General features: G+C 42.1%; 4 protein-coding genes across 5 annotated transcripts; 2 read left to right on the top strand and 2 right to left on the bottom strand.

The window, feature by feature from the left end:
- The first annotated feature begins 92,238 nt into the window (after positions 1-92,238).
- On the top strand, positions 92,239-117,094 carry LOC120064348 (insulin-like growth factor-binding protein 5). Its single transcript, XM_039014865.1, has 4 exons — positions 92,239-92,911; positions 112,441-112,664; positions 112,852-112,971; positions 113,150-117,094. The coding sequence occupies exons 1-4, from the start codon at positions 92,578-92,580 to the stop codon at positions 113,285-113,287; spliced, it is 816 nt and encodes a 271-aa protein (XP_038870793.1). The 5' UTR covers positions 92,239-92,577; the 3' UTR covers positions 113,288-117,094.
- Positions 117,095-129,050: 11,956 nt separating this feature from the next.
- Positions 129,051-166,209, bottom strand: LOC120064347 (insulin-like growth factor-binding protein 2-B). 2 transcript variants are annotated; one of them, XM_039014863.1, is made up of 5 exons: positions 165,760-166,209; positions 154,837-155,012; positions 152,567-152,707; positions 135,581-135,754; positions 129,051-129,798 (listed from the first exon to the last, which is right to left on the bottom strand). In XM_039014863.1, exons 1-5 carry the CDS (start codon positions 166,121-166,123, stop codon positions 129,760-129,762), a joined length of 894 nt encoding a protein of 297 aa, XP_038870791.1. In that variant the 5' UTR covers positions 166,124-166,209; the 3' UTR covers positions 129,051-129,759. The 2 variants fall into 2 exon arrangements, with proteins under 2 accessions (XP_038870791.1, XP_038870792.1); XM_039014864.1 differs by lacking the exons at positions 129,051-129,798; positions 135,581-135,754 and adding an exon at positions 149,989-151,435 and having other exon boundaries at positions 165,760-166,208.
- A 21,676-nt stretch (positions 166,210-187,885) lies between these two features.
- Positions 187,886-238,032, bottom strand: LOC120063992 (anion exchange protein 3-like). Its single transcript, XM_039014303.1, has 22 exons — positions 238,024-238,032; positions 235,795-235,951; positions 234,584-234,843; positions 233,783-233,991; positions 226,172-226,383; positions 215,558-215,700; positions 214,711-214,891; positions 214,438-214,573; positions 208,110-208,317; positions 206,208-206,316; positions 204,293-204,477; positions 203,875-204,103; positions 203,534-203,749; positions 202,997-203,145; positions 202,533-202,727; positions 202,250-202,453; positions 201,912-202,001; positions 200,056-200,222; positions 197,591-197,844; positions 189,996-190,165; positions 188,489-188,662; positions 187,886-187,966 (listed from the first exon to the last, which is right to left on the bottom strand). Exons 2-22 carry the CDS (start codon positions 235,826-235,828, stop codon positions 187,886-187,888), a joined length of 3,606 nt encoding a protein of 1,201 aa, XP_038870231.1. The 5' UTR covers positions 235,829-235,951; positions 238,024-238,032.
- Positions 238,033-263,820: 25,788 nt separating this feature from the next.
- Positions 263,821-265,320, top strand: LOC120063991 (protein ZBED8-like). The gene has a single exon (XM_039014302.1). The coding sequence runs from the start codon at positions 263,821-263,823 to the stop codon at positions 265,318-265,320; it is 1,500 nt and encodes a 499-aa protein (XP_038870230.1).
- Positions 265,321-288,358: the final 23,038 nt, after the last annotated feature.

The following is a 288,358-nucleotide window of genomic DNA, read 5'->3' as shown; positions in this document are numbered from 1 at the left end:
ACTTTTGGGGAAATGTACCAAGAGTTTCAAGACAAACTGAATTCTTTAAAGGCTACTTACGGGTTAAAAGTTGTGGTTTTGTGGGAACACGAATGGACAGCCCTGAAAAAGGCGGATCCTCATGTTCAGGCCTTCCTTACCCAATATGACCCTCCAGAGCCCCTGGAACCGAGACAGGCCTTGTTTGGAGGCAGGACCAATGCTTTGACATTGCGTTATGTAGCTCAACCCGACGAGACAATAGGCTATGTAGATTTTACATCCCTATATCCTCATGTAATGAGTTCCTCATGCTATCCTATAGGGCATCCTGAAATTATTCACAGCGACTTTGACATACCTCAAAATTATTTTGGTTTAATCAAAGCGACTGTCTACCCTCCTAGGGGTCTGTTTATACCTGTGCTGCCTTACAAGGGGTCTAAAGGAAAACTTTTCTTTCCCCTTTGTCGCACATGCTGTGAACACAACAACCAGGAAAACCCATGTGATCACTCAGATCAAGAAAGAGCCCTGACCGGTGTATGGGTCACCGTTGAATTCTCTAAGGCTTTGGAGAAGGGGTATCGTGTGGCCAAAATCTTTGAAGTGTGGAACTTTTCCAGGAAATCAGACACACTTTTTAAAGAGTACATCAAGACCTTCTTGAGATGCAAGCAGATGGCTTCAGGCTATCCAGCATCGGTCACAGATCAAGAGAGTAAAGAGAAGTACATTCAAGACTACCATGACAGAGAAGGCATACTTCTTGACCCTGACAGAATACAGGTCAACAAAACCAAAAGAAATGTTTCGAAATTGTACTTGAACTCCCTTTGGGGGAAGTTAGCGCAGAGAAGCAATATGCTAACAACTTCGATCATTAAAGACCCGGAAGAATTTTTGGAATTTGTTTTTTCGGACCAATACGAAATTTCACATTTTTCATTCTTGAGTCAAGACATTGCCTTGGTGCAATGGCGGCGCAACCCAAAGTGGGTTCTACCCCCAGGTAATGTAAATGTGTTTCTTGCAGCATTTACCACAGCCTATGCCCGACTTGAACTGTACACCCTCATGGAACAGCTTCAGCGGCGGGTTCTTTACCACGACACAGACTCTGTGGTCTATGTAAGCAAGCCGGGGGATTGGAACCCCCCACTTAGCAACTATCTTGGGGGTTTAACTAGTGAACTCGCCGAGGGTGACCATATCACAGAATGGTCCTCATGTGGGCCCAAAAGCTATGCTTTTAGGACTAAAGACAATCACGTGGTGTTGAAAGCCAAAGGCGTGACTCAAAACTACGAAAATGCCCCGCGTGTAAACTTGGAATCAATCACGCGCTTGGTCGAGGGGTTCGTAAATGACAAGAATAGTGACTTGGAGATTTTGACCTCCTACAACAAAATAGTGAGGGATAAAAAGGGGTTCCATCTAAGAAACGCCCCACTCACTAAAAGATTCAGGGTAGTCTATGACAAGAGACGGCTATTGCCTGACGGTACCACATTGCCCTTTGGCTACTGACTTAGGCTACAAGCCCCAGTGTGTCTTAAAGCTTAAGATATAATGACGGCTGTCGAGGATTTTGACCCCCGTTTAAAACTGCCCTTTTCGGCCTTAATTGCAGGCCCATCAAACAGTGGTAAAACTTTTTTTGTAAAAAGTATTTTAGAGAATTCTGAACATGTGTTATCTCAAAAGCCTGACAATATTGTATGGTGTTATTCATGTTACCAACCTCTGTATGATGAATTATTGAAGACAATAAAAATCAAGTTTGTTGAAGGAATACCCGAATCTCTGTCTGATGATGAACTTCTCCCCCCACATAAATATAATCTGCTGGTTTTGGACGATATGCTATTTGCTGGTAGCGAACACCCCGAAATTGCACGAGCTTTTACCCAATATACTCATCATAGAAACCTGTCCGTGCTTTACTTGGTCCAGAATGTGTTTCACCAAGGTAAAAATAGTCGGACCATTAGCTTGAATGCCAACTACATGGTATTGTTTAAAAATCCTAGAGACAAACTGCAAATTAGCACTCTAGCTCAGCAGATGTACCCTGGACGGAAATCATACTTTATGGAGAGCTATGAGGACGCTACCAAAGAGCCATTTTCTTATTTAATCGTGGATTTAAAAGCAAATACTCCAGAACACCTTAGGCTACGTACAGGGCTGTTTCCGTGGGAGCGGCCTGCTGCATACCTTCCTAAAAAGTAAACGCTATGTCTCTGCGTTTAAAAAGAAACCTGCCCCTCTTGACAAGGCTAGTTGGGTCTACAGCTAAAGGACGGAAGGCCATCTTGGGTAGTTGTTCTTCAGATCTCATATTAGCCTTATGTGAGATTGCTTTGAATCTTCTCAAAGGACGCATTCCACTCACCCTGAACCAATTGAAAAAATTAAAGAGACAAAAGACCGCGATCAAACTCTTTGCCAATAAAAGGGCCAGTCTTCAAAAGAAAAGACATAGTATACAACAGTCTGGGGGTTTTCTTCTACCTTTACTCAGTATAGCCGTGCCCTTCATCACCAGCCTTATTGCGGCCAGACGTGGGGGTTGAACACGCGGTGTGATGGCCACTAAAATGTACTTGGTGCCACAACAAGAGTTGGATAGACTTAAAAATCAAATGCAGGGTCCTGAAAATATCAGACAAACAGCTGAAAATGATTTGGATACGGCCATGAAGGATGTTTTGAACCGAAAAGGATTGAACCCCTATGATAAGATCCAAAAATACACAAACCTAATGCAAAGATATTTGACTCTGGTAAAGCAAGGGGAGAGAGAGACCAACCATTTAACACTTTCCCTACCGGACCCTTTAACAGATGTCGAACCTAACGATAGCCAGGCCCCGGTAAGGCCTGTACCGGCGATCTTACCTAGTGAAGATCCTATGTCTGGTGAAGCTCAAATGCCTTTTGAAGATAAAGTTATGCATGACCTACTGACACATGTGCCTTTACGTAACAGGAAGAATGTTAAATACATTATGAACAAGATAAAAGACTCAAAGGGGTTAGCTGCTTGGAACGATTCTGGAGAGTTTATACTTCAGGGCGCTGTTTTTAGGGGGTCCCATATGGTGGACTTACTTAAAAGTACCACGGCTGCCCACAAGGTTGCTGATGACCGAAGGCCTCCCGGCTGGCGTCAGTTTCTTAAGGCCCTGGCAATCCTGAACATTCCCCTCTCGGGTGTCCCCAACCATAAGCTTCGTCAACAGATTCAAGCTTTAAAACAAAAGCCTTCAACGAGATACAGCACCCCTAAAGCTGCCCCAACGACACCGCCCCCCTATGAAAGCGATGATGCTAACTCATTTACTCCCATGAACGTCTCAGGACCTTTTCCTAATCCCGATCTCTCGGCGTGGTTAGACTTTTGAAAATGACTTTTGAATGACTATGATTAAATTCAATAAAATGTTTTATTTGAAAAATAAGCAATTTAACATTTGTGGCATTCTTGAAACATATGACGTGAGCATACGCCTTGATTACGCGTTCTTAAACGACACACATTTGAACACTTTTGATATTTTCTAACAAAACAAGATACAAAGTTATCATTACTTCTTAAATCATCCTTATAAAGAAACATAACATCTTCAAAAGAAACTCCCCGGGCTCTTTGGCACAGGTAAAATACACAGTGGTGACCGCATGTAGTGGAAAGGTTATCTTGCACTTGTTTGATGCTGTAGTAGATCTTTGAACCGTTTAGGGTCAAAAAATCTTTAATAGATTTAGGGAAATGTGAAAAACCGGGGGGAAAGCCATAGGAATCAAAAAAAGTTGAGATTTTTCTTCCACCTTCCTGTTCTAATGTCATAGCTAGCCAATGTTCACCAGGCATGTGTTTAGGATGGGTATTGACAATAAACATTGCAGGCCTCTCAGGCCATATCTCAATAGGTAATTCATCACAAGCCATCACTCCACAAAATTGTTTTCCAATCAAGCGGCTCATGAGCCCTTCCAACTCTTGGGTATTCATGTCTTTGCTCAAAGGTCCTTAATAATAATCCACTAAGACCTGTCTTCGGGCATTCACTTCCAAGATTGAATCAGAGCATGCGTAAACAATCATGCTAACTGTACAGGCTAAAGGTGTACGGAAACGCATTTCCAGCCTGAGGTTACCTTGGGACACCACAGACAGATTTCCTGAGGTGTCATCATCAGGGGATAAATTGAAAGCATACAACGTGTAACCCTCTGCAAAATCATTTCTGTCAATAGGTAAAGAGAGATCTTTTAGATGCCTCCCTGTAGCCAGGAATAGATTGTAAAATTCTCGCACAGATATGTTGTTGTTAAATTGGGGTTGGAAAGCCTTAGCAGGAACCTGACGTCCGTCCTGACAGAGAGCTACATACTCTGCATTGAAGTGTTGAAAATTAAAGGGGTTTTTATCTAAACTCCCCGTATTAGAGGCGTGATCAACCAGACCTATAACCACATATCTAGGTAAAGGGCCTAGAAATAGGTTTTCTTGACTGCAGATTCTACTGCCCACAGGTATGCTAAAGGTTTTCATGGTAATTCTTTGGAGAGGGTAAAGGGCATTTCCTTTCATCAAAGCATGTGAGTGACCCAGGCGTACGGCCGGAGATACAGACACTTTTTTAATAAAAAGGGTGGCCCCCAACACTTTCAAACTAAAATCCCCGTCTTGGGGAGACATCAGGCAAAAATCATCCTTGGCCCTGGTTAATTTTAATCTTAAATCAACCGAATTTAAGAGTAACCGTTCTTGAAAGAAAATGTCAGAGTGTATAGGGCCTAGCAAATGAAACTCTCGAGATTCGGCGCAGTAGCGAGCTCGTGCCGCTAGTCCTTTGTTTGCACCGGTGGAAGGGTCTGTCGATTCCATAGAGGCTCCTGCAGTATCCTTGCTAAACAGCCCGGCGCTAAATTGTGTTTTGAGAGTGTCTTCGGAGTAGTTTAGTAAACACTCCATGATGGCTCTATAAGGGTATGTGGCGCTGCTTTGACTGATTAGGCGTTCACCCAAAGTCACATCAACTTGGGAGAAAATGGTGGCCAAGGGGTAATTAATGAGACTCACTTTGGCATCGCCTGCAATATTAGACCCATCTCTTTTGGTCACTTTTAGACGTAAATGCACCAAGGTGTTGTTGAGGTCCAGATAGTTGTCACCGTGGCCTGGTATGAAAAATTCGATAGGCCCGTTATCGGTAATAGCAGAGAGAGGGGCTATCTCCACATAACTGGATCTATCTATTGAATGCTGCGTTAAAGGGGCCGTGAAAAGATCGAGTTCTGTCTTTATAGCTTCAGAGGACATTCGATGTAAAAGAGCCATGTCACTTATTCTTTTAGAAAATACTTCCTAGTATTCTTTTAGCCTGTTTTGGTTCAGACCTCCTCACTTTACCACGTCTTTGACTTACTGAGGTTCTTTTAACAGTTAACCGCCGCTTTTTAGGTGCCGGCCTGCGTCTTAAACCTGGGGGTCTCTTTTTTGGTCTTCGAGACAATATCATAAGCCCCGAGCCTTCTTGATGCTCCACATCTGGTGACGCCCTTCGGGTCATAGCATTGGCTACAACCTCACTTACTATATTTTTAGCCGCGGATTTTAAATGTGGTTTGGCTATGCTGAAGCCCCTCTTCATAAACGGTAAAACCATCCTAAAGAGGTTACGGAATATACCGCCTATCCCCGCACCATACATTGTCGGTGCTCCATGATATCCTGGTAGTCCATTACCAACTTGATCCACATAGTATGAAACATAACGGTTAGGGTCGAGCTGATGGTGCTCCATAACTCTTTTATTTGTATTATGTTTATAAATATAATACAGATATTATATATGTAGAGAGGTTTTGGTGGGTCTAAAGTGGAGTTTTACAATCGTTTTACCATAAGTAAATTCAATGTTTTCGTTCTGATCCGTTTTAAGCTCAACCAGAATGTTTTCAATATAGTTCTTGCTGACATGTACGTAGTGCGGCTTGTCATAATTGACAGTGACGATGTCCCCATCCTTTCCGTCTATATGAACTGTTCGCAGGAGGGGCACACAGGTGTCTCCGACCCTTTGATAGGTTATGATGTCGGTATACACAAATATGTTGTAAAATCCTGCATGTATATCCGCAGGGAATGGGAATAATTTATCGTTCACATACGTCCATTTATTGGGACCCATCCCCAACATGTAGGCTAAATTACCGCTGGTCTTTATACCTCCGTTAGCAGGCCCTGAGATTTGTATCCTTTTATGGATTGGATTGTAGAATAGGAATATTTCCATCTTGTTCAGGGTTAGGTGTTCATTCAACTCTGAGACGATCCTGTCGACGGTTCTATAGAAACCTTTTTTAAGCTTAATAAGTTTTGCAGGTTCCGATAACCTTTTGCAATAAAAATCACGGTCCTTAGCTTTGATATTATACCAACTATGGGGGTATGTAATCTCGCTGAGACCTACTTCCCAAGCCTCTGATAACTCTATAGGCTTTGGAAAATTGGTTGTATAATTCGAACTCTGATTATTACGATATATCTGTGCCGACGCATTACTGGGGAGAGTCAGGTAGAAGCCGCTGTGTTCCATGATGCCCAACTGTGTACACGCGACTGATGCGCTAGTTATCATGACTAGGGGTTTAAATTAATCCCCGTTGCCTCCACCACATCATGCTCCAATACCCAACTGTTGAACTTTTGAGGCCAGTTTTTCCAGCGGACCAGCAACCATTTTTTACCCTTTTCTCTCTTCTGATCTAGAATCTCCTCCACGTGAAAGACTTTGTCTTTACCCAACTGGACCTTCTGTAATTCCTTTTCATAAAAAGATCCCTCTATAAGATCCCCGTCATAATCTTTTAATTTGTAGACCGGGGGAATGCGTGGCAGACATTCTGTAACGGTAAACAACTCCGAGCTAAAGCCTTGTTCGTATTTTTTGTCGAAAACACCCCTCAACTTTGATATACGAACCAAGTCACCCACTAGGAATTTAAAAGTCATTTTTTTCTTACGGCGAAGTGGGAACAAACCATACATATTTTTAAAGACTTGAAAAGAGTTTTCCGAAGAGACCTCAGAGGGTTTCATACGTATACTCTTATGGAAGCTGTGGTTGTACCCGTTTACTAAATCCTGAACTATGTCTGTATATCTGTGGGTGTTGTGAGCTGTAAAATATCGCCACATCCGCTCTTTCAAAGTCCTATTAAAGCGTTCCACAACCGAAGCTTTCAAATCAGAGCCTGTAGCAAAATGTATTATTTTATACTTATTCATCAGCTTCTGAAATGTTTTATTGAAGAATTCTTTTCCGCCATCAGTCTGCACTTTATTGGGTGCTCCTCCTGCCTTCAAGATCGAGTCAAAGGCCCGGGTTACCTCGGCCCCGCTCTTATTTTTTAAAACCCTTACAAAGGCTACTTTAGAGAAAATATCTATAACCGTTAGCATGTAGCGATTTCCATCATTTTTATCGGCAAGGGCCTGCATGTCGCATAGATCCGCCTGAAATTGGGATAAGGGATGCGTAGAAAAAACTCTATTTCTTGGAAATTGTTTTCTTACAGATTTATGGAGAGTATAGGCATCCTGCTCTGATAACCACTCACTCACTTTAGCATCGCTTAACAGGCTACCTGTTTCTTCGGCTATTGCTCTCTGTAAACGCTCTTTACCACCATAAGACCCGGGGTTAGCGGGATTATAATAAATGTTTTTCAACAGCTGTTCAGCCATCCTTCTTGCCTCTCTGAGGGACAATAACGTTAATGAGCCACTTTCAAATAACGACAACATTTCAGTTTGAGAATTTTTATTTTTTTAACACCAAGTATTACGTATACAACCAATTCAGGATTTGTTGCAAGATACAAGTCCCAGTTTTCTCAACAATCACATCATGCAACACCCTGTATATATGGTTTAGATTTACAGGTTTGTGTCGCTGAATTTTTAAAACACACACGTCGGATATATAAGTATATAAACAACAAATATGATACACGTTCACATTAAATGGGGGTTCAAACAAATAATGCAAAATCTTAGCCAAAGTTACTTCTAGCTCTTCAGACTCATCAACAATTCTTGATACCATTTGTGTCCATTGCAAACTCCCACCCGTATGTCGTACATGATTCATGATTTGTTCCATTTTCAGCAAACGCTCTACATTAGCCCAGGTATTGTGTGTCGTGTAGAACGATACATTATTCACTTTATTTTCAATAATCTGATGCATAACATTTGTAAGGTCTCTCAAAAGAAAAAATGTATTTATTCGCTCCAACATCGTAGACACATAGTTACCCATAGCTTTTACGTCTAAATAACAAAATGTCACTCGGTCTCTTGGGATTTATTGAGCCAGAAAAGCACCACATCAGCAACCACAGCTTCCCGGTATTTGTTGTCGGCCACCAGGGTGTGTCGGATTTCTTTGAGTTTCTCGTGGATGAAAATTGCCTCCTTCAGTTCATGTAGGAAGGCCTCGGTTACCCCGTAAACTCTAGGGATAGACGGCACAAGACCCATAGCCTCCAGGGCGCTGACCAGCGAGGGTATAAACCTGCGGGACCACAGTCTTTTCACCAGCTCCTCAAAATGATTGAAAAAGTAGTATCTCGGAGGGTCGTATAGGCAAGGATGACGACGCTGGCTGGGGTGATTGATCTCACAGCCGATGCATTTTTCTCTTATATAGTCGCCAATCACCAAGTCTAAAAGTGTAGCTACAGAGGCCTTGATGGTATCCACAAAAATAGTACTGACCACCCCATCAAACACATCCTCAGGCTGGGTACATGTAGGGGGTGTCGAGGGTCTTGCCAGGGGTGAGTAGAGTGTAGGGCTGTGAGGCATTGAGTCCTTAGTTTCGGGGCCCCATGACGTAGCGGAGTCCTCGTAGAAGGTAGGGATATCCATGGTCTATGATGAAATGAAGAACCGGCTGCTTTTGCTTTTATTGTAGAACCCCGCCTTTGGGTATCTGGGCGTGGTTAAAGACTCCCCGTACTTAGTTTTCTTCTGAAGTTGTATCTTCTTGAGGCTCTTTTGAAACGTAATCTTCACGATTCGTATATATTATGCACTTCTTTAAATGCACAAGGCTCTGCCTCTGTTGGCTCTGTACAAAGAGATCATCCAACGCCTGCAACATGTTCAATTCCAGTACATCCCAACTTTTAAAAGGAATAAGCAGACGCAGTCTGGAATCCCCAGTATGGCCCCCCTCCCTGAGGTTTTGGTTTCGGATTTCCTGGGTGCCGATATAGAACTCCACGCAGCCGCAGGGACGTCCATTCTGTCTTTGTATTTTCACCCTGTGAAATATTCGTCCTGAGGAGTCAGGGGTACCTTCCCAACGGGTCTCGTGGCCCGTGAACACACTATACCCCTTGGTGATAAGGCGCAGTTCAGGACACACAACCTTGCGAAAAACCGACCAGTCTTCAACACCATATTCCAAGCCTACAGTCTGGTCTGTATATTCTTCTCCTTCAGCTACCGTATAGAGGGTCACTCTACAGGCCACGTAATCAAACCGATACCCCCACAGCTGTCCATTAGACATCAACACTTGATCTTTCAGCGCATTTGATGGAGGTATTTGGGTTCTATAAACATTTAAAAAACGTTTTTTTGGAGCATCATATATTGCGGGTTGATACTTGGCCCGTGCTCTATGGACCAACCGAGGACCCGCTTCAGTTGTTACAGTCATCACTGCTTTGTCACCGATCCCAAATTCCATGGTTATTCTTAAGATCTTGTACAGTCTTAAACAGGAATTGTTCTGGGGCTTTATAAGGCTTCTGCAAAGCCAGCCTCTTTGAAATGTTCATTAACAACCCCCAACACTAGACATCCAGGAACAGTTTGACATGACACCTGGTCACTTACTTACCCAAAAAGCACCCCTAACCATCAGGATGTCCTGACCGGAAGCCCAAATATGGGCATGCCCCCATTCTACAAACCATTGGGGCATCAATCACTACATAGGGTCATAAATCATGATCTTTTTTTGATTTACGACATTGACAGCTTGACACTTACCCCAAAGACCCCCACCCCAGGCCAGGATGTCCTGACCGGAAGCCCAAATATGGGCATGCCTGCTACAACAGGACATAGGGTCATAAATCATTACATAGGGTCATAAATCAGGCTTGGGTCATAAATCATTACCGGTTGACCTGACAACTGGACCCTTACCCAAAGACCCCCACCTAACCATCAGGATGTCCTGACAGGCAGCCCCTTAGGTTCACATAGCGGTCACATAGGCTCACATAGGGTCATCCATCAAATTTTGACGTGTGACATCTACTTTAATCTCTCTACAGTTGACCTGGAAGTATTACATTTTTGGCGAGCTAAAATAAGGTCAAGTGTACAGAACATTGATGTGCCGAAGTTTGCTAGCTACGGCTAGCTATTTAGCTATCATTTCATCATGGATAGCTAGTCAACTTAGCATTTGCCCCTATCATAAGAGCTAAATACCTTCTATGCTCACTTCGAGACAAGCAACACTGAACCATGTGTGAGAGCACCAGCTGTTCCAAACGACTGCATGATCACACTCTCCGTAGCTGATGTGAGTAAGACCTTTAAACCTTGTGTTGTCTTAACGGTCAAAAATGACCCGCCACTTTGTTTAACAGCAGAGAAAACCCCCTAAATTATATTTTTTCAACTTGAAATTTGATGACTTTTCCTAGAGTGACCCCAACATTAGAAAAAGTGAAACATCGCCTTTGTTCATATTTCCATGAAATCTGTACACCACCAGGGCACAAAGACTGTCTTAGGGTCATTTTTGACCTGGCAGTTATAAAATAATTTACACACCACAAAAACCACAGACACACACACACACACAATGAGAAATTTAAATTATGTGCTACTGATGGAACTCAGACAAAACGAAAACGTTCTTGTGCATGTGCAGCATCTCCCCTCCACGACCCCACACATGACTCAAGTTGACAGACAAAATAAACATTTCTTGAAAGCATTGTTTACTGATGGGGAATGCAGTCAGAGGCTATAAAGGTGCTGCAGATGACAGTCCTCCCAGTTCTCTCTTTGCTGAAGCCATGAGTGCACGTTTCAGTGCCCAACAGGTCATAGATCTGATTTTTCTCAGATGTCCAGGAAGAACAAGAGAATAATGATTTAAAAGAGGAGGTATCTGAAGAAGAAGATGGGGGAGAATACAACCCAGTGCACGATGCATCATCTTCAGATGAAGAAGAATTCCCCCAAACTGAAAGAGAGACATTTTTGTCAAAGAACAGAAAAATAAAATGGTACTTGTCACCATGTGACAACCAGGGCAGGATAGCAGCACAAAATGTCATAAGGATGACCCAAGGGCCCACAAGACATGCAGTTGCCCATTCCCAGGACGTCGCCTCAACATTCTACATGTTCATCACATCAGTCATTGAAAAAAATCATTCTGGAGATGACAAATTTGTAGGGTTTCCAGAAATATGAAATTTATGAATATGAAATATGACAACTGGAAAAGGATGGATGAGATTGACCTGCGTACATACATAGTATGTACATAGTATGTACATACTACATACATAGGGCAGCTTATCTTAGCGGGTGTGTATAAGTCCTGGGGCGAGGCTACATGTAGTCTCTGGGATGCAGAGAGTGGGGGGGGGGGGTGAATTTCCGTGCCACGATGCCACTGAAAGTCTTTCACACTTTCTCAAGAATGCTACGATTTGATAACCGTGAGTCAAGACCTGCAAGACATGTGAGAGACAAACTGCCGGCCATAACAAAGGTCTGGGAGAAGTGGGTGGAGCTTCTGACATACCTCTACAACCCTGGGCCTGAAGTAACAGTGGATGAGCAACTGGTCCATTTTTATTTTCATATCTGTAATGTAAGTGATTTTCACTGTTAATCTTATTATGTATTGCTGTAATATCATTGATTTATGTGGTTGTTTTCTGTGACACTGACACTAATTACTGATAGTAATCTCTTTTGTCAAAAGGTCACTATTTTTTCCGGCAGTATATGCCCAGGAAGCCAGCAAAGTATGTCATCAAGATATGGGTGGTCTGTGACGCACAATCCAGCTACGCTTGGAAGATGCAAATTTACACAGGGAAGCCAACCAGTGGAGGCCCGGAACCAGGGGATGCGGGTTGTGCTTGGACTGAGGGGGCACAATGTAACGTGTGACAATTTCTTCACCTTTTATGAACACAGCCAGCAGCTCCTGAAGTTGAAGATCACAGTGGTGGCACAGTTAGAAAGAACAAGCCTGAGCTCCCCCTGCACTCCTCGCAACAAGGGGAAAAGTTGCCATCTCATCAAAGTTTACCTTCACCCCCACCACCACTCTAGTTTCTTACCTCGCAAAGAGGAACAAGAATGTGGTCCTCCTGAGCACACTGCACAAAATGGCTGAGATCAGTGATCGTGAGGACAGGAAGCCAGTCATCATCCTGGACTACAACCACAACAAAGGAGGCGTGGACAACCTGGACAAGGTGATTAGAACTTACAGCTGCAGGAGGATGACTACCCGCTGGCCCCTGGTCATCTTCCATAACATCATTGATGTGTCCTCATACAATGCCTTCATGATATGGAACAAGATCAACCCTACCTGTATGCCCGATAAGCAGAACAAGAGGAGGGTGTTCCTGGAGCAGCTGGGAAAGGCACTTGTAACCCCACACATTCAAAGAAGGGAGTGCCTCCCCTGCACAGCAGCCTCTGCAGCGCTTGTGAAAGCTGTTCAGGGGGCTGAATCTTGTCCTGATACACCTGAGGCTGCAGCTGGGGCAGACAAGTGGAGGAGATGCCAATTCTGCCCCCCTAAGAAGGACTGTAAAACAAATACTATGTGCTGCACATGTGAGAAACACATCTACAAAGTCCATGCACACAACACTTGCATACTGTCCTACATGTGCTAATTAGAGTTGATTGATTTATGTTCTTCACGTTTTTGTTTTGTATCTATTATCTTATTTTATTCTTATTTATTGTTGTTGTTTATACACCTTGTGGGTAGGGGCAATGATTCAAAATGTGAGAAGAGTAGTATTTTGTAGTTAAATTCCTCATTGTACAGTATATAAGAATATATCACTATGTTGCCAAAAAAGTTCAAGACTGTTATTGTTTGCCTTCAATAAAATGCATTTGAAACTACTTTCTGCACATTTCTGCTACTTTCTTAGGCTATACATGTGCTATATCTTGCTAAAAAATGAATATGTACACCTATGCAGTACCTTTAGCAATAATAATATTAATAAACCTCTACTTTAGTAAAGAAAACAATTATGGCAGGTGTGTTGTAATAAAAATGATTGGTGTCCACTGATTAAATGCAGTCTTTCTGCATTGTGAATTCACCTTAGGACAAGGGGAGTATACAGAATGTTAAGACTACACAAGGGTTAAGTAGCTTTTTGGGGGTATCTGTACTTCACTTTACTATTTATATTTTGGACAACTTTTTCAAAGTAGTAGGCATGTTGTGTACATCAAATGATGTTGTAAGGCAACAAGGCAACAAAATAGGAAAAATGCCAAGGGGGGTGAATACTTTTGCAAGCCACTGTGCCTACATGTTTCAAGCAAACCCCCATAGTCCCTATGCCTAAGAACTCCAAGGTATCCAAGGACCCTGAGACTGAACACCTCCATCTGCAAATGGATCCTGGACTTCCTGACTGGCCGCCCCAGGTGGTGAGGGTAGGCAACAACACATCCGCCACTCTGACCCTCAACACAGGGGCCGCTCAAGGGTGCGTATTTCCTATTCACCCACAACTGTGTGGCTGCACACGACTTCAACACCATCATTACATTTGCAGACGACACAATGGTGGTAGGCCAGATCACCAAAAAAGATGAGACAGCCTACAGGGAGGTCAGAGACCTGGCTAGGTGGGGGCAGGACAACATCTCCCTCAACGTGGGCAAGACAAACAAGCTTATCGTGGACTACAGGAAATGGAGGGCCAAACAACACCCGCATTCACATCTATGTGAATGTAGTGGAGCGGGTCGAGAGATTCACTTTCCTTGGTGTCCAAATTACTAAGGACCTATCATGGTCCAAACACACCAACACAGATAAAAGCTATCATGGTCCAAACACACCAACACAGATAAAAGCTCAAAAATCTCTTCAGCTGCAACATTGAGAGCATCTTGACTGGCTGCATCACCACTTGGCATGGCAACTGCTCGGCATCCAACTGCAAGGCGCTACAGGTCCTGGGGCCAAACTCCCTGACATCCAGTACCTCTATACCAGACGGTGTCAGAGGAAGGCGCTAAAAATTGTCAAAGACTCCAGCCATTCAAGTCATAGACTGTTCTCTCTGCTACTGCATGGCAAGCGGTACCAGGCGCGCCAAGTCTGGGACAAAAAGGCCCCTGAAAAGCTTCTACCCAAAAGCCATAAGACTTTTGAACAATTCATTAAATGGCTACCTGGACAATTTACATTGACCCCATTTATTTTTTATTTATGTTTCTTAATTGTTTTGCACTGACCCCCTTGCACTGGCTCTATGCACACTCACTAGACTCTACCCACGCATTCACACATACTAAAACGACACTCCAACACATACACACACACACAGACACACTTTCGCACTTCACTTACACGGCTGCTATTCTGTTTATTATATATCCTGACTGCCTAGTCACTTTTACAACCTACCCACATGTACGTACTGCATTACCTCAATTAACTCGTACCCCTGCACATTGACTCAGTACTGGTACTCCTTGAATATAGCCTCATTAATGTTTTTATTGTGTTACTATTTCCTTTTTTATTTGACAGATACTTCAAACATGTATTGATTAAATAATTTGCAGTAATACAGAAAAGGTACAAACGCATAATCTGTACCTTTCGGCTGGACCAATACAATAACTAAGAAAACAAAGGTCCCCCCAAAAAAAGCTCCCCAAAATTGTGGCAAAAAGGAGCTATAAGAAATGTAACTGTGAACATTTTCAGGACGACTTAAATACTTTGCCATGGAAATTAGTCTACCTGGAAAACAGCATAGATCATGCAGTAGAATGTTTCACACAACTATTTACAAGGATGGTTAATCTCCATGCCCCAATCAAGATCAAAAAACGATGAAGTCCAGCCCATACCCATAGATAGACAATAAACTACATTAGGTTTTTACTCAGCAAGATGAGACAAAGATTCATGCTGTTAACTCAAAACCTTAATCTGATATAATGGTGTACAACAAACTGTGAAACTATGCTGATAAACTGAATAGTCAGGAAAAAAAATAGTATTTAAAAATATATATATATTTCACTGACTGCAAAAACAATCTAAATCAGTTTGGAATAGTTTAAAAGGCCTCCTGGGCACTGGGCACACCCAGCACACCTTATCCATCTAGTGTGGAAGTAAATGGGGAAATAAAACAAAACTATTGACATTGCTAATCATTTTGCAATTTATTTAGAAAATAAGGTGAACAGTCTCAGGCGGAATATGAGTCATCCTGTCAATGAAAGAGGCATTGTTTATTCTATTGACAAATCATGACATCAAAAGCCTGCAGTTTCACATTGCCACAGGTATTAATTGATGAAGTGCTCAAATCATTAATGTGCTTACCTGAGGACAAGTCACCTGGGCTCAATTATAATTGAAAACAAACTACTTTGACTAGCAGCACCCAATTGAAGCATGGAAAATTGTGCCCAATTCCCAAAATACATCAAATAACCTTATGGTATCAAACAGTAGACCAATTAGCCTACTGTCATCATTTAGTAAGATTTTGGAAGCAATTGTCAGTAGCCATATATAGGACAAAATGAATGTACCACAGCTTACCCGCATGCATACCATAAGGATCACTCGACTGCAACAGCTCTGGTTGATTTAACAGATTGATGGCTCAGGTCACTTGACCAAGCTAAACCTGTGGGTGTGCTGCTTCTTGATCTTATTGCTGCTTTTGACCTTGTTGATCATGATATACTGTTGATGAAATTGTGTCACTATGGATTTGACAACACCTCATTAATAAGATGGTTAAAGTTATATCTTGTCAACAGAAAGCAGTTTACATTCATAAATGGTGCCTATTCTGAACCTTATTCTGTTTATTGTGGTGTCCCACAAAGCAACTAGCTAGCACCTCTGATGTACTTGCTGTATTCAAATGTGACCGACCGGCTCGATTCGGTCTTATGTAGCAAAATTTGAAATTGTGTTTTTTACATTGGATAAAAGTAGAGACTCAGAGCTAGAAAATGGTATGTCATACACTACAGTTGAGGAACAATAAGAAAGTAATTCTGCTTTGAATTTGGATAAACCTGTAACCCCACTTTTGAGAAAATGGACCTTGAAAAATTTGATACACCTACTGGAGAGCTCTTCTTTGTCTACACCCATTCAGCATTGTTCACACCCTCTAAACCCTTAGCCCCAGCCATCTCTTTAAGGATTCACATGTGAGGCCATGTACTAAACAACCAAAGATTTCAAGACTAAAGTCTGGTTTATACCACGGGTCTGTTCATAAATTTAACCTGGAGAGCCAGAGTATGCTCAGAGTGTGCTCTGGGCATTGTCAGATTGTCCGTTCGTAAATTCAGAGTGTTTCGCTCTCGGAGCGTTCAGAGCGCACACTGGATGCTTCGGCGAGGAGTAGGGTTGATTCGAGCATTCTGACCAAACAACAGCAGTCAAGCACCCAAGCTAACTGGCTAACGTTGGCTGCCTTGCTAGCTACTTCAGACACAAATGAGAGAACAGCTCACTCTGACCATTTTACTCACCCTAGCAGAGCTGATTAGGCTGTTTTATGTTATCCAGAACGTTGGTGACTGCAACTGTGCTGCTGGCAACGATTTAATAACTTTTTTTACCAACGTTTACTGACACCAGCCATTTTCAACAGGTGTTGACCGTTCATAAATTCGTCAGTTGTTCTGCACTCTGCACACTCAGACGAGAGTGCTCTGAAATAGCCAGAGCGAATTTATCAGCTACGTCTATCGACAGTTGTAGTGACATCAGGACATTCTATTGAATGGAGTGGAGTCTTTTGTTTAGACATGTAGCTAGCTAGCTAAACAATGAACCATATTCCCAACTCATAACATTACTACCCTGCATGAATCTGCAGGTAGCTAACCAACCAGGTTCAATGTTAGCTAGCTAACATTAGGGTATAACTAGCAATGCGAATGGCTCTGAGATACAAATAATATTACTACACAGATCATAAATGTAACGTTAGCTAGCGAGCCAGCCAGCCAGCTAATGTTAGCTAGCTAGCTAACAGTACACTTTAACTTGAAATGAAAATGAAAATGACTTTCTGACAAAATTAGAAATGGGTAATATCTGAAAATGTAGAATATTTTAACTAGATGGACGCTTCTCCAGTTGGATCAAATTATCCGTTAGCTAGCAAGAGAAATGTTGAGCAACATTAGCCAACTTAACTGATCAAATAATTGAGTTCATGATGTCAAAATTAGCTGGCAAATAAAGTCAAACAGCTAACGTTAACTAGCTAACGTTACAACATCAGATAAGCTAACTTTAGTAACCTAACCAATTCGCTATAGTATTAACTGGTATACGACTCCTTGCCGTTCCTCAAGTTATAACATGTTAGTTGCTTACTGGACCCTGGCAATCTGTGTGAAATGTTAACTAGCTAACAAACTAACTACTTGATATTGCTTTTGTTGTGTTGAACTTGACAGTAACACGTGTGTGAGTGAGGGGGGGGGTCATTAAATGTTTTACTGGGTGAACGTTATTTTTTGCACACATGGAGCCTTGTGCACTTGATCGATGTCTACTATAGTGGCCACTATAACAGAGCAAAAATAGAATGCCTGTTTGTTTCATTCTATTTCTACTTTAAGATGTTTTTTCCCAAGTGCAATATTTAGATGTGTGTGGTCACAAGCGTTCTATTATAAAGGATGTCATGGCTAACAGCAATATTAGTGTATTGTTTTTTCTCAAGACTTGAGTGTCATTTGCAGTAAAGTCTCAGCAACAAATAACATTGGATTGTTTTCTTTACATTTTTTAGCTGTTCACATTAACCACTTTTTATTTTACACACAGAGACTGATCATGTTGTCACGCCCTGACCGTAGATTGCTTTGTATGTTTCTATTTTTGTTTGGTCAGGGTGTGATGTGGGTGGGCATTCTATGTTTGTATGTCTAGATTTTGTATTTCTATGTTTTGGCCTGGTATGGTTCCCAATCAGAGGCAGCTGTCTATCGTTGTCTCTGATTGAGAACCATACTTAGGTAGTCTGTTATTCCCACTGGTAGTTGTGGGTGGTTATTTTCTGTTTAGTATTTGTATCACCTGTCAGAACTGTTTCGGTTATTCCATTTGTTATTTTGTATTTAGTGTTCAGTTTCGAATAAATAATATGAACACGTATCACGCTGCACCTTGGTCCTCACCTTCTTCCGATGAATGCCGTTACACATGTAGATCATACTCTTTGTTGTTTAATTAGTTAAAACCTGCATTTCCCCCAGCAGTGTTTTTTTTTTCATGTTTCAGTGGGAAAAAAAGTGTCACCTTTTTTGTCCCTCACCAGTTTGCATCCCTGAGCAAGGGCGGTTCGTCACAGTTCTTTGCCGGTCACCTTCGCCCCCCTGGGCCAGACTACACTCAATCATAGGACCTACTGAAGAAATTAGTCTTCAATGAAGATTTAAAGGTCGGGACCGAGTCTGCGTCTCACATGGATAGGCAGACCATTCCATAAAAATAGAGCTCTATAGGAGAAAGCAAACAGCCGTTGGCTTGGAAGTTCTAGGGACAATAAGGAGGCCTGCGTCTTGTGACCGTAGCATATGTGTAGGTACAGTTTAAGTCGGAAGTTTACATACACTTAGGTTGGAGTCATTAAAACTCGTTTTTCAACCACTCCACAAATTTCTTGTTAACAAAGTATAGTTTTGGCATGTCGGTTAGGACATCTACTTTGTGCATGACACAAGTAATTTTTCCAACAATTGTTTACAGACAGATTATTTCACTTATAAGTCACTGTATCACAATTCCAGTGGTTTCGAAGTTTACATACACTAAATTGGCTGTGCCTTTAAACAGCTTGGGAAATTCCAGAAAATTATGTCATGGCTTTAGAAGCTTCTGATATGCTAATTGACATCACTTGAGTCAATCGGAGGTGTACCTGTGGATGTATTTCAAGGCCTACCTTCAAACTCAGTGCCTCTTTGCTTGAAATCATTGGAAAATCTAAATTAAATCAGCCAAGACCTCAGAAAAAAAATTGTAGACCTCCACAAGTCTGGTTCATCCTTAGGAGCAATTTCCAAATGCCTGAAGGTACCACGTTCATCTGTACAAACAATAGTATGCAAGTAAGTACAAAATTAGGTACAAAAGTATCGATATCCACAGTAAAAAAGAGTCCTATATCAACATAACCTGAAAGGCCGCTAAGCAAGGAAGAAGCCACTGCTCCAAATCCGCCATAAAAAGCCAGGCTACGGTTTGCAACTGCACATGGGGACAAAGATAGTACTTTTTGGAGAAATGTCCTCTGGTCTGATGAAACAAAAAATATAACTATTTGGCCATGATGACCATCGTTATGTTTGGAAGAAAAAGGGGGAGGCTTGCAAGCCAAAGAACACCATCCCAACCGTGAAGCACAGGGGTGGCAGCGTCATGTTGTGGGGGTGCTTTGCTGCAGGAGAGAGTGGTGCACTTAACAAAATAGATGGCATCATGAGGACAGAAAGTTATGTAAATATATATTGAAGCAACATCTCAAGACATCAGTCAGGAAGTTAAAGCTTGGTCGCAAATGGGTCTTTCAAATGGACAATGACCCCAAGCATACTTCCAAAGTTGTGGCAAATGGCTTAAGGGCAACAACGTCATGGTATTGGAGTGGCCATCACAAAGCCTAACCTCAAACATATAGAAAATGTGTGGGCAGAACTGAAAAAGCATGTCCGAGCAAGGAGGCCTACAAACCTGACTCAGTCACACCAGATCTGTCAGGAGGAATGGGACAAAATTCACCCAACTTATTGTGGGAAGCTTGTGGAAGGCGACCCGAAACGTTTGACCCAAGTTAAAAAATGTAAAGGCAATACTTCCAAATACTAATTGAGTGTATGTAAACTTCTGACCCACTGGGAATGTGATGAAAGAAATAAAAGCATAAATAAATCATTCTCTCTACTATTATTCTGAAAATAAATTGATGATCCTAACTGACCTAAGACAGGGACTTTTTACTAGGATTAAATGTCAGGAATTGTGAAAAACTGAGTTTAAATGTATTTGCCTAAGGTGTATGTAAACTTCCGACATCAACTGTATGTACGGCAGCACCAAATTGGAGAGTTAGGTAGGAGCAAGTCCATGTAATGCTTTTTAGGTTAGCAGTAAAACCTTGAAATCAGTCCTAGCCTTAACAGGAAGCCAGTGGAGTAATATGATCAAATTTGTGTCTTTCTCTCTCTCTCTGTGTGTGTGTGTGTGTGTGTGTGTGTGTGTGTGTGTGTGTGTGTGTGTGTGTGTGTGTGTGTGTGTGTGTGTGTGTGTGTGTGTGTGTGTGTGTGTGTGTGTGTGTGTGTGTGTGTGTGTGTGTGTCACCAGATCTCAACCCAATTGATCATTTACGGGAAATTCTGGAGCAGCGTCTGAGACAGCATTTTCCACCACCACCAACAAAACAACAAATTATGGAATTGCTCATGTAAGAACAGTGTCGCTTCCCTCCACTAGAGTTTCATACACCTGTAGAATCTATGCCAAGGCACTTTGAAGCTGTTCTGGTGGCTCTGGCCCAACGTGGCTCTGGGTGGTGGCCCAACGCCCTATTAAAGACATGTGGAGGTACTTTGGCGACCTCCCGCTTTGGGCTTGATGTGTAGTTCATACATGCATAATCTATAAGCAGAATTACTGTTTTACCTCAGTTAGCCACAGAACCCCTAGCTTGAAAGTGACTGTTTTCTTGACGCTGTACCGCACAATTTTTCCTACATGTCCCCCCCATGTGGGCCAGCCCCCTAGCAATTTAAATACTAGCCAATGAGCTTCAGCTCTCTGCATTTGAGTGACAGCTAGCAAGAGGCCTGCCCAGCATTTATGTTGCAGGGTGTGCAGTGGACACAACAGTGTGTGAGAGAGAGAGAAATTACATAGTTCACATATCTGAACATATGTGACATAGTACGCAAGTTTGGCTCGTGAGTGCTACTTTCAGAACTACTGGCTAAAAAGTATACAAAAAGTACTGGAGAATCTCTTTAAGACACTATGTTTGTGTTTCCTTTCTTTTGGCAGTTACCTGTATATGGAAAATCATTCCTAGTGTAATGATAGACTTCTAAAGCTTTTGAAAGGGCTAGACTAGCAGCTGCAAGTCTAACCAAGGGGTTGATTAAAATGTTTTATAATTTCCTCCCTCTTGTCCTTTAGGGAATGTAGCAGTCACAGTTCCCAAAATCAGCAATTTGATTGTTTTCAATAGAACATGTCATTCAGCTATCATACTAAAGAGTGCGAAGTTGGAGCCATCTTGGATCCATCCAGGCCGAGGAGAGAACAGGAAGGCAGCCTTATCCGCGACAGTGGGATTACGCTAATCCTAATTGTGTTCTTGAGGCCTGTTTTGCAGGCCCTCTGAGTGTTCACCTCACTTTGTAATTAACGTCCATCCCCGCTTTAACAAACCTGCTTCTATCTAGTGAAGGCTGGATCAAAAGAGTTGGCCAACCCTTTGATTTGCATTGATGCATTTGCACATCAGCACACGTAAATGTTTTTGAACGTTTGGCTTTTGATAAGATCCGTCCCTACTCTCAGTAGAACGCTTACATCAGACAATATAGACCTCACTTCAACTCCAACTGGTTTACAGGCACTCAGTGATCGCTGAATTACAGAAGGAATTAGAACCATCTGGCTAGGTGTGAGTAGCACCTTAACAGCATCCAAGACTAGTAAAGGTCAAAATGTATGAGCAAGTTACACTCAACCAGTGTGTTTCCAATTTTCAACGTGCCATGCTCGCGTGACTCTTAAAAAAATAAATTTAAAAAAAAGTATATGCAGTCACATAGCTAGTTGTGCCATGGAAACAACAGATAAGAGATGGAGAAAATGGAAAAGATAAAGGTTCCATAGGAAAGATTGGCGAAACAGATCTGTTTGGGTGATGCAGCGCATTTGAGGAGGAAACAAGCAGATAACATCATATTCCAGAACTGAGCCTCACACACATGCAAGGCCGAACCCCATTGGCTTCTATTCATGGAAGATGTATCAAGGACATTTAAGTGGGAGGGGTTCCTGTGTCTCAAAGTAAAAAATGTGAACTTTTAAACCTTTTGTGAAAGCCAAGTGAATCGTGGATGGTCATGGTTGACAGTAGTTGCTGGTCAGCACACTGAATGATGTAATGGTGAATACATCATTTGATGTAACACATTTTAACTTAACCTACATAATGTTATTATTTATTATTCATTATTTATATGGCAATTCTATGGAAACAGAATGATGCCGAGACTCCGATTTTTCAATTTAAAATGTATGTCAAACAAAAAACAGTGATTGTAAAGTTAAACACGCCATACAACTCAATGCACAAGGACTACTTTTAACAATTTCCACAGAAAATTTTACAAAAATACATTTACTTGAAGAACAGTGCATACAGTGCCTTGCAAAAGTATTCATCCTCCTTGGCGTTTTTCCAATTTTATTGCATTACAGCCTGTAATTTAAATTGATTTTTATTTGGATTTCATGTAATGGGCATACACAAAATAGTCCAAATTGGTGAAGTGAAATGAAAAAAATTACTTGTTTAAAAAAATATATAATAATTAAAACGTAAAATTGGTGCGTGTATAGGTATTCACCCCCTTTGCTATGAAGCCCTTAAATGAGATCTGGTGCAACCAATTATTTTCAGAAGTCACATAATTAGTTAAATAAAGTCCATCTGTGTGCATTCTAAGTGTCACATGATCTCAGTATATATACACCTGTTCTGAAAGGCCCCAGAGTCTGCAACACTACTAAGCAAGGGGCACCATGAAGACCAAGAGCTCTCCAAACAGGTCAGGGACAAAGTTGTGGAAAGGTACAGATAAGGGTTAGGTTATAAAAAAATGTATCAGAAACTTTGAACATCCCACGGAGCACCATTAAATCCGTTATGAAAAAATTGAAAGAATATGGCACCACAACAAACCTGCCAAGAGAGGGCCGCCCACCAAAACTCACGGACCAGGCAAGGAGGGCATTAATCAGAGAGGCAACAAAGAGACTAAAGATAACCCTGAAAGAGCTGCAAAGCTCCACAGCGGAGATTGGAGTATATGTCCATAGGACCACTTTAAGCCGTACACTCCACAGAACTGGGTTTTATGGAAGAGTGTCCAGAAAAAAAGCCATTGCTTAAAGAACAAAATAAGCAAACACCTTTGGTGTTCGCCAAAAGGCATGTGGGAGACTCCCCAAACATATGGAAGAAGGTACTCTGGTCAGATGAGACTAAAATGTAGCTTTTTCCCATCAAGAAAAAAGCTATGTTTGGTGCAAACCCAACACCTCTCATCACCTCGAGAACACCATCCCCACAGTGAAGCATGGTGGTGGCAGTATCATGCGGTGGAGATGTTTTTCATCGGAAGAGACTGGGAAACTGGAAAAAATCCCAGTGGCTAGATGTGCCAAGCTTATAGTGACATACTCCAAGAGACTTGCAGCTGTAATTGCTGCAAAAGGTGACTCTACAAAGTATTGACTTTGGAGGGTGAATAGTTATGCACACTCAAGTTCAGTTTTTTTGTCTTATTATTTGTTTCACAATAATAAAGATTTTGCATCTTCAAAGTGGTAGGCATGTTGTGTAAATCAAATGATACAAACCCCCCCAAAAACTATTTTAATTCCTCTGTATGCAAATTTTGTGAAGAGAAAGCCTTCACAAACAGCACAAAACATAATTCTGTTACCGAACTTTGTGTGTTTGGTTGAACTTTGCAAAAAAAAAAAGTTTTTGTTTAAAACTTCTCTAGGATAGGAGGCAGTATTTTCACTTTTGGATAAATAGCGTGCCCAATTTCAACATCCTTCTACTCATCCCCAGAATATAAGATATGCATATTATTAGTAGATATGGATAGAAAACACTCTGAAGTTTCTAAAACTGTTTGAATCATGTCTGAGTATAACATAACTTATGTAGCAGGCAAAACCCTGAGGACAAACCATTCAGATTTGTTTTTTTTTTAGGTCTGTTCAATGAGTTTATTGGGATACTAGATTTCTAAGTGACTTGTTTGCAGTTCCTACCGCTTCCACTGGATGTCACCAGTCTTTGGAAATTGGTTGAGGTTATTCCTTTGTGTAATGAAGAAGTACGGCCATCTTGAATGAGTGTCACTTGAAGTGTACTTTTTGAGAGAGGCGCATGACTCAAAGTAGCGTCAGTTTGTTGTCTTCCTGTATTGAACACAGATAGTCCCGTCTTCAATTTGATCGATTATTAACGTTTAAAAATACCTACAGTTGTATTACAAAAGTCGTATCAAATGTTTTGGCAAAGTTTACACGTAACTATTAAGATATTTTGTAGTGACGTTGCGCAAATTGGAAGCTGTTTTTTTCTTGATCAAACGCGCCAAATAAATTGACATTTTGGATATAAATGGACGGAATTAATTGAACAAAAGGACCATTTGTGATGTTTATGGGACATATTGGAGTGCCAACAAAAGAAGCTCGTCAAAGGTAAGGCATGATTTATATTTTACTTCTGCGTTTTGTGTTGTGCCTGCAGGGTTGAAATATGCTACATTCTCTTTGTTTACTGTTGTGCTATCATCAGATAATAGCATGTTATGCTTTCGCCGAAAAGCCTTTTTGAGATCTGACATGTTGGCTGGATTCACAACGAGTGTAGCTTTAATTTGGTATCTTACATGTGTGATTTAATGAAAGTTTGATTTTTATAGTAATATATTTGAATTTGGCGCGCTACATTTTTCTGGATTTTGGCCAAGTGGGATGCTACCGTCCCACCTATCCTAGAGAGGTTTTAACATACAGTGAAAAATCTGAGTCTCAGCATCATTCTGTTACTGTGGAATTGCCCATTGTGTAATAGCTGACCTTGCCCTACAGTAGAGAAAAAAAGGTAGAATCATTGTCTATGCATCCATGCTTTGCTGTGAGATGCTGGTACGACACAGAAGATACTACAAGCAGATAAAAGTGTGTTAATTCCTGTACATTCAAGTAGTTCTCTCCCTTACCATCTTATTCTCACATAACCTAATTGGGATTTAAGTCAAGCATGTATGACATGTTAAAACTTTTGTAGAGAAAAGAGATTTAAGTTGTTTTAGCTTTGTGTTAAATCCACAAAAGGTATTGACAGATGTTTGTTAATGCAAAATCTAAAACACTAAGGACACAATGTGATGTTGGTGGCTAAAAACATCTGTAGTTAATTGCGTCAAATATTATATTTTTAACAATTTATTTGATATGCTACAGTATGTTTCAAAAAATTGGAATTAAAAAAAAAAACGGAAAAGTGGTTTGTGCATATGTATTCACCCCCTTTGCTATGAAGCTCCTAAAAAAGATCTGGTGCAACCAATTACCTCCAGAAGTCACATAATTAGTTAAATTGCACACAGGTGGACTTTATTTAAGTGTCAAATGATCTGTCACATGATCTCAGTATACAGTTGAAGTCGCAAGTTAACATGACCCTTTGCCAAATACATTTAAACTCAGTTTTTCACAATTCCTGACATTTAATCCGAGTAAAAATTAGGCCAGTTAGGATCACCACTTTATTTTAAGAATTTGAAATGTCTGAATAATAGTAGAGAGAATGATTTATTTCAGCTTTTATTTCTTTCATCACATTCCCAGTGGGTCAGAAGTTTACATACACTCAGTTAGTATTTGGTAGCATTGCCTTTAAAATGTTTAACTTGGGTCAAACGTTAGCCTTCCTCAAGCTTCCCACAATAAGTTGGGTGAATTTTGTCCCATTCCTCCTGACAGAGCTGGTGTAACTGAGTCGGGTTTGTAGGCCTCCTTGCTCGCACATAATTTTTCAGTTCTGCCCACAAATGTTCTATGGGATTGAGGTCAGGGCTTTGTGATGGCCACTCCAATACCTTGACTTTGTTGGCCTTAAGCTATTTTGCCACAACTTTGGAAGTATGCTTGGGGTCATTGTCCATTTGGAAGACCCATTTGCGACCAAGCTTTAACTTCCTGACTGATGTCTTGAGATGTTGCTTCAATATATATTTACATAACTTTCCGTCCTCATGATGCCATCTATTTTTGAAGTGCACCAGTCTCTCCTGCAGCAAAGCACCCCCACAACATGACACTGCCACCCCCGTGCTTCACAGTTGGGATGGTGTTCTTCGGCTTGCAAGCGTCCCCCTTTTTCCTCCAAACATAACGATGGTCATTATGGCCAAACACTTCCAGGGGACATTTCTCCAAAAAGTACTATCTTTGTCCCCATGTGCAATTGCAAACCATAGTCTGGCTTTTTTATGGTGGTTGTGGAGCAGTGGCTTCCTCCTTGCTGAGCGGCCTTTCAGGTTATGTCGATATAGGACTCTTTTTTAGAGTGGATATTGATACTTTTGTACCTAATTCCTCCAGCATCTTCACAAGGTCCTTTGCTGTTCTGGGATTGATATGCACTTTTTGCACCAAAGTACGTTCATCTCTAGGAGACAGAACGCGTCTCCTTCCTGAGCGGTATGACTGCTGCGTGGTCCCATGGCGTTTATACTTGCGTACTATTGTTTGTACAGATGAACGTGGTACCTTCAGGCATTTGGAAATTGCTCCCAAGAATGAACCAGACTTGTGGAGGTCTACAATTTTTTTTCTGAGGTCTTGGCTGATTTATTTTGTGTCATGCACGAAGTAGATGTCCTAACCGACATGCCAAAACTATAGTTTGTTAACAAAAAATTTGTGGAGTGGTTGAAAAACGAGTTTTAATGACTCCAACCTAAGTGTATGTAAACTTCCGACTTCAACTGTATGTATTAGGCGGTGTCAGAGGAAAGCACATAAAATTGTCAGACACTCCAGTCACCCAAGTCATAGACTGTTTTCTCTGCTACTGCAGAGAAAGGCTCCTTCAAAAAGTTCCTTCACAGCTTCTACCCCCAAGCCATAAGACTGCTGAACAATTAATCAAATGGCCACCGGACTATTTACATTGACCCTCCCCTCCATTTGTTTTGTACACTGCTGCTACTCGCTGTTTATTATCTATGCATAGTCACTTCACCCCTACCTACATGTACAAATTACATCAACTAACCTGTACCCCGCACACTGACTCGGTACCGGTATCCCCTGTATATAGCCTCGTTATTTTATTACTTTTTAAAAAATACAAAATTACTTTCGTTTATTTGGTAAATATTTTCTCAACTCTTCTTGAACTGCACTGTTGGTTAAGGGCTTGTAAGTAAGCATTTCACAGTATGGTCTACACTTGGCGGCAGGTAGCCTAGTGGTTAGAGAGTTGGGCTAGTAACAAAAAGGTTGCTAGATTGAATCCCTGAGCTGACAAGGTAAAAGTCTGTCGTTCTGTCCCTGAACAAGGCAGTTAACCCACTGTTCCTAGGCTGTCATTGTAAATAAGAATTTGTTCTTAACTGACTTGCCTAGTTAAATAAAAAAAAATAAAAAAAATGTGACGATTAAAGTTTGTTTTGATTTACTTAGATTTGTGCGTATTGGGTATATGTTGTGTAATTGTTAAATATTACCTGTTAGATATTACTGCACTGTCAGAGCTAGAAGCACAAGAATGTCGCTGCACCCGCAACAACATCTGCTAAACACGTGTATGTGACCAATACAATTTGATTTGTTTTGAGCTAATCATTATAACCACAGGCCAAACATTTTTCTTGTCTTTTTTTTGTTATGGGGACTTTGACAAGCTCCCCAAGTCAGAACCAGCCCCACTCTCCTCTTCACCCTTTTCTGCCATCCTGTCAGTTTGGGTGGATTTCATCATTTCAGGACTTGTATTGTAATTATTTACATTTTGTTCAAGCATTTTTATGAGATGGGAATATTTTCATATTACGGCCTCTTCTCGCTGGCACAGGCTGCTGCAGCAATACCCCAACCACAATCCAACATGTTTTTGTTGGATCAAGTGAGTATTTGGCCGGGTAGAGACATATGAAGTACACCTCTGGGGTATTCTATTGGGTAAAGTCATTGCAAGGGACTGAAGGGCTTTAGTGAAGTTAGCTGTATAGACATAATAGAGTAGGTCAAATGCAATGCTTAAGGAGCTGGGCCTGTGATAGAGTAGCAGTGTAGAGCTGGAGGTTGGTTTGGTGGGGTACGGCTATGGACTGTATCAGCTAATGTGCCCAACAAGTGTAATCCATATGAGAGACCCCTACATTTTGTCTATTGGTATTATCCGGCGGGGATTTTGTGAAAGACTTTGTCCTCAGAGAGCAGATGGGTGACTGCATTACAGCACTCACAGCTTTCAGTGTCTAATCACCCTGTCCCTCATCCCTTCTTCTCTCTTTTACTCAGTTACACTGCTTTTCTCAGGGCCTTTGTGTGTGTGTGTGTGTGTGTGTGTGTGTGTGTGTGTGTGTGTGTGTGTGTGTGTGTGTGTGTGTGTGTGTGTGTGTGTGTGTGTGTGTGTGTGTGTGTGTGTGTGTGTGTGTTCTGAATAGCTACGTTATTCAGAGAAGTCTTATTATGAGATAAATAACTAAATACATAGTGGAGGCCTAACAGCCGTGTTACATGAGAAAACAGCCAGACTTGGCATACATACTTCTCCCAATCTTAAATACGGGCTATGATATTGTAGCATCAATATGCCCACTGTCACCGTCACACATGCTTTCACATTGAATACATGAGGGAGGCTTTTACTGTAAGTCAGTGTGGGCTGCTACGTGAAGAATCTGTTTGCTGACATTGGTGGCATTCATTTTGGAAATAGTAAGACCAAGGGAGATAAGATCAAGATACAACTTAATATGCAGTATTCTAGTGCCACTGTGGATGAGTTACATAAGCAATCTCAAAACAATCAGAATTTTCCTCAGCTATTTCAGTAAGCATTTCTGGTAAGACTTTATTTGGATAGTTCCCAATAAATGGTTTATAGATAGCTGAACTAACTGTTCAGTTCAACTAAGCCCTACCCCTAACGCTAACTCTTTATACCCCAACCCAAACTGATGTAACCCTGGTCAAGTAATGGTGGGGTTTCTGGCACTTTCAGACTTATAGTTTTTGTTTAAATAGTTAACTGAAGTAAAAAAATATACTATTATGCAGATTTCGGACACTGTCAGCTTAATAGTAATCCATCTATCAATATAATGAGAGACCCGTATAACTAGATTTTCTCTGGAGTGAAAGTTGGCCTACCCCTTGATCACTCTCCTACGTGTTGTTTTTAGTAATTTCATTTTTCCTCTGCTGGCTAACTTTGCTAGCTTGGTCACTGTTAGCTAAGATCGCTAGCGAGCCGGGATTACTTAAGCAAGCTCTAGTTTTATTTTTAGACATTCTTATCTAACAAAAATATTAATGTCATGAAATAAATTAGGCAAGCTAGTTTGTGTGTGGAACACTTCAATGGGCTGGGTGCAAGACAATTTGGCGCAGGATATCTTTAGAGGTCTTTGCTCGGATGTTGCGTTCACTGGTGAGATCGGAAGCTAATTTGAAAGCAAGTCCATGGACTTGTCAGTCCTGAAACATGGGCCTTTTCTCTTTTGGGAAAAAGTCTGTCTTCCACCCTCTCTTCTCCGTCCTTGCTCCTCCATTTCCTGGAAACCGATAAGCGGTCGAGGAGATGTAAATTCGTAAGTAGGGGAACCATGAATAATGTCTAGCGAAACTACCAGTTCCAAGTGGAAAAAGCATCTACGTTATTTATTCCGATACTAATAACACCATACTTCCTGCACTGTAATTTACAACGATTGATAAGAGTTACTGTACGTAAATTAGTTTTTCATTTGTATAAGATAATTGTAAATATAAATTACATTTGTTATACATCTAGTTTTACCTTATAATCGCTGGAGACAAATGTGAAATCAGTCAATTGGCAGCAAACTGAAGCATATCAACATGTACTTTCCCACAATAAAGTTTATGAAATGCTGTGCCATTACGCAGAGTTGAAATTGTACGGCCTTTTAATATGCAGGGATGGACACTCTCGAATGTCTTATTTATAGGCTACTCCGACATTCTCTGTCTCCTCTTTTATCATGTTAAATATTAGCCACTATCAGTATCGACCGTCAGTAGGCCAAATACCCACACATATTCAACTGCCAAATTATTGTTTGTTCCCTTCAGTTGGTATAGCCTACATTCTTACAGTTGGTATGGCCAACATCCTAAATGATATCATAACTGCCATCGATAAAAGACAATACTGTGCAGCCGTCTTCATCGACCTGGCCAAGACTTTCGACTCTGTCAATCACCGCGTTCTTATCGGCAGACTCAACAGCCTTGGTTTCTCAAATGACTGCCTCGCCTGGTTCACCAACTACTTCTCAGATAGAGTTCAGTGTGTCAAATCGAAGGGCCTGTTGTCCGGACCTCTGTCAGTCTCTATGGTGGTGCCACAGGGTTCAATTCTCAGGCCGACTCTTTTCTCTGTATACATCAAAGATGTCGCTCTTGCTGCTGGTGATTCCTTGATCCACCTCTACGCAGACGATACCATTCTGTATACTTCTGGCCCTTCTTTGGACACTGTTAACAAACCTCCAGACAAGCTTCAATGCCATACAACACTCCTTCCGTAGCCTCCAACTGCTCTTAAATGCTAGTAAAACTAAACTCATGCTCTTCAACCGAGCTCTGCCTGCACCCACCCGTCCATCTAGCATCACTCTCTGGGCGGTTCTGACTTAGAATATGTGGACAACTTCACATACCTATGTGTCTGGTCAGACTGTAAACTCTCCTTCCAGACTCACATTAAGCATCTCCAATCCAAAATTAAATCTAGAATCGGCTTCCTATTTCGCAACAAAGCATCCTTCACTCATGCTGCCAAACATACCCTCGTAAAACTGACTATCCTACCGATCCTTGACTTCGGCGATGTCATTTACAAAATAGCCTCCAACACTCTACTCAGCAAATTGGATATAGGCTATCACAGTGCCATCCGTTTTGTCACCAAAGCCCCATATACTACCCACCACTGCGACCTGTATGCTCTCGTTGGCTGGCCCTCGCTTCATATTCGTCGCCAAACCTACTGGCTCCAGGTCATCTATAGGTCTTTGCTAGGTAAAGCCCCACCTTATCTCAGCTCACTGGTCACCATAGCAGCACGTGCCCGTAGCTCGCGCTCCAGCAGGTATATTTCACTGGTCATCCCCAAAGCCAACTCCTCTTTTGGCCGCCTTTCCTTCCAGTTCTCTGCTGCCAATGACTGGAACGAATTGCAAAAATCACTGAAGCTGGAGTCTTATATCTCCCTCACTAACTTTAAGCAGCAGCTGTCAGAGCAGCTTACCGATCATTGCACCTGTACACAGCCCATCTGTAAATAGCACAACCAACTACCTCATCCTCATATTGTTATTTGTTTTTGCTCCTTTGCACCCCAGTATCTCTACTTGCACATTCATCTTCTGCACATCTATCGCTCTAGTGTTTAATTGCTAAATTGTAATTATCTCACCACTATGGCCTATTTATTGCCTTACCTCCCTAATCTTACTACATTTGCACACACTGTATATAGATTGTTCTATTGTGTTATTGACTGTACATTTGTTTATCCCATGTGTAACTCTGTGTTGTTTGTGTCACACTGCTTTGCTTTATCTTGGCCAGGTCGCAGTTGTAAATGAGAACTTGTTCTCAACTGGCCTACCTGGTTAAATAAAGGTGAAATAAATCATAACATCTTTCACTTCTTCATAACATCTCTCATTGCATGCCTCATAGCATCTCTTAAAATGTTATAAAATCTCAGTGTTTCACAATGTCTAATACTGCTTTCAAACATCTCATCGTCAGTGCATCAATTACAACACAGAAGAGTAGGTAATGAAAATAACACCAAGGCGATAGATAGAGCAGACGACACCACTCTGTATACTTCTGGCCCTTCTTTGGACACTGTTAACTAACCTCCAGATGAGCTTCAATGCCATACAACACTCCTTCCGTGGCCTCCAACTGCTCTTAAATGCAAGTAAAACTAAATGCATGCTCTTCAACCGATCGCTGCCCGCACCTGCCCGCCCGTCCAGCATCACTACTCTGGACATTCTGACTTAGAATATGTGGACAACTACAAATACCTAGGTGTCTGGTTAGACTGTAAACTCTCCTTCCAGACTCACATTAAGCATCTCCAATCCAAAATTAAATCTAGAATCGGCTTCCTATTTCGCAACAAAGCATCCTTCAGTCATGCTGCCAAACATACCCTCGTAAAACTGACCATCCTACCGATCCTTGACTTCGGCAATGTCATTTACAAAATAGCCTCCAACACTACTCAGCCAATTGGATGCAGTCTATCACAGTGCCATCTGTTTTGTCACCAAAGCCCCATATACTACCCACCACTGCGACCTGTATGCTCTCGTTGGCTTGTTCTCCACCAGCCTACCTGGTTAAATATAGGTGAAATAAAATAATTTAATAGTGCTGAGCAATCAACCAAAATGTTGGCTATTTAAAATGTTTTAAACAACTAATTGACCGACATTGGTTCAAATAATTTGAAAATAGATTTAGATTGAGTGTTTTCTGTGAGCTTGATATACAGTTTCTGTAGAGATAAATCAGATCAAGCCTGAACTGTGCGATGTAGTTGTAGAGTCCGACAAGCCAAATTTCTTTATAGTTTAGCACAGAAAACGTGCTAATTAACTACAATGGCCATCATCCATTGCTCGCCCGCTTAAATTTGTCCAGTCTGTGTGGAGCAAGACATGGAGACTGAGAGAAGAGAGAACTGGGGATCAAGACGGATAGAAAGCAGCTGCTTCGCAAGTCTGAAAATACATGATCTAAGTTACTTAAATAATCTACAAGATCAGAACATTTTTAAATCTGCCGATTTGTGCTGAAGCGGAGACGAATATGCATACATTTAGATGGCTTTCTTTAATTGATCCCTAAAATTCTGAACCCGTTCACTCATTATATTCTGTTGACAAAATTCAAACACTGAAATGCAACATGCAACCATTTAAAATATTTTACTAAGTTACAGTTCATGTAAGGAAATAAATTAATCGGGCTCTAATCTATAGATTTCACATGACTGGGAAGACAGATGTTGGTCACAGATACTTCACCTTTAAAAAAATAAAAAAATAATTAAAATTGCACCCCAGTCCCAGAATGTTCTACTGTTTCATACACAATCTGTAAACTTGCTTCCACATAAGTACTAACATTTCTTGTAAAAAGTAATTACAGGAGCTTTTTTCTTATGGTCTATACCCTGGAGTAATCATTATGTAATATTATAATATGTAAAGTATTGCTGAACAGATTTATTTCGAGGTCTAAGTGCCAAACTTCTATAACAGCATCATATTTCCTAGAAGACAAGTGTCTTCTCCACAGTGGTCATAGATTACAAGTCCTTGTTATGCACCTCTTCCAAAGACTACTAATGTGTGGGCTGCATTTCAGAAATTGTAATAAGGTCCATTATGATCGGATCGAGATGACATTATTATATATATAGTAAAAGGAAATGACTCACTATAATCAGCGCTTCACAAGATCTCCCAAAAGAACAGGGTGTAGTTTATGAAGTGTGAAGGAGAGGGATGAAAAGCATATTAAAAATGATACACTTCCAGATATGTAATTGCTATCCATTTTGCCAAACAGGAAAAATAATACCATTTAAAAATAAGCTTTCAACAGTGAGACTGGTTACCTCATTCCCACTCTGATTCGCCCAGCAAATAAGGGTTACAACGAGGCCAGAGTGCTCCACCTCTTAAAAGGTAAAGTCAGATGGCAATTGTCTCTGTTGGTAGTTAAATTTGTTTTGCAGAAACCCAGTACTGTCACTGTATTATATGGTATGGGTAATAGATATTTTTATGAACTCATTTTAAAGCTTCTTTAGATACTGTGGGATCCGGGATTATTGAATCCCTTGATAAAGATTAGCAAAAAAGACTGTATAAAATAAATATTGTATGCTTAATTAAAAAAAATGTCTTACATTATTTTATACTAATACAATTGCTCAGAGAAAGAGATTAAATAAAAACTATGAAAAAAGATAGGGATAAAAATGATAGGATCCCCTATTTTCAATGCTCCTGTACCCTCCCCTTGCGAGGACAGACTTTCTCTAAAACATTTTATGAGATTGGAGAACACAATGGGAGGGATCTTGGACCATTCCCTCCATACATAATCTTTCTTTATCCTTGATATCCTTTGTCTGCGCTTATGGACTGCCCTGTTCAATTAAACCACAGGTTTTCAAATGGGGTTTAAGTCCAGAGACTGAGAGAGCCATTTCAAAATGTTGATTTTGTGATCACTTAACCACTTCTTTGTGGATTTTGATGTGTGTGTTTGTATTATATAGTTTTTTTTTGTTTTTTTGGAGCGTACAATATACAGTAGCTCAGTATTTGTATGTATTTTCTACAGACTTTTTTTCTCATCTTTTTCAAGGGATCCAATAATTCCAGACCCCAATGTAGGTCAAATTTATCTATAAAGGATTGTCAAAACCAAGAGAAAGACAGGGACAGGCCATCATGCAGAGTTAAAGCGCTGACATCATAGGGAGTTCCAGTGAGCAGTTATTGCAACAGTGAATTGTATATTATTTCTCCATTGCTGTGTGACAATTACATTGTCCAACACTATTACATAAGATGACTTTAAATGTGACACTTAATGGACACTAAATGGACACTAAATGGCACTAAATGGATGTGGGGTGTATTCATGGAGCCAAGGGAAGCCAGGCTTCCACCCCAAAAAATATACCACCAAAAATAACACCAAAAAATTATATAATATATATATCTCGTCTCTCTGTGTTTTAATAATTTTTATTAGAGGCTAAATGTATCTCACTGGAGAAAGCATCAGAGCGAGTGAAACAGTGCCCCTCTGTCTCTCTATGTGTAACCCATCTCTCAGGTCCTGTCTGGTCAAAAAGTGCATGACATTGTTGCCACCTGTAGCATTGAATGCAAGGGAAGCCAGCCAGCATTTGGCCTCCCTTGATAGAAACATTTTACAATAATAGCCAATCAGCGTTGAGCTAAACTGACTCAAAAGTGAATGGCCCTGGCGCACTAGAAAAAAGTATCAAGAGAAGCCAGTTTGAATTTGGCTTCACACCAATCACATCACATCAAAAGCCAAAAGTCCTTGACAGAAAAAAAAACTGAAATTGTTGCATTTAGTTTAGTTGTGTTGCTGTCCTCCGGTATCTAGCTAGCTAAAATTAGCCCTTTCCTAAATTAGCCATGAATGGAGATAGGGCTTTGGACTTGTGGTTTTACTTAATTCAACGTACTGGCCAATGATTATAACAAAGATTCTGATCCAACTATAAATTCATACATTGTGCCTCTGGCCTGAGAGGATGGAAGTTCATTATGTATCTAGATGTCAGTGGAGGCTGGTGACTTGAAAAAGTAAGGAGCATGGGAGACCGACGGTATAGGCACGGACCCGCAAAGACGACAAAGTGTGTTTTAAAAATCATCAAAAACGAATTATTCTAACCTAAAGCATTTAATAATGACATTTATTTTACAATATTATGGGGAATGGGAATGAGAGGGCTACTTACAGTGTTGAGAAGGGATCACAACAGTGATTGAATGAGGGTATGAGGCATGAGTTGAGGTGTTCAGAGGCTTGACTTAAGTGCAGGATAGGGGTTGATGCATTCATAGGCTTCAGTGCAGGACAGAAGAGCTCAACTCTTCCACTGAGGGGAGATCAGGATTTGACTGGGGAGACAAAAATGCACTACACAGTTAGACAAAAGAGCTAAGAATGAGTTAGTCCAAGCAAGGAATAAAATCATTGAGGTGTAATAACGTGATTGTATTTGTGGAAGTGATTGACTCTACATACAGTAATGAGAGAACATTGACAGGTCTACTCACAGTGCTTGGAGAGGAAACATTCTATGTGCCAGTGGATGAGCGGACACATGAGACATGGCTTCAGTTCATGTCAGGAGAGAGTTGACAATGGTAGTGGAGTGGTCATCACCTCTTCATCAGGGAACAGGAGGGGACTTAGCTATAAATACAAATAGCAGATACATTCCATTATAGCAGCGCCATCATAGATTTGGGCAACAAATTTCTCCATGAAGTTAAACTCTGACATCTAAGAGTACAAAGTCAAACACAGACTGTGCATCTCGCCCACTTCGCACATCAAAGTAGCCCAAGAAACGTTCCTGAATAAAGCCCTGATTATCCACATACCAATGATAACTGACAACTGCGAGCAGACTTGTGGCACCATAGGTCCCAGAGTGGTGGCACCATAGGTCCCAGAGTGGTGGCACCATAGGTCCCAGAGTGGTGGCACCATAGGTCCCAGAGTGGTGGGGCAATTCTTTCCACCTGGGATCCAGAATTTTTCCTTATCTGGTAACCTAACCCTATAGGGTATGACAGTAATGAATAAGTTGTATATGGGCTATGATGGGACAGGTTTTTCTAATCAGATCATATGGTTGAAAAATATAAACTCCTGGAACAAACTCCTTGCCCTGGGGAGGTTGAAAACTCTGTCAAACTACAGCAACCTTATACTTGTTCATATTAATTATATTTAGACTAACAGAGGGTTTTCCTCTACCCAGACACAGAGACAATATAATCCCATGGCTAAATTCGCTTTATGCAACTGTAGGCCTAATTAAAAATGAGCTCACAGTCTATGCCATCACTATTATGTTGATTAATTAATTCCAGTTAATAATTTGTGATTGAAGAGATATAGGTAGCCTAGCCAGCCCAAGTTTGAATATTAACCAAATTTGATCACATTTACATTTTCTCCTGACAAAAAAAAGTACTATAAATTATGACGGATCAGCTAGTCTGAAACACGCTAACACAGGTGGGAGGCATGAAATGAACAGACCGGAGGCAGTGGTTGTGGTTCCTTTTATTTTACCTGTTTAGTGACCAACAAAATAAGTCCAGTACAAGGTAGCGTCCAACGCTGAAACAACAGCGTAAAAATAATAATCATAAGCAGCTGACCAAAAGGCCGTGGCCAAAAAGGGAACTCAAAACAACAAACAGCTTCCTTTGTCTTTAGACTGCACATCATATTTACTGGGGGAACGCTTCCCTTTATCTATAGCCTGCCTTGTTTAACATAGAGCCAAGGTGCATCAGATGAGGCTTTCTCTGAGGTAGGAAAGTCTGACGTCCTCACGGTCCCTGTGTCTGCTCCCCATCCCTCCCCCAGCTCTTCTCCTGGCACACCTACAGTGGGGCAAAAAAGTATTTAGTCAGCCACCGATTGTGCAAGTTCTCCCACTTAAAAAGATGAGAGAGGCCTGTAATTTTCATCATAGGTACACTTCAACTATGACAGACAAAATGAGAAAAAAAATCCAGAAAATCACATTGTAGGATTTTTAATGAATTTATTTGCAAATTATGGTGGAAAATAAGTATTTGGTCAATAACAAAAGTTTCTCAATACTTTGTTATATACCCTTTGTTGGCAATGACAGAGGTCAAACATTTTCTGTAAGTCTTCACAAGGTTTTCACACACTGTTGCTGGTATTTTGGCCCATTCCTCCATGCAGATCTCCTCTAGAGCAGTGATGTTTTGGGGCTGGGCAACACAGACTTTCAACTCCCTCCAAAGATTTTCTATGGGGTTGAGATCTGGAGACTGGCTAGGCCACTCCAGGACCTTGAAATGCTTCTTACGAAGCCACTCCTTCGTTGCCCGGGCGGTGTGTTTGGGATCATTGTCATGCTGAAAGACCCAGCCACGTTTCATCTTCAATGCCCTTGCTGATGGAAGGAGGTTTTCACTCAAAATCTCACGATACATGGCCCCATTCATTCTTTCCTTTACACGGATCAGTCGTCCTGGTCCCTTTGCAGAAAAACAGCCCCAAAGCATGATGTTTCCACCCCCATGCTTCACAGTAGGTATGGTGTTCTTTGGATGCAACTCAACATTCTTTGTCCTCCAAACACGACGAGTTGAGTTTTTACCAAAAAGTTATATTTTGGTTTCATCTGACCATATGACATTCTCCCAATCTTCTTCTGGATCATCCAAATGCTCTCTAGCAAACTTCAGACGGGTCTGGACATGTACTGGCTTAAGCAGGGGGACACGTCTGGCACTGCAGGATTTGAGTCCCTGGCGGCGTAGTGTGTTACTGATGGTAGGCTTTGTTATTTTGGTCCCAGCTCTCTGCAGGTCATTCACTAGGTCCCCCCGTGTGGTTCTGGGATTTTTGCTCACCGTTCTTGTGATCATTTTGACCCCACGGGGTGAGATCTTGCGTGGAGCCCCAGATCGAGGGAGATTATCAGTGGTCTTGTATGTCTTCCATTTCCTAATAATTGCTCCCACAGTTGATTTCTTCAAACCAAGCTGCTTACCTATTGCAGATTCAGTCTTCCCAGCCTGGTGCAGGTCTACAATTTTTTGTTTCTGGTGTCCTTTGACAGCTCTTTGGTCTTGGCCATAGTGGAGTTTGGAGTGTGACTGTTTGAGGTTTTGGACAGGTGTCTTTTATACTGATAACAAGTTCAAACAGGTGCCATTAATACAGGTAACGAGTGGAGGACAGAGGAGCCTCTTAAAGAAGAAGTTACAGGTCTGTGAGAGCCAGAAATCTTGCTTGTTTGTAGGTGACCAAATACTTATTTTCCACCATAATTTGCAAATAAATTCATTAAAAATCCTACAATGTGATTTTCTGGATTTTTTTTCTCATTTTGTCTGTCATAGTTGAAGTGTACCTATGATGAAAATTACAGGCCTCTCTCATCTTTTTAAGTGGGAGAACTTGCACAATTGGTGGCTGACTATACTTTTTTGCCCCACTGTATATAGAGGGAGACACCAAGCCAATTAGTAGGACCAGGTGTGTATTAATTTGCTATACACTGAGTACCTATTCCCTGAGGAGGGGGCTGTCGTGTCGTCTTCCTCCGGCTGGCCACTGAACCCTCACAAAATTCATAAGGTTACTAATTTGTTTACCCTGACCAGATGGACAGGGCACATAGGCTGTCTACAGCTGCTATTATTAGTAGCCTACAATTGATCCGACTGAAGAAATTGTCTCATTTCCATCCCATAGAGCATGTCATATCTCTAATGTTTAGGTGTAGCTTAGGCTGCTGCAACATGTATGTAATGAGTTTTTGCTTGTGTCTGTCCGGAGGGATTATGTGTTATCACCTTTGCTAAATAAATACAGGAGGAAAATGGAAAGCTTACTTGTGTGCACGAAACAATGTGCTGCATCAACCTCTCGTTTTAATCTAACTTTTAATGGATGATGCGATGGAAGCGATCAAATCATTCTGAATTGATTTCGACATCCCAGAGAAGACAGTACGCTCTGCAAGTAAAGCATCGCAATGTGCAATTACAGTTGAAGTCGGAAGTTTACATACATCTTAGGCAAATGCATTTAAACTCAGTTTCACAATACCTGACATTTAATCCTAGTAAAAATTCCCTGTCTTAGGTCAGTTAGGATCACCAATTTATTTTAAGAATGTAAAATGTCAGAATAATAGTAGAGAGAATGATTTATTTCAGCTTTTATTTCTTTCATCACATTCCCAGTGTGTCAGAAGTTTACATACACTCAATTAGTATTTGGTAGCATTGCCTTTTAAATTGTTTAACTTGGGTCAAACGTTTTGGGTAGCCTTCCTCAAGCTTCCCACAATAAGTTGGGTGAATTTTGGCTCATTCCTCCTGACAGAGCTGGTGTAACTGAGTCGGGATTTTAGGCCTCCTTGCTTGCACACACTTTTTCAGTTCTGCCCACAAATCTTCTATAGGATTGAGGTCAGGCTTTGTGATGGCCACTCCAATACCTTGACTTTGTTGACCTTAAGGCATTTTGCCACAACTTTGGAAGTATGCTTGGGGTCATTGTCCATTTGGAAGACACATTTGCGACCAAGCTTTAACTTCCTGACAGATGTCTTGAGATGTTGCTTCAATGTATCCACATAATTTTCCGACCTCATGATGCCATCTATTTTGTGAAGTGCACCAGCAGCAAAGCACCCCCACAACATGATGCTGCCACCACCGTGCTTCACGGTTGCGATGGTGCTCTTCGACTTGCAAGCCTCCCGCTTTTTCCTCCAAACATAACGATGGTCATTATGCCCAAACTGTTCTATTTTTTGTTTCATCAGACCAGAGGACATTTCTCCAAAAAGTACTATCTTTGTCCCTATGTGCAGTTGTCGATATAGGACTCTTTTTTTTACCGCGGATATCGATACTTTTGTTCCTAATTCCTCCATCTTCACAAGGTCCTTTGCTGTTGTTCTGGGATTGATTTGCACGTTTTGCGCCAAAGTATGTTCATCTCTAGGAGACAGAACACGTCTCCTTCCTGAGCGGTATGACGGCTGTGTGGTCCCATGTTGTTTATATTTGCGTACTATTGTTTGTACAGATGAACGTGGTACCTTCAGGCATTTGGAAATTGCTCCTAAGGATGAACCAGACTCGTGGAGGTCTACATTTTTTTCTGAGGTCTTAGCTGATTTAATTTTGATTTTCCCATGATGTCAAGCGAAGAGGCACTTAGTTTGAAGGTAGGCCTTTAAATACATCCACAGGTACACCTCCAATTAACTCAAATTATGTCAATTAGCCTATCAGAACCTTCTAAAGCCATTACATAATTTTCTGGAATTTTCCACACTGTTTAAAGGCACAGCCAACTTAGTGTATGTAATCTTCGGACCCACTGGAATTTTGATACAGTGAATTATAAGTGAATTATAAGTGAAATAATCTGTCTGTAAACAATTGTTGGAAAAATTACTTGTGTCATGCACAAAGTAGATGTCCTAATCGACTTGGCAAAACTATAGTTTGTTAACAGGAAATGTGTGGAGTGGTTGAAAAACGAGTTTTAATGAGTCCAACCTAAGTGTATGTTAACTTCCGACTTCAACTGTACCTCTGCAAAGTCTTTGTGGTTGGCCTTGTTAGCTGAACCTTCCCTCTCACCGTGCCGCTAAGTAAAAGCCAACTCTTGCTGATACGCTGCTTGTGAACCTGTTTCTTCTTACCTTCTCATTGTGTTGAGCAGTTTGAATTCGCAGATCTTCATCCATTAGATGATCTATGTGGCTTTTTCCAAGAAGCTTGAATCTGATGTCGGCAATGAAAGGGGTTCTTCAACAAAAAATCCACTACGTTGTTGTTAGCATTAGCTAGAGATTCTGGCAGGGAAAACTCTTCTCTGGTAGCTAGCTAATGTTAGCACTTGCTACTAACGTTAGCAAGGCAAAATGAAATAAATTGCACTTACTCCACACAAAAATAAAGTTCTAAAACCAAGAAAACAATATATAATCTCCTTCCTCCATCTCCTGTAGTTTGAAGAAACTAAGTTCAATTGAATAATATCCTTAAAATGCTCAACTATCACACTTCAATCTGTCTCTATCCAATATGTCACCAACTCACCAAGCTTCCTGTCACGAATCCCGTCGAAGATGGTGCCTCTTCCTGTTCGGGCGGCGCTCGGCGGTCGTCGTCACCGGCCTACTAGCTGCCATCGATTCCCTTCTTTTTGTTTCTGTTAGTTTGGGCTGATTGGGTACACCTGTTTTGAGTTTAGTTTTGTGGGTAGGCTATTTAAGGGCAGTAGGCCCGCCGGCTTTTGTGCGGGCTTGTTTTTCTGTTCGTTGGTGTTGGAATTTAGGTGGATGCTATTTTTCCGGACAGTTTAGTCCTGTGTGTTTGGACTGGTATTTTTCATGCGCCTGTGAGTTGGGCATGACCGTTTTCACTGTCGTCAGGAATAAAGATCCACGTTCTGAACTAACCTGCTCTCTGCGCTTGACTCCTCCACCCAGTAATCCTAGAGGTTGTGACACTTCCCAACATATAGAACCTCCATAATGCTCTGTGGCACAACCCCAATATACAACACTAGATTTGTTCTCTGCCCCTAATCCTATGATTGGAAGGACAACATGTCAGTTCATATTGCAAAAGCTTTGATTGGTTGGAGGACGTCCTACAGAAGTGGTCATAATTACCATGTAGGTCTGGAAGGGGGTAAGGCCTACATGCCTCCTAGATTTTGTATTGAAGTCAATGTAGCCAGAGGAGGACAGAGAATAGCTGTCTTCTGGCTACACCATGGTGCTAGCCTAAAGTCTGTTGTTGAGACTACTGTAGACCTTTATTGCAAAACATTGTTTTAATCGGGTATTTGGTGACATGTGGATATATTTAGTATAGTTTTAATTATTCTGAAACTCACTGAGTAGGATGGTCTTCCCCTTCATCCTCTGAGGACCCTCCACTGTTAGATGTAGTAGGCTAGCTGGCTAATCGTTGTCCATGAAAGGAAGTTAGGCTAGCAAGCAATCATTTTAGCCAGGTAGCCTAGTACAACAAAAACTAAAAGTGTGTACTGTATGACAAAGTCATAGACAGTTTTGGAAACATGGAACAGAGGAGGATGGCTTTGGCGGTTCTCTACAAGTAGAATGATTCAACATGTTTTTTTCTGCTTACACACAGAAATCAGAAATCATGATGTTTAGCTTACGTTGATTGGACTAAATTGTTTTTGTAATCTTTTAGTTGTTATTGTATTAGACTAAGCATAGGTGATTCGATGATGTGGAAATGTTGAAGTTGAAATGGTGCTGGAAGAGTGGAGGCTGCACCTGTTTTCTTTGCTACCTGCGGTAACTCTCCAGTGTTCTAAATCAAGTTGTTTAGTCGTCCGAAAATGTCGGAAACATTAACTTGATGGGCCATGCTGTAGGATCATGTAACTGTTTGTTACATGCAATGTGCTTCGTGGACTCCACCGGACAGATGTTGCTCTCTGGTTTTGTGATGAAATAAAGGTGTGGTTGAATTTATTCTGCCACTGTGTCATCTTATTGTCTTAGCCTTAGGCCTACATATCACGGTGGCAAAGCATATGAACTAACAGGTTATAGAGCAAACAACACAATTATCATAACACATAGGTTGTAATATGGCTTTTTTCCTGGCTTGGCTTCCCCAGTGATTTTTACCACACACTGCACACATGTTACATGTAGCCTAATGGAGCCACAGTCATTTTGAGATACTGTATGCAGCTCAGGCCCACAGTTATCGGAAGAAGGCATGATATGTCATTCAGGAGGGAAGCTGTTTGGAAATGTTGAAATGAAGGATTAGACATTTTGTTCCGCTCTGACTGCTTTCGCCATTTATGGTATGTCTGTGAAGCAAAGTCTGAAGAGACATAACCCACCAGATTAAAGTGTATTCATAAACTTTCAGAACAAACCCGTTTGGAATATTTGGATTGTTTCACAGATTTCTTCCATAAAGAGGCTTTGGATTTGTGGAGGGGTGAAGCGGTTTTGCGTAACACATTTTGCTTGTCACAGTGAGTTTAGATTTGATCAGGAAGTCCTTGAGTTAGATGTGCGTCAGATGCCAAATCTCTACAGTGGTTTATTTTGGGCATTGCTACGATGTAGGAAGTATTACAGGGGGAAATGGAAGGCATTTTTATCAAACCGTTGTGTCAAAGTTTAAAATCTGAGATTATCCAAAAGGTATCATCGATGTGATGTCTATATTTATCCTTTATTCATTTTTAAGTATTTCAGTTTGAAAGCAATTCATCAGAGAGCATATTTGAATTGCAGTTTGTTGGTTGAAATTCTCCAAACATTTAGTTTATAATTTCCCCCTGACACAGTTTTCTCAGAATGTTTACTGCAACAGAAATTCTTATTTGCATTCTTCGATATATATTACGTGATGGCCTTTTCTTTATTTATATAATGAATGATATGAGTATACCTGAGGAATGCACAAAATGTCTCATACTGCAGTTTTTCGCTAGTTAAAGTTTTATGAGCCTGTCATCTCCCCCTTGATGTTATGTCATGACTCAACAGAAAAAAACCGAATAATCAATCATCTCACAACTATGAAAGAAACCAGCACAGACCCAAGCTGACAGCTTGACATGCACTTGCAAAAACAGAGTGGAGGTTGATGTATTAAGGAGTCAATTTCAATGACTGTTTTGGGAAATATCGCATAATTTGTAGATCTGCATTTATGGATATAGCATACAGCACTACTCCAAATACGAACTGGCAACCTTAAAACATATATAGATATTTTTTAATCTCCTTCATAGCGAATGGATTCCCTCTTCCAAATCGACTGAGAATCACACTGACCAATTATCTCACCTTGTTTTGCGAAACACATCAGCGTTTTGCATTGGACACCTTATCTAGGGGGAACATTTTATTCCCAAAAGCAATTATCTGATTCATCATTCGCCACCCGGGGGAATTCCCCCTGGTGGCATCTGGCATTTCCAGGTTGGCTTGTGCCAGGCAGTAGTGACTCAGAGGTCAATGCCGAGCAGAGAGGGACTTTTCCAGAGCCTATGGGAAGGCTTGCCAGCGTCACAGAGTTTCCCATTCCCAGGCATGTGTGTTTCCCCAGTGCCAAGGGGTGAGATATCAGGAAACTTCACATTAATGAGGAAGAACAGACTCCGGGTGGTTTATATGATGACGTGGGAGAGTCGCTTAGTCATGCTTCCTCACAAGACACACCACAAAAGGTTTTCAGAAGACAAAAGCACAGCTTTGGGTGGTTGTCTTTAATCTTTGGTCAACGTAAATGAAAAGTAAAGGGCTCTTCGTTATTTCAAGAGTGACCAGCGAGCATCCAAGTCATAAAAGAAAGTGACAGTGGTAGGTGGTGATGACTCGAAGAACACTTGACTTGGCTGGGCACCCACTGTTGTTCGGCTTTGTGCGGACAAATTCCAGCGTCAGCGAAGGGTAGTTAATCACCAGCACGCCATTAGGCTGGTTCCACATTGCCACACCGTCACTCCTGCACAAAGGCGCCTGACTGTTCCTCACTCGAAGAACGCCACTTTGGCTTTGGTGACAAGCCCATGTGTGGGCTGGATAACCAGCTGCACCCGATGCTTTCTAAAGACATTGACACATTCTTGGGGACGTTACGCATCAAGTCCTTGTGGTGTCATTCATTAGTCTTTTATTCCAGCTCCATTCGAGAAATGTGAGCGGTGACAGTCACATTAATGACTGTGCTGCGGTCACATCACTTGGCAGACTGTTTGGCAGGCCTGTCACTGCATTGTGGTCTCCATAAATGTCGAATTATGACCTTCAAGGATCACATCCATGAAACTATAAACTGAAAAAATGACTGTTATTTCTTTCTCCAATCACCATGTTGTTTGATACATGGAAATGAGCCCTGTATAGGGCCAACCCTTGACAAATAAAACCCAAGCATAATGACTCCGTAAACGGTCGAGGTGCTTTGTGACAAAGCCGAATCCTCAATGTCCATTGCATGTTTGATAATGAGTACCATGTCTCCAGCTGTTTATCTTTGCCCCGTCCCAACACTTGCTATCAACTCCCTGGTATGTACAATATGTTATTGTGTGCACAAGACACAAGCAATCAGGGAGAACTTCTCCCCAGATGATGCCAATATAAATCCCAATACAAAGATGTCAGCCCTAAATCATAGTAGATGCTTGTTATTCTAATGCTGCTTGGCCACAGCTTGTTTGACTAATGACTTGAATATTCCATTACGGATCACAGTTGGACCTTGCCACCTCCATCATCTGTTACGTAGAATAAGACAAGTTCAAACGGGCAGCATTCATAATCATTAAAAGGCTATTCTGTATGCCTTTCTGCTCCCCAAGAAATGTAGTGGGGACTTGTTAGGCTGGAACCCAGCTTGGATCTGCTAAAATGTGACATGATCAGAACTTTAAGGGTTGTGCAAGGCAGATGCAGGGACTGAAGGACTAGAGCCCACCCTGATTGTATAAGCCTAATCTCCCCTGTAGTTTTATAGGACCCAGCACCTCATCAAGTCCTCCCGTACAGAGAGTTGCATGTGAGTCAGATCTCGCTGGCTTGAGACCTGATAATTTGTTCTATGCATTGCAGTAGCAATTTGTTGAGAGACAAGGGCCCCCTTAGTGCAAGGCTGTGTTTGCCTAAAATTAGGCCTGAGCCAGAGATGACAGACTGGTTGTGCTCTGTGCTGATTTTTTTAATTCAATGGTTCATTGCCTTTTTTCCTCCAGTTATCAAGTCCATAGCTATCAAGTAGGTTAGGATTGTTGTGTTAGGAAATTATTATTGGGGAACTGGCAAACAAAATCCATCTTACGACATTGGAAGCTCTTCTTTGGGTATTGGAACGAGGGAAGGACCTGGGACAGCAGTAGAAACCCTATTGGCAGTTCAGAAAAACAGCACAGGTTGTTTCAGGACAAGGAATCTTGGTGATTGAAAGCCATGACAGGTGTGTTTTACACACTATTTTTAATTAGAAGGAGACTCCAGATGTATTGAAGTGGACACTGAGATGGCCCATACGGGAGAACAGCATATTTCTCTCACCTCATAAAACTCGACAGGGTCTTCATCGGGACCAACGCTCACCTTTGAATGGTTCATATCATGTCTGCAGAAATTATCCTCTTGTGCAATTAAGTACTGTTTCCACATGGTCAGGTCCGTGCCTGCTCTCAATTCTCCATTTGGAGAAGACTGAGGCCTATGCTAAAAAAGAGATGTGCCTCATTTAACTCTGTGATTTGGTCATTTCCTGACCGAGTCAGTGAGAGAAGGGTTTGAAATGGGGATATAGCCTTTTGCGTCAGCAATATTTTTATAAGGTTTAGAAATACTTAATGTAAAATTTGACTTAAATTGGTTCAATCGATGGAACGTTCATCTCAATTGCCTGCTGCATGGTGACCTTTAAAACGGGACCCTCTTGTCTAGCGTAGCAGGAGTTTGGAACTTTTTGGAACTGTTACATTGAGATTGATTCTCATGTCCTCTGCTCTTTACATGCTGTGAATCTTATGACATTTAATACAATATTCCCATATTTATGCTTGTGCACAGCCTTCTCTGCATGAGTTGAAACGAGTAGCTCTTTGAGAAGTATTAACTACCTAAAACCTGCCAGGGTTCTCAGAAATAATGGTTAAAATTGCACAATATGACAGTTCCATGCCTCTTTATTGCCAGGGTGTATTAATCTTGTTTTTTAATGTACTGTTATGGTGAAACTTAATGGCCACAGAGCAAAATGTAATTTAGTGTGCAAGGTTTGATAAATGCATAGAGAAAGGTGGAAACACAATATACCAAACATCTCCCTTTGAGTTGACTCCAAATGGGGACAAAATGAGAATGTCCAATGTGACTCAGAGGACACACAACACGGATCCCACCTCGTAACAGCAAGACGAACACCTACCCTTTCCTAAAATAATAACCAGGAGTATTCAGTTTCAGTGATTGAGAATAACAGGATATTTTCATCTCTTCAGCCACTGTGAATGAGTGCTGCTCCTAGCACATAACAACACTGATCAGTTCCAGTATTGTTTCCAGTATTGGTCACGGCGACTCATTCCAGGGTCAAGGGTGGGAATATTTGTCATCTCCTTGGCAACAGCTTCCATGTGTCTTATCATTCTCAGTGCCAGACCTGTATTTCTCTATTTCTCTACACTCCTCTTATCCCTCCATCCCATCTCCACAGAGAACAGGTTAATCTCTGTGTATGAAGAGAGATATTTTGATTCTCTCTCCCCCTCTCTCATGGTGGATGCTCAATGATTTCCTTTTCTCTGGCAGTAGAACAGGTGGTTATCCTCTTTGTATTTGTGGAAGCAGCACTGATCAGTCACCCTGCGAGAGTATCAGTATCATAACCTCCTGCCTTGTTACCAGGATGACCCCAACAACGGTTCCATACCAGCATGGTCTGTTGTCATAGCTGTCATTGCCATGAACAGGATACCCACTTGCGAGAAAACAGGATATAATAAAGACATTTACATTAAATAAGGCCTTATATAACAGTAACTACAGAGGAATAACACATGTAATTGTGACAACACTGTAATAACCTAGAAATGACATATACTGTAGTCACAATAAGTATTCCTCATACCAAGGTATATATACAAATGTACTACGTCGTATAAGTGCACATTGTTAAATTGTACCTAACAACTATTGGTCTCGCTTCAAATTAAGTGCAGCATATAAAGGCTTCATATGCCTTCTTAAAACATTCAGAAACACTACATACCTGTGTTACAAATCATCTATAACTATATGTCATGCTTTATAAAGGGTTCATAAATGTGGCATAACTGTGTGACATAAATACCAAAAGACAAATGCGACATAACCCACTGTCACATATGACATAAATCTGGGCTTTCTAAAGGGTGGCATAGGCACAACTTAATAAAGGCCTTATAAATCATGTTAAATTGAGGCTTCACAAAGTATTTTACAATGCATCTTGGTAGAGCATTGCAACGCCAGGATAGTGGAGTTAATTTTTTCCCTCATCAATCTATACACAATACCCCATAATGACAAAGCGAAAACAGGTTTTTAAGAAATGTTTGCTAATTTACAAAAAAATTAAAACCAGAAAATAGCTTATTTACATAAGTATTCAGTCCCCTTGCTATAAGACTCGAAATTGAGCTCAGGTGCATCCTGTTTTCATTGATCATCCTTTAGATATTTCTATAACTAGACTGGAGTCCACCTGTGATGAATTCAATTCATTGGACATGATTGGGAAAGGCACACACCTATCAATATAAGGTCCCACAGTTGACAGTGCATGTCAGAGCAAAAACCAAAACATGAGGTTGAAGGAATTGTGCGTAGAGCTCCGAGACAGGATTGTGTCGAGGCACAAATCTGGGGAAAGGTACCTAAATATGTCTGCAGCATTGAAGGTCCCCAAGAACACAGTAGCCTCCATCATTCTTAATTAAAGGGAAGTAGTTTGAAACCACCAGACTCTTCCTAGAGCTTGCCGCCCGGCCGAACTGAGCAATTGGGGGAGAAGGGCCATGATCAGGGAGGTGACCAGGGACCCGATGGTCATTCTGATAGAGCTCCAGAGTTCCTCTGTGGAGATGGGAGAACCTTCCAGAAGGACAACCATCTCTGAAGGACTCCCACAATCAAGCCTTTATGGTAGAGTGGCCAGACGGAAGCCACTCCTCAGTAAAAGGCACATGACAGCCCGCTTGGAGTTTGCCAAAAGACAGCTGAAAGACTCTCAGACCATGAGAAACAAGATTCTCTGGTCAGATGAAACCAAGATTGAAAGACTTTGGCCTGAATGCCAAGTGTCACGTCTGGAGGTAACCTGGCACCATCCCTACGGTGAAGCATTGTGGTGGCAGCATAATGCTGTGGGGATGTGTTTCAGCGGCTGGGACTGGGAGACTAGTCAGGATTGACGCTAAGATGACCGGAGCAAAGTACAGAGAGATCCTTGATGAAAACCTGCTACAGAGCGCTCAGGACCTCAGACTGGGGTGAAGGTTCACCTTCCAACAGGGCAACAACCCTAAGCACACAGCCAAGACAACGCAGAAGTGGCTTCAGGACAAGTCTCTGAATGTCCTTGAGTGCCCCAGCGAAAGCCCAGACTTGAACCCAATTGAACATCTCTGGGAATAACCTGAAAACAGCTGTGCAGCGATACTCCCCATCCAACCTGACAGAGCTTAAGAAGATCTGCAGAGAAGAATGTGAGAAAATCCCCCAAATTTATAGCCAAATTTATAGCGTCATACCTAAGAATACTCAAGGCTGTAATCGCTGCCAAAGGTACTTCAACAAAGTACTGAGTAAAGGGTCTGAATACTTATGTAAATGTGATATTTCAGTTTTTTTTTAATGCATTTGCTAACATTTCTAAAAACCTGTTTTTGCTTAGTCATTATGGGATATTGTTTATAGATTGATGAGGGAAAACAACAATTTAATCAATTTTAGAATAAGGCTGTAACGTAACAACATTTTTACAAAGTCAAGGGGTCTGAATACTGTCCGAATGTGCTGTATATTTCTCAAAAACATTTCTAGGATGGCCCAACCTCTTTCCCTCTTGGGTGCAAAGTCAAAATTGGACCTGACCTCAACTTTTCCCATAAAAATGCTGTGCTGCAGGATGACACACGCTCTAAATTGAAGTCATACATGGCAAAACATTTTGGTAGGGCCTTTTAAAATCCGTTTACATTTTTTGTCAGTTTTTTCCCCCAAATTACATTTTCTCAGTTTCGTTTGTCCAGGTTTCGGATTTCCCAATTTTTTTCTGGGTTTTCCAGTTTTTCACACTTTTTTTTTTAATAGAAAAACAACATTTGATTTTATGTGTTCACAACAATGCTTAAACCACATCAGGGGATGACATTAAGAGGTCTTCCCTTTAATGTTGTTTGGTTAGCGGGTTTTCTGTAGTGCAGTAAGTATATATGTGATGATTATGTATTCCATATACATTGATATCCATATACAGTAAAAGGCCAGCAACACTCCATATTATTCAGAGCCCCATGTAATGAAACCATACATTCTACAGATTTACTGAGTATTCCCTACAATTCTTTTACTGCGGCACCAAGAATAGTTCCTGCTCTAAACCAATATGTATTCCATATACAGTGATTCACATTGGGGCATTCATTTGACCTTGGAACATGTTTTAAACCCACATTTTACGCAAATGTCACTTTAAATATGAACAAGTATGAATCATTGACAATGTTTAGACAATAACTCAATATATCATGAATAAATACAGGTTATTGACACTTTTATACTATTACGTGAACAACTTTTAAATTTCAGAAATTCCGTGACACGGAATCACTTTTTTAGTGTTGCTGACGAGACGCTGATCATGTGATACGTTTGGAAATCAAATGACCACATTTGGTGCCACTGGACAGCGAAAATCAAGTAACGTAACCTTTTTTTATTGTAATTGAAATTAGTTTGTAGTAGTTGAGTTTTGTGTTAGATTACATACTGTATTGACCTCAATCATTATTTTAAATAATTTCAGTGACTTCAGAGCAATTGCTATCCATCCGAAATGTTGCTAGCTAGCAGGCTCACCTAACTAAAGATCCACCTAGATACAGCCACATCTCATTGTCAAGTCATGAGATTTGTAATTGAAAGAGGAATATAATAATTCGAATCAAATGGAGTTTTCCATCTCCCCATTTAGAGTTTCTGGCGCAGAACAGAAATGCCTTATCCAGATGGTGTGACAAAGACATTTCCTCAATGGCCTGCTAACTTTCTTTGTTACTTTTAAGGTTGGAACCAACATGCAGTACCTCCAGCAGGAAGAGAGGCAAGAATCATTTGTCCGCCAACTCAGGGTCAAGCTACACTATTCACAGCCCTGTGTAATGTTCAATGTAATTGCACTGCTGGACTTTTTAAAACTTTATATATTTGTATTGTTTTAAAAATGTACAAATAAAAGGAAACGTATGGTTTAAACAAGTCTTTGATGTTTATTTGTTTTAGCTGTTAGTGATAATTCCTGAAGTGTTAATACATTTTTGTTTTACATCATTAGGCCTTTATGTATGTGTTATCAATGACCAAAGGTGTCTGACTTTATAGTAAGTACAGCGTCATACGATACAAAGCATTTATGTATGTGTTATAAATTACCAAAGGGGTCTCACTTTAAATTAAGTACAGTGTCTTTATAGATGTATCATGAACAACCAAAAGCGTCTCACTTCACAGAATATTACATAAAATGTCAATAAATAGGTTATTAACGTTCACTTTAGAGCATATGCCATCCTTGAGCACAACATGTCACCCTTTATAAAGTGGGTTATGTCACATTTGACATTGGTAATTATGTCAAACAGTTATGCCACATTTATGAACCCTTTATAAAGTATCACATATGGTTATAGATGCTTTAACACATGTATGTAGTGCTTATGAAGGCATTATGAAGGCTTTATGAAGCCCTTTAAGCTGAACGTCATTTTAAGCGGGACCCAACTATTATACATGTTGTTGACATTTTAAACGGAGGTCACTTATATTATCCACCATAAATTGTTATTTCCCAAAGGGCTTATGATCTGTAGCTCTGTCTCCGTGGTGTAAAACAATATAGCAATGACTATACATGAAAATGAAAAACTCCAGGTTAAATTCACGCCCATTGTACTCCAGCTGTCTAGAGCATAATTGGGATTGTGTTGCCTCCATTTGTGGCATAATCCACAAAATGAGATTAGTCAGTGCACAGACCTATCTGCCCTTAGACACAGAAACCCAATATGTTAATGTCTGACTCCAGAAAGAAGAGAACAAAAAATATATATATATATTAGAAATACTGCTCTACATGTTGGGGCAAAAGGTACCGTAAGTCTAATGACTCAGAGAACGTTTGAGTGTCAAGGTGCATAGGATTCCTGTGTCTCCATTGGGATGAACATAGTATTTGTTCATGAGTAAGGTCTTGAGGGTTCACAATAAGGGCCTAGGCAGATAAGCATGCAGTCCAATCATTTACTCTACATAGGCAGAGAAGCCTACCGAGCTGGACTGACAATATTTTAGAATGTTTCTACATGTAGAATAGGTTTGCGTCCAGTTAGCAAATCACAGCCAGCACTCTGTTCAAACGCTACCAGTGTGTCCGTGCCTTAAAGAGCAACTGAAGGCAAACACAAATTTATCTGGTTGAAAATGGACTATGTGACATCAATATTAGTCAGAAACCTTTATTCCAGTGCCAAAATTTACTAAAATGTGTAGGTAGGATCATTTTGTCCATCCCAGCTGCCATATTGTAAAATTCAAAACCCTTTCTCAAGCATCTTGTGCCCTACCGTGGCCTGTTTTGTAACATGATTCACAATGAAACACTGGCAAACAGATGCACGCTTTGGTAATAAATAGTGAGTATGTGGTTAAAGACAAAATGGCACCGAAACACACGTTGCCACTCGCGAGTGACTTGATAAGTTGATTCAGCTAACGTGGCCTGCCTGCTCAAATGTACCTGCTAGCTACTACTAGTTGGCTTCATTGACAATCACAGATATGGAACTTATCTAGCTAGCTAGTGATTTTGGGCACTGATAAACAGTGTGTAATAGCTTGTGCTTTATTTACGAAATGAGTCCTGAGCGCAGCCAGCAGCAGATGAGGCAGTCCAATTACCTTTTCATTTTTTTAACTTGAGATATACCGCACCAAACACCTTAGCTAGATGTAAAATTGCACAAAGACCTCCTCAACAAAAAAATCTAAATTAACTCCCAAGACCCAAAACTTGTTTTTCTTAATGAGCAGCAGGAAAACATGTGGAATAGGTGAGTTCATCCCCCTTTAATACAGTAGAGATAATATACTGTCAGATGTACTTCCACTTAGATAATCTTTGCAAAAATATAAACGCAACAGGTAGTGTTAGTCCCATATTTCATCAGGTGATATAAAAGATCCCAGAAATGTTTCATACTCATAAAAAGCTTGTTTCTTGTTTACATCCCTGTTAGTGAGCATTTCTCCTTTGCCAAGAAAATCCATCCACATGAAAGGTGTGGCATATCAAGAAGCTGATTGTACAGCATGATCATTACACAGCTGCCCCTTGTGCTGGGGACAATAAAAGGCCACTGTAAAATGTGCAGTTTTGTCACACAACACAATGCCACAGATGTCTCAAGTTTTGAGTGAGCCTGCAATTGGCATGCTGACTCCAGGAATGTCCACCAGAGGTGTTGCTCTTCACGGAGGAATGCTGGTTTCAACAGAACCGGGCAGATGGCAGATAGCATGTATGGTGTTGTGTGGGCGAGCGGTTTGCTGATGTCAATGTTTTGGAGTGGCCCATGGTGGGGTTATGGTATTGGCAGGCAGGTATAAGCTACCGACAATGAACACAATTGCATTTTATTGATTGCAATTTGAATGCACAGAGATAGGATCTTGTCACACTGAGGCCCATTGTCGTGCCATCCATTCCCCGCCATCACCTCATGTTACAGCAAGATAACGCACGGTCACATAACGCAAGGATCTGTTCACAATTCCTGGAAACTGAAAATGTCCCCAGTTCTTCCCAGTTCTTGAGCCTGTTTGAGATGCTCTGGATCGACGTGTACAACAGCGTGTTCCAGTTCCCACCAATATCCAGCAACTTCACACAGCCATTGAAAAGGAGTGGGGGAGTGGGACAACATTCCACAGGTCACAATCAACAGCCTGATTATCTCTATGTGAAGGAGATGTGTCGCACTGCATGAGGCAAATGGTGGTCATACCAGATACTGATTGGTTTTCTGATCCACGTCCCTACTTTTTTTAAGGTATCTGTGATCAACAGATGCATAGCTATATTCCCAGTCATGTGAAATCGATTGATTAGGGCCTAATGAATTCATTTCAATTGACTGATTTCCTTATATGAAATGTAAGTCAGTAAAATTGTTGAAATTGTTGCATGTTGCATTTATATTTTTGTTCGGTGTAGTTGAACAAACACACTGATATGCATGTACAAGCAGAACAGTGGCTTTCGTCATGTTCCGTCGACTTTCATGTGTGTTTAATTGCCAAATGCCTTGGCGGCCACTGCATCTTGCACAGACGTTCCAATGAGGCATACCGAAAACGACTGCATCAGTGTGGAATCCGCATCAAACCATTTCACCTCTCCACGCTCAACTGGTAACTTGTCTGAACCAGGATCCTAACATTATCAGATGGGAGATTGTAATCCCTCTCTCCCTCTCTGTGCTCTCAGTTTCACATAAACCCTCTTTCACTCCAGAACGTTGTAGCTGGATGTGTAGAGGCACAACGGGCCAGTGTTTTCACCGAAGTGTCTGATTATCTTCACAGCTTCCTCCCTTTGTCCTCACAACGCAGTGAAGAGATCTTATCCAGAGCGTGTTTTAGCCTGTGTGTTCTCCCCGAGACGAGTAACAGTGTACCCAACTCAGGGGCCTGTCCAGCTCAATGCCCAATTGTTTATTTTAATTTCTCTTGTGTCCCCCATCTAACTTGTCATTAGCTTTTTTTGAAAGGGGTGCAACAAATGAAATGTGTCAGACAATAAATCTAATTAAATCAAATCACATTTTATTTGTTGTAAACAACAGGTGTAGACTAACAGTGAAATGCTTACTTATGGGCCCTTCCCAACAATGCAGAGAGAAAAGTACACAATGAGTAACGATAACCTTGCACTATGCACAGGGTACCAGTACTGAGTCGATGTGCAGGGGTAAGAGGTAATGGAGGTAGATATGTATATATACTGTAGGTAGTGGTAAAGTGACTAGGCAACAGGATAGATAATAAACAATAGCAGCAGCATATGAGATGAGTCAAAAGAGTTATTGCAAAAAAAGGGTCAAAGCAGATAGTCTGGGGAGCTACAGTATTTAGTGAACTGTTTTGTAGTCTTATGGCTGGAGGGTTGAAACTGTTTAGTGTCCTGTTGGTACCAGACTTGGTGCATCCAAATATATTTTTGATACTGTCGCAAAGCTAACTAAAAAACTAACTAAAAAGCAGTATTCCCCAAGAGAGGATGGCTTTCACTTAAATTCATGAACTTCTTTGAGGAAAAGATCATGATCATTAGAAAGCAAATTACGGACTCCTCTTTAAATCTGCGTATTCCTCCAAAGCTCAGATGTCCTGAGTCTGCACAACTCTGCCAGGACCTAGGATCAAGGGAGACACTTAAGTTTTTTTAACACTATATCTCCTGACACATTGATGAAAATAATCATGGCCTCTAAACCTTCAAGCTGCATACTGGACCCTATTCCAACTAAACTACTGAAAGATCTGCTTCCTGTGCTTGGCCCGCATGTATTGAACATAATAAAGGGCTTGCTATCCACCAGATGTGTACCAAACTCACTAAAAGTGGAAGTAATAAAGTCTCTCTTGAAAAAGCCAAAGCTTGACCGAGAAAATATATAAACAACTATCGGCCTATATCGAATCTCCCATTCCTCTCAGAAATGTATGGAATAGCTGTTGCGCAGCAACTCACTGCCTTCCTGAAGACAAACAATGTATACGAAACGCTTCAGTCTGGTTTTAGACCCCATCATAGAACTGAGACTGCACTTGGGAAGGTGGTAAATTACCTTTTAATGGCGTCAGACCGAGGCTCTGCATCTGTCCTCGTGCTGCTAGAACTTAGTGCTGCTTTTGATACCATTGATCATCACATTCTTTTGGATAGATTGGAAACCCACATTGGTCTACACGGACAAGTTCTGCCCTGGTTTATCAGTTTGTCTCTGTGGATGGTTTGTCCTCTGACAAATCAACTGTAAATTTCGGTGTTCCTCAAGGCTCCGTTTTGAGACCACCATTGTTTTCACTATATATTTTACCTCTGGGTGATGTCATTCGGAAACATAATGTTAACTTTCAATTCTATGCGGACGACATATAGTTGTACATTTTGATGAAACATGGCGAAGCCCCAAAATTGCCCTCCCTGGAAGCCTGTGTTTCAGACATAAGGAAGTGAATGTTCTACTTTTAAACTCGGACAAAACAGAGATGCTAGTTCTAGGTCCCAAGAAACAAAGAGATCTTCTGTTGAATCTGACAATTAATCTTGATGGTTGTACTTGGCGTTACTCTGGACCCTGATCTCTCTTTTGACGAACATATCAAGACTGTTTCGAGGACAGCTTTTTTCCAGCTACGTAACATTGCAAAAATCTGAAACTTTCTGTGCAAAAATGATGCAGAAAAATGTATCCATGCTTTTGTCACTTCTAGGTTAGACTACTGCAATGCTCTACTTTCCGGCTACCCGGATAAAACACTAAATAAACTTCAGTTAGTGCTAAACACGGCTGCTAGAATCTTGACTAGAACCAAAACATTTGATTATATTACTCCAGTGCTAGCCTCTCTACACTGGCTTCCTGTTAAGGCAAGGGCTGATTTCAAGGTTTTACTGCTAACCTACAAAGCATTACATGGGCTTGCTCCTACCTATCTTTCCGATTTGATCTTGCCGTACATACCTACACGTACGCTACGGTCACAAGACGCAGGCTTCCTTACTGTCCCTAGAATTTCTAAGCCAACAGCTGGAGGCAGGTGAAGGTGAAGGTGAACGGAAAGGCACTGGAGCAACAAACCGCCCTTGCTTCTCTGCCTGGCCGGTTCCCCTCTCTCCACTGGTATTCTCTCCCTCAAACCCTATTACAGGGGCTGAGTCACTGGCTTACTGGTGCTCTTCCATGCCGTCCCTTGGAGGGGTGCGTCACTTCAGTGGATTGAGTCACTGACGTGATCTTCCTGTCTGGGTTGGTGCCCCCCCTTGGGTTGTGCCATGGGGGAGATCTTTGTGGGGTATACTCGGCCTTGTCTCAGGATAGTAAGTTGGTGGTTGAAGATATCCCTCTAGTGGAGTGGGGGCTGTGCTTTGGCAAAGTGCGTGGGGTTGATGACAGTCGTATATTTGCATCACTGAGAAATAAGGTGGTTAGGAATATATATTAAAAAATAAAAGCAAAAGCAGAGTTCTTTCTCAGAGTGATCAATGAAGCGAAAGGAAATGGCAACAAACTAACAGGGAGAGGAGCTGAAAAGTCAAAAAAACATCCTGAATTAATGGGAGTGTAATTCAAGACTCCAATTTCATATCCACCAGCTTTAACATTTTTTGTTGTTGACTCTGTCAGGAAACTGGCTCAAAGATTTTCAACCAACACCACAGTCCTCACTCCCATAGATAATAATAAACCAATTTTCACAATTCCTGAAATCTCAGCGTCAGCACTGGACAGTATTATTAGCTTCTTCAGGAGCTCTAGAACAAAATATGTATTTGATCTTGACACTGCATTCCCGAAGAGACACAAATATTCTCTGATTGCCCCTATTGTACATCTAGTTAATCTGTCCATCAAATATGGGTTCTTCCCCAATGTTTGGAAGTCTGCTGCAGTGATACCTGTTTTAAAATCTGGTGACCCAACACTGGTGGAAAATTACCGGCCTATAAGAATTCTTCCAGTGCTATCAAAAGTAGCTGAAAGATGGGTGGCTGATCACCTGACTGATCACCGTATTGAGGGCAACGCAATACATCAAATGCAATTTGGATTCAGAACGAACCATTCTACCGAAACAGCCAATTGCTATTTTCTGGAGTGCATTGAATCTAAACTGGACATAGGTGGTGAAGTCGGCGCAGTCTTTTTGGATCTTTAAAAAGCCTTTGATACTGTGAATCATGAGGTGCTCCTATCCAAACTATCCTTCCTTAATGTGTCCACTGAAGTCATTAGTTGGATGTTTTCCCATCTGACAAACAGAAGTCAAAGGGTTTGTTTGGGGGACACTCAGTCGGACTCTCTTTAATATAACATTAGGGTCCCACAAGGGTCAATATTAGGCCCCCTTCTGTTTACCATCTATATAAATGATCTCCCAATTACTTGCCCACAAGTTAGCATGCAGATGTATGCAGACGATACAGTTCTGTATGTACACTCAAAAAATAGACAATTGGTTGTTAACAAGTTAACTGAAGCTATGGTACATGTTTCTAAATGGATGACTACTTATTGCCTGCATTTAAATATCAACAAGACTGCTTGTATGTACTTCTCTAAGAAATCCATTGATTCTTCCCAACGAGCTGTTCTTGTTAATGGGGAGAATCTGAAAGTTGTGTCTAACTTCAGGTATCTTGGTGTCATTTTGGACTTGACATTTAAGAAACATGTGAAGAAGGTGGTTAACACGGTTAAGTTTGGATTATCCAACTTTACGTTTATCAGACCCTTCCTTCCTCTGGAGGCCGCCAAACTATATATGCATGCTGTGATCTTCTCACATCTGAGATATTGCCTCACATGCTGTTCACAAGCAGGAGCTACTATTCTGAAACCAATTGAATCACTCTACAAACAAACACTTAAGATTTTTGATAACAAACCAAACAGTTACCACCATTATGATATCATTTAAAAACATAATTTATTTCGTCTGGATAGCTTTAAGCAGTATGTAGATGCAAGCCTTGTCTTTAAGATCCTGCATGGTATTGCCCCTCCACCCCTATGCCGGCATATCATGCTCAAGGAAAGCACATCCAGGATAACAAGGGCAGTAACTAGAGGGGATTGCGTTGTCCCTTTTCGACACAGTAAAATTAGCAAATCAGCCTTCTCTGTTAGAGCTACAATATACTGGAAACTTTTGTAGTGATTTCTTTGCAGCAATAAGAAGTTCTGTTTCACGCAGTCTCGTCTAAATAGTTGATGTTGAGATGTTACTTGAACTCTATGAAGCATTTATTTGGGCTGCAATTTCTGAGGCTGGTAACTAATGAACTCATCCTCTGCGGCAGAGATTACTCTGGGTCTTTCTTTCCTGTGGTGGTTCTCATGAGAGCCAGTTTCATCATAGTGCTTGAAGGTTTTTTCGACTGCACTTGAAGAAACTATTTAAAAGTTCTTAAAATTTTCCGTATTGACTGACCTTCATGTCTTAAAGTAATGATGACCAATCATTTCCCTTTGCTTATTTGAGCTGTTCTTGCCATAATACGGACTTCGTATTTTACCAAATAGGGCTATCTTCTGTATACCACCGCTACCTTTTCACAACACAACTGATTGGTTCCAATGCATTAAGAAGGAAAGAAATTCCACAAATGAACTTTTAACAAGCACACCTGTGAATTGAAATTAATTACAGGTGACTACCTCATGAAGTTGGTTGAGAGAATGCCAAGATTGGGCAAAGCTGTCATCAAGGCAAAGGATAGCGCCGATAGAGATGGCCGCCTCACTTCGAGTCCTTAGAAAACTATGCAGTATTTGTTTTTTTATGTATTATTTCTTACAATGCTAGCCCAGAAAATCTCAAGTGTTATTACGTATAGCCGAGAAGAACTATTGTATATATACGAGCGACGTCAACTTACCAACATTACGACCAGGAATACGACTTTCCCGAAGCGGATCCTTTGTTCGGACCACCACCCAGGACATTGGATCTAATCCCAGAGGCCGACCCAAAACAACGTCGCCGCAGAAGAGGTAGACAGAGCAGACACCCTGGTCAGACTTCGAAGGCGTGCACACCACCCACCGCTTCCAAGTATATTACTCGCCAAAGTCCAGCCTCTAGACAACAAGGTGGACAAAATTAGGGCAAGGGTTGCCTTCCAACATTCTCTGTTTCATGGAAACATAGCTATCTCTGGAAATGTTGTCAGAGTCGGAACAGCCACCGGGTTTATTTATCCGTCGCGCTGACAGAAATAAACATCTCTCTGGGAAGAACAAGGGCGGGGGTGTATGCTTCATGATTAACGACTCATGGTGTAATCATAACAAGATACAGGAACTCAAGTCCTTCTGTTCACCTGACCTAGAATCCTTTACAATCAAATGCCGACCGTATTATCTCACAAGAGAATTCTTATTGGTTATCGTCACAGATGTGTATATCCCCCCTCAAGCAGATACCACCACGGCCCTCAAGGAACTTCACTGAAAACCATATATCCTGCATTTATCGTAGCTGGGGATTTTAACTGGGAAATGTTCTGGGCAGCCTCAGAGAATAACATTGATTTATACGCTGACTCTGTGAGTGAGTTTATAAGGTAGTGCATTGGAGATGTTGTACCCACTGCGACTATTAAAACCTACCCTAACCAGAAACAGTGGCTAGATGGCGGCATTTGCGCAAAACTGAAAGCGCGAACCACTGCATTTAACCATGGAAAGATGACTGGGAATATAGCCGAATATTAACATTGTAGTTATTCCCTCCCGTAAGGCAATAAAACAAGCAAAATGTCGGTATAGGGACAAAGTGGAGTCGCAATTCAACGGCTCAGACATGAGACGTATGTCGCAAGGTCTACAGGCAATTATGGACTACAAAAAGAAAACCAGCCACGTCACGGACACCGACGTCTTGCTTCCAGACAGACTAAACACCTTCTTTGCCCGCTTTGAAGATAATACAGTGCCACTGACGCAGCCCGCTACCAAGGACTGCGGGCCCCCCCTCGCCTTCTCCGTAGCCGACGTGAGTAAGACATTTAAACTTGTTAACCTTCGCAAGGCTGCTGGCCCTGACAGCATCCATAGCCGCGTCCTCAGAGCATGTGCAGACCAGCTGGCTGGTGTGTTTACGGACATATTCAATCGCTTCCTATCCCAGTCTGCTGTCCCCACATGTTTCAAGATGGACACCATTGTTCCTGTACCCAAGAAGGCAAAGGTAACTGAACTAAATTACTATCGCACCATAGCACTCACTTCTGTCATCATGAAGTGCTTTGAGAGACTAGTGTAACCCTCTCACCAGGCTCGAATTTGACTCTCGTGATATTAACTTACGTAAAGTATCTCAACAGCATGGGATGTTAGGTGAGAAGGACATCTCCAATAAGAATCCCTATTGTAAACGATCTAGGGTGATGACAAATAGGGTATTAATAACCCTTTGGCGTGCGTTGGAGCTAAAAAAAAAAAACACTGTTGTGGTAACTCACTACTCGTAGATATTCCCTTAGCGAAATATGGCAGTTCCTTGCAGGTTTCCTCACAAGATCCACAGCAAGCACAGCTATCAATGCAGACAGTACTCTTTATCAGTAACCGATATCCCATGGGAACATGAACTCGTTAATCTTTCCCAAGCAATTCTCTCTCGGTGTCACATGATGCTAGGCTAACCTCAAGGCTGTCTTTCTTAACAAAATTATAACAACTCTCTTTTAAAATAAATTCTGTATTTCCCTTCAAAACTCGGTAGGTATGGGTTTTGTTCTATTGTTATCGTCTTCTTTTATAATTTTTCTTCACCAACGGTCATAATCTAGTGTCTATCCTTTTTTCAACGTCTCTCTCCCTCTCTTTTTTTCCCCAGGCCTCCCGTTAACCAGGTCAATTCTCCCATTGACCAGAGCTTAACAATCGACCTTATTGGTCAAAAATTTAACTTAAAAGTAAACCAACCTATTCACGTATACATTAAAGAAATATTTCTTCAAAAGAAATGCATTAACAACATTACAATTCGGGAGCAATTCAATCACCTTTTAAAATGTAATGCCAATTAATTATAACAAATAAACTCAATACTTGGTTCTAACAAGAATAAACTCAGTACTTGGTTCTAACAAGAATATTACACTAGTCAAGGATCATATCACCTCCACCGCACCTGCCATCCTGGGCCCACTTCAGTTTGCATACCGCCCCATCACGTCCACAGACGATGCAATCGGCATCACACTGCACACTGTCCTATCCCATCTGGACAAGAGGAATACCTATGTAAGAATGCTGTTCATCGACTACATCTAAGCATTCAACACCATAGTACCCTCCAAGCTCATCATTAAGCTGGAGGCCCTGTGTCTCATCCCCGCCCTGTGCAACTGGGTCCTGGACTTTCTGATGGGCTGCCCCCCGGTGGTAAAGGTAGGACAAAAACATCTCCACCCCGCCGATCCTCAACACTGGGCCCCACAAGGGTGCGTGCTCAGCCCCCTCCTGTACTCCCTGCTCACCCATGACTGTGTGGCCATGCACACTTCCAACTCTATCATCAAGTTTGCAGACAACACAGCAGTAGTGAGCTTGATTACCAACAACAACAAGACAGCCTACAGGAAGGAGGTGAGGGCACTCGGAGTGTGGTGTCAGGAAAATAACCTCTCACTCAACGTCAACAAAACAAAGGAGATGATTGTGGACTTCAGGAAACAGCAGAGGGAGCAACCCCCCTATCCACATAGATGCGACAGTAGTGGAGAAGGTGGACAGTTCCTTGGCGTACACATCACAGAAAAACTGAAATGGTCCATCCACACAGACAGTGTGGTGAAGAAGGTGCGACAGCGCCTCTTCAACCTTAGGAGGCTGAAGAAATTTGGCTTGTCACCTAAAACCCGCACAAATTTTTACAGATGCACAATTGAGAGCATCCTGTTGGACGTATCACCGCACTCAACCTCAAGCTTCTCCAGAGGGTGGTGCGGTCTGCACAACGCATCACCAAGGGCAAACTACCTGCCCTCCAGGACACCTACAGCACCCGATGTCACAGGAAGGCCAAAAAGATAATCAAGGACAACAACCACCCGAGCCACTGCCTGTTCACCACTCTACCATCCAGATGGTGAGGTCAGTACAGGTGCATCAAAGCTGGGACCAAGAGACTGAAAAACAGCTTCTATCTCAAGGCCACCAGACTGTTGAACAGCCATACTAACACAGAGAGGCTGCTGCCTACATAGAGACTCAAATCATTGGCCACTTTAATAAATCGATCACTACTCACTTTAAATAATGCCACTTTAATAATGTTTTCATATCTTACATTACTCATCTCATATGTATATACTGTATCTTATACCATCTATTGCATCTTGTCTATGCCGCTCAGTCATTGCTCATCCATATATGTATGTACAAATGTACAAATTCTTATTCCATTCCTTTAGATTTGTGTGTATTAGGTAGTTGTTGTGGAATTTTTAGATTACTAATTAGATATTACTGCACTGTCAGAACTAGAAGCATAAGCATTTCGCTACACCGCACATGCACTGCTAACCATGTGTATGTGACCAACAAAATTTGATTTGGTTTTGATTTGACTTTGAATAATCTCAAATATGAAATATATTTTGATTTGTTTAACACTTTTTTGGTTACTACATGAATCCATATGTGTTATTTAATAGTTTTGATATCTTCACTATTATTCTGCAATGTAGAAAATATATATATTTTTTTTACTTGAATAAGTAGGTGTGTCCAAAATTTTGACTGGTACTGTATATATAGTAATACTCTACTGGTAAATATTATGGTCTGCAGTTTATCATTAGGCATTCTAATTTAAGTGAGCAAAAACTCGAGCCTTGCTTAACATTAGAGATTTTGCACCAACTGTAGTTAACAAGGAAACACCCCTCCCCCTCTCATCTTACTTGAGGCTGCCATCTGATGTTGACGGTGCATGGAAAAGCCAGCGAGGTATATATTATCCATGTCCTTATTCAGCCACGACTCTGAGAAACATAGTATATTACAGTTTTTCAGGTCCCGTTGATAGGATAGTCTCGAAAAGAGCTCGTCCAGTTTGTACTCTAGTGATTGTAGGTTCGCAAACAAAACAGAGGGAAATGGCAGTCTAGATGCTCGCCGACGTAGTCTAATCATGACACCGCCTCATTTGCTTTTCTTTCACCGCCTCTCCCTCTTTCAAGTCCCTGGGGTCAGGGCCTGGTACCGGGTAAGCATAACATCCAGAGCTGCCAACTCGTTGAAGTAGAAATCTTCATCCAAATGTAGGTTAGTGACCGCTGTTTTGATGTCCATAAGCTGTTTATCAATCGTAGTAAATTATAGCAAAAAAGTTAAGAACAGAAAAAAAAGACAAAATAGCAGAATTTGTCAGAGCCCATAAGATGGCAGCTAACCACTGCAGCGCCATCTCTGACACACAAATAGGGAACTTATGTGCCAGGGCTCCTGTGGTAGTGGGGAATCGTTTGAGGGCTACACGGGCCGGCTGATGTGAGAAGATTCCCTGGCCAGATGGGGGAAGATGTAGTGTCCGGTTCTGGGGAGAATAGGAGGGCATTGCAATAAGACAGAACATTGGAGGGGATGGAAAAGCTTTGCAACATCTCCATTACACATCACAGCATGATCAAATGAGTCAATGAGAATATAGACGTCAGAAAGGAACTACTCAAAGGCTTTGGTTTTCTGATGCATCCTTCATTATTTGAAAAGAAAAAATACAATAAATCACACATTTTCTCATGTGTTTTTGGAGTTATTATTATAATTTTTTTATTATCTAGACCAGAGGGAAAATGAATCAGATTCTTTGTGAGGACTCTCTGTAAGTGTTATTAATGTGTCATCTGGTTATGTTTCACCCACATAGCATCATCACAGCTAATCGTATTAGCATCCACTGTGCCATTACCTCACAGTACCTGCACATCACTTCGCACTGTATAGCCAAGCTCTGGCCAAGTGAGTGGAATATATGTGAACCGTTTCAGGAAACTAGGAGTATGTCGCAAGTCACGACTTCACAGGAGAGCCATTTGAACGTTTTTGGTAGAAATGTCTTCTGGAACATGTGAACATTCATGTGTCTTAATAACAAACTTCTATGCCATCTCTAAATATGAATAACATTGTTAAATTACGAGCCTTGTTGGTTAAGCCACAGGAAAAGACAGCAAACTTCCCACTAGCCATGATTGGCTGAGATAATGAGTAGGCTGGACATGCCGAGAGAGGATTGATCTGCCATATAGAAGGCTTCTGTCTATTTGAGCTGGTCAGTCTGTTTTGGTAATCCTGTCGAGTGCGACTTTTTAAAAATTGTATTGTGTAGTGGAGCTGCATAAGTGTTGCTCTTCACTATCTGGAGGATCGAGTTTGGAAATCAGTGGAATTAGAGTATGATAGCTAAAAGAGATGGAGAAAACACCTGTCTCCAGATTACATCTTCAAACTAAGGCATGGCATCCGTGACAGGGAGAGGCATCCATCATGCATGATGATGTATACAGGTAAGATAGTCTAGCTAACTACATTTTCAGATATTACACGTTTCTAATTTTGACAGAAAGGGGTTTCCTTTTAAGCTAAAGTGTACTGTTAGCTAGCTAGCTAACGTTAGCTGGCTGGCTCCCTAGCTAATGTTATGTGTATGACGTTATTATTTGCATCCCAGAACAGTTTGTTTTGCTAGTTAGAGCCTAATGTTAGCTAGCTAACATTGAACCTGTTTGGTTAGCTCCCAGCAGATTCATGCAGGGTAGTAACTACATGATTTGGCACAATGTTCATTGTTGTTTAACTAGCTGGCTGGCTTGTTAGCTAACGTTACATAACGTGTGTGATCTTACACATTGTTTACCTAGCTAGGTTCATTGTTTACCTGGCTAGCTAGTTACATGTCTTCAGCTAAAGTGTACAACACCCGTTGAATATGGCTGGTGTCAGTAAACGTTGGCAAAAAAGCACAACGAAATTGTTGCCAGCAGAGCTGGTTAGGCTGTTTTCATCTTATCCAAAGGTAAACAAATCATTGACCAGAGCATCAAATGTGGGCTCTGAACGCTCTGAGAGCGAAACGAGATGGGTAGGGCTAAAGCTTAAGAGGGTGTGAACGATGCTGAATGGGTGTAGACAAGAGTTCTTCACTAGATACGAAAACATTCAAAGGCCATTTTCTCAAAAGTGAGTTTACAAGTTTATCAATTTTGAAAGCAGAATTACTTTTCCATTGTTCCTCAAAAATTAAGTGTATGATATACCATTTTGTAGCTCTGAGTCTCTACTTTTATCCAATGTAAAAAACACAATTTCAAATGATGCTACATAAGACCAAATCCAGGATAACAACTGCCGATTGAAAGGGAGAGTGTACAAAGAATTATGATATCAGTAATAACACACACACACACACACACACACACACACACACACACACACACACACACATAACCAGGGAGTAGTAATTGGATTGGGCATACACACCCACTGTGACACCATTGACAGTGACCCTCTCCACTGCTTATTGATCATATCCATTCACACTGTAAATGTGGAGAATGAAGGTATCACATATCTCTCACCCACACACACACACATCTACCCACCCATGCATTACATGCACGCTCACACGCACGCAAACACACACACAAACACACACCAGCAAACACACACACAAACACACACACACACAAAGTAATGTACAGGCATTTACCTTTTAACTTCGGTACATTTTTGAAGCACGTACAGTACCAGTCAAAAGTTTGGACACACCTACTCATTCAAGGGTTTTTCTTTATTTTGACTATTTTCTACATTGTAGAATAATAGTGAAGACATCAAAACATTCATGTCTTAAAGTAATGGACTGTCGTTTCTCTTTACTTATTTGAGCTGTTCTTGCCATACTATGGACTTGGTCTTTTACCAAATAGGGCTATCTTCTGTATACCACCCCTACCCTTTCACAACACAACAGATTGGCTCAAACACATTAAGAAAGAAAGAAATTCCACAAATCAACTTTTAACAAAGCACACCTGTTAATTGAAATGCATTTGAGGTGACTACCTAATGGAGCTGGTTGAGAGAATGTCAAGAGTGTGCAAAGCTGCCATCAAGGCAAAGGGTGGCTACTTTGACAAATCTCAAATATAAAGTATATTTTGATTTGTTTAACACTTTTTTGGTTACTACATGATTCCATATGTGTTATTTAATAGTTTTGATGTCTTCACTATTATTCTAAAATGTAGAAAATAGTAAAAAATTAAGAAAAACCCTTGAATGAGTAGGTGTGTCCAAACTTTTGGCTGGTACTGTATGTTTCTTCCACGTCTTCACCAACCATTCAACCATCCCTCCCCAACCACTACCGCCAGTTCAAAAAGGAATATATCTTCTCTGATAGATCCAAAACCTCAAAATATACGACTGCTCAAGGAACAATAAAAAAAGGCACACTTAAAAAAGTGACATGAAAACTCTAGGGCAGAGTTTAACAGTTTTGCTGACTCATTTTATAGGCCGAGTGACTCTGGCCCCTTTTCTACTGGAGACGAGAGCAGAAAGTGAGCGTGTCAGCACTATTTTGCTGTGACTCAACGTCTTGTTGCTGCCTGTCTACCATCGATGCAACGCCTGAGGATAGAGAGACGCCTGTCACGTCACGCCTTTCCTCTGCGCCTGGATCAGCAGAAAATAGATTGGCACGACAGGGGCCAATTACTGTACATATCACGCAGCACACTGACTGGTGTAACTGGATATGCCTTACGTGAAGTCTGCAGGGTCTTTTTCTCATTTTGATTAGACAAGATGAGATTGTTTATTGCAATGTAAATAGTATGACTCCCCATGCCGTATTGTGTGTGTAGGTGTGCAAGCGAGCGTGCATGTGATATCCTTAAAGAGCTAAAATGTGTTGTGCAACCACAAAGCCAGACACAAAACACTCACATTAAATGAAATCTGAAATGTGGTTGCCGTAGGGTCTTGACCTTTTCAATTCTGAAAAAAAAATATATATTCTGCTTGACCATACACCATTAAAATATGCAATGATATCCTGCTTATTGATAATCAAAACAAGTTTGTGATGATACCAGCTAGTCTTATTTAGACCATGTGCTCAAAATGCTTGTCTAAATGTTCGAAACTACAGAGAAGAACTCCAAGCTTTAGCCTTAGGCAGTTATGATCATTTTTAAATCTGGGGAAAAAAACATATGGGATATATCAAAATAGGCCTCAATAAAGTATTTTCATAGACTGGGTTAAATATCATTCTGAAAATAGTAAATGCAGCATGTTGGTATCTATAAAACAACAACATATTAAACATACTGTTTTACTACTTTACTCAACATATAAATAACCTCTTCATTATACAGTATATCAGATATTGCATTCTAGATTATAGGTACTGTAAAATCAGAAACCAATTCAATATGGCTTCTCATTGTGACCATTACCTATATCACAGCCATGTCCCTCTCCCTATAAACAGCAGCAGATGTTCTACAGGTTGCCCTCCTCTGAAAGGGCCCTTTGTCTCGGTCTGAAGACTGAACAAGTGTCTGTCTGGGGTCAAAGGTCAGGGTAGACAAAAGGGATGAGGTCTCCCCGGTGTCCCAACCTTTTAAATGAGTGCAAAGTGATACGCACTAGGGGTCAGTGCTCACATGTTGAAACCAAGCCTGTGTGTTGTCTAATGTCCATCGACATCCCCCCGGCGATGGCGTGAGGGGAACATAGGCTCTCATGGGACACAAAGAGGCTCGTGGGTGATTAGGAGAGCCAATCAAGCAGGTAGCTCGGCTGCTGGAATAACCCGCTGGACTGTACATTTTCTTTCGACAGGCTTAATTTCAGCCAGACCCATGGAGGATGTCTCACACTCATAAAAGCCTGGGCTTTATAGGAGTGCTGATATAGGATCAATTTGGCCCTTTTGATAATAATAAATAAGATTATATGGACATGGGGGACCTGATTATAGATCAGCACTCCCACTCAGACACTTTTTAAGTACAGATCCTGCTATTCACGTAATGCTTTATACTTAGTTAACACAGCCCCTGGATATGTGCTAGACACCGCTCAGTAGATGATTGACGACAGAACTCCACTTCTCCAAGGCTATAAATCTACATGAACTGCAGAAAATAACTTCCTAAAGAAAACCTCTGTAATGTGATTAGCATTGACAGACATGATCTACTGATATGTACAACCTCCTCTCCTCTATTTAGCAACGTATTAATAACCACATGATCTTTTAACAATGTCTTCTCTCAATTATCCCTCATTAGAGATTTATTTGGCCTTGAGTTTATAAAAAAATATGTTGTAATACTTGGATGGAGAATTGAGCTCATTGGCTTCCGTCCTAATTTTTATGGTTACTTAGCTGTGGACCAAATCTATTATCTTAGCATATCTGCAGTGACGTGATGTGTAACCACTAATTGAGGAGCTCCATGGCAACCGATCACAAGCTTAGCTAATGTCCGGTCTGTGACATAAATCTTTCACAATGGTTCAAGACTGAGGCAGAACAGACGTACTGTAAACATGCAAAGACAGCCCGACCACGCTAAACCGTTTCTGACTCAATAATGTCAACACCAGATTGCTGCACCGTTTATTTGCTGGAACAGTTCGCTTGCACCTACTCAAATTGATTGTCTGTATGAAAGTCTGAAATGTGCAGGACGAGTCTTACACAGTAGAAGGACATGTCATTGTCACTTTTTTGGGTGGTGGGGTATAATATATGTTACCCCCTTGGCTGTATTTTATAGCTACAGCAAATAAAGCAGTGCATTGCCATACCAAATATGTTATTATAAATTCACACTGGGTGAACTATATCAATGCCAATGGCTCATGTGTCTGACATGATTTTGTGATGGGCAGCAAAACCATAGCAAATAAAGAATATCCTCCATTTGGGGTTAAGAATGATGAATCCACCAAAGTATTTCCCCTCAAGACTCCTTTTCAACATTTCCAGTTGTGTCCATAAAGTATGCCCAAAATCCCAAGTAAATAATCCTAATACAATTTGAGGATTATGAAAGTAATTTAAGTACCGTCAGTCAAAACTAATAGGGTCGTTTTGTAAGTCTGGATAGTATTTTTATTATGGCTCTCTTCCTCTGCCTAATGAACGCCTTACGAAAGATGCCTCTTAAAAAGTCACGAAAATGGGGATAATTTTTCTCTCTTTCCACAGAGAAAGCGAGGCCTTTGCCATTAACGTCTAGTTTCGTTTATGGCCAGCGTTCTATCAAAGTCACATTTGAGTAGGACTAAGGTAGAGAGAACAGGATCATGGAGAATAGGTAAATAGATCTTCAGAGATCATACACCATATACTGTAAATTACAGCGTGAATACAACTAATGAGCTATATGCATAGAGTATACATTACATAAGCTTTTGAAGAAACTATATATCTGCCTACAACTCAAATCAAATGTTGCATTTTAACCTTGAGTCTATATTACAAAAGTTTATTTTGGCACAGAGCTGAAGTTAAGATCTCAGCATAAATTGAATGGCCTATATACATATAGGAAAATCCCATGCGAAATCATGTGAAAACACATGATAATATTTCACATGTGGATTTTCCCATGATCCCATAACATTTCACATGTGATATCATGTGAAACCATGTGGTTTTGGAACACTTCACGTGAGATTCTATTTCACATGGAGTTTCACAGCTGATGCCCTGCAAACAAAAATGTGTTGTTAGGATGTCCCCAGAACATCACGCAGTCTTTCAATGTACATATCTGACAAACATGATTATGGTGTATATGTTTATTTATACAGTAATTATTATTCAACGTGTATTCACCTGGGATTTTAACTCAACACCTCTTGGTTCACAGCATTCCGATCTTCCTGCTACCATATCTGCTACCATATCTGAGTCTATAACCGATTTCACTTGTATTCCAACACTTTGGACTTCAAATTAAATCCCAGCTTTTTTATAAATATACAAAAAAATATATATATATATTCATCATAGTGATTCAGGAGTAACATTAAAGCAGAATAATATGCCCCACCAACATTATACAGAAAACCCTCAAATTGCTGAAATAAGTAAATGTAATTGACGATGAGAAAATAGTAACTTACTAAAATAGAAATGCAGATGGCACTCTTTTCCTAAGTGCAGAGATGTATTAGAGGTACTTAATCTGTAGGGGACTTCTGAGAAAGCTACAGATTTTGTGGAGCAGCAGAAAGATCAGTTTAAATCCCAGGTGGGGTCATATTGAAAAGTCAGCACTAAGTGCAGAATGTGAATTACACCATGATATTCAGGGGAGTCTCTGTTGGGTGGATAAAACCTAATAATAAAGATGTAATTTAACTGTAAAATGTATCACTATTTAATGTGGCATGAACACAACCAGCCATGATGCTTTTATCTGGTTGTCAAACAAATCACTTCAAAAAGTAGGCTACCTGTGCATGTTCATCCAGTCCAAAATCATCCAAACAGTTCAAGGAATGGAAATAGACATCTGTTTACAAAAGTGTGCCTAATGACATTCAGCGATTGCCATTGATTAGGCCTACATTCATTGATGCATTTTGCTGACAAATTGACCTTTTATGTGGCCTGAAATAGGGCTGAAACTGTACCGGGTACAATGGGATGGTCACCCTAACACACAAATAAATTTACTAGACTAGGCTACATTGTGTAGGCCTATTGCCATGAAGTTCAAATAGGCCTACCAGTAGCCAGTGATTAAAAAAAAAATAGGTGGGTAAACTTTGATTGCCTGTCGCAGTGACAAAAGTTATGCTCCCTATACTTTTCCCCTACACCACTGCCGGCAGGCTACGCTCTCAGCCGAGGTAATTTTACACATATGAACACATGCAGAACAGGTAGCCTGCATTCAATATAATACATAAGTTGAATCAAAACATGTTTTAAATCAAATCACATTTTATTTGTCACATGAGCCGAATACAACAGGTGTAGACCTTACCATGAAATGCTACAAAGCACTTAACCAACAATTTAATTTTAAGAAAATAGAGTTAAGATAACATTTACTAAATTAACTAAAGTAAAAAATACAATAATGAGGCTATATAGAAGGGGTACTGGTAACGAGTCAATGTGCGGGGGTTACAGGTTAGTTCATGAATTGTCCATAATTCATGAGTTGAATTCTTGGAGTTTTCACAGATCGTGTAACATAAAACACTACCTTTCTTTCCTTACATTAATGACATTTATGACAGGGTTATTTGTAATTATTAAGCATTTAACAATTGAATTAGAACATTGAACTTAAACTCTGCATGATTCCTGGATCTTGGAGTTCTCGGAAAATGCACTGTAAGTGTAACTATGCCTACATAACATTTCTTTATGTTTCGCCATGAAAACAGTCCTCATGGGCACACAAATCCAAAAGAATGTAGGCCTATGCCATTGCAAAATCGAATGCTACTTACCGAAAGAGCCTATGGCATTAATGTTGGATGGATTGGATGTGCATTCGTGTCTAGCTGTTGGCTAGTTGTCTAGTGATATAGGTGACCATCATCAGCTGATCCAGGAAAGTAAACAAATATTGGCTGAGTGGCTGAGTATATTACTGAGTGAACAGCGCAGTGGACAGGGAGAGGGTTTGTGCAGGCACGTATATAAATAAATGGTTTAAACAATGACAGAAAGGTGGGCATGATCGTTTCATTTGGAAGCTTTTATTTTCATATTTACCACTGCATTTTAAACGAATAGGAGAATGGTTACATTAGCGTTATTTAGAATCCCCCCCAAAGTTTGACTTGTGTTGCATTCATGGGAACCTTTACATGTTGACATATGTTATCACATTATCTTCACATAAGATCACGTGATCATATGAGATTACATGTGAAACACGTGATCATATGTGAAATTCATGTGAGGGGGGTTGGGGAAGTCGCACTCAGGGCAAAATCAATTATGGATCAAGGCAACACAATGCTTTAACAACAACGGGCGACAATGGCACAATGCATTGACCAGCCATGGGCGACCATGGGTAAAGGCTATAGGGAAAAGGGAAGCTGGCATAGAAATATGCCCAGCTCTGGCAGCCATAGAGTAACAGGCAACCTGATCATCTGATGTGTGCTGTAAACATTACGGTTGGCAACGTGGGGCGCCAACTGGACAGTGCTTGCCATCAAATTCAAGCTTTAAACAAAAGCCTGGAAATCCACTTTCACCACCGCAATGACAACACTACTGCCATAGACATAAAGAACTAGATGTTTTTGTGCAGCGTTGGATGGGCTTGAAACGTGTCACGCTGACAGTTTGAAACATTTTGAATAATCATCAATGTCCCCGTGGTAACAAAACCTGTCCCCATAGATACTGCTATGTTAATGTGAAAACGTGCCAAAATTCATTTGCACTCCAATAAAGTGGTCCAACAAACATTTGTGACCATGACTACCGTGGATGAGTGCAAAAATGCCCCCTTACCCCCCCTTCCTGAGGCCACTGTGGAGCAGGCTGTGCCCCTTCTAAATAGGGCCTGAATGTAGCTTGCTTCCCAAAGCTTACAAGTTCCCCCCACTGGGTAGAAAGCATGCACAAACAAAAAGGCATTTTCTGGGCAGCCAAAAAGCGTGATGGCTTCTCCAATTTCTCAATTTGCCAGGGTCCAATTCCAGTAAATGAAGCCTGAACTTCAAGCTTTCACTCAGAGGTTTCAGATTGAGGACTTCTGGGGAGCAGTTTGAGGTTGCACCTCACTGTTTTTATCGTCACTGTTTTTTATATGTATTTCTGCTCTCTCTCTGGGGGGTCTCTAATTGGGGGTCTTACATCTCAAAGTAGGAGAGCTTGGAACCACTGTCAAAGACCATCACTAAGTAAATCCTATTGACGGTGTTGTTAGCTTGAGTTTACTCATCTCTCAGCTAGAATTGAGGTGAGTTATTCAGCGGCACGTAATGCAAACCATGGTTACCGGTTTACTGGTCACTTTTTTTATCGGGTGAGGCACCATTGACACTGATACACACATGCATGTGCACACACACACACACACACACACACACACACACACACACACACACACACACACACACACACACACTTTCAGGAACTACCCTTTTAAAAAAATGCTAGGGTGTGGAAGCTATAAGAATCCTGAATGTATGCAGAGTTAATATGGGTCTTTTCAATTCAACCATTCATAAACTAAGTCTATTCTTATTTACAATTACCACCTACCGGGGAACAACGGTTTACTGCCTTGTTCAGGGGCAGAACGGCAGATTTTTACATTGTCAGATTGGGGATTCAATTCAGCAACCTTTCGGTTACTGGCCCAACGCTCTAGCCACCAGGCTACCTGAGTTTCTGTGTCTACCTAAGCACACAGGTTGGCTCCTGTAACATATTATCTCTATCATAGCTAAACCATCAAGCTCTCTTCATAGCTATCCTTTTTTCCTCTTTCTCACACTCATTTCTTTCTTTCTTTTCCTGTCTATCCTTTTATCCCTTCCCCCGTCTTTTTCAGTTTCTCTGACTAGAATTGTATTGCCAAACTCCCCTCAACTGATTAGAAAAAGATATATAGAGTGTTTGCTTGGTTGAAACCTTGAGAGTGGGGATGATGGGCTTGATATACTGCTTGGGCTGCAAAAATAACAAACAACTTTGACAGTAGCACTGAGACACCCTGTCTGTTCAGCTGATGCTGTTGCCAAGACGTTTCAAGATGCTGTTTTGATACTGTGCATAAATTACTGCCTCTCTTCTTATTTTCTACAACTGTGTTGCTAATATCAGTGTCTTATTGGCTGGCAAGTATAAACCCATATTAAAAACAGCATATGAAAAATAACCTGTATAGTCTTTGTCCTGGAATGGATTATGTATACCGGTATAAAGGTATGAAGGTCAACATGGTAGGATGAATGGTAGGCCTTAGAAGACTGGTATTGCCATCAATTGCTAATACGTAAGATACTACAAATATATGAATCAAGACATAACTACTATTGTTTAGTTATGTTTGCAATGGTACGCTACACATTGAACACACATAACATGAACTAACATGAAACTGCCATGTCAATTTGCGATATTACAACAACAAAGAAGTTACAGCAAACTGTCCCTACTGTGGATTCCATCTTTAAGGCTTTTTAGTCCAAAATCGTGGCGTAAACTGGGTTAGACAATGACTACCCTTAAGGAAAAACCACATGCATTTCACATGTGATCTTATCTGAAGTTAATGTGGTAACATGGGACAACATGTAAAAGCAACATGTGATAGCATGAAACTACATGTGAAAACATTTGAGAATGTGAAAACATGATCTGATGTGACATAAATGTGACAACATGGGGATGTACATTTTTTTCACAAATTCAATTTTTTACGTGAATGTTTTTCACATGTGAAAGTGCAAATTCGATTTTTACAGGAAACTTTTTCACATGTAAAAATGCTATTTAAATTTTTTAGTTTTTCTTGAGTCTATTTTTATCAAAAACTGAGATTTACTTTGAAGTCCAGAGTGTAGGAATACAGCTGAAATCAGTTATTGACACAGACATAGTGGCGCAGCAGGAAGATCAGAATGCTGTGCTCTAAGGTGAGGGTGAGGGCATGATGAATAATAGTTATTGTATAAATAAACATACACAATGTATGTCAATCCACATGTGAAATATCCTCACGTGCAAATTAATCAAAAAAAACATACACAATGTATGTCAGATATGTATAGTGCCTTGCAAAAGTATTCATCCCCGTTGGCGATTTTCCTATTTTGTTGCATTACAACCTGTAACTTACTTAAATGGATTTTTATTTGGATTTCATTTAATGGACATACACAAAATAGTCCAAATTGGTGAAGTGAAATTGAAAAAAGAACTTGTTGAAAAATAATAATAATAATTATTAAAACTGAAAAGTGGTCGTGCATATGTATTCACCCCCTTTGCTATGAAGCCACTAAATAAAATATGGTGCAACCAATTACCTTCAGAAGTCACACAATTAGTTAAATAAAGTCCACCTGTGTGCAATCTAAGTGTCACATGATCTGTCACATGATCTCAATATATATACACCTGTTCTGAAAGGCCCCAGGGTCTGCAACACCACTAAGCAAGGGGCAGCATCAAGCAGCGGCACCATTAAGACCAAGGACCTCTCCAAACAGGTCAGGGACAAAGTTGTGGAGAAGTACAGATCAGGGATGGGTTATAAAAAAAATCATGAACTTAGAACATCCCACGGAGCACCATTAAATCCATTATTAAAAAAATGGAAAGAATATGGCACGACAACAAACCTGCCAAGAGAGGGCCGCCCACCAAAACTCACGGACCAGGCAAGGAGGGAATTAATCAGAGAGGCAACAAAGAGACCAAACATAATCCTGAAGGAGCTGCAAAGCTCCACAGAGATTGGAGTATCTGTCCATAGGACCACTTTAAGCCGTACACTCCACAATGACCCTAAACATACTGCTAAAGCAACACTCGATTGTTGCAGTGCCTCACCTGTGAAATCTTGTGTGAAAAGTAACCACATGTGAAGTGTCCTAATTCACTTGATGTAAATGTGAAAGGTCACATGATCATATGTGAAAATCCACATGTGAAATATTATAACGTGAAGAATTTCACATGTGAAATACATTTTTACATGGGCAAAACATGAGGAAATTTCCAAATGTGAAATCATGTGGTTTTTCTGTAAGAGTGCTTTTTTGTTTTGGTTGGGAGCCTCCGGGTCCATTTGGGAGTCTCTGTAGTATTATAGACACAACCAGAGGATTGACCAAATCAAAATTCAAACAAACCCTCTAATCAAAAACTGGAAAACACACATCCAGAGGCAAAGTTTTATGTCTACAGTTCACTAAATACCCTTACACCAACAGTCGGGGTGTAATTTGTGATTTGCAGTTTGGTCAAAAGTTTTCATTCGATCCATGGTAAACGAGCGCTGTGCAGAAGGAACTTTATTGTGACTGGTGAAGAGAAGTCCCATAATTATATTTGGCTGGTTTTGTTGAGAAAATCCCAAACGAGCTGTAGCTCGTCCCAATTGTGGTGTATGGGAACTTGGGAAGTCACAGTACCTTAGATAAGTAGGAGAAAATAGGACACCAACAATATGACCATTGTTGTACAGGTCTCTGCATATTTTCTACAGAGCACTGTAGACAGATAATTGGGTGAGGAGAAACATATTTTGGTGAAATAGTAACGAGACTGAGAGTGGCAGCTTGGCATGTCCAACATGTGTCAGGTCTGAATGAAGAGCAACTCAGAACAAAAAGGCAATGACCAGGTATGAGACACTACGGTACCACTTTATTTGGACAGTCCCAAGTAGTTGGTTTGTAGATGGTCAGTAGAAGTTCAATAACTGTCAACAACATTTTAACTTACTATCCACTAACGCTAACCCTATCCCTAACCATAACCCTTACCCTAACCCATATTCTAAACTTAACCCTTAAACCATGAACTTAGCAAGCAGTTGAATATCAACAGATAGTTTGTTAATAGTATCACCATCTGTAGAATATAGTGGACTATCCAAATAAAGTGTGACCAAAGCAATGAAAAAAAATGTCTTCCCTGTCATTTCAGAAAGACAAAGAATGAGAGCTACAGGTATGCAGGCACACAGACAGACTACTGACAAACAGACAACACAGACAGTTCAATTCAGAAATTCAAGACTGCGCTATGGTCCATATCACTGTCCAATGAGTTGTCTAGACTGTATGACAACCAAAGCTTTGGAAAGAAAAAGAGCCACAATAGGAAAAGTCTGACCAGGTGCAAATACTTAGTAAATCTCCCCCAAAAGGTATGCACATGATATGTATTATCTAATCACAATTAAATAGATCATAGTGCAGTGGTAACAGACAGACAGACAGACAGACAGACACAGACAGACAGACAGACACAAATACACACACGCATATCTCTGTCTTGGCTTTCATTGCTACGGTAATGTGTCTGATCTGCCTTCCAGTGGAGCCCTACGTTCTGGAACACATGCCAGGCAGCAGATGGGGTGTCTTGCTGGCCAAGAACGCGGTCCAAAACGCCAGTCATGGTCTAAAGGTAGGACATACCTGAGATGCCCAGTATCAAGGCTCTGCTTGCCACTGTTACTGTAATATACAGCAAGCTGGCGTTGACACAGAGATGGGCACATCACCATAACTTAGATGGAGGGTACCACAGGGCATCAGATTGTATTCAATCCACCACAAGTAGTTACAGGAAAGGGAGTTGTTACAACACTGTACTGTGTGTTCTGTGTAGAGGCAGTATATAATCACCTTAATTCTCATCTGCTTTTTTATAGAGATGTTGATTGAACATTCCAATCAAGAAGAGGGTTGTCATTTACCACAAGTTTAAATTGTAAAATGTTCAAACATTCTAGGGCGACATTTTCATGGTGCAAAGGAGCACAGATCTGTGCAAAAAAAACGGTATGGTGTTATATTGCTTTTTCATAATGAAGTTGTGTAGGCAGTGAATAGTATATATTACTGTTGTTGTGACATTAGTCTGGCAAGCCAGTCAGATGGCTATATCTACAATCAGAATAATTTAAGTAAAGAATTCCATGAGAATACATTATATGGAGAACATAACAATCCATCTGCCTTCTCCACAATGCCGAATTGGGAGACCTTGTGAATTATGAGTGCTGATGTAAATATGGAGAAACAGGATACAGATTCAGAATTCAACCTACATAAAGATGCCTCAGGTAAGTCTTCTTGGAACTGAAGCTTAGGAAAATAGAACACTCAAATATATCACCTTTTAACAGAGCCAAACGTTAGTCTTTTCAAACTAAGGGACTGGCTAAGGATCAGACCTCAGAGTAAAATCACCTTACCACACACCAACACACACACACACACAGACACACACACACACACACAGACACACACACACACAGACACACACACATGGAAATGATCACTTCAACATACATTCAACACACACAAGTGCTCTGTGGCAAACAACAATAAATTAACTGACAAAAGTTATTTACAAAAATATGGATTCAAAGTTTCAATCATCATTCAGGCTGACTCAAATGTTCATGCACACAACATATGTACAGTACTAGTCAAACGTTTTGGACACACCTACTCATTTAAGAGTTTTTCTTTGTGTGTTATTTCATCAAAACTATGAAATAACACATATGGAATCATGTAGTAACAAAAAATATTTTATATTTTATTATTCAAAATAGCCACTCTTTGCCTTTGACAGCTTTGCACACTCTTGGCATTCTCTCAACCAGTTTCACCTGGAATACTTTTCCAACAGTCTTGAAGGAGTTCTCACATATGTGACTGACCGCCTTGATTCCATCTCAAATATCAACATTTGAATTTATTTTTTATTTTTTTTACATTGGATAAAAGCAGAGACACAGAGCTACAAAATGGTATATCATACACTGCATTTGAGGAACAATGGAAAAGTAATTCTGCTTTGAATGTTGATAAACTTGTAACCTCACTTTTGAGAATATTACCTTTGTAAGTTTTGCTACCAACTGGAGAGCTCTTCTTTGTCTACACCCATTCAACATCATTCACAACCTCTTAAGCTTTAGTCCGACCGATCTCTTTAACTTCTTATGGCTGAAGGGACAGTATTGAGTAGCTTGGATGAAAGGTGCCCATATCAAACGGCCTGCTCCTCAGTCATAGTTGCTAATATTTGCATATTATTAGTAGTATTGGATAGAAAACACTCTAAAGTTTCTAAAACTGTTTGAATTATGTCTGTGAGATTAACAGAACTCATATTGGCAGGCAAAATCCTGAGTTGAAATCAAAACAGGAAGTCAGAAATCTGAGCTTGTATGTATTCACCAGAGTCCCTAATGAAATCCCCTTGAGATATGAATGATTGTGCACTGCCTAGGGGTTCCACTAGATGTCAACCATCAATAGAAATTATAATGAGACTTCTATGATGTTGTGGGAGAGAATAATAGCAGAATCAGTCAGGTGTCCATCAAGCAGCCATTTTCTGATCATGCTTTTTCCTCATGGTACTCACTTGCGTTCCATTGCTCACGAAGACAAGAAAGAATACTCCAGTTGGAACTTTATTGAAGCTATATGTTAAAAACATCCTAATGATTGATTCTGTACTTAGTTTGAAATGTTTCTTCGACCGGTAATATCACTTTTTGAAGTTTTTGTCCGATATAACGCTGACCAGAATTAGCGTTTGGATATGTAAACCAGACGCGCTAACAAAAGAAGGTATTTGGACATAAATAACGGATTTTTTTGAACAAAACAAACATTTATTGTGGACCTGGGATTCCTGGTGTGCTTTCTGATGTAGATCATCAAAGGTAAGGGAATATTTATCATATATGTTCTTGTTTATGTTGACGCCATCTTTGCGGCTGTGGTGTTTTACTTTTGAGCGCCGTCTCAGATTATAGCGTGGGTTTCTTTTTCCGTAAAGTTTTTTTGTAATCTGACACAGCGGTTGCATTAAGGAGAGGTATATCTATAATTCCATGTGTATAACTTGTATTATCATCTATATTTATGAGTATTTCTGTTGAAACGATGTGGCTATGCAAAGTCACTTGATGTTTTTGCCACTAGTGAATCTAGTCGCCTCAATGTAACATGAAGTCCTATGAGTGTCATCTGATGAAAATAATCGAAGGTTAGTGATTAATTTTATCTCTATTCTGGTTTTTGTGAAGCTATCTTTAGCTGGAAAAAATGGCTGTGATTATTGTGGTTTTGTGGTGACCTAACATAATTGTTTGTAGTGCTTTCGCTGAAAAGCCTATTTGAAATCGGACACTTTGGTGGGATTAACAAGAAGATTGCCTTTAAAATGATATAAGACACATGAATGTCTGAGGAATTTTAATTATGAGATTTCTGTTTTTTGAATTTGGCGCCCTGCACTTCGACTGGCTGTTGTCATATCGATCCCGTTAACGGGACTGCAGCCATAAGGGGTGATTCGAGCATTCTGTTCTAACAACAGCAGTCAAGCACCTAAGCTAACTGGCTAACTTGCTAGCTACTTCCAGACACAAATGAGAGAACAGCTCACTGAACTTTACTCGCCCTAGCAGAGCTGGTTAGGCTGTTTTCATGTTATCCAGAGCGTTGGTGACTGTAACTGTGCTGCTGGCAACAATTTAATTATGCTTTTTTGCCGACGTTTACTGACACCAGCCATATTCAACGGGTGTTGAGCATTCGTAAATTCATCAGTTATTCTATGCTCTGGCATACTCAGACGAGAGTGCTCTGAAATTAGAGTTGATGGCCAGGCTGAATTTACGAACGAAACCGAAATAGTTACTTGCATGGTGGAGTCTTTTGTTAAGACATGTAGCTAGCTAGCTAGCTAAACAATGAACCATAATCCCAACTCATGACGTTACTACACTGCATGAATCTGCAGGTAGCTAACCAACCAGATTCAATGTTAGCTAGCTAAAATTAGGCTATGACTAGCCAAGCAAATTGCTCTGAGATAAGAATAACAAGACATAACGTTAGCTAGCGAGCCAGCCAGCTAACGTTAGCTAGCTAACTAACAGTACATATTAACTTGAAATGAAAATTACTTTGTCAAAATTAGAAATGTGTAATATCTGAAATGTAGCTAGCTAGACTATCTTAACCATATACAACATGGTTGGTCACAGATGCAATGGTTGCCCTTAGTTTGAAGATGTAATCCAGAGACAGGTGTTTTCTCCATCTCCTTAACTATCATACTCTAATTCCACTGATTTCAAAACTCGGTCCTCCAGAAAGTGGAGAGCAACAATTATGCCGTTCTACTAAGCAATATTTTTTTTTTAAATTCACATTAGACAAGATTACCTATACAGTATATAACAAAGTATTGAGATAAACTTGTGTTATTGACCAAATACTTATTTTCCACCATAATTTGCAAATAAATTCAAATAAAAATCCTACAATGTGATTTTTTCTCTCATTTTATCTGTCATAGTTGAAGTGTACCTATGATGAAAATTACAGGCCTCTCTCATCTTTTTAAGTGGGAGAACTTGCACAATTGGTGGCTGACTAAATACTTTTTTGCCCCACTGTACATACTAACCAGCTCAAATCTACAAAAGCGTGCTATATGGCAGACCATACCGAACTCATCTCTCGGCATGTCCAGCCCACTCATTATCTCAGCCAATAATGGCTAGCAGGAAGGTTGCTGACTTTTTCTGTGGCTAAACCAACTAGACTTGTAATTTAACAATTCTATTCGTAATTACAGATACAGGCATACAATTTTGTTATTAAGGCACATGAAAATTCACATGTTTCAGAAGGCATTTCTCCCCCAAAAAAACACATTTTGATTAAATTAAAATAAAAAAGACTTTCAAATGGCTCTCGTGTGAAGTAGTGAACTGCGACATACACCAGGTTTCCTGAAACGGTTCACATATGATGAGCACTTGTTGGCTGCTTTTCCTTCACTCTGCGGTCCAACTCATCCCAAACCATCTCAATTGAGCTGAGGTCGGGTGATTGTAGAGGCCAGGTTATCTGATGCAGCACTCCATCACTCTCCTTGGTCAAATAGCCCTTACACAGCCTAGAGGTGTGTTTTGGGTCATTGTCGTGTTGAAAAACAAATAATAGTCCCACTAAGCGCAAACCAGATGGGATGGTGTATCGCTGCAGAATGCTGTGGTAGCCATGCTGGTTAAGTGTGCCTTGAATTCTAAATAAATCATAAACAGTGTTACCAGCAAAGCACCACCACACCATCACACCTCCACCTACATGCTTCACGGTGGAAACTACTCATGCGGAGATCACCCGTTCACCTACTCTGTGTCTCATAAAGACAAGGCGGTTGGAACCAAAAATTTCAAATTTGGACTCCACCGGACTTCCACCTGTCTAATGTCCATTGCTCATGTTTTTTGGCCCAAGCAAGTATCTTCTTCTTATTGGTGTCCTTTAGTAGTGGTTTCTTTGCAGCAATTCCGACCATGAATGCTTGATTCACGCAGTCTCCTCTGAACAGTTGATGTTGATGTGTCTGTTTCTTGAACTCCGTGAAGCATTTATTTGGGCTGCAAATTCTGAGGCTGGTAACTCTATTGAAATTATCCTCTGCAACAGAGGTAACTCTAGGTCTTCCTTTTCTCTGGTGGTCCTCATGAAAGCCAGTTTCATCACAGTGCTTGATGGTTTTTGCCACTGCACTTGAAGAAACTTTCAAAGTTCTTTCAATTTTCCAGATTGAAAGAACTTTGCTTATTTGAGCTGTTCTGGTCAAAATATGGACTTGGTCTTACCAAATAGGGCTATCTTCTGTATACCACCCTTACCTTGTCACAAAACAACTGATTGGCTCAAACGTATTAAGAAGGAAAGAAATTCCACAAATTAACTTTTAACAAGGCACCCCTGTTAATTGAAATGCATTCCAAGTGACTACCTCATGAAGCTAGCTGAGAGAATGCCAAGAGTGTGCAAAGCTGTCAACAAGGCAAAGGGTGGCTACTTTGAATAATCTCAAATATAAAATATATTTTGATTTGTTTGCTACTTTTTTTATTACTACATGATTCCATATGTGTTATTTCAAAGTTTTGATGTCTTCACTATTTGTAACGGCAGTCTAAGTCGTCCTCCTCATCGGACGAGGAGAGGCGAGAAGGACCAATTTGCAGAGTGGTAAGTTTCCATGGTAATTTAATGAACACTAAAACAATACACGATACAAAACAATAAACGAACATACCGTAACAGTCCCGTGTGGCGAAACACTAACACAGGAACAAACACCCACAAACCACATGTGAAACCCCGGCTGCCTAAGTATGATTCTCAATCAGGGACAACGATTGACAGCTGCCTCTGATTGAGAATCATACCAGGCCGAACACAAAAAACCCAACATAGAAAACACACATAGACAACCCACCCCAACTCACGCCCAAATACATACAAAATAATTGAAATCAGGTCAGGAACGTGACAGAACCCCCCCCTCAAGGTGCGAACTCCGGGCGCACCACCTAAAACTCTAGGGGAGGGTCTGGGTGGGCGTCTGTCCGCGGTGGCGGCTCTGGCGCAGGACGTGGACCCCACTTCAACAATGTTTTTGTCCGCCTCCTTAATCGCCCCCGTGGCCTCTTATGAGCGGCGATCCTCGCCGCCGACCTTGGCCTGGGGACCCTAGCCATGGGTCCCGAATGGACAGGATACTCCGGCTGCACCGGAGTGAAAGACGACTCCGGCAGCGCCGGAGTAAAAGGCAATTCCGGCATCGCCGGCTTGACAGGCAGCTCTGGCAGATCCTGGCTGACTGACAGCTCCGGCAGGTCCTGGCTGGCTGGCTCTGGCAGGTCCTGGCTGACTGACAGCTCTGACAGGTCCTGGCTGGCTGGCTCTGGCAGCTCCTGGCTGGCTGGCTCTGGCAGCTCCTGGCGGTAAATCCTGGTAAATCTCTGTAACTGGTTTCCCACCATTCAACCCTAGTGTGAGTGTTTGTGCACAGTATGTATTTGTGTATGTTTATGAATCATGTGTATGTAAATGAGTATCTGATGAAGTAGGACAGGAAAGCATTAAAGGCTCAGCTCTGTAAAAGTCTTTCCTCTCCATCTGTTGGGGTGAGGTATCACAGGACACACACACAGACAGCTTATGCATACACACACTCATCTCATGCACGGCACCCACACAACCAAACTCCATGCATACAGCTCAGACACGTACATTTACAGGACACACATGAGAGAGAGAGCTAAGTGTCACCATGAGATCAAGCCTGGATTAATATGATCTAGTCATTAGGTGAGCCAATTTCGTAAACAATGCAAAGGCCACAATTGTTGATATTTATTTGGATTAAATAAGACACAGATGTACCATTAACATTTAAAGACACCCACATATTTAGACACTCACATGACCCCATTGCCGCACGACATGAAATGACCAACAAAATATGGCAAAATATCCAAGAAGTCTTAGAACACTCATCCACAGCTGACTAATGGGGAAAATCAGTTTCACCCACTTCTATCCCACAATCTCATTCCTTATTAAAACAGTTTGGAAAAATATGTGTTTCTCTTCTTTGTTTTGGTTGAAAATAAGTCATCTATTTAGTATGTGGGTGACCGTATACACAGAGAAATGAAAGAAAAGTAAATATTTTCAAACTAACAAAACACCACCCCCGTGCAGCACTACACTAGAATGATTCAAATGTGGACCCAGTTGCAATGTTTCACACCTAAATATGGTAAGAGCAGTTTTGGTACTGAGGTTGTCCATATATTACTCTATGTTCAAGACTTTGTCTCAACAATGGTGAAAGACTTGTGGTTTATGAAACTAATTCACAGTGACCCAGTGCTGATGGCCGCCTCGCTTCGCGTTCCTAGGAAACTATGCAGTATTTTGTTTTTTTACGTGTTATTTCTTACATTGGTACCCCAGGTAATCTTAGGTTTTATTACATACAGTCGGGAGGAACTACTGAATATAAGAGCAACGTCAACTCACCATCATTACGACCAGGAATATGACTTTCCCGAAGCGGATCCTGTGTTTTGCCTTCCACCCAGGACAATGGATCTGATCCCTAAAAGGGGCAAACGAAGCGGTCTTCTGGTCAGGCTCCGGAGACGGGCACATCGCGCACCACTCCCTAGCATACTACTCGCCAATGTCCAGTCTCTTGACAACAAGGTTGATGAAATCCGAGCAAGGGTTACCTTCCAGAGAGACATCAGAGACTGTAACGTTCGAGAGACGCTATCGGAGTCGGTGCAGCCAGCTGGTTTCTTCACGCATCGCGCCGACAGAAACAAGCATCTTTCTGGTAAGAAGAGGGGTGGGGGGTTTATGCCTTATGATTAACGAGACGTGGTATGATCATAACAACATACAGGAACTCAAGTCCTTCTGTTCACCTGACTTAGAATTCCTCACAATCAAATGTCGACCGCATTATCTACCAAGGGAATTCTCTTCGATTATAATCACAGCCGTATATATTCCCCCCCAAGCAGACACATCGATGGCCCTGAACTAACTTTATTTGACTCTATGTAAACTGGAAACCACATATCCTGAGGCTGCATTCATTGTAGCTGGGGATTTTACCAAGGCTAATCTGAAAACAAGACTCCCTAAATTCTATCAGCATATCGATTGCGCAACCAGGGCTGGTAAAACCCTGGATCATTGTTATTCTAACTTCCGCGACGCATATAAGGCCCTCCCCCGCCCTCCTTTCGGAAAAGCTGACCACGACTCCATTTTGTTGCTTCCAGCCTACAGACAGAAACTAAAACAAGAAGCTTCCGCGCTCAGGTCTGTTCAACATTGGTCTGACCAATCTGATTCCACGCTTCAAGACTGCTTCGATCACATGGATTGGGATATGTTCCGTATTGCGTCCAACAACAACATTGACGAATACGCTGATTCGGTGAGTGAGTTCATTAGAAAGTGCATCGGCGATGTCGTACCCACAGAAACTATAAAAACATTCCCAAACCAGAAACCGTGGATTGATGGCAGCATTCGCGCGAAACTGAAAGCGCGAACCACTGCTTTTAACCAGGGCAAGGTGACCGAAAACATGACTGAATACAAACAGTGTAGCTATTCCCTCCGCAAGGCAATCAAACAAGTTAAGCGTCAGTATAGAGACAAAGTAGAGTTGCAATTCAACGGCTCAGACACAAGAGTTATGTGGCAGGGTCTACAGTCAATCACGGATTACAAAAAGAAAACCAGCCCCGTCGCAGACCAGGATGTCTTGCTCCCAGACAGACTAAATAACTTCTTTGATCGCTTTGAGGACAATACAGTGCCACTGACACGGCCCGCTACCAAAACCTGCGGACTCTCCTTCACTGCAGCCGACGTGAGTAAAACATTTAAACGTGTTAACCCTCGCAAGGCTGCAGACCCAGATGGCATCCCCAGCCACGTCCTCAGAGCATGCGCAGACCAGCTGGCTGGTGTGTTTACGGACATATTCAATCAATCCTTATCCCAGTCTGCTGTTCCCACATGCTTCAAGAGGACCACCATTGTTCCTGTTCCCAAGAAAGCTAAGGTAACTGAGCTAAACAACTACCGCCCCGTAGCACTCGCTTCCGTAATCATGAAGTGCTTTGAGAGACTAGTCAAGGACCATATCACCTCCATCCTACCTGACACCCTAGACCCACTCCAATTTGCTTACCGCCCCAATAGGTCCACAGACGACACAATCGCAACCACACTGCCCTAACCCATCTGGACAAGAGGAATACCTATGTGAGAATGCTGTTCATCGACTACAGCTCAGCATTTAACACCATAGTACCCTCCAAACTCGTCATCAAGCTCGAGACCCTGGGTCTCGACCCCGCCCTGTGCAACTGGGTACTGGACTTCCTGACGGGCCGCCCCCAGGTGGTGAGGGTAGGTAACAACATCTCCACCCTGCTGATCCTCAACACTTGGGCCCCACAAGGGTGCGTTCTGAACCCTCTCCTGTACTCCCTGTTCACCCACGACTGCGTGGCCATGCACGCCTCCAACTCAATCATCAAGTTTGCGGACGACACTACAGTGGTAGGCTTGATTACCAACAACGACGAGACGGCCTACAGGGAGGAGGTGAGGGCCCTCGGAGTGTGGTGTCAGGAAAATAACCTCACACTCAACGTCAACAAAACAAAGGAGATGATTGTGGACTTCAGGAAACAGCAGAGGGAGCACCCCCCTATCCACATCGACGGGACAGTAGTGGAGAGGGTAGTAAGTTTTAAGTTCCTCGGTGTACACATCACGGACAAACTGAATTGGTCCACCCACACAGACAGCATTGTGAAGAAGGCGCAGCAGCGCCTCAGGAGGCTGAAGAAATTCGGCTTGTCACCAAAAGCACTCACAAACTTCTACAGATGCACAATCGAGAGCATCCTGGTACGGCAACTGCTCCACCCACAACCGGAAGGCTCTCCAGAGGGTAGTGAGGTCTCCACAACGCATCACTGGGGGCAAACTACCTGCCCTCCAGGACACCTACACCACCCGATGTCACAGGAAGGCCATAAAGATCATCAAGGACAACAACCACCCGAGCCACTACCTGTTCACCCCGCTATCATCCAGAAGGCGAGGTCAGTCCAGGTGCATCAAAGCAGGGACCGAGAGACTGAAAAACAGCTTCTATCTCAAGGCCATCAGACTGTTAAACAGCCACCACTAACATTGAGTGGCTGCTGCCAACATACTGACTCAACTCCAGCTCACTTTAATAATGGAAATTGATGGGAATTGATCAAAAATGTATCACTAGCCACTTTAAACAATGCCACTTAATATAATGTATATACTGTACTCTATCATCCACTGCATCTTGCCATCTTTATGTAATAAATGTATCACTAGCCACTTTAAACTATGCCACTTTTATGTTTACATACCCTACATTACTCATCTCATATGTATATACTGTACTCGATACCATCTACTGCATCTTGCCTATGCCGTTCTGTACCATCACTTATTTATATATCTTTATGTACATATTCTTTATCCCTTTACACTTGTGTGTATGAGGTAGTAGTTGTGGAATTGTTAGGTTAGATTACTCGTTGGTTATTACTGCATTGTCAGAACTAGAAGCACAAGCATTTCGCTACACTCGCATTAACATCTGCTAACCATGTGTATGTGACAAATAAAATGTGATTTGATTTGATTTGAAGGTGCACCATTAAAGGGTCATAAAAATGGGGATCAAATGTTAAATCTTGAAAAGTGAAAAAGTCTGCTGCAAATAGCATTCAGTCCTAAGGCATTTTCTCTATCATGTACTTTATTAAACAGTGGTTTCGACAGGCTCTTGCCAGGTTTAAATCTGCTCAATAGGTATCAAATCATTTCTTTGGATGGAAATGGCTTTATATAAGAAATCTACGCAATGTTTCAGTGTTCCTCAACTCTCTGTTCTCAGACCACTACTCTTCCCCCATGACGTAGAGGTAGCTTGATGCCATATCAGACTTGCATGTTGCGGTGAGTGGACACCACTCCTGGGGAAAAAAATCACCATGGCAGCAGCACTGCACACCACAGAGCCGGCCTCAAGTCATTTGTGACAGTTTATCTCCTCATTAGTAACTGGATTACATTTCCAGCGTCTTTTCAACGACTTCTGTACTAGGGAATTTCTGGCAAGTTTCAGTTTCTTTCCAGTGTAAAAAATCAAGCAAGGCAGACCAGGAGCAATCCGACACCTTATACGATGGGAATGGAAGCCAAGTTCAGACAGCAGTAACTGTGGGTTCTGGTTAACGCAGAGGAGGAAGACATGGGAAAAAGGAGAAATGGGAAGGAAAGGAGGCAAGAGCCATGCATGGGAAACCTGTGCCCAGATACAGAAGCAGACTGGGCAGTGCCAGTGGGCACACCACTATGTTCAAGATCCTTTAATGAATGGATCAGAACATTCATGAATGCTTCAAAGGAATAGACACTATATTATGCGAAATGTGTTATAATCAGTTTGATAAAATGACATGGCAGACATGTTCTCAAGTGGTTTTGACACATCTCTGCACTAAAGATACACAGACAAAATTCCAATAGTATAATGATGAATAGTAAAGCACGTGTGTGGTGCTTGTACAGAATGTTCAAAATAATCAATAGCAATGATATTAGTAGTTCTGCATGGTCATTGTACTGTAGGTAGCCTAGTGGTTAGAGTGTTGGGACAGTAACTGAAAGGTTCCTGGTTCAAATACCTGAGCCAACAAGGTGAAAAAGCTGTCATTTTTTCCCTTGTGCAAGGCACTTAACCCTAATTTGACAAGGGGTGCCATACTACTATGGCTGACCCTGTAAAACAACACACTTCACTGCACCTATCCGGTGTATGTGACAATATGTCTGTTTCTTTTTTGTAATGTTTAGTTCATATTAATGTATCACACTAAACTATGTAGTTCAATAGGTCATATAAGAGCTAAGATATGGAACATAACATTTATGTCTATCTGTCTCCCCCTTTTTCAGATTGAGTTACATTAACGTATACACTGCATACAGAAGCCAACATTCAAGGAGCAGCCTGTGGCTACCTTCATATTCCCTAGCATTTTATTGTCAGCCTTGCACACAGTGGTCGTGAACTTTCAACGATGAAGTTAATGGTTGATTATTTGTGGGAACTCCCATAGTGAGCTCTTGTCATTGGTAACAGCTCCTTCTAGTGGTCAACTGTCAAACTGCCTGAGCTAAATCAAGGCTGCAGTAAGAATCTCCCACTAACTGGAGATGAACAATTGAATGAGATAGAATGTTTTCAAATTCAGAAAAAGATAGCAGTCTTCACTTAGCCAGAGTCTGTGAAAGGAGAACAACAAATGATGGTCCCATGTTGAATTGAAGATGTCAGGCTATTACGCATCAGGGTCTGAGCCACTATATTCTACTCCCTCAGAGAGTAACACGCAGACAAACCGCGCGCACACCCACGCACACACACACAGAGGCGTGCATGTATTTAAATCAGTCAGTTGGCTACCTTTGTATCAGAAATGGTGTCCAATGGAGAGAACAGGTGCAGGCTTTAAAGTATGCCTATTTTTAGAGTGAAATAGGCATCCACAGCCAGCGTTATCTAAATACAAAACAGAGATCATCTTAGACAGAGTCTTCAAGCATTGCCTGATTGTTGCCATATATTGGTCAAGATCTACTGGGTCTAATCATAATTTTTTTTTTTTTTACAACAGCATGATTTGACTGTGATTTAACACATTTATACAACATATTTGGGAAATGTAATGTTGATTAGCTATGACAATAAACACTGATTTCATTACCCGTCCACTCTCTATACCAAGTTCGATATTGTGCCTGATAATGCTTACAGTAGCCTACAAAAAATACAGTGCATGTATTTTCATTATAGTAAAGGCCTATTCACATACTTCGTTTATGCAGAATGTAGCATTCTTTTTTTATATATGTTGTATTTAACCTTTTATTTAACCAGGAAAATGACCCATAACCAGGAAAATGACCCATTGTGACACTTCATCTCTTTTGCAAGGGAGACCTGGCTAAGAAAGAAGCAGCAGTCAATACACACACAATGACATTGATGGGTATATGTCAGCTCATACTGCTTCTCACCCCGATTGTAGCCAAAGTACTGTAGTTGATGCAGCACAGTGGTGTATTCTGTCATGATCATGCATTTTACTAATTCTGTCTGTAATGCAACTATGATTTAAGAAAACTGTTTTTCCATTCGTTTTGCTCGTAGCTTCGTGCGTAAGCTTCTTTTCTTTAAGTCAATCGATGTGCACCGCTTGAGACGGGGTGGAAAACATTTAGGGGTAAGAAAGAAGTGTGTGCTCGATTAGCAAAAGCACGTATTCAGTAACCGTGGATTCTAATTATGCCTCCAGATGAAGTGCTTAAAAATATATATGTTTTGATTAAGGTTGCGTTGGTTTCTTGTGTTGCTCCTCGCACTTGGCATCACTTCAGCCTTCGGCGTGAAAGACTGATCCTATTGCTGTAAAAAGGTTGGCCACTTGCCAAGACCTGGAACAAGTGCGCCTCCCTTCCATGCTGTTAGGCGTATTCATAGTTAGGGGTTTGGCTGATTTTAAAAAGGCAAGCCTGGCCTGAAGTTGATCAGTCTGCTCAAGAAACTTCTCTGGAGGGGAAAGTATTGGAATCGGTTTCAAAGGGGGGAAGGTCCAGGTTTTGTACAAAGAATTGCATTGCACCGAGAGAGGACATCAATTCTGTCAATTAAGAAAAACATTGCATCCCGAAGTGTAGTCTTTTCATTAGATTTTGACTTGTTCTGTGAATACTTTTTATTTGTAAATACAAAAAATATTTTTTTCAGTTTATTTAAACTGGAGTGCTGAAAAGACTATACATATGCGGACAGTTTTTTTGCTTTATAAATCGGATCATTTAACCCACGGGCATTGTCGGTCAATTCGTTTCACATTTGAGGTTTAACAATTGCGAGACGAATATGTTTCTCAGTTTTTGTCTACTGGTGACATTTGTCCTGGGGCTATCTGGGTGCTTGGGCTCATATGTGCCCTGCGAGCCGTGCGACCAGAAGGCGCTCTCTATGTGCCCCCCAGTCCCCGTCGGTTGTCAACTCGTGAAGGAGCCGGGCTGCGGTTGCTGCCTAACCTGCGCCTTATCGGAAGGTCAGGCGTGCGGCGTTTACACCGGAACATGCACCCATGGCTTGCGCTGCTTGCCGCGAAATGGAGAAGAGAAGCCACTTCACGCGCTTCTCCATGGCAGGGGAGTGTGCACAAACGAGAAAGGATACAAACCCCTCCATCCACCCATAGGTAAGACGGCGCAATGAATGCGTGTGCTTAGGGGATCCAAGGGGGCTGTGTAAAATACAGAGTTGAAATTCAGTTCCAGCTATACCGGCCCCGGTAAACTGCATTATAGACGTTTTTGGTTCGTTTTTAGCAGCACTTTTCATTTGTGCTTCCATGACCCCTCGCTAAAAACCTCGCAAACGAGCTTTAATGATGTTTCAGTTTTGTAAAGTAATGCTATTGTCAGCAATTCCATTAGCACACTGACGTTTTGGAATCCACATTTGAAATAACTGCATAGCATGCATGAGTAGCTCCTATGAGCAAACGGTCCGATTTGTCAGAGATTGCGGCAGGCTTAATTGTGAATCTGGGTCGTTATTAAATTGCACACAGTCGGATTCATCACATGCCACAATAACAGCACATGCACAGAATACATGTGCTATAGCATACAGATGTAGGATCTTAATTTGATCACCCCGTTGCAGGAGGACTGTCCTGCATTGCAGGACATGTAAAGCTTGTAGTGTATTTGAGGTTTAAAACGGCTTCTGAAGTTTGTAATTTCGTCTTTGAAATTTCAGAATTGATTTTCCCTTACGAAAAATGTATCAACCCCTACAAAAATGTCCATTACTTTTAATCCACATAATAATTCACATGTCCTGTTGCTGCAGGATTATTAACTTTGGGAAACCCTGAGTTAGAGAGCAGCACAGCCAGGACAGAGTTTGGGAATCCCTGCTCTAATTTGCAGTCCCTGTATGGAGTTTGTTATGAATACAGTATGGTAGACTGACTTAAAGCGTTCTTCTGCATGCTTGTCTACATGGCTGTGTCCCTCCCTTGTCGCAGTGCCTGCCTGGACATCCATTCTTGTGCTCTCTTTCTCACGTGAGAACATATTGTATGTGGTAATACTAATTGCTGCTATTCTTTTTTTCTCTGGAAATTAGTTATATCCCTTTTCACTGTGTTAGACACTTGCATTTCTCACAAACACAATTGCCACCCATGAAGAAAATCTATATTTTCCAACATATAATATCCGGTTCTTCTTATTGTAGCCTAATTGACTGAAGAGGGCTCTGCTCGAGGCTACAGATCTTTTGAAAGCTGAATTTAGGTTTAGTCCCTGTGGGTGGTGTTGAGTCGGATTACTGCTCAAATATTACATCTGATGATGTGTGTGTGTGTGTGTGTGTGGTGTGTGTGTGTGTGTGTGTGTGTGTGGTCTGTGCGCACTTGTAATTCTTCAATGTGTGTGTGCACGGACACATGTTATTAGATGATTCAAGATTTTGATTTTCAGTTGTTGGCAAACTATATTAGGCTACATACAAGTTTTGGTGACAAGGTAAATTTGATGAATGCTATTGGTTTTTTGTTCGGTTGGCCAGGTTGAAAGACTCAGGCTATTTGGGCTTTGGATACACCCTCCTCCCTTGGATGACATGCATTAAACAACATTAGAATGGAATTCAGCCCATTCAAGAGGTCACCATTGTCTGTAGTAATGGCAGCAAGGCTATACATAACATCCAACGAATACTTGCAGCTATAACTGAAATAAACCCAAGTACTTTTGTCTAGCTATAAGTGTCACTCTGATCTAGGAGATTGAATTCCAACACGCACTCTGTGTGAAGCCTGTGGGTGGGTGTGTGTGTGCAGGCGTTTGTGCGTGCATTTGTGTATGTGTGTGAACACTGACTTCTCCTTTGGCACTGGGTGGTAACCGGAGTGCGTCCGTTTTCCTGCCCCTGGTTAGGCAGTGTGGGCGCTCAAGCACAGCACAGTGATTCAGCAGAATGCCTCCGGCTGCTCTTCTCTGAAGGGCTGTCTATCAAGGGCTACGATTGGAATTAGACACAAGCCTTTGGTTTCCTGCTGGGTAGGGTTTCAACCTGCTCTGACCAGCTGAGCAAGGCAGACAGAGAGAGGGCAGGTCAAGTGTCCAAAGACAGATCCTCAGGGGACCCAATAGCTTCCATCTCTCGGCTGCATTCATGCAATTCTACAGCATCCTAGCAAGAAAAGTGGACCCACTTTAAACAATCTACATATTATAAAGGCTATATATAGCATATGTAAGGTCTTCATAAGTTGTAGTTTGTTAAAAGTGGGACTGCCAGATCAGGATATGTTTCTTGAAGAGAGAGAATGACATTGAATTATCTATATATTTCTCTGTCACAAATGTATTGGCATGACATGGGTATAACACTGTAATACAATGTTGCCAAACTACACACGACTCTGTTGTCTCTTTCTCATCTCTGCATAAGTCTGGTGTCACCCTCTTTTGTTGACTGTTGAGTTGTGTTCCAAGGAAATGGTGCTTAGCTCTGATGGCTGGGCATAGGAGGCTGGTTTGTGTTGCTGGCCTCTCAGTGCACTGTGTTAGCCCAGAAGAATAGGATCCTGGAACGCCTGCCAACAGATATGACTCCATGGCAGAAGGCCCCTTGCTCTCTGAGCTTGTGAAAGAGCCTTATGTTTGAACAGATTGCTCTTTGCCAAGAAACAAGAAGATGATTAAAGAGAGCGTATAAATCTAGAAAGCTTGACTTACACATGAACAAGCACGTGGTGCTTTATAAGCACAGCATCAACACAAATGCAGCTTCTGCCAAAGCCCAAAAGAACTGAAAATGTTGAGTTTGGGGTTTGTGTTTGTGCTCCAAGATTTTTTGGTTGGCTTGGTGGTACATTTACACGTTTTAGTGCAATCACAAGCCAATGCGAAGAAGCCAGTTGTTGGTCACCTGTCCTTGTTAAGACAATTTACAATGACTATGGCACAAAACAAATGCTTGCACCCCAACTGTGGTGTTAGGGATGGATCGAAATTTACAGAACGGTTACCTGGAGGAAAATGGGGGAGGGTCATGGTTTTAACATTTCTGTCAAGGGGAGGTTTTAGCATTTTTTCAATCTAGTCCAAGGGTGGGTCATGTAATTTGTAGTGGATGAAATGTAAATATTTCTCAGTGTTTTAGAATTAGTTGTTTATTAGGCTATATATTGTTGTGTGTCCGAATGCCGGACCTCATCTCTGATTCTCCGCTGGGCGCGCAATATCAAGTGTGCCTATAGGATATTTAGTGTAGTCTCAATTAGAGGTCGACCGATTAATCGTAATGGCCGATTAATCGGGGCCGAGTTCAAGTTTTCATAACAATCGGAAATCGGTATTTTTGGGGGCGCCGATTTGACAATTTTTTTTATTTTATTTTTTCAGTCAGTTAAGAACACATTCTTATTTTCAATGACGAGGCAGAACGACAGATTTTTAACCTTGTCAGCTCGGGGGATACAATCTTGCAACCTTACAGTTAACTAGTCCAATGCTCTGATTACCTGATTACATTGCACTCCACGAGGAGCCTGCCTGTGCCGCGAATGCAGTAAGCTAAGGTAATTTGCTGGCTAGCATTAAACTTATCTTATAAAAAACAATCAATCAATGACTGTCATTGCTCCAATGTGTACTTAACCATAAACATCAATGCCTTTCTTAAAATCAATACACAAGTATATATTTTTAAACCTGCATATTTAGCTAAAAGAAATCCAGGTTAGCAGGCAATATTAACCAGGTGAAATTGTGTTATTTCTCTTGCGTTCATTGCACGCAGAGTCAGGGTATATGCAACAGTTTGGGCCGCCTGGCTCTTTGCGAACTAATTTGCCAGAATTTTACGTAATTATGAAATAACATTGAAGGTTGTGCAATGTAACAGGAATATTTAGACTCATGGATGCCACCCGTTAGATAAAATACGGAACGGAATAAACGTTTTGTTTTTGAGGTGATAGTTTCCGGATTAGTCAAAGGTATATGGTTTAGAGAGAAATAGTCGACGCGTTATAATTTCTGTAATAACTTGCGGCTGAACTTGAAAGGGGTTCCTTCGTTATTTTACCGTTCATGTCTTCCATAGAGAATGTCTTGATCTACTTCAAATAAGGTCTGTGTTTCGCGGAGGAGCAGACTGACAGGGGACAATGCAGACAAGCTCTGCTTTCTGCACTACAACCTAAAACTTCTTAACTGGGAATATTGAAGACCCATGAAAGCTGGTGGTTCGTTTTAACATATGTTCTCATGTTATTTGAGACTAAATTGATTTTATTTATGTATTATATTAAGTTAAAATAAAAGTGTTCATTGTTCATTCAGTATTGTTGCAATTGTCATTATTACACATGTGTGTGTGTGTGTATGATATATATATATAAATATATAAAAGAAATTATCGGCCAATTAATCCGTATCGGCTTTTTTTGTCCTCCAATAATCGGTATCGGCGTTGAAAAATCATAATCAGTCGACCTCTAGTCTCAATCAAATGATCCATAGCCTATAGGCTATAAGCTACGAAGTGCATGCTTGGAGAAGCACATAGCAAAGTTATATTTCGAAGATAGCGGGATGGTGTAAATTAAACTAGGGTGCATGACACATTGCAGTGGATAGTCCAACCATGAGCCCCAGCCTGCTCTGCTCTAGCTGATCAAATACGTTTTTGTGTGCTACCTAACTGTGCTGTGTAGGCCTATGTGGCAGTTCAGGAGGAGAGTCAAAAGCTTCCTCAGATTATACTTTTTTTGATTAGGCCTAGTCTAAAAAATTCACTATCTTGTACTCAGACTAGCCTATAGCCTATGTTCGGTTCAGTTTTAGAAGGAGAGCACGAAGATGAGGAGGACCGGAGTGCAACTTTGATAGTGTCACGTTCCTGACCTGTTTTCTCTTGTTTTGTATGTGTTTAGTTGGTCAGGGCGTGAGTTGGGATGGGCAGTCTGTTGTTTGTTCTATGTGGGAGTGTGTTGGTTAATTAGCCTTATATGGTTCTCAATCAGGGACAGGTGTTATTCATTTCCTCTGATTGAGAATCATATATAGGTAGGCTGTTTTACAATGTTAGTTTGTGGGTGATTGTCTTCCGTGTCTGTGTATGTTGCGCCACACGGGACTGTTTTCGGTATGTTTGTTCGTTCGGTTTTTGTGTAGTCTGTTTTCCCGGTTCGTGCGTTCTTCGTGTTACATGTAAGTTCTTACGTTCAGGTCAGTCTACATCGTTTATTGTTTTGTTAGTTAGTCAAGTATAGTTTGTTTTCGTCTTGTTTAAATAAATATCATGTCATATCACAACGCTGCGCCTTGGTCGAATCACTACTCCTCCTCTTCGTATGAAGAGGAGGAGGAACACCGTTACAGAACCACCCACCGAACCAGAACCAAGCAGCGTGAGTTCGAGCAGTGGTACACGCAACAGGAGAGGCTGAATTATTTGGAGAAATGGACATGGGAGGAAGACCTAGAAGGCAAAGGACCCTGGGCGCAGCCAGGAGAATATCGCCGCCCCAAAGAGGAGCTGGAGGCAGCTAAAGCTGAGAGGAGGCGATATGAGGAGGCAGCAAGGAAGCAAGGCTGGAGGCCGGAGAATCAAGCTCGAGACCGGATTTATGAAGGTACGCGGCTAGCACGGAAGCCCGTGAAGAAACCCCAAAAATGTATTGGGGGGGGGGCTAAGAGGTAGTGGGCCAAGGGCAGGTAGGAGACCTGCGCCCACTTCCCAGGCTAACCGTGGAGGGCGGGAGTACGGGCAGACACCGTGTTACGCAGTAGAGCGCACGGTGTCTCCTGTACGTGTGCATAGCCCGGTGCGGGTTATTCCACCTCCCCGCACTGGTAGGGCTAGATTGAGCGTTGAGCCGGATGTCATGAAGCCGGCCCTACATATCTGGCCACCAGTACGTCTCCTCGGGCCGGCATACATGGCACCAGCCTTACGCATGGTGTCCCCGGTTCGCCTACATAGCCCGGTGCGGGTTATTCCACCTCCCCGCACTGGTCGGGCGACGGGGAGCATTCAACCAGGTAAGGTTGGGCAGGCTCAATGCTCAAGGGAGCCAGTACGCTTGCACGGTCCGGTATTTCCGGCGCTACCTTCCCGCCCCAGCCCAGTACCACCAGTGCCTACACCACGCACCAGGCTTCCAGTGCGTTTTCAGAGCCCTGTTCCTCCTCCACGCACTTTTCCTATGGTGCGTGTCTCCAGCTCAGTGCCTCCAGTTCCGGCACCACGCACTAAGCCACCTGTGCGTCTCCAGAGCCCTGTACGCACTGTTCCTTCTCCCCGCACTCGCCCTGAGGTGCGTGCCCTTAGCCCGGTACCACCAGTGCCGGTACCACGCACCATGTCCATAGTGCGTTTTGAGAATCCAGTGTGCCCTGTCCCTGCTCCCCGCACTAGCCTGAAGGTGCGTGTCCTTAGTCCGGTGCCTCCAGTTCCGGCACCACGTACCAGGCCTACAGTGCGTCTCAGCCGGCCAGAGTCTGCCGTCTGCCCAACGGCGCCTGAACTGTCCGTCTGCCAAGCGCCGCATGAACTGCCCGTCTGTATTGAGCCTTCAAAGCCGCCCGTCTGCCATGAGCCTGCAAAGCCGCCCGTCTGCCATGAGCCTACAGAGCCTTCCGCCAGACAGGAGCCGCTAGAGCCTTCCGCCAGACAGGAGCCGCTAGAGCCTTCCGCCAGACAGGAGCAGCCAAAGCCTTCCGCCAGACAGGATCAGCCAGAGCCATCCGTCTCCGCAGCGCCATCTGAGCCATCCGTCTCCGCAGCGCCATCTGAGCCATCCGTCTCCCCAGCGCCGTCTGAGCCATCCGTCTCCCCAGCGCCGTCTGAGCCATCCGTCTGTCCCGAGCCATTAGAGCCGCCCGTCTGTCCCGAGCCGTCAGAGCCGTTAGTCAGTCAGGAGCCGCTAGAGCCATTCGTCAGTCAGGATCTGCCAGAGCCGCCAACCAGACAGGATCTGCCAGAGCCGCCAACCAGACAGAATCTGCCAGAGCCGCCAACCAGACAGGATCTGCCAGAGCCGCCAACCAGACAGGATCTGCCAGAGCCGCCAACCAGACAGGATCTGCCAGAGCCGCCAACCAGACAGGATCTGCCAGAGCCGTCAGCCAGCCATGAGCGTCCAGAGCCGTCAGCCAGCCATGAGCGTCCAGAGCCGTCAGCCAGCCATGAGCGTCCAGAGCCGTCAGCCAGCCATGAGCTAACCCTCAGCCCAGAGCTGCCATTAATCCTGAACTGCCCCTCAGTCCAGAGCTGTCTCTCTGTCCGGAGCTGCCCTTCAGTCCGGAGTTGCCCCTCTATCCTGAGCTATCTCTCTATCCTGACCTACCTCTCTGTCCTGAGCTATCTCTCTGTCCTGAGCTACCTTATCCCGGTGCTGCCCCTTATCTCAACGGTACCCTTTAAATTAAGTGGGTGGAATAGGAGGGTGGTCATTCAGAGGGGAATACGGAAGCTGGGATTGACTATGGTGGGGTGGGGACCTCGCCCAGAGCCTGAGCCACCACCGTGGTCAGATGCCCACCCAGACCCTCCCCTAGACTTTGTGCTGGTGCGCCCGGAGTTCGCACCTTAAGGGGGGGGTTATGTCACGTTCCTGACCTGTTTTCTCTTGTTTTGTATGTGTTTAGTTGGTCAGGGCGTGAGTTGGGATGGGCAGTCTGTTGTTTGTTCTATGTGGGAGTGTGTTGGTTAATTAGCCTTATATGGTTCTCAATCAGGGACAGGTGTTATTCATTTCCTCTGATTGAGAATCATATATAGGTAGGCTGTTGTACACTGTTAGTTTGTGGGTGATTGTCTTCCGTGTCTGTGTATGTTGCGCCACACGGGACTGTTTTCGGTATGTTTGTTCGTTCGGTTTTTGTGTAGTCTGTTTTCCCGGTTCGTGCGTTCTTCGTGTTACATGTAAGTTCTTACGTTCAGGTCAGTCTACATCGTTTATTGTTTTGTTATTTTTTTTTTATTTTTTTTTGGGGTGGATCAGCTTAATATTGCGGAAAGAATGTTGCTTCCAATGTAATTGTCTGCATCATTTCCAATCCCCCATATTTTTTTGGGTAAATATATATATCCATACACGCATGCATACATATATACATATATACATACACATACCTATATAGACATACATACTTTTTTAAAGAATATACCTTTATTATTATTCCCCGCAACCCTACCACCGCTCCCCCAATTGGAGTAAACTAATAAACACTTCTGCTTTTACCTTCAATTTATACATCTTATACCTATTTTACAGACACAGACTACTTTATAATAGTTCTCTCTTGTTTGTTCTTAGTCCTTCCTCTATTTCTGTTGTCCATCCAATTTTATTTCCACTTGTAACTGTGCTATTTCACAAAAGCTCCGCACCTATACACATTTCACAGATCCCGTATGCCCTACATTGTTTATCTTGTTATTAGTCCCACCCTTCAGTTCCACTCAACCCTTCCCATCTATCTTCCAACATCATCCATTTCGGATTTTTATTTGCCATATATTTTTCAACTGTGCTGTGATGCTTCACAAAAGATTTGAACCTTCCTATTCTCATAGCTTCTACAGATTGTAAATTAAAAATAAACATTTTTGCTAAAATAATTATTATATTATTGATTGATTGACTATGGCTTTTCAAATCCCCCAGTATTGCTATCTGTAGCGTTAGTTCTAGGCAAATGTTGCAATTCTTCAGCCATTCCTGGACCTGTGACCAAAAACGAGCTACATATGGACAATACCAAAATAAATGATCTAATGACTCTGCCTCCTCACAACAGAATCTGCAGAGCTGGGAAGATTGTATACCCCATATATATAACATTCTATTAGTTGCAAGAATTTTGTACAGTAATTTAAATTGAAAAATTCGAAGTTTTGAATCCGGCGTTGTTTTGCGTATCAATTCATAAACCATGTGCCATGGAATGGGTACATCGAAAATCTCTTCCCAACTATTTTGCAATTTATATGGCACAGCTGTCAGTTTTTTGGTCCTTAAATGAAATTGGTATATGTTTTTATTTATCACACTTTTCTTTAACCATTTATGTTCTTTAATACAGGGCCGACATACAAGTTCCTTACTTTTTTCCCCTTCTACTTGCCTCTTCCATTTTTGTGGTAATGCTGCAATTAATTGGTTGTAATTTTGGGTAGAGCAGACATTTCCATATGTCTGTGTTAGCTGCATGTGTGACATAACTCCACCAGTCCTATTTATGATATCATTCACAAAAATTATACCTTTTTTAAACATTTCTTCGATAAATACAGTTTTTTTATCAATTACTATATTTGAATTTAACCACAATATTTGTTGTACTATTTGTTCCGTCCTTTCAGGTGGATTAAACTGAAATTGCAACCAACTTTCTAAGGCTTGTTTAAAAAATAAGGATATTTTGGAGATTATTTCCTTTTCAAACAACCGAAAGTGAGCAGGTGTAATCTGAATAAAGGGAAAAAGGCCCTTCTTGAACATAGGATGAGACATTCGTACCAATTTACTAGAGAACCAGTTTGGATTTAAGTATAACTTTTGTATGACTGATGCCTTTAGTGAGAGGTCTAATGCTTTAATATTTAATAATTTCTGCCCTCCGAATTCATATTCGTTATATAAATAGGCCCTTTTAATTTTATCTGGCTTGCCGTTCCAAATAAAATGGAATATTTTTTGTTCATATAATTTAAAAAGCAGGTCACTAGGTGTAGGCAAAACCATAAGCAAATAGGTAAACTGTGATATGACTAAAGAGTTAATCAGGGTGATTTTTCCACAAATAGACAAGTATTTTCCTTTCCATGGTAGCAAGATCTTATCTATTTTTGCTAACTTTCTATAAAAATTTATTGGAGTGAGATCATTTCTTTCTTTTGGGATTTTTATACCGAGTATGTCCACATCTCCGTCAGACCATTTAATTGGTAAACTACATGGCAATATAAAATGTGTATTTTTTAGTGATCCAATACGTAATATGGTACATTTATCATAATTTGGTTTTAATCCAGAGAGGATAGCAAAGGTATCTAGATCCTCTATGAGGCCGTGGAGAGACTCTAGTTGTGGTTTTAAAAGAAAACATGAATCATCAGCGTACAATGACACCTTAGTTTTTAAGCCACGGATTTCTAATCCATTAATATTAATGTTTGATCTAATTTTAACAGCTAACATTTCGATGGCAATAATAAATAGATATGCCGATAGTGGACAACCTTGTTTTACTCCTCTAGATAGTTTAAAACTGTTTTGTTAGTTAGTCAAGTATAGTTTGTTTTCATCTTGTTTAAATAAATATCATGTCATATCACAACGCTGCGCCTTGGTCGAATCACTACTCCTCCTCTTCGTATGAAGAGGAGGAGGAACACCGTTACAGATAGCTTGCTACTACTATAATAGATTTTATTAACAACAACATGTTTGTTGCCATGATGTATTTACCAGAGTTATTGACCTCACAATAAGCCAGATTCGAGTAATTTACATTGTGGTGCTGAAACTCGAAACATCAGCTGTGACACAATCAATCGGAAATGGACAGCCCATGGTACTGAAAGTAGACACATTGGAGTAGGCATAATTCAGTTAAACGGTCTTCATTTTAATTAGACTTTACTAACAACAAGAGGGCTTTGTGTTGGAGCCTATTTCTTCCTATTTTAGAAAATGTTGCTATAGGCTGGTATATCCATAGATTTGTTGGTCAATTCCTCTGACCACCATGCACTCTTTAGCCTACGTTCGTGTCAGTGAAGGGCTGTTAAATTAAAACCAAGACTTGAATTAAGGGGGTATGAGAGTGTATGCCATAGTCCTACCTTTAATTAAAGAAAATGGCAAAAAGCAAAGGCCTACCCCTTGTTAGCTTAAGATTCAGAAGAAAATGAGACAGATTCGATTATATAACGTGATCTATAACAGCGCTTTGGTCCGTGATCCTTTATGCTAGAAACAAGCTGTAAAATCTGTGGGAAAGAGGTGACTCTCATTGTTTTGTTGCTTTGACATTGAGGCTGAGCTACAACCTTTTATGGCCGAGGAGACAATAAATAGAGTTTGCTTGGGAAGTAATCTAATTCTGTCACTATCAATTGATTAAGCTATTCACTTTCTGTACAATAGAAGATGTTTAAACCCAGACAGCTTTTAGGGAAACACTTGTTATCTCGTTGGGTTAAGCCACGAAAGAAGAGTAGCCAGCAGATGGTAGGCCTACTCTGTCTGGGGTGGAAAGGTAGGCCTAACCTTTGAAAGTACCATGCTCAGATTCCTAATGAAACAGGGACAGTTTCGTTGCAAACAAGACACACTACACTGATGGCATTGGACTAATATGATCAGATGAAAACATAGGCCATCTCTCTGTATATTCTTAGCCTGTAATTTCTGTAATTTGTCTGGTATTCTGCTGATATGTAAAATGACGTAGAATTGCATGACATTTTGATAAAATGCTATTTTTTCTCGGACCTGCAAATAAGATCATAGATTCATGCATTGCTTTGTTATAAAGGAGATCTTTCCACCCCTACTCTTGTCCAGGGTAAACGGTAGACATGTTCTCTGCTATTTTAATTATTATTTTGGGTATAGGGGAGGGTTACCTGTTTTTTTTTGTTCAAGCGTTAAGGGAGGGTTTAGGTCAAATATATTTTGCTCAAGGGAGGGTAATCCATTTTCATTTCAGAGAGGTCCGATTTTCTCCATGTAACCTTTATTATAAATAAAGTTTACTCCCTTAGCTTGACAACTTAATCCATGTGTCAAGTGATTTGTGGCTCTGTTGTTTAAAGGCTAGAACTAGGGGGTGTAACGTGCCTCCTCCTTCTCTTCATCCGAAGAGGAGTAGCAAGGATTGAACCAAACTGCAGCGTTGTGAAATGACATGATATTTATTCAAACAAGACGAAAAAACGAACTATACTTGATAATAAACAAAATAACAAAACGAATGTAGACAAACCTGAACATACGAACTTACATAAAACACGAAGAACGCACAACAGGAAAAATGACTACATAAAACGATGAACGAACGAAACAGTCCCGTATGGTGCAACAAACACTGACACAGGAAACAACCACCCACAAACAAACAGTGTGAAAACACCTACCTTAATATGACTCTCAATCAGAGGAAATGAAAACCACCTGCCTCTAATTGAGAGCCATATCAGGTCACCCTTTAAACCAACATAGAAACAGAAAACATAGACTGCCCACCCAAACTCACGTCCTGACCAACTAACACATACAAAACTAACAGAAAACAGGTCAGGAACGTGACAGGGGGACGATTCTGTTTTCTTTATCCCTGGTCTTTTACAGATAAAATACAGCCCCAGCCATGTAAAGAAAATATTTTACGGTAGCAGGGTCAACTTCAAGTATTTCCACACCAATTCTCCTCGTCTGAACTGATCAGACGGACCAGCAGAATGCCAGTATGGGCTAGTTGACGTTGCACATCCCTACTGCATTGTTATATTCCCTAATCGAGAAAACATCCTTTCATTTTTATTTATTTTATTTTACATCAGACAAGCCAGTCTCCTTCAACGGAGTCCACTGACAATACACATTTATGTTAGGCATCTTGGTTTGCCTATCTACTATAAATGGTCTACTTGAACACTTACTGTAGACATTGCACACAAATGGCTCTATCCGTTATGGACAGTTCAGTTAACTCAGAGATGGCCCCATCTGTTTGATTGTTACATTGCTAGGTCATAGGGAGAAGACCATTGCTGACAGGGATTTTACAACTCACTCACCATGATCCCCCTCCTCACAGATCTGGATGTTGTTGATTGCTAAATATAACCAACCTCATCAGATGTGAAACAGTTTATCAATGACATGCCGTCTTCGGCGTACAATATGTATTCTTCTTTGGTGTAGGTTCTGGTTTTCTAGAATGCTGTGCCATTGCAAGTGTTAATCATGGGAAACCAATTGCTAATGTAAGGTCTCCAAAAGAACACGCAAACATACTCTACGGTCAAGCTATGGCATTGTTCCCATGCACAGTATTAAAGCTAGAGAACCTACTTTGGAGTTGGCATGCTTGAATGGTTTCTTCCAATAAAGTTTTATAGCAATCAGTCTAGCATTTGTCACTTACACCTGGAAGGCTAGTGGGTAACAGCTGTGGAGAGAATCAGCTCACATAGTAGTCTCCTCTATCAGAAACATGTGACTCCAAAGGTAGTGACATCCACATGCTGGCTTTAAAACCGGCGTGATCTGACCTAAACTGTGTAGGCCCTGTTAACCCCAACGCTGCCACCATTTACCGCTCCAACTCCAGGGTCGTGCTCAGTAGAGAACACCAAAAGTTTTGCAACAAACAACGAAAATTATTGTTTAGTATTTTTCTTTTCACTCTGTTTCAATACATTTCTCCCTAATGGACACGACCCAGGACAGCATAAGGATGTTATTGGGCTCCAAATCAACTAATCACTTCCCACAGAAGAACCTAACTTGTTGAATGTCACTGTAATGAGCTCAACAAAAAAGCCTGCCTCAAGTTTCTTTGCAGAACGAGAACAATAGAGGTCCTTATCTTTTGTCTGCAACTTTGGTGCCAGTTTCAGCTCCAAAATGTGGATTTTGTCATTTTCATCTTCCTCTCTGGCCTCATTGTCTGAAGTTGAGCTTTGGACAGTGGACAGAGAACGTTCATGGCGAGCCAAAATAGCAGCCTCTGCCCCCGGGGATTATGTCACACCCAGCAATTGTGTAGTGGTGAAGGTTGACCCAGAAAAAGGCAGCGTCTGTCCATGTGGCTTGTCAAAAAAAAAAAACTTAGATGTGTAATGAGACCTCAGACCAAAATTAGGCTTGCACAGGAGAGCAGTGGCATGTAGCATCGCGATAGTGTGATTTCAACTGCAGTCGAAAATTTATTACACCTCAAAGGAGAAATGTCTTTGGTGCAGCAGTTGCGAGAGGGGGAGTGGGGTCAGTATACCTATGCCCTACTTGGAAGGGACTCTCATCCCTACGGAACAAGAGTTCCTTTAATTTTCAATCCCTGAATTGTTCCTGCAGCTATTTGCTGCTATTTTTAACTCTTTTTTTTTTTTTTTTTTTGCACTATACATATTTGTTGTACATTGTACCTTAGGAAAAGTTATTTCCTGTAAGTTGCTGATTGAGTTTGAATTCAGTGCCAGAGGAGACTGCAATTGTACCGTCTAGATACAAGGTTCAAAACAGGAACCAACAATGCATACTGCACAACAAACATACTGTACTGAACAAAGCAGTAGCATGGTCTCCTTGTCCAACCAAAGCTGTCGTTTAGCAGTACAAAAGGGTGTGTTAATAATGATACCACCTGAATATGATTACACTTTTTATAATGAGGTCCAGCATTTTTATTTCAAGCAGAAAGAAAAGCGCTGAAGACCCTGCTAAATTTCCCCTCTGAATCCTTTGTTTTGAAGATGTAATGAAGAGATCTCCTATTAATGGTGGAATCAAAATCTGCTTTGACTGGTAGTAGCCATCTAAAAATTTCAATAAATTGTATGGAAATAATGTAATTCTGGATAAGTTTTACATGAATATGATTTGACTATCCACCAGCACTTACAGTGCATTCGGAAAGTATTCAGACCCCTTCACTTTTCCGCATTTTGTTACGTTACAGCCTTATTCAAAAATGGATTAAAATCAATCTTCACACAATACCCGATAATGACAAAGCAAAAACAGGTTTTTAGAAATGTTTGCAAATTTATAAAAAATATAAAATAAGTTTTCAGACCCTTTACTCAGTACTTGGTTGAAGCAGCTTTGGCAGCTATTACAGCCTCGAGTCTTCTTGGGTAAGACGCTACAAGTTCGACACACCTGTATTTGGGGAGTTTCTCCCATTCTTCTCTGCAGATCCTCTCAAGCTCTGTCATGTTGGATGGGGAGCGTCACTGCACAGCTATTTTCAGGTCTCTTCAGAGATGTTTGATCGGGTTCAAGTCCAGGCTCTGGCTGGGCTACTCCAGGACTTTCAGAGACTTGTCCGGAAGCCACTCCTGTGTTGTCTTGGCTGTGTGTTTAGGGTCGTTGTCCTGTTGGAAGGTAACTTTCACCCCAGTCTGAGTGCTCTGGGGCAGGTTTTCATAAAGGATCTCTCTGTACTTTGCTCCGTTCATCTTTCCCTCGATCCTGAATAGTCTCCCAGTCCCTGCCGCTGAAAAACATACCCACAGCATGATGCTGCCACCACCATGCTTCACTGAAGGGATGGTGCCAGGTTTCCTCCAGACGTGATGCTTGGCATTCAGGCCAAAGAGTTCTATCTTGGTTTCATCAGACCAGAGAATCTTGTCTCTCACGGTCTAAGAGTCCTTTAGGTGCCTTTTGGCAAACTCCAAGCGGACTGTCGTGTGCCTTTTACTGAGGAGAGGCTTGCATCTGGCAACTCTACCATAATGTCCTGATTGGTGGAGTGCTGCAGAGATGGTTGTCCTTCTGGAAGGTTCTCACATCTCCACAGAGGAACTCTGGAGCTCTGTCAGAGTGAACTTGGGTTCTTGGTCACCTCCCTGATCAAGGCTTTTCTCCCCCGATTGCTAAGTTTGGCCAGGTGGCCAGCTCTAGGAAGAGTCTTGGTGGTTCTTCTTCCATTTAAGAATGATGGAGGCCACTGTGTTCTTGGGGACCTTCAATGCTGCAGAAATGTTTTGTTACTGTACCCCGACACAGTCCTGTCTCGGAGCTCTACGGACAATTCCTTCGACCTCATGGCTTGGTTTTTGCTCTGACATGCACTGTCAACTGTGGGACCTTATATAGACAGGCGTGTGCCTTTCCAAATCATGTCCAATCAATTTAATTTATCACAGGTGGACTCCAGTTAAGTTGTAGAAACATCTCAAGGATGGTCAATGGAAACAGGATGCACCTGAGCTCAATATCGAGTCTCATAGCAAAGGGTCTGAATACTTATGTAAATATGGTTTTTATGTGGAAACATTTCTAAAAACCTGTTTTCGCTTTGTCATTATGGGGTATTGTATGTAGATTAATGAGGATAAACATTTATTTTATCCATTTTAGGATAAGGCTGTAACGTAACAAAATGTGGAAAATGGGAAGGGGTCTGAAAACTTTCCGAATGCACTGTATAGTGGCACTATCTCCACATACATTTTAGTTGAGGTTGTTACGGGACTACTGATAACAAATCAACATGTTCTTCTTACACTGCAGCTGTGTTGGAGGGCAATTCAGTGTTCCAGTTGTGCCCCAATGAGCAAGCATTTTGTAAGGCCATTCGATGTGGAATTCAATGTGCTCCAATGACTGTACATTTTGTTTAGATCTCTACAGGCTCTTGGTCTGGATCATGTATTCCTACCTGTAATATAATTACTCAAGTGCAATGTTCCATTTATTTTATTTGTATTTTATTTACCAGGCAGGTCAATTAAGAACAAATTCTTATTTACAATGATGGTCCAATGTTTTTCCATGTCTCCTTCTCCATGCTACAACAGCAGGGATATCAGGCCATGGATATATGTCCAGAAGCCTTGAAATATTAAGCATCAGAATCAGACTGAGGGACCCATGGTTGGCCAGTATCATGGCTAAAAGATGACAGAGGACATCCTGCTCCGTTATCACTATGCTATCGCATACCCCCTGACCCCCGGATTAGCAGCACCTTTACTCAACACCTAGGATCTTGTAAAGGTGTAATTTCAGAGGGTGTTCTGTGCTAGTTCATGGACTAGGGTACACTCAGTGGTGTAAGGTGTGTGAGCCAATGAGAATTTGAGCAACTCATTGTTCTGGTGCATTTTCCACCCCAAGTTGCATGACTGTGAACTCATAAAGACCAGCTGAGAGAGAGAAAAAGAACTGAAAGAAGAGTGGCTTATCGTTCACGCTTAGGCTTCCTGGCTGAGAGAAACGTCCCACTGGGCACAGACGTCAATTCAATGTCAATTCAACATCTATTCCACATTGTTTCAATGTAATTTAATTGAAATGATGTGGAAACAATGTTGATTCAACCAGTGTGTGCCCAGTGGGTTGGGATTTTGATGAAGCATAATTGCCCCGCACACATGTACATTTTTAAACAGAGGTGTATCGGTTGCACCTCCTTTGCCTGTTCCGTTCCTCTTGTCTTAATGAAAACTTTAGTGAGAACAAGGGGAGAGATACCAATACCTTGTCAGCCTGGACTTAATGGAGGGGGCTGCATGTGACCGTGCTGTCTTGGCTGGAGGCCAGCGTCCTGGCAGTGTTTCAGTACTTAAACACAGGCCTACTAAGCCTCCTTTACAAGCTGGGGACCCTAAGCATGGAAAAACTGAGTTTTTGCCGCTGCAGTGAAGAGCCCACTTCAGAAAATACAAATTTGGTGGTTTAGAAACAGAGAGGGCGAGAGAGAAAAAGACAGCGGGAGAGAGAGAGAGACTCCATTGTCTGCAAACAGGCTACACTCTGGGTATTGTTGGCAAAAGATGGGTACATTCTGTCTCCATGTCTTTGAATTGTAGGCACAGCTTGTGAATTGGAAGCACAACATCACTTTATTTATTTATACTCTGGGCAAGGAGTATGATGTACTAAAATAAACACTACATTTTGTTATAATAATAATATACATTTAAACGGTTGATGGATGTTCATTTTCGCCATCAAATATGAAGCAAACTTCTACCATCCCATATTTCAATAGAACATCCAATATATAACGTCCAATATTTCCTCACAAGCTTATACACATAAGTAACACAAACTCTCATCCCTCACTTGAGCTAATGAGCTTGTTCACAAATCCTACTGCTAATGTAATTGGAGTGCAATGATGTCAGTGTGCTGACAATGTGCTGACATTTCTCAATCTAATATTTTTCCACCCAAATCATATTAGGCTGAATGTGAATACATGTCATGGACCATGAGACAGAGCAGTCTTTCTGGAAGATACTCAAATGTTTTGGATCTCACATGTAAAGTAGGTCAATGATGTAGTGTGTGTTGCATTTGTAAAATGGAAGGGGGATACGTTCTCCGGTTTGTTGGAACCCTGAAAATGGTTTGCAAAATCACAGAATCATTCATGAAGGCTTGAAACACATATGCAGCATTGTCATCAGTGGTACTTTGAATACTGATCAAATGAAGGATTCTTCCCCCAGCATCCAGGCATCGAGCACGTAGGAAAGCTCATTTGACATACTTATTTATAGCGTTTTATAGCCCTGGCGGTCTGAGCAGGGAGAGTCGAGGACGTATCCAAACACAGAGACGCCTGCCAAGTCATGAGTTGTGAGATTACTTTCAAAGCGAGGACGGCAGTTCAGAAGCCAGGGTCCCAATTCCGGTAATCACCCTCCTCCCTTCATCCCCCAACTAACCTCCTCCCAGACACCCCTGCTGTGTCCAGACTCTTCAGACATCAATTCTCTGGAATATACCGCTCAGTGGTCACATACCTCTCTTTTTATTCCCCAAGGTGGCCATGCACTAAGTCCAGACCACTAGCCTATACTTAATTAAGATAACATTAAAACGTGGTTATGTTTAAATAATTTTTTATGGTCCCCCTCTTCAGCTGTCTGTCGATATCTTGCGGTTGTCTCTCCCCAACAATACTTTGCACATTCAACCACTACTCCGGTTGGGCCAGCCCTCCTCATTGCCACCGCTGCAATGACCTGTGGGTTTCTTTGCTGGATAAATATATCCCCGGTCATCTACTGGCACTGCGGCCGCCCACCAGTTGGGGCCTGGCAAAGTCCCATAACAGTGCCTTGTGTGCTTACGATAGACTAAGCAAAGATGGGAGAGGAGCGCTCATCTCTTTGGCCTCAGAGAACCTCATGCAGGCTAGGGCTCTTGGCTTATGGGGGCTGAGCCCAGAGGAGGGACTGGAGGAGAGGGGATAAGGGATCAGGACCCCAAATCTCTAGCCTGGTGGGAACTTCAAATGTACCTCTAGGACTGTAGTGCCCCCTGGGGAGTGGGATGGGGTAGGGGGAGAGCACTGGTCTTTCTGCCTGGCTTCAGGCTATTTTACATTATTATGTTATGTTTCTTGATATGAAGTTATACTTTACATTCAGCCTACGATGTGTCCACCTCTGCCATAGGCTTCAGTTGCCATGGATCCTCAGTTACCATGACATCAACATCTGATCTGTGAGAGATGTGAAAGTCTGGAAGAATTGCCAGAGAAGTATTTTATTGCCAAAATGGCTTATGATCAACCAAATAAGCCATTGTGTCACCCAAAATGCCACACACCTTGTTGTAGAGATGTCTTAGAGACAAGGTCAAGCATGTAGCCAGCATGATACAGAAGTGACTGAGATAAGCTTTTGTAATTTTTGGTCAGCGTTCAGACATGTTTACTTTCTTTCCTTTGACCTCCATTAGTTGATGAGGTGGTGGAGGAGGTACAGTAGTTTATCAGCTGTTGATCCTTGATCCTGACCCCTCCTTTTTAAACAATGAAAAATAAACATTTGGTAGCCCAAACTCTGGGAAAAGCATCTGGGAGTCCATATTTTCGTTTGTGCAGGAAAAGCTGTTTGAACATTTTAGGTGGGGGTAATGTGACAAGTATGCACTGTTTTAGTTCATGTTGATGACACACACATTGATACAAATATTTTTTCCATGTGTAGATCATGAGTCTCGGGAATACGAGGACACCCTGACAACCGAAATAATGGAGGACCAACTGCAGCTTGCGAAAGTGCCGCTCCTCCCCAAGCAGGACGTCATCAACAGCAAGAAGATCCAGGCCATGCGCAAGGACAAGGACCGCAAGCGGGCGCAGGCCAAACTGCGCTCCATTGGGCCCATGGACTACTCTCCACTCCCCATTGACAAGCACGAGCCAGAGTTTGTAAGTACAAGAGTGGAGAGTAGGAAAGATGGGGTCTAACGCTAATATTGTGCTTATGCTGAAGCTGATGCTTGCTAGTGTGCATCTTCAACTCTGGTCCTAGAAGAGAGAACTGACTGTGCAGGATTTTGTTCCACCCATGGCGCTAGCACTGGGAACTAATGTTAGTTGTATCGTTCCTCCACAGGGTCCTTGCAGGAGGAAGCTGGATGGGATCATCCAGGGAATGAAGGACACATCCCGTGTCATGGCCCTGTCCCTGTACCTCCCTAACTGTGACAGAAAGGGCTTCTTCAAACGCAAACAGGTGAGAACTATCCCTCCGTCATCATCCTTATTCATGGTTTAACATAGACCAGTTGTATACTGATGTGCCTCTTCAGATCCACATTGGCTCCAAAATAATATTTGTTCTTACAATGTCTTTCTCTCGCTCATTCTCTCTTTCCCTCCCTTGTGTTGCTGCACATTGATCGCTCCCACAGTGCAAACCGTCTCGCGGCAGGAAGCGGGGCATCTGCTGGTGCGTGGACAAGTACGGCGTGCAGCTGCCCGGTACAGACTACAGCGGGGGAGACATCCAATGCAAGGATCTAGAGAGCAGCAGCATCAACAATGAGTGAATAGGCTGCTCCAACCCCGTCCCGATCACCTGACCCAGGGCCCTGCCTCCTCCTTTCCCTCCTGCCTGTCTGCTCCGCCCTCCAGTCACTTTTTGAGATTTTCAATACAAAAAAAATTAAAACATCAAATGAACTAAAGGACAGGCTTGAAAAAAGGACACCTGAAATCTCTTTTTTTTTGTGTGACTGTGTGCTCATCTCTTAGTAGACGGAACCCAGGAGGTTTTAAGCCCTTGTTTGACCCTCGGGCCCCTCCCCCACTAAGAGTTGGGAACCACACTAATGATTCATGAAAATATATACTTGTGTTGATATATTTTTATAGAAGCTGGGGTGTAAGCACCAAACTTTGTATCATGTAAAGCTAACATAAAAGCGATGAAAAAACGAAAATAAGGCATGCTGATTATAAACAGGACTGTTTTGATCTTTCACATCTATTGCTATTGAGGTGTCAGAGGAGATAGCTGGACCTTCTATTGGCAGAGGTATTTGTTTTTTTGGTTGGTTGCTTTCCAAAAAAGAAAAAAGAAGCATGTGATAGGGTCTTTCTGAGACAGTTGACTCTATTTGGGTATTTGGTTCTGTCACAGCACTTATGAATAGGGGAACCTGCTTGGATATGTGTAACTTCACTAAGTTTGTGTGGGCGTGCATGTATGTGTGTTTGAGTGTGTGTGTGAGAGAGAGAGGGAGTGAGCCTTTAACACAAGAATGTCATTTTTCTTTCTCTTTTTGTCTTGTCACAACAACAACATAACAAGCATTATTGCTGGTGCTTGAAGTAGTCTTGAGGATGGATTTCTCCCACTAGCCTATGAAACCTATGTATCTGGGAAAATGGAGAGTGTTTGACATAATAAGCAGCTCATTACAGACAAACCTATGTAAGTGACTCTTTGACTCTGTAGCTAGCCTGATATGCCAACTGTGCCTATTGTTAACAGACACTGCCATGCAGGGTAACACAGAACTTAATGGAGAACACTGCCCCTACTGGTGAAGGGAATACTGCCACAAAGTGCCCATTCTCTCATCTGATCAGAGCTGTGCTCAGCAAGACTCCAATGGTCCAACTACCTGGACTTAAAGAATATTGAATGTGGCTGAACAATCATGCAGTCCCCCAATAACTAACAGCAGTAATGCATTTTATTGCTAAAGTCTGGACAAAAATTGGGAGAACGAGGGGAAAAAAGCATTTTGTAGACTTGCATTCACCAGTGAGGCTAGGTGTTTACTCTTTGTGTCTCAGTTGCTCGAGGGTGTAGTCTTGTATGGTTTTGTTTGTACTGTTTTCTTTGCCTTCAGTGAAGTAACAACCGCCCACTTTTGAGCCATGTTCCTTAACCAAGTGGTCCCCTAACACTGCTACGGTGTAACCTTGGTGTATTACTTTTACCTATAGATTAATGAATGTTCTTTTTTTAAACAAACAACTACAATGTACTGGTGCTTGGAAAAGGACGTGTGTATTTTAGCCTGTAAACAATTTGAATAGTTCCATGACATCATCCTTATTTGAATATGAGACAGTCAAAAAAAAGCTATACCCCATCTATATCCTTCCCTCTTTGCTTGCATGTCGCACCCTAAAATTGTTCCCTCCTTCTCGACAACTTGTTTTTCAACACAACACAACATTACTTGCATTGGAAATGGTGAGCAGTTTTCCTTCCACTGAAGGGGGGCATCGTTGAACACTACCTACAGGGTCAGTTGAAAGAGTAGTTTATGTCCGTCTGTGTGCAAGTCGCAGTGCCTTCCTACATGCAAATCCACATTTGAATAGTGATGCAAATGCAACGTGGTAGCTGTCTAAGTTACAGAAACCCTGCTCATGCTGAGAGGCCCCAGAGTAGTAGTTCTTGGTGTAGTACAGACAAAGGGTAACTCTATAGGATGTGACATAGCCCTTGTAATCGTGTCACAATCACATTATGAATCCGTTGCTAATCCCTCTCTGTGGGCAAGGCAGACCAGAATACCCCTTCTGTCTCTTATTTTCAAACGCACTGATAAGCTAGAACATTGCTTTCAAAGTTGACTGCCAATGTATTCGATTGCCAGAAAATATAAGCCAAGTGATATTACAATTCCGAGTTAGCACTAGCAAACTGCTGCTGCTTCTCTCTCCCAGTAGTCAGAGAAGAGATGTACAAGGCATTACTAGCCATCAGATCCTATTCCACAGCGTAAGTGGTCATAGTTACTCTAGCCAGGGAGTGGGAGGCAGGGGGAAAGGCCATCAGCAGACAACAAATTAAAGAGCTTTTACTCCAGCCTCAGTTGAGTCTGTGAACCAACCATTACGTAATATTATCCGTTTGGACATACAGTGATGGATAGGATACTCTTGTTTATCATGGCTCATAATGGCAACGAGATGCTGTAAAACTAACAATGGGGTCAATACGTTCAGGCCTATAGCTTTATACCCTCATTTACTATGAGACAGAATTAGTGGGAAAAAAGTCACTATACCCTGCTACCCTTCACATCCAAAATGCCTTCTTACATGGAGGTGAACTACTCAGCCCCTGTGGAAAATCTCAAATCACTAGGTCCTCCTATACCCAATGCAGCTTGGCACCCTTCCCCACCTCCACCCCAGTCCACTTTGAAAGAAAGCAGCTTGCACTTACTGTATAGAAGTTAAAACAACTACAATATTAATACCGACAGACAATGTCCTGTAATAGTGTTGCTTGTGTATAGAAACAAAACAAGCTAAACATTTACTGTGATTCAGAATCAGGCCTCTGCAAGGCCTTCTGGGTAATCGTTGACAGGGGCTTATGTGGCCCATGCCTGGGACCTCCATCACCAACGTCCAATAAGGAAAAGGGGATAATAACACACAGTACCATACATTAGCAACCACACAACTGTCCCACTTTGATCTAACTGTTCTCATGGACTCTAGCACACAGAGAGTGAGAGAGAAAGAATGACAGAGTGAGAGAGCGAAAGCAAGAGACAGAGCACCATGGACAGGGGTCGTGTTCAGGGCCTAGCCACACACCACCCCTTCACGGAGGGGTCACCAATCGCATGACAGTAGATACAGTTAGGAACAGACACAAGGAGACCTGGGAATCTGAGGAACAGGAACGCAGCTAGCGGCTGATGTTTAGATGTTGACTCCCTCTCCAGCTTCAATGTTCACCTTCCATTTTAAGAGCAATCCATCAGAAGCCTATTGAAGTACTTGGCCAGCCATAATGATGCAGTCTAACTGGGCATTTTCAAAATTAAGATTTGCCAAGGCTATCTTGGGTCAAAGAAAATGTGGATAAGGGCATTGAATCATTTGAGGTCTAATCAACAAATTGACACAATTCAACCAAGCTGCGAATTGTGCAAATTCTCGATACATTTTCTTTGTGGTATGGCGTTAGATTGAGGTGTTGGAGAGGTTGAATTTTAAAGTGTCTTCTTCAGATTCCTAGTCTCCAACCTGGTTATAGACTCATACAGTTCATACTACAATAGTAACTACAGCTTTTTTTTCTGAATGCATAACGTTTTTATGGATGAAATGAGACAAAATCAATTGGTTATCTTAATAACATGTGGTGTTAACTGGCTTGTGAAAAAAGACCCATTGGTGCCGGAGGATAGTTACAAGATAATGGTCAGCATTTGGAACTCTTCATGAAACAAATATAAAAAAGACAAAAAATCTCAAATTATTAAAGTGAATATCACTGTGTAATATTTATTCAACTTGTAATTTATGTACTCTTTTAACCTTTGTCTTTTTTGTTATGATAAAGCATTTATTTAAATAAAGTTATGTATTCATTTAAAGACTTAGTAGTGATGTGTTTTTGTGATGTGCAGTGTGGCCTCAAGACCTCAAAACCTACTTCTAAAAATGGTTTATCTCAAAACAATTTGTAGGCTATTCCAAGGCACTAACATATAGTCACATACCAAAAATACAGTACAGCCATACAAGAGGGATATATAGGGAGTGTACTGTATGTGTGTTAGTGGAGGTTTGAAAAACCTCACCACAACAACTTAGGTTCTCAGAGTAATCCTAGCTATTCAAATGAGCCCATACAAATAGTTCACTCCTTGTGCCGACACGCCCCCAGATTAAGCCGGCTAGAACCAATGAAAATACTTCCATGTTGTTACCAGGAGCAGTGTGTATGGGGCCTAAGGGTGTGGTGATCAGATATGATGAGACATGATGAGGACATGCTGTATCTACAGACACTGGCCATGATAGCAGCTGCATGATTGTGGTCTTGCTTTTGTATACTGCAATGGGGATATCACTTTTGACTGAGGACTGGTCACACTTGCCCTGGTCATGGAAATGACTCAAAGCACAATACCCCATCACATAACATACATATACCCAATGTTGATGAATATAATCTATATTTAAAGGGGAAATCCACAGTTGAAAAAATAAGAAAAAGTTATCCCCACCAATGTTTTGATAAAAAGCTGAGCGATGGGGGTGGAGAAATGTAGACAGAGCTACAGTACGGATGCAAGGACTGACCATCCATGATATCAAATAGTTTTAACCATGTTTTGAGGCTTTACAGTATATGTTTACATTTACGTTGTTGACAAACATTGGAAAAAAACAAGCTTATATTTTGGATTCTGATGGGATATGACAGTTGAACTCTGCTTATATTTTTCAAGAATCAATGGTTATATATCATTAAGTCCAACAAAGGATGTAGCATTTGAAGATTGCTGCTTTAAGGCCTAGAAATATTACAGGGTTTGTAAAGACTAAATTACTGGTTACCCATAATATAAACGGTACAAATTAATACTGGCTGGCTGAATAAATCCATACAGTCGATGCAAATTTAATCAGATGCCATAAACTTAACTGTATACAAACTATTAAAATCCAATGTAAAGACTTGGGGGACGATTCTAGACCCGAATTAAGCAAGTGTAAATGGAACGTAAATCCTTTTTTACGCACTTTTCCCTCTGTGTATTCTGACCTTGAACTTATATTAAGCATGAGAATAGCATGCTATTCACTCACTATTCTTTCGAGGTGGAGATCAAATAACTTAAGGTGAGTCTACAATTGCGCCGTATTCTGACCTTGATTACAGTTTTTTTATAATTCCACAAATTTTACGCGTGAGGAAACCCTTGAATAAGGTCTAGCGCAGGGTTTTCAGAACTCAGTCTGATTCAGTTGATTCAAATCATCAAAGCTTGATGATGAGTTGGTTATTTGAATCACCTGTGTAGTGCTAGGGCAAAAAACAAAACCGAGTTTGGGAAACCCTAGTCTAGCGAATCTACCGGTTCCAAGTGGAATAAGCATTTGCAATTTTTGTTGTTGTTGATATAACACCATTCTCCATAATTTAAATTGTATAGCCTTTTAGGGAAAGGGGATACCTAGTCAGTTGCACAATTGAATGCATTCAACTGAAATGTGTGTTCCACATTTCAGGTCCACATTTCAGTTCCACAGCAGTTGTTGGGGTGTTAATTGCCTTGCTCAAGGACAGAACAGCAGATTTTTCCACCTTGCCAGTTCAAAGATTCAAACCAGCAACCTTTCAATTACTAGTCCAATGCTCTTAATCACCAGGGTACCTGCCACCCTTTTAACTTGCAAGGGCACTCTCGAATGTCTTAATTATAACATACCCCTACTTTCTCAGTTTTCTATTTCTATCATGTTAAATATTAGCCACTATGAGTATCGACCATCAGTAGCCCTAATAACCACACATATTCAACTGCCAATTTACTGTTCCCTTCAGTTGGTATAGTCTACATTATCATTCTGTCACGCCCTGACCTTAGTTTTCTATATTTTCTGTATGATTTTGGTCAGGTCAGGGTGTGACGAGGGTGGGTATGTGTGTTTTTGTCTTGTCTAGGGGTCTATGGGGATTTTTTGTATGTCTAGGTAATGTAGGTTTATGGTGGCCTGAATTGGTTCCCAATCAGACTCAGCTGTTTATCGTTGTCTCTGATTGGGGATCCTATTTAGGTTGCCATTTTCCATTTAGGTTTTGTGGGTAGTTGTCTATGTGGAGTTGCATGTCAGCACTCGTTCTATTTAGCGTCACGTTTGTTCAGTGATCTTCTGTTATTAAAAGAAGAATCTATTCATATCACGCTGCGCCTTGGTCTCCTCAATACGACGAACATGACACATTCCATTTAATTACATTGCTTAGTTTAGTTTACCTTACTTCCTCTGTAAACGCTGTGTGGTTGTTGCTGAGGATCATTTGTTTTATTTTATTTTTTATTTATACTTTATTTTCCATTTAACAAAGAACAAAAACAACAAAATAGTGACAACAAACATCCAAACATGACAATAAACAATAGATGGGGGAGGTCGAGGGTAGGTAGCCTGGGTCCAACCAGGAAACACAGAATACCCAGCGAGCCCTACCACAGCAAGCCAGGCGTTCCGTGTGACCTGGCAGTAGTCAAATGTCCATGCTGAATCACTGTGGTTTACACTCTTCCCGATTCATATGTACTGTTCGTTTGACTGATAGGAAGGCCAGTGCAATTATGTGTTGCATGGTTCTAGGTTGGATATTGTCCACCCTACTTCCTAGCAAGCACACTACAGGACATATTAGGATATATAGATTCAAAATTCCAGACAACATATCAACTACCTCAGTCCAAAGTCTTTTGACGGCTGGACATTTCCAGAACATACTCATTAGTGTACCAACCTCACCACAGCCACGCCAAGACAAATCTGAAAGGCTTTGATCCCTTTTTTCAACCTGTGTGGTATAATATAAGCCCTATGTAAGATCTTCATTTGATTAATTTTATACCTTACACAATTGGACATTGCTGTTGTGTTGTTCCATAATGCATTCCACGGTAGTGCGGTGAGACAAATCCTGTTCCCAACGTAACTCAGTGGAGATGTTGCTGTTTGGGGAGGAAAGGAGAACAAGCTTGTATAAGGCGGAAACCATTCTTTTTCCATTAGCAGCACTCCTCAGTTTGTCGTCCATCACACTTTTAGATCTCACATCAATACCACTTGAGGAAATACATTTTATTATTGATGAGGATCATTAGTAACAAGTAGGCTAATTAAATTGTTAAGGAGCAGAGCACAGACCAAGCCATAACAGTTTGAACCCGACGCATGGTTCATTATTTGGCTGTGTCATCACACAGTTCCATGGTTAGTGCAGGCAATAGACGAGTGTATAGTCTACTATTGTACACTATTCGCCCTATTGTAATTCTATGTACACACATTTTCCAACATAACCATGGGTTGAACAACAGCTTAGGCTTTGGGCTCCCGAGTGGTGCAGGGGTCTAAGGCACTGCATCTCAGTGCTAGAGGCTTCACTACAGAAACCGTGGTTCGAATCCAGGCTGTATCCCAACCAGCTGTGATTGGGAGTCCCATAGGGCGGCGCACAATTGGCCGGTGTAGGCCGTCATTGTAAATAAGAATTTGGTCTTAAATGGCTTGCCTAATGAAATAAAAAAAACTGAATTTGGCATTTTTCTGAAATAATCAAAACACTGTTTCCTTTCTTTCATGCGTAAAGGCTCTCCAAACTTGTTTTTTTATGATTCATGACTACTTTCCTGAACCTAAATAATCTGTAAAATCAGAGTATTTTAAAATCTACCAATTGGTGCTGAAACAGAGATGAAAATGCATATATTTAAATGGTTTTCATTCACTGATCCCTAATATTCTGAACCCGTTTGTAACGATCGTCCTGGGAAGAAGGAGTGGACCAAAACGCAGCGTGGTAAGTGTTCATGTTAATTTAATAAATAAACTGAACACTGAAATAACAAAAACAACAAAGAGAGTGAACGAAATGAAACAGTCCTGTAAGGTGCAGCAACACAAAACAGAAAACAACTACCCACAACACACAGGTGGAAAAGGATACCTAAGTATGGTTCTCAATCAGAGACAACGATAGACAGCTGCCTCTGATTGAGAACCACACCCGGCCAAACACACAGAAAAGAAAACATAGAACACCAGACATAGAATGCCCACCCCAACTCACGCCCCGACCAAACCAAAATAGAGACATAAAAAGGATCTCTAAGGTCAGGGCGTGACACCGTTCTCTCAATATATTCCAGTCTGTTGACAAAATCCTAACTAAAGGGTACACCTTATTTAAAGGGATAGCTTAACCCAATGAGTCCTACTCTAACACTGGGACTCATCTTACCCCTTTTAAACATTGTGTATTTGAACTACATACTTCTGGGTTGCACCATTGATTAATGGGGGCTGAGCTAGAGCGGTGTTTGTGAGACAAGGACGGATCCCGCAGAGGCCTGGGGGAGGGTCTTTTATACAAAAATTAATGTGGAGTCTGAATGGTTTGAGCTACAAACTATTAAAAGCTATCTATGAAAAGGTGAGCAAAAACAGGGTTTTAGATATTTTTACAAATGTATAAAGTAAAAAATTAAATACCTTATTTACATAGGTATTCAGAACATTTGCTATGAGACTTGAAATTGAGCTCAGGTGCATCCTGTTTCCATTGATCAACCTTGAGATGTTTCTACAACTTGATTGATTTGGAAAGGCACACACCTGTCTATATAAGGTCTCACAGTTGACAGTCCCACAGTTGACAGTCAGAGCAAAAACCAAGCCATGAGGTCGAAGGAATTGTTCGTAGAGCTCCGAGACAGGATTGTGTCGAGGCACAGATCTGAGGAATGGTACCAAAAACTGTTTGCAGCATTGAATGTCCCCAAAACCACTGTGGCTTCCATCATTCCGAAATGGAAGAAGTTTAGAACTACCAAGACTCTTCCTAGAGCTGGTCGCCCGGCCAAACTGAGCAATCATGAAAGAAGGGCATTGGTCAGTGAGGTGACCAAGAACCAGATTGTCACTCTGACAGAGCTCCAGAGTTCCTCTGTGGAGATGGGAGAACTTTCCAGAAGGACAAACATCTCTGCAGCAGTCCACCAATCAGGCATTTATGGTAGAGGGGCCAGATGGAAGCCACTCCTCAGTAAAAGGCAAATGACAACCCACTTGGAGTTTGCCAAAAGGCACCTAAAGGAGAAACAAAATTCCCTGGTCTGATGAAATTAAGATTGAACGTTTTGACCAAACGTCACACCAGGAGGAATCCTGGCGCCATCCTTACGGTGAAGCATGGTGATAGCAGCATCATGCTAAAGAGATGTTTTTCAGCAGCAGGAACTGGGAGACTAGTCAGGATCGAGGGAAAGATGAAAGAGCAAAGTACAGAGAGATCCTTGATGAAAACCTGCTCCATGGCGCTCAGGACCTCAGACTAGGGCGAAGGTTCACCTTCCAACAGGACATCGACCCTAAGCACACAGCGAAGACAACACAGGAGTGGCTTCGGGACAAGTCTGAATTTCCTTGAGTGGCCCAGCCAGAGCCCGGACTTGAACCCAATCAAACATCTCTGGAGAGACCTGAAAATAGCTGTGCAGTGACGCTCCTCATCCAACCTGACAGAGTTTGAGAGGATCTGCAGAAAAAAATTGGAGGAACTCCCCAAATACAGGTGTGCAAAACTTGTAGCATCATACCCAAGAATAATCAATGCTCTAATCGCTGCCAAAGGTGCTTCAACAAAGTACTGAGTAAAGGGTCTGAAAACTTATGTAAATGTAATATTTCCGTAATTTTTTTATAACTTTGCTACATTTTCTAAAAATGAGGGGGGGAATGAGGGGGGAAAACAATTGAATCCATTTTAGAGTAAGGCTGGCTGTAAAGTAACAAAATGTGGAAAAAGTAAAAGAGTCTGAGTACTTTGCAAATGCACTCTATATATGTGTCACACCCTGACATTAGAGATCCTTTTATTTCCCCACTTTTGTTAGGTCAGGGTGTGATTAGGGTGGGTATTCTAGTTTTTCGTTTCTATGTTGGCCTGGTATGGTTCCCAATCAGAGGCAGCTGTCTATTGTTGTCTCTGATTGGGGATCATATTTAGGCAGCCTTTTCACACCTGTTGTTTGTGGGATCTTGTCACGCCCTGACCTTAGAGATCCTTTTTATGTCTCTATTTTGGTTTGGTCAGGGCGTGAGTTGGGGTGGGCATTCTATGTCTTGGTTCTATGTGGTCTATTTCTATGTGTTTGGCCGGGTGTGGTTCTCAATCAGAGGCAGCTGTCCATCGTTGTCTCTGATTGAGAACCATACTTAGGCTGCCCTTTTCCCTCTTTCTGTGTGGGATTTTGTTCTTTGCATGACGTAGCTGTTCGGTCGTCGTATTCTTTATTGTTTTGTTGTAGTTTCACTTCGTGATTAAAATTATGTGGAACTCAAAGAACGCTGCGCCTTGGTCTCTTCCTTCCGACGACACCCGTTACAGAAGATCCCACCACAAAAAGACCAAGCAGCGTTTTCTGGAGGAATGGACATGGGAGGAAATCCTGGACGGCAAGGGACCCTGGGCACAGACGGGAGAGTATCGCCGTCCAAAAGAGGAGCTGGAGGCAGCTAAGGCGGAGCGGCGACACTACGAGGAGTTGGCTCGAGGAGGAGTGCACGAGAGGCAGCCCCAGAATTTCAGGCCATAGACCTGAGCCAACTCCTCATGTTTGCCGTGGTGAGAGATTGACCGGGCAGGCACCGTGTTATGCGGTGACGCGCAAGGTGTCCCCAGTGCCCACTCATAGCCCGGTGCGCTACATCGCAGCTCCTCGCATCGGCCGGGCTAGAGTGGGGATGGTGCCGTCTCAGCGCATCTGGCCTCCAGTGCGTCTCCTCGGCCCGGGTTACCCTGCACCAGCCCTACACACGGTGTCCCCGGTTCGCCAGCACAGCCCAGTGCGGCCTGTTCCAGCTCCCCGCACTTGCCGGGCTACAGGGGGTATCCAGCCAGGACGAGTTGTGCTAGCTCTGCACACGAGACCGCCAGTGCGCCACCACGGCCCAGTGTATCCGGTGCCTCGGCCAAGGAAGAGGCCTCCTGCATGTCTCCCCAGCCTGGTGAGTCCTGTGCCTTCTCCCAGAGCCAGGCCTCCTGTGTGTCTCTCCACTCCAGTGATGATCCATGGCACGAAGCCTCCAGTGATGATCCATGGCAAGAAGCCTCCAGTGATGATCCATGGCAAGAAGCCTCCAGTGATGATCCATGGCAAGAAGCCTCCAGTGATGATCCATGGCACGAAGCCTCCAGTGATGATCCATGGCAAGAAGCCTCCAGTGATGATCCATGGCAAGAAGCCTCCAGTGATGATCCATGGCAAGAAGCCTCCAGTGATGATCCATGGCACGAAGCCTCCAGTGATGATCCATGGCAAGAAGCCTCCTGTGTGTCTCTCCACTCCAGTGACGCCCTTCAGTCCGGAGCCTCCAGCGACGATCCCCAGTCCGGAGCCTCCAGCGACGATCCCCAGTCCGGAGCCTCCAGCGTCGATCCCCAGTCCGGAGCCTCCAGCGACGATCCGCAGTCCGGAGCCTCCAGCGGCGATCCGCAGTCCGGAGACTCCAGCGACGATCCCCAGTCCGGAGCCTCCAGCGTCTCCCTCCTGTCCGGAGCCGCCAGAGTCTCCCTCCTGTCCGGAGCCGCCAGAGTCTCCCTCCTGTCCGGAGCCGCCAGAGTCTCCCTCCTGTCCGGAGCCGCCAGAGTCTCCCTCCTGTCCGGAGCCGCCAGAGTCTCCCTCCTGTCCGGAGCCGCCAGAGTCTCCCACCTGTCCGGAGCCGCCAGAATTGCCCTCCTGTCCGGAGCCGCCAGAATTGCCCTCCTGTCCGGGGCCCGCTGCGAGGGTCCTCAGTCCGGGGTCGGCGGCGGTCTACATCCTGCACCAGAGCCGCTACCGCGGATATATGCCCACCCAGACCCTCCTCTATAGGTTTAGGTTTTGCGTCCGGAGTCCGCACCTTTTGGGGGGGGGGTACTGTCACGCCCTGACCTTAGAGATCCTTTTTATGTCTCTATTTTGGTTTGGTCAGGGCGTGAGTTGGGGTGGGCATTCTATGTCTTGGTTCTATGTGGTCTATTTCTATGTGTTTGGCCGGGTGTGGTTCTCAGAGGCAGCTGTCTATCGTTGTCTCTGATTGAGAACCATACTTAGGCTGCCCTTTTCCCTCTTTCTGTGTGGGATCTTGTTCTTTGTTTGTGTGCCGCTAGGTTGCACGACGTAGCTGTTCGGTTGTCGTATTCTTTATTATTTTGTTGTGTCGTAGTTTCACTTCGTGATTAAAATTATGTGGAACTCAAAGAACGCTGCGCCTTGGTCTCATTCTTCCCAGGACGATCGTTACAGATCTTGTTTTTATGTAGTGTCTGTGTGCACTCCATTATTTCACGTTTCGTTTGTTTCTGTATTTGTTTTGGTGAGTTTCATTTATTAAAACATGTGGAACTCTACGCACGCTGCGCCTTGGTCCATTTATTCCAACGAGCGTGACAAAATGAAAAGCCATTTTTTGCTGGAATCTCCAGACTGATAGGGTTATTAAGATACATGTACTGAAAACCCTATTCTATGAAAACTCTGAAACCCTATTCACGAGAAAATCTGTTGGCCAGTGATTTAATTACAGTGGCTTGCGAAAGTATTCACCCCCCTTGGGATTTTCCCTATTTTGTTGCCTTACAACCTAAAAGTAAAATGGCTTTTTGGGGGTTTTTATAATTTGATTTACACAACATGCCTACGACTTTGAAGATGCTAAATATTTCTTATTGTGAAACAAACATGAAATAAGACGAAAAAGCTGAAAACTTGAGTGTGCATAACTATTCACCCCCCCAAAGTCAATACTTTGTAGAGCCAACTTTTACAGCAATTACAGAGTATGTCTCTCTATAAGCTTGACACATCTAGTCACTGGGATTTTTCCCCATTATTCAAGGCAAAACTGCTCCAGCTCCTTCAAGTTGGATGGGTTCCGCTGGTGTCCCATCAATATTTAAGTCATACCACTGATTCTCAATTGGATTGAGGTCTGGGCTTTGACTTGTCCATTCCAAGACCTTTAAATGTTTCCCCTTAAACCACTCGAGTGTTGCTTTAGCAGTATGCTTAGGGTCATTGTCCTGCTGGAAGGTGAACCTCCGTCCCAGTCTCAAATCTGTGGAAGACTGAAACAGGTTTCCCTCAAGAATTTCCCTGTATTTAGTGTCATCCATCATTCCTTCAATTCTGACCAGTTTCCCAGTCCCTGCCGATGAAAAACATGGTGTTCTCGGGATGATGAGAGGTGTTGGGTTTGCACCAGACATAGCGTTTTCCTTGATGGCCAAAAAGCTCAATTTTAGTCTCATCTGACCAGAGTACCTTCTTCCATATGTTTGAGAAGTCTCCAACATGCCTTTTGGTGAACACCAAACGTGTTTGCTTATTTTTCTTTAGGCAATGGCTTTTTTCTGGCCACTCTTCCGTAAAGCCAAGCTCCGTGGAGTGTACAGCTTAAAGTGGTCCTATGGACAGATACTCCAATCTCCGCTGTGGAACTTTGCAGCTCTTTCAGGGTTGACTTTGTCTCTTTGTTGCCTCTCTGATTAATGCCCTCCTTGACTGGTCTGTGAGTTTTGGTGGGCGATCCTCTCTTGGCAGGTTTGTTGTGGTGCCATATTCTTTCCATTTTTTAATAATGGATTTAATGGTGCTCCGTGGGGTGTTCAAAGTTTCTGATATTTTTTTATAACCCAACCCTTATCTGTACTTCTCCACAAATTTGTCCCTGACCTGTTTGGAGAGCTCCTTGGTCTTCATGGTGCCGCTTGCTTGGTGGTGCCCTCTGCTTAGTGGTGTTGCAGACTCTGGGGCCTTTCAGGACAGGTGTGTATATATACTGAGATCATGTAACACTTAGATTGCACACTGGTGGACTTTATTTAACTAATTATGTTACTTGTGAAGGTAATTGGTTGCACCAGATCTCATTTAGGGGCTTCATAGCAAAGTGGGTGAATACATATACACGCACCAATTTTACGTTTTGAATTTTTTCGAATATTTTGAAACAATTTTTTTTTTCTCATTTCACTTCACCAATTTGTACTATTTTGTGTATGTCCATTACATGAAATCCAAATAAAAATCAATTTAAATTACAGGTTGTAATGCAACAAAATTGGAAAAACGCCAAGGGGGTGAATACTTTTGCAAGGCACTGTAAATGTATTCAGCGCGCGCAAGGTAGCCACACCTGCAGAGCTTGTTACGTGACTGAATAAGGTAAATCTGAATACCAAATACTGAGAAGTGTGTAGGAAAGTTGTGTGAAAAAAAAGGCACACATTCCTAAATCTGAATCAGCCCCTTGAAGTATACCAGTAGTAAAAGAAAGGTGGATTATTTAGGATGATAGCATTTGGTCTTTAAAAAAATAATTGGGTGGACCAATATGATCAGCGTGTTAATAATAAAGCTTGCATACTAAGATAGAGACGTGAAGATGAGGGCCCACAGGATGAGAATAGAATACAGGATATTACTTTATTAAAGGCCTGCCCGGGGGGCGAGTCACCTGGTTTTCAACACAAATCAAAGAGATTGCCCAGAAACTAGGAAGTCATTTAACATGGGGTTTGAACTAACTTCAAGGGGGGAGAACTCTGGCGGTACTAACTTAGCTATTCAAATGGGGAAAGGGTAGCCTAAGGAGCCCCATCATGTTATGGAAAATGAGCCTTTATTTGACTCGCAGACACACACACACACACACACACACACACACACACACACACATGAACGCACACACACTGAAACGAAAGTCCACACACATGGGCGCACACACAGACACACATGCCAAATAATGTAAATGTTTGTTATTTAGCAGATGCGCTTATCCAGAGCAACTTACAGTAAGTGCATTCATCTGAAGATAGCTAGGTGAGACATCACAGTCATAAACCAGGTGCTATGAAATTTGGTAAACTCCAAATGCCAACAAAACAAAATACGCTAGACAAGGTGGGATTCTTTTGGGACCAGGACCGACTTTGGGAAACCCTGAGTCACAGCCCCCATAGAAATTGAGGGGATGTTTGAGTGGCAGAGCTTGTTAAGGGGTAAACAGTATTGTGGTTTTCCTTAGAAATTTACAGTCAGTGCATTCAAGGTTGATAAATCAGAGAAACTAAAAGGTTTCTGTAACCGTTACTGAAAATGTTGTTGTAGTTAGGTATGCATTGGTTTTCAAAATAATTGTAATTACAACAACTTATTTTATGATATATAGTACTAGTTAAAAGTTTGGACACACCTACTCATTCAAGGGTTTTTCTTTATTTTTACTATTTTCTACATTGTAGAATAATAGTGAAGACATCAAAACTATGAAATAACACACAAAAATTGTTAAACAAATCAAAATATATTTGAGATTCTTCAAAGTAGCTACCCGTTGCCTTGATGACAGCTTTGCACACTCTTGGCATTCTCTCAACCAGCTTCATGAGGTAGTCACCTGGAATGCATTTCATTTAACAGGTGTGCCTTGTTAAAAGTTCATTTGTGGAATCTCTTTCATTCTTAATGCGTTTGAGCCAATCAGTGGTGTTGTGTCAAGGTAGGGCTGGTAAACAGAAGATAGCCCTATTTGGTAAAAGACCAAAGTCCATATTATGGCAAGAACATGTCAATTAATCAAAGAGAAATGACAGTCCATCATTATTTTGACTGACCTTCATGTCTTAATCTGGAGATTTTCAAGAACTTTGAAAGTTTCTTCAAGTGCAGTCACAAAAACCATCAAGAGCTATGATGAAACTGGTTACCTCTGCTGCAGATGTTAAGTTCATTGGAGTTAACTGCACCTCAGATTCCAGCCCAAATAAATGCTTCACAGAGTTCAAGTAACAGACACATCTAAACATTAATGAGCAAGAGACTCTTTCCCACTGACAACTTTTTCCCAAAATGCACTATAGTTATTTTACTGTGCATTCTACAGTATTTTACTGTTGAAATTACAGAAAGATCTTAGTTTGCTGTAAAACAAATGAACAGTATTTTACTGTGCATTCTACGGTAATCTACTGTATTCAGTTTATACAGTATCATACTGTTGATTAATATGGTAAGTTACTGATTAAATAAAAACGGCTAACAGTGTATGGAAGATATGACAGTTATGCCAAGTCAAAGTTTTCCAAGGACAAAGTTATTGAACTGTGTTATAAGTCGTTGCTCTCTGTCTCTCTCTCTCTCTCTCACACACACACACAGAGAGAGAGAGAGAGAACATTTTTGGGCTCAATAACAGGAAAGAGGAGGGTACTATCAGCTCATCTATCACACACCTTCCTCTGAAGGTAGTCTGGATTTTTTCGGTTTTGGGGGAGAAGGAGAGGGTGTAAGGGGAATTGTTTGCCGACGACTTCCAGGAATCAACATGACGAGACAGGGATGTTGGGGACACTTGGGCTTGACCAACTTCAGATGTGTGTGATTGACGCAGCGTCGGCACACAGTCACTGAGGGAGGAGGACTTGGTAACTTTGTTCCCCTGTATAGTCGGATCAAGGCGTCAGTAATATAAGAGGGAAGCCGGGTAGACTCTGTGGAGAAGGAACATGTGTAGAGGATTTGATTTGTGAGATAGTAATTGTCATGTTCACTATTGCCTTCAAAGAAACTGACAAGTGCACTTAGGGCTTCAAAGCATTCATGCCCCTTTTATGACAGTATTAGGCCAACAATTATGGATGGCTACATATAATCGCAACATGGGCCTCGCTACACCAAACCTGTCCCAGAACAAGGTGATTCATGCCAAGTATTTGAGGTTTCAAAGGTTTATCGGCCCACAAAGTCGCACAGGGAGTTTTGTGAAACGTATATAATGCCGGTCTGCTAAAATGTGCTTAGCAATATTGAATAACGTTCTACTAACTGATGGAATGAATAAACAGATTTAATCTCAATTTCTCAGTACTACTCAATCCGAAACCAGCCTCACTCTGTGGAGGGCATCCCAAATTCAGGACAGTGATATGCGTAGTTAAGAGAGTCAAAAACATAATTAATAATGGCAACACAAATGAAACACAGACCTTGGAGGTAATATGCCTTTAATCACCCCCATATTTTACTACAAGACCTACAAATACCAAATGACTGCTTGTGTTTTCCTACATGTACTACTCTCTCCATCTCTCAGAGGGTAATATGGGTTCTTCTCCATTTGGAATAAAGATGAAAGGAGATTTGAGGAATGCGCAGCATGGGAGTTTTCTTTTTTACAACCAAATCTCTATTGTTGAGGTAAATTACATGTTATAGAAGGGTCCCTTTTTTTGCAATTTTACTTGTTTTTGAGAAACTTACCACAACCAGCGATTAACTTCCTTATCCTCGTTGTGCAGTACGTGGGCTCCAAAAAAAACCATTAACAAATGTCCCAAAAACACAGCCAAATACAGATTTTTAGAAACGGAAAAGGTCTCAGTATAGTGATGCAGATCTTTACATGTGACACACATGAAATTGTGCCATTCCGAACTTTCATTTTGTGCGACTCGAGACAATTTCCCTATCGAGCTGTTCAATTCGATGTGTAACCCGCTGCTAGAATGGACGGATTGGTATCGCTCCAGTCGCAACAAATTGGAATACAACGTTGCAGATAAAGTTCTGAATGACACAATTTCATGTGCACAACAAAGACCTGCATCACTATACTGAGAGTTTGGGCTTATTTGGGCTTTTCTGGAGCCTATGTTCATGTTTTCGGAGCCCCCGTAGTGTACAACGAGGATGAGGAAATTAATTGTTGGTTGGGGAAATTTTCTCAAACACAAGTGAAATTGCAAAAAAGTGCCTTGACCCTTCTATAACACCCCATTTGCATAAAAAAATTAGATTTAGTTGTAAAAAAAAGCATAACACTCCTTTAAAGCGCTCTCTCCCCCAATGCTGGTCCTGTATGACTAACATCTGTGAATCCCAGAACATCTGATCAAATCTCATCCTAGAGTAAAACAGTCAGAGTTGGGTTAATGTTTTGTTGTGAGATGTTATAGTGAAAATGTTAACAACCCCCCCCCAAAAAAATTTTTTAACCCTTTTTCGTGGTATCCAATTGGTAGTTACAGTCTTGTCCCATCGCTGCAACTCCCATAAGGACTTGGGAGAGGCGAAGGTCGATAGCTGTGCATCCTCCGAAACACGACCCAGCCGAGCCGCACTGCCCGCTTACCCCGGAAGCCAGCCGCACCAATTTTTCGGAGAAAACACTGTACACCCGGCGACCATGTCAGCGTGCCTGCGCCCTGCCCACCACAGGAGTCGCTAGAGCGCGTTGGGACAAGGACATACCAACCGGCCAAACCCTCCCCTAACCCGGACGATGCTGGGCCAATTGTGCGCCGCAGACCACTGCGCCACTCGGGTGGCCAACAAAACCTAATTTTAACACATTCAGTGAAGCATGATGTTCCACATCTTTCAATATTCCACATCAACTGTTTATAAAATACTGCATATATACTGAACAAAAATATAAATGTAACATGTAAAGTGTTAGTTCCATGTTTCATGAGCTGAAATAAAAGGTCCCAGACATTTTCCATACGCACAAAAAAGGTATTTCTCTCAAATTTTGTGCACAAATGTGTTTACATCCCTGTTAGTGAGCAATTCTCCTTTGCCAAGATAATCCATACACTTGACAGGTGTGACATATCAAGAAGCTGATTAAATGGCATGATCATTACACAGGTGCACCTTGTGCTGGAGACAATAAAAGGCCACTCTTAAATGTTCCGTTTTGTCATACAACACAATGCCAGATATGTCTCAAGTTTTAAGGGAGCGTCGAATTGGCATGCTGACTGCAGGTATTTCCACCAGAGCCGTTGCCAGAGAACTGAATGTTCATTTGTCTACCATAAGCCGTTGTTTTAGAGAATTTGGCAGTACGTCCAACCGGCCTCACAACCACGACTACGTGTAACCACACCAGCCAAGGACCTCCACATCCGGCTTCTTCACCTGCGACATTGTCTGAGAACAGCCACCCGGACAGCTGATGAAACTGAGGAGCGATTTCTGTCTGCAATAAAGCCCTTTTGTGGGGAAAAAGTCATTCTGATTGGCTGGGCCTGACTTCCCAGTGGGTGTGCCTGGCTCCTAAGTGGGTGGGCCTATGCACTCCCAGGCGCACCCATGGCTGCGCCCCGTCCCATTCATTTGAAATCCATAGATTAAGGCCTAATGAATGTATTTCAATTTACTGATTTCCTTATATGAAATTAGTTCATGTTGCGTTTATATTTTTATTCAGTATAGCTTACACAAATCAGAAAGAATGCTAGAAGGTGCTACCTTAAAATTAAACATGAAGTTAAAACAAGGAAGGAGAACACCCGGTGAATGTTCTTGGCAGAGCACATGGTGCTTTGCTTTGCTTCAGAGAATTCCCTCTGTCACCCAGAGTGAGCTTCTCCAAACACAAGGACCTGCTCTGCAGCATATGGTAAACACTCACTCCACTCTGTGCTAAACCACTCCCCCCCAGGAACACATACTGTACATATGCACACTCTTAGCCAAACCTACCCCTTCTTCACACACCGGCACAAACACTCCATCAACACACACACACCACCCACTTTAGCCCACTCTGACAAATCAATATACCCAAAAACCACAGGGATTGGTTTCTCTTTGTTTTCAAAGTAGGCCAGCCTCAAACTACCGTTAAATTTAGTGCACTACCAGAGGGCACAGAGGGATCTATACAGGAAACGAACTGCCAACATCCTCAAAGCACTGAAATCATACTAAGCACAACTAATTTACTCTACGAAAACAGTAACAAAAAGGAAATATGAAAATACTAGCTCCAGTTCCACATGGAGAGTGGCATGGTTGATGATGCATTGTGACTGGATTAGCACCTTGCTGGCAGACTGGCAACACATAAGGTCATAAGATCAAAGCCCAGTCACACCCTTACAGAAAAAACACATGACTTCACATGTGAAATGTATTTTTGGAACACTTCACATGTGATCTCATGTTTTCACATGTAGTTTCATGTTATCACATGTTGCTTTACATGTTGTCACATGTTATCACATTTACTTTAAATAAGATCATGTGGTCATATGAAAACGTGTTTTTGGACCAATTCACATGTGATCATCAAACATTATTGTGGTTTTTCCATAACGACAGTCTCATATATTAGTTTGTCCTTTCTTTTAATATTTTAGTTGTAAATCATTGATACATTGATATGGTATGACATGCTTGCATGTTTGTATTCATATCTTCATTCGGTCAGTGGGCCATCTAAGACAGTCAGTGGTTGGCTCTCAGCATTGTGGAAAGAGCCCATAGAAAGTATGGGAAATCCAGTTCTAGGGTTGGATAGGACACACGAGTGCAAGACCCTCCTCCTCCTCCCACCAACCCTTACCTCCCTTCTCTCTGTTCACCCTCTGTCTAGCAGTGTGTGGACTGGAGGTGTAGCAGCCAGGCCTCAGCGTTGGCATAGCGGACATACATTTGGGAACCTGTGTTTATTTATAGACACTTTAACCCACTTAGTATCACATTTGTCAATGTCAGCCCTGGGTTCTAATCTCTCACCACTGTCAACACTTCATTAGTAACCCACAACACCCCCCCGACACCCCCTTTTTCAAACCACCCGCCGACCCGACCCCCATTCACCCTTTCCTCCAACACCCCCCCTCTACAAACCACCACCGATCCCCATATACCTTTCCCTTCGACCACCCCCACCACCCTTTGCCAGGGGCGTCACCACATGGGCAGGATGCATGACAGTACCAGAGGGCAAAGAGACACACACAAACCACCACCCCAATTCCACTGCAGACTGGTGTCATCATGGAACAACATTGGTAGAGAGGTGGGAGGAGTGGACGAAGAGAGTGCAGAAGATGGATAGATTGGAGAAAGGGAGAGAGGAGGGGGTCAGAATTCTGGAGGATCAACAAGAGGGAGAGGACGCATGAGGTGAAGGATAAAGAAGGCAGAGTAGAAAATAGTAGAAGAGAGAGAGAGAGAGACAGAGCTTGGTTGGGTACATTTTATTCAGGCATTTTATTCAACAAGAGATGTACCTACATTTGATTAACTAATCAAGGAATACTCAAAAGAGGAAAGTTATCTGAACGTAAATGACCTAACCTTGTTGATGTGAGGGACCTACAGGATCCATTCATGCACAGGCTATTTCTCTGAATATCTTTAAAGGACAGAGCTATATCAATAACAAAAACACGAGACTGTTTATCAGAACGAGAAGAGGACAGAAGAATGTGTATTAAAGAAGACAAATAATTAACATTACAGTTACCCTACAGAAATCTCTGAACACTTCGATTAACATGAAACAACTTGGTAGCACAGTACCTTAAGTTGCTTCTGTAGCCTACCTATGTAACTACACCGTAGTAACTGTAGTAACAACATTGTAGTTACATAGGAACTGCTATGTAATAGCGTTGGTAATAGACTGTGGCGGTATAGGTTATTAAGGTAAAGTGTTTCCAACAATTCAAATTAGCATTAGCATGTAAGTACATCATCATCATTGGAATGATGCACTAACAACAGATTAGTGTGTATTGTATGTAGACACCAAAATAAAGTGTCACCCATGGTTCGTTAGTTTGGTACGGATCTTCTATATGTCAAGGGCTTAATGTGAGGCTTTGTTAGTCCACCACACATATTGACTAGTGTGATGAGAGAAAGGTTGAATAAATAGATATGGAACGTGGCATGGAAGGCAAGCAGCTGCATAAATGTGAGGTTATATGCCGCCTGATACATCAATTGAACCAGATGCAGTGACAGCCCCGTGATTAGCATAGTGTTATCTCCGGCATCCATGCTACTCGCAGCACCTAGCCTATGAATAGCAGGGGACACAGCCAGTCAAACACACACACACACACATACAGACACACGCACACACATGAGCAAGCAAGCAGGCAGGCACACACGCACGTACAGTGCTTATGCCCACACAGTAAATACATATTCATGAAACCTGCTTTGAATTGTAGCATGGATAATGTCCTTGCCTTGTTCTCACACCCCTTTTATCAAACATCTTGATTTGCACAAATCTTTTTCACAAGGGAGACCTGTCCTAAGACAAGAGAAGTACTCGTTATCTGTCCCTCTCACGCACACATAAACATATAAAGACAACACCCCACCTATACACACACTTAAACAAAAACATGTAGGCTACATAGAAAGAAACCAATGCACATGACAACAATATCAGCTGTCAGTCAATTTGGACCGTTCCACCATTGGGGATATCTGGATGTGGGTGAAGTGCTGCTATACCTCTGCCATATGCAGGACGACAGTGGGCAGTGTCCCAGTCGCCATCTCCTGCTCCTCCACATACTGGCTGCATTTGGGGTCCCCCCGCACCTTCGTGGACTGGGTGATCTGGAAACCCGTGATGGGGTTAACGCACCAGCACTCGCCCCGCTGACCATGGGTGGACATGTGGCACTGGAACACACGAGGGGGAAATGAGAGAGAAGGGTGGGGGGTGAGGGGGGAGAGGTGGGGGTTTAATGAGGCACTGGATACAGTCAGCGATGGGGCGTTTGGGGGGGCGTAGGCGGCATAACAAGAGGGCGTTTGCATTTGGATTGGCTGAGATGAGGTGGATGGGTAGGGCTCTGGCCCGCAATAACAGCCCATCCTCGGGACATTCCCCCCTCCCCAACCCCCCATCCCCCCTCTGTCCCCTCCAGCATGCTAGCTGGCCTCGGACCCCCCGTTGAGACCCCCCCCCCCCATCCCGAGAATGTTATAATTGAACTGATTTAACTGGACACTTCTTAGGCCACGCAAGAAAGGACCACGGGGACAGGGCCTTAGGGGAGGAGAGAAAAAACACACTTTCCATTTTTTCCTTCAATGAGAAAGAACAAAAAGTGACAGTTACAGTAATTGCGAGAGGAACAAAATGATTACCGAACGATTAAGTGTTGTTGGAGGTGCAGTGTTTTTTGAGCCCTGGGAACCAAAGAGTTTTGTCATCAAAACAATGCCCTCATTTGCCTCTCTCTCTCTCTCTCACTCTCTTTCTCCCCTGTCCTCATTTTACCTCACACAGATGCCTAGATGAAGTATTTTCAGGATGCAGATATGTCATATCATTGTTTTGACCACATTCTAAAAATAAGTGGGTCCTTCCAGCAGCAAAGACAAGCTTGCAGAGGAAACTGGGAAAAGCTTCATTGGGAAACATTGTTTCGACTTAGTGTGGAAATCTTCCCAAGGTCTGCCTGAAAACAGTTTTATTACCTTGTAACTCTGGACACAGACGCTGTCGCCCCCATGTTGACAAAAATCGCCCCATTCTCGGGCATGGGACGGGTGAGAGTGTGTGTGAGGGAGGGTGGTGGATAAGGGGGCATACTTTCCTGCTGGGCCTCTACCCACTGACTCTGACTTTCAAGGCATTCTTGAAAATAAATGTGTGTGTGTGTGCTTGTGTACAGTATGTGTGCGTGCAGATTATATTACATCTTTTAACAGTATGAGTTGAGTTAATGGTCCTGCACAGTCATCTTATTTCCCAAGTAAAAATTGCCTTTAAATTACCAAAACATCACCCATAATATTTTTATGCTATTTAAATGCTCAGAATTGAAGAAATTGTACCTTTTCTCTTATCTGTAACTATCAGGAAGCCTGAACGAACAGGCTGAGTGGGCAGGGAGCTTATAATCATGAACTCGCCTTGACTGACAGCTCTTTGAAATGCCCTTGTTGTTGTCAGGTAACAAGGTAAACAATGGGCCACATGTCATTGATGATAAGGTAAACAATGGGCCACATGTCATTCCAAGCCTAAATATCAGTGTTGTAGTACCCGAGTCCGATCTAAAGACCACATATTGAATGTCTTGATCTTGTCTCTGTGTCATATACCTTATTACTTGGCCTTGACTCTGTCTCAGACAGTGAGAACTCATCATTTCTTTCCAAGACTAGCAGAGTAAAAAATTCATAATTATCAGCTTCCATTCAGTGAGTGCATAAAACCACTTCACCAGGCTATATCATGAATCATTAAAGGGATACTTTGGGATGTCCAGTATGAAGGAAGTTAGAGGTAGTTTCGAGAGCCAATGCTAACTAGCGTTAGCACAATGACTGGAAGTTTATGGGTATCTACTAGCATGCTAGCAGAAACCCATAGACTTCCAGTCATTTTGCTAACTCTAGTTAGAATTGGCTAGCGAAACTAACTATAACTTCCTTCATACTGGGCACAGAGACATAAAATTGGTATCCACAAGTTCATCTGACTCTGGGGAAGTAGATAAAGTGCCTTGTTGCCAAAACCCAGAAGAATCCCTTTCATATCTTATTGCTTATTGAAACTGGGCTTTCTACTTTACTCATAACATTACTGTCCATTCGTTAAAGAAAATCCTCAAACTTTGTCGCGATCGTCAGAATTTCCTTAATTCATTGGTTTGGAAGAGTAGGGAAATTGTTTGAAGTTTGAACGCTCACTATTAGTAAAGGAAGACCGTGAGAAGTTGTAACAGTCTTTATGTCTATTATAGACATGTTTGCGCAGTGGAGAACCATCACTACCATCACTACTGGAACTACATTGTACCAAACTCAAATATGAAGAAAAATAGCAGAAAGGTAGCATAATTTAATGCGCCCAGCTGAATCAAATAGGCCTTCGGGCTGCCACTCACACAGAGACAGTACCTGCACGGATAATGCTACCAGCAACAACACTGCTTACACAACCTATGGTAGACTAACGCCATCACTATCACCAAAAGTGACAACAGTGACACATCAAAGGTTGTGTGTGACAGGCTTGTGATGCAGGTGAGTGCACTTTTTGTAAAACACATAGCTGGTGTAACGATCTTCGTCTGGAGAAAGAGAGGAGGACCAAAGCGCAGCGTGGTAAGTGTTCATGATGAATCTTTAATAGAACAAACTGAACACTGAGATACAAAAACAATAAAGTGAACTACTGAAAACCGAAACAGTTCCGTGTGGAACACACAGACACGGAAGACAACCACCCACAAAACACAACAGAAAACAGGCTATCTAAATATGGTTCCCAATCAGAGACAATGACTAACACCTGCCTCTGATTGAGAACCATATCAGGCCAAACGAAAAACACAACATAGAAACACAAAACATAGATAACCCACCCAACTCACGCCCTGACCATACTAAAACAAAGAAAATACAAAAGAACTAAGGTCAGAACGTGACAGTTGGGGCCAATAGAAAGACAGCACTCACACACAGCATGATGTTAAAGGATAAGCAGCCTATTCACTCAGACATAATAAGCCAGTACAGTAGGTCCCAATCATAACAATACAAAAACACAACCATTAGGCATAGGATTTCCCAATCGAAATGTACAACTCTTCCTTCGCATTGCAAACATATTTTTTATGTTCAGCACACAAATTAAGCGGTGATCCAAAGATTAAATGCAACAAGTTTAATGCAAGTCATTTTCAAAGAGATAGCTAACAGCAAGCGAGCTGCAATAAAAACCACAGTTCCACTCACCAGGTGATGATAGCTTGAAACTTAACTTCTTGTGAAAGTTCATCTTGAAAAGGACAAACCTAACAAATTAGCAACAATATCCTCTTCGATAACACCTGCTGCAGCCGCTGCAAACTAGCCTACAAAAAGCTAGCTGGCTAGACCGTGGGAAAATTACTGCTCGCTATTGTGCAGTGACCTGTCGGCCTTCGAGAAGGCATAAGCTCTCATATGTTTTTGTAAAAATGGTACCACCCAGTCAAAATGTGATTGGTTGATTGGTAACACTTTACTTGACACCCAGTGTCATAACACATTATGACACGATCATAACATCTCATAATTTGTCATAACCTGTCATAATATGGTCATAACACTGTCATGACCCATATATGTACACCTGTTGTGACATATATTGCGTTATTTTATGGCTGGTTATGACACCTACATAAGAGTGTCAAAACCCACATTTATTAAAATGTGTTTTTCCCTGCCAAGAAGTTTCTTAAGTCCTCTGTTGATGTTGTAATGAATTCTTTACAGTCATGTTTTTATCCATCATATTTTAAATAACTTGAAGAAAATACATTTTATGACACTGTCTAGAAGCATTATGACCATCCTGTTTCAATTTACTTGGGCAAAGAAAATGCATTTTATGACACTGTCAAGAAGCATTATGACCATCCTGTGTCACTTTACTTGGGCAAAGAAAAATGCATTTTATGACACTGTCAAGAAGCATTATGACCATCCTGTGTCACTTTACTTGGGCAAAGAAAATGCATTTTATGACACTGTCAAGAAGCATTATGACCATCCTGTGTCACTTTACTTGGGCAAAGAAAAATGCATTTTATGACACTGTCAAGAAGCATTATGACCATCCTGTGTCACTTTACTTGGGCAAAGAAAATACATTTTATGACACTGTCTAGAAGCATTATGACCATCCTGTTTCAATTTACTTGGGCAAAGAAAATGCATTTTATGACACTGTCAAGAAGCATTATGACCATCCTGTGTCACTTTACTTGGGCAAAGAAAAATGCATTTTATGACACTGTCAAGAAGCATTATGACCATCCTGTGTCACTTTACTTGGGCAAAGAAAATGCATTTTATGACACTGTCAAGAAGCATTATGACCATCCTGTGTCACTTTACTTGGGCAAAGAAAAATGCATTTTATGACACTGTCAAGAAGCATTATGACCATCCTGTGTCACTTTACTTGGGCAAAGAAAATGCATTTTATGACACTGTCAAGAAGCATTATGACCATCCTGTGTCACTTTACTTGGGCAAAGAAAATGCATTTTATGACACTGTCAAGAAGCATTATGACCATCCTGTGTCACTTTACTTGGGCAAAGAAAATGCATTTTATGACACTGTCAAGGAACATTACGACTATCATATTCATACAAACCAGATAGGCCTATCACGTACATGAAGAGGGTGTCTTGTCCTGCTCCTGAAATCTGCTCCTGCATTCATCTTAGTCATCAGAAACAGAGCATTGGGGAAGGTGCATGTCTGACATCAATGTGTGCGCAATTACAATGATACTTTAATATGGTCAATTTTAGAAAACGTAATATAACATAAACATACTGTTGACAAGTAGGCTATGGTGTAATGGAATGTTTTGCCTTGTTTGGTAGGTTTTGGGGGTTTTGACCATGTTATCTATGTATCATAACCAGCCATAAAACAACGCAATATGTTACAACAGGTGTAAATATATGGGTCATGACAGTGTTATGACCATATTATGACAGGTTATGACACGTTATGTCAGCCGTTATGACATATTAACGTGTTATGACACTGGAAGTCAAGTAAAGTCTTAGCAGTTGATTCCACTGTCACTTCCAAATTCTGACCCAATAAATGGTTGAGGAGGAGTCTATCGTGTCCGGAAGCAAATTCATCATTAATTTTCTGTATTAAGGGTTCACTCAAACATCGATTTAAGCTTTGTTTAACTACTGACAGTTACAGCTGATTTCAGGATTGTATATTGATTTGCTCTCCTTAAATATAAGTAATCTGTTTCATTCGTTTCTGTAACGGTAGTTCTCCTCCTCTTCAACCGAAGAGGAGGAGTAGTGATGGAACCAAGGCGCAGCGGGTTGTGAACACATAATTTATTCAAAGAAAACACGAAAACACGAACTCGACTATAAACTAACAAAACAACAAACGGTGTAGACAGACCTGGACGACGAACTCACATAAACACGAAGAACGCACGAACAGGGAAAATAGCCTACACATAAATGACGATGAACAAACAAACCGAACAGTCCCGTATGGTGCGACAAAAACTGACACAGGAGACAACCACCCACAATGAACACAGTGAAACAACCTACCTAAATATGACTCTTAATTAGAGGAACGCCAACACCTGCCTCTAATCAAGAGCCATACCAGGCAACCCTAAACCAACATAGAAACACACAACATAGAATGCCCACCCAAACTCACGTCCTGACCAACTAACACATACAACAAACTAACAGAAATAGGTCAGGAACGTGACAGTTTCAGTCTCTGAATTGTTTAATCAAACTTTTCACCACCAGCTCCTGATATCAGGGCATAAAAACTACAATCTGTCTCCTGAGTTAGCCCAGTGCGCATGTGTTTCCGGCTGGCACACATGCGCACTAGGCCCAAGCTCATTTTCCCTGGTTTTCCCTGGCTAAACTAGCTGGCTAGCGGTCCTCATTGCCAAACTTCATAAATACTGCACCCTCTACTTCAAAACTCATTTGGTAGTTATACAATTATGTAACTAAGAAATACTCTGAAAAGAAACTTGAAAATGGTGTATTGTTTTATTGTTTTGTTGAATAGTCATGACTGGTTCGAGATATCTGTTGTAAGACGATGGTGGTGAAGGATAGTATTGCTACTATGTTATTTATAATGAGTGATACCAGGAGAAAAATGTACCTCTCTGAAATGAAAATAGACGGCCCTCCCTTCAGTAAAATAATTTATATTTTTACCTAACCTTCCCTGAATGTTTGAAAAAAACAAGTGACTGTCCCCTTTACCCAGAGAACATGCCTACTATTTACACTCACTCCTAGGACAGACCAGAGCCTTTAGATATGCTGTTTTAGAAACTGTAGTAACTTGACAAGGAATGCCCACACGCAATTCAACATGACTTTCCTTTCCTTTCAACCTAATAAATAAAAGGTGTACAGACATGTACAAACGGTACAAACACAGCAAAGCGATACAGCCCACTCAACCTGTGGTAGAGTTGCATTGAACAGGTCCAACTCCGGGTGATGACATCATCAAAGGGGAAAGGTCACAGTCAAAGCCAATGCAAATAATAACCATGAACACATGAATAGTAATCATACTATACTGCAGGTAAGTACGATAACATATTCAATGTAATTATTTATATAGTGTCGACACCATAACAGAAATTGTTCTTCGTTTTGTAAGCATTAGCCTACATGGCAAAGTAGCCAGGAGATTGTGTAGTCACATTCCACCTTTGACAAGGGAAGGGGGAAAGATCTCCGTTATAGTAAAAGCAATGAATGAATTTATCATTTTATTTGCGGTCCGAGAAAAAATGGCTTTTTATAAATTAAATTCCACATAATTTTACATGACTGGAGACATGCAGAATCTTTAAATACCACAACAGAGTATGACAACGAATGAGTGCCTGCTGTAGCACCAAAGAGGTTTTGATTTCTATACAGGCTATTGCTAAGAAAGAGGATAGTCTATATTTGGAACAGTGCTGAAGTTGTCTATCAATTAAAAAAATTGTAGAGCAACAAAACCAGTTACAACTGAAGTATCTGATCATAAATCTATTCAAGAAAAAGCCATTTGTTTTTTAACACAGCAGGTAGGCCTATATGCACTTGTAACTTTTTACCATCTTGAAATTACCATTTTCTAATGTGTTCTATTTTATTCCATGATATTCTTGTTACAAAATTGACTTGTGTTGACTGTGATTAGGAAATACAAATATAAGAGCATCTGCTAAGCTAAATTACCCTACTAGACAGTGCATTCGGAAAGTATTCAGACCCCTTGACTTTTTCCACATTTTGCTACGTTACAGCCTTATTCTAAAATGTATTGAATACATATTTTTCCTTATCAATCTACACACAATATCCCATAATGATAAAGCAAAAACAGTTTTTTCAATATTTTTGCAAATGTATGAAAAATAAAAAACATCATATTTACATAACTATTCATACCCTTTGCTATGAGACTCGAAATTGAGCTCAGGTGCATCCTGTTTCCATTTATCATCCTTGAGATGTTTCTACAACTTGATTGGAGTAAATGGTGTGGTAAATTCAAATGATTGGACATTGATTGGAAAGGCACACACCTGTCTATATAAGGTCCCACATCATGTCAGATCAAAAACCAAGCCATGAGGTCGGAGGAATTGTTCGTAGAGCTCAGAGACAGGATTGTGTCGAGGCACAGATCTGGGGAAGGGTACCAAAACATTTCTGCAGCATTGAAGGTCCTGAAGAACACAGAGGCCACCAACATTCTTTTTTTATTTATTTTTATTTATTTTAATTTTTTCTCCCCAATTTCATGGTATCCAATTGGTAGTATTCACAGTCTTGTCTCATCGCTGCAACTCCCGTACGGACTCGGGAGAGGCGAAAGTCGAGAGCCATGCGTCCTTCGAAACACAACCCAACCTAGCCGCACTGCTTCTTGACACAACGCACATCCAACCCGGAAGCCAGCCGCACCAATGTGTCGGAGGAAACACCGTACACCTGACCTGGTCAGTGTGCACTGCGCACGGCCCGCCACAGGAGTCGCTAGTGCGTGATGAGACAAGGATATCCCTGCCGGCCAAACCCTCCCTAACCCGGACGACGCTGGGCCAATTGTGCCTCGCCCCATGGACTTCCCGGTCGCGGCCGGCTGCGACAGAGCCTGGGCTCGAACCCAGAATCTCTGGTGGCATTCAGAATCTCTGGTGCATCGCAGTGCATTAGACCACTGCGCCACCCGGCCACCACATTCTTAAATGGAAGAATTTTGGAACTGCCAAGACTCTCCCTAGAGCTGACCTACCCGGCCAAACTGAGCAATTATAGGAGAAGGGCTTTGGTCAGGGAGGTGACCAAGATCCCAACGGTCACGCTGACAGAGCTCCAGAGTTCCTCTATGGAGATGGGATAACCTTTTATTTATTATTTACCTTTATTTAACTAGGCAAGTCAGTTAAGAACAATCTCTTATTTACAATGACGGCCTACCCCGGCCAAACCCGGACGACGCTGGGCCAATTGTGCGCTGCTCTATGGGACTCCCAATCACGGCCAGATGTGATACAGCCTGGATACAAACCAGGGTGTGTAGTGATGCCTCTTGCACTGAGATGCAGTGCCTTAGACCGCTATGCCACTCATGAGCGCGAAGGACAACCTTCCTAACCCTAACCTTCCAGAAGGACAACCATCTCTGCAGCACTCCACCAATCAGGCCTTTATGGTAGAGTTGCCAGACGGAAGCCACTCCTCAGTAAAAGGCACATGACAGCCCAATTGGAGTTTGCCAAAAAGCACCCAAAGGACTCTCCGACCATGAGAAACAAGGTTCTCTGGTCTAATTAAACCAAGATAGAAGTCTTTGGCCTGAATGCCAAGCGTCACGTCTGGAGGAAACCTGGCACCATCCCTACGGTGAAGCATGGTGGTGGCAGCATCATGCTGTGGGGATGTTCTTTAGCAGCAGGGACTGGGAGACTAGTCAGAATCAAGGGAAAGATGAACGGAGCAAAGTACAAAGAGATCCTTGATGAAAACCTGGTTTATCAATAAAGGCCTTATCAATAATGAATTGTATATTGCTTATTAACAACATTTGGCATGTCCATGCTCAGCCATAATGCAATTTACAGTAGGCCTAGCCCCTATATCAGTGTGAATGGTATGTACTGTATATATTTCCACATTAAAGTCATGCAATTATTTAGAACAATGTTGACTGCAAACAGCTTCAAGTTAACGTATTTAGCAAAGATGGGATGGGTCTACATTTTCTTATTGTCACACCCTGGCCATAGAGAGGCTTTTATTCTCTATTTTGGTTAGGCCAGGATGTGACTAGGGTGGGCATTCTAGTTTCTTGTTTTCTATTTCTTTGTGTTTGGCCGGGTGTGGTTCTCAGAGGCAGCTGTCTATCGTTGTCTCTGATTGAGCACCATACTTGGGTAGCCCTTTTTTCCACCTGTCTTTGTGGGAAGTTGACTTTTGTTTAGGGCACATAGCCTTTAGGTTCACGGTTTGCTTTTGTAGTGTTTGTTGTTTTGTTTGGTGTCTTTTTCCAAATAAAGAGAAAATGTACTCTCACCACGCTGCACCTTGTTCCTCTTCTGTTAACGGCCGTGACAGTTATTTTGATGTCGTAAAACTGTTTAACACACTATAACGGACTAACATTGGAATTTGAATTGATTCCAAGGCAACACATAAAATACCCTAAATTCACAACTTGAAGCAATCACTTATTTAGCCATGGAGCACATTTTGACGAGGGGCTAAGCCTCGACACAACTGGTTTATTCATCAAACCCAGCCTTTTCCCACCACCACCACCAGCACTGCACTGATTATTTTGGTTGTGAAAATAGCAAAAATGTTTCTGACACTCCACCAAACCTATAGTGTTACCACCAGTGCTTAGATTTACCATTGAGTTTGGTTTGCTTATCGAGTACAAACTACATGACCCTCCCCTGAACTAAATAAAAAATAGTAAACCCTCCCCCTGACTGAAATTGAAAAAGCATGACCCTCCCGCATTTTCCTCCGGTAATAATTGTGTAAATTCCGACCACCCCCTTAACGCAGATCCAAGTTAGCTGGACGTTTCTGACTGGTCTTGGAACTGTGACAACGAGCAGCCTCTCCCCGCTTGGCTCAATGGGATAGTAGTGACTTTGCCAACACATACAGATATGTACACAGCACAGGAGGCTGCTGAGGGGAGAACACCTCATAATAATGTCTGGAACAGAGCAAATGGAATGGCATCAATCACCTGGAAACCATGTGTTTGATACCGTTCCACTCATGCCGCTCCAGTCATTAACAGTCTTGTACCCTTAACCTTTTTTCAACTAACTATTGTATTTGTTGTTTAAATGTCACAAGTTAATTGACATGAGACAAACTAGAGAAAATAGAAACCCTACAGATCGCAATGGCTACAATGAATGGCTAAATTACTTCCGGACACTAAGGGTGCATGGAGCAGATAACTTTCTATCTAACTTCTGATGGCCTAGCAAATGGCTGACTTACCTATCTAGATTTATCTCCCCAGACACCACCAAAGAAAAATCCTCATGTAACGGGAGTCCTCCTCCTCTTCCGCCGAAGAGGAGGAGTAGGGATTTGAGGACCAAAATGCAGCGTTGGAGTTAGACATCATATTTATTTAACAAAACCGAAAACACGAAGAACACTTGACATAGATACAAAAACAACAAACGAAGTAGACAGACCTGGACTACGAACTTATATACAACGAAGAACGAACAAACAAGTACTGAATACAAACAAAACGAACTCACGATACAGTCCCGTATGGTGCAACAAATACTGACACAGGAAACAATCACCCACAAACAAACAGTGAGAACAACCTACCTTAATATGACTCTCAATCAGAGGAAACGTCAAACACCTGCCTCTAATTGAGAGCCATACCAGGCAACCCAAAACCAACATAGAAACAGAAAACATAGACTGCCCACCCAAAACTCACGCCCTGACCAATAAACACATACCAAACAACAGAAACAGGTCAGGAACGTGACACCTCACTGGATCTTTTTTTTCTCTTCAGTGTTCACACATTCCTTTCCAACAAAAACTGAAGAGATTAAATCAGAATATAATTGAAAATAATAATATTATTGAAATATTATTGAAAAAATTCAATAGAAATTAACACAATGTATATTTTAAAACGACACCATTCTGAATGTCTAAAGAGTTCTTCTGAAATATGAACACAGAAACAGTTGACATTTTGATCTCTTATTATGGTGGCAATTGGAGAAAATGACATTCATGGTCTTTAATTGGACTCACATTTTTCTGGTCTCTCTCTTGACTCAGTCTCAGATCCCTCGTCCCCCTCCAGTTCTCGGTCTTGATTTGAACTCGATTTGCTGCGGTCTTGCTCTTGAGTTGGTCTCACTTTAGGTGGTCTCGAATGCAACACTGCTAATAGTATGCCTCAACTCATTTTCTCCGCTAAATGCTCTCATGATCAACAGACCTGATCATGGACTGTTAGATATCAGATAAACAGCAGCAATACACAATTGCATTCCTATTGTTTTGCAACTAATTACAGAATATGGTTGGTTCACTTCTTCACAATAATTAGTAAAGCCTGACTCACCTTAGAAGGAACGTACATGAAAATAGCTTACAATAAGTCTACTGGACAATTTATTGGTACCTCTACATTAACATTATAAATGACAACATTTTAAGAATTGTATCTATTGATCAGACATTTATTTGATCATTTATAATAGGCCAGCATAGCCGAAATATTGATCAACATGAACACTCATGAGAAATAAAGGTGAGAAATAATGGTAAGACATCATTTGACTTTTTAAAACATATCAGCCAGTGTGCAGGACCCATTGATTCACACTCATGTCCTATCTGAAAGCTTGAAAATAAACTATACAAAGTAACAAAATGTGATATCACATCACGTAAAAGTGAATAACTTAGGCTTTAGGAAATGCGACCAACTACAGATATTGATGGAAGCATGGGAGGAGGGGGACCCACTTGCGTGGGTGACTGAATGTCATTTTGTCTTCTTAGTCTGGGTATATTCTGGTCTCGACGTCATATAACCAAATGATGAACAGTTTAAGACGTCTTCCTTGAGATGTCTTTATTTTGCCTAACAACAAACCAGATGTTGTTACAGGTCTTATGGCGGTTGTTATTTAAAACAAATCTTAAATAATTGAATCTTCTCATCAAGCTTATAAACAAAAAAATCTGGGGAAAAATCATACATTTTGCAATAAAAGCACAAAATCTGGCACAGAGGTAGTACCCTGGAAATATTCAGATATAGAGCCGCCACAGATTTGGCCCCTGGGGGGTGTGACAGACATTTTTTTAAATGCCCACCAACGGTAACATTATTTCACAATTCAGAAGAACTGTTTTGAGATAAAGGCACCAACTTTGGAACAGAGGTAGGTTTATGGACCCTGAGAAGATGTTAATATGGAGACACCACAGATTTGGCCCCTGGGAGGAGTGACAGCCATTTTTCAAAATGGCCACATTTTGTAACACTATTTTACAATCCAGAAGGACTATTTTGAGATAAACACACAACATTTGGCACAGAAGTACATTTATGTAGCCTGAAAAGTTTTTAAAATGGATCCACCTTTTTTTTTTACAAAAAAGGCTACTGTTGGTAATACACTGTTAATGTTCTGAAGGCCTGTTTTTAGATAAATCTACCTCTGTGCCACATTTGGTGTGTTTATGTAGCCTCAAAATATTTAGATCTGGACTCACACCCTTGGGGCCGTAGCAGCCATTTTACAAAATGGCCACTGTTGGTAATATAATGTTAATGTTCTGAAATACTTTTTTTAGATATGGAGCCAAGACATATTTGGCCCCTGGGTGCCTTAGCAGTCGTCTTATGAAATGGCCACAGACGGTAATACAATATACAGTTCAGAAGTCTTATTTTGAGATTAACACACCCAATTTGGCACAAATGTAGATTTAGGTACCCTGAAAAGATTTAGATATGGAGCCTGAAAGGCGTGAGAACCATTAGCCTCCTAGGTTTTGTATTGAAGTAAATGTACCCAGAGGAGGACAGAAGCTAGCTGTCCTCCGGCTACACCACAGTGCTAGTCTACAGAGTGATGCTGAGGCTACTGTAGACCTTCATTGCAAAACAACATGTTTTAATCAATTATTTGGTGACGTGAATATATTTAGTATAGTTTCATATAAAAACTATAACATTTTAAATGTTTTACTACTTACATTTTTATGAGGATGGTCCTCCCCTTCCTCCTCTGAGGAGCCTCCACTGATATATACATACAGTTGAAGTCGGAAGTTTACATACACTTAGGTTGGAGTCATTCAAACTCGCTTTTCAACCACTCCACACATTTCTTGTTAACAAACTATAGTTTTGGCAAGTCGATTAAGACATCTACTTTGTGCATGACACAAGTAATGTTTCCAACAATTGTTTACAGACAGATTATTTCACTTATAATTCACTGTATCACAATTCCAATGGGTCAGAAGTAGACGCGTTCTGTCTCCTATAGATGAACGTACTTTGGTGCGAGTGCAAGTCAATCCCAGAACAACAGCAAAGGACCTTGTGAAGATGCTGGAGGAAACAGGTACAAAAGTATCTATATCCACAGTAAAACGAGTCCTATATCGACATAACCTGATTGGCCGCTCAGCAAGGAAGAAGTCACTGCTCCAAAACCGCCATAAAAAAGCCAGACTACGGTTTGCAACTGCACATGAGGACAAAGATCATACTTTTTGGAGAAATGTCCTCTGGTCTGATGAAACAAAACTAGAACTGTTTGACCATAATGACCATTGTCATATTGTAGGAAAAAGGGGGTGGCTTGCAATCTGAAGAACACCATACCAACCGTGAAGCACGGGGGTGGCAGCATCATGTTGTGGGGGTGCTTTGCTGTAGGAGGAGTGTCCATCACAAAACCCTGACCTCAATCCCATAGAAAATTTGTGGACAGAACTGAAAAAGTGTGTTCGAGCAAGGAGGCCTACAATCCTGATTCAGTTACACCAGCTCTGTCAGGAGGAATGGGACAAAATTCACCCAACTTATTGTGGGAAGCTTGTGGAAGGCTTCCCAAAACATTTGACCCAAGTTAAACAATTTAAAGGCAATGCTACCAAATACTAATTGAGTGTATGTAAACTTCTGACCAACTGGGAATGTGATGAAAGAAATAAAAGCTGAAATAAATCATTCTCTCTACTATCATTCTGACATTTCACATTCTTAAAAAAAAGTGGTGATCCTAACTGACCTAAAACAGGGAATTTTAATTCAGATTAAATGTCAGGAATTGTGAAAATCTGCGTTTAAATGTATTTCGCTAAGGTGTATGTAAACTTCCAAATTCAACTGTATATACTGTATTCTATTCTATTTTAGTCAATGCTGCTCGACAGTGCTCATCCAAATATTTATATATTCTTAATTCCATTGCTTTACTTTAGATTTGTGTGTATTGTTGTGAAATTGATAGATATTACTTCGCTGTTGGAGCTAGAAACACAAGCATTTCGCAGTTCCCATTGGCTGTAGTGGCCATAACATCGTGGCAATAACAAGGAAAGCCAAAGTGCCAAAGGTTGGGCCTAAAGCAATTAATAAGAGATCTTACTAAATGTTTTCTTAGGACTCTTTTGTTAAAATAATTTATGTTGGTCTGATGTGTATGAGGAAGTGAATCTGGATACAGCACTGGAGTTATTTACCCGTTAAGAAAATAACTGAGAACTCTTAGAGCCCTCTGGATTGATGATGAATAAAAAAAATTGTATGGTTCAAAGAAATTATGGAAAAGAGGTGGCAAACAAGTCAAGCTGCTCAGTTGATTGGTTAACAAACTGTAAATGGAGAAATGTTGTACCTAAACTTACCAAAATGAAGAATAAATTATATTACAAAACCAAGATAAATTACATAAAACACAATCTAAAAATACTTTGGAGTACCTTGAATTATACCATGGGAGGAAACCCCAATTCATTTCCATCGTTCATTGAAATTGATGGGTCCTTTAGCTATTGCCAATCATTTCAATTACTATTTCATTAGTAAAGTGGTAAAACTCAGAAGTGAAATTACAACATCGAACGATGAACCACCATATTTTGGTAAAAAATATCTAACAATGAAAGAGAAGGATTGCTGTTTTGAATTTGGTCAAGTTAGTGTGGGAGAGGTGGAAGAATTTGATTTGAAGTAATTCCACTGCCTAAAAATAGTAAAGCACCCTTTGCTGGCTCTAACAGCAGCCCAATCATTTTGCTGCCTGTTCTTAGTAAACTGAAGGCGATAATTGTGTTTGACCAAATGCAATGCTATTTTTCAGAGAACAAGTTCACTACTGACTTTCAGCATACACATAGAGAAGGGCAATCAATTTATACTGACTGACTCAGATGACAGATTATTAGTGAAAAGAAATTGATAGTAATATTATATTTGAAGCTGTATTGTTAGATTACAGTGCTGCGTTTGATGTTATTGATCATACATTGGTATTGAAGAAACTCACTTCTTTTGGCTTTACATTACCTGCCATCACATGGATGGAGAGTTATTTATCCAATAGAACCCAAAGTGGTCTTCAATGGAAGCTTCTCTAACATCACATATATACAATGTGGTGTCCCTCGAGGGAAGTTGTCTTCGGCCATATCAGTGTTACTTTTCATGTTTTGTGTTTTTTATGGACCCCATGACGAATAGCTGCAGCCTCTGCAAAAGCTAATGGGGAATCAAATAAACAAATAAATAAACAAATACACACACTTCTGATGACTGGCAGCCTGGTGAAGCAGCAGCTGTGTTAATGCTGAGCAACCGAGTTGCTCCATCCAGTGTTAGAATTCTGAGATTGGGTTGAAAAATATATTAGTGTTGTCAGAAATGCTACAAAAATATAGTACATCATTGCTTATCTATTGGCACTTGAAACCGATAAATTATAAATTGAATCAAAACTGTTGCCCCTAAAATGTATTCAGTCCGAAAGGTGGCAAGTCTAATAGTCACTTTATGGATGCTGTAGTCTCGTTCTTATCCAATAGCGCGATATTGAGCTAGGTGGGGGGTTCTTCCTAATGCTGACAATCCTGGTAAAAATCCTGTTCTCTGAAATGGCCGGATGGCTCATGACGAGGGGCAGGGAGTGTGTACCTACAATCAAGGTGATTTGCGAATTTCATCGACAATATTGGCATAGCTATGAAAGTAAGTAGATTTTAATTTAACATTGAGCTTCAACTAAAATCTACATATGAATAATATCATAAGGCCTTACTTTGATGCCCATGTTTACCCCAACATAGTGTTGTTAGGAACCTACTGGTTTACAGGCCACATCAGGCCTGCAAGTAACATAATGCTGACTTGCGAAGTGATATGTAATTCCTATTGGAATCCAGACAGAGTTATGGCATCCAACAGTTGGAATTTTTATTCAACCACAACCTGCATTCCTTAATGACACTCAGGGTTAGGAATATTGATAAAGGGGACTACCTAAACCATTTAAACTAGAACAACCATTTCAGTAAAGGGTGCAATAAATCTACCTAACTGATAGTAGTTAGTTATTTATCTTTGTGTAGCATAAGATTCATGAATCAATCAATGTACATGCAAAAATCGAGCTGCAGTAGAGCATGCTGGGGATAATGATGGCCATAGTTTTGATAGAAATTTTTTACTCTCCACAGAGTAAAACAGACACAATCACAATCTGACAGTCAACACTGGTTATTAACATCAACACTGTGGTTCTTTTAGAAATGTTACACTGAAAAATCAACACTGGCCAATATGCTGTGAGGCTATAGTATATTACATTAACCATATCAATGATTTTAGGCTCACCTGTTTGAGATTGTATTGGCCCCTTCTGTCACAATTGGGGAAGTTGAGCTCGTACAGATTCTCCAGCGGTTCCCTGTTGTCATGGAAGGTCATCTTGGAGATCTCCTCCAGCACCTTGTCCATCTCCTGTTGACAATGGCTCTGAAAAGCACAGACAAAATGCTGACTGTTGAACTAATACACATTCAACTCAGCACCATCCAGTACATAGCGTTGAGCCAGTAACTGAAATGCTCGCGTCCCCGAGCTGACAAGGTAAAAATATGTCGTTCTGTCCCTGAGCAAGGCAGTTAACCCACTGTTCCCCGGGCGTCACAGACGTGGATGTCGATTAAGGCAGCCCCCCGCACCTCTCTGATTCAGAGGGGTTGGGTTAAATGCGGAAGGCATTCAGTTGTACAACTGACTAGGTATCCCCCCCCTTTCCTTTCCCTTAAATAAGTGATTGAATTGTATGACGGGTGCACAGCGTGACAGAGCTGAGGGCTGTGTTTTCCCGGCCTATTTATACCATACAGTAGTGTATGACAGCCATCAAAGTGGATCAGTGTGTCCTCCAACGGTTTGGTCTGGGACAAGAGGGCGGCATGACCCGCCAGAGTTCTTATCTGGACCTTACAATAACATATGGATGCTAAGTTCCCACACATTATATTGAGGGAAGGAGGATGTAGAAAAAGTGAGCTTTTAACTTAGCAATTCTTCTCATGTCTAGTTGGAGTAAATAATGATCTCACTATATTTACCTCATACTCCAAACACTCACGTTAACAGAAAACCCATCTTTAACACTCCATTTCACCAAACCCCAGGTTGGAACATTTTTGAATTGTCATTTTAGTTGTCCCTCCACAACCCACAACTTACCAACCCCCAGAACTGACTCCCCCATCTGCCTACCCCCATTTACTGCATTAGTATATCCATTGTTGTCTCTAATGGTCTCATCAATTGTGTTCCCTCTCGCTTCTTTTGTGTTTTGTGGCAATACATAGAGTTAAATGAGGGAGAAGATCTGGGCATGTATATGATTGTTTCCTAGGTCGGAACACTTATGGCTCTTCTCTGTGGGCCCGGGGGCCACGCTTATTAGCATGCCACATGTTTTTGCTTCAAAAAAAGTTCACATGAACCGGACGACAGTGGGTTGTTTGGGAAATGAATGTAGGGCTAACTAGGGTTGTGTTAGTCAACTAATAACAAGGTTGTCCTTGTAAGCCACGTGATCTTGAATGAAGCACATAAACACTGTTGAATGAGTGCTGTTTGTTGGCAGTGTGCAAATTTAACACAATTCAACTTAGCTCGAATATTTCTACTGATTGACGGTGAAAATACTGTCAATATTTGATAGTATTTTGTAAACAGTTATACCAATTGCAGTATTAAAATAAATAGGGCCAAATGTATAAGAATATTGGCCTTCAGTGGTCTATGTAAATAAATGACAATCTGTCAACACATATAAATATATAAAGATTTTATTGACATACAAAGTAGCTGTGTGTTTGTGTGTGTACGGAAGAGGGCACTGCCGTACCAAATACCAACCAGGGTCATTAAGGCCAGTATTCAATCAATTGCATATAGTGGATTTACAGATACCACTTTCAGAACTGTGATCAATTTACACAACAGTGTGTTTAGGGAGGTTGGGAGGCTCTAGGATCAGTTGACCCTACCCAAATCCATGTTTTTCTCTCCAATTTCATGATATCCAATTGTTAATTACAGTCCTGACCCATCGCTGCAACTCCCATACGGACTCGGGAGAGGCGAAGGTCGAGAGCCATGCATTCTCCGAAACACGACCCTGCCAATCCACACTGATTCTTGACACACTGCTCGCTTAACCCGGCCGCTCCAATGTTTCGGAGGAAACACTGTACAACTGGCGACCGTGTTAGCGTTCATGCGCCCAGCCTGCCACAGTCGCTAGAGCGCGGTGGGACAAGGACATCTCGGCCGGCCAAACCCTCTCCTAACCCAGATGATGCTGGGCCAATTGTGCGTTGCCTTATAGGTCTCCCGGTCAGTCATGGCCGGCTGCGACATAGTCCGGTATCAAACCCGGTTCTGTAGTGACGCCTCAAGCACTGTGATGCAGTGCCTTAGACCGCTGCGCCACTCGGAAGGCCCTAAGTTTAGCCATTCTAAGCTATGTCGTGTCATAATACTAATTACTCATCAAGTTTCTGAACTGTATCTCTCAGATAGCGGATGTGAACAAAGATGGATTTTTATTTATTTTTGGAATGGTTTGTCCTGACCTGAGTGGGCCGCTGGGTCCTAGGTTCCTCAGGGCGGGTGTTGGTCTTCATCTTGGTCTTGAGCTCGTTCTGGGCCTGCCTCACAGCCTTCTGTTTGGACCACATCCAGGAGCTGGCATCTTTGGTCGGCTTCTTCTGAGGGGGACCCTCAGCGCCCTGCAGCTCCACTATAGGTCCTGCATGCACACACACACACACACACAAACACGCACACACAAACAAAGACTTAGTGCACTCTTAGAAAAAAGGTGGTACTGTATCTAGAACCAAAAAGGGTTCTTTGGCTGTCCCCATAGGAGAACCCTATGAAGAAGCCCTTTTGGTTCCAATTAGAAGCCTTTTGAGTTCCTTGTAGAACTGTTTTCACAGAGGGTTCTACATGGAACCAAGAATAGTTCTCCTATTGGGACAGCCACAGAATCATTTTGGAACCTTTTATTCTAAGAGTGTACATGCACCGAATACAAACAAGGACATCTGCACATAAAAAGTTTATATGCACCGGAAACTCGTTCCAAACAAAGAGAAAATGATTGCTGAAGAAAATGTTCCCTTTATAGACTCTCAGGGTCGACAGAACACACACACCCATAGATACACACACAATTGTTTGCTCTCCTTTAATTAATCCCAAAGGAGCTTTCAAAGCACTATGTTTCTAATGACAGGTTTCTGTAAACAATGTGTTATCTTTGGAAGACAAAAGATTCACATTGGCTCCCTCAAGGCACCATCCTGCTGGTACAGTATGTGTCTCACACCCTGATGTCACTTCTCCTGCTGAGTCTCAGAAGTGGTCGGGACTATAATCTCATTGGTGACAGTTTGTATGTACTACAGGTTGTAAATAATGATGAGAGATGGTGCCTAAGATTGGTTGTGTGGTTAAAATCAAAGCCCTCAGCACATACAGTGCCTTCAGAAAGTATTCACACCCCTTGACTTTTTCCCCCCAAAATTGTGTTACAGCCTGAATTTAAAACGGATTACATTTATATATGTTTTTGCCACTGGCCTACACATAATACCCCATAGCAGCAGTGTAAAAAGGGGGAGCAATGCAAATAGTCTGGGTAGCCATTTGATTAGATGTTCAGGAGTCTTATGGCTTTGGGGTAGAAACTGTTTAGAAGCTTCTTGGACCTAGACTTGGATCTCCGGTACTGCTTGCCGTGCGGTAGCAGAGAGAACAGTCTATGTTCTGGGGTGACTGGAGTCATTGACCATTTTTTGGGCTTTCCTCTGACACCGCCTAGTATATAGGTCCTGGATGTCAGGAAGCTTGGCCCCAGTGATGTACTGGGCCGTACACACTACCCTCTGTAACACCTTACGGTCAGATGCAGAGCAGTTTCCATACCAGACGGTGATGCAACCGGCCAGGATGCTCTTGATAGTGCAGCTGTAGAACCTTTTGAGGATCTGGGGACTCATTAAAAATATTTTCAGTCTCCTGAGAGGGAAAAGGTGTTGCCGTGCTCTCTTCACAACTGTATTGGTGTGTTTGAAACATGTTAGTTCGTTGGTGGAACTTGAAACTCTCGACCCGCTCCACTTTAGCCCCATCATTGTTAATGGGGGCCTGTTCAGCCTTCCTTTTCCTATAGCCCACGATCACTTTGTTTTGTTCACATTGAGGGAGAAGTTGTTGTCCTGGCACCACACTGCCAGGTCTCTGACCTCCTCCCTATAGGCTGTCTCCTCATTGTCGGTGATCAGGCCTACCACTGTCATCAGCAAAGTGAATGATGGTGTTGGAGTCGTGCTTGACCACGCAGTCATGGGAGAACAGGGAGTACAGGAGGGGACTAAGCACGCACCCCTAACGGGCCCCAGTGTTGAGGATCAGCGTGGCAGATGTGTTGTTGCCTACCATTACCACCTGGGGAGGCCCGTCAGGAAGTCCAGGATCCAGTTGCAGAGGGAGGTGTTTAGTCCCAGGGTCCTTAGTTAAGTGATGCGCTTTGTGGGTACTATGGTGGTGAACGGTGAGCTCTAGTCAATGAACAGCATTCTCACATAGGTGTTCCTTTTGTCCAGGTGGGAAAGGGCAGTGTGGAGTGCGATTGAGAATTGGAGTGGGTCTAGGGTTTCCAGCATGATGGTGTTGATGTGAGCCATGACCAGCCTTTCAAAGCACTTCATGGTTACCAACGTGAGTGCTACGGGTCGGTAATCATTTAGGCAGGTGGTCTGTTTGAAACATGTAGGTATTACAGACTCAGTCAGGGAGAGGTTGAAAATGGAAGTGAAGAGACTTGCCAGTTGGTCCGCGTATGCTTTGAGTACACGTCCTGGTAATCCTTCTGGCCACGCAGCTTTGTGAATGTTGACCTGTTTAAAGGTCTTGCTCACATCGGCTACGGAGAGCGTGATCACACAGTCGTCCGGAACAGCTGGTGCTCTCATGCAAGCTTCAGTGAAGCGAGCATAAAGGGCATTTAGCTCGTCTGGTAGGCTCACGTCAGTGGGCAGCTCATGGCTGGGTTTCCCTTTGTAGTCCATAACAGTTTTCAAGCCCTGCCATATCTGACGAGCGTCAGAGCCGGTGTCTGTTTGATGGTTCACTTTGCAAGTTTGATGGTTCGTCTGATGGCATAGCAGGATTTCTTATAAGTGTCCGGATTAGTGTCCCGCTCCTTGAAAGCGCCTTTAGCTCGGTGCGGATGTTGCCTGTAATCCATGGCTTCTGTTTGGGATGTGTACGTACGGTCACTGTGAGGACGAAGTTGTCGATGCACTTATTGATGAAGCCGGTGACTGAGGTGTTATACTCCTCAATGCCATTGGATGAATCCCAGAACATATTCCAGTCTGTGCTAGCAAAACAGTCCTGTAGCGTAGCATCCGCATCATCTGACCACTTCCGTATTGAGCGAGTAACTTGTACTCCCTGCTTTAGTTATTGCTTGTAAGCAGGAATCAGGAGGATAGAATTATGGTCAGATTGGCCCAATGGAGGGAGAGGGAGAGCTTTGTATGCGTAAAGGTGGTCTAGAGTTTTTCCTCTGGTTGCACATGTGACATGCTGGTAGAAATGAGGTAAAAACATATTTAAGTTTGCCTGCATTAAAGCTTATCATGAGGTATTCTACCTCAGGCGAGCAATACCTCGAGACTTCTTTAATATTTGATATTGCGCACCAGCAGTTATTGACAAATAGAAACACACCCCTGCCCCTCATCTTACCAGACATATCTGCTCTGTCCTGCCGATGCAAGGAGAAGCCAGCCATCTCTATATTATCCGTGTCGTCGTTTAGCCACGTCTCGGTGAAACATAAGATATTATCGTTTTTAATGTCCCTTTGGCAGGATAGTCTTAATTGTAGATAGTTCAGTTTGTTTTCCAATGATTGGCTATTAATACGGAGGGTAGTGGTGGTTTACCTACTCGTCGCCAAATTCTTACAAGGCACCCCGCCCTCCTCCCCCTTTTTCTCCATCTTTTCTTCACGCGGATGACGGGGATTTGGGCCTTGTCTTGACAAAGCGGTGTATCCTTTGCGTCAGACTCATTAAAGAAAAAATCTTAGTCTAGTTCGAAGTAAGTAATCGCTGTTCTGATGTCCAAAAGCTATTTTCGGTCATAAGAGACGGTAGCAGCAACATTATGTACAAAATGAGTTACAAACAATGTGAAAAAACTAACAAAATAGCACAGTGGTTAGGAGCCCATAAAAGACAATATTGAATGTTCCTAAGTGGCCTAGTTACAGTTTTGACTTAAATTCATTGAAAATCTATGGCAAAAAAAATGGTTGTCTAGCAATGATCAACAACCAACTTGACAGAGCTTGAATAATTTTAAAGAGTTTCTCTTTAAGACATTTCTAAACATTTGTATTCACTTTGTCATTATGTGGTACTGAGTGTAGATGGGTGAGAAAAAGCATATATTTAATGGATTTTGAATTCAGTCTGTAACAAAACAAAATGTGGACTAAGTCAAGAGGTATGCAAACTTTATGAAGGCACTGTATATGAGCCTCTAGCTGAGAGAGATCGAATCCCGGTCACACCTGTCTTTTACACTGTTTTCCTTCTATCTGTAAAAAAATATATATAATTATAAAAAATAAAACAATTGTGGTGGTGGATAAAGTTGTACCCAAATGTTAATCTTTGTTTTGTCCACCTGAAGTTTTATAATCTTTGGCAAAGCGTTATCTGTATTACAACACAAGCTGTGCCATGCTGTCCCAGTTACACTGTCTTTCACACTACACTTTTGTAGCATCGCTCGGTTCACTAAAATTAGGCTGAATTGGCCCAACAATGGATATGGGGAATTTTCAGGAGGGCTCAGATTTACAAAACGTCTACATTCTGATATAGTTACACTCATTTCCTAGTCACTCAGTTTTGAAACCCAGAAACGCTGTTTATAACTTAGCTGAATTTTGCTATTCTTATAGAGAACACTGGTGGAGAATTGTTGACTGCGGATCAGAACATTACTCCCTATCATGGGAAGCGAGCAGGGAATAGTATGGAAGCACTTTTAGCCTGGTTTTCTTGCTGAGTAAGGACTTTCTGCCTGCCTTCTCAGTGGAGGTGAACTACCTCCTGGGGGCACTGTGTGAGCGTGTGTGTGTTTGTGCGTGTGTCTCTGTGTGTGTGTGTGTCTCACTCCACTAACTCTTATCTGTAATTAGGGAGGCACAAACAGAGGAATGCAGCTCTAAGACAGTAAACCACTCCCAGGAGGGAGAGCAACCCATTGACTTGACAAAGGTATTCAAACAGAGTACAGTCACTGTGCCAGAGTGTCTGAGAGAGAGAGAGAGAGAGAGAGAGAGAGAGAGAGAGATTTTCACTTTTGATTATTATCTAGTTCACCTGCTTTGGCAATGTTAACATATGTTTAACATGCCAATAAAGCCCTTAAATTGAATTTAATTGAGAGGGCGAGAGAGAATGAGAGAATGAGAGAGGGGGTATTCATATCTATTCTTGTGTGTATTTATACACCATTTTTTAATTACTTTACTTAGTATGCTTCTCCTCAAAATGTCAGGAATGGCTTGCTGTCCACTGGTTAAAATGTCCACAGCAGTAGAGAGTATAGCGTTCATTGTTCTGGACAGATTGAATGCTTTGTGGCAGTAGCTATTGAAATTCCAAATTTCAGAAGAATTATACAAGTTTCAGCCAACAACCATCAGCTTGTTAGTTTCACTTTGAAACACTAGTGTTGATCCCATCTTGGCAGCATAGCAACTGCATGTTAGAAAGTTATGTGAACCTTGGCTTTGAGAATGCTACTGAACATGCTTTCACAGCTGTCTGAATTAGTGATATACAGTACTTACAATGTCAATTAAAATGGTACCGTTCTTTTGGACATTGGTTGTCATTTACAGTATAACTGTGCTCAAAATGTGGTAAATAGGTTGCAAATCACAAATGTTTTCTTCTGCCAAGATAATGGCCGTACCTTGTGATGGTTCCTTCCACTTGAGGCTAAACCTCTTCAAACAAGTTCAGTTGGCAAACAGTAAAATTATTGTGTAGGTTTTGTCGAAGCAGGGAGCCCAAAAATATGATGGTTTGCTTCTTCTTCCAACTCAAGTTCTCTGCTCCCAAAAGACATGAGGTCTAGTCTTGTGTTTGATGACTTAGCACTTATTCCAAAAGGAATTACAGTCAAAAGTGTCATATCAGTCAACTTCCATAGATTTTGTGTCAATTGCAATGTGTCTAACTTATGCTAAAAAGATAGCAACAACTCACAAGTAGAGATACAAATAGTCCCAAAATTCTTATCATGGAATAGTAATGATGTGCCTAACATCGTCACCAGGCTAATTGCGCATATAAACACCAACGACTCAAATCTGGCCTTTGTGGTAGTAAACCTGACGGGGGTCTGAATTGATTTCACCTGGGTTTTTCTCCTCAAGAAAAACTAGATTTGAATCTTGAGGGTGTGGTTTGATGTGTATGTGTTATGATCAATATATGGCAGTTATTGTTGTTTTGTTCCTCTTCACTTACCGTAGTTGAGTTATCCCAAGCCCCAAACATCCTGCACCACCGTGCTATCTACGAAATTGGCTAAAGGAATGACAGTTGTGTTTGGGATGCTAATGTTGACTCACGAATGTGTGGATGTTTGAGTTGGGGAAAAAACCAAGCCTTTGATAATGAACAAGTCTTGTTCTTTCAACATAACATTGGCGATGATGTATTGTAGCTATGTCTTGTTCGTTGTCTCATTGGGTAGTTCTACTGTCTGTAAAGGAATGGGTGTGCTATAGGTTGATTCTGCTACTACAACTGGATAGCGTGCAGCTGTGCTCAGATGATTTGGGTGCTAACAGGCAGTGGTCCCACGTTAGTGGGAATGTGGGCGGACTGAAATCTAAACCCAACATGAGAAGAACATTTACATCGTTTATTCCATTAATCTCACAAAACACTGACATTATAAATTATCCAACTTTACACTTTTTTTGTCAATTTTGGGACTACAATTGATGTTTGCGACTACTATCAATTCCACATGGAACATTTTTAACCAGAGAAGTAGTTTTGTTTTTGGTTCAGCTCCTCTAAGTATTTGTCATTATTTGATCTGAGCGAATTACATGACTGTGAGGGATGGTTCTGAATCAGAAACATGTTGTGTGCTAGCAAAAACATTCCCCCAATCTTGAGAGTAGCGAGCTAGCTGTAGCTAGCTAGCTACCTTTTATCTCTAGCTAACTTAACCCAATAAGTGCCACCGTAACACCTGCATGTTTTGGACTTCTAAACCCTTTTCAACATTGTGTGTTTGAGCTACACAATTTGATTAGTCTATTTCATCTGCATCCATAGATACCAATCATTGGTCTGTGTGATTAACAGGAGCTGAGATAGAGCAGTGTTTGTGAGACAAGGGCAGATCCCGTAAAAAAAACAAGTCTGTGGAGTCCAATAGTTTGAGCTACAAACTATTAAAAGCTATCTATGAAAAGGTGAGACTCTCACGAACACGCACATGTAACATGTCTATGAAGATCACAAGCTACATAAGAGTCTTTAGAAGGTATGTGGGTCTTCTACATAGAAGTTCATAGGAAATCCCAGAACATAGTGTCTATAATACTGTAATAACTTTACATAGTTACTGTCACAAACTCCAAACTCCACACAGTTGTCACTGGCTAGCTGGATATTTATTTCCCATCCAGCCAACAATTTCTGTAGTTACAGCATTCATATACATTTTATCAGGTTTTTGCTTTGGCGCACTTTATTATTTTATTGACATTTGTCAATAAAACGAATGTATGCAACTGTTTATGTCAAATTGTTTTGTGTTCTACTTGTATCCCTGGTTGTCTTAAAAAGAAAATGGTAAAACACTTAATTGTGAGGCTAAATATAATGGCTGGACATGCAGATAAATTAAATTCTAATTTTTAATAGGGGGAATTTAGAAGCCTTGCTGGCTATACATTATCCAAATATATGATCAATATGGGTTGTGCTTGTTAGGAAAACCAACAACCCCAATAAAAACAACAGTATGGACTCAAATGGCCAGTGTTGGGGAATAGTGCAAAACATGTTCCATGTGGAATTGATAGTAGTGGCAAACATCAATTGTAGTCCCAAAATTGACAAGCGTTCAGCCCATCAGGAAGTCCAGGATCCAGTTGCAGAGGGAGGTGTTTAGTCCCAGGGTCCTTAGCTTAGTGATGAGCTTGATTGCACTATGGTGTTGAACGATGAGCTGTAGTCAATGAATAGCATTCTCACATATGTGTTCCTTTTGTCCAAGTGGGAAAGGACAGTGTTGAGTACAATAGAGATTGCATCATCTGTGGATCTGTTGGGGCGGTGTGCAAATCGGAGTGGGTCTAGGGTTTCTGGGATAATGGGATAATGGTGTTGATGTGAGCTATGACCAGCCTTTCAAAGCACTTCATGGCTACAGACGTGAGTGCTACGGGTCGGTAATCATTTTGGCAGGTTACCTTAGTGTTAATTTCGGCACAGGGACTATGGTTGTCTGCTTGAAACATGTTGGTATTACAGACTCAGTCAGGGACAGGTTGAAAATGTCAGTAAAGACACTTGCCAGTTGGTCAGCGCATGCTCGGAGTACACGTCCTGGTAATCCGTCTGGCCCTGCAGCCTTGTGAATGTTGACCTGTTTAAAGGTCTACTCACATCGGCTACGGAGAGCGTGATCACACAGTTGTCCGGAACGGTAATTTAGCTTGTCTGGTAGGTTCATGTCACTGGGCAGCTCGTGGCTGTGCTTCCCTTTGTAGTCTGTAATAGTTTGCAAGCCCTGCCACATCTGACGAGCGTCGGAGCTGGTGTAGTATGATTCAGTCTTAGTCCTGTATTGACATCCCGCTATGCCCCCATGGTTCCTCTGGGGGCATAGCGGGATTTCTTAAAGGCTTCCAGGTTGGAGTCCCGCTCCTTGAAAGCGGAAGCTCTACCCTTTAAGTTAAGTGCGGATTTTTCCTGTAATCCATGGCTTCTGGTTGGGGAATGTACGTACGGTCACTGTGAGGGTGATGTCATCGATGCACTTATTGATGAAGCCAGTGACTGCTGTGGTGTACTCCTCAATGCCATCAGAAGAGTCCCAGAACATTCCAGTCTGTGCTAGTAAAACAGTCCTGTAGCTTAGCAGGACTAAATTGTGCATCATCAGTATCCGTTATACATCACCAGTAATACCTGGTTTGCATACCTATTCTTGCCTTAGCATTTACTGGTAGATATCATGACTTGGAACATCTTTCCTACTGCTTTCCTCCACGCAACAACCAGCTGTTTGAGAGCTGCATGCTGTCTCTGCCAAACAGATTATCTATAGGCTATATGTGTGCAGCAAGCATGTGATAAATAATCAACTTAACAAATGAACAGCTTTGGGAATCCATCTGTTTTTTTATCAATTACATAGTCTCGATAAAAAATAACATTATTACATTATACTGTATTTATTGGCGCAAGCGGGCCACTGACGGGATGATCGACTGCCTTGGAGGGTTTCCAAAACCTTCCCTGTATGTTGGTTTAGCCCTGACACACACAGACAGGGGCATTCCCGTGCCTTTGTTTCCTATTCAGAAAGTTGGATTACTTTTGGTCAATTGCACATTACTGTTTAAATAAATCATGATGATAAAAAAAGGAACTTTTTAACCAAAAACTAATGTGACGAGATAAAAAATTGGTAGCTTGGTAAACTATATTTTGAGAGTTGCTTCCCCACACTGTTAATGGATATGCATTTGGACTTTCTCCCTGACTTTCTATTTTCATATGGACTTTTTCCAGAACTTGCCACTGGGCTAATGAAGGCTGTGTTTGAAGCTTTGGTCTACCAGACATTCTGAGCATTGGGAGGAAGTCTGGTGAACAAGATTATGATGTGCATAACTTGGCTAACTAATGCTAACAAGTTGCTACAGTGTACAGCTACTATTGCGAGCTCTGCCTTCATAACATATTTGATTCGTTTGGAAATTGACCTTTTCAACTAGTCTCCATACCATTTTGACCTCTAAAAGGCTCAGAATTCTCATTTCTCCGGTCACATAACTTTTCCTTTCGGAACAGGTTAAATCTAATGCTAATTGCGTTCAATAATTGTACTAACATGCAGTTGCCACCCAGAGCGCACCCTCTCTATCTTTACAGATGTTAGATCTTAATGTGATCACCCTATTGTTACAGGAAATGTCCTGCACAGCTAGAAATGCAAACCTTTAGTGTTTTGAGGTTTTAAAAGGCTTCTAAAGTTTGTCATTTCCACTTTATAATGTCTGATTTAATTAGAATCCACACAATAATTCACATGATTTTCCTGCTGTGAGAAACTGGTCAAATTAAGATCCTATATTTGTAATCTCTCTCTCTCTCTCTCTCTCTCTCTCTCTCTCTCTCTCTCTCTCTCTCTCGCTCTCGCACAAAAAGCACAGACATGCAGTAATTAACCACCTGTAGGGGTGTCAGCACACCAAGTCTGAGTACACCATTACCTGCAGGGCTACAAGGGCAATCCCTGTTCACAGACAACACATAGAGAAGGAGGAGAAAGAGAAAGAGAGGAAGTATGAGACAATAAAGAGGCTAAAAAGTTGTAACAGACCTAAGGTCTGTTGTTTGCAATCAACATGTAAAGACAGTCACTATTAGCTCTTCCCAATCTGGGAAACTTTTTGTCAGAACCCACTGTTTTTCAGAGACTGAATGCAGTTCCAGCCTATGCAATGTGTGCTCAGTCAGATGAGGACACATCTTCAAACATCCACCCAAGCACAGAATTCCTTGAAAATGATGAGTTCATCCAGAGTGTACTGTATGTACTCTGAGGTTTTGTGCGTGTATTTTGGTACGAAAGCACATGAGTTCGTACAGCTTTCTCCCATTGCTGCAAGATGTGTTGTCATGCCAATAACAGCAACAGTTATCAAACAAACACACGATGGAGGGATGGAGGGTGGAGGGGGGAGCTATGTGTAGGAATATGACCTGCTACCTAATTAAAGATAATTTAGAGAGCCTCAAGCTTACAAGACACCTGGCACCTGATAGTGCCTCTTTTACACTTGACTGGCTCATGAAATGGAAATCTGATGTGAAGGGGATGCTGTATGTGAGATGGCACCAAGTTACTGCCAGCAGCATTAATCTTTGACCTGTGCTTTGGGCATTAAAAAAAGTGGGAAAATTGTTTTAAATACATGTTTTGCCATTTACACCTAATAAGGGGACGTCTTGGGGTACTGATTTCTAATGGAAACATTTAGAGAAGCAATAGATCTCCAGTATACCAGCCTATGACATTCAGCAGATGCTATGCACTTCAATATTGTGGCCGATTAAAGACATGTTTAACACAGAATACTTGTTACCCTACAATAATGATAACCTTCTCTTAGCGACAGTCTAGTTACTTACCACTCTTGTCCTGATGCTCTTGAGTGAGGTTGGGTACCGGGTCTACTTTGTGTGAGCATCGTCCTAACCCCTGAACCAGCTGCTCCAAGGGCAATTCTGAATCTGCAGTGGGATAACAACGCAGCCCTGTGGAACACCTCGGTGTGTAGACGCCACAGAATTCGCCTTCTAACCGGGAACACACTGGGCAGCAGCCACAGCCGGGCTCCCTGACTATCTCAGTACAGGTTGTAGCAAACTTAGGACATGCAGCTTGGCGCTCCGCAGCACAGCTCGGACAATGGAATACCATGTCCCCGAGCAATAGACCCGGCAGAGCAAGGAATGTAAGCAGCAGCAAACTGCAGCCATAATATAGCACCATTCTACCTTTAGCTGTACTGTCTAATAAAGAGTAACATGGATAGATAAGGATGTAAACTTTGGGTCCAAAAGTGGAACTGTCAACTGTGTTAGCATAGTAAACAAGTGGGAGACCCAGTGGTGCAATCTGCAGGGTCCTATCAACTGTCATGTTTCTGATATTGTATGTCAAAAAGGCAGATAATTAACTACATGTAGCTTGTAGTGAGTTGTCTCTTGCATAACCTTAGTGTGCAATAGATAACGAATTATTGAAGGAACAAATGATCAAATGTCAGTATCTGAATAAATATGTGCATATGTTTGAATAGCCATGCTTCGACTATAGCAAGAGCTTGCTTTGTGCTTTCAAATGATATTATCTTTACTTACAACATTTCATATATTATCTTAATACATTCGATTCAGCCAAAATGTCAAGATAATTTTTGCTCTTCATGAGAGTATGTTTAAACAACAAGCAGCAGAGCAGAGAAACAGAACTTTCCAAGGGAATATTACAGCGTGTGCTGGGTGTCTGACATGACCACTCCATTTCTCGCATTTCCATTTACACTCAATTAAAGCTGTCCCAAGGACCGAAATGGATCTCCCTCCCCCATATGTCCCATTGATTTATTGGTAGCGAGTAGTGGTTGTTGTGCTTATCCAGCAAGCAGGCTTCTGTAAACTTATACGGGGTATCTGTGTCTCTTGGCCACCGCGGAGAGCAATGTTTGTTGACTCAAGGGGTCCAAAGATAGCATAGCCACTGTAGGAGCCTATCCTGCAGGGGCCTACGTTAGCAGATATTAATGAAGCTTATTTGTCTTAGTGGGTGCCTTCTTACTTTATAGCATGTACAGTTGAAGTCGGAAGATTACATACACCTTAGCCAAGTACATTTAAATTCAGAATTTCACAATTCCTGATATTTAATCCTAGTAAAAATTCCCTGTCTTAGGTCAGTTAGGATCACCACTTTATTTTAAGAATGTGAAACGTCAGAATAATAGTAGAGAGAATGATTTATGCCAGCTTTTATTTCTTTCATCACATTCCCAGTGGGCCAGAAGTTAACATACACTCAATTAGTGTGTGGTAGCATTGCCTTTAAAACTTCTTATGGCTGCATCCCGCTACCGGGATCGATATGACAACAGCCAGTGAAAGTGCAGGGCGCCAAATTGAAACAACAGAAATCTCATAATTACAATTCCTCAAACATACATGTGTCTTATATCATTTTAAAGGTACTCTTGTTGTTAATCCCACCAAAGTGTCTGATTTCAAATATGCTTTTCAGCGAAAGCACTACAAACGATTATGTTAGGTCACCACCAAACCACAATAAGCACAGCCATTTTTCCAGTGAAAGATAGCAGTCAGAAAAAGCAGAAATAGAGATAAAATTAATCACTAACCTTTGATTATCTTCATCAGATGACACTCATAGGACTTCATGTTACACAATACATGCATGTTGTGTTTGATAAAGTTCATATTTATAACAAAAAATCTGAGTTTACATTGGCGCGTTACATTCACTAGTTCCAAAAACATCAAGTGATTTTGCATAGCCACATCGTTTCAACAGAAATACTCATCATAAATGTAGATGATAATACAAGTTATACACATGGAATTATAGATATACCCCTCCTTAATGCAACCGCTGTGTCAGATTTCAAAAAAACTTTACGGAAAAAGCAAAGCATGCAATAATCTGAGACGGAGCTCCAGAACAATGGCCAAATTAGCCGCCATGTTGGGGTCAACAGAAACCAGAAAATACATGATAAATGTTTCCTTACCTTTGATGAACTTCATAAGAATGCAGTTCTAGGAATCCCAGGTCCACAATAAATGCTTGATTTGTTCGATAATGTCCGTTATTTATGTCCAATTAGCTACTTTGGTTAGCGCTTTTGGTAAACAATTCCAAAGTCACAAAGCGCATCCACTATAACGTGACAAAATGTCCAAAAGTTCCGTAACAGTCAGTAGAAACATGTCAAACGATGTACTGAATCAATCTTTAGAATGTTGTTAACATACATCTTGAATAACGTTCCAACCGGAGAATTAGTTGACTTCAGAAGAGCGGTGGAACAGAGGTCCTCCTCATGTGAACGCGCATGTGAAAGCGCATGTGAAAGCATGGTCAGCTCGTGGCAGACCTGACTAATTCCTGTCTCCTTCGGCCCCCCTTCACATTAGAGTCATCAGACAAAGTTCTATTGACTGTTGACATCTAGAGGAAGCCGTAGGAAGTGAAAACTCATCAATATCTCGCTGTAATTTCAATGAGAGCTTGGTTGAAAATCTGCCACCTCAGAAAAAATTCATACAGGAAGTGGAACTTCTCAGGTTTTTGCCTGACATATGAGTTCTGTGATACTCACAGACATAATTCAAACCGTTTTAGAAACTTCAGAGTGTTTTCTATCCAATACGAATAATAATATGCATATATTAGCAACTGGGACTGAGGAGCAGGCAGTTTATTATGGGCACCTCTGTGCACCTTTCATCCAAGCTACTCAATACTGCCCCTGCAGCCATAAGAAGTTAAACTGTTTAACTTGGGTCAAACATTTCGGGTAGCCTTTCACAAGCTTCCCACAATAAGTTGGATGAATTTTGGCCCATTCCTCCAGAAAGAGCTGGTGTAACTGAGTCCGGTTTGTAGGCCTCCTTGCTCGCACACACTTTTTCGGTTCTGCCCACAAATTTTCTATGGGATTGAGGTCAGGGCTTTGTGATGGCCACTCCAATACCTTGACTTTGTTGTCCTTAAGTCATTTTGCCACAACTTTGGAAGTATGCTTGGGGTCATTGTCCAATTGAAAGACCCATTTGCGCCCAAGCTTCAACTTCCTGACTGGTGTCTTGAGATGTTGCTTCAATATATCCACGTAATTTTCCTGCCTCATGATGCCATCTATTTTGTGAAGTGCACCAGTCGTTTTACTGTGGATATAGATACTTTTGTACCTGTTTCCTCCAGCATCTTCACAAGGACCTTTGCTGTTGTCATGGGATCGATTTGCACTTTTCGCACCAAAGTATGTTCATCTCTAGGAGACAGAACGCGTCTCCTTCCTGAGTGGTATGACGGATGGTACCTTCAGGCGTTTGGACATTGCTCCCAAGGATGAACCAGACTTTTGGAGGTCTACAATTTTTTTCTGAGGTCTTGGCTGATTTAATTTAGATTTTCCCATGATGTCAAGCAAAGAGACACTGAGTTTGAAGGTAGGCCTTGAAATACGTCCACAGGTACACCTCCAATTGACTCAAATGATGTCAATTAGCTTATCAGAAGCTTCTAAAGCCATGACATCATTTTCTGGAATTTTCCAAGATGTTTGAAGGCACAGTCAACTTAGTGTATGTAAACTTCTGCTCAAAGGCGGAGGTAGCGGTCCTGCTGCTGGGTTGTTGCCCTCCTACGGCCTCCTCCACGTCTCCTGATGTACTGGCCTGTCTCCTGGTAGCGCCTCCATGCTCTGGACACTACGCTGACAGACACAGCAAACCTTCTTGCCACAGCTCGCATTGATGTGCCATCCTGGATGAGCTGCACTACCTGAGCCACTTGTGTGGGTTGTAGACTCCGCCTCATGCTACCACTAGAGTGAGAGCACCGCCAGCATTCAAAAGTGACCAAAACATCAGCCAGGAAGCATAGGAACTGAGAAGTGGTCTGTGGTCACCACCTGCAGAATCACTCCTTTATTGAGGGTGTCTTGCTAATTGCCGTTAATTTCCACCTTTTGTCTATTCCATTTGCACAACAGCATGTGAAATTTATTGTCAATCAGTGTTGCTTCCTAAGTGGACAGTTTTATTTCACAGAAGTGTGATTGACTTGGAGTTACATTGTGTTGTTTAAGTGTTCCCTTTATTTTTTTGAGCAGTGTATAACAAGAACAATGCCTAGAATTCTCACTGTCCAATCACAAAATTGGCACTTTCACTTAATTTACATATGCTCGAGATGCCAGTAACGCGTTCTGCATGAATTTATTTGTCAAAATAATATTATTTAATCCTTCCATCTGAGGACAAAAAACAGAGCACATTAAGAACAATGCAGTGTGAAAAGGCCTTTTATAGGAACAGATAGGAATGCACATGATAGAAGAGACTTCTACAGTAATAACCTCAGTGTAGAGGCACAGGTATAGAATAAGCTTATACCCTCCCAAATAGCTTACCCTAACCATTAGACAGGGAAACAAACAACTAGGGGTAATTCCATATACTCAGACAGAGTGCAATAGCAGTCCCTGTACAGGCTATGGAGCCCCTGTGGATATCCAACGACTGCGTCTGTACTCACTGTCAGGGTCGTTTTGTCATTACCACATTCTTTCCACCCCCGAGTCATCTAATTAAGCATGACAAGCCCCAATATGCACAGGCAAGTTCAATGACAGGGGTGCGGATCTCTCTCCCCAGCATGAGGAGGGCAGGCGTGCAGGAGGTGGAGTCTTGGACAGCGGAGCGGCATGCCATGAGGACCATAGGCAGGTGCTTGTCCCAGTCACGCTGGTGTTTGGAAGAGACGATGGCCAGCTGCTGTCCAAGCGTTTTGTTGAAGCGCTCCACAAGGCCATAACTTTGAGGATGGAGCTTCAGGCCTGCGGCAGCCACCCTCTCCAGCACCCCTCCCTCTCCAGCACATGCCATAGTGCCTCCAGGGCTGACTGGAAGGAGCTGCCATGGGTCAGGATGTTGTTGGGGTATACCAGACACTCCTGTCGGGGGATGCCATCCAGCACCCTGTCCATCAAAAGTAGCTGGAGCGTTGCACAGGCCGAAGCACAGAACCTTGATCTGCCAGTGTCCCCTGTTAGTGGAGAACACAGTTTTGGCTCTGGCCTCTGGGGAGAGGGGCATCTGCCAGTAGCCACTGCGGAGGTCTAGTGAGGAGAACTAGGAGGACCCCCTAACCACGTCCAGCAACTCACCAATACGTGGTATGAGGTATGAGTCCTTCCTGGTTACCTCATTCAGCCACCTGTAGTCCTCACAGAACCTCAGCTTGCACCCCTTCTTAGGAACCATGACAACTGAGGGCTCGATGAAGTTTGCCCGCTGCATCTCCAACACAGCCTTGTCTGCCACCTAATGGTGTGCCAGCGGGATATGGCGGGGACGCCCAGGGGCTCATCTGTGTCGATCTCATGCTGCACCAGCTGAGTCTGACCCACCTCTTCCTCATTCAGCGCAAAGCGGTCTCTGATTTCAAACAGCAACTGCCACAACCGTTCCTGCTGCTTGGGGTCAATACCAACACAGTTCCTCCCCTCATATCTCCTTCACTGCAGACAGTGTCCTCTCCTCTCCCATCTGGGGTAGCTGGGCTGGGGGGGCATGGCCTAGGCTCACGGAGGGATGTGTCATGGAGGTAGCTGGGGGAATGTAACACACAGCCGTAGGTGACAGAGGAGCTGGGGAAAAGTCACACACAGATGTGGGGGAGGGGGGAAAGCCATGAGTCTCTGCTGCTTTAACTGTTGGAGTAAAGGGTTTGTTTGGTTGAGTGAATGTGACATTAGGGGGGGGGGGCGATGTTGACTGCCGGCACTCCCTGGAGGCTCAGTGTGCCCCCATTTAGGTCTAACTGGCAGCCTGTGCTCCTAAGAAAGTCCAACCCCTGGATACTAGGGTCCTGCACAGCCGCCACCCACACAGGATGACGCACAGTCCTGCCCCCTACTGTCAGAGTCATTATTCCCTTCCCTTTCATGGGTGCCAGCTTACCTGTGACTATGCGGAGCTGCACAGTTGTGGACTCAAACTGAGTCCAACCTGGCACAATATCCAGCCTCACCAGGGTTACTGTGGACCCAGTGTCCACCAGTGCAGAGCAGGGCACCCCCTCCACAGTGACTGGAACATGACAAAAAAAAACAACACAGGTCCAGCCCACCACAACAACAGGCTCTCTCCGCTTGCCCTCGTCTGCTTCTGGGGGACGTGGAGCCTTGCTCCCCCGTGCGTGTCGGTGGGTTCCTCCTGAAGTTGGTGGTGGTTGGGAAAGAGAGCCAGGGGTCTGCACTGCCCCATCTATGCAGACCCTGAGCCATTTCCCTGAGCTCTTGGGGACATGGGGAAATCCCGGCGCAGATGGCCTGACTGGCCACACCCCCAGCAGACCCTGGGACTAGGGCATGTGTTTCGTGCCACCTGTAGAGACACAGCACGAATAAGTTCAGTCATTTCAGTCACCCATGCAGGCTTTCCAGCTCTGGGCTGCTCTGTCCCCCATCCCGCACAGTGGGTCTGTCTCTCTGCACCCCCACCGAAGCCCCAGCTGAAGCCCCAGCCCAAATGAGCTCCCTCTCCAAAGCCATCTCCAATGACTCCGGATGAGCCAGCTGGGTCTGTATGCGCAGCTCCGTAGGAGAGAGCGCCTGTATGAACTGGTCCCGTGCTAGCTCGCTCTGCACGGAGGGGGGCATGTGAGCATGCCCGCCGAGAGAGGCTCTCAATATCATTAGCTAGCACCCGTAGAGGCTCTCCAGACTGCCTGCGTCTATTACAGTGCATCTTAACAGATACGGAGGCAATCGGGAACTGAGCGCCGCATGTTTATTTACAACCTGAGCCCCAGATTCCTTGTCCCACAGGATCCACGTCACTCCTTCGGTCTGCCCACCAGAATCCACTCGAAGCACAGTCGACGGAGCACTCATGCCCGCTTCAGCCACCATCATTCTAGCGGTCTCCTTCAAGCGACCTCTGTGCTCCGATGCCCTGGCGATCTCCTCAGCCAGATCCTCCGATGTCCATGCACACGCACCTCCTTGGCCATAATCGTCCCTTACCTCCACCTTCACTTTCGGATTCCCTCTAAGCATTTTCAACCCTCGTTCTCACGTACATTAGCTAGCCACGGTAGTCAGCTAGCTAGCTGGCTAACTTTTATCTACGTTTTTACTTCTGACACCAATGTAATGACCTGGCCAGATCAGAAAGGAACAATTGTCCAGACAGAGGCTTGAGTTTATGAATTCACGGTTTATTAACCCAACTCCACACAGGCTACTGTTTGGCCGTAGCCCACGCCAAATAAATGAAAGATACCTGTATAAAACAACCGTGACCTTCTCTTGTGAAGACCAGACATAAGAGAGAGAACAATGGCTAAAAATGGCCTTAAACTTGCAATGCTCCACCCCCTGCCAAACCCCTCCCACCACTCCACCAGGATGCCCGGCATCAGAACATTCCAGGCATTCCCGTGATTGGCAGATAGCAGGTTGATTGGCATGTCGGACCCCGCGAACACTGGGTACTGGTAAGTACAACATAAGCAACTAACCGCATAACACATAAGACACAGCTGTCTGTGCGGGTCGCTACAATATATATATGACATTTTATAATCATGCATTTTGATGTACAATATCTAATCATGTTGCAATATGATTATCAAAAGAATAGCCTAATATATTAAACATTCTGTCAATTATTGTCTTTTATTAACCGTTTCACTTTTTCATCCCTCATCACCCTACTTACTATGACACACCCCTCATTATGGTCATTGGTGTCCCATGTGGCTCAGTTGGTAAAGCATGGTGCATACACCGCTAGGGTTGTGGCTTCGTTTCCCACAGGGGACCACTTTGTAAAAAGTATGAACTTTTATGCACTCACTAGTGTAAGTTGCTCTGGATAAGAGTGTCCGCTAAAGTAAAAATGTATTACACTCTTTGTCTACATAACCTGGTTCAAGCATTCATATTACCCTGAAGAAGGTACAGGGATGCTGAAACTTTGGTGTTTTTCCCAATAAATTACTGGGAGCTTGGAGTGTGCGACTCTATTTTTATAGCCTACAGTTTACTCACCATTAGTCAGCACCTCCACTAACTTTTTAGGCGTGCGCCACCTCATGCTTTTCACCAAAAACATGTTTTCAAATGATTTCACATGTGAAATTTCAAATATGAAATCATGAGTTTTTTCCATAAGGGGAGGACACAAAAGTGTGTTTGTGCTCTAATGGGACATTCCTTGTTTTCTTTTATTGTGTTTTTGACCAAATTGGGTTAAGGACTGTCACTACTGTAGTTAAATATTCAGAGAATGTCTCAGTCGTAAAAATGTTGTACCGGGAAAAAACACAACATGCACTCGTACATGCATATACAGTATATGTGTGTGTGTGTGTTCATCATTGACTAAATTAGGTGGAATTTAAAAAAAGACAAGCTTTAGAAACTAAATCAAATATGGGCCTTATGTGAGGCTGGAGCTTTGTCCAGGATCCATCAGGCATCCCCAAGGCGACAATCCATTTGTTGGGTTGGGTATCAATCTGGAGGCCCAGGGATAAAGGACTCCGTCCACCCAGGGAGCCTGGGCAGGGGACGGACCTGAACTGGTACTCCAAGATGAAAGCCTCTTGCTGGATGTCTATCTGAGGGAGAACAGGTTAGAGGAGATGGATGCACTGGATGGAGAGGCTGAGGCTAGCAGGCTGGAAAGGGCACCCTCAGGGGGGAACCTGCAGCCCTTACTGCCATCTATGGCCCGTAGAGTCTCCTCCTGCTGTCTTCACCGATCCCTCACCTCAAAGTCATGGAACATAGTAAAATAGAACACTGACAGATTCTTAAGCTTACAGTGTCCATATTAGGACAGCATGAGGCTGACAACTCCCTGAGAGGTTGACACCTGATTATGACTCTGAGGCTATTCTTGTATGGATACCATATACTGTATATAGCCTTCTTATTGTTATTTTATTGTATAACTATTTCCTTTTTTTCTTTCTTTCTTTTTAACTCTGCATTGTTGGGAAAGGGCTCGTAAGTAAGCACTTCACGGTAAAGTCACCGTTTCGGCGCATGTGACAAATACAATTGTATTTTATTTGATACTAGCTAGATAAAATGTGAATAATCTGTCTCACTTCTCCGCTCACCATATCAGCGTAGCGTATGAGAACTGGGTGAATCTCAAGCTCCATCAGCAGGTCTCCCAGCAATTTCCTCCCATGGTACCTCTCCATCCTCAACCTCCTCTCAAGCTCCAGACTCCGGTTGTGGCCCAGCTCCTCTGCCTTCCTCGCCCCCACCTCACTGACCTCCTGCTGGGCCTCATGTTCTAACATCAGCCTCTCCTGTCAGAGCTTGGCCTGCAGGTCCTGGATCCTGTAGGTGGCCTTCTGTAACCTTACCTCCAGAGCTAGCACCCACTGCTCTTTCCCGGCCAAAGCCATAAGCTCCCTCCTAGACTTCCTCAGTCTGGCTTGGGCCTCTCTAGCCATTCCCTCCCTTCTCCTCACAACCAGGATATGCTCATCATTCCCTTCTCATCTCTCGCCGGTAGACCTCTGGGGATATCTGGATAGCCTTCAACCCACTGCACCCTGCTATCCTACCCCTGTGTCAATGCTGGTGCAGGTCTACCCACTGGTAGGCAAGTCGGGCAGCCCTAGAGCTCTTATAGAGGATATCCAGTACAAGCCATTGAACCTTGACGAACCACTCAGCCCCATCAGCATTGGTCAGTAGACTGAACTTCTCTGCCTTGATTGGACCAGGGACAAACATCAAAGCCCATCTGCATCGGAGAACAAAGAGCTAATTGGCCACCTTGGTCAGAGACGTAGGGGGTGGGCCTTAAGAGTCAGAGGTCAAAGGGACATTCCAATCAGAAGTGGCAGTGCGCTCGTCTTCGTCAATGACGTACATGTTTTTGCAGAGAGGGACTATCACTTTCTCGCCAAAGGTCTCTTTCAAGGCGCCCAGATGTTCGACGAAAGAGAGAGGCCACGTGATGCAGTGTTTTGTGTCTGAGCCTCTGTAGCCACTGACTACCACCACAGGCACCTCTGTAACCTCAGAGAGGAGAACCCACAGCTGCTCCAAGCTGTTGATTCATCCTGGCGTTTCATGGTCAGGGCACACAAGACTGACTGAAGAGCGTACACATTGAAGGAGTGTTTGCAGTGTTGGACATGGTCCTGGAATGAGGCACTCTCTCTCTTGAGGCAGGTGTACAGGTTATCCATGGTTTCTGCTTTCCAGTCTAGCAGCACCTATCTGAGGCAACATTTTCCATTACACCAATAAGACACACTGTCCAAACAACACAGTTTTTCACTTTCACAAACAAGTATTTTCAGTGCGGACCCTGTGCCATCTGTATGTTTGCCCTGACACTAACGATATTATGCAGACAACTAAGTGAAATGGAAATGTTTTCATATGACCATTCCTGCACATTTCACAAGTAGCTAATTGATTATTATTATATTATGTGTATGTTGCTTAGCAGCTCGAGATGGATGTGCATTAGCGAAATCATTGAATCATTACATTTTGCACTTAGGGAAAAAATACATGACGGGGGTGCTGAAAGGTATTTTCACAGGACTCCTGAAAGATTCATCTGTCAAGTGGTCGTCTAGTCGAGGCAAATGAAACACCGCACAATGGTGTTCAAATTTTCCATTGCTCATTCTTGAGTTTAATTGAAAGGAGCAGAGTGAAGAGAAGGGCGCTGTTTTGACAAAAGCTAACACCCAAAACAAAACATTTGACTGATGAGATGAAAGGTTTGAGGGTGAAATTTTCCAGCTTTGCTTTAATTGCTTGTTCAATTGTAAAGAAAGTGGGGGCCTCCAAGTCTAAAGGCTTCATGAGGAATAGTGGCCATTAGGCTTAAAAAAAAAAAAAAAAAAAAAAAAGTAAGTATGTGTGTGATTGTGTGTTTTAGCCTCCGTGTGTGTCTATGCCTTACCGTGGTAGGGCTGGATGCTCATCAGAACATTCTGACAGTTGTGATCTGCAATCCAGGCCTCTTGCCAATCTTCAATCCATCTCGGGAACATTCCCAGAGTGCTGCATTCCAGAAAAATTGTCCTGAGACCCGAGATGTTTTTAGAACAAGAGAGACTTCGAAAAGTTCAACCACTCTCTCCTAGGAAACAACTACTGGCACAGCCATACAACCCTAAACAGTGCCTTTTTCAAACTTGTTTGGACACTTCAAATTGTAATTTAATTCATATCCTTCATAGTTTATGGAACAGATCACATTACCTTTTGGGACTTAAGAATAACATTGACATACATTACATACAGAGGGTACTATATTATTGTGCTAATGGCTGCCAAGCCATAAATATCTCTCCCTCACTCTGGCAACCATAAGCTTAAACATGCTGTCACTAAGCAATGCCATAGGGGTGTGATAGCTACAAGTCACTCCTATTGCACTAGCTCTGGGCCCTGTCAACATGTTGAGAGGCGAGTGTCACAGTCTGCAGAACATCTAAAAGCTTTTCTGTTTACACAGCTCTACGTCGGTTTTCAGTGTTTTAGAAGGTAAAGAAAGAGACAGACAGGCATGGACATAAACATAGGCTCATGAGTAAAGGTGGCTATTTCACATAGCAGGACTGCTCCTTTGGCTATAGTAGTTGATCAAAAACAACGAGTGTTGTCTTAAAAGTTATAGGACATGAGAATTTTTAACAAGTAGTTAAAAAGTCACAGGATGAAAAAATATATATTATTGAGAGTTTAAAAAAAAAACGAGACGGTTAAGTTATAAACCTTTTTTTAAAGGCTTCTCTGGAGGATATTGACTACAGAGAGATAACCAAAAGGCTTCTTAATTACAAGTAAACTCTTTGCTTGATTGTAGGATTGGGTTGCATTTGGTACCTTCCAGTATCAGGATTGAGAAACTCTTGGGTGCGTAATAGAACTTTATCCATATCTGTCAGTGTGGTATGTGTGCCGAGAAACAGCTTGCCTAATGCTGTGTGTGCATGAAATATATATCTCATAGTAGACAATCCAATAAAAAGGTAATGCAATGATGGTGGCGGTCGTAGCGGTAAATTGAATTAAACTGTCTACACACCGTATTTAACCTCATCCAATACTGCAGATAGATCTTGGGCCTATTTAGGCCATATAATATGTAGTTCAAGTTTAAATCACGTCACAATTCACACAGTTTTACTCATGACACACAACAACAATACTACCCATTGTCTTGTGGCTTGCTATTAGCCTGGAGACACCCAGGGGTCAAGAGCAGGTCTGGGAGCAGATTTATGGCATGTAATTACTCAGGAAATATCAGTAGGGGGAGAAAACTTGACACTGTGTTACTCTCAGATAAATCTATTGCCTCTCCCTACTGTCCAATCTATTTAGGTAATATAGAACTGTAATACGATGCTTGAAACAACAACAAAAATATGGACATGAGGGGAGGGTGACTTTTTTAGTGGAACTGGGTCATCAATTTACAGCTTAACAAAACAATTGAATTGGATGCTGTCTGTATGTGTGTGCACCTCTGTGTGTCTGTATGCACTTCTGTGTGCCTACAATAGGGATGTGTTGTGGTCACTGTATGTGTGCTGTCTATGTCTGTCTGGTGTACAGTGTGTGTCGGTTACCCCAATACATGTTGCTGGTTAGGGGTAGAGAGTGGATCACCAAGCCTGTACCCGCTCTCCTCATCCCTTCTTCCCCCATCTAGGCCCTCCACCCCACCCCAACATTAATATACTGTACATTTTAACATACCAAAATGTAAGGCCTGCTTGTCCATTTCACTTGGGAATAGCCGGGGCATGGGGTTTTAAGTATAGAAGCATGGGAAAGGAAGCAGCCTGAGTGGTTTAGAGCTGGGAGATTGCATAAGCACATCTCCCAGTCCCACGGACTGATAAGACCCTGAATCCCTAAAGGGGTTCTCGTTCGCTGCAGCCGTGAAACAAGGTTTCCTTGGTTAGTTGGTTTTCAGCAGCGACTCTACTTCACAGGAGAACGACTGGGCTCCAGATTTTGCGTGTGACCTTCCAGGGACAGAAGATGAATTAATCTACAGATATAAGTAAAGGTATTATCTTACCTCATTTGCACACACTGTAAATAGACTTTTTCTACTGTATTATTGACTGTATTGTTGTATGTGTCAAACTGCTTTGCTTTATCTTGGCCAGGTCGCAGTTGTAAATGAGAACTTGTTCTCAACTAGCCTACCTGGTTAAATTAAGGTGAAATAAATAAATAAAAAGTGTATCCAGTGGTGTAAAGTACTTAAGTAAAAATATTTGAAAGTACTAATTAAGTATTTTGTTGTTGTAGTTGTGTATATGTACTCTAGTTTACTACACTACATTCCTAAAGAAAATATTTACCTTTTACTACCATACATTTTCTCTGACAACCAAAAGTACTCGTTACATTTCGAATGCTCAGGCAGGACAGCAATATTGTCAAATTTACGCACCTACTAATACAACACATTGTCATCCCTACTGCCTCTGATCTGGCGTATTCACTAAACACAAATAGTGTGTTTATAAATGAGTGCTGGCGTGTGCCCCTGTCTGTTCATACTTTAAAAAAACTAGAAAATCGTGCCATCTGGTTTGCTTAATATAAAGAATATGATATATTACTTTTTACTTAAGTAAATCGGTTGGGTGCAGTCAATTGCTGTACTTTTTCACTAATTGTTTGGTGTTTGTGTATCTACTCACAACTCCCAGTATAACTTTTAGCTTTAAATGACAAATCCATCCTGGTTGTACCACTGTATCAGTTTTGACAGTATACGTAGACACAAACTGTATATTAGAACATTTAGATAGTACATTTGTCTGCATTCCTCTCCACATCTGTTTTCAGTGACTCCCATGTCCCAAGAGAAATATTCATTCATTTAAAAAATATTCAGTAAACAGCTGGCCATTCACTTTTTACCAGCTATTTGGAGATAAAAATACAAATGTTTAGTGTCAAACAATACAAAGCACCTTGATATTTCAATCATATCAGAACATAAGCAGATGTTCTCTCTCCCTCTTCAGTCATCTATTTTTATAGAAATAAATGACACGACAAGCCATTATCCATTTGAGTCACTCTTATCTGCACCGAAAGTATGCTAGCCATTTTTTGTTGATTATTGAGGGTGAAGTGAGGTGTTAATCTGGCAAGGCAGGGCATGGATTAATAAGTAATTTTTCAAACTGCCACAAATTGAGGGAAAATGATGTGTAAAAAGCAGCTGCTGGCATGCATTTGCCAGACTGTAATGTAGTTCTCTGTAGCCTGGTTCTGGCATAAACTGGTTTTCAACCCTATTGCTAGTGTACCATGTGGTCTTAATGATGCCAGCCTGAGGCCTGAGACCTTTACTTTACATTTGCCTTGTAATCTAGAAGATCAAATGGTGGGAAGCAACATGTTGATGGTGACGATACTCAGTAGGACACACTATCTGCACACCTGATAGGTAGTTGCAGGTGCAAACATTACGTATTACCATTACTGAATTGTCATTGTTTGATTAACTATGGACAGTATCTATTTCTGACAGATGGAGAATCGACAGACTATTTTGACCTGCCTTATTGTGATCCACATGGCCTTAACACGTGAGCAACAATTACAATACTTCGCTTGACTTAGTCCTCCAACCTACTTTTCAATGCCCTTCTTTTGAGCACAGTTTAATTTTTATCCTGCTACAGCAATGTGTACAGCAGTCTAGTCCTCTAATTGTCATGCTACAGCAAAAACATATAAGGCCTTTAAAAGCGGGGGAGAAAGCAGTACAGTGCCTTGCAAAAGTATTCATCCACCTTGGCGTTTTTCCAATTTTGTTGCATTACAATCTGTAATTTTAAATGGGTTTTTATTTGGATTTCATGTAATGGACATACACAAAATAGTCCAAATTAGTGACGTGAAATGAAAAAAATAATATGTGTATATGTATTCACCCACTTTGCTATGAAACCCCTAAATAAGATCTGGTGCAACCAATTACCTTCAGAAGTCACATAATTAGTTAAATAAAGTCCACCAGTGTGCAATCTAAGTGTCACATGATCTCAGTATATATACACCTGTTCTGAAAGGCCCCAGAGTCTGCAACACCACTAAGCAAGGGGCTCCACCAAGCAAGTGGCACCATGAAGACCAAGGAGCTCTCCAAACAGGTCAGGGACAAAGTTGTGGAAAGGTACAGATAAGGGTTAGGTTATAAAAAAATGTATCAGAAACTTTGAACATCCCACGGAGCACCATTAAATCCATATTAAAAAATGGAAAGAATATGGCACCACAACAAACCTGCCAAGAGAGGGCCGCCCACCAAAACTCACGGACCAGGCAAGGAGGGCATTAATCAGAGAGGCAACAAAGAGACCAAAGATAACGCTGAAAGAGCTGCAAAGTTCCACAGCGGAGATTGGAGTATTTGTCCATAGGACCACTTTAAGGTGTACACTCCACAGAGCTGGGCTTTACGGAAGAGTGGCCAGAAAAAAACATTGCTTAAAGAAAAAAATAAGCAAACAATTTTGGTGTTCGCCAAAAGTCATGTGGGAGACTCCACAAACATATGGAAGAAGGTACTCTGGTCAGATGAGACTAAAATTGAGCTTTTTGGCCATAAAGGAAAAAGCTATGTTTGGTGCAAACACAACACCTCTCATCACCTCGAAAACACCATCCCCACAGAGAAGCATGGTGGTGGCAGTATCATCCTGTGGGGATGTTTTTCATCGGCAGGGACTGGGAAACTGGTCAGAATTGAAGGAATGGTGGATGGCGCTAAATACAGGGAAATTCTTGAAGGAAACCTGTTTCAGTCTTCCAGAGATTTGAGACTGGGACGGAAGTTCACCTTCCAGCAGGACAATGACCCTAAGCATACTGCTAAAGCAACACTCAAGTGGTTTAAGGGGAAACATTTAAATGTCTTGGAATGGCCTAGTCAAAGCCCAGACCTCAATCCAATTGAGAATCGGTGGTATGACTTAAATATTGCTGTACACCAGCGGAACCCATCCAACTTGAAGGAGCTGGAGCAGTTTTGCCTTGAATAATGGGCAAAAATCCCAGTGGCTAGATGTGCCAAGCTTATAGAGACATACCCCAAGATACTTGCAGCTGTAATTGCTGCAAAAGGTGACTCTACAAAGTATTGACTTTGGAGGGTGAATAGTTATGCACGCTCAAGTTTTCTGTTTTTTTGTCCTATTTCTTGTTTGTTTCACAATTTAAAAAAAATTGCATCTTCAAAGTGGTAGGCATGCTGTGTAAATCAAATGATACAAATCCCCCCAAAAATCTATTTTAATTCCTGGTTGTAAGGCAACAAAATAGGGAAAATGCCAAGAGGGGTGAATACTTTCGCAAGCCACTGTATATCTCTGAACTGTCCTATTCCAAATAGAAGAGCTTTGTGGTCCAACAGTTGTTTCGCTGTCAGTTTTTATACCACCTAAAAATAATGGAAAACACATTGTAACTACTGCGTACTGATTCAGTAGTACTAAAAGAGACATGCGAGACTGGAATATTTCACCGCCTCTTCCCTCGCTCCGTAATGGTCTGGGATTTATATGAAACATAATGTTTTGTTGACACAGCGTTAACAGACATGAAATCACCAACCCACTGCCTATAATCTTCAGTTCTATCGAATGGTTGATGTTTTTTTTCTCTTATTTTGTAATAGATTGGGAGTTGGGATAAACGGGTCTGCTGTCACGATGTGTTTACTTTTCACCAACTCTTGTTTTTTTCTAGGGCTTAGCGAGGGAGGCTACGTTGCACAGTGCAACAGGCTGACGTTCGACCACTACGTGCATGGTTACTGCCTCCCAAACTTCAACCAGAGCATGGAAGCTAGCAACTATCAGCACAGATGTCCCTGGCCCACCTTTAAAGGGTGCGTGTGTGTACCCCTACAACAGAGGGGTTTGGTGTACAGCCTGACCTGTCTCTAGCCTTCCTGCCTATTGTATTTTGTATTGGGGGGGAGCCCCTGAGCTCACATCCCCTGGCTGATGAGTGAGAACAGAGGAAAGGGCTAAGTATAGCCGCGCATGACCATTTTTAATGGCTATATCGGTAAAGATATACAACCTTTAGTCATGGGAAAGTCAGACTTTTCCTGTCTCCAGGGTGTTTTTTGTGTAACTTCAGGTTAGAGCTAATTCAATTTTTGGGGGTGGTAGCCTAGTGTACATGTCTAGCCACACTGCTCCACTCGTATTTCTCCGACATCACATGTTTGTTCAGAGCGAAGATGTAGTGCTAGCCCATTAATTACACTGTAATAATTCATATATTACTGTTGACATCGCCTGCAGGGCCCAAGCCCTGGAGAACTAAATGGTGTGTTAGGGTGGTGTCTCTTTAACAAGGGGAACAGAACAACCGGTTACACCCTGAAATTTGAGCGATTGGCTCACAGTAGTCCAGGCTGTTTAGTACATGCAACTTTTATTAGTCTGTTTTGACAGTGGCTCCGGCCCATTTCTCTCCCCTTTCTTCCTGAAGTGTGAGGGTTCACTCCCCACTAAAAGGAATGGAGTGAGTGAATGCCCACTTCAGGAGAGAAATAGGGAAATGGAACATTACGTTTTTTCCCCTTTTCACCATCAGCTCCTACAACATTTTGAAGCACTGTGTGGAACAAGTGGCCACCAGTACCATGTGTGTGGAGCCTTCACTGAAGGATGACATCTTCCTAGAGGTGCACCAGATGTTCTTCTCACTCTGCTCGCGTGTGGAGGACCCGGCTTTCGCTGTCCTGATGTTGCTGATTCTGCCTTGTATCATCACCATTCTGCTCCTCCCCCTGCTGTGTGTCCACATCACCACATCCACTGGGCTCTGAGAGCCAACCCTCTTGGTGGACAAATCTTACAAATACACTTTCACGTGAGACACACTAGACGTAGCGAACAGTAAGTTGGATATCTGTTTAACATTCATAAACACACATTTTTGCAAAGCCATATATTGTATGTTGAATAATGGTACTTATAGTATTGTAATACATTGTTATGTTCTTAAATAAGTCTTGGATAAAAATTGGATGGATTTATTTGAAACACATAATAAAGATTTATTTGAAACACATAAATATTTATTTTCAGACAAAAAAATAACAATTTGTTTTACAGTAGTTTGAAAACCCCTTTACAATAATAACAGGCTGAAACGCTATTCAAGTATCCACATAACATAAGAATCTTTCAGTATTGCTAATGCTAAAGTAATTCATAATTTATCATAAAATTAACTCACATACTTTTTTTTCTCAGACAGACAAACCCCACTTCATCAGGTATCGTTTTCAGAGCAGAAAGACTTATATTTGTGTGTGTGTATGTGTGTCACGGCTTCAGGCTGATTTTAACACAGGTATAGCATGTATAAACCATACTCACCTTCTTAAGAGTGACACTAAAAACATTGTCCTTCATTGAGGGATAAGTCCTTCATTACAAGTGAGCTGCAGAAAATCCTTTAAATGCCACAAGACCGTCAATTAAAGTCAAATTCACCTACCTAACAATAAGCCCATTATCTACCTCCCCAGAGTCTGATGAACTAGTGATGAACTAGTGGATACCATTTTTATGTCTCTGCGTACAGTATGCAGGAAGGTAGTTTTGCGAGTCAAAGCTAACTAGCATTAGCACAATGACTGGTGCTAATGCTAACTGTTCCAGTATACTTCCAGTCATTGTGTTAATGCTAGTTAGCATTAAGGTAACTAGCTCGTAGCTTCATTGCCAAAATTTTGAACTATCCCTTTAAAGGGGACCTTCACCTTTATAACTCTATATTCATTACATGGTGCAACAATGGTAGGACAAGTTGGGAATTACCCATTAATTCAAATGAAAAAAAACTGGACATACAGTAGGATGTTGCCACAGGGTTAGCAGTGCTATCTTATTACTTATGAAGGTAGATACATAACAAAGATATACAGGTAATCTAATTGCATACATTTCTGATTGTCTACAGTACTTCTTAATGCCTTCACAAATGTCCTAGTCATCAAGTGAGAGAAGGGTAAGTAACAGGGGCTAAAAAATAACAACGCTATATTCGTAGATTTTGAGTGGGTGGTCTGGTCTGTGCTAGCATGGAGGTATCAGGCGACGAAACATTGTGGATTCACAACATCTAACATGCCAGGCCTTTTTCACGGGCCTAGAACAATTTTCTTTTCATGTCCCTGCTCCAAAACTTGAGGAATCCAGACAGAGCAGAAGAAAGTGGCAACACTATACCTTTTTATTATCTTGAATAATAACCACTCTTCCAAATCTTTATTTTTTCCCAGTGACTTGAGTGATTGTTTTACTGAGTGTAGGCCTATCCACCACAGGGCCACGGGGATCTCTGGTAGCCCTCAACACACCAGCAAACCCGTGTTCTCAAACAACAAAGACCTTTTGACTTCACATTGAGTGAGGGGGAAGCTTTCTCCCCTTGCCCTCTTCCCATTTTCATGTCTGCCGCCATGGTAACTGTGATACCCTTTGCCTTTGACATGCCAAACGCACTGCCAGTAGCTGTCTATTACTCCAAGCCCAGAGTAAAGCACGACCACTTTGGTCTGAGATTCTATTGACTTAAGTCCTTCCTTCAGAAGCCAAGTTGACGCTAGCATACCTCCAGTTTAACAGAGCAGCGGAAGAGACAGTGCAGACAAAGTAGAGACTATCAAAACAACATCCCTGGAAACTTACTATATAGGCCTATACATTCAATAAGTCTCACACGGTAGGGCTAAGTAAGTTGTCCATACACAACATTGCAATCCCAGTATCTACACTCTTAGGGAAAAAAAGGTGCTAAGTAGTAGTACCATGTAGGGTTCTTCGGATTGTCCCCATAGGGGAACGCTTTGCAGAGGGTTCTACCTTGAATCTTTTATATAGTGTTCGCTATAGAACCCCCTGTATATGGTTCTACCTAGAGCATGCTGGGAAATACTGTATGATATATGGTTCTATGAAGAACCCTTCTTGCCTTTCAAAGAATCCTTATTGCCATCTAAAGAATTATTAAAGAACTCTTTCCTCCAGAAACGGTTATTAGAATGTTAAACGTTCTAGGTAGAACCCTTTCCCTTGCAAAGAACCCTTGTCTTCCAAAAAGGGATCTTCAGATCAAAACGGTTCTTGGTAGAACCCTATCCCTCCGCAAATAACCTTTTTGGAACCCTTTTTTCTAAGAGTGTAGTGTTTGTACAACAAGAGTCAATAAGACATGTGATGTTACACTTCTCTATTAAAAAAGAAAAACAGCAGTATCATACTATACAATACATAATTTCGTCAAATTCAGCAGATGCTTCAATATTTGAAACATGGTCTCCACTTCACGTGTATCAATTTAAACCTATGGTTCTGCAGCACTGTTCATGATAACATAGTCCATTTTAAACAGACAGACAAACATTCTGTGTGGGGTATAAACTTGAACCTTGGGGAAAAGAGTTCATTCCAATCACTGTACATGTTAAACACATGCCAAGTTGTATATAATCACTTCTGAACCACCTGTGTGTATAATTTTAAATATTTCCTTGAATGATTTGTGTACACAACAGGGACACAAAACCAATGATCAATGATCTATTTGCTTTCCAAAGGTTAGTTTTACCTGATGCTATAGTACCCTTCACATCCAACAGTTGCTTACAGAACATGGAAGTACACAATGACAGTGGTGCTATACATTGATTTTGATACCTGTGGCATAATTCCAGTGACTTTGACAAAGGTTTTGAATAATGTTAATAATTGCAAATTCCTCCAACTAACAGGCATTTAGAATGCATCCCATATGTCAATATCGCTTCATATCATTTTGGCAACTAACAACAAACTAAAGTAAATAGGTAGGCTAACATTTAATTTGGTAAGGTCACAAATATACAAAAGAAAAATGTAAACATGTTCAAGGTCAGCAGATCTCAATGTGTTTACTTGTATGCATCCACAATCATTGGATTGGGCTGTTGCGCAGAATATACCTTATAAAGTAACATCACTCCAAAACACATGTAATCCTTTGTTTCAGGGAGATCTGCATTGAGAGGGGACCAACGAATGTATCTTCTCCTGTTATTGGACCAGGGAACTGGTGTGTCAGTGCAGGTGAATCACAAAGGTCAAAGGTGAACGTATCCTGTGAGGAGCACACAACTAAAGGGAGTGCACACAGTGAAAATAAATAAAAAGGGAATGCCGAACTTCCTGTTTGGTTAACGTCGTCATTGAATTCCACTGATAACGGCTACAGTACGAAGAAGGGTAAAAAGGCAGTTATGCTGAGGAGGCAGTGGAGTATTGGCTCCCAGTGAAACCAGTGTGGCTGTCATACAACCAGTGTTCATTCCACCTTTGCCCCAAATAAATGGGACTCCAACACTGGGAGGGAAAACCAACCTACTGGAGTACTTGGGGTTGTTGTCATTGCACTTACGCCCGGAACCTGTAGAGAGCTTGACCGTTAAAAGTAAGAGGAAGAACCCATGTCCAGGGTTTGATTGGGGACGAGTGTTTTTGAATTATTGGTCTGTGTTTAAAAGGTGCAATGTCCATGTCACGCACTTGAGGATTCCTGACACGCACAGCAACAGTAGGGCAGTAGAGCTACTGACCTCTGAGAGAAAAAACTATGTTGCAGCAGGAAAAACAGAAACAAATTATAATAGTGGGGTTATTCCTTTACATTATTTTTAGATCAAAGTACAGCAGAATTTGAATATAATATATGTATATACAGTATATATACATAAGGTTTCTCTGTTGGACGAAAATCCTACCATCATCTGAGCGTTTTCAAGACACAGCTCCCAGACGTAACAAGAAGCATGCTCGTGATTGGAAGATCGAGAGAGCCTTGGAAGATGGAGAGAGCCTATTGGGCCTACCCGTGTGACGTGTCTACACAAGCATGTGAATCTCATTATACTCGTCCCGACCATCCTCGTCAAAGTTGGGGGAGTCCTCATTGTCCCCGTCGAGCTGTAAGAGTGAGAGATGTTGGGATGTCATCAAAATCTTCATTCATAGTGTCTTGATGCTTTGGCCAATATAGTGAAACAATAATAGAATAATAGCCATTTAGCAGACATTTTAATCCAAAGCGATTTACAGTCATGCGTGCATACATTTTACATGTGGCTGGTCCCAGGAATCTAACCCACAATTCTGTCATTGTCTCTCACACACACACACACACACACACACACACACACACACACACTATTATCCTCTGTGGTTTGATCAAGTCCGTTCTCCAGGACCCCTGCATCCTCTTTTCATTAAGATCATGTGGTTTAGAAACTTGACTTCGAGGAGAAAAACATTTTAAAATTGTATTGTTAACTGAATTAAAGTACTGTGTAGCATGCACATTTCACAAATAAACAAAAATCCCCTTGCGAATACAGGACATCCGTGTTATTATTTGTAACGTGTGACCCAATGTTGCCTGGACCATATGATTGTGCCTGAATTCAGAGAATTCCAGGAATGTCCACCTACCGCCTGAAGCTCACGCTCCTCAAAGATCCGGGAGAGGATGATGCGGCGGAGCGGCACGGTCATGATGAGGATAAAGGGGAAGGCGAGTGAGGCCACGGTCGACTTGACCACCCACAGTAGCACGATGCAGGCCAGCTGGATGATGGTGAACATGTTCATACGCCACGTCTTCACCTGTGGCCCACGCACACACACACACACACAAATGTAAATGGGGTTATACTGCTTATGCTTATGAGAAGTCTTACAATGCATCATGCCTGCAGACTTTAAGTACAGCGTTACACATAATTGAAATAAATTGAATTCATATTTTATATTCATTTGTTTAGGAATAATGTTCTGGGCAGGACAATTAACACATACTGTTCAGAGATGAGACAGACAGACACTGAGTGTACAAAACATTAGGAACACATTTGTCGGGGCATGGACTCTACAAGGTGTCGAAAGCATTCCACAGGGATGCTGGCCCATGTTGACTCCAATGCTTCTCAAAATTGTGTCAATTTGTCTGGATGTCCTTTGTGTGGTGGACCATTCTTCATACACACAGGAAACTGTTGATTGTGAAAAACCCAGCAGAGTTGCAGTTCTTGACACACTCAAACCAGGGCGCGTGGCACCTACTACCATACTCCGTTCGAAGGGAAAAATATTTAGTCTTGCCCATTCAACCTCTGAATGGCACACATACACAATCCATGTCTCAATTGCCTCAAGGCTTAAAAATCCTTCTTTAACCTGTCTCCTCCCCTTCATCTACACTGATTGAAGTGGATTTAACAAGTGACATCAATAAAGGATCATAGCTTTCACCTGGATTTACCTGATCAGTCTATGTCATGAAAAGAGCAGGTGTTCTTAATGTTTTTTGTACACTCAATGTAAATACATGTTATATAACTGTCTTTGACTCTGACATAATTCAACCCCATCCTGTCACCGAGTTAAGATTTGCTACCCTACCTATGGAAATTATTATACAGCGGGGCAGCATGTAGCCTAGTGGTTAGTGTTGGGCTAGTAACCAAAAGGTTGCTGGATCAAATCCCTGAGCTGACATGGTAAACATCTGTCATTCTGCCCCTGAACAAGGCAGTTAACCCACTGTTCCCTGATAGGCTGTCATTGTAAGTAAGAATTTGTTCTTAACTGGCTTGCCTAGTTTAATAAAGGTAAAAAATATATATAGAATTAGATGGATTGAGCTCCATCTAGTGGGTGGATCCCCTTCTGTCTTTCACTAACATTGACAGCCTGCACCTGACTAGACACGGATCAAAAACATACCTATTGCAATATTGACATTAGATCAATGTCTATGGTCAACTTCATCCTTTTATCATTTGATTGCAAAGTAAGTCGACACACACAATCCCACTCAAGTCCGACATCATGCACAAACAAACATGCAAAACCAGGATACCAAAATAGTTTGGGCACAAATCTATAACAAAAACAGAGGTCGAGTAGACTCTCCATCATATTCTGCTATTGGGCTCACCTTGGTCACGTATATGTGGTCGGGGTGGTGCTTGGCGGGCGTGAACATGAGTGTGATGCGCTCATAGAGCTGGATGCCGGTGATCGACGTGACGCCCATGTAGAGGAAGATCCCGAACAGCACGGCCAGTGGGATGTTACGGAGCACGTCCGTCATCACGATAGACATGCCTTAGGAAAACACAAGTCAAAGGTGAAAGGTCAAATATGTGAGATCCAGGTCGCATGGGGATCTGTAGGTTGGTTGAATTCAGATCGACGGAGCCAGTTCAGCTGTAATCTCGGTTAACCCGGAACTCAAATCTGGTTATATTTAAGTAGTCTGTCCACGAGTGATTAGTTCTGGTGTAACACCAAACAAGAACGTAAATACAAGGTCTGTTACAGTACCTTGCAAAAGCATTCATTCCCCTTGGCGTTGTTCCTATTTTGTTGCTTAACAACCTGTAATTTAAATATATTTTTTTATTTGGATTTCATGCAATGGACATACACAAAATAGTCCAAATTGGTGAAGTGAAATGAAAAAAATGACTTGTTTTAAAAAATTATAAAAAAAATTAAAATGAAAAGTGGTGCGTGCATATATATTCAACCCCTTTGTTATGAAGCCCCTAAGTAAGATCTGGTGCAACCAATTACCTTCAGAAGTCACATAATTAGTAAACCTTTGTGCAATCTAAGTGTCACATGATCTGTCACATGATCTCAATATATACACCTGTTCTGAAAGGCCCCAGGGTCTGCAACACCACTAAGCAAGGGGCAGCATCAAGCAGCGGCACCATTAAGACCAAGGACCTCTCCAAACAGGTCAGGGACAAAGTTGTGGAGAAGTACAGATCAGGGATCGGTTATTAAAAAATATGTGAAAGAGACTTGCAGCTGTATTTGCTGCAAAAGGTGTCTACAAAGTATTGACTTCGGGGGGGTGAATAGTTATGCACGCTCAACTTTTCATTTTTTTTGTGTTATATCTTGTTTGTTTCACAATAAATCAAATGAAGCAAACCCCCCAAAAATCTATTTTAATTCCAGGTTGTAAGGCAACAAAATAGGAAAAATGCCAAGGGGGGTGAATACTTTCGCAAGCCACTGCAGGTTTAACCACAGAGAAAGCTATATACACAGATAAACTACACCACTGGTATTAGAATATAGTATCAACCATTGACTGTTTATTTTCCTATTTCTTAGTTTGCTGTCCATGTTACATTTCTGAGTGCAACAGTGCAGTACACCTTACAAGATACTCTGGGATACACTAGTGACCATATCCCCAATGCATCCCGCAAATGCGGAGGTGTTGCTAAGATTTACGACAACAAATGTCAATAAAAAAATTAAAAAATGACTGCATCTTCGTCTTTTGAGATTCTAGTCATAAAATCTATGCAGTCTACAAAACCACTTTTTATAGCTACTCTTTACAGGATTACTGGCCCATATACAGCGTTCCTCACTGAGTTCCCTGAATTCCTATCGGACCTTGTAGTCATTGCAGATAATATTCACATTTGTGGTGACTTCAATATTCACATGGAAAAGTCCACAAACCCACTACAAAATGCTTTTGGAGCCTTTCTCGACTCAGTGGGTTTTGTCCAACATGTCTCCGGACCTACGCATTGCAACAGTCATACTCTGGATCTACTTTTGTCCCTTGGAATAAATATTGTGGCTCTAAACGTTTTTCCTCATAATCCTGGACTTTAGGACCAATATCTTATTATGTTTGCAATCGCAACAAATAATCTGATCAGACCCCAACCAAGGATTATCAGAAGCTGTGCTATAAATTCTCGGACAACCAAAAGATTCCTAGATGCCCTTCCAGACTCCCTCCACCTATCCAAAGACGTAGAGTAAAAAAATCTGTTAACTTCTTTGGGACTGGGGGGCAGTATTGAGTAGCTTGGATGAATAAGGTGCCCAGAGTAAACTGCCTGCTACTCAGGCCCAGTTGCTAATATATGCATATAATTAATAGATTTGGATAGAAAACACTCTGAAGTTTCTAAAACTGTTTGACTGATGTCTGTGAGTGTAACAGAACTCATATGGCAGGCAAAAACCTGAGAAAAAATCCAACCAGGAAGTGGGAAATCTGAGGTTTGTAGTTTTTCAACTCTTTGCCTATTGAATATACAGTGTCTATGGGGTCATATTGCACTTCCTAAGGCTTCCACTAGATGTCACAGTCTTTAGAACCTTGTTTGATGCTTCTACTGTGAAGGAGGGGGGATTGAGGGCTCTTTGAGTCAGGGGTCTGGCAGAGTGCCATGAGCTGGTCACGCGCGCTCACGTGAGAGCGACCTGTGTTCCATTGCATTTCTACAGACAAAGGAATTCTCCGTTTGGAACATTATTGAATATTTATGATAAAAACATCCTAAAGATTGATTCTATACTTCGTTTGACATGTTTCTACGAACTGTAATATGTCTTTTCGTCTGAACATTTGCCTGGACCTGCCCGCGCCTCGTGAGTTTGGATTGTGTACTAAATGCGCAAACAAAAAGGAGGTATTTGGACATAAATTATGGACTTTATCGAACAAATCAAACATTTATTGTGGAACTGGGATTCCTGGGAGTGCCTTTTTGAAATCTGACACGTTGGCTGGATTCACAACAAGTGTAGCTTTAATTTGGTGTATTGCATGTGTGATTTCATGAAAGTTACATTTTTATAGTAATTTATTTGAATTTGGCGCTCTGCATTTTCAGCGTCCCACATATCCCAGAGAGGTTAACCACCTAACTTAAATTTAACCTTGTCTATTACCGTAGATGCAGTCACACCTTTTAAAAACCAAAAACATTTGTCACAAGAAATTAGCTCCCTGGTATAAAGAAAATACCCGAACCCTGAAGCAAGCTTCCTCGGACAGGGCCACAGTGTCTCCTGACCCCTCCTGTCTCAGCCTCCAGTTTTTATGCTGCCATAGTTTGTGTCGGGGGCTAGGGTCAGTCTGGTGTATCTGGAGTATTTCTCCTGTCTTATCCGGTGTCCTGTGTGAATTTAAGTATGCTCTCTCTAATTCTCTATTTTTTCTCTCTCTCTCGGAGGACCTGAGCCCTAGGACCATGCCTCAGGACTACCTGGCCTGATGACTCCTTGCTGCCCCCAGTCCACCTGGTCGTGCTGCTGCTCCAGTTTCAACTGTTCTGCCTGCGGCTATGGAACCCAGATCTGTTCACCGGACGTGCTACCTTGTCCCAGACCTGCTGTTTTCAACTCTCTAGAGACAGCAGGAGCGGTAGAGATACTCTGAATGATTGGCTAAGAAAAGCCAACTGACATTTTCTCCTGAGGTGCTGACCTGTTGCACCCTCTACAACCACTGTGACTATTATTATTTGACCCTGCTGGTCATCTATGAACATTTGAACATCTTGGCCATGTTCTGTTATAATCTCCACCCGGCACAGCCAGAAGAGTACTGGCCACCCCTCATAGTCTGGTTCCTCTAGGTTTCTTCCTAGGTTCTGGCCTTCTAGGGAGTTTATCCAAGCCACCAAGCTTCTACACCTGCATTGCTGATGACATCAGCTGATGTAAGAAGGGCTTTATAAATAAATTTGATTCCAGAAAATTGGAATGGAAATGGCGCTCCACCAAACTGACTTCCGACTATCTTGGAAATACAGTACCATGCAATATCGTAGAGCCTTCACTGCTGCACGATTAGCATATTTTTCCAACCTAATTGAGAAGAATAAAAACAATCAAAAGCATTTTTTTATACTAAAAAGCAGCATTCCCCAAGAGAGGATGGCCTTCACTTCAGCAGTGATGAATTCATGAACTTCTTTGATGAAAAGATCATGATCATTAGAAAGCAAATTACAGACTCCTCTTTGAATCTGCATATTTCCCAAAAATTCAGTTGTCCAGAGTCTGCACAGAACTGCCAGGACCTAAGATCAATGGAGACACTCAAGTCTTTTAATCCTGTATCTCTTGACACATTCACAAATATAGTCATGGCCTCTAAACCTTCCAGCTGCCTAATGGATCCTATTCCAACTAAACTACTGAAAGAGCTACTTCCTGTGCTTTGGCCCTCCTATGTTGAACATAATAAACGTCTCCCTATCCTCTGGATGTGTACCAAACTCACTAAAAGTGGCAGTAATAAAGACTCAAGCCAAACCCCCCAATCCTCTCAAAAATGTTAGAAAAAGCTACTGCCGTCCTGAAGACAAATAATGTATACGAAACGCTCCAGTCTGGTTTGAGACTGCACTCGTGAAAGTGGTAAATTACCTTTTAATGGCGTCAGACCAAGGCTCTGCATCTGTCCTTGTGCTCCTAGACCTTAGTTCCGCTTTTGACACCATCGGGCACAACATTCTTTTTGAGAGATTGGAAACCCTAATTGGTCTACACCAGGTATTCCCAAACTGGGGTAATGCCGTCGGGGGTACGCCAAATAAAAAAATATATATTTTTGTGGAGGACTTAATTCTTCCTGCTGCCGAGGATATGGTTGGGACAATGCTGAGGTAAAAGGCCAACAAAAACTATACAGACAATATCTTCATCAAACAACACTGTTTCACGACGCATCAGTGACATGGCAGGAGATGTTTTGAAACAATTACTGCTTTGCATATAAGCCAGTGAATGCTATGCATTACAGCTGGATGAGTCAACAGACGTGGTGGGCCTGGCACAGCTCCTGGTATATGTCCGTTACGTTTATGGGGGGTCAATTAAGGAAGACATCCTCTTCTGCAAACCACTGGAAACCAGGACAACAAGAGAGGATATTTTTTAAGTACTGGACAGCTTTGTGACATAAAATGGACTTTGGTGGTCAATATGTGTTGGTACTGATGGCACAAAAGCCATGACAGGGAGAAATAGTGGAGTGGTAATGCGCGTGCAAGCAGTTGCTCCCGATGCAACTTGGGTACACTGCAGCATCCACCGAGAGGCTCTTGCTGCCAAGGGAATGCTTGACAGCTTGAAATACGTTTTGGACACTACAGTGAAAATCGTTCACTTTGCTAAAGCAAGGCCTGTGAACTCTTGTGTATTTTCTGCACTACGCAATGATATGGGCAGCGACCATGTAACGCTTTTACAACATACTGTGCTGGTTATCAAGAGGCAAAGTATTGACACTGTTTTTATTTATTTATTAAGAGACGAGCTTAAAGTTTTCTAATAATTTTCACTTGTCTGACCGCTTGCATGATGACGTGTTTCTCACACAACTGGCCTATCTGGGTGATGTTTTTTCTCACCTGAATGATCTGAACTAGGATTACAGGGACTCTCTGCAACTATATTCAATGTGCGGAACAAAATTGAGGCTATGATTAAGAAGTTGGAGCTCTTCTCTGTCTGCATTAACAAGGACCACACACAGGTCTTTCCATCGTTGTATGTTTTTTTGTGTGCAAATGAACCCAAGCTTACGGCCAATGTCAAATGTGATATAGCGAAGCACCTGAGTGAGTTGTGTTCACAATTACGCAGGTACTTTCCCAACTCGGATGACACAAACAACTGGATTCGTTATCCCTTTCATGTCCTGCCTCCAGTCCACTTACCGATATCTGAACAAGAGAGCCTCATCGAAATTGCAACAAGCTGTTCTGTGAAAAATTGAACTGAATCAGAAGCCACTGACAGATTTCTGGATTGGACTGCGCTCAGAGTATCCTGCCTTGGCAAATCGTGCTTAAGACACTGATGCCCTTTGCAACCACATACCTATGTGAGACCGGATTCTCGGCCCTCACTAGCATGAAAACTAAATACAGGCACAGACTGTGTGTGGAAAAAGACTGAGACTCTCCAATACAACTCAACATTGCAGAGTTATGTGTCTCATTAACCTGTGGTGAGTTATTCACCATTTTTTATGAACAAATAAGGTTTTATATGTAAGATGTCTAAGTAAAGAGCAAAATTATTGATTATTATTATATCATTATTTGTGGCCTGGTCCCTAAGAGCTCTTTGTCACTTCCTGCGAGCCAGGTTGTGACAAACTCACACTCATTTTTATGTTTAATAAATGTATCGTATAGTGTGTGTGTGGCAGGCTTACAATGATGGCAAAAAACAGCTGGAGGCTGGGCTTTCTCCTATAGAGCTACATGTTAATTGAATGGTCTGCCTATCCATGTGAGAGACACAGACTTGGTCTCGACCATTATGTCTTTACTGAAGACTCATCTCTTCAGTAGGTCCTATGATTGAGTTTAGTCTGACCAAGGGGTGCGAAGGTGAACGGCAATGTTCTGGAGTGACGAACCGCCCTTGCTGTCTCTGCCTGGCCGGCTCCCCTTTCTCCACTGGGATTCTCTCCCTCTGACCCTATTAGGGGCTAAGTCACTGGCTTACTAGTGGTTTTCCATGCCGTCCCTAGGAGGAGTGTGTCATGTCGTGCAACGCTTTTTCGCTATACTCGACTTGAGTGGGTTGAGTCACTGACGTGATCATCCTGTCTGGTTTTGCAGCCCCTCTGGCTTGTGCGGTGGAGAAGATCTTAGTGGGCTATACTCAGCCTTGTCTCAGGGTAGTAAGTTGGTGGTCTATTGATATCCCTCTAGTGGTGTGGGACTGTGCTTTGGCTAAGTGGGTAGGGTTATATCCTGCCTGGTTGGAACTGTCTGGGGGTATCGTCGGACAGGGCCACAGTGTGTGCCCCCCCCCCCCCGTCTTAGCCTTCAGTATCTAATAGTCTATGTGCTGGGAGGCAAGGGTCAGTCTGTCCTACCTCGTGAATTTTTCCTGTCTTATCTGGTGTCCTGTGTGAACTTAAGTATGCTCTCTCTAATTCTCACATCTCTCTATCTGTCTCTCTGTCAGAGGACCTGAGCCCTAGGACCATGCCTCAGGACTACCTGGCCTGATGACTCATGGCTGTCCCCAGTCCACCTGGTTGTGCTGCTGATCCAGTTTTTGCTGTTTTGCCTGTGGCTATGGAACCCTAACCTGTTCACCAAACGTGCTACCTTGTGGTGCTGCTGCTCCAATTTCAACTGTTCTGCCTGCGACTATGGAATTCTGACCTGTTCACCGGACGTGCTATCTTGTCCCAGACCTACTATGTTCGACCCTCTCTCTCTCTTTCTCCCCCCCCCCCCTCTCTCTCTACCGCACCTGCTGTCTCGACCTCTGAATGCTTGGCTATGAAAAGCCAACTGACATTTAGTTCTGAGGTGCTGACCTGTTGCACCCTCTACAACCACTGTGATTATTATTTGACCCTACTGGTCATTTATGAACATCTTGAAAAACGATCTGGCCTTAATGGCCATGTACTCTTATAATCTCCACCCGGCACAGCCAGAAGAGGACTAGCCACCCCTCATTGCCTGGTTCCTCTCTAGGTTTCTTCCTAGGTTCCTGCCTTCATAGGGAGTTTTTCATAGCCACGGTGCCTCTACATTTGCATTGCTTGCTGTTTGAGGTTTGAGGCTGGGTTTCTGTATAAGCACTTTGTGACATCTGCTGATGTAAAAAGGGCTTTATAAGCACATTTTAATAGATTTTTATCAATGACACCTTCCTTCACATCACACCAGGGCCTACATCCAATCCTTTCCAGAAAAACAGCATCCTCCTCACCCACGAGCACGGCAACTACCAGGCCCGTCACCCGCTGCTCCTTCACCTCCTGGATCATAGGCTTCTCGCCAGGCGCCGTGGCCTTGCTCATGACAGTAAGGGCGTTGACATGCGTGACAGAGCGCACAGTGGTGGCTGTGAGCCAGGGCAGGCCTAACAGAGGGCACATGGCGCCCAGCGTGACAATGAGCAGCAGGTCCAGGTGGAAGCCCGATCCCTTGACCAGGCGACGCTCCTTCTTGCTGACGATTAGTCTAGGATGGAAGGATGGGGGGAGAGTAAAGAGAGGGGGGGTAAGGCAGGTGTAAATCACACACACCTGTACACATACATTCACACATGCATCCACATGCATGTTTACACATACATGCATAAACACATATGTGCAAAATCACATGTATGTTCACACACACAAGTAAACACCCAGCACATATATGCAGCTCAGGTCACCACATGTAGAAACAAGCACTATTTTCATGTTCTTATTTGTTTAGTATTGTGCCTGTGATATAAAGTCAGTAATCTTCACTCTACTCCAATGTGATTGGTAAATGCCAGAGAAGGAACAGATGTCAGTTGGTTAATCATTATGGCCTGCAGCCAATTGATAGTTGACATTGTTGAACTTGCAGTACCTCCAACTCTGTTTATAGATTTGCTCCACAACATCATCCTACCTATAACTGATTTCTCGATAGCAACCCCTACACTGATATCACCATAGTTACCCAACTAGCACGTATGAGACAACATATATCCTCATCGCCCAGACGGCATCCCTAGCCGTGTCCTCAGAGCATGTGCAGACCAGCTGGCTGGTGTGTTTACGGACGTATTCAATCTCACCCTATCCCAGTCTGCTGTCCCCACATGCTTCAAGATGGCCACCATTGGTTCTGTAACTGAACTAAATTACTATCGCCCCGTAGCACCGACTTCTGTCATCATGAAGTGCTTTGAGAAGCTGGTCAAGGATCATATCACCTCCACCTTACCTGTCACCCTAGAACCACTCCAATGTGCTTACCACCCCAATAGGTCCACAGACGTAACACTGCCATAACACTGCACACTGCCCTATCCCATATGGTCAAGAGGAATACCTATGTAAGAATGCTGTTCATTGACTATAGCTCAGCATTCAACACCATAGTACCCTCCAAGCTTAAGCTAGAGGCTCTGGGTCTCAACCCCGCCCTGTGAAATTAGGTCCTGGACTTCCTAACGGGCTGCCCCCAGGTGGTGAAGGTAGGAAACAACATCTCCACTTCGCTGATCCTCAACACTGGGGCCCCACAAGGGTGTGTGCTCAGCCCCCTCCTGTACTCCCAGTTCACTCATGACTGCGTGGCCATGCACGCCTCCAACTCAATCCTCAAGTTTGCAGATGACACACTAGTAGTAGGTTTGATTACCAACAATGACGAGACAGCCTACAAGGAGGAGGTTAGAGCACAAGGAGTGTGGTGTCAGCAAAACAACCTCTCACTCAACGTCAACAAAACAAAGGAGATGATCATGGACTTCAGGAAACTTCAGAGGGAGCACCCACCTATCCACATCGACGGGACAGCAGTGGAGAAGGTGGACAGTTTTAAGTTCTTCGGCGTACACATCACTGACAAACTGAAATGGTCCAACCACACAGACAGTGTGGTGAAGGTACAACAGTGCCTTTTCAACCTCAGGAGGTTGAAGAAATTTGGCTTGGCACCTAAAACCCTCACAAACCTTTACAGATGCACAATTGACAGCATCTTGTCGGGCTGCATCACCGCCTGGTACGGCAACTGCACCGCCCACAACCGCAAGGCTCTCCAGAGGGTGGTGCGGTCTGCACAACGCATCCCCCAGGGGCAAACTACCTGCACTCCAGGACACCTACAGCACCTGATGTTACAGGAAGGCCAAAAAGATCATCAAGGATAACAACCACCCGAGCCACTGCCTGTTCACCCCTTTACCATCAAGAAGGCGAGGTCAGTACAGGTGCATCAAAGCTGGGACCGAGAGACTGAAAAACAGCCATCACTAACACAGAGGCTGCTGCCTACATACAGACTTGAAATCATTGGCCACTTTAATAAATGGATCACTAGTCACTTTAATAATGTTTACATATCTTGCATTACTCATCTTATTTGTATATACTGTATTTTATACCATCTATTGCATCTTACCTATGCCACTCTGTCTTTGCTCATCCATTTATATATATTCTTCTTCCTTTACTTAGATCAGTGTGTATTAGGTAGTTGTTGTGGAACTGTTAGATTACATGGTAGTCGGAACAAGAAGCACAAGCATTTCGCTACACTCACAATAACATCTGCTAATCATGTGTACGTGACCAATAACATTTTATTTTATCTAGACTAACAAATGTGACTGGCATAACCATGGTAATTGACCCTCTCTTCACTTCTAAAGTGACACATGTTACCATAGCAACAGGCAGCACTTACGAGGTGATCTGTGTCTCCATGAAGATGAGGATGAAGACAAGGAGGGCGGGCACCACCGAAGCCCCCATCATCCACAAGGGAAAGGGCTTCTTGTCACCGAATGGACTGATCAACCAGCCCCGCTTGTCAGGAGACGTGACCGAGAAACCAGACGGTACATTCAGCTTCTGTAAAATCACAGGCAACAGAAACAAGAAAAAAAAAATTTAACGAGTAAGAACAGGAGAGTTTGTTGTGAGTGACTTTGTTTAAATGTTCAATGTGTATCAGGGATGTAGTTATCAGGGATGTAGTGGAGCCTTTAGATATGTGACTCGTTTCAGGAAACTAGGCGTATGTCGCGCGTCACTACTTCACAGGTGAGCCATTTGAACGTAAACTTTTTTGGGGGCAGAAATGCCTTCTGGAACATGCAAACTTTCATGTGCATTAATAACGAACTTATAAGCCATTTGTAAATATGAATACAATTGTTAAATTATGAGCCTAATTGGTTTAGCCAGGGAAAAAGTCAGCAACCTTCCTGCTAGCCATGATTGGCTGAGATAATGAGTGGGATGGACATCCTGAGAGATGTTTTCGGATTGGTCTGCCAAGTAGCGCGCTTCTGTCTATAACACGAGCTGGTCAGTATGTGTAGGTAATCCTTTCTAACCCTGCATTTTTGAAAGATATCACGTAGTAGAACTGCATAAGGGTTGCTCTCCACTTTCTGTCTGGAGGACCGAGTTTTGAAAATCAGTGGAATTAGACTATGATAGCTAAGGAGACGGAGAAAATTCTGACGTTTGATTGCAAATATGTAGACGGAGTCGAAAAGAGAACACACTGGTGTGTAAAAAACCTGCCTCCAGATTATATCTTCAAACTAAGGGAAACCATGGCATCCGTGACAGAGATGGTGAAGCGTCCATCTATGTATATGGTAAGATAGTCTAGGTAGCTACATTTTCAGATAATTTTCAGATTTTCTAATTTTGTCAGAAAGTCATTTTCATTTCAAGTTAAAGTCTATGTTAGCTAGCCAGCTAACGTTAGCTGGCTGTCTAACGTTACATGTATGATCGGTGTAGAAATATTATTCATATCTCAGAGCCATTTACATTGCTAATAATAGCCTAATGTTAGCTAGCTAACATTGATATTGGTTGGTTAGCTACCTGCAGATTCATGCAGGGTAGTAACGTTATGAGTTGGGATTATGGTTCATTGTTTAGCTAGCAGGCTACATGTCTAAACAAAATACTCCAGTATGCAAGTAACCATTTAAATAGAATGTTCATGATGTCACTGTGACAACTGTCGATAGACATAGCTGGTAAATTTGCTCTGGCTATCTACTAGGGCAGAACGCTCGAATCAACCCTTCACCTGGGCCAGAGCGTCCAGTGTGCGATCTGAACGCTCCGAGAGCAAAACGCTTTGAATTTACAAATAGACGATCTGACAGCACTATGAGTTTACGAACGCACTCCAGATTAAATTTACGAACAGACCCGTAGTATAAACCAGCCTTTAGTCTTGAAATCTTTGGTTGTTTAGTACATGGCCTCACATAGATGGGTGGGGCTAAAGCTTAAGAGGGTGTGTACGATGCCGAATGGGTGTAGACAAAGAAGAGCTCTCCAGTATGTGTACCAAAACATTCAAGGGCCATTTTATCAACTTTCAAAGCAGAATTACTTTCCCATTGTTCCTCAACTGCAGTGTATGCTATACCATTTTATAGCTAATTTATAAATCTCAAATTTTATCCAATGTAAAAAACACAATTTCAAATTTTGCAACTTAAGACCGAATCAGGCCGGTCGGTCACATATACAGATGTAGGTGTTGGCAATGGCAGTTATGGTTACCTGGGTGTACGTGTCGGGGATGGAGTAACTCAACAGTACAGAGAAGAGGATGGAGATGGGGATGCCAAAGTCTCCGATGATTCTTCTGGCCTGGGGGGGGGGGGGGGGGGTCACATGATAAAACAGAACACTCTCCAGATCATAGGGTCACTAGTATAGATTATACTGTATACTGTCGGTGTAAAATAGGAAGCCTATATTCATTCTGCATTTTGTGATAACATTGTTATTGTTATTAGTAAGGGAGAAACACTTGGACCAAAACCTATACGTTTGATTGAAATGAGCCCAGAGGAAACAAATGAGGGGTTTCTGAGAAAATGGCTGCCATAGGTTACCTTCCCGCCCAGGAAGCGACTATTGCGCAATTTCCTGAGGAAGAAGGCCACAAAGAAGGTGCCAAGCATAAGGACGAGAGACAGCAAGGCTGTGTTGGGTTGGTTTAGGACCGGGCCCCCGGGGTCTGTGGGGTTGATGAAGTCCATACCGGGCAGGCTGAGAGCAGGCGGGTAGCTTCTCATCAAAGGATGCTCCTGGAATACCTGGAAGAAGGAAAAAGGCTAAATACCACATCTGATGTATCAGACTGTCCTCATGTAAAACATTGCCCATTGGTTTTACCTTGATGAGCTTCGAGAAGGTCTCATAGATGAAGATGAGTGAGATGAGGAAGGCGAAGATCTCCTGGGTGAAGGGTGAGATGTATTTGACCAAGAAGCTGCCCTCGGCCGCTACTATCAACAGCACTATGAAGACGAGCCAGAAGCCGATCCACACACGGCCAGTCAGGTACTCAAAGCCCTGGGCCTGGCAGAACTGAGGGTGGAAGAGGGAGGGAGAGACGGAGAGATAGGGAGGAAGGGAGAAAGAGAGGTAGAAAGGGAGTGAGAATGGAAGAGATATTTAATAGGCTCCAAACTGGGGCAAATGGGGTTTCAAATGGGCTGTGCAACATGAAGTAGCCTATTAGATACACATATCTAACACTCTTAAGACCTCTTTTTAAAATGCTTTTAATAATCATGATTTTCGGATGATTTCTTGTCCACCATCGCCCTGCTGTAAATGTGTTTATTTTCAGGCACCTTGTAGAAAGCCTCCTCAAACACCAGCAGCGGACCTGAGAATCCGATGATGAGCAGGGGCTGTCCGGCCAACAGCGAGAACAGCACCCCCAGGGTCGCCGTGGAGATGATAAGCTCAGACACTCCCATCATGCCCTCTGTTTTCTCTCCTGTTAATTGGAAAGGTGGAAGGATATTGACTGAGCTGTAGTTTTTAAACTTCCTTTATGTATCTTCTCATTCAGTAACAGCTACTCTCTAGTTAATGAGAACACTATTGAATATTGTACAATATTAGTGAACTAATCAGTATCTAAAACCTACAGTGACATCTAGAGGTACAAGTAAATTGTGAAAAACAGCTAGCTATGTTGTCGCAAACGTTTTTGGCAATGGGGTGTTATATCAAGCTAGCTGGTTATTTAGTTAGCTAGCACTTTATGGAGTACACATCCTGTTAGGACAGCTAGCAAACATTTCATTGTTTGTTCTGAAAAGTCGTTGAATCACATTCTTGAGGTAGAAGGAAAACAAATATGTGCCGCAAAGCTCTCTTACCCAGCAGTCCTCCGAAGGTGATGGTGGGCGAGAGGGCTGCGAAGTAGATGAAGATGATGGCGGCAATGCACTGTGAGTCCAAGGCATCCTTGATGTCACTGGCGTAGCGTGGGTAGCGTCGCCTGATGTCATGGATGAGGCCTCCGAAGGGGACGCCCGACCGCTTCATGGGGTCCACCTCCTGGTCCTCCTCTTCCTGCTCGTCCTGGCTCACCTCTGCAGTGCAGTGAAACAGGCAGACAAACGGTTACACATACAGTAAGCCTGTGTTTTTCAATATACTCCTGGGGAACTCCAAAGGGCTGCAAACAAAATAAAGAAATAAATACAATTATGATCACCTTTGGTCTCCTGGTCTGTCCCGGGGGTGGCATGGGTCAGGCCCTTCTTAATATTCTCTCTCTCCTTCCTCTTGCGCAGCATCTGCTTCTGGAAGGAGGCTACCGTCTTTAGCAGGTCCTTGCCCTCCACGTCCGACGGGGGGATAACGATGCTGCAGTCCAGGAACTCATTGATGCCGTTCAGCAGGTCCTGCCGGTCGTCCGCGAAGTAAGCCACCTCGTGGAAGTTCTGGGGATGTTTTGAAGAGATGAGCAATGGTCTACAAGACCTCACTGACCCAGACTAAGCCTCAATTTTTTCCAGGACTTTTAATCTGTCTGGGAAACCAGACTTAAATGTTTGTACTATTTGTACCATTTACAGCTGAGAGGAATTGTGGGAAAAGTTCTGTGCCATGTTTTTTTCCAGGTCAGCTACCTTGTCAGACATCAGGGTGGAGAAGGAACGTCCGATCTCGTGATAGTCCATGTTGGACTGAGCGGGGCCGAGCAGGGCAAAGAGGAAACGGACTGGCACCGGCACCTCCAGGACCGACTCCAGCAGCACCGCCTCACTCAGCCTGATGAAGGCCATGGCCGGCTGCTCCAAGAACTCCACACACCCTGAGGAATGACACACAGTTGAGGATCTTTGGAAACAATGCTAATGCTAATAGGTAAGGGGTAATTGGTGAGGGCTAAGGAAGGCAAGCTAGGCTAATAATGCAGCCAATGGGTGTTTCCAGGGCAAGCCATTTTGCCTGAGAAATTGCACCACACATCTGCTATTACTGTCAGTGGAGAGGTGAGTTGTGCCAATTAGAAATTAAATCTGGTACACACCGCCTTAAGGCTGACATGTGAACGTATAGCGCAATACACAGGCAAATGTAGCCCTGAAAATAAATGTACAGTACATCCAAATGCATGTTTCACACACACATACAGTACCAGTAAAACGTTTGTACACACCTATTCATTCAAGGGTTTTCCTTAATTTTTTACTATTGTCGACATTGTAGAATAATAGTGAAGACATCAAACTATGAAATAATACATATGGAATCATGTATTAACCAAAAAAGTGTTAAACAAATCAAAATATATTTGAGATTCTTCAAAGTAGCCACCCTTTGCCTTGATGACAGCTTTGCACACTTTTGTCATTCTCTCAACCAGCTTCACATGGAATGCTTTTCCAACAGTCTTGAAGGAGTTCCCACATATGCTGAGCACTTGTTGACTGCTTTTCCTCCCACTAAGCGCAAACCAGATGGGATGGCGTATCTCTGCAGAATGCTTTAGTAGTCATGCTGGTTAAGTGTGCCTTGAATTCTAAATAAATCACTGACACTGTCAACAGCAAAGCACCCCCACACCATCACACCTCCTCCTCCATGCTTCACAGTGGGAACCACACATGCGGAGATCATCAGTTCACCTACTCTGCATCTCACAAAAACACGGTGGTTGGAACCAAAAATCTCACATTTGGACTCATCAGACCAAAGGACAGACTTCCACCGGTCCAATATCCATTGCTCATGTTTCTTGGCCCAAGCAGGTATCTTCTTATTATTGGTGTCCTTTAGTAGTGGTTTCTTTGCAGCAATTCGACCATGAGGGCCTGATTCACGCAGTCTCCTCTGAACAGTTGATGTTGAGATGTGTCTGTTTCTCGAACTCCGTGAAGCATTTATTTGGGCTGCAATTTCCGAGGTGACCTTATCCTCTGCAGCAGAGGTAACTCTGGGTCTTCCTTTTCTGCGGCAGTCCTCATGAGAGCCAGTTTCATCATAACGCTTGATGGTTTTTGCGACTGCACTTGAAGAAACTTTTAAAGTTCTTGACATTTTCCGGATTGACTGACCTTCATTTCTTAAAGTAATGATGTATTGTCGTTTCTCTTTGCTTATTTGAGCTGTTCTTGGACTTTTTTAACATAATATGGTATTTTAACAAATAGGCCTATCTTCTGTATACCACCCACCCCTACCTTGTCACAACACAACCAATTGGCTCAAATGCATTAAGAAGGAAAGAAATTACACAAATTAAGTTTTAACAAGGTACACCTGTTAATTGAAATACATTACAGGTGACTACCTCATGAAACTGGTTGAGATAATGCCAAGAGTGTACAAAGCTGTCATCAAGGCAAAGGGTGGCTACTATGAAGAATATAAAATATATATTTTTAGTTACTACATGATTCCATATCTGTTATTTAATTGTTTTGATGTCTTCACTATTATTCTACAATGTATAAAATAGTAAAAATAATAAAAAACCCTGTAATGAGTAGGTGTGTCCAAACTTTTGACTGGTACTGTATATATACTCCTTGGGCTTACCCACTAAGACCACGGTTGCTTCGGCGTCCTTGGGAATCTTGGCTAAGAGTTTTGTGTGTTTGGTAACCTGATGGTCGTGAGCCGTCGGCAGGGGGGGGTGATGTGATTTCTGAAGTCACAAACCAGAAAAATGTTAACAGGTGAAGCGTAAACATAAGGATGTATTTCATGCTAAGCCTGTGTAAGGCCTGTGCTAAACAAAAGCTTTGCCAGACAGTCACAGAACATCCACAGGCTCTCTCCTTGGCATTAGCTGATCCAAACCCTACATTTTACAGACTGTTATGAACTTCGAACAGTCGTACAGTGTCTATCTGACATTCATCTGCAGACACAAATCAACACAACGCCAGTGACAAAAGTACGAAATGGTAAAATCACTTTCAAATATTTTAATACGACTGGAGTTTCAGATTTTTATGAGCTGTTTTAAATTTGCCAAAGTTTCAAGCCATGGGGAACATTAAAGTTTCACAGTTAATGCATCAAGAAGTTTTAACAAGGAGCACCTGTAAGCTGACTAAGAACATCATTCATCTCATGTGGGTGGAGTGGCTAATGGGATTTTTTTTTTGTCTCTGATTCCAAGCAATATCTTTGTTTTTCTGTTTCCCACTGTGGCTGCATTACTGAACTCGACGCATATCTCAGATTTGTTTGTACACTCTAATATACACTGAGTGTACAAAACATTAGGAACGCCTTCCTAATTTTGAGTTGCACCCCTTTTGCCCTCAGAACAGCCTCAATTCATCAGAGCATGGACTCTATATAGTGTCCAAAGCACTCCACAGGGATGCTGGCCTATGTTGACTCCACAGTTGTGGCAAGTTGGCTGGATTTCCTTTGGGTGGTGGACCATGTTTTATACACAATGGAAACTGCTGAGTGTGAAAAACCACACATACACAATCCATGTCTCAGTTGTCTCAAGCATTACAAATCCTTCTTTAACCTGTCTCCTCCCCTTCATCTACACTGATTGAAGTGTATTTAACAAGTTACATCAAAAAGGGATCATAGCTTTCACCTGGATTCACCTGGTCAGTCTATGTCATGGAAATAGTAGGTGTTCCTAATGTTTTGTACACTCAGTGTGTGTGATATACAGTACTATACAATGGAGAAAAAAATTGAATATGACATACAGTATTGTATTTCCATTTCAAGGTGGAATTTTAGCAATATCTCTGTGCCTCAGAACTTGAAATCATCTACTCGGACCATTCTTTGTTTGTTTTCAAAGGAATTGGACAAGGCCATTGAGCCAAGAAGAGGTGTATATGTCCATCTGAATAAATATTCAGGCTTGTAACTAAGACACAAAGACGCAGACACAAATATCCAAAAGGCTAACAGTATCGGACCAAAAGCTTTAAAGGCCCAGCGCACTCTTAAAATTGGATTTTCCTCTTTTATATATACTGTACTTCCACACTATGAGGTTGTAATAATAATGTGAATTTGTGAAAATTATGATAATATCCTGTTAGTGTAAGAGCTGAAACGACCGCCTGAAATTTCAGCCTGTTTTGGTGGGATGGAGTTTTAGCCTGCCTGGTAACATTACCAGGCAGTAAATTAGTTAATAGACTAATAAGAGAATTCCAAACCTCTCTGCAAATAACAGCTGCTTGTTTTCAGTTTTCCACTCTCCACTCATACCACTCCCAGACAGTCCTAGAGAAATGTTGCTTGAAAAATGTCTCTTTGCTGAGAAGCTATTCTTGTTTCTTTTTGAAAATTAATTTAAAAAAAAAATCACAGTAAGGTACTTAATTTTTACCCAGAAATCATTTGATATTGAGATAAAAAACGGTTGTATTGGGCCTTTAAACATACATCTCCACTCCAGCCTATAGATGTGCACAAGACTAAACAAAAAAACAACACTTTGCCCACGCCACTCATAAACAAGCTCACAAACACCTCTTTGTCATGGTCTGGTGCTTTGTTGTCATGGTGGTGGTGGTGGACCGCTGCATGGTCTTCGGCCACAAGGGGCAGCGCAGTGTTGGGAACGTGGTTGAGGTTGCGGTGGAAGCTGCCTTGAAGGCTGTTACTAGAGTGGTTGCGATGGAAGAGGCCCTCCTTTTCGTCGTTGGGGTGGCTGGAAGCAGGAGATACAGGAGGTTGTATTACAGTAGGGAGTTGCCATGCAATAAGACTGGAACTTCATGCAGGTTGCTATACAATATAAAGTGGTTATTATGCACTGCGATGTTAGAATGTATTGCGTCCATTCAAGAAGTGGATGATAGTTATTAATGGAGTCAGTATCAAAATAAACAAATCCTCCATATCCTCTACATACTGTCTAACGACTCTTATTAAGGATATGTTATGAAGACTCTTATTAAGGATATGTTATGAAGACTCTTATTAAGGATATGTTATGAAGACTTTCTTTTTTATTGACTCAACCTAATCAAGTGGGTGACACACTGGTGGTTTTCTATGTATTCCATGGAACACATTGGATTGTGTTAGGTGTGCTCCTCTTAACAAGACAGCAATGTGTGTGTGTGTGTGTGTGTGTGCTTGCTTGCGTGTGTGTGACCAGGCCCCTCACAGCACACAGACAGTTTGATCACACTCACACTCCGGTCCAGAGGTGACATCACCTCCATCATTAGGTCCGTTTGGTCTTGTTACCCGACTCCCGAGTTGGACACAATAGTTCAACAAAACAAAAGAACAAGGTGTGCCACCACACAGAATTGTGCTCAAGCAGCGCCCAGAGAATCTTTAAACGGGACTGAGTAAGCGATGAGCTAAATTCTACAGCCACCTTGATGTATTTCTTTCCACATCATAAATTCCTATCTTGGACTGGCTCAGCCAATTAGAAGGCTTTCCCATGGAAAGCAGCTGGTGACATGGTGGAAAATGTTGCCGAAAGGTTGCAACTGACGGGGTGTGTGCAACGAGGCCTGGTGGCGGAGTGTTGATGACCGTCTGTTGTGTGTGAGTGTGTGTGTGAGAGAGAGAGAGAGAGAGAGAGAGCGAGAGAGCGAGAGGAAAGGAGAGAGACATAGTTTAATATATTCAACCAAATGTGTTTGTCTGTGTGTGTGCGTGTGTGTGTGTGTGTGTGTGTGTGAGAGAGAGAGCGAGAAAGCGAGAGGAAGGGAGAGAGACATAGTTTAATATATTCAACCAAATGTGTTTGTCTGTGTGTGTGCGTGTGTGTGTGTGTGTGTGTGAGAGAGAGAGCGAGAAAGCGAGAGGAAGGGAGAGAGACATAGTTTAATATATTCAACCAAATGTATGTGTGTGTGTGTGTGTGTGTGTGTGTGTGTGTGTGTGTGTGTGTGTGTGTGTGTGTGTGAGAGAGAGAGAGCGAGAGGAAGGGAGAGAGACAGTTTAATATATTCAACCAAATGTGTTTGTCTGTGTGTGTGTGTGTGAGAGAGAGAGAGCGAGAGAGCGAGAGGAAGGGAGAGAGACATAGTTTAATATATTCAACCAAATGTGTCTGTCTGTCTGTCTGTCTGTCTGTCTGTCTGTCTGTCTGTCTGTCTGTCTGTCTGTCTGTCTGTCTGTCTGTCTGTCTGTCTGTCTGTCTGTCTGTGTGTGTGTGTGTGTGTGTGTGTGTGTGTGTGTGTGCGCGTGCGCGTGCGGTGCACTTGTAGTGAATCTGTCTAAATGGTTGACAATGGTTCAATCTGGCCTAGAGTTCGCTCTATGGTTGGCGACAGACTGCCAGGTGACTTGTCACTGACCCCTGGTGTAACATGGCTTACAGGGAGGTTGGCACTTGGCACCATAAGAGACAGACTAGGCAGGTTCCATTTCTGGGATGAAGCCACAACCCATGTTTTGACAACAATGTCTGGGATAAATATAACTGCAAGTACATTTGTCCTCAAGCTTCACTGTCAAAACGAAAAAACAAGTTTCTTGTTTTCCATAAGAGACCATACTGACACTATTTTCATAATGTCCTTTCTGACTCTGAAATGTGTAGATGGTGACCTGTACCAATTTAAACATCAAAGAGCATAGTAGCAACAGGTATAAAAGAACACACTAATATAACACAACAATCGATCAACTTCAGACACCACAATAGGCCTAGTAGCCATTACTTCATCCCATCATCCAAAAGGGATACATACCATTTAGATAAAAATGGATGATCGCTTGAAGCAAACCCAGGAACACACCACAACATTAGTAAGAAAACCATGGCTGTTGAGTCTCTGCAAACTATTAATGTTCCACCACAGAGTACCTCAAGACACCATGCAAGGTGAATACTGTTATGGTCAAACATGGTACCATTCCGTCCTCTTCTTTACTGGAGGGCTTGTGTCGGGAGCTGGGACCAAACTGGGCCTAGGGACCAAACTGGGCCTAGGGACCAAACTGGGCCTAGGAAAACTGAATCTGAGTACAGAAACAGATAGAAGAGAGGGTTCACACAAATTTGAAAAGTGCGTGTGCATGCTTGTGTGTGTGTTTATGCATGCGTATGTTGGAATGAGGCCACATAGGCCTGTGTCCCAACTTAAGGCGACTTCCTGGGTTGTATTCAACTATTGCAAGCTACCACATTGAAGGCAACAAAATACACATAGGAAAAGTCCTCCTCTATCCTTTATTCATGTACTCATACTGCTCATCCCTCAGCCTTAAATTCAAATTGACTGCTGACATTCATCAAGTATTTTCTCCCTATATATAAGGCTTGTTGAACTCTATCATGTGCCGCCAATGCAGCAGCACTGTTGGGGCAAATGTGCTGTGGCGGTAAAGAACACATGGTGATGCACTGTAGATAAATAGATAGATAAACCAACAAAAGGGCTTACCAAGAAAAACTTCAAAAGGACTAATTGGAGACTGGATAGATAAAGCAATGGAGGCTGGAGGGGGAGAGGGTGAATGGGGCGGTTGCCGTTTGGGTGATACTCTTCAGTATTTTCATCTAGGACCGAAATTATTTCAATTGTTTGTGATGATTTAAAACAGTGAGATCCTTTATTTAACCAGGGAAGTCTCATTGAGATTGACATCTCTGTCAAGTGAGATTTAAAAAAATGTTTTAACTGGGCTATGTAGGGTACTAATCACTGCTATTTACTATTGATCTCCCACTACATATTCTATCATTTGGTTGTAGGTCCAACATCCCTTACTGTAATCACTATATGCATCCCAAATGGCACCTTATGTCTTAAATAGTTCACAACTTTTGACCAGAAGCACAGAGCCCTATGTGCACTAGGTAGGGCAGGGCTCTCCAACCCTGTTCCTGGAGAGCTACCCTCCTGTAGAGTTTCGCTCCAACTCCAGTTGTAACTAACCTGATTCATCTTATTAACCAGCAGATTATTAGAATCATGTGACCTATATTAGGGTTGGAGGTGACCTATATTAGGGTTGGAGGTGACCTAGATTTGGGTTGGAGCCACCGTCCTGAACCTACAGGACAGTAGCTCTCCAGGAACAGGGTTGGAAAGCCCTGCCATATGGAATATGGTGCCATTTGGGACAGAGTCATGGTCTTTCATTCTCTGTATGAGATCTGATGGAGACTTAGGGATGATGATAAACAAACTTGAGGTCATATATTGTATACAGTGCATACGGAAATTCATGATTCAACCTTCCAGTCACATTTCATAGGCCTCTAGGAGAGTAACTACCAGCAACATAAACTATGTGCAGTGTAGAGGTCGACCGATTCATCGGAATGGCCGATTAATTAGGGCCGATTTCAAGTTTTCCTAACAATCGGTAATGTGTATTTTTGGACACCGATTGTGGGCGATTCTTTTTTTTTAACACCTTTATTTAAACTAGGCAAGTCAGTTAAGAACACATTCTTATTTTCAATGACGGCCGAGGAACGGTGGGTTAACTGCCCTGTTCAGGGACAGAATGGCAGATTTTTACCTTGTCAGCACGTGGATTCGTTTTTGCAACCTTCCGGTTACTAGTCCAACGCTCTAACCACCTGCCTTACATTGCACTCCACGAGGAGCCTGCGTGGCAGGCTGACTACCTGTTACGCGAGGGCAGCAAGAAGCCAAGGTAAGTTGCTAGCGAGCATTAAACTTATCTTACAAAAAACAATCAATCTTAACATAATCACAAGTTAACTACACATGGTTGATGATATTACTAGTTTATCTAGCGTGTCCTGCGTTGCATATAATCGATGCGGTGCCTGTTAATTTCTAATCGAATCACAGCCTACTTCGCCAAACTGTTGATGATTTAACAAGCGCATTTGCGAAAAAAGCACCAATGTGTACCTAACCATAAACATCAATGCCTTTCTTTAAAATCAATACACAAGTATATATTTTTAAACCTGCATATTTAGTTAATTTTGCCTGCTAACATGAATTTCTTATAACTAGGATAATTGTGTCACTTCTCTTGCGTTCCGTGCAAGCAGTCAGGGTATATGCAGCAGTTTGGGCCGCCTGGCTCGTTGCGAACTGTGTGAAGTCCATTTATTCCGAACAAAGACCGTAATTAATTTGCCAGAATTGTACATAATTATGACATAACATTGAAGGTTGTACAATGTAACAGCAATATTTAGACTTAGGGATGCCATCCGTTAGATAAAATACGGAACGGTTCCGTATTTCACTGAAAGAATAAACGTTTTGTTTTCGAAATGATAGTTTCGACCATATTAATGACCAAAGGCTCGTATTTCTGTGTGTTATTATGTTATAATTAAGTCTATGATTTGATATTTGATAGAGCAGTCTGACTGAGCGATGGTATGCAACAGCAGGCACGTAAGCATTCATTCAAACAGCACTTTCGTGCGTTTGCCAGCAGCTCTTCAAGCATTGAGCTGTTTATGACTTCAAGCCTATCAACCCCCGAGATTAGGCTGGTGTAACCGATGTGAAATGGCTAGCTAGTTAGCGGGGTGCGCGCTAATAGCATTTCAAACGTCACTCGCTCTGAGACTTTGAGTAGTTGTTCCCCTTGCTCTGCAAGGGCCGCAGCTTTTGTGGAGTGATGGGTAACGATGCTTCGAGGGTGGCTGTTGTCAATGTGTTCCTGGTTCGAGCCCAGGTAGGGGAGAGGAGAGGGACGGAAGCTATACTGTTACACTGGCAATACTAAAGTGCCTATAAGAACATCCAATAGTCAAAGGAATATGAAATACAAATTGTATAGGGAGAAATAGTCCTATAATTCCTATAATAACTACAACCTAAAACTTCTTACCTGGGAATATTGAAGACTCATGTTAAAAGGAACCACCAGCTTTCATATGTTCTCATGTTCTGAGCAAGGAACTTAAACGTTAGCTTTTTTACATGGCACATATTGCACTTTTACTTTCTTCTCCAACACTTTGTTTTTGCATTATTTAAACCAAATTGAACATGTTTCATTATTTATTTGAGGCTAAATTGATTTTATTGATGTATTATATTAAGTTAAAATAAGTGTTCATTTAGTATTGTTGTAATTGTCATTATTACAAATAAATAAATTGTCCATTTAATTGGTATCGGCTTTTTTGGTCCTCCAATAATCGGTATTGAAAAATCATAATCGGTCGACCTCTAGTACAGTGCATTCAGAAAGTATTCAGACCCCTTGACTTTTTCCACATTTAGGTACGTTACAGCCTTATTCTAAAATTGATGATAATTATATATATTTTTAAATCTATCTACACACAATTTCACATAATGACAAAGCAAAAACAGGTTTTTAGAAATGTTTGCAAATGTAAAATCATATTTACATAAGTATTCAGACCCTTTACTCAGTACTTTGTTGAATCACCTTTGGAAGCGATTACAGCCTTGAGTCTTCTTGGGTATGACGATACCTGTATTCGGAGAGTTTCTCCCATTCTTCTCTGCAGATCCTCTCAAGCTCTGTCAGGTCGGATGGGGAGCGACGCTGCACAGCTATTTTCAGGTCTCTCCAGAGATGTGAGCTCAATTTCGAGTCTCATAGCAAAGGGTCTGAATACTTACATAAATAAGGAATTTCCGGGGGGGGTGGGGGGTTATACATTTGCAAAAAAATCTAAAAACCTGTTTTCACGTTGTCATTATTGGGTATTCTGTTGAGAAAAAAATAATATTTAATCAATTTTAGAATAAGTTTGTAACATTGGAAAAAGTGAAGGGGTCTGAATTCTTTCCGAATGCACTGTATAAGAGGATGTGGCGTCTTATTTTATGTGGGATAGCCCTCTGAGCTAAAGCCTGGGCAGCTGACCACTCACTGGTGTTTGAGCAGCAGGGCGCGGAGCACGTTGGCGCGGTCCTCCGCTCTGATCTGGTCTGAGATGATCATGGTCTCCACCACCAGGTGAGCAATCCCAGGCAAGGTGGTCTGCTCCAGGTCCAAAAGGACGGCACCTTATGTGGGATGGCAGGGGGAGAGTGAATGGCACAGATTTACTATCTATTGTAGTGGAATTTCAAAGTTTTATCAATAGTATATTTGTGACTGCTTGTGTGTCTGTGTGTTTGTGTGTGTGTGGTGAGGGCGTCACCATGTGTGATGGTCCTGCGGAGCTCCAGCAGGCTACGGAAGGAAAGCGAAGCCACGTGGGGTTTTCCCCAGCGGTCTGTCTCCTCTTCCACGTCCTCCTCAAACTTGATCCAACGGGCCGTCTCCTTCCAGCGCATTTCCTGGTTCTTATCCACTATCAGCTCATTGAGTTCCACAAACACCTATAGAGACCAAACAGACACCTAGTTCTCCATGACTTCACATATGGCTCATCTACTCTTTTTCTTTTCTTTTTTGTTCAAGAACTGAGAAAAAAGTTGAAAATCTATTGGATCTATTGAATGGAAAAATGTCAAATTCAATTATATTAAAGTCTATGAAGTAAAGCAGAATGTTTTCTTATTAGGTCTAAGGAAAAAGTTGTATTTTGGTCTAATTGACATATGTGCTTTGCACTGTAGGAGACTTAATTAAATGTTTCTACAAGGAATGTTCTTGGAGCACACAGCAAGCTAATAGAGTCGATGTTAGCTCCAACCTTCCTGGAACATTAAAGGGACCAAATAGACAGCGATCACTCCTTTGCCAGACTATGACATCATACGAATGGGATACAAGGGAGCTACTAAGATAACACTTTGATAGAAATAGTACACAAAGGTCAATGATTAGATTATACAGTCTCAAAATATATCTTCTGAGTGTTATGACTGAGGGCTTAGGCCTACAGTATGTCGTGACTCCAACTGTGAAGTGAAATTCCCTGGCTTTAGATCTGCTAAATGTTTAGTAAACAATTACTAGGAAGATCATATGTTTTCAATGATTTAATATTTCCAATTAGTCAATTAATCAATCAACTGGTGCCGTGGAGTCTGATCTCTCACCTCATGGGTCTTCTTGTCAGCCGTCCTTTTCTTCTTCACGCTGGACAGTTGAGAAGAGCTGTTGGTGGTCTGGAGGAGCTGGCATCGAGATGACTTCTTCACCAGGTGACGCCTCACTCCAGGGTTGTCCTCGAATCGGTGACCTTAAAGCACAACAACAGGAGAAATTATTAATGACACTGGGAGGTCAGCTGCAGAAAAGGTGAACTGTGTTCACTCGAAGGCGTAGTATCATACACACTCAGGTTGTATGAGGCATGTGTTTGTATTTGTCTGCACAACACAACCGTTGTGCGGTGTCACATTTTGTTTTTGCAAATATCACAACTGTTATGTCAAATGTGTTATACAACCTGTGTGTACTAGGCAAAAGACTGGCTGAGTACTGTCTCTATGGGGGAGCTATGTCTTATGACAGAGCATAATAAATCAATCTGATTATAGATGTTTATTAAAAGCGTAATAAGCAGTTGAAACAATAACAAAGCGCACTCCCTGCCCCTGTTTCAGTAAAAAGCTGCGGGATAGGGCTGGAGAAATGTAACCACTCTCAAATTCATGTTTTGAGGCTTTAGTGTTAATTTACATTTACTTTTGCTTACCAACATTGGACCAAAACAAGCTTATATTTTGGGTTCTGACAGGCTACTTCAATGGGTAAATATCATGATTGTCGATTACCCCTTTAAAGTTTCCATGGGAAATAAAGAGCAAATACAAAACACGGCACACAATAGGTACATGGGGTAACAGAGGAGCTCGGCAAACAGACGGGTCCTTATGGTGGGTGGTTTTTCGCCCACCACAGACCTTTAGAGAATAAAAAAGCCTGATTCAATTTGAAGCTCTTCAGACCACAAACCATATTTTATTGAATTTTGCGTAATTGATGCTGTCTACTCCTTAGGAGCGGGGCCTGGCAATGTGGGTGGAACGAGGAAGAGGACGCTCTAAGGACAAGGGTGTGTGTGTGGGGTGGGGGGGGTAGATGCTAGTTACACTGCCAATCAAAGGGCTGGTTCTGCAGACACTCTGGGGAGAAGGCCTGGCCAGACCACCTCTAGGCCTCAGCTGCTTTGTGTTGTGTTGTAGTCACACCCACCACAGAGTGTGCCATAAACAAAGTCTAGGAAACAGGTTGTTCCCTCTCTCATCCTCCATCCCTCTGACCTCAAGTTCATCCCTCCATCCTCCTATTCTTTCATTCTTCTTTCTGTGGTGTTGTTCAGACAATATAATCAACATAACAAACGCTCTATGCTAACAGGTTTGGGAAGGCTCCCAGGGGTAACTTGGTATTGAAGTGGAAGAGACACCCTTTGGCTGGACTCGCTCTGAGCTTTGCTAACTAAGTAAAAGTTATTCTGCTACTCGTAAAGTACGCAGCAAATTCCCCAGTGTTGAATGAACTCATATAGACACAGAACAGTGTTGAACTAATACACTGCTTAGTAAAGCTTTATTTGCATATTTCCCAGAGTGCCTTCCCTTTCAAGTAAATTGTAGAGTTACCACCCATGATTGAATTTGTTAGTGACTGAGACACGGTTGTTGCATTCATTACTGTTCAGTCCTATGAACTTTACCAAGTGCAATCCTAAGTGAATGTTGTCATTAAAATTATATTATATTGCAATCTATTTCATAAGGCCTTATTTTGAGACCCTACACTCTAAACATAATAATGAACTCTGTAAGTGTTGAATTAACACTTATTGGAGGAAAATAACCCCTTGTGATGGTGTTAACACTTTTCCAGTGTAAATTTGTGGGGTATCCCCAACATGGAATTTGAACCCGGGTCCAACAACTGTCAACCCAACATCTTAGCCATTGCGTCAAAAGATCTGAACCTCTTGATGAGGCCTATAGGTGTTGGGTTAAGGTCGCTACAATATGCATGTAACTTTTGTATGTACATGTGAATTCAAGTCATCATCATCATAACTTCCCAAAGTATTGCCTGTGATCTTGAGTAGCTTCTGAATGCCCCGTCTGTAGACCCTATCTGCACTCTGTGCCCCTCTAATACCCACTCTATGCCCCCTCCTATGCCCTACATAACCCCAATTCTCTCCCTCTGTGCCCTATTTGTGCCAATGAGTATGCCCTCGACAACCCCACTTTTCTCCCTCTATGCCCCCTTTGTTTTCGATTCTACAATTACCAGTCTGGATGGAAAAGATTTGATACAGATTAACACAGTTGTGAACATAGTGTATGCCCTCGGTAACCCCAATTATTTGCCATAGTAAGCGACCAGTGTCTGTCTCTCCAATGTCCTCTGTAGCACCCCATGAAGCTTCACCCTCTGTAAATCCTCTATTGCCCCTTAGTGTGGAACTCATGTCATTCTGTATTCCCCCACTGCTCTCTCTGTAGCCCCTCTTTTAGTGAGTAGTGTGTATATGTGGTTTATACATCTTGTATATCGTCAATTCCTGGCGGCAGCGTGACTTTCCCAATTAGGACAATTGAGATATTGATCAATCAACATCATCTTTCAGCTGCAACACAGTCGACCACAAGCTTCCTCCAGTAGCAAGGTTTGCAATTTGAAGTGGTTGTGAAGGATCAATAGGTGACTCTTCTATGGGCCCATTAGTAACCCTTGTCCCTTCTCTTTTGTATCTCTGGGAATGCTCTGTAGCTAGTTATATCCCTTAGGTAAACCACTTGTGGCCCCTATATGAAACCAGTAGAAGGTGTAATGTATATTCAGTATGTATTATTTATACAGAGGGGCAGAGAGCCATCGCCAAAGTCAAGCAAAGAAACCAGATGATGAACCAGAAAACAGATGACACCTGTCCCTGTTCTCCCTCTTTCACTCTCTGATGAGCTCTTTGGGTCCATTCTGGTCGTCATTGGACACCAGTGCCACACTGTCCTTGCGACCAGCACCGAGATAACCCTCACAGCACTACTGCAGAAGTGTCCAAATCCAATGCCAGTCATAAAAACAACAGTATAGTTTGTCAATGGGATTTCTTTCCGCTCCAGTAAAGGAGGGGCCCAGGACCGAACGGGGGCCACATGATAAATAGTTTAGCAGGGGACAGCGAGGGATAGAGAGGGTTCCAATTCACACATGACTCAAGACTTGAGTAAGCTTTGATTTACCCACTGCCAGGCCAACCAAGCATTGGCAGAAATTAGCTTGTATTTATCGCTCCATACAATTAATATGTTGGTTACAAGGCGGTACTTATTTTAAATTAGGTAAGAGAATATCATGTTACCATTGCTGAATTAAAATGAGAATGATGGTGATAATAATCCCACCTCCTGAATCCAAGTGTTTCAAATGGGGGAGGGGACCAGTAACTTTACGATCAAACTTCAAGCAACAGTCATTTTTTATACTTTGGTCATGGTTTCATCCAAATATCATCACATTTCATGAAAAACATGATTTTCACTCTTCATGACCTTTAACACCCTGCTTGGTGAAAACTCTTATTTTGCAGAGAGCCTTGCCTTTCAAGTGAATTGTAGAGTTACCACCCATGACTGCATTTGATAGTGACAGAGACATGGTTGTTGCATTCAGCCAATTTCAAAATCTTCACCAAGTGAGATCCTGAGCGAGTATGTTATCATTAAAACACAATTATTTAACACAATATGTATTTCATAAGGCCTTATTGTCACGGTTTTCTAAAGTTGAACCCAGAAGCAGACCAGGACAAGGAGAGTAAGACGAAGGTGAGTATTTATTTACAAGTTTGAATGTAGTGATAGAAAAATCCAAGTGACGGAGCGGGCAGCGGAGGTGAGTTGATGGGATTGAATAGGCAGATCCAATGAAGTAACTGAAGTCACCGACGACCAGGTAGGGATGAGATGAGTGTTCCGGGTGAATGATGTTCATGGCTAACGATCCGGCAGGGAATGGATGTCAGGTCAGTGCTTATGAAGTGGAGGGGTGATGATCAGGACCAGGTGTGCAGATAGCGGATTGGAAACAGGTGCGGTAATCAGAGATCTCCCAACCAGCTACGTCGCCCGGCAACCAGACAGGGTGCGTTCCAGGACACCGGAAAAAACACTCCAGGACAGAACACAGGCAAAAACAGACTCAGGAAGCGGGATTCGTGACACTTATTTAGAGGGCTGACACTCTAAACATAACAAATATCTCTGTAAGTGTTGAATTAACGCTTATTGGTTGAACATAACCTTTTTATTTGGTGTTAATAACCAGAGTTGAAAAAAAGCCACACCCATCATTATCATATTTCCCAGGATGCTCTATTGCAGGTTGAGTTTCACAACTGTTTGTTTCAATATCTATGTTTTGATTGATTTATTACTTCTCAAATATAAATTATAAATATTTTCTAAACTAATCCAATTATGTTACTTGGACTTATTGCACCCATTACTGAAATGGTTGTTCCAGTTTAGATGCTTTAGGTAGTCTCACATTGCAATCTTCCTGACCTTGGCAGACATTCTGAATCCAGGTTGCGGGTGATAAAACGTTCCAAACATTGGTTATGAACACGCTGGCTGGATTTCAATAGGAATTACACATATATGTGTCAGGTTCTGTAAATAACCCAACATGTTGTGTTGTTCAGATTACCCAAACATTGGTTAATTTAACCATCAATTGGGTTTTCATTAATTTTATTAATTAACTTTAAAATAATTAAATGCCTATGATAACATATTCACTTAGGATCTCACTCTGTGAAAATGGATGAATGCAACAAGCACAAAGCAGTGTGTTAAATCAACACTGTTCAGTGTCTACCCGGGTTCACACTTTCAGTGTTAATTTAACACTTGGGAATTTGTTGTAAAGTGTTGTCCATTCTTCCATGGCCACACACTGCTTCCCTTGGGGGGTGGGAGCCCTGGTACTTACGGATGTGCTCCAAGGGTTCTGGGTTCTCAGGGGACCCCATGTGGTCATGGATGGACTCCAGCAGGTCATAGTCATCGAAATCAAAAACAAACTCCTCAAAGTCCTCCAAGCCCACCATGTTGAACTTAGAGGCGCGGCGCACAACCTCTGTTCCCTCGCTATGCCGGAGGAGCACAGGGGGACACTGGGGTGAGGTGTCCAATGTCCCTGGTCAGTGAACGTTGGTGGTTGCCTTGGTGTTGGTCCCTTCTGAATAGGGGTGTTTGTCTCCAATCACCTCCTCCGAAGAGGGGGCTGGTGGTCCCTTGTTCTCTTGCCCCACGGGGTCTGTTATCTCCTGGGTCGGCGCCGGTGTCTGTGGTGCCTCCTCCCCACCCTGCTCCAGGTGGGTGCCCTGCTCATCTAGAGTTCTGGCGATTTCTCACCTGCCGTCTCTCGCCGAGGGATTGGTGTTAGCTGTCAGCCAAGCCTGGGCGTCTTCTGTGTTATTCATCAGAAACAGGAGCTGGAGCACAAGCAAAGCTGGAGTAGTGGCTGCTGGTTACCAAAACGCTATGTCCACTGCAGACTACTATGAGCTCAGGTGGAGGTTTTTGAATGTTTCTTGGCAGGCGTTTTCTCGCTGGCTGCCACAGAGTTGATTCTATAGGTCCTATTCTGGACTAGCTGTTGTCGCTGGAAATCCACTCTACCAAGTGAGGATAACCTATGGAGTACGAAGAATGGAAATGAGGAAAAAAGTGTTGGAGAAAAAGTCAGACAAAAAAAGACTAAAAACAGATATTTATCTTCTCAGCGTACTCCTAATTTGCCCCAATCGTCCTCAAAAGCGGAAGAGAAATGTCACACTGATGCTATCCTCCCATCGGCGCAGACGGAGGTGTAAGTGGTGTCGGTAGTAGAGTTAGTGGTACAGCCTCAGGCAGCGCAGGCTTGAGCAGGCAGAAGTGTAAAGCTCTGAAGGCCCCCCCGTGCTGTTCCCACAGCAAGAGTAACAGGGCTGTCATTCCAAAAGGAAATACTGACACAAACTGATCCACTTTTTTTCAGACCTCTCTCTAATCTATTGGGCCAATTCACCCGTTTCCGTGACGCTGGCTGTCCATTGATCCTGGGATGGACACTTGGCTGGGGCGGGGCATGCTGGTGGGGTGAGGGAAGAGCAGAGTCAAGGCTGAATCAGAGGCTCAAGAGGAAAACATTGACGTGATGGCTCTCTTCTTCTCTCAGAAAACATCCACACAGAGAAAATCATAATTCCGTAACACAGACACAGAGGCACAGTCACATACAGACAAACAGTAGGCATACTGCTGTTACACAGCATGGTACTCTGCTTTGGAGCAATAGCAATAGTCTCCAGCACAGGTCTCCATGGAAACTGTGATTATTTCTAATAGTCTGCCACTCTTCGCCCACAACGGGTACCTGAGCTGAACACTGACCTTTCCTCAAACCTGTGTTTACAGTGTGTGCGTGCGTGCGTGAACATGTGTTTCACTTGCTTAGAGGCATTCTGAACATAAGCACCAGTTGGTGAAGCTTCAAAACAATCCTGCTCTGTGACATTGTCAAGCATAGTCACTAGTAATCCATATCACAACTATGCTCTCTAGCATTACCAAGCAGGGTCACTGGTAACCCACATCAGCCATGTTACTCTCAGTGAATGAACTAGTACACTCTCACTCAGTGGGGCAATGGAACTCACAGTGCCATGGGCAAGATAGGCCAAATCTCTGTGAACATTTCAAATGGTTATCATGAAAGCTATAGCACTAGATTCAAATGCAGTGCTACAGTACATCCTCTATGTTTTAAAGTTATGTCCTGTTAAAAAACTATGCTAGGGCTTTCCATACATAATGCAAGTTAACAATCATCAAACATCAAACTATCATTGTAAACCACAAATATACTGCTGTGTGCTGTGACTGAATGACAATATGGACTCGTCGGAGTGGAAAGTGACGGGGAGGAGGTGGAACGGATATGAGCTATAGGATATATGTGCTATAGCCTGATATCTTACTGTCCTATCGCCTACATCTGATAGCCTGTCTGTTTCATAGTGGGTGCCCTGTTTCTTGTTCTATTTCCATCTGGTCTGAGCATCTGGTCAATGCTTCCCTTGCTGGGTGGGTAAAAGCAGGAAGGGCCTGGGGCAGGGTTGCTGTCAAGGAGAATCAGCAACTGATCTCTTCTGTTAATTATTGCCCAGGGATCGTGGAATGGGCCAGGGAGTGCTACCCATTTATTTGTCATAAAAATAAAGAGAGTCGCTCACCCTATATATACAGTACCAGTCAAAAGTTTGGACACACCTACTCATTCAAGGGTTTTTCTTTATGTTTTACTATTTTCTACATTGTAGAATAATAGTGAAGACATCAAAAGTATTAAATAACACATATGGAATCATGTCGTAACCAAAAAGGGTATATATTTTATATTTGAGATTCTTCAAAGTAGCCACCCTTTGCCTTGATGACAGCTTTGCACACTCTTGGCATTCTCTCAACCAGCTTCATGAGGTAGTCACCTGGAACAGATTTCAATTAACAGGTGTGCCTTGTTAAAAATGTATTTGTGGAATTTCTTTCCTTCTTAATGCGTTTGAGCCAATCAGTTGTGTTGTGACAAGGTAGGGAGGGTATACAGAAGGTAGCCCTATTTGGTAAAAGACCAAGTCCATATTATAGCAAGAACAGCTCAAAAAAGCAAAGAGAAACGACAGTCCATCATTACTTTAAGACATCAGGTTAGCCAAGGTCAGTCAATATGGAAAATATCAAGAACTTTGAAGGTTTCTTCAAGTGCAGTCGCAAAAACCATCAAGCGCTATGATGAAACTGGCTCTCATGAGGACCGGCACAGGAAAGGAAGACACAGAGTTACCTCTGCTGCAGAGGATACGTTCATTAGAGTTACCAGCCTCAGAAATTGCAGCCCAAATAAATGCTTCACGGAGTTCAAGTAACAGACACATCTCAACATCAACCGTTCAGAGGAGACTGTGTGAATCAGGCCTTCATGGTCAAATTGCTGCAAAGAAACCACTACTAAAAGGTGTGATGGTGCTTTGCTGGTGACACTGTCTTAGATTTATTTAGAATTCCAGGCACATAACCAGCATGGCTACCAAAGCATTCTGCAGCGATACGCCATCCCATCTGGTTTATGCTTAGTGGGACTATAATTTGTTTTTCAACAGGACAATGACCCAACACACCTCCAGGCTGTGTAAGGGTTATTTGACCAAGAACGAGAGTGACGGTGCTGCATCAGATGACCTGGCCTCCACAATCACCCGACCTCAACCCAATTGAGATGGTTTGGGATGAGTTGGACCACAGAGTGAAAGAAAAGCAGCCAACAAGTGCACAGCATACGTGGGAACTCCTTCAAGACGGTTAGAAAAGCATTCCAGGTGAAACTGGTTGACAGAATGCCAAGAGTGCGCAAAGCTGTCATCAAGGTAAAGGGTGGCTACTTTGAAGAATCTAAAATCTAAAATATATTTTGATTTGTTTAACACTTTTTTGGTTACTACATTATTCCATATGTGTTATTTCAAAGTTTTGGTGTCTTCACTATTATTCTACAATGTAGAAAATAGTCAAAAATAAAGAAAAACCCTTGAATGAGTAGGTGTGTCCAAACTTTGACTGGTACTGTATATAAACAACATACCTTAAATAGAATAACACACAGATAATATTATTAGACAGATGTGTAATATATTTTTAAATCAATAATGCCCTACAATTGCATTTGTATCTACACTTTTTCCCTTCAGGTACATGCTCTACGGCAGGGTTCCCCCACTGGCTCCCAAGTTATTTTAATTTTGGAAATATATTCCAAAATATTCCCACGCATAATAGTATACAAATGTAAACAAGGTTTGAAATGATTATGTTTAAGTCAAATATTATATCTATTTGGGATTCTTGCGGTGAATTTGCAGTCAACAAATGATTTGTAATTATGTTCCGGCCCCCTGACCTTCCATTTAAGGGAAAATCTGCCCACGGCTGAATCTAGTTGATGAACCCTGATCTACAATAATACAGTACCTCTCTCTCTCTGGAATGCAGAACAGAGACAGCTGCAAAAACAGATCACGTGACTCGTGACATTGCTGGATGCAGGCCTCAGTCTGCTCCGTTGTCAGCGAATGCATGATTCACAAATCTGCGAACTGTGGATAAATGAATTGTCTTATTGAAAGCGTACGTCCGAATGAGCTATTTTGTATCAGTTTTAAGTCGGGGAATTTTCCACCTAAAATATTTGTGTTATTTTATATCATTATTTTATGTCACCAACTACCACGACAGCAGAGATGGGTAACAACTGCATATGAGTGCCCTCGTGGGGGAAACGTCACGATATGCCCTTATATGGAGTTTGACGTCACTGATTTAAAAAAAGTAGAAGTAGTGAGGATACTGAAAGCTGCAATATGTAACTTTTTGGGAAACCCAACAAAATCCACATAGAAATGTGAGTTATAGATCTGTCATTCTCATTGAAAGCAAGTTTAAGAAAAGGTAGATCTGTTCTATGTGAGCTATTGGTCTGGAGCCCCAACCCATCCCCAGCATCAACACAGACTGGTGGTACAGTTGTGGCAATTGCGCTCCAATGCCTACAAATGAGGAATGTTTGTGCTGCAGAGAATTCTAATATGTGACTACAATTGTTACAGACATGGAGTAACTTATTGATGATGAGGAGCAGTTAGTTTGCTTTTGCGATCACAGGGATTTTGCTGCCAACAAAAACTCTGGTGTCCTGGAAACGTTTTCTGTATTCCAAAAAGGAATTGGAGACACAAACCTGTTCCTGCTTTGCCAAATGGACAGTTATCCAACTGGTGAGTAGCTAAACTTTACTTTAATGAATGATCACTTATCATAAACTTCTATGAGCGGACCATTAGTTGGTTTATGTTTTCACATTAGCCCAAACCACTATATAGCATTTGTTTATTTCTCACAATGTTTTGGGGATATTCTATTCGGCAATACAAGGTGACACAATGTCTATTATCTCCTCAATCCCCCTTGTCATAAATACAGTGCATTCGGAAAGTATTCAGACCCCTTGACTTTTCCACATTTTGTTACATTACGTTACAACAGAGTGGGCTGTTTTTAACCCAGCATTTTATTTGTGTACTGTGGCATTAGTACCTCATGCTGTGTGTGGGGTAAGTGATTTATGATTGATATTTTATCCCTGTACTTTTATCCCTTCAATCTTCCCCCGCAGAACAACTGGGAAGGCAACTGGAGAATGGAGCAAACTGTTTTTGTGAGGTATGAAGGATGCTGACTGGGTTTTGTCCTCCCTGTCCGTCAAGGTGCCGATTGTGGAACCGAGAGTTTGGGTAAAATGTATTTACTAAGTTCCAAGTCGCAAGGTATGGTCTAGGTTAATTTGAACCAGCACAAACAAAAAATTGTATGCCTTTCAGAAAACAGGGGCTATGCCATGCATGGGTGGTCAACCCGCCTCCAGGAGCTGGGTGTGCAGGCTTTTGCTCCAGCCCTACATAAATACACCTGATTCAGCTAATCAAGGTACCGAGAAGCAGCTGATTAGTGGAATCAGGTGTGTCTGATTAGGGCTGCTGGGGGTCAGCTCTGCAGCCTGATGGTTGGCTAGAGTGGTTGTTTTGGGGACTGGTCCATTCTCTCTGTTTATGTGTGTGTGTGTGTCTGTCTTACTTTTCATGTCGTCCAGATCAGCACTAGCCAGCATCTCAGCCTCAGCGTCGTCAGTGGGCACTTTCTGGTACACGGCTGTTTCCATGGTCGTCATACTGCCGATGCAGATGCGCTCCCGCAGGTCGTAACTGGTCCTCGGTGCAGGGTGGAGGGTATTCCTCCTGAACCAACCGCAGGTGGTCACACTAGGGGGGTCCACAGAGGGGGGGCACCTGGGGAGGGGAGGACAGTGCTGTTCACTTGAGTATGTGTGAAAATCCATCGTAGAGATTCTTCCAACATTTGCTTTAGAAGTATGTCAGGTAAATATCTGTAATCCATTGCATCAACTATCATGAAGGACAAACAGCCTTACATAGTGGTGCTTTTTATCCCAAAGTATTAGAACTCGAGTATCTACTTTCTACTTTTTCTTCTTCAAAAATAAACATGAGCTGAGCCTATACAAACAAACATCTTGACTGGCACACACACACAGTATGAATCATCTGGGAGCGGTCAGATTGTTGGATGTAGTGTGGTCCATCTTGCAACAGAGGGCGCCAGAACACAGCACAGCAGCACAATATCTTCACCACAACACTGGCTTCCTAACAGGGTGAGTCGTTGGCTGCTTTCACTCAGGCAACGATGGCATAACAGTACATGACATTGTTACTACGTTTCTTGTTCACTGCAGAAATAATAATAGATCAGTGAGATTAACTGCCCTGCAGAGGGGAGAGACAATACCCGGTTTGTGTTCATTAGGCTCCAAACGGAAGAAAAACGAATTTACAATAAAAAATACTCATGTTTCTTTTCTGTTGCAAAATGTTTTGCTACGTTGTGCCCTAATGAATATGATCCTGGGCTCCACACAGTTCCACCTCCCAGGATGCTTCCATACATTATTCAAACCATTACCAAATAATTCATATTATCATAGCTGTATGTGTTTATGAGCAAGATGCGTTTACTCATACAGTACAGATCATATCTAGGGTACGTGCCCCACCGAGACATGATTGTGACAGGCACATTTTGGCCAGTTCAGACACATACAGTGTGTGCCTTTCAAAACTATTCAGACCCCTTGGATTTTTTCAGTTTCTTGTGTTGCAAAGTGGTATTAAATTATTTTTTATCAACAATTTACAGAAAATGCTCTAATGTCAAAGTGGAAGAAAAACGCAAAAAATAAAATACAAATATATATATTTTTTAAATGTAATAAAATATATTAGTTGCATAATTATTCAATTCCCTGGGTCCATACATATTAGAAACACCTTTGGCAGCAAGTCTTCTGTGAGTCTTCTTGTGTAACTCTCAAAAAGCTTTGCACACCTAGATTGTGCAATATTTGCCTATTATGCTTTTCAAAATTAGTCAAGGTCTATCAAGATGGCTTATACAGCAATTTTCAAGTCTTGCCATACGTTGTCAAGCAGATTTAAGTCAAAACTGTAACTTGGCCTCTGTCTTCTTGGTTCTTATTCACCGTCTTCTTGGTAAGCAACTCCAGTGTATATTTGTCCTTGTGTTGTAGGTTATTTATCCTTCTGAAAGGTAAATTAATCCCAGTGTCTGGTTTAAAGCAGATTGAAGCAGGTTTTGCTCTAGGAGTTTGTCTGTGCTGAGCCCCATCCTGAAAAACTCTCCAGTATTCGCTGATGACAAGCATACCCATATCATGATGCAGCCACCACCATGCTTGAAAATAAGGAGGCAGTGTCTCAGTAGTGTGTTGGATTTGCCCCAAACATAGGGCTTTGAATATAGGACAACACATTTATTCCATTTGTATATTTGTGTTCTTTGTTTCATTTCATTTAGGTCATAATTGTGGAGTCACTACAATGCTGTTGATCCATCCTCAGTTCTCTCCCATCACAGCCATTGAACTCTGTAGCTGCCCTACAATCACCAATGGCCTCATTGTAACATTCCTGAGCAGTTAAATTCCTGTCCTGCAGCTCAGTTCAGAATGACGACAATATCGTTGAGGTGTCTTGTTGGTTTAATACATAATGCACAGCATAATTATTAACTAAACCATGAAGATTAAAGATATTCATGTCGGATTTGTTATTGTTAGACATCAACCAATCACTGCCCTTTTTTATGAGGCATTTGAAAAGCTCCCTGGTCTTTGTAGTTGAATCTGTGCTTGAAATTAAATGCTTGACTGAGGGACCTTACAGTGCCTCCGGAAAGTATTGAAACCCCTTGACTTTTTCCACATTGTTAGATTACAGCCTTATTCTAAAATGTATTAAATTGTTTTTTCCCCTCATCAATCTACACACAATACCCCATAATGACAAACCAAAAACAGGTTAAGAAATGTTAGCACATTTATTAAAAACATAAAAACTAAAATATCACATTTACATAAGTATTCAGACCCTTTACTCAGTATTTTTGTTGAAGCATCGTTGGCAGTGATTACAGCCTTGAGTCTTCTTGGGTATGACACTACAAGCTTGGCACACCTGTATTTGGGGAGCTTCTCCCATTCTTCTCTGCAGATCCCCTCAAGCTCTGTCAGGTTGGATGGGGAGTGTTGCTGCACAGCTATTTTCAGGTCTCTCCAGAGATGTTCGATCGGGTTCAAGTCCGGGCTCTGGCTGAGCCACTTAAGGACAATCAGAGACTTGTCCCGAAGCCACTCCTGCATTGTCTTGGCTGTGTGCTTAGGGTTGTTGTCCTGTTGGAAGAGCCACAGAAAAACATCCCCACAGCATGATGCTGCCACCACCATGCTTCACAGTAGGGATGGTGCCAGGTTTCCTCCAGATGTGACGCTTGGCATTCAGGCCAACGAGTTCAATCTTGGTTTCATCAGACCATAGAATCTTGTTTCTCATGGTCTAAGAGTCATTATGTGTCTTTTGGCAAACTCCAAGCGGGATGTCATGTGCCTTTTACTGAGGAGTGGCTTCTGTCTGGTCAGTCTACGATAAAGGCCTAATTGGTGGAATGCTGCAGAGATGGTTGTCCTTCTGGAAGGTTCTCACATCTCCACAGAGGAACTCTGGAGCTCTGTCAGAGTAACCATTGGATTGTTGGTCACCTTCCTGACCAAGGCACTTCTCCCTAGATTGCCCAGTTTGGCCAGGCAGTCAGCTCTAGGAAGAGTCTTGGTGGTTCCAAACTTATTCCACTCAAGAATGATGGAGGCCACTGTGTTCTTGGGGACCTTCAATGCTGCAGAAATGTTTTGGTACCCTTCCCCAGATCTGTGCCTCGACCTAATCCTGTCTCGGCGCTCTACAGACAATTCCTTCGACTTCATGGCTTGGTTTTTGCTCTGACATGCACTGTCAATTGTGGGACCTTATATAGACAGGTGCGTGCCATTCCAAATCATTTCCAATCAATTGAATTTATCACAGATGGACTCCAATCAAGTTGTAGAAACATCTCAAGGTTGATCAATGGAAACAGGATGCACCTGAGCTCAATTTCGTGTCTCATAGCAAAGGGTATGACTATTTATGCAAATAAGGTATTTCTGATTGTTATTTGTAATAAATTTGCAAACATTTCTAGAAATCTGTTTTCGCTTTGTCACAATGGGGTATTGTGTGTAGATTGATGAGGATCATTTTTATTGCATCCATTTCAGAATAAGGCTGTAACATAACGTGTAACTTTTTATGTGAGTTGTTAAGCCACATTTTACTCCTGAACTAATTTATGCTTGCCAAAACAAAGGGGCTGAATAGTTATGCAACGACTATATTTTTTATATAAAATAATATACATACTTTTCTTCCACTTTGACATTACAGAATATTTTGTGTATATTGTTGACAAAAAAATGACAATTAAATCCATTTTAATCCCCCTTTGTAACACAATAAAATGTGAAGCTCTGCGGCCAGCTAGCTCCGCCCTCAACTTCCGAACTTGTATCCGTGCTGCTGTGCTGTTTGTTAATACTTGGCTATCTGCCAAACTTTTCAGTTTATACTTTTAATACACTCAGCAACGTCTTCATTTTTTCCTCGCTCAACTTTTTTCATTTAACTTTTTCACCCCTGATGCTTTATTTGGACATGGTTCTACAGGACCTCCACCAGCTGAAGAAGCTAAGTAGTAACATTAACATCAGCACTATGCCATCCAATTGCAGTCGCTGTACTCATAATATACACAGTAACTATTGCCTTATGGTGAGAATAGACGTGTTGCTAGCACAGCTTCAGACGCAATCGTTAGGCAAGGGTAATTTCAGTGTAGGAAAGGATGAAACAGTGTTTGTGCCACCAGTAAGTAAAGATAGTAGTAGACATCCCCCTGCACAGTTCCTGCAGCTGAACAAATTTCTCAAGGCTTCTGCAAAGAAATGGTGTTGGCGTGCTCAACCGGTGTTGCTCATTCAGCCGACAAACTTTCAATTGGTTCTCCATATTAAGCAACAGCCTCTGAGTCAGAGGCTGCACATTCTCAGGTCTCTCCTCCACCCATTACGGGGTCTGAGCCGCCGAAGCCTCCCACCACTCACTCTGACAAATTGAAAACCCTAGTCATTGGCAATATCCAGCCATACACTGTTTACCAGGGGGCAGGGCTACCGACGTAAAGGCTAATCTGAAGATGGTGCTGGCTAAGGCTAAAACTGGCAAGTGTAGAGAATATAGCGATATTGCTCTCCACGTCACCAAGCTCAACATAGCTTCAGCGTGTAAATTAGCTAGAAAGATGTGTCCGCATCGAGTAATTGTCTCTGGCCCCCTCCCAGTTAGGGGGAGTGATGAGCTCTACAGCAGTCTCACAACTCAATCGCTGGTTGAAAACTGTTTTCTGCCCCTCCCAAAAGATAGCATTTGTAGATAATTGGCCCTTTTTCTGGGACTCACCACAAACAGGACCAAGCCTGGCCTGATGAGGAGTGACGGACTCCATCCTAGATGGAGGGGTGCTCTCATCTTATCTATCAACATAGACCGGGCTCTAACTCCTCTCGCTCCCCAATGAGATAGGGTGCAGGCCAGGCTGTTAGCCAGCCTGCCAGCTTAGGGAGTCTGCCACTAGCACAGTCAGTGTAGTCAGCTTAGCTATCCCCATTGAGACTGTGTCTGTGCCTCAATCTAGGTTGAGCAAAACTAAACATGGCGATGTTCGCCTTACCAATCTCATTGGAATAAAGACCTCCTCCATTCCTGTCATTATTGAAAGAGATTGTGATATCTCACATCTCAAAATTTTGGCTACATAATGTTAGATCCCTCACTTCCAAGGCAGTCACAGTCAATTAACTAATATTGATGTGATTGGCCTGACTGAAACATGTCTCAAGCCTGATGAATTTACTGTGTTAAATGAGGCCTCTCCTCCCGGTTACACTAGTGACCATATCCCCCGTGCATCCTGCAAAGGCGGAGGTGTTGTTAACATTTACGACAGCAAAAAAAAATCAAAAAATTTAAAAGACTGCGTTTTCATCTTTTGAGAATCTAGTCATGAAATCTATGCAGCCTACTCAATCACTTTTTTATAGCTACTGTTTACAGGCCTCCTGGGCCGTATACAACGTTCCTCACTGAGTTCCCTGGAATCCTATTGGACCTTGTGTGGTCATGGCAGAAAATATTCACATTTTTGATGACTTTAATATTCATATTGAAAAGTCCACAGAAAAGGCTTTCGGGCCCATCATCAACTCTGTGGGTTTTGTCCAACATGTCTCCGGACACTGGATCTAGTTTTGTCCCGTGGACTGGCTGACTTTTTCCTCATAATCCTGGACTATCGGATCACCATCTTATTACGTTTGCAATCGTAACAAATAATCTGCAAAGGATCAACCAAGGATCATCAAAAGATTCCTAGATGCCATTCCTGTCACGACTTCTGCCGAAGTCGAAGCCTCTGCTTGTTCGGGCTGTGCTCGGAGGTCGACGTCACCGGTCTTCTAGCCATCATTGATCCATTTTTCATTTTCCATTGGTTTTGTCTTGTCTTCCTACACACCTGGTTTCAATCCCATTCATTACCTGTTGTGTATGTAACCCTCTGTTTCCCCTCATGTCTTTGTCAGAGATTGTTTTATGTTCAGTATTCGTGTTTTTGTATTTGGTGCGCGACGGGTCCTCATACCCATTTTGTTTCATTGTATTTTCATGGTTTAGGAGTTATGTGTTTTAAGTTATTAAACTACTCCATTTCACCAAGTTTTGATTCTCCTGTGCCTGACTTCCCTGCCACCTATACACACAACTGTGACAATTCCAGACTCCCTCCACCTACCCAAGGATGTCGGAGTACAAAAATCGGTTAACCACCTAACTGAGGATCTAAATTGAACTTTGAGTAATACTCTAGATGCAGTCGCACCCCTAAAAACAAAAAACATTTGCCACAAGAAATTTTCTCCCTGGTATACAGAAAATACCTGACCCTGAAGAAATCTTTTAGAAAATTGGAACAAAAATGGCACTCCACCAAATTGGAAGTCTTCCGACTAGCTTGGAAAGACAGAACCGTGCAATATCGAAGAGCCCTCACTGCTGCTCGATCATTCTATTTTTCCAACCTAATTGAGGAGAATAAGAACAATCCAAAATGTATTTTTGATACTGTCGCAAAGCCAACTTAAAAGCAGCATTCAACAAGAGAGGATGGCTTGTACTTCAGTAGTGATGAATTCATGAACTTCTTCAATGAACTTCGTTATCATTAGAAACTTCATTGCGGACTCCTCTTTGAATCTGTGTATTTCTCCGAAGTTCAGTTGTCCTGAGTCAGCACAGAAGTGCCAGGACCCAGGATCAATGGAGACACTCAAGTTTTTTAATCCTGTATCTCATGACACATTAATGAAAATAGTCATGGTCTCTAAACCCTCAAGCTGCATACTGGACTCTATTCCAACTAAACTACTGAAAGAGCTACTTCCTGTGCTTGGCCCTCCTATGTTTAGTCCTGATGTACTGACCTGTTGCACTGTCTACAACCACTGTGATTATTATTTGACTCTGCGGGTAATCTATGAACTTTTGAACATCTTGAAGAACAATCTGGCCTTTACGGCCATGTACCTCCACCCGGCACAGCCAGAAGAGGTCTGGCCACCACCCAAAGCATGGTTCCTGCCATCTAGGGAGTTTTTCCTAGCCACAGTGGTTCTACATCTGCATTGCTTGCTGTTTGGGGTTTTAGGCTGGGTTTCTGTATAGCACTTTGTGACATCTGCTGATGTAAAAAGGGCTTTAAAAATATGTTGATTGATTGACTGAAGAAATCCAAGGGGTCTGAATACTTTTGCAAGGCACTGTAAATGCTTTGATGTTTTTAGATGTTCACTTAAAAACAGAAATCTACTGGAATCGGGCATAATGAGCATTGACTGTTTGAAGTGTACAAAATGAATAGCATTGTAGGACGAGCATTGTTTGATGAGATCTTTAAAGATCTTAAAATGTTGAGTACGTACGTCTGTCACACAAAACAAATATTGTAGGCACTGTACTATTTTAGTGCACTTCAGTTTTGCGTTTTCTTAATGTAAAATGTATTATGCATATAATCTAGCTAGTAACACCCTAGTTTCACCTCGTACTAATTGTTTCACACCACAGCCAATATACTGTCTATTGTCTTGCTAGCTACTGGGCCCACCTGTTGTTGGACTCTTCATCACCTTCCTCATCCTCCGGTTGCTCCCGAACCTCCTGTTGCTGCTCCTCCTCCTCCTCCTCCTCCACCACCACCTCCTCTGCCGTGGCCAGTGTGGCCTTCTCTGGCGGCAGATGTTGTTGTTCGCTCTCCATGTGGAAGGAAGTGAAAGGGAGAGCCGGTTCCAAATCCTCCTCACTCCCCAAGCTAAACTGAGAGGAGACGTAGTTGGTTACAGTGGTCCTAGTACAAGGAATCCCTAACAGCTTCATCTGAAAGTTCAATCTAAAGGCCAGTTGATTGAGTTTAAGTGCCTGGACCGTGAGTGTCAGTTCAAGTCAGGTGCTGTCCTGTCCCAGTCAGGCGAACAAGGTGGCGAACATAGGACTCCAAACTCTCCCTCTCTATCTCTCTCTCTCTCACTCTAGGGCACCTGTTAGACTAGTACTTGGCAGATCTTCATCTTTCCTGTGTCAGCTACTGCCCGCTTTTTATTAAAGGTCTCATATTACACAGTAGACCAAAATTCCCAGCCAACTTCACACATCACATGTTGAGCGTGACGGACATTTTTCTCTGAAGTGTCTTTGAAATGAATATACTGAATGAATATATATAACAGATTAATATACTAGACTTCTACTTGCAACACTCAAAACATTGTAACGCACTGTATAAAGAATAAAGGATACATAACAATAACACACAGCAAATTATCCAGTGTTAAATCAACACTGGGGAATTTGCTGTGCAGGCATTCTGATTGGCCGTGAGACATTATCCCAACTTTCTTTGTTAAATTACCCGTGGTTGGTTGTCAGGCTGCTCAGTGGGCGTGGCCTCTTGGTCCCGCCCTTCTGTCTCAGACTCCGCCTCCTCCTCCTCATCTACCTCATGGATGGTGGGCGTGACCTCCGAGGGCGGCATGGAGGTCTTTTTTTTCTTTCGTTTCTTCTTGCGCCGGCGGTCACTGTCCGTGCTGAGCACCCGCTTGCGTAGGCGCTGGGGCGGGGGCAGGTGGGTGGATAGGGGGTGGTGGGTGTGGTGAAAGGTGTGCCGATGATCTGTGAAAGGGAAGGTAGGAGTTTAAGTGAGAATAATGGCAAAGCATGCCGGCATAGTGCCTTGTATTTGTAAGAAGTGTTATGAACATGTACAGCCCCTTTATAACATCTTACAGGTTGTTTTCAATAAAACATCACTATATGGTGTAGAGTGTTCGATTTTCCTGCTGTGGGGCAAGCAGACCCAGAGCTCCGCTAAAACCATTGACAACTGCGTGCCGTTTAAGGGATTATTAAATACATGTTAACTATTTGGTTGTAATGTCATCACCTCATGAAGAGCAAAGTCAGACCTACAGATTTCAGATTATTCCATGCAAAACAATTGCTCACATTTAGCTCTATTATCAGTTATACAGCAAGCATGCTTATGTGTCGGTGTATGCACCTAGGGCGTATTTGCCGTGGTACTGTTAGTTGATGTTGACTTTGCAAGCTACAGGTAGAAACGTTGTACAGTTGGCTGAACATTTAATGTTAAGTAGACCTAATGTACTGTTTTTCTCCAACTAGCGCAGTTAAGTAACATGATCCCCTTATCAACATTGTTTTTTTAAGAGTGTTCAATTACGATTGCTGCTGACAGGCATGATATAGGCTACACTGATTGATGGACCATGTCAAGTTGGCTAGCTAGCTATTAACAGATCACTACAATATGGCAAGTTAACAAGCGTACTTTCAGGGGATAAGCTACACTATATCCAAATATTGTTTAATTTGCTTGCCATCTATAGTGGTGATGACAGTAGTCCAACTGACAACTTTACTAGGATGAGGACTTGCCAATATCAAGCTCTTTCCAAAAGCATTATACCGACAGGCTTAAGGAACCCCAACACTGATTTATGTTAGCAAAAACTGTTAAAAGCAGACATCCTGGGAACTTTTTCCCTGTGTTCTACAAAAGCATACCAGTATAGAAGTCTACAGATTGGTGAAAGGGCTTACACTCAAAATCCTTTTCGTTGTAGTTGCGGCCCATTTTTTCTCCGCTGCTGAACACGGACTCAGTGATGATGTCCCCGAACCTCTCCACTGATAATGCCTTCTCCCAGTCCTCCTCCTCTTCTTCCTGCTCCTCTGTGGAACCTTCCTCATCCTCCTCCTCCTGTAGGAGAGAGAGAGAGAGAGAGAGAGAGAAAAAAATAGGGGAGTTTGTGTATATGTGGTCAATGTCACAAATTCTGCAGTTAACCAGTGGTTTATAGTCAAGCTACATCAATCAAGTTCCTACGTACGTAATTACTCCAATGTATTACAATAGTTACCTAAATAAACCAACGTTCAGTGTGTCAGTGAGTAGTCACAGACAGTGCAATCCATTCACCATATGTGTGTATGTGCATGTGTGTAAGGTAAGTGATAGGAGAGGTAAAGGTCTGTAACAGTAGCATGACCAACTGTACCAGATAAGAGAAACCAAAATACGTTGACAGACAGTATCAGTGTCCACTCCTTAGTACTATGTATACACAAGGGGACCTGTCATTAGCCAATCTACTCACGTGCAGCGGATCGATGCAGCAGAGCGCTGAGAGAGGGTGAGGCTAGCCTAATGCACTGCTGGGCCCTCTACTAACACTTTTTCATTGTTGTCATGTTGTGTTGACAAGACAGCATGCTAGCATGTGCTGCTGCCATGTTTATGTTGTCGTCTTAGGTCTCTCTTTATGTAGTGTTGTTGTCTCTCATGTCGTGATGTGTGTTTTGTCCTATATTTTTATTCAATTTATTTTTAAAGCCCCCGTCCCCGCAGGAGACCTTTTGCGTTTGGTAGGCCATCATTGTAAATAAGAAATTGTTCTTAACTGACTTGCCTAGTTAAATAAAGGTCAAATAAAAACTGTAATAACACACTATTGTCGCTAATGGGCTTACAAAAAAAGAAGACACCTGTACCGTGTCAGATATAGAATTGAAATGTATTAAATTTTGAGTTTGCATCCCAATATTACATTTTATCACAGAAGACTGAAATCTAACAAAACCGTTTTACATAGAAACACCAGCTTTTCGGCGTTTAAAAAATAAATGTTTATTAATTATGAAAATATGAAAAATATGAATACCATTCCACTCGAGGACACTAGGTAATTTGACTGCCGGAAAGGGCCAAACTAACACACTGCTTTGTGTAGAGCCTTACTTCCCAGAGTGCCTTGCCTTTAAATGAATTGTAGAGTTACCACCCATGACTGAATTTGTTAGTGACAAAGACAAGCTTGTTGCATTCATCCAATTTCAGTCCTGTGGAGTTCACCAAGTGAGCTCTTGAGTGAATATGTTTTCATTCAAATGTACTTTTTTTAAAGGTCATAAAGAGTCAAAATCATGTTTTTCCTGAAATTGGATGATGTTTGAAGGAAACCCGATCAAAGTATGAAAAATGTCTGTTGCTTCTACATTGATAAAGTTTGATCATAAAGTTACTGGTCCATGTCAAACACTTGGATTCATTATTAAGGGGATAGGGTGACATCACCTTAACTCTCATTTTAATACACCAATGGTAACATGATATTCCCTTACCTAATTAAAAGTTCTGCCTTTTAACCAATATCGGCGAAGGTGTGTTTGCAGTGGGGCGTGGTTTATATAGCTAGATAGCTACTCTACTGGTGCCAACATTTGACTGCAAGGTGTCAGCAAATATAATTAAAAGTTGACCCTATTCATCTATGGCAAAGATACATATGTGTTTCCCCTTTCATCTATGTCTGGTGCAAGCTAGTTACTGGCTAGTTGTGTCTTCAGACAGCATGGAACAAAAGGGGGGGAGGGTCATTAAAAACTCAGATGCAGTTACAGTCAACACATCCGTCAGTGCTGCTTTGAACCGTATAACAAGAGACATGCCAAACAGGAGATGTAGGAAACAAAGGATGTATCACTGATGCAATTTCAATGTTGTTTGAGTTGCACTGTGCGTCACCAAATTTGCTCGAGATAATTTTACTGCAACGCTGCCCACTGCATCCAAGTTGCTTGACATAGGCGTTTGAAAGAGCCGCCAGTGAAGGCGAGCTCATGAATATAAGCTCCCTGCCCACTCAGCATGTCTTTTCAAACGTCCTGGTAGTTAGCCATGTGAGAAAAAGTACTGTTCAGAATGACTGTTCAGGACCTTTAACACAATACAATATAGCTGTGTTCAAATACTCATACTAACAGCACTACCCCTACTATTTCAGACATAAATTCAGGATGTAGTATGATTATTGGTCATAGTATAGATATAGTTAGTATGCCAAAAGTTCCCGGTTGTCGTACTACATACGACAAAATATGAGGTATACAAGCAGTGGACACAATGTCCATGCTTATGGGCCAATAAGGCAATTCTTCTGAAAATGGGCGTGGCTTCACAAAATGTTCAGATTTGAAGAAAATGCCAGAAATTATGCAGCCGAAGAGCGGATACAAATTCATTGCTTTAACTAATTATGACAAATGTTGAGCAATGTGAAAAAGTACCCTCACGAAAAAAGATTGCAGTCAAGTGCAGTATAACTGTAGTATGCCGCAAATACTGCATCCAAAATAACACAGGTTCTTTTACTGAAGTAATTTTGCAGTGTGACTGCAGTTAGAGTGCAAGATAACTGCAGTACACTATAGTTATTCTGCAATTACTGCATCCAAAATACCACAGTTGACTGCAGTTACTGCACGTTTACTGCAGTTTCAAAACTGCAATCTTTTTTGTAAGAGTAATGACTTTTCAAATAAGTTATGTTATGTTGGCTGACAATTCGCTAGCTATGCTGAACCACATAGAATATCATTAAGGCAGTTGCTTGTATGTACCGGTATGTTAGCTATCTACCTGAAGTTAGTTGGCTACTAATACATCAAACTTGCCTGTATATTAGCATAACTAACTAACTACCCAATGTTTATTGACTTGATTATTCACGCAATTCTTAGTTTAGCTAAGTGGTATAGTTGTTTTTTGTTCTCAATGGACATTGTTAGTGAAGTCGTAAGTTATGCTAGTTATCTTCTTTGGGACAGGGGGGCATTATTGAGTAGCTTGGATAAAAAGGTGCCCAGAGGAAACTGCCTGCTACTCAGTCCTAAAAGCTAGAATATGCATATAATTAGTAGATTTGGATAGAAAACACTCTGAAGTTTCTAAAACTGTTTGAATGATGTATGTGAGTATAACAGAACTCATATTGCAGGCAAAAACCTGGGAAAAATCCAAACAGGAAGTGGGAAATCTGAGGTTTGTAGTTTTTCAACTCTTTGCCTATCCAAGATACAGTGTAAATTTGGTCAGATTGCACTTCCTAAGGCTTCCACTAGATTGTCAACAGTCTTTAGAACCTTGTTTGATGCTTCTACTGTGAAGGAGGGGGGAATAGGAGCTGAATGAGTCAGAGGTCTGCCAGAGTGGCATGAGCTGATCATGCGCGCTCAAGTGAGAGTTAGCTGCGTTCCATCGCATTTCAACAGACAAAGGAATTCTCCGGTTGAAACATCATTGAAAATGTATGTTAAAAACATCCTAAAGATTGATTGTATACTTTGTTTGACATGTTTCTACGAACTGTAATATGACTTTTTGTCTGAACTTTCGCCTGGACTTGCCCGCGCCTCGTGAGTTTGGATTGTGTACTAAACGCGCAAACAAAAATGAGGTATTTGGACATAAATGATGGACTTTATCGAACAAATCAAACATTTATTGTGGAACTGGGATTCCTGGGAGTGCCTTCTGATGAAGATCATCAAAGGTAAGTGAATATTTATAATGCTATTTCTGATTTCTGTGGACTCCACAACATGGCGGATATCTGTATGGCTTGTTTTGTTGTCTGAGCGCTGTACTCAGATTATTGCATGGGGTGCTTTTTCCGTAAAGTTTTTTTGAAATCGGACACAGCGGTTGCATTAAGGAGAAGTGGATCTAAAATTCCATGCATAACACTTGTATCTTTTAGCAATGTATATTATGAGTATTTCTGTAAATTAATGTGGCTCTCTGCAAAATCACCGGATGTTTTGGAACTACTGAACATAACTCGCCAATGTAAACTGAGATTTTTCAAATAAATTACAAAATACAACTATTTTCTGCCCAGGTCTGCATGTGACGATAGCTCAGATGCACATCGTCACAGGGGGCTTCTAGAGATGAGGTAGCCTCACCCTTTAGCTCCCATTGGCCTCCAGAAGCTTTCATCTGGGCTTTGAAGTTAAGACAAGAAGGGGTGGGGGTTGTATGTTGAGGTGAGAAGGACCAACAGGTGCCTGTTCGGGAGGACAAAACTGACAGGTACACTGTGTTGTTACTTGTTATAAGCATATATGAGCATTGGCCACCTGTTTTACAGTTGCACCAATACCACAACCATCATTTCTACACAGCAAGTGTTCTGTATAAAACTATATTTCGATTCAAACACATCTGACAATGCACATAACTGCCCTGGTTTAAAAAGCATAATTAATATTTCATATGCTGTGGCTAGGAAAATCCAGCACAAAGAAGATCATTCAAATATTTAGAAGGTGCTGGTGATAAGTGGAGTGACGCCGTGTGTGTGTGTGTGTGTGTGTGTGTGTGTGTGTGTGTGTGTGTGTGTGTGTGTGTGTGTGTGTGTGTGTGTGTGTGTGTGTGTGTGTGTCTTTCATCTAGACTCCATCTTTGACCTTACAGTAATACAGACGACACTACCTGTGAAGTCAGATGATATATCATTCTCCCCATCACAGACAAGTGGTTGGCCATGTGCCTGAGCCCAGTCCTCTGTGCGCACTCGCTCGCTCACTTGTGCATGCATTTGTGTTGGTCAGTTTCTGGGCATTTGTAATCATGACAATGTCAGTCACTATGTCACTCTTGTCGCCTCCTATTTCCTTTGCATAATCTATGCTGACATAGTCCATGCCTGGATGCCATCCATCAAAATCTGTACTGATGCTTATGATGTATTTATGCTACAGGCTAATGTCCAAAAAACAACTGGAGACACTCTACTACAAGAACTGAGTAAAGTGGTGATCTCCTGGCTAAAAGCCTTTGCACAGAAGAGAGAGAGAGAGAGGCGGAGAGCCATGGTGGATGCCCTGTCCTCCCAAGGGGCCAAGAGGTTTATGTCAACTAAGTAAGTTAAGTCACAGGCTAATCATCTCATATCATGTGAGTTGTTTTATGTTAGGAAGTTACTCAGGCTATGAATGCCTTCAAGCTGCATTATGAAATGAGGGAGGTAATGTATGACATGTTTAGTACTGTATATTCAGATGAGTAGAATACAGTATTCAATCAGTATTCACTGTACTGTCAAGCTCACTGTCACAGTTAAAAATGGAATTCACATTAGTGGAAACAGCGCCACTGTTCCCACCAGGCCCTCTGTTTTTGTTTTGTTGACGAAACTGACTAATAAGGAGCGTCCAAATGGAGGTGAGCAGCTAGTAAAAGAATGTGCAGTACATATTCTGCTGTTCTATCATACATGCAATGATGTCAGAGGGAAAGAACTGTGTTCGTTGTTTGCTATAAGTTATTTGTTGTTGTAATATTCAAAACGGACATGGCAGTATCACCATAAAGGATTCCAGCTTTAATGTCTCTCTGTAAAACACAGCGTATTTGATGGAGAGAGAAATGCTATTGTATTTCATATTCTGCTGTACTAACTGTATCCATGACTGTAACTAAATACTTGCACTCTCTTGGAATCAAGGTTTTGTCATACAAATGGCACAAAAAAAGTCAGATTGTTGTGCTTCACTTTTCTGTTTGATTATCAAGGTTTTATCATGTTCAAACAACATTCGTCGAGTTGAGACAAGTGTCTTTATACACCTACTGTACAGGCACACAAATATTTGTTCCAAATCTCCACTTCAACTGAGAAAAGGACACAGGTAAAGAAGCAAAAGCACGATTTGAAGCATATTGCTTTTGACAACTACCTAAGCATCACATTGTACTCCCAACACAAGCATATTGGCCTGAACAGTGTTTGTCTCTCGTCTTTTCGTCCTGCACATTGTATCTGGCTATTGTGTGAATGGTAATTGCCTTGTTGCTACATGTGGGCTTGAAAGAGTGCAGTAAAAAGGTTATGGATTGCATTTACATTTGTGACACTGGCGAGACAAACAAAGGACGGCGCTAGGAATTCAGGATTGGCCTACAGATGTGTTTGTTCTCTCTTCACCAGGGCTCTGAGTAAACTGCTGATAGAGTTAGAAATGTCACAAGCAGCAGGCTCTGCCAGGTAGCAGGTACAGTGGTTGCTCCACTAAAAGTTTTGTGATTATGCTGTGGTACTTAGAGGTAATTTGTGGTTTAGTACGGTACCCTGTGTCACTACTTCATTGCTCCAGACAAAGGCAAGGGGGAGTTAGAGCACTGATTATACTTTTGGGTCCCAAGGCGCTACTGTGTCTCTGTAGTACTGTAGCCTACTCCCGACCAGTCACGTTGTACAGCGCCTTAGTGGCGCAGCGGTCTAAGACAATACATCGCAGTGCAAGCTGTGTTGCTACAGATGCTGTTTCAATACCCGTGCCGGTCTTGACTGGGAGACCCATGAGATGACTGTAGGTTTTTGGTTTCTCTCCCTCTAAAAACAGAAATAAATAATTATAAATAACAAACTGGCTTTACTTACAAATTAGTAATAATGTCTCACCCCATGTTCAAGAATTGCCTTTTTCCTCGCTCATTTTACGTTATTTGAAAACGAAATCATCTCCAAAATATTGTTATTTTTGGAAGCAAAGCAATTATTATTATTATTATTATTAATTTAGAATTATATAAAAGCCCCTTGGATATTCTCACAGATATATTATTAACCCTGTTATTAGCAGGACAATATATATTGGTCATGGCACCCGAGTGGCACACAATGGGATTGCCTTGCAGTTCTCCAGCTGTATCCACTGAAATAGCGGTGGGCGTGCAAGGTTCAAGTCATGAGGGCAGGGGGCACGGGATGGGGGAAGGGTGGACCCCCACCCGGTCCACTGGGTAGCACAGAGCAACAATTTAAGGAGCATTGCACTAATAATGGCGCTGAAACATTCCCGCTGTTCTTAGTGCCTGTCTGCACGTTCAAACTAAAACTATTTAACTAATAATGGCGTGAAAAATTCCCCTTAGATATGATTTCGGAGGGCAGATATTATTAAATATTAAAGCATTAGACCTCTCACTAAAGGCGTCACTGAAAAGTTATACTTAAATCCGAACTGGATTTACTGAAAAATTACATAAAAAGCACACATTTGGAAATCCCAAACTCTAAAAGTAATTGGAAAGATAAGATACAAATTATTTGTGACATTGTGGTTACAATAAAGAACGTAAACAAATTATTTGTGACATTTTGAAAACAGGGTTTCAAACACTTGTAGCCCGATTAGCAGGACAATAGACTCTTTGTTGCCTGGCTACTGTAGGTATGACACCTTTTCAGTACCCTTCGCACTGCCACAAACTTCACCTTTAACACAGTTACCATTCAAAAACAAGCTGTTTATCTAAAAAAAAAAAGATGACATTGCGACCAAAGAGAACAGACAAAATGGATATCGTTTTCATCAAGCCAGCTTCTTTCTATGGTGCTACCTGTTCCAGGGTTAGGACCATAACCACGACAGGATCAACAAAACTAAAGGTAGTTTGGTTTCAGTGCATTTTCTTTAAAGAAATGTATATAGCCTATCAATGTGTAGGCATACTGTGTAATGAATAATTGAATAATTATCATACTGTGATAATGAAATAAAGGTTAGTAAATCAAAAATAGTGTACTAAAAACATGAATGTGTTTTTGCAGGGCATACAACCATGCTGGCAACCATCCGTGGAGATCAGAAACAAAGGGCTGGACGACAGGCCGCACCGGAAAAATGCATGGTTGCCAAGAAAGCGGTTAATTGTGCTAGATTATTAAAACGTATATGCAGCATTTGTGTGTTGGAGTCACTTTTAATTCTTAATTGATCTACCGGTTCCATCATAGGCCACTGTAATCGATGGGGACTCAGGGCGGTAGCATTCTGCTCATCTGATGAAGGTGCACATGGATCAGATTCAAACTTTGAAGACCGAGATTGAGTCATTGAAGGCAGACCAGCAGAAAACGAAACATTATCTGAGGGCAGAGATACAGGCGACAGCTGATGCATTGGTCCAGAGCCAGGCGGCATTGGTGGAGAGTCAGGCATAGAAAGACGCGTTGAAGAGGGTGAGGAATGAGATGGAGTCACAATCCATGCCAGGCACACCTGTGAACTCTGGAACTCCACCTCCGACAGGCAGAGTCAATATACCTGGTGGGTTCATCAGGTCGTCGGTTCACCCTGACATTTATATTCCTCTTCTGACAACAGAACTTGACCAACTACTCACCAGGCACAGCAAGGGCCGTCCGGACCGTTATGCTGTTCAGCTATTCCAATGATGTGTAACCGAAGAGAAATACCATGAGTGGGCATAGAATACCAACTGGGATGGATCCGGAGGCAAATGTGGCTTACCAGTGAATCTCCGGGTGTTCATCATTAATACTGTGTTTCAGAAGTTTCTGTTCAGGACTGATGCAACCCGAAAACGCATTAAAGAATGAGTTAGTGAGTACTTGAGGTCACTGAGAAAGTCTGGACATGGCCTGCTCTCCCTTATGTAAGGAATTAGACACTTTACCATGTTTACTACAGTATGTACTGTAGGCTATGTTTACTTGTCAGACTGCACAATAGCCTAATAATCTTCAAAATGCTTTATTACCCAAATGTAAAAGCATGTCGGATAAAGCATATACTGTACAGTACTGTATTTCTTCATCAGCATCTTTATGCTTTCGTTAATAAAATAATGATAAAAATACTCTTTCAAAATGGATCCATAACGAATTACTATGGGAATAAATCACTGAATTACAGAAATATTGGAACAAAGTTGTCTAATGAAAGTCAACAAATTGTTGCTTACTGGAAAATACTCTTTCAAACACACACGGTCACGTAGTACAGTGCCATTATGGCGATTAACAAGTAGCTGGACAATAGACTTGCCCAGAAGGAGGGTAGGAGGATAATTATATTGTCAAATGTATTTCTTAGTTAGGTTGGCTGTATCACAATCGGACGTGATTAGTTGCAATATCAGTTTAATCCACCAGAAAAGACAAAACAAATAATACAACAAAAAGTATTATTATTATTATGTATCACATCTGACCGTGAAATGGGAGTCCCATAGGGTGGCGCACAATTGGCACAGCGTTTCTCTCCCTCTAAAAACAGAAATAAATGTTTTGGCCTTTACAAATATTATTTTGTCTTTTATTCAGGTTACAATCGCTCACTTTAGTTTTTTTGAAAATGAAATAACCTCCAAAATATCGTTATATATTAAGTTGGCACAGTCGTATAGCTCGGCACCTACATAAAGCTGAGTGACTCACTCATTCATGGCTTTGGAACAAAATAAATAAGTACCAACATTCTTTCTGAAAGTCTTTAATAAATAAATGTTTTGGTTATCCTGACCTGGACACCATGTACAGTATTATAATAGCCCCTCCCGAGTGGCGCAGCTGTCTAAGACGCTGCATCACAGTGCAAAATGCGTTGCAACAGATGGAGGTTTGATACCTGTGCCGGCCTCCACCCATGAGGCGGCTTTTGGTTATAATTTAGAATCCTCCAAACCTCTATATGTAATTATTGGCGGAGATTCACGTCATATTTTTTGATACACTGTAGGTCTACCATAGTCGACATGAGTCTCACTAGTGTTGAGTAATGTGCTGTTAAAAGTGGTATAAGTATTATTTATTTAAAGAGCAAATTGAAGTTTGAAGCAATTGCCTACAACTATTTTAGCACCGTTTCACGCTGCTCTGAGACAAGCATGGGGACTAGTCTTGATAAATCAATGAGATTTTTATTTTCACTTATTCTCCATTTGGGTATTGTTTAGACTACAATTATACAATTAGGGTGTAGAAATATTATGCTCTTAGTGTAACCTTTATTTAACTAGACAAGTCAGTTAGGAACAAATTCTTATTTACAAGGACAGCCTACTCCTTCTTCCCCGTCAGGGAATTGAACCCGGTCTCCCACGTGCCCGCAAGACACAGGGATTCTTTAGCTACATAGCCCAGTACTGTAGCCTACTCCCGACCGTCACGTTGTACAGCGCCATATTTTCCGTTCCATCCTAACGGAAACCCAGAGGATTTTTCATATTTTTTGGGGAATAGAAACACCATAATATTAATCAAATAAATTTAGCAAAATGTCTTAAAATTAGTCCCATATACTATGTTCTTACAAAAAAGGTTTTAAATTCTCTAGGACAGCTACTATTGAAGGCTATCAAATGCTTCTCAAAGATGCCCTCTAGTGGTCAAACTAGCACTAACTAGCATTAATGGTAACAGTGGTTGGTAACAGTGCCATATAATTAATGGTAACAGTGGCATAGAATTCTGTGGCACCATGCAAGCTGTGCTGCAGTACGCTGCAACTTTTAAAGGACGGACCACTGTAGGACACTATGGGCAGCAGCTAGCAGAATTCTCCATTCCCAAAGCTGCAGGCCTTTAGGTGAAACATGTTCTTCCATCCAGCACCAGTTAACAATGATCCATATTGGGCACACATTTACGATGTCCATCTAATCCAAGTTTTTTTTCACAATGCCCCCTGTCCCTGCATGTTCTAGCGTAGGCGTAGTTGCGTTTCTTTACACAAACCTAACTCTACCCATGTACTTCTCTCTCATGCCTACACAGGCTATGCCATCCCACAGGCTTCCTGGAACTCCCACCTTGAAAGAGAAGGGTTACACAGGTATGCAAACCTCTTTAGCGCTGTGAATAGTTTGGAAGTGACCACACACCAAATTATACAAGGACCTGGGAGTCCGATTTGAATGGATTCCTTTGGGCTCCAGAGGTCCCGCCCCCCTATCTCCCCTTGTTACTGCAGCTGACATAGTGCTGAAGCTGGCTGGTGGCTGCTTGGATGACATCACCATGGTAACCCAGTCCCAGGTGCCCCCTGGGGATAGGGCTTGCCTACATGTGGTTTATGTTAACCCAACTGTCGCTGTCCCCCACCCAGCCCACCTCACCCTACCCCAGTGGGGATCAGATGTGCCATCGCTCTAGCTGAGGTGAACGTTGGAAGAGCAGACAAACTAAACGAGACAGGGCTCCACCTTAGCTTGATATTTATTGTGTGTGTGTGTGTGTGTGTGTGTGTGTGTGAGTGAGATAACTGATCCTCTCAGCTGCAATAGTAACAATTCTAAGCATATTGTAGTAGAAAAATGATTTTCCGCCATACATGGTGACTCATCAGTATCCACTTACTGGAGCTCTTTCTGTGAGACTGCAGAGACTCCTTATACATTGAATCTAACATACACACACACACATACACACACACTATTAGCCCCATGGCCCCTGTATGAGTCATCACTGCTAAACCCATTTCATCAGACTGAATATCATCCAATGATTCTGCAGCAGAGAATACTAAAAGAAGAGGGGGATCTCAGCATTTTCACCTTGAGGATATACATAGATGGTGTTTGAGGGAAAATAACCTAGCCCTAAACTGATGTTTTGTTTTTCTGAGAGTTAAAGGCAGAGTTAAAGGCACCCCAGCTAGAACATTCTGAGAATCATATGTTTCTTAGAGCTTGGTGAGAGTGTGGTTGTCCTATGGTTATTTTGCATACAACCTTCCTGTCACGTTCTGACCTTAGTTCTTTTGTTATTTCTTTGTTTTAGTATGGTCAGGGCGTGAGTTGGGTGGGTTATCTATGTTCGTTGTTCTATGTTGGTTTTTGCGTTTGGCCTGGTATGATTATCAATCAGAGGCAGGTGTCGTTAGTTGTCTCTGATTGAGAATCATACTTAGGTAGCCGTTTTCCACCTGTGTTTCGTGGGTGTTTATTTTCTGTCTTTGTGTATGTCACCAGACAGGACTGTTTCGTTTCGTGTCATTCTCGTTTATCGTTAGTTTTGTTGTTTTGTTAGAGTTTCGTTTTCATTAAAAGGCATAATGAATACTTACCACGCTGCACCTTGGTCCTCCGATCCTTCCTACTACTCCTCCTCAGAAGAGGAGGAAGATGAGCGTTACACTTCCCACACATTTCTGGGAATGGTGCAGGATAGTTGCCTGGCTTTGGAACATTCTAGTGGAAGCCGTAGGAAGTGAAAACTCATCCATATCTCGCTGTAATTTCATTGGGAGCTTGGTTGAAAATCTAGCAGCCTCAGAAAAAATCCAAACAGGAAGTGGAACTTCTCAGGTTTTTGCCTGCCATATGAGTTCTGTTATACTCACAGACATAATTCAAACAGTTTTAGAAACTTCAGAGTGTTTTCTATCCAATAATACTAATAATATGCATATATTAGCAACTATGACTGAGGAGCAGGCCGTTTACTCTGGGCACCTCTGTGCACCTTTCATCCAAGCTACTCAATACTGCTCCTGCAGCCATAAGAAGTTAAACCTATGTAAAATATGTTTTGTTTTCTGAATTTTTATAATGAGTATTTCTGTATTTGAATTTGGCGCCCAGCAGTTTCACTGGCTGTTGAAGAGGTGGGACGCTACCGTCTCACGTGCCCAAGAGAGGTTCATATTGAGGAATATTTCACTTTCTCTTTTCATTGGAGTAATAACATGAATTTGTGCATGAAGCATGAGTTTTTCTATCAGCTGGAAGACGGTGTCCCTTTTTGGTCAGTATCAGCAGATAAAAGGGAGAGCGGAGGGATGTTGAGAGGCCGACCCTCAGTCTGCTGCTCTCTCCCTCCACTGAGACTAACCATCAGATGCAGGCACCAGCAGCCCAGTAAAACTAAAATAAAAAGCTAATTATTTAAATGTAAGCTCACTCAGCTGTGCCTCACAAGTACTACAACAACTTATCTATTACCGGTGTTATTATTTTGCATACTTCAAATATAAAAATTGTCCAAACAACAATCCATTGGCAGGGCAATTCAAGCAAAGCCAATATGCTGTGATGTATTGGGCCTATAGCACAAACCTCATTGCTACAGTACTGTTTTTAATAGATTAATGTTGCATATACTTTCGTTTTTTTAAAGTATGTAACAAAAAAATCTGTGTAGTAGATCTCGGCTTGCATTTTGAGAAAGTGATCTTGCCTCAGAAAAGGTTGGTGACCACTGAGCTAGGCCATGCTGGTCAGATCAGATTGATCAGCTAGGCCATGCTGGTCAGACCAGCTCCACCAGCATCTGATCAGCGCTGACCAACATAGACCAGAATGGACCAGCTTGAAATGTATGCTGGTCTATGCTGTTTTTTACAGCAGGCTATTCCTAGATGGATCTTTTGTGACTGCTGCAAAATGTCAAAGTGAAAAAACAAACTAATGACTGGTTTGTCATGAGAAGAGGCGGGTTTAGCATTTAAACTACGTCATACTGCCCAGAGAGAGAGGGAAAAGGAGACAAGAGAAAGAGTGTGAGAGAGAGATGACTGCTCAGAAAGAGAGAGAAAAGACAAAAAAGGATTTAGATAGAGAAAGGCAGAGGTGAAATGGCATTGATTATTGTTTATAGCAGATGTGTCTATGAAAGGGCACAAATTGAATTAACTCTCTCACAGCCAATCAAAGGAGATGTGGCACTGACAGGGAGAAGCTAAGCTCTGGATGCTAGCTGATAGATGAACGAAGAGACAAAGCCTTCGATAGCCAGCCTAGAGTGCATGGGAAATGCCACACACACACATGCTCGGGCAGGATTAAAAATTAGTGTGTTTCTGTAAGCTTCAAATTAAATGCTGCCAAACACTGTTGTACAGCAAGTGTATCTATCTCTACATGCAAACACATCTAAATACAGTACATCCACAGTATAATCTACAGGGGCCATACAAGTGTAAGGAAACATAGCATGAGTGCCTCACCCTGCAGCTAAGCAGCTCAGTGGCCGACTTCACTGGCAGTTTGTTACCTCTGATCTCTCAGCAGTGATAACAGCTGGCAGGAGCAACATCTGCGCTTATTTCCCACCCATCGATCTGTCAACTTGTTCTACCTGGGAAGTGGCACATACCATCTAGCATTCAGTGCATTATCCTTAAGAGGATCTGTCAGGGCCAGAGGCTAGAGGTTAATTCTGATGCAGCATGACGGATACTGACTGGAGAGCTTAAGATGTAAACCTCTGACGTCCAGAAGGCAAGCTAGTAGACTAGTATTTACCCACAGTATTTTCCTGCTTGCTTACCTTCAAGGCCCACTGATATTTATAGCTATTTTTGATCAGTTAAAATTAATACACATATGTATTTCATTTTTTAATGAAGGAGTGTTCCAGCTAGTACATTTAGTACCTTGAAAGTTGTGGGACTGTACATTTTACAGTACAGTTTCCCATTGGTTCTAGGAATGAAGCCATACGTTTCCTGACTGGAAAAACGGCAAGTCTTTTAAATGTTCTGAGAACGGGAGTGAACATTTTGCCTGTTCTGGAAATGTACATTTTTAGGCTGCAGGGAGGTTCTGAGAATTCTTTGGGGAAATTCTAGGTTATTTTAAGGTAATTAAATAACGTTCTGAGAACATAGCGTTCTGAGAATATTTTTGAATAACTTCCTTAAAACTTTTACTTAATGTTTCAACAGGACGTTTAATAACACTGCTATTTTAGTTTGGGTTAATTGTTTTGAGCTCCAAACACAGATAGGACACATGGAAATTAATTTGCTTTGGCATTACTCATGCACACACAATTTTTTCCTGTGTAATTGTAACGGCTGATTTCCTCCTCTTCGTCTGAAGAGGAGGTGTAGGGATCGGACCAAAATGCAGCGCGGCTAGTGTTCAACATGATTTAATAAAGAAGAGACGATAACGTGAACACTATACAAAATACAAAATAACAAATGTGAAAACCGAGACAGTCCTATCTGGTGCAGAACACAAAGACAGAAGACAACCACCCACAATCCAACACAAAACAAGCCACCTATATATGATTCTCAATCAGGGACAACGATTGACAGCTGCCTCTGATTGAGAACCATATTAGGCTGAACACAGAAACAGACAAACTAGACACACAACATAGAATGCCCACCCAGCTCACATCCTGACCAACACTAAACAAGCAAAACACACAAGAACTATGGTCAGGACGTGACAGTACCCCCCTCCTGAGGTGCGGACTCCGGACGCACCCCTAAAACTCCAGGGGAGGGTCTGGGTGGGCATCTGTCCGCGGTGGCGGCTCCGGCGCAGGACGAGGACACCACTCCACCATTGTCTTTGTCCCCCTCCCTAGCGTCCTTTGAGTGGCGACCCTCGCCCCAGACCCTGGTCTAGGAACCTTCACAAAGGTCCCCCCTAGATAGAGGAGACAGCTCAGGACAGAGAGGTAGCTCAGGACAGAGGTAGCTCAGGACAGAGAGGTAGCTCAGGACAGAGAGGTAGCTCAGGACAGAGGGGTAGCTCAGGACAGAGGGGTAGCTCAGGACAGAGGGGCAGCTCTGGACTGAAGGGCAGCTCCGGGCTGAGGGGCAGCTCATGACTGGAGGGCAGCTCATGACTGGAGGGCAGCTCCTGACTGGCTGGCGGCTCTGGCGGCTCCTGACTGGCTGGCGGCTCTGGCGGCTCCTGACTGGCTGGCGGCTCTGGCGGCTCCTGACTGGCTGGCGGCTCTGGCGGCTCCTGACTGGCTGGCGGCTCTGGCGGCTCCTGACTGGCTGGCGGCTCTGGCGGCGCCTGACTGGCTGGCGGCTCTGGCGGCGCCTGACTGGCTGGCGGCTCTGGCGGCGCCTGACTGGCTGGCGGCTCTGGCGGCTCCTGACTGGCTGGCGGCTCTGGCGGCTCCTGACTGGCTGGCGGCTCTGGCGGCTCCTGACAGACGGGCGGCTCTGGCGGCGCTGGGCAGACGGATGGCTCAGATGGTGCTGGGCAGACGGATGGCTCAGATGGCGCCGGGCAGACGGATGGCTTAGACGGCGCCGGGCAGACGGATGGCTCAGACGGCGCCGGGCAGACGGATGGCTCAGACGGCGCTGGGCAGACGGATGTTGTCCGGACCTCTGGCAGTCTCTATGGGGGTGCCACAGGGTTCAATTCTCGGGCCGACTCTCTTCTCTGTATACATCAATGATGTCACTCTTGCTGCTGGTGATTCTTTGATCCACCTCTATGCAGACGACACCATTCTGTATACCTCTGGCCCTTCTTTGGACACTGTGTTAACTAACCTCCAGATGAGCTTCAATGCCATACAACTCTCCTTCCGTGGCCTCCAACTGCTCTTAAATGCAAGTAAAACTAAATGCATGCACTTCAACCAATCACTGCCCGCACCCACCTGTCACTACTCTGGACGGTTCTGACTTAGGTATTTGTAGATGTCCACATATTCTAGGTGTCTGGTTAGACTGTAAACTCTCCTTCCAGACTCACATTAAACATCTCCAATCCAAAGTTTCATCTAGAATTGGCTTCCTATTTCGCAACAAAGCATCCTTCACTCATGCTGCCAAACATACCCTCGTAAAACTGACCATCCTACCGATCCTAGACTTCGGCGATGTCATTTACAAAATAACCTCCAACACTCTACTCAACAAATTGGATGCAGTCTACCACAGTGCCATCCGTTTTGTCACCAAAGCCCCATATACAACCCACCACTGCGATCTGTACACTCTCGTTGGCTGGCCCTCGCATCATACTTGTCGCCAAACCCACTGGCTCCAGGTCATCTACAAGTCTCTGCTAGGTAAAGCCCAACCTTATCTCAGCTCACTGGTCACCATAGCAGCACCCACCCGTAGCATGCGCTCCAGCAGGTATATCTCACTGGTCACCCCCAAAGCCAATTCTTCCTTCGGCCACCTCTCCTTCCAGTTCTCTGCAGAAATGACTGGAACGAACTGCAAAAATCACTAAAGCTGGAGAGTCTTACCTCCCTCACTAGATTTAAGCACCAGCTGTCAGAGCAGCTCACGATCACTGCACCTGTACAGAGCTCATCTGCAAACAGCCCATCCAATCTACCTCATCTCCATACTGTATTTATTTATTTATCTTGTTCCTTTGCACCCCAGTATATCTACTTGCACATTCATCTTCTGCACATTCTACCATTCCAGTGTTTAATTGCTATATTGTAATTACTTCGCCACCATGGCCTATTTTTTGCCTGACCTCTCTTATCCTACCTCATTTGCATATGCTGTACATAGATTTTTCTACTGTATTATTGATTGTATGTTTGTTTATTCCATGTACAACTCTGTGTTGGTGTATGTGTCGAACTGCTTTGCTTTATCTTGGCCAGGTCACAGTTGCAAATGAGAACGTGTTCTCAACTAGCCTACCTGGTTAAATAAAGGTGAAATAAAAAGACTATGTACAGATAATAAACACAGAGCAGCAGCAGTGTAATAGTGGGGGGGGGCAATGCTTTGCTTTAGCCTGGGTAGCCATTTGATTACATGTTCAGGAGTCTTATGGCTTGGTGGTAGAAAATGTTTAGAAGCCTCTTGGACATAGACTTCCGGCAAGGGCTCCGGTACCGCTTGCCGTGTGGTAGCAAAAAGAACAATCTATGACTAGGCTGGCTGGAGTCTTTGACAATTTTTAGGGCCTTCCTCTGACACCACCTGGTATAGAGGTCCTGGATGGCAAGAAGCTTGGCCCAGTACACACTACCATATATAGTGCCTTGCGGTCGGAGGCCGAGCAGTTGCTATACCAGGCAGTGATGCAACCAGTCAGGATGCTCTCAATGGTGCAGCTGTAGAACCTTTTGAGGATCTGTGAACCCATGTCAAATCTGTTCAGCCTCCTGAGAGGGAATAGGTTTTGTCGTGCCCTCTTCACGACTGTCTTGGTGTGCTTGGCCCATGATATTTTGTAGGTGATGTGGACACCACGGAACTTGAAGCTCTCAACCTGCTCCACTACAGCCCTGTCGATGAGAATTGGGGCGTGCTCGGTCATCCTATTCCTGTAGTTCACAATCATCTCCTTTGTCTTGATCACGTTGAGAGAAAGATTGTTGTCCTGGCACAACACAGCCAGGTCACTGACCTCCTCCCTATAGGCTGTATCATCGTTGTCGGTGATCAGGCCTACCACTGTTGTGTCATCGGCAAACGTAATGATGGTGTTGGAGTCGTGCCTGGCCATGCAGTCATGAGTAAACACGGAGTTCAGGAGGGGACTGAGCATGCAACCCTGAGGGGCCCCCGTATTGAGGATCAGCGTGGCGGATGTGTTGTTACCTACCCTTACCACCTGGGGGCAGCCCATCAGGAAGTCCAGGATCCAGTTGCAAAGGGAGGAGTTTAGTCCCAGGGTCCTTAGCTTAGAGATGAGCTTTGTGGGCACTATGGTGTTGAACGCTGAGCTGTAGTCAATGATTAGCATTCTCACATACATGTTCCCATTGTTCTGGTGTCAAAGGGCAGTGTGGAGTGCAATAGAGATTGCATCAGCTGTGGATCTGTTGGGGCAGTATGCAAATTGGAGTGGGTCTAGGGTTTCTGGGATAATGGTGTTGATGTGAGCCATAACCAGCCTTTCAGAGCACTTCATGGCTACATACGTGAGTGCTACGGGTCGGTAGTCATTTAGGAAGGTTACCTTAGTGTTCTTGGGCACAGGGACTATGGTGGTCTGCTTAAAACATGTTGATATTACAGACTCAGACAGGTAGAGGTTGAAAATGTTAGTGAAGGCACCTGCCAGTTGGTCAGCACATGCTTTGAGTACACGTCCTGACAATCCATCTGGCCCTGTGGCTTTGTGAATGTTGACCTGTTTAAAGGTCTTGTTCACATCGGCTACGGAGAGCACGTTCACACAGTCGTCCAGAACAGCTGATGCTCTCACGCATGTTACAGTGTTACTTGCCTTGAAGCGAGCATAGAAGTAATTTAGCTCGTCTGGTAGGCTCGTGTCACTGGGCAGCTCGTGGCTGTGCTTCCCTTCGCAGTCTAATAGTCTGGAAGCCCTGCCACATCCGACGAGCGTTGAATCGTTCTACACCGGCTCCAATCTTAGTCTTGTATTGACGTTTTTACTATTTGATGGTTCGTCGGAGGGCATAACGGGATTTCTTGTAAGCTTCCGGGTTAGAGTCCCGCTCCTTGAAAGCGGAAGCTCTACTCTTTAGGTTAGTGCGGATGTTGCCTGTAATCCATGGCTTCTAGTTGGGGTATGTACATACGGTCACTGTGGGGACGACGTCATCGATGCACTTGTTGATAAAGCCAGTGACTGATGTGGTGTACTCCTCAATGCCATCGGAAGAATCCCGGAATATATTCCAGTCTGTGCTAGCAAAACAGTCCTGTAGCTTAGCATTTGCTTCATTTTACCACTTTCTTATTGACCGAGTCACTGGTGCTTCCTCCTTTAGTTTTTGTTTGTAAGCAGGAATCAGGGGAATAGATTTATGGTCAGATTTGCCAAATGGAGGGCGAGGGAGAGCTTTGTACGTGTTTCTGTGTGTGGAGTAAAGGTGGTCTAGAGTTTTTTTCCCTCTGGTTGCACGTTTAACATGCTGGTAGAAATTCGGTAAAACTGATGAGTTTTCCTGCATTAAAGTCCCCCGCCACTAGGAGCGCCACCTCTGGGTGAGCGTTTTTCTGTTTACTTATGGCCGTATACAGCTCATTGAGTGCGGTCTTAGTGACACCATCGGTTTGTGGTGGTATGTAGACAGCTACGAAAAATACAGATGAAAACTCTCTTGGTAAATAGTGTGGCCTACAGCTTATCATGAGATACTCTACCTCAGGCGAGCAAAACCTCGACACTTCCATTTCATGCACCAACTGTTTTTTACAAATATACATAGACCGCCACCCCTTGTCTTACCAAAGGCCGCTGTTCTATCCTGCCGAAAAAGCTGAAAACATGCCAGCTATATGTTATTCATGTCATCATTCAGCCATGACTCAGTGAAACAAAAGATATTACCGTTTTTAAATGTCCCGTTGGTAGAATATACGTGATCGTAGTTCGTCTATTTTTTTATCGATTGATTGTACGTTGGCTAATAGTACCGATAGTAAAGGTAGATTACCCTCTCGGCGACGGATCTTTACAAGGCACCTGGATATTCGTCCACGATACCTTTGTCTCTTTCTCCTGTGAATTACGGGGATGAGGGCCTTGTCGGGCATCTGAAGTAGATCCTTCCCGTCCGACTCGTTGAAGAAAAAGTATTCCTCCAGTATGGGGTGAGTAATCTCTGTCCTGATAATAAAAAAAGCTATTTTCGGTCATAAGACAGGGTGGCAGAAAGATTATGTACAAAATAACGCGAAAAAACATACACAATAGCACAATTGGTTACGGGATCGTAAAACGGCAGCCATCTCCTTCGACGCCATCTGAATACTTTACATAAGTATTCCGACCCTTTACTCAGTACATTGTTTAAGCACCTTTGTCAGCGACTACAGCCTCGAGTCTTCTTGGGTATGATGCTACAAGATGGCACACCTGTGGGTGCAAAAACTATTTGTGCATCTCTAATAATTTGATATCAATGAGATGGGCACATGTAGTACAGTGGTTCATCCTGTAAATGTTGCATCATACTGCAGTACACCTTGCGGGTTGCCACAAAATTCTATGGCACATTATTACTTGTCAGCCACTGTTGCCATTAATGCTAGTTAGTGATAGTTTGACCACCAGAGGGTATCTTTGAGAAGCATTTGATAGTCTTCATTATTGGCTGTACTAGAGAATTTCAAACTTTTTTTGTAAGAACATAGTAAATGGGATTAATTTGATTAATATTAAGGTGTTTCTATTTCAAGAAAAAATGAAAAAACGAAACCCTCAGGGTTTCCATTAGGAAAATATGGTGCTGTACAACATGATTATCGGGAGTAGGCTACACTACTAAGAGCATTCCCACACCCTAATTGTAGTCTAACCAATACCCAAACGGAGATTCAGTGAAACTAAAAATCTAATTGATTTATCAAGACCAGTCCCCATGCTTGTCTCAGAGCAGCACAAAACGGTGCTGAAATATTTGACCACACGCGGGTAGGCTATTGCTTAAAATCTTATTGCTTCTAACTTCAATTTGCTTTTTAAATAAATAAGACCTACACCACTTTTAACAGCACATTACTCAACACTAATCAGACTCTTGTCACCTATGGTAGGCCTACAGTATATCCCAAAATATTTTTTTGAATGACGTGACTCTCTGCCAATAATTACATTTAGAGGATTGGAGGATTCTAAATAAATATCTAAGGGGCATTTTTCGTTAGATATTCTCACAGATCAGATTTGCCCTAACGAAAAATGCCCCTTAGATATTCTCACAGATCAGATTTGCCCTAAGGGGCTTTTATATAATTCTAAATTAATAATAATAATAAATCGCTTTGTTTAAAAATAATATTTTAGAGATTATTTTGTTTTCAAATAACCTAAAGTGAGCAAGAAAAAGCCCATTCTTGAACATGGGGTGAGATATTCTCACTAATCTGTAAATAAAGCCAGTTTGTTATTTAGAATTATTTATTTCTGTTTTCAGAGGGAGAGAAACCAAAAGCCCACCGTCGCTTCATGGGTCTCCCAGTCGCGGCCGGCACAGGTATCAAACCAGCATCTGTAGAAATGCAGTTTGCACAGCGATGCAGTGTCTTAGACTGCTGCGCCACTCGGGAGGCCCCTTCCACAAAGTTTTTAATGCTGATCAATTGCTTTGCACAAAATATCTATTATCCTGCTAATAGGCCATAATGGCGTTGTACAATGTGACCAGTCGGGAGTAGGCTACAGTACTACAATAAGAGCAAAAAAATCCAAACCCTAATTGTAGTCTACGTTTCTCTTACAATAAAAACCTTAGTGTAACAACAGTTTTACTAAGTAATACTGACGAGTAGAAACAAAAACATAGGTGTATTTTTTCGGGTGCGCGTGCAGGACAGAGGAATAGCAATTCTTACACTATTGTTCTAAATTGAATCACCTTCTTCATCCTCATCATTCAGTTCATTTAAATTCAAGTCGTGCACAATTATCAGATTCTATTTGGTTTATGTCGCCCATTCATTGTGGGACCCAAAAGCATAATCAGTGCTCTAACTACCACTTGCGCTGGTCTGGAGCAATGTAGCAGTGACGCAGGGTACCGTACTAATCCACAAATTACCTCTAAATCATGCGGTATAACCTCAAAACGTTCAGTTGAGCAACCACTGTAGTTACAGTTGACTCATATCTGTCTCAATAATTAGTGATGGTTACAGTGGCTTGCGAAAGTGTTCAACCACTTGGCATTTTTCCTATTTTGTTGCCTTAGTACCTGGAATTAAAATAGATTTTTGGGGGGTTCGTATCATTTGATTTACACAACATGCCTACCACTTTGAAGATGCAATATATGTTTTATTGTGACACAAACAAGAAATAAGACAACACCTGAAAACTTGAGCGTACATAACTATTCACATCCCACCCAAAGTCAATACTTTGTAGAGCCACCTGTCACGTTCGTCATAACGATGAGACCAAGGCGCAGCGTGATTGGAATACATTCTTCCTTTATAATCAAACAAAGAACACTTAAACAAACTAACAAAACAACAAAAAGAACGTGAAGCTATAAACAACTAGTGCTGACATGCAACTACACATAGACAACTACCCACAAATACAGGTGGGAAAAGGCTACCTAAGTATGGTTCTCAATCAGAGACAACGATAGACAGCTGCCTCTGATTGAGAACCACACCCGGCCAAACACACAGAAATTCAAATCATAGAAAAATGAACATAGAATGCCCACCCAAATCACACCCTGACCAAACCAAAATAGAGACATAAAAATCTCTCTACGGTCAGGGCGTGACACCACTTTTTGCAACAAATTACAGCTGCAAGTCTCCTGGGGTATGTCTGTATAAGCTTGACACATCTAGCCACTGGGATTTTTGCCCATTACTCAAGGCAAAACTGCTCCAGCTCCTTCAAGTTGGATGGGTTCCACTGGTGTACCGCAATCTTTAAGTCATACCACAGATTCTCAATTGGATTGAGGTCTGGGCTTTGACTGGGCCATTCCAAGACATTTAAATGTTTCCCCTTAAACCACTCGAGTGTTGCTTTAACAGTATGCTTAGGGTCATTGTCCTGCTGGAAGGTGAACCTCCATCCCAGTCTCAAATCTCTGGAAGACAAACAGGTTTCCCTCAAGAATGTCCCTGTGTTTAGCGCCATCCATCATTCCTTCAATTCTGACCAGTTTGCCAGTCCCTGCCCGTGAAAAACATCCCCACAGCATGATGTTGCCACCACCATGCGTCACTGTGGGTATGGTGTTCTCGGGGTGATGAGAAGTGTTGGGTTTGCGCCAGACATAGCGTTTTCCTTGATGGCAAAAAGCTACATTTTAGTCTCGTCTGACCAGAGTACCTTCTTCCATATGTTTGGGGAGTCTCCCACATGCCTTTTGGCGAACACCAAACGTGTTTGCTTATTTTTTTCTTTAAGCAACAACTTTTTTCTGGCCACTCTTCTGTAAAGCCAAGCTCTGTGGAGTGTACACCTTAGTGGTCCTATGGACAGATACTCCAAGCTCCGCTGTGGAGCTTTGCAGCTCATTCAGGGTTACCTTTGGTCTCTTTGTTGCCTCTCTGATTAATGCCCTCCTTGCCTGGTCCGTGAGTTTTGGTGGGCAGCCATCTCTTGGCAGGTTTGTTGTGGTGCCATATTCTTTCCATTTTTTAATAATGGATTTAATGGTCCTACGTGGGATGTTCAAAGTTTCTGATATTTTTTTATAACCCAACCCTGATCTGTACTTCTCCACAACTTTGTCCCTGACCTGTTTGGAGAGCTCCTTGGTCTTCATGATGCCGCTTACTTGGTGGCGCCCCTTGCTTAGTGGTGTTGGAGACTCTGGGGCCTTTCAGAACAGGTGTATATATACTGAGATCATGTGACAGATCATGTGACACTTAGATTGCACACAGATGGACTTTATTTAACTAATTATGTGACTTCTGAAGGTAATTGGTTGCACCAGATCATATGTAGGGGCTTCATAGCAAAGGGGGTGAATACATATGCACGACCACTTTTCAGTTAAAAAACAAAATCATTTTTTGAAACTTGTTTTTTTTTTTTTTCACTTCGCCAATTTGGATTAGTTTCTGTATGTCCATTACATGAAATACAAATAAAAATCAATTTCAATTACAGCTTGTAATGCAACAAAATTGGAAAAACGCCAAGGGGGATGAATACTTTTGCAAGGCAGTTTTTTTTTGCAAGTTTTTTGCAAGGTATATGTAACCTATATTGAGCTGCGTAAGTAATGTCCTCCTGAAGGAAAATAAACATCATAAATAAATCAATGAATCAATCAATCTTACCTGATGCAGGTTGATCAACACATCCTTCTCATGGGCATGGCCTCCTGCAGCCATGGGGTCCGGAGTCCGGGGACCGGCGGAGTGGGAGTGGGGGGCTATGTGTGGTTAGGGAGGGACAGGGGGGTGGGTGGAGGTGGGAGGAGAGTAGCTAGAGCTTGGGGATCAGCCCTTCTCTTTCACAGTGGGGGTTTCAGGAAGCCTGTGGAGTGGCATAACCTGTGTAGGCAAGAGAGAGAAGTACAGGGGGACAGTCAGGTGATAAGGGAACCTTGTTTCGCCTGGTAACAGTCACACTGACATACACACATGCACAAACACCAACCCTAGCTTCAGTTGCAGACCTAACCCTAACTCCAGCCGCAACCCTAACCCTGACCCTAGCCACAGCCGCAATCCTAGCCCTAACCCTAACCCTGACCCTAGCCCCAGCCCCAGCCGCAATCCTAACCCTAACCCTGACCCTAGCCCCAGCCGCAATCCTAACCCTGACCCTAGCTCTAGCTGCAACCCTAACCCTAGCTCCAGACACAACCCTAACACCGATCCTGCCACAACCCTAACCCTAGCTCCAGACACAACCCTAACACCGATCCTGCCACAACCCTAACCCTAGCTCCGGACACAACCCTAACACCGATCCTGCCACAACCCTAAGGAGTTGGCACATACAGTATATGATTTCAGTTAAAGCTAAATAGGAAGAACAACATTGACAGTTCTTTACTCAGCTATTCTATTCCACAGAATGATTAAAATAGACATCGTATACACAAAATAACCAAACACACAGACCGCAGAAATACAGCAGGTCAGGCCCTCTCAGAATAGTGGTCAGTACAAGCATCTGCTTCTGATTATCCCAATCCAGTCCCCCTCCATGCCATCACTCCTGATTAATTACAGTGGCATCCTGCCATCCCCAAAGGCATGCCCAACACCAACTGTCTCTCTATCCTCTCTTTCCTCTGAGACCAATGCCCCAGACCACGTGTCTATATGTCTATTCTCTTATATGCCCAACAAACAATCTCACTGCCAGCCTGCTTGTCAGTGCAACTTTAGGTAAGGCCATTGGCCATGTGAATTGTGCAGCCCTCTCAACCTGAAAGGATGGCACGACGATTAATGCCTCCACAGCCTTGGCCCTTTAGGAATGTGCCTAATGACACTCCTCTCTTATCACTGGTGATAAATAGAGATACCAGGCTTTGGTGTCCTTTTAACTGTTGCAATGTTCTTTGGTGTCCCTAACATGTACTGTTTACAAGGTAGTTACAAATAGTGTAACTTCACAATAATTTATTAGATTGTGTCTAATCACAAATGTAATTCAAAAACAAATGGAAAGACCAATAGGAGTGCTTATAACTTATCTGTGGCGGAAACCCACTCTCATCTTGGTATTGACACGGCACAGAGTGGCATTACAAACGCAGCAGATCAAAATAACTGGCTGCAACTGTTTGACCTTATAAACAATACTCTACAGAAACAAAGCTCTGTGACTGGAGCATGTTGTTTCTACTAATACACACAAGAATAACAGAGGTTGATTAAAGTAAATGTATCAATCCACAACTACAAATCACTGTTGGAACTATACAACCATCACAACCAGATGTAAACAAAAAACCCATGGAGAACCCATGGAGATTTTAACAATGTTATTGGCGGCAGACTAGCTAATAGGCTTGCAAAGGAATTGTATATTAATAATAAAAGGATTAATTGAAATGTTCTCGAGATCTTCAATTCAGATCAAAATGTATATTATTCACCATCTCACTCTCTGCCCGTTACCTCTGTCAAACCTTCATGTCAGCAGGAGTAACTTGTTTTTGGAGGTAATCACCTGAAGGGGCAGTTTGAAGGACGATGATCTGGGAAGTACTACATTCATTTCGTAAATCTGCAACAGCCGTCTGCTATACTTGACTCAACTATATTGACGCAAGCATGATCCCTATAGGCCGACTTGCGTCACAAGTCTTAGCACGTTGCCAAGGAATCGTCTTGTGCAAGCCCAAAAACAGCTACGCTATCTAGCTAGCATGCAAGTGGAAAACTGCTATCAATGTAACGACGCTTGCCTAGGGCACCTTGGGATCACCTAATAATCCTGACGTTGCCAAAATAGCCGCGGCTGACTGATTTCTGCTTGGGAAGAAGCAACAGGTGTTTCTCAGCTGTGTAAACATACCATGAACAGTAGAGCCGTAATTACCCAGGCCAGGGCAGTGGGAGAGAGGGCAAGGGGGCTGAAAACAATCTTTCCCCCAACCAAAGATCCGCCTGCCTGGATGACATCCAGGATCAAGACCAAAAAAATCTGGTCCAGACGCCTTGTTATGTATTTTTATGCCCAGTGCCAGTCGCGTTCGAGCTGGCTAGGATTGGTCGCTCAGAGAATAACTCGATACAACGAACAGTGTCACCAGTGAACAGTATGGTACTTGCTGTGGGACACTGGAACTGAGGCTCCCCAATGGTTAGAAAAATGTCACATATACTGTATGTGCCACATAAAATTGATAAACAACAATATGGTGAAAATTCCACAACAGCCTATAAGAGGGCAAGGTGGAACTATTTACATTGTTTATTATTTGTAGGGTTGCAAAGCTACCAGTAGTAATTTACCAAAGTTAGAAGAATCTTAAGTAAAATATGGCAATCTATGGTAAGTTTGGTAATTTATACTTTTAAAACTTTATTCATATATAGCAGGGGTCGGGAACCTATGGCTCCCGAGCCAGGTGTGGCTCTTTTGATGATTGCATCTGGCTCGCATATAAAACAAAATATTCTCACTTTTTTTTTTTTTTTTTTTTTTTTAAATGATTTTATCCCCTTTTCTCCCCAATTTTCGTGGTATCCAATCGCTAGTAATTACTATCTTGTCTCATCGCTACAACTCCTTGTTTTAATCCATCCATCGATTTTTCACTGCTCATGTCCTGTTCAGGGCTGCAGGAGCAATTGTCCATTATTTTAATTAAATGATACTGGCCTACGTTGGCCGTTGCTAGGTAAAACAGGTAAACGCCTACTTTTGAATCAGTCTGCTCGGTCATTAGCTCAAAGCTAACCCTTCGACGAAGAAGATGGCGAAAAGAAAAAAAGATGACGAGTATCGTACATTTCAGGACGAATGGACCGAAGAATTCGCCTTTGTGGAGAGAGCAGGTTCTGCGGTGTGTCTAATTTGCAATGACAAAATTACATCGATGAAACGGTCGAATGTAAAGCGGCACTTCGACACGCGCCATGCTACCTTTGCATCAAAATACCCTGCGGGAGACAGCAGAAAAAAAAGCGTGTCAAGAGCAACTGAGCAGGGTGCAAGCTAGCCAGCAGCAACTCCGCGTATGGACCCGGCAAGGTGACTATAATTCCGCTAGCTTTGCTGGATCTTTAGCAATAGTGAGGAACGGAAAACCATTCACAGATGGCGAGTATGCTAAAACGTTCATGCTGGATGTAGCCAATTAACTTTTTGATGATCTTCCGAACAAAGACAAGATAATTAAACGGATACAAGACATGCCTCTGTCGGCAAGAACTGTTCATGATCGTACCATCGTGATGGCAAACAAAGTGGAGGAAACGCAAGTGAAGGACATAAATGCAGCGCCGTTCTTTTCCCTGGCTTTGGATGAGTCAACAGACGTGAGCCATTTGTCGCAGTTCAGCGTGATTGCAAGATATGCTGTTGGTGACACACTGCGCGAAGAAAGTCTTGCAGTTCTGCCATTAAAAGGGTCCACAAGAGGTGAGGATTTATTTAAGTCTTTCATGGAGTTTGCTCAAGAAAAAAATCTACCTATGGATAAACTTCTCTCAGTGTGTACTGATGGTGCTCCGTGTATGGTGGGTAATAAAAAAGGATTTGTGGCGCTTCTCCGTGAACATGAAAATAGACCCATCCTAAGTTTCCATTGCATTCTACACCAGGAGGCACTTTGTGCTCAGATGTGTGACAGGCAGTTTGGGGAAGTGATGTCGCTGGTCATTCGTGTGATCAACTTTATTGTTGCTCGAGCCTTAAATGATCGCCAGTTTAAAACACTGCTGGATGAAGTTGGAAATAACTATCCTGGTCTGCTTTTGCACAGCAATGTGCGTTGGTTGTCAAGAGGGAAGGTGCTTAGCCGTTTTGCGGCTTGCCTGAAAGAAATCCGGACTTTCCTTGAAATGAAAGGCATCGAGCATCCTGAGCTAGCCGAAACTGAGTGGCTCCTCAAGTTTTACTATCTCGTAGATATGACTGAACATCTGAACCAGCTCAACGTGAAAATGCAAGGCATTGGAAATACAGTGTTATCCCTTCAACAAGCTGTGTTTGCTTTTGAAAACAAGCTAGAACTTTTCATCATGGATCTTGAAACAGGTCGTTTACTACATTTTGAAAAACTGAGCCAATTTAAAGATGCATACACAGCAAGTGAGCCTATTCAAAACTTTGATCTCCACCAGCTAGCTCGCTGCACATCCAGTCTCCTACAGTCCTTCAAAGCACGCTTTGGAGAATTTCGTGAGCACACTCGTCTTTTTAAGTTCATCACCCTTCCAAACGAGTGTTCACTGAACACAGCCGACCTGAGTTACATTCCTGGTGTCTCCGTCAGAGATTTTGAAGCAGAAGTGGCTGACCTGAAGGCCTCAGACATGTGGGTGAATAAGTTCAAGTCACTGAATGAAGATTTGGAAAGAATCACACGACAGAAAGCGGAGTTGGCGAGCAAGCACATGTGGACAGAAATGAAAAAACTTCAACCCGAAGACCAGCTGATTCTCAAAACTTGGAACGCGCTTCCTGTCACATACCACACACTGCAGCGTGTGAGTATTGCTGTATTGACCATGTTTGGATCTACGTATGCATGTGAGCAGTCATTCTCACATCTTAAAAACATCAAGTCCAACCTACGATCACGTTTAACGGATGAAAGCCTCAACGCTTGCATGAAGCTTAACCTCACCAAGTACCAACCAGACTACAAAGACATCAGCAAATCCATGCAGCACCAGAAGTCGCATTAATGGTGAGTATTATAACAACATTATTTAAGAATAAATTCAGAGGCTTATTATACTGACATTTAGTTGAATTCACTTTTAAAATATATTATATGGCTCTCACTGAAATACATTTCCAAATGTTTTGCTTTCATGGCTCTCTTAGTCAAAAAGGTTCCCGACCCCTGATATATAGCATTCATTTTCTATATCTGTATCCATATTGTCCATTAGTTTCTAGTGGAAACACCATATTGTTCAAGAGAAAATTGCCTAATTTATGAGGAGAAAAAAGCATCTCAATGGCATTATTTTCAACTAACTCTTCAACTCTTCCAACCATTGACTTTTTCACAACTGCAACCAGTTTGGTGGCAAATATTTACAACAGACATATTTCTATTTGATAATAAATAAGTGCTTGTAAAACATTTTATATATAAATAATATTTCATGCTGAAACCCTCATATAAACACCAAAGGTATTCATTAAGTTGATGGTTTATATTTAGGATAATGTTTTACAGCTTTGTCATTCACATTTTCATTTTTAAATCTTATTTGATTATTTTATATATTTTACTTGTGATAAGGCCACACAGAGGGCCAGAGATAGTTTCAGATACTGGTGATAACCTGAAGTACCCAAAAAGAACACTATATGTAATGTGATCCAATACACAAAAAAAACTTGGAAGTTAAAGATAACAAGTTTACAGTAATATATCCTCCCTTTGCAACTCTACATACAGTGCCTTCAGAAAGTATTCTTGACTTTTCCATATTTTGTTAGATTACAGCCTTATTCCAAAATGGATTACATAGTTTTTATCCTCATTAATATAAACACAATACCCCATAATGACAAAGCAAAAACAGGTTTTAAGACTGTTTTGCTTACTTTACATAAGTATGCAGACCCTTTACTCTGTACTTTGTTGAAGCACCTTTGGCAGCGATTACAGCCACGACTTCTTGGGTATGACGCTACAAGCTTGGCACACCTGCATTTGGGGAGTTTCTCGCATTCTTCTCTGCAGATCCTCTCAAGCTCTATCAGGTTGGATGGGTAGCATTGCTGCTCAGGTCTCTCCAGAGTTGTTTGATAGGGTTCTAGTCTGGGCTGTGGCTGGACCACTCAAGGACATTCAGAGACTTGTCCCGAAGCCACTCCTGCGTTGTCTTGGCTGTGTGCTTAGGGTCGTTGTCTTGTTGGAAGGTGAACCTTTGCACCTGTCTGAGGTCCTGAGTGCTCTGGAGCAGGTTTTCATCAAGGACCTCTCTGTACTTTGCTCCGTTCATCTTTCCCTGATCCTGATCCTGACTAGTCTCAGTCCCTGCCGCTGAAAATCATTCCCACAGCATGATGCTGTCCCCACCATGCTGCACTGTAAGGATAGTGCCAGGTTTCCTTCAGATGTGACACTTGGCATTCAGGCCAAAGAGTTCAATCTTGGTTTCATCAGACCAGAGAATCTTGTTTCTCATGGTCTGAGAGTCTTTAGGTGCCTTTTGGCAAACTCCAAGCGGGCTGTCATGTGCCTTTTACTAAGGAGTGGCTTCTGTCTGGCCACTCTACCATAAAGGCCTGATTGGTGGAGTGCTGCAGAGTTGGTTGTCCTTCTGGAAGGTTCTCCCATCTCCACAGAGGAACTCTAGAGCTCTGTCAGAGTGACCATCCGGACCAAAGCCCCTCTCCACCCAAATTCGCTCAGTTTGGCCAGACGGACAGCTCTAAGAAGAGTCTTGGTGGTTCCAAACTTCTTCCAGTTAACCCACCGCAGGCAGTTAACCCACCGTTCCTAGGCAGTCATTGAAAATAAGAATGTGTTCTTAACTGACTTGCCTAGTTAATTAAAGATTAAATAAAGGTGTAAAAAAATGAATAATAAAAAAATAGGCCAAATCGGTGTCCAAAGATACCGATTTCCGATTGTTATGAAAACTTGAAATTGGCCCTAATTAATCGGCCATTCCGATTCATCGGTCGACCTCTAAGTAGAACTGCATAAGTGTTGCTCTCCACTTTCTGGAGGACCGAGTTTTGAAATCAGTGGAATTAGAGTATGATAGCTAAGGAGATTAAGAAAATTCTGCCGTTTGATTGCAAATATGCAGACAGGGTCGAAAAGAGTACACACAGAAGGATGATGTATAAAACACCTGTCTCCGGATTACATCTTTAAACTAAGGGCAATCATGGCATCCGTGACGGGTAAGATAGTCTAGCTAGCTACATTTTCAGATATTACACGTTTTTAATTTAGTCAGAAAGTCATTTTCATTTCAAGTTAAAGTGTACTGTTAGCTAGCTAACATTAGCTGGCTGGCTCGCTAGCTAACATTATGTGTATGATCTGTGTAGTAATATTATTCATATCTCAGAGCCATTTGCATTGCTAGTTATAGCTTAATGTTAGCTAGCTAACATTGAACATGGTTGGTTAGCTACCTGCAGATTCATGCAGAGTAGTAATGTTATGAGTTGGGATTATGGTTCATTGTTTAGCTAGCTAGCTACATATCTAAACAAAAAACTCCACTATGCAAGTAACCATTTCAATAGAATGTTCATGATGTCACTGCGACAACGGTCGATAGACGTAGCTGGAAGCAGAATAACTGACGAATTTACAAAACCTCAACACCTGTTGAGTATGGCCGGTGTCGGTAAAAGTTGGCTAAAAAGCATAGTTAAATTGTTGCCAGCAGCACAATTTCAGTCACCAACGCTCTGGATAACATAAAAACAGCCTAACCAGCTCTACTAGGGCGAGTAAAATGGTCAGAGTGAGTTGTTCTCTCATTTGTGTCTGAAAGTAGCTGACCAACATTAGCCAGTTAGCTTGGGTGCTTGACTGCTGTTAGGTCAGAACGCTCAGATCAACCCTACTCCTCGGCCAGAGCGCCCAGTGTGCGCTCTGAATGCTCCAAGAGCGAAACACTGAATTTACAAAATTGAGTTTACATACGCCCAGAGCCCACTCTGGCTCTCCAGATTAAATTTACGGACACACCCGTAGTATAAAACAGCCTTTAGGCTTGAAATCTTTGGTTGTTTAGCCTCACATGTGAATCCTTAAACACGACTAGAATCCACTACACAACCGGATTCTTGCCGTAAGCTCAGGACCTTTGCATCAGATCATCGCTGCTAGCGAGCTGCTACCGAGTGGCTAACGCCCTTGTCTCAAAGCTAGCACCAGTTAGCCACGAGCCAGGCGCATCTCCCGGCTAGCAAGCAAAATTACCCCAGCTACAATACCTCGTTTTCCAACGGCCTGGACCCTTTGTCAACACGGATCCCCGCCGTTCCATCACGACTGGTCTGCCGATGTAATTCCATCCGCTGTGCCCTCAACCGGCCCCTGCCGGACGTTGGAGGAGCCCCAGCCTGCTAACTTTTTTTTCTGAACGCCGTGTCTCCCGCTTGCTAGCGTAGTAACGACTACCTAGCGGCTTCCCTGTTTCATCTATTGCTGTTCACTGGACCCTATGATCTCTTGGCTACATAGCTGATGCCTGCTGGACTGTGCATTAATCACGCTACTCCATTTTGTTAATCTGTCAGCCCCAGCCTCGAACTCAGGCCCTGTGTGTAGTTAACTGACCCTCTCTGCCCATTCATTGCCATTTTACCTGTTGTTGCTGTCTTAGCTGATTAGCTGTTGTTGTCTTACCCGTTGTTGTCTTAGCTAGCTCTTCCAATCAACACCTGTGATTGCTTTATGCGTCGCTTTATGCCTCTCGCTAATGTCAATATGCCTTATATACTGTTTAGGATAGTTATCATTGTCATAGTTCACTGTGGAACCCCTAGTCCCACTCAACATGCCTCAGATACCACTTTTGTCCCACCTCCCACACATGCGGTGATCTCACCCAGCATAACTAGTGCATCCAGAGATGCAATCTCTCTTATCGTCACTCAATGCCTAGGTCTACCTCCACTGTACCCGCACCCTACCATACCCCTGTCTGTACATTATGCCCTGAATCTATCCTACCACGCCCAGAAATCTGCTCCTTTTATTCTCTGTCCCCAACGCACTAGACGATCAGTTTTGATAGCCTTTAGCCGTACCCTCATCCTACTCCTCCTCTGTTCCTCGGGTGATGTGGAGGTTAACCCAGGCCCTGCGTGTCCCAAGGAACTCTCATTTGATGACTTCTGTAACCGTAAAAGCCTTGGTTTCATGCATGTTAACATCAGAAGCCTCCTCCCTAAGTTTATTTTACTCACTGCTTCAGCACACTCTGCCAACCCTGATGTCCTTGTTGTGTCTGAATCCTGGCTTAGGAAGGCCACCAAAAATTCTGAGATTTCCATCCCCAACTACAACATTTTCCGTAAAGATAGAACTGCCAAAGTGGGAGGAGTTGCAATCTACTGCAGAGATAGCCTATAAAGTTCTGTCATACTTTCCAGGTCTATGACCAAACAGTTCGAGCTTCTAATTTTAAAAATGAATCTCTCCAGAAATAAGTCTCTCACTGTTGCCGCCTGTTATAGACCCCCCTCAGCTCTGGACACCATATGTGAATTAATGGTCCCCATCTATCTTCAGAGTTCGTTCCGTTAGGTGACCTACACTGGGATATGCTTAACACCCCGACAGTCCTACAATCTAAACTACATGCCCTCAATCTCACACAAACTTTCAAGGAACCTACCATGTTCAACCATAAATCTGTAAACATGGGCACTCTCATAGATATTATCCTGACCAACTTGCCCTCCAAATACACCTCTGCTCTTTTCAATCAGGATCTCAGCGATCACTTCCTCATTGCCTGCATCCGCTATGGGTCCGCAGTCAAACGACCACCCCTCATCACTGTCAAACGCTCCCTAAAACACTTCTGCGAGCAGGCTTTTCTAATCGACCTGGCATGGGTATCCTGGAAGGATATTGACCTCATCCCGTCAGTAGAGGATGCCTGGTCATTCTATAAAAGTAATTTCATCACCATCTTAAATAAGCATGCCCCTTTCAAAAAATGTAGAACTAAGAACAGATATAGCCATTGGTTCACTTAGACCTGACTGCCCTCGACCAGCACAAAAACATCCTGTGGCGTACTGCACTAGCATCGAATAGTCCCCGCGATATGCAACTTTTCAGGGAAGTCAGGAACCAATACACGCAGTCAGTTAGGAAAGCAAAGGCTAGCTTTTTCAAACAAATTTGAATCCTGTAGCTCTAACTCCAAAACGTTTTAGAACACTGTAAAGTCCATGGAGAATAAGAGCACCTCCTCCCACCTGCCCACTGCACTGAGGCTAGGAAACACTGTCACCACCGATAAATCCACGATAATCGAGAATTTCAATAAGCATTTCTCTATGCTGGCCATGCTTTCCTCCTGGATACCCCAACCCCGGCCAACAGCTCCGCACCCCCCACAGCTACTTGCCCAAGCCTCCCCAGTATCTCCTTCACCCAAATCCAGATAGCAGATGTTCTGAAAGAGCTGCAAAACCTGGACCTGTACAAATCAGCTGGGCTAGACAATCTGGACCCTCTCTTTCTAAAATTCTCAGCTCACTGGTCACCATAACAACACCCACCCGTAGCACGCGCTCCAGCAGGTATATCTCACTGGTCATTCCCAAAGCCAACACCTCCTTTGGACGCCTTTCCTTACAGTTCTCTGATGCCAATGACTGGAACGATGTACAAAAATCGCTGAAGTTGGAGACTTATCTCCCTCACTAACTTTAAGCATCAGCTATCTGAGCAGCGTTGATCGCTGCAGCTGTACACAGCTCATCCAATCTACCTACCTCATCCACATATGGTTTTTATTGACTTTTTTGCTCTTTTGCACACCAGTATGTCTACTTGCACATCATCATCCACACATCTATCACTTCAGTGTTAATTTGCTAAGTTTTAATTACTTCGCTACTATGGCCTATTTATTGCCTTACCTCCTGACACCATTTGCACACACCGTATAGACGTTTTCTATTGTGTTATTGACTGTACTTTTGTTTATTCCATGTGTAACTCTGTGTTGTTGTTTGTGTTGTACTGCTTTGCTTTATCTTGGCCAGGTCGCAGTTGTAAATGAGAACTTGTTCTCAACTGGCATACCTGGTTAAATTAAGGTGAAATAAAAATAAAAAATTAAATAAAGCGATGGGTGCTTAAAGCTTAAGAGGGTGTGGGAGTAGACAACAAAGAGCTCTCCAGTAGGTGTACCAAAACATTAAAGGGCCATTTTCTCAAAAGCGAGGTTACTTTCCCATTGTTCCTCAACTGTAGTGTATGATATACAATTTTCTAGCTCTGAGTCTCTAGTTTTATCCAATGTAAAAAACAACATTTCTAATTTTGCTATATAAGACCGAATCGAGACGGTCAGTCACATATTTTACAAGTATAGTGGTGGCTGCTTCATGTTCGTTTTTTCAGGATTAAAAATAAACAGAATGGATCTAAGCACAGGCAAATTCCTGAGTTCAATTCCTGGTTCAGTCTGCTACTTTCAGCAGGACATTAACCTAAAACACAAGGTCAAATCTACACTTGAGGTGCTTATCAAGAAAACAGTGAATGTTCCTGAGTGGCTGATTTCTGACTTAAATGTACTTGGAAATCTATGGCAATACCTGAAAATGATCAACAACCAATTTGAAAGAGCTTGAATATTTTTTAAAGTATAATGGGCAAATGTTGCACAATCCAGGTGTGGAAAGCTCTTTGATACTTACCCAGAAAGACTCACAGCTGTAATCGCTGCCGAAGGTGCTCCTACAAAGTATTTACTCAAGAGTATGAATACTTTGGCTATGTAAATTAGATATTTCTGTATTTCATTTTCAATAAATTTGCTATAAAAACATATTTTCACTTTGTCATTATGGGGTATTGTGTGTAGATCGTTGAGAAAAACATATATTTAATCAATTTTGAATTCAGGGGGTATGAATACTTTCTGAAGGCCACAATACCAACAAGCCTATCAAAGGGCCAGCCTACTGTATTGGTGTAGCTAGCTACTAGTTCGAGCCTCAGTTCCAGCCTCCACCTCTAGATGCCCTTGAGATTCCCCAGTGTCTGTGAAAGTGGGCCACTGCACTCGGAGCCCGAAAAAGTATATAGTTACGCTAATACTGTAATTGAAAGGCATGTGTGTGCATGATCCGTCTGTTGCAGTAAGCAGTTAAAAAATCCAATCATGATGAATAGCCTGGCCATAGATATTAGCCCGCCCATGAAGAATCCCCCTTTACGTTTTAGTGCTGAAGCTACCTGAATGTGACACGGCTCTAAGAATGCCAGTCTTGAGCACGACTAGTTTTACTGCCCCCTTGTGCCCTTAATAGAGATGTCTCGAGGTCTGCACAATAAATACTAAGGGTCCTACCTTCCTTTCTCTCTGGTATGCCAGGGTGTCTTCCTGGATTAGCAGCCAGTGGAGTGTGTCGCCACCCTGGCCACAGCTAACCTCCACATAGGAAGGAACCTCTCCCCAGTCAACCACCTTAACCTCTCGACAGACCCGTATCAAATGACAAGCCCGTCACATTACAGTATCTGTCTGACTAACAGCAGGGTCTACACTCTAGGGGCGGGGTTTATGACTGAGTGTCCGTGGGGGGGGGGGGGGGGCAGTTATGTAGAGGGATGCATGATGAAGTGTGTGTGTCTTTCAGTGGTGTAAAGTACTACAGTACTAAAGTACTTAAGTATTTATTTTTAGGTATCTGTACTTTACTTTACTATTCATATTTTTGACTGCTTTTACTTTAACTTCGCTACAATACATTCCTAAAGAAAATAATGTACTTTTTACTCCATGCATTTTCCCTGACACCCAAAAGTATTCGTTACATTTTCATTGCTTAGCAGGACAGGAAAATGGTCCACTTCACTCACTTATCAAGATATCATCACTGATCATCCCTACTGCCTCTGATCTGGAGGACTCACTAAACACAAATCCTTTGTTTGTAAATTATGTCTGCATGTTGTAGTGTGCCCCAGGCTATCTGTAAATTAAAAAAATACCAGAAAATTGTGCCGTCTGATTCGCTTATTATTAACTGTTTATACTTTACTTTTGATACTGTACTTAAGTATATTTTTTCAATTATTTACTTTTGATACTTATGTTTATTTAAAACCAAATACTTTTAGACTTTTACTCAAGTAATATATTTCTGAGTGACTTTCACTTTTACTTCATTTTCTTTTAAGGTATCTTTACTTTTACTCAGGTATGACAATTGGGTACTTTTTCCACCACTAGTGTGTCTCAACATGTTTATATGCCTGGCATCTGAGGAATGCCTCCATCCATAGAGAAAGCAATGTACTCTTTGGCAAACAAAACCACAAACCACTGTAAAATGTATTGCACACCCTCTCCCCTCATCGAACTCAAAATATTGTTTACGACCACAAATAACAATAACTGTAGCAACCTTGTGTTTATAAACGTGGATATCGACTTTGCAATGCAGGGCTACGGGCCTGAAGTTTGAGGGTTTGAGACCTGGCTGTGTGGTGCCAAGACAACCTCTCCCTCAATGTGAGCAAGACAAAGGAGATGATGGTGGACTACAGGAAAAAGAGGGCCAAACATGCCCCAATTCACATAGACGGGGCAGTAGTGGAGCGGGTCGAGAGTTTCAACTTCCTTGGTGTCCAAATCACCAACAAACTATCATGTTCCAAACACGTGTCGTGAAGAGGGCATGACAACGCCTTTTCCCCCTCAGGAGACTCTAAAGATTTGGCGTGGGTCCCCAGATCCTCAAAAAGATCTACAGCTGCACCACCGTGAGCATCCTGACCGGTTGCATCACCGCCTGGTATGGCAACTGCTCGGCATCCAACCTTAAGGCGTTACAGAGGGTAGTGAGTACAGCCCAATATACAAGGCGGTGTTAAAGGCACAAAAAATGGTCAAAAACTCCAGTCACCCAAGTCATAGACTGTTCTCTCTGCTACCGCACGGAAAGCTGTACGGAAGTGCCAAGTCTAGGTCCAAAAGGCTCCTTAACAGCTTCTACCTCCAAGCCATAAGACTGTTGAACAATTAATCAAATGGCCACCTGGACTATTTGCATTGACACCCCATCCCCCTTTGTTTTTACACTGCTGCTACTCACTGTTTATTTTCTCTGCATAGTCACTTTACCCCTACCTACATGTTCGAATGTACCTTGTACATGTACCTCCAATTTGTAAGTCGCTCTGGATAAGAGCGTCTGCTAAATGACTTAAATGTAAATGTAAATGTACCTCGACTAACCTGTATCCCCGCACGTTGACTCGGTACCGCTACCTCCTGTATATAGCCTCATTATTTAAAAATAAAAAAAATCATATATTTTTTTCGTTTATTTCGGAAATATTTTCTTAACTCTCTTTTCTTAAAACTGCATTGTTGGCTAAGGGCTTGTAAGTAAGAATTTCACAGTAAGGTGTTGTACACCTACACCTGTTGTATTCGACGTATATTGAACATTTTTACAGCTTTGATGATTTTATGTGTGGTATGATTGCTAGTTAGCCTACTGCAGACCTGGACAAACGATCCACCTACCACTATTGTTAATAGGGGAGCTTTTGAGCTGCGTGTCTCATGTCTTCACTGTTCTTTCATGCACAATAATGCACCTGGCCTCTCCGGTGCCTATCAGATATTGCTATTTGGAAAGTACCAAAACCCCTTGATATAAAGGATGCGCATGCAAGCAGATGAGGAAATTTGGCTAGGACGGAAGAAATTATACAGTAAAACCTACAAAAGAGTGAATGTGAACCAGGGAAAAAATGCACTACCCTCCCCAAAGCAAACCCTCCCCCATGCCACTAACCCTCCCCCATGGATTGGAATTGAGAGACAGCCTGAGCTAATTTCAGCATGTTAGAACAGGCACCCCTCCCTCAGTCTATAATCTGTGTCAAATCCTTGGCCCTAGGAAAATCAATAGATCTACTAACAAGCTTTAATAGGCACAAATTGATTCCATGTTAGACTTCGATTGATTGTAGGCAGTGCATACGGCAGATTTATCCGATTAATAGGCCGAGGGTGTTAGGGAGGAAACATTTCAAGGTAGTGTGGATGGGATTTGTGTGCTACGCAAGCGTGACAGACAGTCGGTAAGCATGAAACATGCATGAATCTGCACCACATTTGCCATGGGGTTATCATAGTCTGGAGAATATTATTCATTATGATCTGAAACACCAAACTGATCCTAGATCAGTATTACCACTCTGAAAAGTTTTATGAATACAGGTTCTGGTTGAAAAGTCTTAAAGTTGTCATTACTTTGTGACAATGGCCACTGTAAGTAAGTGACAAGGTTTATACAAAGTTTGCCTAACAAAAACGGCAGACCGACTTTTAGCTGAGAATGCTATCCTGTAACTTGTGAGCACTTCAGCGGTAGGGTAGTCGAGAATACTCAGTTGAGGCAATATCTGCCCACTCTAGGCAAGCTGTAAGCCGTCCTATTTGTTGATGTATGGATCTATATTTAGAGACTACTGGGCTGCTGCAGACACACTAGGATGATTCACATTAGGGTTGCACGATATGGCAAAAAATATTTTGGTTGCAATTTTACTTGTGATTATAGGTCAAAACACCTGGGTAAACTGTTAGAATCATAGAAATGGAATTATCGGTCACGCCTAGTCCTGCACCCCATCATTACGCACACCTTGATTATCTTGCCTTTATTTAGCCCTCAGTCATCAGGCAGTATTGGTTTGTTTTCATGTTCAGTACGGTATTCCTGTTTTGTTCATCTGCCTTGTCTTATTATTAACTTTTTATGGCTGCAGGGGCAGTATTGAGTAGCTTGGATGAAAAGGTGCCCATTGTAAACGGCCAGCTCCTCAGTCTCAGTTGCTAATATATGCATATTATTATTAGTATTGGATAGAAAACACTCTAAAGTGTCCAAAACTGTCAAAATATTGTCTGTGAGTATAACAGAACTGATATTGCAGGCGAAACCCTAAGGAAAATCCAAACAGGAAGTGGTTTCTATTTTGAAAACTCCATGTCCCATAGCCTCCCTTTGCTGGATTTAAAGGGATATGAACCAGATTCCTTTTCCTATCGCTTCCTCAAGGTGTCAACAGTCTTCAGACATAGTTTCAGGCTTTTATTTTGAAAAATGAGCCAGAACGATAACATCTCGTCAAGTGGTCACATGAGTTTTGCTCGCGCAACAGAGTTTAGACAGCCATTGTTTTTCCCTCTCCTACTGTGAAAGACATTTGCGGTTGATATATTATCGATTATATATTTTAAAAACAACCTGAGGATTGATTGTAAAAACCTTTGACATGTTTCTGTGGACATTATGGAAACTATTTGGAATTTTCGTCTGCGTTGTCGTGACCGCTCTTTCCTGTGGATTTCTGAACATAACGCGCCAAACAAACGGAGGTATTTTGGATATAAAAATAATCTTTATGGAACAAAAGGAACATTTGTTGTCTAACTGGGAGTCTCGTGAGTGAAAACATCCGAAGATCATCAAAGGTAAACGATTAATTTGATTGCTTTTCTGATTTTCATGACCGAGCTACTTGATGCTAAGTGTACTTAATGTTTTGTTGAGCGATCGATAAACTTACACAAACGCTTGGATTGCTTTCGCTGTAAAGCATAATTTCAAAATCTGACACGACAGGTGGATTAACAAAAGGCTAAACTGTGTTTTCCTATATTGCACCACAGAAAGCACTGAGCTAGGCTGAAACACCTGCATTTTAGAGCTGCCTTACTCAAGAAAACAAAATAGAGACCATGTATATGTGGCTTTATTAACTCAATGATATATTTTTTTTTTTACATTGTTTGCAAACTGATATGTGACATGTATTCATTGAAAAATAATATGCAAAACAGGCAAGCCCCCAGTCAAATTATTTGTCTTCTGTGTCAATGTATGCAGAACGAATCTCGAGCATGAGGAACTGCCTGCCTTAGTGACAGTGGGTGGGGCTTGGTGTGTGTGGGATTGGGAAGCGGCAAAAAGAGGAGAGACGAGAGAGAACTCCATCAACTCGAGCAATAAATAAAACGTTTTTTTTTTTAGTTTAAAAAGTGAAAAAGTGCCGTTCCAAAATAGCACAGCTATTGCTATTTCGATAAAAACTAGATTAATCTTGCAACCCTAGGCCTCACCCAGCTAGAACATTTGGTTCATTGGAAGTTGTGTGAAAACTACGTTTTTGGTTTCCCATTGGTCCTGGGAACGAAGCCTGACCGGTAAAACAAAAAGTTATTTATACATTCTGAGAACGGAAGTGAAAATGTTGCCTGTTTTGGTAACGTACATCTTTTGGTTGCAGGGAGGTTCTGAGAACATTTTACTATGGTTCATTGAAAGTTTTCCTGGGAGGTTTTATTCAATAAGACTGTCAGCTTAGGTTAATTGTTTTAAACTCCAAGCACAGATAGGACACATGGAAATTTATTTGAATTGATCACGCAAACACATTTAACTTTTTGGGATGGCATCAGTGCAATTTGAACCTACAATCTTTGGTTGTTTATCCATGGAATTAGTCCACTGCGCCACCAGGCATGCCATTTTTTTAAACTCATACAATGCTGTTCATTTTAGTCTATTCAAACAGACCCCATTTCAAAGGAAACAAGCACTCATTAAGAACAGGTGTGGCCAATTAGTGGGTGCGGCAAACACACCTGAACATACTTAACAAGATAGCGGTTAGTAAGACTTAACCATGTTTGACCTTTTAGGTAACTTTTAAGGTAACAAAATACCAAGAAAATATTATTTTCTTTGTCAAGTTGCTTGAATGGTCCAAAGCCAAGCAACTTTCCAGCATCATTCCCAGAAAGTTATAGGAAGGTTGTATGCAAAATAACCATAGGACAACCACGCTCTCACCAAGCTCTACGAAACATATGGTTAATTTACCTGAGAAGTCTAGTAACCCATTTGAAATCACTGACTGCACTTCAGAGATTATGAATGTGACCCGGGCTGGGCAAAATGCCATATGGCCAGGAATTAAAACCAATTGCTCAAATTCTGCTTTCCTCACAATATAGGCTTAGCTGGTTGGAAGGTAAGACTGATACATAAAATATGTGTGCTTATTTTCTCCTGTAACAACATGCTGTGAAGAAATCATTAAAGGTTTCCAGCACAACATGTATCTTTTACTGTAGACAGGGATGTAGAGGAGGGAAAACGTAAATGCCGTTTACGCAGACATTTGTATTTGTGAAATAGCATTTACTCACCATTTGATTTAGTTAATTATCGTTTACCCACTCATTATTGAGTTCCCAGCGTTGATAAATGCTCAGAACGCTAATATTCATCTTTTTATTAATATTGTATTTTTACTTTTTACCCCTTTTTTTGTGATATCCAATTGTTAGTTACAGTCTTGACACATCGCCGCAACTCCCATATGGACTCGGGAGAGGCGAAGGTGGAGAGCCATGCATCCTCTGAAACACGACGACCCCCCCCCGGAAGACAGCCGCACCAACGTGTTGGAGAAAAAAACAGTTAAACTGGCGACCATGTCAGCGTGCATGCAGTCAGCCCACCACAGGAGTCGCTAGAGCACAATGGAACAAGGATCGCCAAGCCCTCCCTTAACCCGGACAACGCTGGGCCAATTGCACCTCAAGCACTGTGATGCAGTGCCTTAGGCCACTCGGGAGGCAGAATGCTAACATTCTTGATCATGATTCAGGTATGCTCATTATGTTCGCCTGCTCTTCCCAGATTTGCCTTCTTAGCAGCGCATTCATTCACCACTCTGTCCAATGGCAAACGCACAGACCGAGACATGAAATTACCTACCAACGCTGGCATGTGACAAGTAGAGAGAGACACGGCTGACAGTGGCCTTGCGCGATGCCGGACGTAAGGAAATTTTTTAAACAACCCTCAACTCCTGCCATCCCTCGACATCCACCCCCCCAAAAAAACAGAGTCTCTGAGAATGAGCATCCAAAATAGTTGCTTAATTTTCAGTCAGATGGCTAGCTACTGTAACTCAAGGGCTCTGGCTACTGTTAGCTAGATAACTAAATAACTAGCTGGCTATAAGGATGAAGTTACAAGCTGACGTTAAACGGAGACTGACCTCAGAAGGAGCAGTTGACTGAATTTAAGCTAGCTATAACTTAACAAAATATAGGCTACTATAAGTTCACATAACAAAATAACTTTGCTTTACACAGAGTAGTTTGACAGTGGTGAGGCAGGATACAATGCAGGAGGCAAAGGAGACAAACAGAAAGAGGAAGACAACATTTTAGAATTAACTAAGGGCCATTCTCCCTTTTGTACTTTAGCAGTTTACAGTACAGACAACTGAATTAAAGTGCAGCTCACATGAGTTACTAAAAACACAAATGTTATTTAAAAGATAACACATTTCAATATAAACATATCCACATCCTATTCTTCTGGACGTTTCTAGTGTCCAGTCCAAATTAAATATTTTGTGACGGATGAGCTGATGTGCATTTTGTGTCATTTTAAAAGACATGCTTCAGAACTTTGCCAACTACAAAGCATTTCTTAAATCTCCCACTTTGGGCTGGATGTGTCAATGTGTAGTTCATACATGCATAATCTATAAGCAGAATTACTGTCTTGACTAAATTAGCCATGAAATCCCTAGTTTGAAAGTGACTGTTTTTTTGGAAGCTGTCTGCACCATTTTCCCTACATTTCCCCCATGTGGGCCATTCCCCTAACAATTTGAGTTCAACCATATACATTAGGCCTTTCCTATAGACCTGCGTAAAAAGAAAACCAAACAATACAGTTCTAAAAATGTAATATGTTTTGGTTTATTTCGGTGGTTATTCGGCTTATCTCGATCGGTCACTGGGTTGATACCCACTTTTTTACCACTACATTACTGACAGTAGATGTGTGTATTTAAGCAATATAAGACCTTATTTCCTAAATATTATTCTATAATTGTGATACTGTTTAAACTGCAGTAATTTTTAATGATAAGCATACTGAATTGAAATTGAGACCTCATAATACAGACGCCATGTGGGTTTTCAACAACAGGACACTACCCATCTCCCATTCTGCAAAATCAATAGGCTTCTAGGATTAAGTCATGCACTTGGTATGTCAATTTAGCCTCTGCTATCCTAGCCTGGTCTCAAAGACTAGATGTAACATAGTAAACGTCGATCTGCCACACTCATATGTTACGTTTGGTATGGTTACATAAAACAGAAGGTTACTTAAGACAAAAACGAAAGGAGAGTGGTTGGTCAGGGGGATGGGTAGGCGTACAATGCAAAAAAAAAATTGAATCTCATCATGGACCACTTTAGCAACTACTTACTAGTTTTTACCCAGTTATCACATTATGTTCTGAGAGTCAAATGTTTCTTAGAGCTTGGTGAGAGCGCGGTTGCCAATGGTTATTTTGCATACAGTGCATTCGTATACAGGTCCCTTTATTTTCTCAACAAAAATAACATGTTTCAGCCTAATTCTAAAATGATTTAAATAAAAATGCTCCTTATCAATCAACACACAATACCCCATAATGACAAAGCAAAAACAGGTTTTTATATATTTTTTGCACATTTGCTAAAAATAAAAAATAAACTGAAATATCACATTTACGTAAGCATACAAACCCTTTACTCAGTACTTTGTTGAAGCACCTGTGTCAGCGATAACAGCCTTGTGTTTTCTTGGGTATGATGCTACAAGCTTGGCACACCTATATTTGGGGAGTTTATCCCATTCTTCTCTGCAGAGCCTCTCAAGCACTGTCAGGTTGGATTGGGAGCTTCGCTGCACAGCTATTTTCAGGTCTCTCCAGAGATGTTCAATCGGGTTCAAGTCCGGTCTCTGGCTGGACCACTCAAGGACATTCAGAGACTTGTCCCGAAGCCACTCCTACGTTGTCTTGGCTGTGTGCTTAGGGTCGTTGTCCTGTTGGAAGGTGAACCTTCGTCCCAGTCTGAAGTCCTGAGCGCTCTGGAGCAGGTTTTCATCAAGGATCTCTCTGTACTTTGCTCTGTTCATCTTTCCCTCGAACCTGACTAGTCTCCAAGTCCCTACTACTGAAAAACATCCCCACAGCATGATGTTGCAACCACCATACTACACCGTAGGGATGGTGCCAGGTTTCCTCCAGAAGTGACGCTTAGAATTCAGGCTCAAGAGTTCAATCTTGGTTTCTTCAGACCAGATAAACTTTTTTACATGGTCTGAGAGTCCTTTAGGTGCCTTTTGGCAAACTACATGTGGGCTGTCATGTGCCTTTTACTGAGGAGTGGCGTCTGTCTGGCCACTCTACCATAAAGGCCTGATTGGTGGAGTGCTGCAGAGATGGTTGTCCTTCTGGAAGGTTCTCACATCTCCACAGAGGAACTCTGTCAGAATGACCATTGGGTTCTCGGTCACCTCCCTGACCAAGGCTCCTCTCCCCTGATTGATCAGTTTGGCTGGGCGGCCAGCTCTAGGAAGAGTCTTGGTGGTTCCAAACTTTTTCCATTTAAGAATGATGGAGGCCACTGTGTTCTTGGGGACCTTCAATGCTGCAGAAATGTTGTGGTACCCTTCCCCAGATCTCTGCCTCGACACAATGCTCTCTCGGTGCTCTATGGACAATTCCTTTGACCTCATGGCTTGGTTTTTCCTCTGACATGCACTGTCAACTGTGGGACCTTATATAGACAGGTGTGTGCCTTTCAAAATCATGTCCAATCAATTGAATTTACCATAAGTGGACTCCAATCAAGTTGTTGAAACATCTCAAGGATGATCAATGGAAACTGGATGCACCTGACCTCAATTTTGATTCTCATAGCAAAGGGTCTGAATACTTATGTAAATAAGGTATTTCTGTTTTTATTTATACATTTGCTAACATTTCTAAAAACATGTTTTCCCTTTGTCATTATGGGGTATTGTGCATAGATTGATGAGGGGGAAAAAACAATTTAATACATTTTAGAATAACGCTGTAACGTAACAATGTGGGGGAAAATCAAGTGGTCTGAATACTTTCCGAATGCACTGTACAACCTTCCCACAAGTTCTAGGAATGGTGCAGGATACCCAGCTAGCACATAACATTCTGAGAATGTGTCTCTTAGGTGTGAATTTCAGTACTTCAGCATAATGTTTTCTACAGGTTTCCTCATGGTTCTATTTAAAGTCATGTTTTTAGAACATTAACAAAACTTTTACTTCTGTTCTCAGAAAGTTTTTAAAAGTGTTCAGTTTTACCATCAGAAAACGTATGACTTCCTTCCCAGAACCAATGGGAAACCAACAACGTACACTACCGTTCAAAAGTTTGGGGTCACTTAGAAATGTCCTTGTTTTTGAAAGAAAAGCAATTTTTTGTCCAATAAAATAACATCAAATTGATCAGAAATACAGTGTATACATTGTTAATGTTGTAAATGACTATTGTAGCTGGAAATGTCTGATTTGTAATGGAATATCTACATAGGCGTACAGAGGCCCATTATCAGCAACCATCACTCCTGTGTTCCAATGGCACGTTGTGTTAGCTAATCCAAGATTATCATTTAAAAAGGCTAATTGATCATTAGAAAACCCTTTTGCAATTATGTTAGCACAGCTGAAAACTGTTGTTCTGATTAAAGAAGAAATAAAACTGGCCTTCTTTAGACTAGTTGAGTATCTGGAGCATAAGCATTTGTGGGTTTGATTACAGGCTCAAAATGGCCAGAAACAAATAACTTTCTTCTGAAACTTGTCAGTCTATTCTTGTTCTGAGAAATTAAGGCTATTCCATGTCAAAAACTGAAGATCTCGTACAACACTGTGTACTACTCCCTTTTCAGAACATCACAAACTGGCTCTAACCAAAATAAAAAGAGGAGTGGGAGGCCCCGGTGCACAACTGAGCAAGAGGACAAGTACATTAGAGTGTCTAGTTTGAGAAACAGACGGCCACACAACTCAACTGGCAGCTTCATTAAATAGTACCTTACAAAACACCAGTCTCAACTTCAACAGTGAAGAGGCGACTCCGGGATACTGACCTTCTAGGCAGAGTTGCAAAGAAAAAGCCATATCTCAGACTGGCCAATAAAAAGAAAAGATTAAGATGGGCAAAAGACACCAACATTGGACAGAGGAAGATTGGAAAAAAGTGTTATGGACAGACAAATCTAAGTTTGAGGTGTTCGGATCACAAAGAAGAACATTCGTGAGATGCAGAAAAAATGAAAAGATGCTGGAGGAGTGCTTGATGCCATCTGTCAAGCATGGTGGAGGCAATGTGATGGTCTGGGGGTGCTTTGGTGGTGGTAAAGTGGGAGATTTGTACAGGGTAAAAGGGATCTTGAAGAAGGAAGGCTATCACTGCATTTTGCAACGTCATGCCATACCCTGTGGAAGGCGCTTAATTGGAGTCAATTTCCTCCTACAACAGGACAATGACCCAAAGCACAGCTCCAAACTATACAATAACTATTTAGGGAAGAAGCAGTCAGCTGGTATTCTGTCTATAATGGAGTGGCCAGCACAGTCACCGGATCTCAATCCTATTGAGCTGTTGTGGGAGCAGCTTGACCGCATGGTACGTAAGAAGTGCCCACCAAGCCAATCCAACTTGTGGGAGGTGCTTCAAGAAGCATGGGGTAAAATCTCTTCATCTTACCCTCAACAAATTGACAACTAGGATGCCAAAAGTCTGCAAGGCTGTAATTGCTGCAAATGGAGGATACTTTGACGAAAGCAAGTTTGAAGGACACAATTATTATTTCAATAAAAAAAAACATTATTTATAACCTTGTCAAAGTCTTGCCACCCTTCCTCTAACCATAACCTTAAACCTTTTAACCTAACCCTTAATCCTAACTCTAACCTTAACCCCTAGCCACCTAGCCACTAGCTATTGTTAGCCACAACAAATTGGAATTTGTAACATCCTGTCATACGTATTTCAAATTCGTAACGTATTTGTACAAAGAGCATTTCGTTACCATATCATATGAATTGTAAATCGTAACATATGCGAAATGGATGATGGACATCCATGCATTTTTTAGAATACGAAACGTAACATATCACACTAAATGGAGAGAGATAGATTACCATTCACTGTGTTGTCCAGGTTGACAATTCTAACATTAATTTCATGGTTTGCCATGAGACGAAATAGAAGAGTGAAGGGTGCATTGAATGAATAGTCAGGGCATTGGGGGAATAATTAATGCATTTGGTATTGACTGAAATATCACCGTACACGTTTACACCATCACTGCAAGTAAAACACTACTACCCTAACCTACTTTCAAGTCATTTGTGAATTCGCCCAATAATAAAGATGATAGGATGCGCTTTCATCCAACAATTTAGTCCTTTGTTCTATGCGAACGAATATCATATTGGCTACATATTGACTCAGTGGCCTAAGTAGGCTAAGCACAATTGAAAACTATTGACACATAAAGCCATCAAATTCAGCGCAACGCCGCCTCCGCAGCAACCCATATTTCAGCTACATCGATACCGTGAGCATCTTGCGATACACAGCGCTACCACGCGTCCTATATGGAAAACCTGCATGGACCCTTTGATGTGCATTTGCAAGGTTGAATTTGAACGCTGCATGTTATCAAGTCCTTTGTCTCTGCTTTATATTCAACGCAAATAGGCTACTTTGTTGACTGGATAATATGGTTAATGGCAGCTTGAAAGAGGAGACTTCAGAGGCTAAAACGGCTAGAGCTCTTTATTGTGCTTTCCGAATAACATTGCAACATTGTATGATATTATTGGTCAGAACCTTTTTCCTATCTCGATTGAACTCTTACCTGTGCGTTTGGAGAGCTGTCTAGGTGGAATTGGTAGCAAAGGCTTGCAGTCAAAATGCGCAGCAGTCGCGATGATGCTTCATAGTGGAAACGCGCTGCGATACAGCCAGCTGCGTGATGCTTCAACCACGTGATGCAGTGAAGCAACCTCACTCAAGCATCCAGATGTTGCCTGGCTACACAGACTCCTTGCTCCAGCTAACGCTACGCCACGCCCACAGTTTTTAGTTATTTCTTTGCAATGAGTCTCTGAGTCTGATCTTCACTAGTTACCACAGCCACAAATTCATAATTATTATTAACCTTTAACTCTAAATTAAGCAACAACCAATGCGTCTGGATCTGAGTACTTCCCTGACCCTTCACCTAATGCAAAAACATTCGGGGTCCTTTGACTGGTACAAAAACTGATGGGTTGAGCCAGAACACACATGGGTAAAGCCCAGTTTGAAAATTCGTCATTGGCTTTGATACTCTGATTGGTTAGAGACGATCCAATCGCTGACGACTTTGTTTTGTACAATGCCCATCACCACAAATGACGTCAGGCTAACCCAGATGAGCATCCACCACAGAATAGCCTACTGTGGTAGGCTAGTAGTAGCCTTGTAGAGATTGACTGTAGCCCACAATGCTGCCTATTTACATAGATTTACTGTACATGCCTTCTTTCGATTAGACATATTTTCAATAGCACATTGGTGATACTTTCTCAAGAAGTTAAGTGTTTAGTCATCAGTTTAAGGTCTGTTATGTAACAACTGGGATGTAGGAAGCAATAGGAGTTTTCTTTATTGCATCTTAATCATGTAGCAGACATGCTTAGCCAGAGCATTAAGGTTGAAGTTGATGTGGGCACTTTTTCAAGGGCACATCAACAGATTTTCCACTTACTTAGCCCTGGGACTCGAACCAGCAATCATTTGGTTACTGGCCCAACACTCTTAACCTCTAGGTTACCTGCTGTCCTGAAGGGTTTCTCTGCTTTGATTTGAGAACCAAATATCTTACATCCAGGCAAGACATGAATCAGAGGAGGTTGGTGGGAGGAGCTACATGAGGACAGGCTCATTGTAATGGCTGTAATGGAGTTATTGGAACGGAGTCAAACATGTGGTTTCCATATGCATGATGTGTTTGACTCCATGTACTCCATTTCAGCCATTACAGTGAGCCTGTCTTCCTATAGTTCCTCCCACCAGCCTCCTCTGATGTGAATGGTTAATTTCAGTTGACTCAGAACTAAAATGTTGTGTAATTTAGTTTTGGTTTGTGAAGCCTCCACCCTCGCAAAAGGAAACTCTCAGTCAAAGCCCCGATCTTAGTGATGTAAACCCAAACACCGGACCTACTGCTGCTCGTTATCCTACCCTCTAAGATAAATGGGTTCCAAAAGGGTTATTCGGCTGTCTCCATAGGAGAACCTTTTTGGTTCCAGGTAGAACTCTTTTGGGCTCCATGTAGAACCCTCTGTGTAAAGGGTTCTACATGGAACTCAAAAGGGTTTTACCTGGAACCAAAAGGGTTCTTTCTACCTGGAACCCAAAACAGCCGAAGAACCCTTTTAAGTTCTAGATAGCACCTTTTTTCTAAGAGTGTACGTATTCTATCCCATCACGACAGATTATTCTATTTATGTGCAGAATTTGCCCATGAGAGATTAGTTAATGGTTAAAATGTAGGGTTTTGGGTGGGATTCAAACCCTTTGTTCTATGCCCTCGAGGCAGAGCTGCCCTCAGAACAAGATTTAATAAGAAAAACTCTCCACTGAACAATATGTTTTCACACATTTGAGCAGTTTTCACAAATGTATTGTAGATTTCACAACTCATTATCACCCTGCAGGCCTCCCCGAGAAGTGACATGTGAATAGACCCTGGTTTAAACTCTGTGAGAAGAGTAGAATAGGCTTCTTCAAGAAGTGTAATGTTGATAGACCCTGGTTTAAACTCTTTTTGTACGACCAAAGCTGGTTACACCAATATATGATCCGTTTTCACAAATAACTCTTTGAAGTTACTCTTTCAATTTGATTGGGTTCAAATTCCAATGTATGGCATATAACGTTTCTAAATACCATTTTAAGATACATCACTTTCTTCAGATGCCCACACTCAAGCATCCATGATAAATTCTGCACTCTGTGACACTTTTCCAGGAAATAAATACAGGCCACATGAAGCATGTACAAAATAATGACATTTTGTCTACACAATTTACTAACAAGAAATACACTACATGACCAAAGGTATGTGGACACCTCGTCAACATCTCATTCCAAAATCACCTCGCTTTGTGCATGGGGGCACTGTCATGCTGAAACAGGAAAGGGCCTTCTCAAAACTGTTGCAACAAAGTTGGAAGCACAGAATCATCTATAAAGTCATTGCATGCTGTAGCGTTAAGATTTCCCTCCACTGGAACTAAGGGGCGTAGCCCAAACCATGATAAACAGCCTCAGACCATTATTCCTTCTCCACCAAACTTTACAGTTGGCACTATGCATTGGGGCAGGTAGCTTTCTCCTGGCATCCCCCAAACCTAGATTCAAACGTCAGACTGCCAGATGGTGAAGAGTGATTCATCACTCCAAAGAACGCGTTTCCACTGCTCCAGAGTCCAGTGGCGGCCAGCTTTACACCACTCCAGCTTACGCTTGGCATTGCGCATGGTAATCTTAGGCTTGTGTGCGGCTGCTCGGCCATGGAAACCCATTTCATGAAGCTCCCGACTAACAGTTATTGTGCTGACCTTGCTTCCAGAGGCAGTTTGGAACTCGGTAGTGAGTGTTCCAACCGAGGACAGACAATTTTTATGCGCTTCAGCACTCAGCGGTCCTGTTCTGTAAGCTTGTGTGGCCAACCATTTCACGGCTGAGCCGTTGTCGCTCCTAGACGTTTCCACTTCACAATAACAGCATTTACAGTTGACCTGGGCAGCTCTAGCAGGCCAGAAATTTGACAAACTGACTTGTTAGGAGAGGTGGCATCCGCGTTGAAAGTTACTGAGCTCTTCAGTAAGGTCATTCTACTGCCAATGCTTGTCTATGGAGATTGCATGGCTGTGTGCTTGATTATATACACCTGTCAGCAACAAGTGTGGCTGAAATAGCCGGATCCACTAATTTGAAGGGGTGTCCACATACCTTTTGTATGTGGACCTTGAATTTAAAAAAATATACATATATATTTTACCTTTATTTAACTAGGCAAGTCAATTAAGAACAAACTC

This window comes from Salvelinus namaycush, chromosome 19, assembly GCF_016432855.1.
Source record: "Salvelinus namaycush isolate Seneca chromosome 19, SaNama_1.0, whole genome shotgun sequence".
NCBI lineage: Eukaryota > Metazoa > Chordata > Actinopteri > Salmoniformes > Salmonidae > Salvelinus > Salvelinus namaycush.
The sequence above is the reverse complement of the archived record's forward strand: the minus strand, read 5'-3'. Positions and strand labels throughout refer to the sequence as shown.

What these genes read in the sequence shown, in the direction of transcription:
- LOC120064348 (XM_039014865.1), top strand. Translation starts at nt 92,578, where the DNA reads ATGTTTCTCAGTTTTTGTCTACTGGTGACATTTGTCCTGGGGCTATCT. An exon ending in ACAAGCACGAGCCAGAGTTT is followed by an intron (nt 112,665 to 112,851) that starts GTAAGTACAAGA and finishes GTTCCTCCACAG; the next exon opens with GGTCCTTGCAGGAGGAAGCT. An exon ending in GCTTCTTCAAACGCAAACAG is followed by an intron (nt 112,972 to 113,149) that starts GTGAGAACTATC and finishes TCGCTCCCACAG; the next exon opens with TGCAAACCGTCTCGCGGCAG.
- LOC120064347 (XM_039014863.1), bottom strand. Translation starts at nt 166,123, where the DNA reads ATGGTGCTATATTATGGCTGCAGTTTGCTGCTGCTTACATTCCTTGCT. An exon ending in GCCAATACAATCTCAAACAG is followed by an intron (nt 135,755 to 152,566) that starts GTGAGCCTAAAA and finishes CGTGTGTTCCAG; the next exon opens with TGCCACATGTCCACCCATGG. An exon ending in TCGTCCTGCATATGGCAGAG is followed by an intron (nt 129,799 to 135,580) that starts GTATAGCAGCAC and finishes CCTTCTCCACAG; the next exon opens with AGTCTACCCGGCTTCCCTCT.
- LOC120063992 (XM_039014303.1), bottom strand. Translation starts at nt 235,828, where the DNA reads ATGGGCCGCAACTACAACGAAAAGGATTTTGAGT. An exon ending in GACAGACCAGGAGACCAAAG is followed by an intron (nt 203,750 to 203,874) that starts GTGATCATAATT and finishes ACTGCACTGCAG; the next exon opens with AGGTGAGCCAGGACGAGCAG. An exon ending in CCTTCTCGAAGCTCATCAAG is followed by an intron (nt 202,454 to 202,532) that starts GTAAAACCAATG and finishes TCCTTCTTCCAG; the next exon opens with GTATTCCAGGAGCATCCTTT.
- LOC120063991 (XM_039014302.1), top strand. Translation starts at nt 263,821, where the DNA reads ATGCCTCTGTCGGCAAGAACTGTTCATGATCGTACCATCGTGATGGCA.